General features: G+C 40.0%; 3 protein-coding genes across 8 annotated transcripts; all 3 read left to right on the top strand.

Moving 5' to 3' along the window:
* The first annotated feature begins 18,315 nt into the window (after positions 1-18,315).
* On the top strand, positions 18,316-200,129 carry LOC311301297 (uncharacterized protein). Its single transcript, XM_084426266.1, has 4 exons — positions 18,316-18,418; positions 171,609-171,873; positions 197,960-198,159; positions 198,278-200,129. Exons 1-4 carry the CDS (start codon positions 18,409-18,411, stop codon positions 198,610-198,612), a joined length of 810 nt encoding a protein of 269 aa, XP_084282392.1. The 5' UTR covers positions 18,316-18,408; the 3' UTR covers positions 198,613-200,129.
* Positions 200,130-228,379: 28,250 nt separating this feature from the next.
* Positions 228,380-232,306, top strand: LOC311301645 (HMG domain-containing protein 3-like; the record flags this gene model as incomplete). The annotated part of the gene is made up of 7 exons (XM_084426922.1): positions 228,380-229,655; positions 229,742-229,881; positions 230,157-230,358; positions 230,773-230,877; positions 231,191-231,381; positions 231,478-231,619; positions 231,738-232,306. The coding sequence occupies exons 1-7, from the start codon at positions 229,460-229,462 to the stop codon at positions 232,304-232,306; spliced, it is 1,545 nt and encodes a 514-aa protein (XP_084283048.1). The 5' UTR covers positions 228,380-229,459.
* An 8,374-nt stretch (positions 232,307-240,680) lies between these two features.
* LOC311301342 (uncharacterized protein) lies at positions 240,681-244,452 on the top strand. 6 transcript variants are annotated; one of them, XR_014629439.1, is made up of 12 exons: positions 240,681-241,046; positions 241,158-241,260; positions 241,364-241,488; positions 242,468-242,587; positions 242,672-242,719; positions 242,796-242,879; positions 243,098-243,163; positions 243,711-243,757; positions 243,877-243,927; positions 244,011-244,055; positions 244,148-244,203; positions 244,335-244,452. XR_014629439.1 is itself a non-coding variant. In XM_084426360.1 (8 exons), exons 1-8 carry the CDS (start codon positions 240,951-240,953, stop codon positions 243,747-243,749), a joined length of 681 nt encoding a protein of 226 aa, XP_084282486.1. In that variant the 5' UTR covers positions 240,681-240,950; the 3' UTR covers positions 243,750-243,864. The 6 variants fall into 6 exon arrangements, 2 of the variants coding, with proteins under 2 accessions (XP_084282486.1, XP_084282485.1); XR_014629440.1 differs by having other exon boundaries at positions 243,711-243,771; XR_014629441.1 differs by having other exon boundaries at positions 243,098-243,757.
* The last annotated feature ends 15,930 nt before the right edge of the window (positions 244,453-260,382 follow it).

Genomic DNA, 260,382 nt, shown 5'->3' with positions numbered 1-260,382 from the left:
TCTGAGGATATTTTCCCACCGGTTAATCGACGTGTGACACGAGTGGGTGCTTTTAAATCGCTAATATAATAGTGAAAGAAAAATAATGATAATGTTGCACACACAAATCACACACATGTGGGAAAGAATGATGCTTTTAAACAACACTAAACCGCCATTAGGTGTCGCCAGGCATCCATCTTAATAAGCGAGTCATTGATTCATTCGTTCAAACGATTCGTTCGAATGAGTCGATCATGATTAAGACAGATGTTTATGGATTGATCATTCAATCTTTGAGTCAACCGATTCGTTAAAAATGCTGAATCGTTCAGTTATGAGAAAACACGTGATGCGTGATGGTTCTGCCGTGATCTTTGTTTAACTATTTTCGCTGCTGAAACAGAACAAAAACAGTCAACATTGCATCTAAAATGTAAGTGACTTAATTGTAACTGTTTATTAACCTGTTGTATGAAATCTAGGGGTGGGAGAAAAAATTGATTCTTAGATGCATCGCGATGCGGACGTGGACGATTCTGAATCGATTCACAAATGTCAAAAAATCGATTCTCTAAAAAAATATTTTTCTAATAACGTAATATTGACGGAAGGCAAAAGGCGGAACTCTAAGCGGACGTGCATGCAGTCTGTGGCGCGCACATAACAGAGAAGTTTCTTCTGCTCACCAAGGCTGCATTTATTTGATTAAAAATACAAACAAAAACAGTAATATTGTAAAATAGTATTCCAATTTAAAACAGCTGCTTTCTATTTTAATATATTTTAAACTGTTATTTATTCCTGTGATCAAAGCTGAGTTTTCAGCATCATTACTCCAGTCGTCACTGTCACATGATCCTTCAGAAATTATTCTAATATGATGATTGATACTCAAGAAACATTCATTATTATTTTAAATGTCGAAAACAGTTGTGTACAGTCTTTGATGAATAGAAAGTTCAAAAGAACAGCATTTATCTGAAATCTAAAGCTTTTGTAACGTTAAACACTACCGCTCAAAAGTTTGTGGTTAGTAATAATTAAAATTTTATTTTTTGGGGGAAAGAAATAAAATAAATCAGTACTTTTATTTATGAAGGATGAGTTAAACTGATCAACAGTTACAGTAAAGACATTTATAATGTTAAATATATATATATATATATTTGAAATATATGCTGTTCTTTTGAACTTTACATTCATCAAAGCATTTTGAAAAAAAAAAATCTGTACACAACTGTTTTCAACATTGAAAATAATAATGAATATTTATTGAGCATCAATCATCATATTAGTATGATTTCTGAAGGATCATGTGACACTGAAGACTGGAGTAATGATGCTGAAAACTCAACTTTGATCACAGAAATGAATTACTATGTAAAATATTTTAAAATTGAAAACAGCTGTTTTAAATTGGAATAATATTTCACAATATTACTGTTTTTGTTTGTATTTTTAATCAATAAATGCAGCCTTGGTGAGCAGAAGAGACTTCTCCTAAAAACATTAAAAATCTTACTGACCCCAAACTTTTGAACAATAATATATATATATATATATATATATATATATATATATATATATATATATATACATATATATGTATGTGTGTGTATGTATGTATATATATATATATATATATATATAAATATAGCTGCGAGCAGCGATGGAGGGCCAAAGCCGGCGGTACCGCCACCCCGGTGCCTTTAGGTAACTAAAGGCACGGGGTTGCGGTGCCACCGGCTTGGGCCCGTAATCGCTGCTCGCAGCTATATTTATTATTATTATTATTATTATTTTGTCAACCTTTCGGGCACTTTTGGGGCCCTTAACATGCTCGAAAACTCTTGAAACTTTGCACACAGGTCAGAACCCGCGGCCATCAGGGCCGGGCTGAAGCTGGTACCCGGGCGTGGCAGGGGGGCTCGACAGCGCCCCCTGGAACGGGATCCGAACACGTGTCCATAAATCAAACACGCTTGCATGTAATAATATGAAACTCGATACACATGTAGATCTCATCGGGCCGAACAACTTTCGTGCTCTAAGTTTTACGCCAGCCCAACAGGAAGTCGGCTATTATGGGTTGTTTGGAAACGCATGGTCTGGTATTTGAAACACTTCTCCTAGGGAATTCACCCGATCGCCACCAAATTCGGTGGGAATGAAGTCAAGACATTGAGGATGCTAAATTGCGGACGGATTTTTGATATCTCGAACGGTTTGGCTGTGGCGAGGACACGAATTTATGGCGAATAATGGAAACAGGAAGTGTGTTATAACTTCTGCATACATTAACTGATCTTGATTAAACTTCAGCAGTGTGTTCGTTGTAAGAGGCCGATCACATGGATGTGACTATTGTGAGTCAAAGTTATAGCGCCACCAACTGGCAGCAGGAAGTGTGTCCCTTTCAAAATGCTTTGAAATCACCCTCTTATTTTTACCCGATTTGCTTCAAACTTTATGTGTATAATGTAAACACACGGCAGATGTAGACCTGTGAAAGGATTTTTGATATCTTTAATACTGTTGCCATGGCAACGCTTCAAACTTTAATATTCTTTTTTTATGCTTTTGAGACTCTTAACATACTTGAAATTGGATGAAACTCGACAGACACATCACATTTATTAGCCCGTAGACATGTGCAAAGTTTCAGAAACGGGCGTGGTGGAATGGCTCAGTAGCGCCACCTTTAGTCAAAAATGGGGGTTTAGTTTTTCCTAGAATCACAAAACTTGGTATGTGTATTGTTCTCATCAAGACGGACAACTTTCTAATTTACATGAACCATCTCCGACCAACAGGAAGAGAGATATTTTGGTTTGAATGTGGATTTTCTGAAGAATTTTCTCTCCCTCTCTCTGTGTCTGTGTGTGTGTGAGGGGAGGGGGGGGATTTGACTATTGCATTTATATTGTTAATCAAGGTTTCAGGGGCTTTTGGGGTCCTTAACGTGCTCAAAAACTCTTGAAACTTTGCACACAAGTCAGAACCCGCGGCCATCAGGGACGGGCTGAAGCTGGTACCCGGGCGTGGCAGGGGGGCTCAACAGCGCCCCCTTGAACGGGGTCCCAAAACTTGGTCCATAGATCAAACACGCTTGCATTAATTAATATGAAACTCGTTACACATATAGATCTCATCGGGCCGAACAACTTTACCCCGGTCAAGTTTTACGCCAGCCCAACAGGAAGTCGGCTATTACGGGTTGTTTTGAAAACGCTTGCTGTGGAATGTGAAATACTCCTCCTAGAAAATTCACCGTGTCCCCTTCAAACTCGGTGGGCATGTAGTCAAGACTTTGAGCATGCTAAATTGCGGACGGATTTTTGATATCTCGAACGGTTTGGCCGTGGCGAGGAATCGAATTTATGGCGAGAAAAGAGAAACACGGAAGTGGAATAACTTCTGCATACATTAACTGATCTTGATGAAACTTCAGCAGTGTGTTCGTGGTAAGAGGCCGATCAGATGGATGTAGCTATTGTGAGTCAAAGTTATAGCGCCACCAACTGGCAGCAGGAAGTGTGTCACTTTCAACATGCTTTTGACAAAAGTGGGGGGGTTAGTTTTAACTACAGTAAAGAAAAAATAGTTTGTATATTGTTCTCATCAAGCCGGACAACTTTCTAATTTACATTCAATAGCTCTGGCCATCAGGAAGTCAGATATTTTGGTCTGAATGTGAATTTTTTTGCAAAATCAGCCTCTGAATTTTTTGCCACTCCTCTTAAACTATTTATTTTATTCGTACCAAACTTTTTCAACATGATGAAACTACATTAAATATGCTAAATTGTGAATGGATAATAAATATCTCAAACGGTTTTGCTATGGCGAGGGATTAAAGTAATGTCCAAAAAGGAAACACAAAAAATCTTCTAAAAATGTAATTATATACCATTTATTTCTATATAAAAGTATACAAATATCACAACTAAACCCATTTTATTCTGTTTTTGCAATTCAAGAAGAATGAAAAAGTTAAAAACAGGCTATTTAGTGCTATTTGGTTCAACAAAAAAGCAAACATAGGGCTATACTGCCCTCTTGTGTCCAAAAGGACATCAAAATAGTATATAAAACTTTTTACCAGGTAGGCCAATATTGTATTTAAATATACATTTATTAGGTATGTGTCTGAGGATATTTTCCCACCGGTTAATCGACGTGTGACACGAGTGGGTGCTTTTAAATCGCTAATATAATAGTGAAAGAAAAATAATGATAATGTTGCACACACAAATCACACACATGTGGGAAAGATTGATGCTTTTAAACAACACTAAACCGCCATTAGGTGTCGCCAGGCATCCATCTTAATAAGCGAGTCATTGATCCGTTCGTTCAAACGATTCGTTCGAATGAGTCGATCATGATTAATGCTGGGTACACACCAAAAGATTTTTTACATCTTATAAGATTTTCAAAATGTGATAGACCACAAACATGAGGACAAAAAATCCTAGATTCAAGCATTTTGCTCCTATAGTGTGTGGTGTGCCATGATGTGACAAAGACAGCACACCACACACAAACAGATTTTCAACCAGATTCTCGACTGTGAACACAGGAAATCTCGCAAAACTTCGCGAGACTTCAGAATAAGCATGTCGGATGATATGCATGAAGAAATGATGATGATAGTGTTTGGAATGATTTTCACAGAAAATTCACATTAAAAAAAACAACAAAAGAAACATTGTACCCACCATTATATATAACCTTTTATACAGAAATATATTCATTCTTTATTGTCTTTATTTATTCTTTATTGTATTTATTGTCTCTTTAGAAAAAGTTAGCCTATTTAATCCCTCACTGAATCCTTATAACACTCAGCTTCCTGCATGTGTGCGTGTGCGTGTGTGTGTGTGTGTGTGTGTGTGTGAGAATGACCGTCTTCCATCATCTCACTTTCTGATTGGATATTGTTTCGTTTCACGTGATAATCTCCAGAACGTGCGCGCGTTTGTCCTCGGGGTTCCCCCCACACATCAGGATTTCTGATCGTAAATATTAAACATGTTGAATATTTACGATTCGCGATCGGGGCGGCTCCGACGTTCTTCCGAGCAGGTTCGGACACTCTTAACACACCTCACACCAAGGGAAAATCTGATAAGATAATCTGTTGAACCATCAAGATAATCGGGACATAGCTAGGATTGTCGGAAGGGGGGAAATCGGCCCAAAATCAGCCCGATTATCTTTTGGTGTGTACCCAGCATAAGACAGATGTTTATGGATTGATCATTCAATCTTTGAGTCAACCGATTCGTTAAAAATGCTGAATCGTTCAGTTATGAGAAAACACGTGATGCGTGATGGTTCTGCCGTGATCTTTGTTTAACTATTTTCGCTGCTGAAACAGAACAAAAACAGTCAACATTGCATCTAAAATGTAAGTGACTTAATTGTAACTGTTTATTAACCTGTTGTATGAAATCTAGGGGTGGGAGAAAAAATTGATTCTTAGATGCATCGCGATGCGGACGTGGACGATTCTGAATCGATTCACAAATGTCAAAAAATCGATTCTCTAAAAAAAATTTTTTTCTAATAACGTAATATTGACGGAAGGCAAAAGGCGGAACTCTAAGCGGACGTGCGTGCAGTCTGTGGCGCGCACATAACAGAGAAGTTTCTTCTGCTCACCAAGGCTGCATTTATTTGATTAAAAATACAAACAAAAACAGTAATATTGTAAAATATTATTCCAATTTAAAACAGCTGCTTTCTATTTTAATATATTTTAAACTGTTATTTATTCCTGTGATCAAAGCTGAGTTTTCAGCATCATTACTCCAGTCGTCACTGTCACATGATCCTTCAGAAATTATTCTTATATGATGATTGATACTCAAGAAACATTCATTATTATTTTAAATGTCGAAAACAGTTGTGTACAGTCTTTGATGAATAGAAAGTTCAAAAGAACAGCATTTATCTGAAATCTAAAGCTTTTGTAACGTTAAACACTATACCGCTCAAAAGTTTTGGGTTAGTAATAATTACAATTTTATTTTTGGGGGAAAGAAATAAAATAAATCAGTACTTTTATTTATGAAGGATGAGTTAAACTGATCAACAGTTACAGTAAAGACATTTATGATGTTAAAAATATATATATTTGAAATATATGCTGTTCTTTTGAACTTTACATTCATCAAAGCATTTTGAAAAAAAAAATCTGTACACAACTGTTTTCAACATTGAAAATAATAATGAATATTTATTGAGCATCAATCATCATATTAGTATGATTTCTGAAGGATCATGTGACACTGAAGACTGGAGTAATGATGCTGAAAACTCAACTTTGATCACAGAAATGAATTACTATGTAAAATATTTTAAAATTGAAAACAGCTGTTTTAAATTGGAATAATATTTCACAATATTACTGTTTTTGTTTGTATTTTTAATCAATAAATGCAGCCTTGGTGAGCAGAAGAGACTTCTCCTAAAAACATTAAAAATCTTACTGACCCCGAACTTTTGAACAATAATATATATATATATATATATATATATATATATATATATATATATATACATATACATATACATATATATGTATGTGTGTGTATGTATGTATGTATGTATATATATATATATATAAATATAGCTGCGAGCAGCGATGGAGGGCCAAAGCCGGCGGTACCGCCACCCCGGTGCCTTTAGGTAACTAAAGGCACCGGGGTTGCGGTGCCACCGGCTTGGGCCCGTAATCGCTGCTCGCAGCTATATTTATTCATTATTTTTCTGTCAACCTTTCGGGCACTTTTGTGGCTCTTATCATGCTCGAAAACTCTTGAAACTTTGCACACAGGTCAGAAACCGCGGCCATCAGGGCCAGGCTGAAGCTGGTACCCGGGCGTGGCAGGGGGGCTCAACAGCACCCCCTTGAACAGGGTCCGAAAACTTGGTCCATAAATCAAACACGCTTGCATGTAATAATATGAAACTCGGTACACATATAAATCTCATCGGGCCGAACAACTTTCGTACTCTTACTTTTTACGCCAGCCCAACAGGAAGTCGGCTATTTAGGGTCGTTTGAAAAACGCATGCTGTGGAATTTAATGTACTCCTCCTAGAGAATTCATCCATTCGCCTCCAAACTCGGTCGCCATGAAGTCAAGACATTGAGGATGCTAAATTGCGGACGGATTTTTGATATCTCGAATGGTTTGGCCGTGGCAAGGAAACAAATTTATGGCGAATAAGGGACACAGGAAGTGTATTATAACTTCAGCATACATTATCTGATCTTGATGAAACTTCAGCAGAGTATTCGTTGTAAGAGGCCGAACACAAGGATGTGACTATTGTGAGTCAAAGTTATAGCGCCACCAACTGGCAACAGGAAGTGTGTCACTTTCAAAATGCTTTGAAATCACCCTCTTATTTTTACCCGATTTGCTTCAAAATTTATGTGTATAATGTAGACACACGGCAAATGTAGACCTGTGAAAGGATTATTGATATCTTAGATACTGTTGCCGTGGCAACGCATCAAACTTTAATATTCTTTTCGGATGCTTTTGAGACTCTTCACATGCTTGAAAATGCATGAAACTCGACAGACACATCACATTTATTATCCAGTAGACATGTGCAAAGTTTCAGAAACGGGCGTGGTGGAATGGCTCAGTAGCGCCACCTTTAGTCAAAAATGGGGGCTTAGTTTTTCCTAGAATCACAAAACTTGGTAGGTGTATTGTTCTCATCAAGCCGGACAACTTTCTAATTTACAGTCATAACCTCAGACCAACAGGAAGTCAGATATTTCTGTTTGAATGTGGATTTTCTGGAGAATTTTCTCTCTCTCTCTCTGTGTCTGTGTGTGTGTGTGGGGGGGGGGGGGGATTTGTCTATTCCATTTAATCTTTGTTTTTCAAGGTTTCAGGGGCTTTTGGGGCCCTTAACATGCTCAAAAACTCTTGAAACTTTTCACACAGGTCAGAGCCCACGGTCATCAGGGCCGGGCTGAAGCTCGTACCCGGGCGTGGCAGGGGGGCTCAACAGCGCCCCCTTGAACAAGGTCTGAAAACTTGGTCCATATATCAAACACGCTTGCAAGTAACAATATGAAACTCGGTACACATATAGATCTCATCGGGCCGAACAACTTCTGCACTCTAAGTTATTAGCTCCGCCCAACAGGAAGTCGGCTATTATGGGTTGTTTGGAAAACGCATTCTGTTGAATTTGATGTACTCATCCTAGAGAATTCATCCAATCGCCTCCAAACTCGGTCAGCATGAAGTCAAGACATTGAGGATGCTAACTTGCGGACGGATGTTTGATATCTCGAACGGTTTGGCCGTGGCGAGGAAACGAATTTATGGCGAATAAGGGACACAGGAAGTGTATTATAACTTCAGCATACATTAACTGATCTTGCTGAAACTTCCGCAGTGTGTTCGTTGTCAGAGGCCGATCACATTGATGTGAATATTGTGAGTCAAATTTATAGCGCCACCAACTGGCAGCAGGAAGTTTGTCACTTTCAAAATGCTTTGAAATCACTCTCTTATTTTTACCCGATTTGCTTCAAACTTTATGTGTATAATGTAGACACACGGCAGATGTAGACCTGTGAAAGGATTATTGATATCTTAGATACTGTTGCCGTGGCAATGCATCAAACTTTAATATTCTTTTTTGATGCTTTTGAGACTCTTAATATACTTGAAATTGGATGAAACTCGACAGACACATCACATTTATTATCCAGTAGACATGTGCAAAGTTTCAGAAACGGGCGTGGTGAGGGGCTCAGTAGCGCCACCTTTAGTCAAAAATGGGGGCTTAGTTTTAAGTAGAGTCACAAAAATCGTTATGTATATTGTTCTCATCAAGCCGGACAACTTTCTAATTTATAGTCATAAGCTGTGACCAACAGGAAGTGAGATATTTTGGTTTGAATGTGATTTTTTGTAGAATTCTCTCCCTCTCTCTCTCTGCCTCTGCGTCTCTGTGTGTGAGGGGTGGGGGGATTTGTCTTTTGAGTGAGATTTGTTTAAAATTCCTGTTTTTCAAGGTTTCAGGGGCTTTTGGGGCCTTTAACGTGCTCGAAAACTCTTGAAACTTTGCACACAGGTCAGAAACCGCGGCCATCAGGGCCGGGCTGAAGCTGGTACCCGGGCGTGGCAGGGGGGCTCAACAGTGCCCCCTTGAATGGGGTCCGAAAACTTGGTCCATAGATCAAACTAGCTTGCATGAATTAATATGAAACTCAGCACACATATAGATCTCATCGGGCCGAACAACTTTCGCACTCTTAAATTATACGCCAGCCCAACAGGAAGTCAGCTATTATGGGTTGTTTGGAGAACGCTTGCTGTGGAATTTGAAACACTTCTCCTAGAGAATTAATTAAACCGCCACCAAACTCGGTGTGCATGAAGTCAAGACTTTGAGGATGCTAAATTGCGGACGGATTTTTGATATCTCGAACGGTTTGGCCGTGGCGAGGAAACTAATTTATGGCGAGAAAAGAGAAACACGAAGTGTTATTACTTCTGCATACATTAACTGATCTTGATGAAACTTCAGCAGTGTGATCGTGCTAAGAGGCCGATCAGATGGATGCAACTATTGTGAGTCAAAGTTATAGCGCCACCAACTGGCAGCAGGAAGTGTGTCACTTTCAAAATGCTTTTGACAAACAGTTTCTGGTCTCATTGACTTCCACAGTATAAATTTTTTCCTACTATGGAAGTCAATGGGATCAGAATCAGTCTGGTTACTGACATTCTTCTAAATATCTTCCTTTCTTTTCAGCAGAAGAAAGAAATCCATAAAGGATTAAAATAACATGAGGGTGAGTATATGATGACAGAATTTTCATTTTAAAGTGGAGTATCCCTTTAAAAGCGAAAGTGAAATACGGACGTCCAGTAGGAATGAACTAAAAAACATTCACTCTGTTCTGCTCGTTCCTCGCTGTAGATACGTTATTGCCCGTGCAGCCGTGAGCATTTTAGTTTCATTTAAAAAATAGCGCCATTTCGGGGGTGGGATTGCTTGAATGTATTTTTACAAAAGCACAATGTTGTGTTTTATTGCGAGTGTACATAAATATAAGTAAACACAGTGCAGTTTAAATGATGTCCTGTATGAACAAAACGACGGAGTAGCCTATGTTTTTATGTTCCCACTGTTTGATCGCGCCCACGCCTCACACACACACACACACACACACTGTGCATTCCAGCATTGCAATCTTGACATCGCAGCCGGTTCATTACAGCCGTAATAAAATATAATAATAAATATAAATAGTCAACCTATTTGCAGCAAATGATAGTAGATTTTAGATCAATATATTTGTTTTCCTTACAATTTTATTTAACACTAACTTTATTCTCATCTGAATTATAAATAATTTATTTCTGTATAAAATAATACTACCATTAAAAAATACATTTGATTGTCTTTTTTAATCAATGGAGAATGTCCATCCATCCATCCATCCATCCATCCATCCATCCATCCATCTTCTTCCGCTTATCCGGGGCCGGGTCGCGGTGGCAGCAGTCTAAGCAGGGATGCCCAGACTTCCCTCTCCCTAGACACTTCCTCCAGCTCTTCCGGGGGGACACCGAGGCGTTCCCAGGCCAGCCGGGAGACATAGTCCCTCCAGTGTGTCCTAGGTCTTCCCCGGGGTCTCCTCCCGGTGGGACATGCCCGGAACACCTTCCCGGGAAGGCGTCCAGGAGGCATCCTGAAAAGATGCCCGAGCCACCTCAGCTGGCCCCTCTCGATGTGGAGGAGCAGCGGCTCTACTCTGAGCTCCTCCCGAGTGACTGAGCTTCTCACCCTATCTCTAAGGGATCGCCCAGCCACCCTGCGGAGAAAGCTCATTTCGGCCGCCTGTATCCGGGATCTTGTCCTTTCGGTCATGACCCACAGCTCATGACAATAGGTGAGAGTAGGAACGTAGATTGACCGGTAAATCGAGAGCTTCGCCTTGCGGCTCAGCTCCTTCTTCACCACGACAGACCAGTACAGCGACCGCATTACTGCAGAAGCTGCACCGATCCGTCTGTCAATCTACCGTTCCATCCTTCCCTCACTCGTGAACAAGACACCAAGATACTTGAACTCCTCCACTTGAGGCAGGAACTCTCCACCAACCTGAAGCGGGCAAACCACCCTTTTCCGACTGAGAACCATGGCCTCGGATTTGGAGGTGCTGATTCTCATCCCAGCCGTTTCACACTCGGCTGCAAACCGTCCCAGTGCATGCTGAAGGTCCTGGTCTGATGGGGCCAGCACGACAACATCATCCGCAAAGAGCAGAGATGAAATCGTGTGGTCCCCAAACCTGACCCCCTCCGGCCCCTGGCTGCGCCTAGAAATTCTGTCCATAAAAATTATGAACAGAACCGGCGACAAAGGGCAGCCCTGCCGGAGTCCAACATGCACCGGGAACAAGTCTGACTTACTGCCGGCAATGCGAACCAAGCTCCTGCTCCGGTCGTACAGGGACCGGGTAGCCCCTAGCAAAGGGCCCCGAACCCCATACTCCCAGAGCACCCTCCACAAGATGGACACAGAGGGACACAGTCGAATGCCTTCTCCAAATCCACAAAACACATGTGGATTGGTTGGGCAAACTCCCATGCACCCTCCAGCACCCTGTAGAGGGTATAGAGCTGGTCCAGTGTTCCACGACCGGGACGAAAACCACACTGTTCCTCCTGAATCCGAGGTTCTACTATCGGCCGGATTCTCCTCTCCAGTACCCTGGAATAGACTTTCCCGGGGAGGCTGAGAAGTGTGATCCCCCTATAGTTGGAGCACACCCTCCGGTCCCCCTTCTTAAAAAGAGGGACCACCACCCCGGTCTGCCAGTCCAAAGGCACTGTCCCCGACCGCCACGCGGTACTGCAGAGGCGTGTCAGCCAAGACAGCCCCACAACATCCAGAGACTTGAGGTACTCGGGGCGGATCTCATCCACCCCCGGTGCCTTGCCACCGAGGAGCTTCTTGACTACCTCGGTGACTTCAGCTTGGGTGATGGACGAGTCCGCCTCCGAGCCCTCAGCCTCTGCTTCCTCAATGGAAGACGTGACGGCGGGATTGAGGAGATCCTCGAAGTATTCCTTCCACCGTCCGGTGATATCCCCAGTCGAGGTCAACAGCTGCCCACCTCCACTGTAAACAGCGTTGGTAGGGCACTGCTTCCCCCTCCTGAGGCGCCGGACGGTTTGCCAGAATCTCTTCGAGGCCGACCGATAGTCCTTCTCCATGGCCTCACCGAACTCCTCCCAGGCCCGAGTTTTTGCCTCCCCAACCACCCGGGCTGCAGTCCGCTTGGCCCGTCGGTTCCCTGCCAGCTGCCTCAGGAGTCCCACAAGCCAGCCAGGCCCGATAGGACTCCTTCTTCAGCTTGATGGCATCCCTTACTTCCGGTGTCCACCACCGGGTTCGGGGATTGCCGCCTCGACAGGCACCGGAGACTTTACGGCCACAGCTCCGAGTGGCCGCGTTGACAATGGAGGTGGAGAACATGGTCCACTCGGACTCAATATCTCCAGACTCCCTCGAGATCTGGTCGAAGCTCTGTCGGAGGTGGGAGTTGAAGATCTCTCTGACAGGGGATTCGGCCAAACGTTCCCAACAGACCCTCACAGTACGTTTGGGTCTGCCGAGTCTGTCCAGCATCCTCCCCCGCCATCGGATCCAACTCACCACCAGGTGGTGATCAGTTGACAGCTCCGCCCCTCTCTTCACCCGAGTGTCCAAGACATACGGCCGGAGGTCAGATGAAACAACCACAAAGTCGATCATCGACCTCCGGCCTAGGGTGTCCTGGTGCCATGTGCACTGATGGACACCCTTATGCTTGAACATGGTGTTCGTTATGGACAAGCTGTAACTAGCACAGAAGTCCAATAACAAAACACCACTCGGATTCAGATCAGGGGGGCCGTTCCTCCCAATCACGCCCCTCCAGGTGTCACTGTCACTGCCCACGTGGGCGTTGAAGTCCCCCAGTAGAACGACTGAGTCCCCAGTCGGAGCACTTTCCAGCACCCCTCCCAGAGACTCCAAGAAGGCCGGGTACTCTGCACTGCCGTTTGGCCCGTAGGCACAAATGACAGTGAGAGACCTATCCCCGACCCGAAGGCGCAGGGAAACGACCCTCTCGTTCACCGGGGTGAACTCCAACACATGGCGGCTGAGCTGGGGGGCTATAAACAAACCCACACCAGCCCGCTGCCTCCCACCATGGGCAACTCCAGAGTGGTGAAGAGTCCATCCTCTCTCGAGGAGTGTGGTTCCAGAGCCCAAGCCGTGCGTAGAGGTGATGCCAACTATCTCTAGTCGGAATCTCTGAACCTCACGCACAATCTCAGGCTCCTTCCCCGCCAGAGAGGTGACGTTCCATGTCCCTAGAGCTAGATTCCGTGTCCAGGGATCGGGTTGTCTAGGCCCCCGCCTTCGACTGCTGCCCGATCCACTTAGCACCGGCCCCTTACGGTCCCTCCTGCAGGTGGTGGGTCCACGGGAGGGTGGCATATAGCCCTAGACAACATAGCTCCTAGGGTCGTTCGGGTACTCAAACCCCTCCACCACGGTAAGATGGCAGTTCAAGGAGGGGTCAACCTATTTGCAGCAAATGATAGTAGATTTTAGATCAATATATTTGTTTTCCTTACAATTTTAATTAACACTAACTTTATTCTCATCTGAATTATAAATAATTTATTTCTGTATAAAATAATACTACCATTAAAAAATACATTTGATTGTCTTTTTTAATCAATGGAGAATGTGTGACTTAAAAATAAACAGATTAGTGCTCGGTTTGAGGACAAGAAATCAAAACCAATGCAATATAATGAATGTCCAAAACATGGCACCGACAGACTGTTTTTAAATGGGGTTGGATAAATATTTTTTTTCTTTTAAACTGTGTGTGTGTGTGTGTGTGTGTGTGAGAGAGAGAGAGAGAGAGAGAGAGATTTTGGTTGGGTGGCAGTTGTAGGTTACAGTTTGACAAGAGTTTATAGTTTGACAAAGCACAATGTTGTTTTATTGCGAGTGTACACAAGTATAAGGAAACACTTTGCAGTTTGAATGATATCCTGTATGAACAAAATGACGGAGTATGTTTTTATGTCTCCAATGTTCGACTGAGCTACAGACACACACACACACACACACACACACACACACACACACACACACACACACACAACAACAACAACAACATATTGTGCATTCCAGCATTGCAATCTTGACATCGCAGCCTGTTCATTATAGCCTTAATAAAATATAATAATAAAATAGTCAACCTAACATATAAAAATTACACTTGCAATTTTTTTTAAGTGACAAGACAGAGAATATTACTTGTCCGATGTATATATATATATATATATATATATATATATATATATAAATATAGCTGCGAGCAGCGATGGAGGGCCCAAGCCGGTGACACCGCCACCCCGGTGCCTTTAGTGTAACTGCCCGATGTGTAACTGCCCGATGAAACTCACGTATGTCCAAAACGGTTACTTTTCAGGAAGTGAAAAAAACACAGTAATTTCAAAAGCAGTTGAACATACCATCAAGTTGTCATACTTGGTACTGCATCTTTAAATGTAACCATATTCTTGACAGTGTAATGATATAATCCACATTTGACCAAAATCGAGTTTAAATGGACATACGTGCATATTTTACAGTAACGGTGGTCGATACGCGTTCTTCCGATCATTAATTAGAATGGCCAAGTCACGTTTCATATTGACAGATGAATAGGCTACGCTCAGTTTATTAAATAGCCTACGTCTCAGGTTATTAAATACGCTCAGTTTATTAAATGTTTCTTGCAAACTATGAAGGGACAATGAATCAATACACTGACACACTAGCGGCGCCAGGATTTTGATTGTAGGTGGGCCTCCAGAAAACTGGATGGGCCAGTTAAAATAAGCAAAAAAAAAAAAACCGGGTTCCCCTTCATCTCCGTTTCAGTGCTTTTCTGCGGCACTGAGGACAGCGACTCAGTAGCCTGCCTGAATTTAATGCGTAATTAGCATAGGGTAAAAAAAATTTAACTGGAATTTTTTGTTGCTTTTTTAATACAGTTACAATTTCATTTAATTTATTGTTTAATAAAATTATAGGCCTATTATTTTTAGTTTATTAACAGCAACAACAGCTGTAAAGATGAAGTTGACGATCGCCATCTCCGTAGTAGTGAACGCCCCTATAAAGAGAAATGCACATCACGGATTACATAACCTGAGAGTAGCCTATTTCTTTTCGTTTTAAATTGTTAAAAAGACATTTCAAGCTTTCTTAAGATATATTTCATGTCTGTGAGGCATATGCTGAGTTTCGTTAAGTTAGGATGAGATGCGCTCCGTTCACGAGCAATGCAAGTGACAGCGCGGACGCCTCCATGATTATGTTGTCTGCTATATTTGCTTCTTATTTATTAAATCCAAAAATAATAAAAAAATTATTAAAATTAAGATACAATTTATACAAAACGAAATTCACTTAAAAAAAGGCTTTCTACAAAACAAAACTTAATTAAGTGGTTAAAATCATGTCTGACCCGCTCCATGTCTCTCGATATTGCCTATCCTATCTTACTCGTGCGGTTCACTTTTCATAATCAACATAGATGAAAAAATAACATTATAATATTTTAACAAATATGAAACTAAATGAGTTTATTTAATGGCTACAACACATATAGTAGGCCTACAGACTCTCTATTTGTACAAATTGCTGCACATTCATTTTATTCTGAATTTTGCACACATAAGTTGAAAGGCATTTGTTTGTGCATGCATGTAAAACATATCTGCAACATTTATCAAGTTCACTGATAATTATGCGTGCATTTATTAATTATTATCTTAATGAATAATGTAACAAGGACGAAGCATGTAAACTACGTTGTTTTCTTAGAATGGAATGGATCGCAAATAGATCCGAATGAAGAAACGTACAAAACCATAGTAGAAAATGGGTGGGCCCGGACCTAAAAGCGCCGCGGCTGCACTGACATGGCAATGCTAGACAGATACTTTGTTTGCACTGTACAGTCCTACCGTAATTTTGTCACTCCTCTCCACTCCTAGACGTACGTCTGGCGTCAGGGGGTACGCGTTTACCTCGATAAAGTTAGGCCTAGGCCTACTGTAAAGAAAAGTCATTGTCTCACCAGGCTATGTTTATTTGAAAAATAGTGTTATTCGGCTATCCAATGCTGCGCTTCCAGAGATGCTTAAGATGAAACTTCACGGGACCCGCGAGATGCCTCCACAGGGTGTGAGATACGCGGCGTGATTGACAGCTTTGACACCAAATGGATATACGTGAAAATCAGATGACATGATTTCACAACTTTTCATTGGTCATTTAGATATGTGAAGCATACTGTATACGGAAATGAACCTGGACATTCTATCCGTCGAAAAATCTCAAAATCGGCAAAATGGACATACACGGTTTTCATCGGACAGCGACGATATATATATATATATATAAATAAATAAATGTGTATATATATATATATATCAGATAAATAATATTCTCTGTCTTGTCACTTAAAAAAAAAGTATATATATATATATATATATATATATATATATATATATATATATATATATATATATATATATATATATAACCCTAACCCTAACATCATTCAAACTGCAAAGTGTTAACTTATATTTGTGTACAGTCGAAATAAAACACAACATTGTGCTTTTGTAAAATAAATTCAAGCAATCTGCCCCCCAATTGGCGCTAATTTTAAAATTAAACTAAAATGCTCACGGCTGCTCTCACGGCCAATGCCTCCAGCTGTCATGGTCGCCATGCCAGAGCCCCCAACCGTCATGGTCGCCACACCAGAGCCCCCAGCCGACATGGACGCCATGCTAGAGTCCCCAGCCATCATGGGTGTTATGCCAGAGCGTCAGTGTTCCTGGGCATCATGAACTTTTCACATGAAGCCATTAAGGTAACCCCTAGGCGTTTGAGACTGCCATCTAGCCTAGAAGACACACCGCTGATGCAGCTGGTATCTCTGCAGTGGCATCAAGTCTGGAGGTCTCAGAGGTGGTCCCACTGACAACTGTACTCCCTGTTACGGCGATGGCCATTTGGTGTGTTTGGGCCGTGAACTGCACTTCAGTTTAAGAGTCTACTTCAGTCCATGAATCCACTCCAGCTACTGTCCCAGAGCCCAGCCTTGTGGTCCATGAACTCCTTGTCTGCCTTGATGCGACCACGGAGGTCGGCCAAGAACTTACTGTTTGCCCTGATGTGACCATGGAGACCATACACATTCATTTGTACTTGTAAAGAATATATTAAATTTGAATGTTATAGATAGATTCCAACATCACCAATATCACTACCACTGTGAATAAATTTTGTAATGGACATTTTAAATAAAAAAAATAAGTGTGGTGTAAAAATCAGCCACATGGACCATCAGCATGTTACAGAACTTGACCATACAAGAATTGCATAGGCCTAAGGTTCACAGATGGGCCACAACTGTTTTTTTCTGAATTTGCTCACTAGTGGCACAATTATGGCACTGTTTTGGTTCAGTTCTGACTAAAAAGAAGAATTTGCTGACTGCACAGCTTTAAAATTAAGATATTTTGGTACCACATTACAATAAGGTTCATTAGTTAACATTAGTTAATGTATTTACTAACCTGAACTAACAATGAGCCATACATTTGTCACAGTATTTATTAATCTTTGTTAATGTTAGTTAATAAAAATCCAGCTGTTCGTTGTTTGTTCATGTTAGTTTACAGTGCATTAACAAATGTTAACAAATACAACCTTTGATTTTAATGACATTAGTAAATGTTGAAATTAATATTATCTAAGATTAATAAATCGTCCCCTTGGAATTATAAGGTTCTATCTGACATTTTTGTCAAAATTTAGTTATTCACATATTCTTATTCTGTGACCACTTCTTTACATTATGTGATGTTGTTTTTTAAGTTGTGTACATTTTGGAACTTTTTATTTAGAAAATAAAAAGGTTCTTTCTACACAGTCGAATGTAATGCAAAAACTTTAAAGCTCAATATCTCAAAACTGCTCAGAACGCAGATAGAACCTTATAATTCCAAGGGGACGAAATGCTTAAGAAGTATTGTTCATTCTCAGTTCATGTTAATGAACCCGTTTTAAGTCAAAATCACTTAATTTGATCATCTTCTGCCCTCTTGAGGATGAACAGTACACCTGCATTCCTTTATCTTCCAGTTATGCCAGATTTCCCGAGAAGTTGAGGTACACGTCAGAATGGAACCTGTACTGGTGAGCGGACGTGTACAGTGACCTCAGCAGTTTGTGCGTATCAGCTGACACAAATACAGACGGGAAGACATGGAACGCGGTAAGACCTGCCATGCCGATAAACCACAACCTTTGAACAGAATGGAATCTGTGATTGTAGTCTTAAATCTAGAATCTATAGAATCTATTCTATTCAACGTTTGAATAGAATAGAATGCATTGATTCTATTCTTGAATCTAGAATCATTAGAACCTGTTTTATTCAGATTCTCTGTAGAGCAGACTCCGCGGAGATCTTTACTTCTGCATTGCACTACGATGTCATACAATTATAAGCGACATCATACAATTAACGAGCTGTAAAAGCCTAGGCTGCACTGCTGTGTCAGTAGGCTGTCAATAAAGGCACCATGACGATATTTATTATAGAAAACAGTGTATTTGTCTTATTAAAAGTAACATGTTAGTAAAAATAATGGTCAAAACTCAAAATAGTTATGCACAAAGACAAAATTGACAGATAACTTACTGAACTGAGCTGGACGATGACGTCTGTTTTCTCCAGATAACTATGATTTTTACAACGGAAATGAATCAACTTACTGGACAATGACTTTCTTCAAGAGCTGCTGTACAGCCAAAGCAATCTTTGTTGCATTAATTTCCCGTTATCACTGTATAGCTGCTTTGAAACAATAGTCTGTATTGTATAAAGCGCTAAATAAAGGTGACTTGACACAATAAAGAATAACGCATAGGCAATAATTACAGTTGTGTTTCTTTACTAGTTAAAGTCTGTACCATACTATTGGACCAATGATGCATTCAAGTCCTCCTGGGAATTTCGTATTTTATGAGTTAGGAAGTCCTGATTAGGACGTCAGGTGCGTTTAAATTACTTACTTATTTACGGAGCAAGATGGCGGTGCACATTCTCTTAATGAACTACACAATTTTAATGTTTTTAATTATAATTTATGAAGCCACTGTAAACTATATATATATATATATATATATATATATATATATATATATATATATATATATATATATATATATATATATATATTTGTTATTATATTTGGCTGTCTATTATATTTTGTGCAGGGAATTAGCATATTTTGTTATAAATTTAATTTAATGTTTTTATTTAAAAAGCCAGTAAACTAAATATATAGACAAATAAGATTATGGGGTTTAAAGAAATGCTGTCTGCATGTGCTATTGGATATTTTCTATTTCCCACTTCTGAAGCCTATTTTGTAGAATGCTTATTAAAGCCAAAATGATATTTAGCCTCCCATTCATTGACAACAATAAACATTCACCTATCTAGATAGCTTGCTGATTATTCTGGAATTTCAGTCAAATACAGGCTATTTTTGCTGTACAATGTGCTTCAAATAATTATTCATACAGTTGTTACTCAACCAGAATAATACTTAAACTTTGTCAAATTGGAATGTGTAGTGGCTGCCTTTTACCAAGTCGCGCTACAATCACAGACTTTGAAAAGTGTCAGTTTATTCATTGTGTAATCTGCCGTGGCTCGTTGAGAACTGGTAGCAAATAAATTCAAGTGAAACATAGTTAAACGAATTCATAATCCCCAATACTGAAATCACAGTACAAATTTAGAACTGAAACAAATGTAGGCTTCTATTATTGCAGCAAATGTAAGCAAAGTAGGCTAAATGTTAACATTGTGTGCCCAGTTTTTCTATTGGCTAATTTAGCTTTATGCGTCTTATACTTCGTGCTATTTTAATTTGTTAGTAGGCCTAGATTTATGAACTGAAACATAACAGTGAAATAAATCTAAATGATTGTAAAATGAAAACATTGTCAGGACTTGCTAACCGATGTTAGTCGGCACCATTTGTGTTTTAGCATTAGGTACAGTACAGTAGGTTGTTATGATTAGCATAATTTTCTTTAATAAATAATGAAAACATTTCAACATAAAACATTGCAATAGAAAAATGTCACGTCAATGAGGCTTTGCGTAAGAATAAGAAGTTAAGCTCATGCTCACAAATCAAAGTTCAGGCGATAGCTTTGTGGTCTATGCTACAACATGTGCTTCAAACGGTCTGAGTTCGAATCTCAGCTCTACTATCCTCATAATCCGTGTATCATTCGTTCAGTCGTTTTTTTATTTAATATTGAAAGTAGAAAAATGAGAAAACAGTTCCTTTTTCGATTTTCATTTTTTCCAAAACAACGAAAAACAAGAATTCAGCTTGAGTTTTCGTTTTTCGTTCTGAGGTAGAAAAATGTATAAACAGCTGGAATATTCGAATTTTACACGTGGGCGGGAATGAAACGCCCCTTTCATTTGATTTGTCAGCCGAAGATCAAACTGTCCCGTCATCAGTTCTTCCTCAGTTCTGCACTGCAGAATAAGAGTCCTCGCGTTGTGATTCTTAACGCGTTTATTGCAACTACATTTCATCTTTTTTTTTCATCAAATAACCAGACTAACATGGCTCGACACAACCCGTACTGGGAAAAACACTAGACAGGGCTTTCTTCTGTGTAGACCAGGAGTTCTCAAGTGCCAGGGGTTTGCTATTTTCCTATTTCCGAACTGTAAAGTCACGTTTTTATTATTATTTTTTTTTTATCATGAACCACGCTGTGTTTTATTCTTAAGTGACTATATAATGCATTTTACTTAAAATAATCTAAATGTTGACTTTGAAAAGTAGGTGCGTCAGAAGGCTATTCACTCTATTTTGGTTCATTTTTGGTGTGCGCCAGAAAGATGTTCAAGGAGACTGAGACGCGCTAAAGCAGCGCATCATATTGTTTTCTTTATTTTCCAAAGGCATGACATTTTGTAGTCATTTTGAATGTACACAAATAAAAATATAAATGTTACTGTTTCGAATGACAGAGTATTAAACGACAGAATATTATTATTTCCCCTGCTGAGCAACAAATCCAAGTGATGTCGCCGGCGCATCGCTCGCTCACACAGCATCTCTAGGCTATTATCAGTTCACTTCTGGCATTGCTAACATCGCAGCCTGTTCATTATTAAAATAAAACACAGTCAACCAAACATATAAAAAGTTATTCTGCTTAATTTAATTAGTCTGTTGTACAATATAAAGGCTGTGCCGCACAGTAGGCTACTTGCTGTTATTCCAAACTCATTTCCCTTGCTGTGAAGATGCTGATTTAGCCTATACGTGTATTGGGATTAGACTTAAGTATAAAGCCTTCTTTACATTACTAGTTAGCATCCAAATGTTACATTGCAAATATGGAAACTTTGGACCGAATGAGAGATGCGCGAAACCAACGTCGGTATACAGGTTCAGTTTCGATTCAAATAAATTCGTTTAGGCTTGGCGTTTAAAATTGGCTATACGTTGTTTATAATAAAGGACAAAATAGGCTATTTTTATAAGCTATTAGGCTATATTTTTATTATACGTGGCTACTTATTTTTCATTCTTGTTGTTTTCTGAATAGGCCTACCATTCATTTAAGGATTTGACATAGCCTAGGCTACAGTAAGGGGAAGTAAAATACGCATAGACATAGCCTATATGTTATTAATAGTGTTTATAATGTTAATGTTGCATTTTATTTACCGATCTTTTACACTATTTCTGATTCTGAATAGGCTAATAATAAAATGCGTTTGTTTCCCTCTCAACATGACCCGGTGCGCTGCGTACAAGCGCACATCTTTGAGATATAAATTAATAAATTTTAATAAAACACAAGGCCTACATCATAAAACTCAGAAGAGTATGTATTTTAATATCTCTGTTGTTCTCTGTTCTCCGGTTGTTAGATAGTCAGTCTGAATGTCATGCGTTTACGTTAATATAGAAATATTATATTGTCAATGCATTATTCTTTTCTTTTTGTATTAGTGTTAAAAAAGTTAAATTTACAACTAATTATATTGATTTATATCTTCATTTATTATTTAAAAAAAATTTACTGGGCGAGGGCGACCATGTAGGCTAACAGCCGTCATTTAGGCATACCCAGCTGATGCAAAGCGTAGGTGAATTTATATCTACACAGAAGAAAGCCCTGTCTAGTGTTTTTCCCAGTACGGGTTGTGTCGAGCCATGTTAGTCTGGTTATTTGATGGGAAAAAAAGATGAAATGTAGTTGCAAAAAACGTGTTAGGAATCACACCGCGAGGACTCTTATTCTGCAGTGCAGAACTGAGGAAGAACTGATGACGGGACAGTTTGATCTTCGGCTGACAAATCAAATGAAAGGGGCGTTTCATTCCCGCCCACGTGTAAAATTCGAATATTCCAGCTGTTTATACATTTTTCTACCTCAGAACGAAAAACGAAAAATCAAGCTGAATTCTTGTTTTTCGTTTTTTTGGAAAAAATGAAAATCGAAAAAGGAACTGTTTTCTCATTTTTCTACTTTCAATATTAAATAAAAAAACGACTGAACGAATGATACACGGATTCCTCATCATTTTGTTTGTAGTTTAATAGGCTATTTGTCAAAAAATAAAAACTTCTGAAATGTTCATTTATTGATTCGAAACACTTTTTGGAGCTTTGTTATTCATTTTCTGTTATTTTTATTAATAGGCGTTTTGACGATAACATTGAACCTAGACTATACCTACATGCTGTTAACCGATGTTGGCCGACAGCGTTTATGTTTTACCGTTCTTGATGCTTAAATAGGTAACAGATTATTAAAGTCAAGCGTTTTGTTTAATTAATAACGGCACCTTACTATACATAAATTTGCTACATTCCAGTTGAGCCTCTGTTGCGCTGTACAGACAACAAAACCCGAAGGTGCTGTTGAAGGCAGATTGTCGATTATCAGCCGATCGCACCAGAAAATGAAGATGTCGATCCTCGTCTTTAATCTGCTAAATTATTGTTTCGTGAATCATTCACGAAATTGAGATGACTGACAATGATACCCGGCTTTAGCAACGAAAGAACATTATCAAAACAGATCAATGCATTGACCAAATCAGGAAAAAATACTGATTTTGTTTACTTCTACAAAAAATAGCAGACTACACAGTGGGCAATTGATGTTGAAAAGACAATGCAAATCAAATTGACGTCAAAACCAATGACATTGATTTGATGTAAACTGAATGTCAAACATATTGACCTGCATATACATAAACCAATTTCAGTGAGGGTATTAACTTTCTCTTTTCACCTAATTACCACTGGAAGACATTGCCTTTCAAACTGACCTTAAAATGATATGCAGTATCTTGATCAAGTCTTGACTAACTTTTGACGTCAAATTGATATCAAGGTGCCCGCTGGATATTTAAATAGTATTGCTTTCAATAAAAAAAAAACAATGAAAATGTAAAAGAACACTCAAATTAATTCAGTTTAAAACCGCATCGCACATTTCAAGGTTTAAATAAAGAGTCGGGACAGTTTATTAATTTAAAACAAGTCAAGTTTAGCGTTTCCATATGCGAAGCAAAATGAAAAATACAGAACCCTATTCTTGCGACATTTTTTTATATTGCCAAAAAAATTGCAGCTTTGCTGTGTACAATTAAAACAGTAGGCTACAAAATGAAAATAGTACAAAGCAACATAAAGTAATATTATGGGGCGTTTTTCTTTGCCTCTCTCTCGCAGACGCGCTGGTTCTCTTTATAAGAAGTTTATTTTGTCTCCCTCACTGCCTGCGCCGGGTCTCTATTGAAATTAAATGTTTCAGGGTAGAAACACATCATAGGCCTACAGCTAATAATACTGTATATGGCACTGCATGTCATCCACACCAATTACAAAAAAACAACAGTAACAAATTATTTAGACTTTGTTGCTTCAAAGAAAAAGAATGCCTTGTTGAATTCACCTTAGGCTACAATAAAATGAGGTTGATCGCGAATTAAAGTGCACTGTATCATTTAGTTGGCATGAACGCGTTTCGTCAACAGTTCATGTTTAAATAAGGCCAGATTGTTGACAATCATACACACTGCTCTAACATTCTAAAACTCTTCAAAACCAGTTGAAACAACTGGATTGAATACTTCAATTGATTTTTTCAAAGGTGCTCTAAGCGTTGTCACACGTTTTTTAGGCCAAACATTTTTTTGTCACATACAGCAAACATCTCCTCACCATCCGCTAGCTGCCTGCCCCCTGAACACACTGTAAAAAACCGCGGTACGTTTCTGTAGACACCCCAGGCTCCACAAACGGCAAGAAAAACAAACTGGGCAAACCTGCACCACGAAACATTACAAACTGTTCCAGCAAATAACCGACAAGAAGGATTTGGGGTGGGGTCTGGGGGGTTAGTGTGCGGATGAGGAGGAGGGAGGGTCTAGCTAGACTCCGTTTTGTTTGACTATACTTTAAACATCAACAAGAAGTGATGTCACCCAACATCACTTAGAGCACCTTTAAATGAAAAACCTTTAAATAGCTACATTAGCTACAATATTTATAATTTAATTAAGATAGGGCATATTTGGACACATCGAGAGATTTATTCTGAAAGGAATTAATAATAATAATAATAATAATAATAAATATAGCTGCGAGCAGCGATTGCGGGCCCAAGCCGGTGGCACCGCCACCCTGGTGCCTTTAGTTACACTAAAGCCACCGGGGTGGCGGTGTCACCGCCTTGGGCCCTCCATCGCTGCTCGCAGCTATATTTATATATATATATATATATATATATATATAAATAAATATATATATATATATATATATATATATATATATATATATATATATATATATATATATATATATATATATATATGGCGAGGCGAGGAACGGGCAGAGAAGAGCGAACGTTTTTGGACATTCATCATATTGCATTGGTTTTCATTTCTTGTCCTCAAACCGAGCACTAATCTGTTTATTTTTAAGTCACACATTCTCCATTGATTAAAAAAGACAATCAAATGTATTTTTTAATGGTAGTATTATTTTATACAGAAATAAATTATTTATAATTCAGATGAGAATAAAGTTAGTGTTAATTAAAATTGTAAGGAAAACAAATATATTGATCTAAAATCTACTATCATTTGCTGCAAATAGGTTGACTATTTATATTTATTATTATATTTTATTACGGCTGTAATGAACCGGCTGCGATGTCAAGATTGCAATGCTGGAATGCACAGTGTGTGTGTGTGTGTGTATGTGTGTGTGTGTGTGTGTGTGTGTGTGTGTGTGTGTGAGGCGTGGGCACGATCGAACAGTGGAAACATAAAAACATAGGCTACTCCGTCGGTTTGTTCATACAGGACATCATTTAAACTGCACTGTGTTTACTTATATTTATGTACACTCGCAATAAAACACAACATTGTGCTTTTGTAAAAAAACATTCAAGCAATCCCACCCCCGAAATGGCGCTATTTTTTATATGAAACTAAAATGCTCACGGCTGCATGGGCAATAACGTGTCTACAGCGAGGAACGAGCAGAACAGAGTGAATGTTTTTTAGTTCATTCCTACTGGACGTCCGTATTTCACTTTCGCTTTTAAAGGGATACTCCACTTTAAAATGAAAATTCTGTCATCATATACTCACCCTCATGTTGTTTTAATCCTTTATGAATTTCTTTCTTCTGCTGAACAGAAAGGAAGATATTTAGGAGAATGTCAGTAACCAGACAGTTTCTGATCCCATTGACTTCCATAGTAGGAAAAAAATGTATACTATGGAAGTCAATGAGACCAGAAACTGTCTGGTTACTGACATTCTTCTAAATATCTTCCTTTCTGTTCAGCAGAAGAAAGAAATGAACCCTCTGGGGACCAAGGTGTTTTTGGAGCCCTTGAGATGTTCTGACATGCCTTGAAATTTGTGCTTTTTTCAGTTATTTATAAACATGTTAATGGCAAAGGTGTAAAATCACTCTATAAAGCACAAACAGGGCTACCAAAATATGCGGGCAACGTGTATGTAGATGTTTGTATTTTTAAGAGAATAATGTTTATGCGTGGTTATTGGAAAAAATAAAAATGAAAGTGGCTGAATTAAGACCACAAAACACATATTAAATATGTGTCCACAAGACTTTTGTCTAATTGATGTTGTACCTTTGAGTACTGGCTTCAAAATGATGTGAAAATAGTCTTGCTTTATCGTTCACAAAAAAAAATACATTGATTTAAATGGTGTAAAACAGGTTTTGCTTGGAAAGCCAATATGCGAGGGGGAGGAGTAGTTTACACCTTAGATTACAGTGTCCCACCCACTCTGCATAATGACTCTGCATAGCCTAATTAGCCATTCATTCAGGTGTGACACTGACTGAGCCACAATGCAAGGACAATGTATTTAGAAGAATACTTATATTGACCATTTAAGATTTCGCTTACATCTATCTTGTAAATATGTTTAGCTATTTTATTAAAAATGTTACAATTACAACAATAATTACAATTTCAACAATATTTCAAGTGTACTCTTTCTTTGTAAAAAAAAAAAGAAAGAAAAAAAAAGATTATAGGCCTACATTTTATCATATGTATTCATTAGTTTGAATATAGCCAACATTGGAACATCTAACATCTTAGTCTATGACTTTATTTTTGACAAAAATAGTGTGACTAACTGACTAACGTTGTTTTATTGAAATATCAGGGCATATAAATGTTAATTTACGTTGCTTATACAAATACATTTTATTTCAACATATTCCAGTCGATTTTTACTCATCTCAGGCTATGGCAAAGCAGTTTATTCTTTCACACACAGACACGCGATTCATATTTAGGCTAAACACTCTTTACAAATATGTACCCTTCATTCATCTCACAGAAACGCGAGTCATATTATAGAAATGCGATTCATCTTTTTGCGGTTTATGGGCCTACACTAACGTTATTCCATAACGTTATTCCATAACGTTATTCCACACTTGAGAAAAGAAAACAGCCTACCTCACTCCTCAGCGCGATCTGCTGCTCATATCAGGAGATATTTGTCCTCATCAGCACTGTGGAAACTTTTCTCCATAAAGGATAATGTCTCACTCGCGACGCGCTTTGTTTACAGCTGATGTGGGCGTTTCACAGACTGAAATGGTTCTCGGAATTTGCATTTGAATAGCGCGCGCTCTCCGGGGAGTGGTCAAATTACTGTGAATCATCTCGTAATGAGCTCGACTGGAGTCGCTCTCTTTGTATACAGATTACAGAAACTAAGAATATTTGTTTTTTATATAAATGACTTCAATTAAAAGCTGCGATCTCAAGCTTTATGCCCGTGGGTCTGTTTGCCTGTTTGACTGAATTTTCGCGGAGTTATAGATCATTTTCGAACGCGTTTCAAACGGGAGTTTACTGACAGAGAGAAGGCAGAAATCGCATCATCTTAATTTTTCTTTATTTGTCAAAAAGCAAAACACTTTATTTTTATTGTGAGTATACAGAAAAAAAATAGAAACTGAACAGGATCGATTGATGTATTACAAGAAAATGAAAGATCAAAATTAACAGATCATTTAGTGTTTATTTTCATTGCTAAAAAAAAAAACGAGCAAAACGCGCGGGCGCGTTTTTGGTCCCCAGAGGGTTAATAAAGGATTGAAACAACATGAGGGTGAGTATATGATGACAGAATTTTCAATTTAAAGTGGAGTATCCCTTTAAGTTAGCGATTTAAAAGCCCCCGCCGCGGTGTCACACATCGATTAACCAGTGGGAAAAAATTCTCAGTCACATCGCTATTATATTTATATATAAATACAATATACAATGGGCCTACCTGATTTTGAACACAAGAGGGCAGTATAGCCCTATGTATGACCTTTTTTTTTTTACTAAATAGCGCATTCTGGCTGATTTTAAACTTGTACATAATTCTTGAATTGAAAAAACTGAATAAACCCAAAACTAGTTCTGTTTCGGTTTAGTTCTGATATTTGTATAATTTTATATAAAAATAAATGGTGTATAATTAAATTTTTTAAAGATATGAGATGTTTTCTGATTCCTTTTTTGACATTATTTTAATCCCTCGCCATATCAAAACCGTTTGAGATATTCAATATCAGTTCACAATTTAGTATCTTTAATGTATTTTCATCATGTTGAAAAAGTTTGGTGTGAATAAAATAAACCACTTAGCAGGAGTGGGTAAAAATGCAGAGGCTGAATTTGCAAATAAATCCACATTCAAACCAAAATATCTGACTTCCTGTTGGTCAGAGCTAATAACTGTAAATTAGAAAATTGTCCGGCTCGATGAGACCAATATACGTACTGATTTTTGTAATTGTGGGTAAAACTAACCCCCCCACTTTTGTCAAAAACATTTTGAAAATGACACACTTCCTGCTGCCAGTTGGTGGCGCTATAACTTTGACTCACAATAGTCACATCCATCTGATCGGCCTCTTACCACGAACACACTGCTGAAGTTTCATCAAGATCAGTTAATGTGTGCAGAAGTTATAACACTTCGTGTTTCTCTTTTCTCGCCATAAATTCGTGTCCTCGCCATGGCCAAACCATTTGAGATATCAAAAATCCGTCCGCAATTTAGCATCCTCAATGTCTTGACTTCATGCACACCGAGTTTGGTGGCGATTTAATTAATTCTCTAGGAGAAGTGTTTCAAATTCCACAGCAAGCGTTCTCCAAACAACCCATAATTGCCGACTTCCTGTTGGGCTGGCGTAAAACTTAGAGCACGAAAGTTGTTCGGCCCGATGAGATCTATATGTGTACCGAGTTTCATATCATTACATGCAAGTGTGTTTGATTTATGGACAAGTGTTCGGATCCCGTTCCAGGGGGCGCTGTTGAGCCCCCCTGCCACGCCCGGGTACCAGCTTCAGCCCGGCCCTGATGGCCGCGGTTTCTGACCTGTGTGCAAAGTTTCAAGAGTTTTCGAGCACGTTAAAGGCCCCAAAAGCCCCTGAAACCTTGAAAAACAGGAATTTTAAACAAATCTCACTCAAAAGACAAATCCCCCCACCCCTCACACACACAGAGACGCAGAGGCAGAGAGAGAGAGGGAGAGAATTCTTCAAAAAATCACATTCAAACCAAAATATCTCACTTCCTGTTGTTCACAGCTTATGACTATAAATTAGAAAGTTGTCCGGCTTGATGAGAACAATATACATAACGATTTTTGTGACTCTACTTAAAACTAAGCCCCCATTTTTGACTAAAGGTGGCGCTACTGAGCCCCTCACCACGCCCATTTCTGAAACTTTGCACATGTCTACTGGCTAATAAATGTGATGTGTCTGTCGAGTTTCATCCAATTTCAAGTATGTTAAGAGTCTCAAAAGCATCTGAAAAGAATATCAAAGTTTGATGCGTTGCCACGGCAACAGTATTTAAGATATCAATAAACCTTTCACAGGTCTGCCGTGTGTCTACATTATACACATAAAGTTTGAAGCAAATCGGGTAAAAATAAGAGGGTGATTTCAAAGCATTTTGAAAGTGACACACTTCCTGCTGCCAGTTGGTGGCGCTATAACTTTGACTCACAATAGTCACATCCATGTGATCGGCCTCTTACAACGAACACACTGCGGAAGTTTCATCAAGATCAGTTAATGTATGCAGAAGTTATAACACACTTCCTGTTTATCTTTTCTCGCTATAAATTCGTTTCATCGCCACGGCCAAACCGTTCGAGATATCAAAAATCCGTCCGCAATTTAGCATCCTTAATGTCTTGACTTCATGCTGACCGAGTTTGGTGGGGATCGGATCAATTCCCTAGGAGGAGTACATTAAATTCCACAGCATGCGTTTTTCAAACAACCCATAATAGCTGACTTCCTGTTGGGCAGAGCTAATAACTTAGAGTGCGAAAGTTGTTCAGCCCGATGAGATCTATATGTGTACCGAGTTTCATACTAATACGTTCTTGTATGTGTCCAAGATTTAAGATTGTGTTCTAGGGGGCGCTGTCGAGCCCCCCTGCCACGCCCGGGTACCAGCTTCAGCCCGGCCCTAATGGCCGCGGGTTCTGACCTGTGTGCAAAGTTTCATGAGTTTTTGAGTCTGTTAAGGGTCCCAAAAGCCCCCGAACCCTTGAACAACAATAATAATAAATATAGCTGCAAGCAGCCATTACTGGGGCCAAGCACAATCAGATGACAATACATGCCAACATTGCTGAAAGTGTCAGACCAACTGCAACAATGAGCAATTAAAGACATTAAAGAGGATTTTAGGCCAAATGCCTGAAAAATCATAGAAACAGTAAATAAAAATATGATTTAATGGATTATCACTTTCGACCAATAGGTGGCGCAGTTACAAACCTGATGTGATGCGGTCAGAGTGAAGTGACAAAGACACATACAAAGTTTGGTGTCAATATGTCAAGGCATTGCAGAGATAAAGCCTGAATAGTGCCTTTGGCATCATGCCTCAACTTTGCTGATGCGGTATACGAAAACGGTTTCGTCAATCGACACGAAATCAATAACTTTTAGTCGGTACGGTCTGGAGATGATACGATTCGATTTTGGTGAAAATCGGACAAACGGTCTAGGAGGAGTTCGAAAAAGTCGTTTTTGAATAAAAATCAAGATAGCGGACAGGAAAATAAGCCAAATAAGAAAAACTTGGTATCTATGTTCTCGGCTTGACCCAAGGAATGTAAGAAGACCAATGGCATTTCAAAAGGCAGATGTTATCAAAAGTTATTAGCCTTTTTGTAAATTTTGTTATAACTTTTGACCACAAGGTGGCGCTGTCGCGAAATATTTTGGGTACCTTCAGGGTATGGTGCTGATGGCACATACTGAGTTTCATAATATTAAGCCAATGCATTTGTTTAGTATAGCATTTTATTTCACAAAACTGTATTGAAGTCTATGGGAATTTCATGTTTTGTTCTATTATAGCGCCACCAAAAGGCTCAGTCCCACCATTTTTTTTACATGTCCTCAGAGTGAGCCCATAGATATGTGTGTCAATTTTGGTGAAAATATCTCAATTCGCATCGGAGTTAGAGACATTTATATGAAAAAACATGAAAAAAATGACTGACGCATGACTTTGATTGGAAATTACTACCCCTAAACATCAATATTTTTGCATTTGGGCATTGGCGTATAGCTATCGACCTATGTTTCCAAACTTCTGAAGGTGGTTTCGTCTCGATCGGACTAGCGGTTTCAAAGATATAGCCAAATGTTTTTTAAGCGCTAAATCACAACGCTACACAAACCATAAGGCGAAACCTAGCATGTTTGGTATCGTAGGACTCGGCAACGATTCAGGAGTCTAATGACATGAGTTTCGTGAAAATAAGTCGACCACAACCAAAATTATAAGCATTTGGAAAAAAAAATTCACCACTAGGTGGCGCTGTTTCGAAACTTCTCAGGCTCCTTCAGGGCATCGTGCTGATGACCCATGCCAAGTTTCGTAACAATCCGTTCATGTGTTGTTAAAATACAGCATTTTAGCACAAAATTCAAAATGGCCGACAGCCACAATGGCCGATATGGTAAAATTTGATATCAGTCGACTCGACATGTTGCCCTGAATCTAACGAGATAAATTTTTTGATTTTTGGATAAACTGTTCAAAAGTTATTAGCAAAAATAGCCATTTTTCATATCTCCGGACCAGTAGGTGGCGCTGCGCCGAAACACAGCATGTAGCCTCAGGTCATGCTTGTGATGATATGTACCAAGTTTGGTCTGAATACGATAAAGCGTTGCGGAGATACAGCCTTACGACTGTTTTTGCAAGCGCTTCATAAAATTTGTTCGAGCGTTTATCAAAAACGGTTTGACGAATCAACTTTCTTTTAATAACTTTTGGTCAGCACTGCCTGAAGATGATCTGGTTCAATTTTCGTGCAAATCGGACAAACCGTCTAGGACGAGTTCGAAAAAGTAGCTTTTTAGGAAAATTCAAAATGGCGGCCATGGTTTTATGAGGGAAAATTACATCATAGGGTGCAATCGAATTGTCATCAGCTCAGGAATCAGAGGAAACAGGAATTTTGTTGATTGGCCTTACGGTTCAAAAGTTATTAGCAAAATAAAAGTGAAACTTTGGACAGGTGGTGGCGCTAGAGGGAATAACTTAGACACACCAAAATTGGTGTACTTCATGTTGGGACTGTCCTCTATCAGAATGTCAAACCAAAACAACTTTCCCGCAATCGGTTCTATGGGCTGCCATAGACTCCCAGTCGGAAGCGGAAGAATAATAATAATAAATATAGCTGCAAGCAGCAATTATCGGGGCCAAGCGCAAGCAGACGACAGGATATGCCAACATGGCTGAAGGTGTCAGACCAACTGCAACAATGAGCAATTAAATACATTTAAAGAGGATTTTATGTGAAATGGCTGAAAAATCATATAAAAAGTCATTCAAAATATGATTTAATGGATTATCACTTTCGACCAATAGGTGGCGCAGTTACAAAACTGATGTGATGTGGTCAGAGTGAAGTGACAATGACACATATAAAGTTTGGTGTCAATATGTCAAGGCATTGCAGAGATAAAGCCTGAATAGTGCTTTTAGCATCATGCCTCAACTTTGCTGCTACGCTATACGAAAATGGTTTCGTCTATAGACACGAAATCCATAACTTTTAGTCAGCACAGTCTGGAGATGATACGATTCGATTTTGGTGAAAATCGGACAAACGGTCTAGGAGGAGTTCGAAAAAGTAGGTTTTGACTGAAAATCAAGATGGCGGACAGGAAGCTAGGCCAAATAAGGAAACCTTGGTATCTATGTTCTCGTCTTGACCCAAGGAATCTATTAAGACCAGTTGCATTACAATAGGCCAACTTATTCAAAAGTTATTAGCAGTTTTGGAAATTTTGTCATAACATTTGATCACTAGGTGGCGCTCTCTCGAAATATTTTGGGTACCTTCAGGGGATGGTGCTGATGGCACATTCTGAGTTTCGTAATATTACACCAATGCATTTGTTTACTATAGCATTTTAATTCACAAAACTGTATTGAAGTCAATGGGAATTTCATGTTTTGTTCTATTATAGCGCCACCAAGAGGCTGAGTCCCACCATTTTTTTTACATGTCCTTAGAGTGAGCTCATACATATTTGTGTCGATTTTGGTGAAAATATCTCAATTCGCTTCGGAGTTATAGACATTTATATGAAAAAACACGTAAAAAATGACTGACACATGACTTTGATTGGAATTTACTACCCCTAAACATCAATATTTTCGCATTTGGGCATTGGCGTATAGCTATCGACCTATGTTTCCAAACTTCTGAAGGTGGTTTCGTCTCGATCGGAAAAGCGGTTTCAAAGATATAGCCAAACGTTTTTTAAGCGCTAAATCACAACGCTACACAAACCATAAGGCGAAACCTAACATGTTTGGTATCGTTGGACTCGGCAACGATTCAGGAGTCTAAAGAGATGAGTCCTGTGAAAATAAGTTGACCACACCCAAAGTTAGAAGCATTTGGATGTATTTGGGGAAAAAAATTCACCACTAGATGGCACTGTTTCGAAACTTCTCAGGCTCCTTCAGGACATCATGCTGATGACCCATACCGAGTTTCGTAACGATACGTTCATGCATTCCTAAAATACAGCATTTTAGCACATAATTCAAAATGGCCGACAGCCAAAATGGTTGATCGGGGAAAATTGGATATCAGTCGACTCAGCATGACGCCCTGAATCTATCGAGACCACTTTTATGATTTTTGGACAAACTGTTCAGAAGTTATAAGCAAAAATAGCAATTTTTCATATCTCCGGACCAGTAGGTGGCGCTGCGCCGAAACGCAGCATGTAGCCTCAGGTCATGCTTGTGATGACATGTACCAAGTTTGGTCTGAATATGATAAAGTGTTGAGGAGATACTGGCTTGTGTCTATTTTTGCAAGCGCTACATAAAATTTGTTTGCGCGGTATTCGAGAACGGTTCGACGAATCAACACGAATTCCATAACTTTTTGTCGGCATGGTCTGAAGATGATCTGATTCAATTTTCGTGGAAATTGGAGCAACGGCCTAGGAGGAGTTCGAAAAAGTAGCTTTTTCGGAAAATTCAAAATGGCGGAAAAATTATAATTACGGAAAATGACGTCATAGGGTGCAATCGAATCGCCATGAGCTCACGAATCAGAGGAAAAAAGAATTTTGTTTCTAGCCCTTGTGGTTCAAAAGTTATTAGCAGAAACATGAGTGAAACTTTGGACAGTTGGTGGCGCTAGAGGGAATGACTTAGACACACCAAAATTGGTGTATTTAATGTTGGGACTGTCCTCTATCAGAATGTCAAACCATTACAACTTTCCCGCAATCGGTTCTATGGGCTGCCATAGACTCCCAGTCGGAACAATGAAGAATAATAATAATAATAATAATAATAATAAGAACGCGAACGAAAACAATAGGTGCCTCCGCACCTTCGGTGCTTGGCCCCTAATAATAATAAGAACGCGAACGGATACAATAGGTGCCTCCGCACCTTCGGTGCTTGGCCCCTAAATATAGCTGCAAGCAGCCATTACCGGGGCCAAGCAGAATAAGACGACAAGACATGCCAACATGTCTGAAAGTGTCAGACCAACTGCAACAATGAGCAATTAAAGACATTTAAAGAGGATTTTAGGCAAAATGCCTGAAAAATCATAGAAACAATAATTAAAAATATGATTTGATGGATTATCACTTTCGACCAATAGGTGGCGCAGTTACAAAACTGATGTGATGTGGTCAGAGTGAAGTGACAATGACACATACAAAGATTGGTGTCAATATATCAAGGCATTGCAGAGATAAAGCCTTAATTATTGCTATTAGCATCATGCCTCAACTTTGCTGCTGCGCTATACGAAAACGGTTTCGTCTATCGACACGAAATCCATAACTTTTAGTCGGCACGGTCTGGAGATGATACGATTCGATTTTGGTGAAAATCGGACAAACGGTCTAGGAGGAGTTCGAAAAAGTAGGTTTTGACTGAAAATCAAGATGGTGGACAGGAAGTTTGGCCAAATAAGGAAAACTTGGTATCTATGTTCTCGGCTTGGCCCAAGGAATCTATTAAGACCCGTGGCATTTCAATAGCCAGATTTATTCAAAAGTTATTAGCCTTTTTGGAAATTTTGTTATAACTTTTGACCACTAGGTGGCGCTGTCTTGAAATATTTTGGTTGCCTTCAGGGGATGGTGCTGATGACACAATCTGAGTTTCGTAATATTACACCAATGCATTTGTTTAGTATAGCATTTTATTTCACAAAACTGTATTGAAGTCAATGGGAATTTCATATTTTGTTCAATTATAGCGCCACCAAGAGGCTCAGTCCCACAATTTTTTTTACGTGTCCTCAGAGTGAGCCCATACATATGTGTGTCAATTTTGGTGAAAATATCTCAATTCACTTCGGAGTTATAGACATTTATATGAAAAAACACGAAAAAAATGACTGACACATGACTTTGATTGGAAATTAGTACCCCTAAACATCAATATTTTCGCATTTGGGCATTGGCGTATAGCTATCGACCTATGTTTCCAAACTTCTGACGGTGGTTTCGTCTCGATCGGACTAGCGGTTTCAAAGATATAGCCAAATGTTTTTTAAGCGCTAAATCACAACGCTACACAAACCGTAAGGCGAAACCTAGCATGTTTGGTATCGTAGGACTCGGCAACGATTCAGGAGTCCAATGAGATGAGTTTCGTGAAAATAAGTCGATCACACCCAAAGTTATAAGCATTTGGAAAAAAAAATTCACCACTAGGTGGCGCTGTTTCGAAACTTCTCACACTCCTTCAGGACATCGTGCTGATGACCCATACCAAGTTTCGTAACAATCCGTTCATGCGTTGTTAAAATACAGCATTTTAGCACAAAATTCAAAATGGCCGACAGTCAAATTAGCCGATATGGCAAAATTGGATATCAGTCGACTCAGCATGACGCCCTGAATCTATCAAGACCAATTTTATGATTTTTGGACAAACTGTTCAGAAGTTATAAGCAAAAATAGCCATTTTTCATATCTCCGGACCTGTAGGTGGCGCTGTGCCGAAACGCAGCATGTAGCCTCAGGTCATGCTTGTGAGTACATGTACCAAGTTTGGTCTGAATACGATAAACCGTTGCGGAGATACAGCCTTACGACTGTTTTTGCAAGCGCTACGTAAAATTTGTTCGAGCGTTTATCGAAAACGGTTTGACGAATCAACAAGATTTTAATAACTTTTTGTCACCACTGCCTGAAGATGATCCGATTCAATTTTCGTGCAAATCGGACAAACCGTCTAGGACGAGTTCGAAAAAGTAGCTTTTTCAGAAAATTCAAAATGGCGGCCATATTTATAGGACGGAAAATGACGTCATAGGGTGCAATTGAATCGGCATGAGCTCAGGAATCAGAGGAAAAAATAATTTTGTTGATTGGCCTTACGCTTCAAAAGTTATTAGCAAAATAAAAGTGAAACTTTGGACAGGTGGTGGCGCTAGAGGGAATGACTTAGATACACAAAAATTGGTGTATTTAATGTTGGGACTGTCCTCTATCAGAATGTCAAACCAAAACAACTTTCCCGCAATCGGTTCTATGGGCTGCCATAGACTCCCATGGCGGAAGAAGAAGAATAATAAGAACGGGAACAGATACAATAGGTGCCTCCGCACCTTCGGTGCTTGGCCCCTAATAAGAACCGGAACAAACACAATAGGTGCCTCCGCACCTTCGGTGCTTGGCCCCTAAATATAGCTGCGAGCAGCGATTGCGGGCCCAAGCCGGTGGCACCGCCACCCTGGTGCCTTTAGTTACACTAAAGCCACCGGGGTGGCGGTGTCACCGGCTTGGGCCCTCCATCGCTGCTCGCAGCTATATATATATATATATATATATATATATATATATATATATATATATATATATATATATATATATATATATATATCTATATATATATATATATATATATATATATATATAGAGATATATATAAAAATGTAACAAAAAAATAAATATATATATATATATATATATATACATTATATATATGTAACAAAAAATAAATAAATATATATATATATATATGGCGAGGCGAGGAACGGGCAGAGAAGAGCGAACGTTTTTGGACATTCATCATATTGCATTGGTTTTCATTTCTTGTCCTCAAACCGAGCACTAATCTGTTTATTTTTAAGTCACACATTCTCCATTGATTAAAAAAGACAATCAAATGTATTTTTTAATGGTAGTATTATTTTATACAGAAATAAATTATTTATAATTCAGATGAGAATAAAGTTAGTGTTAATTAAAATTGTAAGGAAAACAAATATATTGATCTAAAATCTACTATCATTTGCTGCAAATAGGTTGACTATTTATATTTATTATTATATTTTATTACGGCTGTAATGAACCGGCTGCGATGTCAAGATTGCAATGCTGGAATGCACAGTGTGTGTGTGTGTGTGTGTGTGTGTGTGTGTGTGTGTGTGAGGCGTGGGCACGATCGAACAGTGGAAACATAAAAACATAGGCTACTCCGTCGGTTTGTTCATACAGGACATCATTTAAACTGCACTGTGTTTACTTATATTTATGTACACTCGCAATAAAACACAACATTGTGCTTTTGTAAAAAAACATTCAAGCAATCCCACCCCCGAAATGGCTCTATTTTTTAAAGGAGTTATAACCTAGTATTACATTGGATACCTACTGCTGTATTATAGTCTTTCAGGCCCTTCTAAAAAAGAAAAGTGGAAAAAAAATAAACACAGACCTACTTTTACCCTTATTTCTGAAGGCATTATTGTCTCGCGAGATCAATGCAATGTTTTGGCTGTCGTGGACGCTCTATATGGCTCTGCACGCCAGTTGAAAGGGTTGTTGGGACAGCGTCATTAAAAATGAATTTCATCCACTGGTCCTTGATAGTTTCGTCCGATTTTGGGAGATAAAACACATTTACATGTTTTTTTATGGCAATCAACCACAGAGCAAGTCCGGTGTGCACTCGGTTTCTCCATCTTTCCCGACTGAACTGAATATGAGGGGGAGAGGGGAAGGGGGGGCTTCCTGCTGCGGTGTCCATATATGGTATATCCTACTACCTCATGACGTCAAGAGGGAGCTGAAATCAAAATCTCGTATTTGAGTGGGCGTGCACGCGCGCTGGTTTATTTACCCTGAGGTAAAGAAACGCTTCACTTTTAAATATCGGCTTCCCGGCCAGTGTATAATCGTTAGTCGATCATAACATACATTGATTCTCGTGGAAAAGTTAAAATTGCAGGTTATGACTCCTTTAAATGAAACTAAAATGCTCACGGCTGCATGGGCAATAACGCGTCTACAGCGAGGAACGAGCAGAACAGAGTGAATGTTTTTTAGTTCATTCCTACTGGACGACCGTATTTCACTTTCGCTTTTAAAGGGATACTCCACTTTAAAATGAAAATTCTGTCACCATAATCTCACCCTCATGTTGTTTTAATCCTTTATGAATTTCTTTCTTCTGCTGAACAGAAAGGAAGATATTTAGGAGAATGTCAGTAACCAGACAGTTTCTGATCCCATTGACTTCCATAGTAGGAAAAAAATGTATACTATGGAAGTCAATGAGACCAGAAACTGTCTGGTTACTGACATTCTTCTAAATATCTTCCTTTCTGTTCAGCAGAAGAAAGAAATTAATAAAGGATTGAAACAACATGAGGGTGAGTATATGATGACAGAATTTTCCATTTAAAGTGGAGTATCCCTTTAAGTTAGCGATTTAAAAGCCCCCGCCGCGGTGTCACACATCAATTAACCAGTGGGAAAAAATTCTCAGTCACATCGCTATTATATTTATATATAAATACAATATACAATGGGCCTACCTGATTTTGAACACAAGAGGGCAGTATAGCCATATGTATGACTTTTTTTTTTACTAAATAGCGCATTCTGGCTGATTTTAAACTTGTACATAATTCTTGAATTGAAAAAAACTGAATAAACCCAAAACTAGTTCTGTTTCGGTTTAGTTCTGATATTTGTATAATTTTATATAAAAATAAATGGTGTATAATTAAATTTTAATACAATACAATACAATACAATCTTTATTTATAGAGCACAATTTAAAAACAACCGAGGTTGACCAAAGTGCTTTACAACACTATGAATACTACAAATAAATACACAGTAAGAAAGACACAAGTTTATAAAACATAATAACATACAAGCTGTAAACACAGGCTAGGTTCCTAAGGCCAAAAACACAGAACAATAGTTCAAGGGATGTTAAACGCCAAGGAAAACAGATAAGTTTTAAGAGTGGACTTAAAAACAGACAAGGTTGGGGCAGTTCTGATGTAAAGCGGGAGATCGTTCCATAACTTCGGACCAACAACAGAAAAGGCACGGTCACCCCTAGTTTTTAGTCTTGTCCTAGGCACTTGCAACAAATTAAGATTAGTAGATCTTAGTGATCTTGATGGAATATAAGGCTGTAACAAATCAGTTAAGTACTGTGGGGCCAGACTGTGTAGAGTTTTAAAAACAAACATTAAGATTTTGTAATCGATTCTATACTTAACTGGCAACCAATGAAGTGAAATTAAAACCGGCGTAATATTCTCGTATCTGCGCTTTCCTGTGAGAAGCCGGGCTGCTGCATTTTGGACTAACTGCAAGCGAGAAACACAAAACTGAGAAACACCGACATACAAAGAGTTGCAGTAGTCAAGCCGAGATGTTACAAATGCATGCATAGCTATTTCAAGCTTCTTTAGAGATAAAAATGGCTTTACTTTTGAAAGAAGACGAATATGGTAGAAACAAGACTTAACCACTGTGCTTATCTGCTTATCAAATTTGAGGTTATTGTCAAACAAAACACCCAGATTTCTGACACATGAGGTACTGTACGGTGACAGAGATGTACTATCGAAATCGTATACACATTGTTCAGTCGGACCAAACACAATAAATTCAGTTTTACTCTCATTGAGGCTCAAGAAGTTTGTTGCCAGCCAAAGTTTTAGCTCCTCCAGACAATCCAGAATAGGCTTAAATGCATTCTTATTACCACGCTTTAAAGGAATATAAATCTGAGTATCATCTGCATACAGATGGAATGAGACCCCATATTTACTAAAGATAGACCCCAATGGAAGCAGATAAAGAGAAAACAACGCTGGACCAAGAATCGATCCCTGAGGTACACCAGATCTTAACTGTACCTCAGAAGAGAAATGGTGCCCAATATTGACCACAAACCTCCTATCAGTAAGATACGACCTAAACCATTCTAATACTTTGCCCCGTAAACCAACGCAAGTTTCAAGACGAGAAATCAGAACGTTATGGTTGACCAGATCAAAGGCAGAGCTGAGGTCTAACAAAACCAAAGCCATAAACTGGCCAGAATCCGTAGTCAACATGACATCGTTTAAAACTCGTAATAGAGCTGACTCCGTGCTATGGCAAGATTTAAAACCAGACTGAAACTTTTCGTAAATAGAATTATAAGACAGATATGACTGAAGTTGGTTTAAAACAGCTTTCTCAAGGATTTTAGATAAAAAAGGCAAATTTGAAATGGGACGGAAGTTAGACAGCAGTGTGGAGTCAAGATTTGTTTTTTTAAGATGAGGTCTCACTGTAGCTAGTTTGAAATCATGGGGAACAGTCCCAGTTTGGAGACACTTATTAATAACAGACAGCAGATCAGGGCCAACAGTATCAATAATCTGCCTGAGAAAGCGTGATGGAATAACATCCTGGGGACACATTGTGGATTTCAGACTGGACATAATTCTGATCAAGGTGTCCAGGTTCACAGACTCAAATTCAGACCAGATAGAAACAGAGTATGGAACATCAACCAATTTGTATGATGACAGTGACAAAGCAGCTGTTATTTCAGAAATCTTATCAATAAAATGAGCAGCAAAATTCTCGCATAGAGTGACAGACACCTCAGGAAAAAGATTAACATTTGGATGAAGTGCAGTCTCAATGGCAGAAAATAAAATGTTTGGCTTATAGCTGTTTTGTGTTATTAACTCTGAGAAATATTTACACTTTGCTGCCTTAGCGGCTCGCTGAAAGGCAGAAAGGGAGTCCCGTAGGATTTCATACGAAACTTGTAATTTGTCTTTCTTCCACTTACGCTCTGCCTTTCTGCAAGCCTTTCTAAGGGAACGAGTAGTATCATTGTGCCAAAATACTGAATTATGCTTACGTTTTTTCGCCTTTAGTGGTGCAATAGAATTTAAGATATTTAGACAGTTATTGTTAAAAATACTAAGATGTTCATTGGCATCCAAGCAACAGGTGAAAGAGTTAATAACCTGAGTAGCACTTAATAGTTCATACTTTGTAGAGAATTCTTCACTTGAGCGATCCGTAAAAATACGAGTCCAGCGTAGCTTTGATGATTGATTTAGGTTATTTCCATCAAACATCATAGAAAACCGTATAGGCAAATGGTCAGATATACCAGCGTCCATGATCTTTATATCCAGCAGTGATAGACCACGAGATAAAATCAAATCCAAAGTATGTCCCTGAACATGAGTAGGTCCAGACACCCATTGCACAAAATCAAAGGAATCCAGTAAACTAAGGAAATCTTTTGAAAGTGGTTTAGAGCCACAACACACATGGATGTTAAAATCTCCCAGTATTAAAATCCTGTCATAACTAACGACAATTTCACTCAAAAATTGAGCAAATTCATTAAGAAAATCCTTATTAACATTAGGTGGTCGATAGATGACAGCAAAAACAACAGGGTTCACTAGAGAAAGTTGAAACAGCAGAACTTCAAAGCAGTTAAGATGCCCAGTTGATAGTCGGCAGCAGGAATACGAGTTTTTAAACACTGTAGCCAAGCCCCCACCACGGCCAGATAACCGCGGTGAATTTAAAAAACTACAGCCCAAGGGCAGCAGTTCGGTGAATGGACTTAGATCACCAGGTTTGATCCAAGTTTCGGTGATACATAAGGCATCCAAAGCATGTAGAGTAAAAAAGTCATTTAATATAAAAGTCTTATTTACCAGAGAGCGTGCGTTGATTAAGGTTTAAGAATCTTTAAGAAGATATGAGATGTTTTCTGATTCCTTTTTTGACATTATTTTAATCCCTCGCCATGTCAAAACCGTTTGAAATATTTAATATCCGTTCACAATTTAGCATCTTTAATGTATTTTCATCGTGTTAAAAAAGTTTGGTGTGAATAAAAAAAAAACACTTAGCAGGAGTGGGTAAAAAGCAGAGGCTGAATTTGCAAATAAATCCACATTCAAACCAAAATATCTGACTTCCTATTGGTCGAAGCTAATAACTGTATATTAGAAAGTTGTCCGGCTCGATGAGACCAATGTACGTACTGATTTTTGTAACTGTGGGTAAAACTAACCCCCCCACTTTTGTCAAAAGCATTTTGAAAGTGACACACTTCCTGCTGCCAGTTGGTGGCGCTATAACTTTGACTCACAATAGTTACATCCATCTGATCGGCCTCTTACCACGAACACACTGGTGAAGTTTCATCAAGATCAGTTAATGTATGCAGAAGTTATACCACTTCGTGTTTCTCTTTTCTCGCCATAAATTCGTTTCCTCGCCACGGCCAAACCGTTCGAGATATCAAAAATCCGTCCGCAATTTAGAATCCTCAATGTCTTGACTTCATGCACACCGAGTTTGGTGGGGATTGGATGAATTCTCTAGGAGGAGTACTTCGCATTCCACAGCAAGCGTTTTCCAAACAACCCATAATAGCCGACTTCCTGTTGGGCTGGCGTAAAACTTGACCGGGGGAAAGTTGTTCGGCCCGATGAGATCTATATGTGTACCGAGTTTCATATTAATTAATGCAAGCGTGTTTGATATATGGACCAAGTTTTAGAACCCTGTTCAAGGGGGCGCTGTTGAGCCCCCCAGCCACGCCCGGGTACCAGCTTCAGCCCGGCCCTGATGGCCGCGGGTTCTGACTTGTGTGCAAAGTTTCAAGAGTTTTTGAGCACGTTAAGGACCCCAAAAGCCCCTGAAACCTTGATTAACAATATAAAAGCAATAGTCAACCCCCCCCCCCCCCCCTCCCCTCACACACACAGAGACACAGAGAGAGGGAGAGAAAATTCTTCAGAAAATCCACATTCAAACCAAAATATCTCTCTTCCTGTTGGTCAGAGATAGTTCATGTAAATTAGAAAGTTGTCCGTCTTGATGAGAACAATACACATACCAAGTTTTGTTGCTGTTGATAAAACGAACCCCCCCACTTATGACTAAAGGTGGCGCTACTGAGCCCCTCACCACGCCCGTTTCTGAAACTTTGCACATGTCTACGGGCTAATAAATGTGATGTGTCTGTCGAGTTTCATCCAATTTCAAGTATGTTAAGAGTCTCAAAAGCATCAAAAAAGAATATTAAAGTTTGAAGCGTTGCCATGGCAACAGTATTAAAGATATCAAAAATCCTTTCACAGGTCTACATCTGCCGTGTGTTTACATTATACACATAAAGTTTGAAGCAAATCGGGTAAAAATAAGAGGGTGATTTCAAAGCATTTTGAAAGGGACACACTTCCTGCTGCCAGTTGGTGGCGCTATAACTTTGACTCACAATAGTCACATCCATGTGATCGGCCTCTTACAACGAACACACTGCTGAAGTTTAATCAAGATCAGTTAATGTATGCAGAAGTTATAACACACTTCCTGTTTCCATTATTCGCCATAAATTCGTGTCCTCGCCACAGCCAAACCGTTCGAGATATCAAAAATCCGTCCGCAATTTAGCATCCTCAATGTCTTGACTTCATGCTGACTGAGTTTGGAGGCGAATGGATGAATTCCCTAGGAGGAGTACATTAAATTCCACAGCATGCGTTTCCAAACAACCCATAATAGCCGACTTCCTGTTGGGCTGGCGTAAAAAGTAAAAGTACGAAAGTTGTTTGGCCCGATGAGATCTATATGTGTACCGAGTTTCATATTATTACATGCAAGCGTGTTTGATTTATGGACCAAGTTTTCGGACCCCGTTCCAGGGGGCGCTGTCGAGCCTACCTGCCACGCCCGTGTCCCAGCTTCAGCCCGGCCCTAATGGCCGCGGGTTCTGAGCCGTGTGCAAAGTTTCAAGAGTTTTCGAGCACGTTAAGGGCCCCAAAAGTGCCCGAAAGGTTGAATTTTTTTTTATAAATATAGCTGCGAGCAGCGATTGCGGGCCCAAGCCGGTGGCACCGCAACCCCGGTGCCTTTAGTTACCTAAAGGCACCGGGGATGGCGGTGCCGCCGGCTTTGGCCCTCCATCGCTGCTCGCAGCTATATTTATATATATATATATATATATATATATATATTTTTTTTTTTTTATATATATATTAGGGGTGTAACGATTCATCAACTACATCGATGTATCGATTTATATTCCTACGATCCAACTGGATCGATCTGTGCTCGGCAAGTTGGCCTTCCGGACGACATATATCGATCTAATATCGTTTTAAAGGGTAATGAATCGATTGTATCGATACTAGGAAATAGCGCATTGGATTTAAGCACGTTAGACTTTATATGGATGTTTTTTCTTTGCACTTTTAATGATAAAGGCGTTAAACGTTACTCGATTCAGTCTGCCTATCTGTGTCGTCGTCGCCATGCGTGACGCGCCACTCCAGCAGCAGCGCAAAGACAACAAGTAGCGCAAAGTCTCTCGCCTCAGAAAAACGGACTGTCCTGTCCTCTCACCCGCTATACTGCAGTAGGCGCACTCTTCAATTGCACGCGCAAATGCGCCGGAGCGCGCTGTATCACTTCACTAAAGCGCAAAAGAAATACGAGCATGCAACGTCGTAAATTAGTAAGTTAAGAAATAAAAGTAAAATACCAATAAATTACGTTATTGGTACGTCATGTGTGTTGCTATTTATCAGGAGCAGTTTCCATGTTTCTTTACCAGTTCTTCTAAGTATTGTGTATCACCATGGTAGCCTAATTGTTGTTTGTTTCCATAACAAAATGCCACTTACTGGTTTTGTATATTTTTATATGACTGTGGTGGCTCATACCAAGATTGTATTAACAAAAACTAGTTTGGGACTGCTATTTAATAGCTTAACCCACTAAACATTGGACGTCGGATAGACGTGCAGATCATGTCTATATTGGGTCCGTCGGTCCATGACCAATTCTGGACATCTATTCGACGTCCAAACTAGGTCCACTATTTGGACGTCCAACCATGACCCAACTTGGACGTCATATAGACGTTCAACATTGGACCTTTGAACTGGGTAATTTTTTTCGACGTCCAAACTAGGTCCACTATTTGGACGTCCAACCATGACCCAACTTGGACGTCATATAGACGTTCAACATTGGACCTTTGAACTGGGTAATTTTTTTTGACGTCCAAACTAGGTCCACTATTTGGACGTCCAACCATGACCCAACTTGGACGTCATATTGACGTTCAACATTGGACCTTTGAACTGGGTAATTTTTTTCGACGTCCAAACTAGGTCCACTATTTGGACGTCCAACCATGACCCAACTTGGACGTCATATTGACGTTCAACATTGGACCTTTGAACTGGGTGATTTTTTTCGACGTCCAAACTAGGTCCACTATTTGGACGTCCAACCATGACCCAACTTGGACGTCATATTTACGTTCAACATTGGACCTGAACTGGGTAATTTTTTGGACGTCTATGACAGGTGCAGGAAATTTACATGATTATTATAATTTTTTTAATTTACAAATGAAGAGCTCTTTTCCAAAACGCGAGTTTGTCGTGTCATTTTGCTGTGTAATGAACCTATTCACTGCTCCATCCACGTTTCCAAATCGCTATATTTAAAATGTAATATATTTTTAAAATATTTTAAATGTACTGCAAGATGCTCGTGATCCAAGCGCCGAACCTATTTTTAGCCTAAACGCGATAATCATAAAACATATCACTCTCTCTCTAGCTCAAACAGTAGAGCGTTGGCACGTGGAGCAGATGATCACGAGTTCGAGTCCCAGGTAAAGCAAGGTGTGTGTGTGTGTGTGTGTGTGTGTGTGTGTGTGTGTGTGTGTGTGTGTGTGTGTGTGTGTGTGTGTGTGTGTGTGTGTGTGTGTGTGTGTGTGTGTGTGTGTGTAAGAAGCCGCTGTTTTGTTTGAGAGCACTGAGCGCGATTTATTGTAAACAAACTTTTGTGGATGGACGTCGAAAAATGACGTGCGGAAGACGTCGAAAAAAGACGTCGCCTGGCGTTACAAAACAACCCCTTCAATGGACCAAATTTGGACGTCCAAAAATTACATGAAAATGACGTCACTACGACGTCACATTGCGCAGTGGGAACCTCGCAGTGCCTACTGTCTATCAGTATTTGTCATATTCTTAAAAAAAATTTGTTAAGTAAAGGGGGACAGAACTTGTGTGTCAACAATTTTTGTGTAAACAAATGTATTATAATAGGCTTATATAATTCCTAAAAAGGTGGGTCGCGGCTTGATGACCATGGGGAAATGTGGGTCCCATGGCCAAACTATTCAAAACATCATTCTATGTTGTGATAATCGTAATTAATAATCACAATTACAATTTCAAGGGAATAATCAACAATTATCATTTTTGTCATAATCGTTCAGTCCTACTTATTAAAATAAAATGTGAATGCATTTTACATTAATTGTTGTTTACTTGTTTGTTTATATCTATAATTAATTGATACCTGATTCCCTTACAAGAATTTTTGGCTAAAAAGTTACTGAATCGATTTCAAGTCACTGAATCGTTTTGGATCGGATCGTTCTAAATGAACCAATATCGTCCTTGAATCGTATCGACAACCATGAATCGCGAATCGAATCGAATCGTTGTTAAAACGAATCGTTACACCCCTAATATATATATATATATATATATATATATATATATATATATGTGTATTTATATATGTGTATATATATATATACCATTCAAAAGTTTGGGGTCAGGAAGATTTTTAATGTTTTTAGGAGAAGTCTCTTCTGCTCACCAAGGCTGCATTTATTTGAATAAAAATACAAACAAAAACAGTAATATTGTGAAATATTATTCCAATTTAAAACAGCTGTTTTCTATTTTAAAATATTTTACACTGTAATTAATTTATGTGATCAAAGCTGAGTTTTCAGCATCATTACTCCTGTCTTCAGTGTCACATGATCCTTCAGAAATCATTCTAATATGATGATTAATGGTCAATAAATATTAATTATTATTTTCAATGTTGAAAACAGTTGTGTACCGATTTTTTTTCAAAATGCGTTGATGAATGTAAAGTTCAAAAGAACAGCATTTATTTCAAATATAATTTTTTTAACATTATAAATGTATGTACTGTAACTTTTGATCAGTTTAACTCATTCTCGATGAATAAAAGTATTGATTTATTTTATTTCTTTCCCCCAAAATTTAAATTTAAATGATTACTGACCCCAAACTTCTGAACGGTAGTGTTTAATGTTACAAAAGCTTTAGATTTCAGATAAATGCTGTTCTTTTGAACTTTCTATTCATCAAAGACTGTACACAACTGTTTTCAACATTTAAAATAATAATGAATGTTTCTTGAGCATCAATCATCATATTAGAATAATTTCTGAAGGATCATGTGACAGTGACGACTGGAGTAATGATGCTGAAAACTCAGCTTTGATCACAGGAATAAATAACAGTTTAAAATATATTAAAATAGAAAGCAGCTGTTTTAAATTGGAATACTATTTTACAATATTACTGTTTTTGTTTGTATTTTTAATCAAATAAATGCAGCCTTGGTGAGCAGAAGAAACTTCGCTTAAAAATCTTACTGACGACAAATTTTTGAACAGTAGTGTATATATATATTATATAAAAATGTAAGGGATAAGACACAGATAATTTTACTTGCCTGACCTGATTAGAACAATGAAAAAACTTAAATGAAAAAATAACTTGGGAATCACTAAAACGAGCGCGCGATTGAACAGTGGACACATAAAAACATACTCTGTCATTTTGTTCAGAACATCATTCAAACTGCAAAGTGTTAACTTATATTTTTGTACAGTAGCAATAAAACACAACATTGTGCTTTTTTAAAATACATTCAAGCAATCCGCCCCGAAAATGAAACTAAAATGCTCACGGCTGCACAGGCATTCATAATGGTGCGCGTCCTCAGCGAGGAACGAGCAGAACACAGTCAACGTTTTTTAGGTCATTCCTCCTTCCATAGGAATTTATTGAAAACGCTCGCTCTGCTCCGCACCATTATCAATGTCCGTGCGGACGAACATATTTTACTTTCGTTTTTAAGTTAGTGATTAAAAAGCCCCCAGCAGTGTCACACGTCAGTTAACCGGTGGTAAAATATTCTCACCGTCACATACCTAGTACATTTTTATATAGATATAATAGGCCTACCTGATTTTGAACACAAGAGGGCAGTATAGCACTATGTTTGACTTTATTTATTTATTGTTTAGACTAAACAACCATTCTGGCAGTTTTTAAACTTAAACTTCATTCTAAAATTGAAAAAAAGAATAAAATGAGTTAAGTTCTGATATTTGTATACTTTTATATAGTAAAAAATGGTGTATAATTACATTTTTAGAATATATGAGCTTTTTAGCGTTTCCTTTTTAGACAATACTTTAATCCCTTGCCATGTCAAAACCGTTTGAAATATTTAATATCCGTTCACAATTTAGCATCTTTAATGTATTTTCATCGTGTTAAAAAAGTTTGGTGTGAATAAAAAAAAAACACTTAGCAGGAGTGGGTAAAAAGCAGAGGCTGAATTTGCTAATAAATCCACATTCAAACCAAAATATCTGACTTCCTATTGGTCAAAGCTAATAACTGTATATTAGAAAGTTGTCCGGCTCGATGAGACCAATGTACGTACTGATTTTTGTAACTGTGGGTAAAACTAACCCCCCCACTTTTGTCAAAAGCATTTTGAAAGTGACACACTTCCTGCTGCCAGTTGGTGGCGCTATAACTTTGACTCACAATAGTTACATCCATCTGATCGGCCTCTTACCACGAACACACTGCTGAAGTTTCATCAAGATTAGTTAATGTATGCAGAAGTTATAACACACTTCCTGTTTCCATTATTCGCCATAAATTCGTGTCCTCGCCACAGCCAAACCGTTCGAGATATCAAAAATCCGTCCGCAATTTAGCATCCTCAATGTCTTGACTTCATGCTGACTGAGTTTGGAGGCGAATGGATGAAATCCCCAGGAGGAGTACATTAAATTCCACAGCATGCGTTTCCAAACAACCCATAATAGCCGACTTCCTGTTGGGCTGGCGTAAAAAGTAAAAGTACGAAAGTTGTTTGGCCCGATGAGATCTATATGTGTACCAAGTTTCATATTAATTCATGCAAGCGTGTTTGATATATGGACCAAGTTTTAGAACCCCGTTCAAGGGGGCGCTGTTGAGCCCCCCAGCCACGCCCGGGTACCAGCTTCAGCCCGGCCCTGATGGCCGTGGGTTCTGACCTGTGTGCAAAGTTTCAAGAGTTTTTGAGCACGTTAAGGACCCCAAAAGCCCCTGAAACCTTGATTAACAATATAAAAGCAATAGTCAAATCCCCCCCTCCCCTCACACACACACAGACACAGAGAGAGGGAGAGAAAATTCTTCAGAAAATCCACATTCAAACCAAAATATCTCTCTTCCTGTTGGTCGGAGATGGTTCATGTAAATTAGAAAGTTGTCCGTCTTGATGAGAACAATACACATACCAAGTTTTGTGATTCTAGGAAAAACTAAGCCCCCATTTTTGACTAAAGGTGGCGCTACTGAGCCATTCCACCACGCCCGTTTCTGAAACTTTGCACATGTCTACTGGCTAATAAATGTGATGTGTCTGTTGAGTTTCATGCAATTTCAAGTATGTTAAGAGTCTCAAAAGCATCAAAAAAGAATATTAAAGTTTGATGCGTTGCCACGGCAACAGTATCTAAGATATCAATAATCCTTTCACAGGTTTACATCTGTCGTGTGTCTACATTGTACACATAAAGTTTGAAGCAAATCGGGTAAAAATAAGACACTGATTTCAAAGCATTTTGAAAGTGATGTACTTCCTGCTGCCTGTTGGTGGCGCTATAACTTTGACTCACAATAGTCACATCTGTGCGATCGGCCTCTTACAACGAACACACTGCTGAAGTTTCATCAAGATCAGTTAATGTATGCAGAAGTTATAACACACTTCCTGTTTCATTTTTTCGCCATAAATTTGTTTCCTCGCCACGGCCAAACCGTTCGAGATATCAAAAATCCGTCCGCAATTTAGCATCCTCAATGTCTTGACTTCATGCACACCGAGTTTGGAGGCGAATCGATGAATTCCCTAGGAGGAGTACATTAAATTCCACAGCATGCGTTTCCAAACAACGCTAAATAGCCAACTTCCTGTTTGGCTGGCGTAAAACTTAGAGCACGAAAGTTGTTCAGCCCGATGAGATCTATATGTGTACCGAGTTTCATATTATTACATGCAAGCGTGTTTGATTTATGGACATGTGTTCGGATCCCGTTCCAGGGGGCGCTGTCGAGCCCCCCTGCCACGCCCGGGTACCAGCTTCAGTCCGGCCCTGATGGCCGCGGGTTCTGACGTGTGTGCAAAATTTCAAGAGTTTTCGAGCATGTTAAGAGCCCCAAAAGTGCCCGAAAGGTTGACAAAATAATAATAATAATAAATATAGCTGCGAGCAGCGATTACGGGCCCAAGCCGGTGGCACCGCAACCCCGGTGCCTTTAGTTACCTAAAGGCACCGGGGTGGCGGTACCGCCGGCTTTGGCCCTCCATCGCTGCTCGCAGCTATATTTATATATATATATATATTATACAAACATATACATATATATATATATATATATATATATATATATATATATATATATATATTATACAAACATATACATATATATATATATATATATATATATATATATACCGTTCAAAAGTTTGGGGTCAGGAAGATTTTTAATGTTTTTAGGAGAAGTCTCTTCTGCTCACCAAGGCTGCATTTATTTGATTAAAAATACAAACAAAAACAGTAATATTGTGAAATATTATTCCAATTTAAAACAGCTGTTTTCTATTTTAAAATATTTTACACTGTAATTAATTTATGTGATCAAAGCTGAGTTTTCAGCATCATTACTCCCGTCTTCAGTGTCACATGATCCTTCAGAAACCATTCTAATATGATGATTGATGGTCAATAAATATTAATTATTATTTTCAATGTTGAAAACAGTTGTGTACAGATTTTTTTTCAAAATGCGTTGATGAATGTAAAGTTCAAAATAACAGCATTTATTTCAAATATAATTTTTTTAACATTATAAATGTCTGTACTGTAACTTTTGATCAGTTTAACTCATTCTCGATGAATAAAAGTATTGATTTATTTTATTTCTTTCCCCCAAAAATAAAATTAAAATTATTACTGACCCCAAACTTCTGAACGGTAGTGTTTAATGTTACAAAAGCTTTAGATTTCAGATAAATGCTGTTCTTTTGAACTTTCTATTCATCAAAGACTGTACACAACTGTTTTCAACATTTAAAATAATAATGAATGTTTCTTGAGCATCAATCATCATATTAGAATAATTTCTGAAGGATCATGTGACAGTGACGACTGGAGTAATGATGCTGAAAACTCAGCTTTGATCACAGGAATAAATAACAGTTTAAAATATATTAAAATAGAAAGCAGCTGTTTTAAATTGGAATACTATTTTACAATATTACTGTTTTTGTTTGTATTTTTAATCAAATAAATGCAGCCTTGGTGAGCAGAAGAAACTTCGCTTAAAAATCTTACTGACGACAAATTTTTGAACAGTAGTGTATATATATTATATAAAAATGTAAGGGATAAGACACAGATCATTTTACTTGCCTGACCTGATTAGAACAATGAAAAAAACTTAAATGAAAAAATAACTTGGGAATCACTAAAACGAGGGCGTGATTGAACAGTGGACACATAAAAACATACTCTGTCATTTTGTTCAGAACATCATTCAAACTGCAAAGTGTTAACTTATATTTTTGTACAGTAGCAATAAAACACAACATTGTGCTTTTTTTAAATACATTCAAGCAATCCGCCCCGAAAACGAAACTAAAATGCTCACGGCTGCACAGGCATTCATAATGGTGCGCGTCCTCAGCGAGGAACGAGCAGAACAGAGTCAACGTTTTTTAGGTCATTCCTCCTTCCATAGAAATTTATTGAAAACGCTCGCTCTGCTCCGCACCATTATCAATGTCCGTGCGGACGAACATATTTTACTTTCGTTTTTAAGTTAGCGATTAAAAAGCCCCCAGCAGTGTCACACGTCAGTTAACCGGTGGTAAAATATTCTCACCGTCACATACCTAGTATATTTTTATATAGATATAATAGGCCTACCTGATTTTGAACACAAGAGGGCAGTATAGCACTATGTTTGACTTTATTTATTTATTGTTTAGACTAAACAACCATTCTGGCAGTTTTTAAACTTAAACTTCATTCTTAAATTGAAAAAAAAGAATAAAATGAGTTAAGTTCTGATATTTGTATACTTTTATATAGTAATAAATGGTGTATAATTACATTTTTAGAATATATGAGCCTTTGAGTGTTTCCCTTTTAGACAATACTTTAATCCCTCGCCATAGCAAAACCGTTTGAGATATTTATTATCCGTTCACAATTTAGCATCATTAATATAGGGCTTTGGCCCTCCATCGCTGCTCGCAGCTATATTTATATATATATATACATATACACACACACACATATATATATATATATATATATATATATATATATATATATATATATATATATATATGTGTGTGTATATAAATATCTATCTATTAGGGGTGGCACGGTTCACAAAACCCACGGTTCGGTTCGTATCACGGTTTTAGGGTCACGGTTTTCGGTTCTGTACGGTTCTTGTTGTTCTTTTTTCTTTTAATCTTTAACACTCCAAAAATTTACTTCAGCATATGATATATAGCTGAATTATCTAATTATTAATTAATTTATTTCATAAATGGGGTGTGTTTGCAAAACGCAGCTTCTCTGGGCTGTGTCGGACAGTTATTTGTCACCACTTTTTGCCAGGGTTGATATTATGTCCCAGCACGGATGTACCAATACAAATAAATAAAACATTTCCAGTTAACTAGCAAAGTATTCGTTTCGTTCGTTTGTTAAATAAGAAGCAATCTAGCGCTGAAATGTGTTTTTTTTTAATCAAGTGATCAAAGTGCTCGTTGCCGTTGCGATCAGTGGCGCTGATACAGTGTTCTCGTGGCTCGCGCACACACCGCAGCGGCCGCACATTCTTCACTCAGACGCGCGCTTCAGTCCGTTGAGGAGACTCTAGGCTACTCTATTCGTTCCGATGAAATCACAAAACAAAATTCATACAAATCTGTCCCTGCTTGATATACAACCGCTGATAAACATAATCGGTTTTGATGAAAAAGAAAAATATATACGAGTGCAGATTAGAACTCAGAACCTTTGACACGCTTGGCAAGTTCTGCCACTGGACCATTAAAGTACATACCGGTACGTGGAACAGTCGATCTATGTAGCCTATTTATTCACGTGAAAAAAACAACATATAGCCTAGTGGAGTTGATCTCATTAAATGTCTAAGTAAACCCAGTGTACTATTTAAATCGATTGCTGGACATTGTAATGTTATTCTACATTTGTCTGATTTATGATTTAGCATTGTATTAGCAGTAGCACGGGCACAAGGCTACATTGCGCATGCGTCGAACCGTGCGAACCGCGCGACGCACACACGCACCGAACCGAGACAAGCGAACCGAACGGTTCGGATGTTTTTTCATGTACCGTGCCACCCCTACTATCTATCTATATCTATATATATATATATATATATATATACACACACACATATATATATATATATATATATATATATTTATAAGACAGAAAATATTACTTGTCTTACCTTATTCTGATTTTATGATACACTCAAAATATTCCACAACAAATCCTTTAAATTTAATGTAAAAATAAAAACGAAAGTAAGCAGTGTTGGTCTCACGTAACCCTCTCATTAGAATCAAAATGTTTCAATTTTTGCGATGTATTTGGATGCTAAACTATTCTTTATTATAGGCTTTGTACTTCACTCGTGTTCCAATATCGATGGAAAAAATCATCCTCTTCACACGCGCAAAAATGTGCTTGGAAACATCACAGTGGAGCTCTGCTTACTGTGAATGGTACAGATTGTACTACTGACTATTTAAACAGAGCAGTGTAATTCGTTTATGTTAGGTTGACTATTTTTATTATTATATTGTATTAGGGCTATAATGAATGTCAAGATTGCAATTCTGGAATGTGTGTGTGACGCGGTTGCGGTTGAACAGTGGACACAAAAACATAAATAAAATGTTTTAGTTAATTCCTACATCCATAGGAATACATTGAAAATGCTCGCTCTACTCCGCACCATTATCAATGTCTGTGCGGACGTCTGTATTTTACTAGTATATAGTATACTATAGTTAGCGATTTAAAAGCCCTCAGCGGTGTCACATGTCGATTAACCGGTGGGAAAATTTTATCACAGTCACATCCCTAATATATTTATATATAAATACAATAGGCCTACCTGAAAGAGAATTTTACTTGCCCGACCAAAGTATAGCCTGATTAGAACGTCAATAACAAAAAAATAACTTGGGAATCACTAAAACGAGAGATTATTCTAATTTCATTACATTCATTTTAAGTTGCAATCAGCAGTTAATAATAAATGTATTACTGATCAATGGTAACAAGGTTGCACTGCTGAGGCTCATGCTGCTTCTCCAGGAGAATTGTAAACAAATGAGCGCAGCACACAAAAAAGCAACCCAGTTAACAACATACTGACTATAAAAATTACAAATATGGAGTTTTTATATATTTTATAACATATGATAGAGTTAAGCAACCTCACTTGACGAGTAGGCAACTATTTCCTGAATACAATCACGATTGAAACTGTGACATTGATTTCATACAACAGGTTAATAAACAGTTAAAATTAAGTCACTTACATTTTAGATGCAATATTGACTGTTTTTGTTCTGTTTCAGCAGCAAAAATAGTTAAACAAAGATCACAGCAACTTGTTTTCTCATTACTGAATGATTCAGCATTTTGAAACGAATCGCTTGACTCAAAGATTCAATGGTCAATCCATAAACATCTGTCTCAATCATGAATGACTCAGTCATTGGAATGAATCGTTTGAATGAATGAATCAATGACTCGCTCATTAAGATGGTCGCCTGGCGACACCTAATGGCGGTTTAGTGTTATGTTTAAAAGTATCATTCTTTCCAACGTGCACCATTATCAATGTCCGTGCGGACGTCCGTTTTTTTACTTTCACTTTTATATTAGCGATTTAAAAGCACCCGCTCGTGTCACACGTCGCTTAACCGATGGGAAAATATCCTCACAGTCATATACCTAATAAATTTATATTTAAATACAATAGGCCTACCTAGTAAAACGTTTTATATACTATTTTGATATCCTTTTGGACACAAGAGGGCAGTATAGCCCTATGTTTGCTTTTTTGTTGAAACAAATAGCACTAAATAGCCTGTTTTTAACTTTTTCATACTTTTTGAATTGCAAAAACAGAATAAAATAGGTTTAGTTCTAATATTTGTATAATTTTATATAAAAATAAATGGTGTATAATTAAATTTTAAGAATATATGAGATGTTTTCTGATTCCTTTTTTGACATTATTTTAATCCCTCGCCATGTCAAAACCGTTTGAAACATTTAATATCCGTTCACAATTTAGCATCTTTAATGTATTTTCATCGTGTTAAAAAAGTTTGGTGTGAATAAAAAAAAAAACACTTAGCAGGAGTGGGTAAAAAGCAGAGGCTGAATTTGCAAATAAATCCACATTCAAACCAAAATATCTGACTTCCTATTGGTCGAAGCTAATAACTGTATATTAGAAAGTTGTCCGGCTCGATGAGACCAATGTACGTACTGATTTTTAAAACTGTGGGTAAAACTAACCCCCCCACTTTTGTCAAAAGCATTTTGAAAGTGACACACTTCCTGCTGCCAGTTGGTGGCGCTATAACTTTGACTCACAATAGTTACATCCATCTGATCGGCCTCTTACCACGAACACACTGGTGAAGTTTCATCAAGATCCGTTAATGTATGCAGAAGTTATACCACTTCGTGTTTCTCTTTTCTCGCCATAAATTCGTTTCCTCGCCACGGCCAAACCGTTCGAGATATCAAAAATCCGTCCGCAATTTAGAATCCTCAATGTCTTGACTTCATGCACACCGAGTTTGGTGGGGATTGGATGAATTCTCTAGGAGGAGTACTTCGCATTCCACAGCAAGCGTTCTCCAAACAACCCATAATTGCCAACTTCCTGTTGGGCTGGCGTAAAACTTAGAGCACAAAAGTTGTTCAGCCCGATGTGATCTATATGTGTACCGAGTTTCATATCATTACATGCAAGTGTGTTTGATTTATGGACAAGTGTTCGGATCCCATTCCAGGGGGCGCTGTTGAGCCCCCCTGCCACACCCGGGTACCAGCTTCAGCCCAGCCCTGATGGCCGAGGGTTCTGACCTGTGTGCAAAGTTTCAAGAGTTTTCGAGCACGTTAAAGGCCCCAAAAGCCCCTGAAACCTTGAAAAACAGGAATTTTAAACAAATCTCACTCAAAAGACAAATCCCCCCACCCCTCACACACACAGAGACGCAGAGGCAGAGAGAGAGAGGGAGAGAATTCTACAAAAAATCACATTCAAACCAAAATATCTCACTTTCTGTTGGTCACAGCTTATGACTATAAATTAGAAAGTTGTCCGGCTTGATGAGAACAATATACATAACGATTTTTGTGACTCTACTTAAAACTAAGCCCCCATTTTTGACTAAAGGTGGCGCTACTGAGCCCCTCACCACGCCCGTTTCTGAAACTTTGCACATGTCTACCGGCTAATAAATGTGATGTGTCTGTCGAGTTTCATCCAATTTCAAGTATGTTAAGAGTCTCAAAAGCATCTGAAAAGAATATTAAAGTTTGATGCGTTGCCACGGCAACAGTATTTAAGATATCAATAAACCTTTCACAGGTCTACATCTGCCGTGTGTCTACATTATACACATAAAGTTTGAAGCAAATCGGGTAAAAATAAGAGGGTGATTTCAAAGCATTTTGAAAGTGACACACTTCCTGCTGCCTGTTGGTGGCGCTATAACTTTGACTCACAATAGTCACATCCATGTGATCGGCCTCTTACAACGAACACACTGCGGAAGTTTCATCAAGATCAGTTAATTTATGCAGAAGTTATAACACACTTCCTGTTTATTTTTTCTCGCTATAAATTCGTTTCATCGCCACGGCCAAACCGTTCGAGATATCAAAAATCCGTCCGCAATTTAGCATCCTCAATGTCTTGACTTCATGCTGACCGAGTTTGGTGTGGATCGGATCAATTCCCTAGGAGGAGTACATTAAATTCCACAGCATGCGTTTTTCAAACAACCCATAATAGCTGACTTCCTGTTGGGCAGAGCTAATAACTTAGAGTGCGAAAGTTGTTCGGCCCGATGAGATCTATATGTGTACCGAGTTTCATACTAATACGTTCTTGTATGTGTCCAAGATTTAAGATTGTGTTCTAGGGGGCGCTGTCGAGCCCCCCTGCCACGCCCGGGTACCAGCTTCAGCCCGGCCCTAATGGCCGCGGGTTCTGACCTGTGTGCAAAGTTTCATGAGTTTTTGAGTCTGTTAAGGGTCCCAAAAGCCCCCGAACCCTTGAAGAACAATAATAATAATAATAAATATAGCTGCGAGCAGCGATTACGGGCCCAAGCCGGTGGCACCGCAACCCCGGTGCCTTTAGTTACCTAAAGGCACCGGGGTGGCGGTACCGCCGGCTTTGGCCCTCCATCGCTGCTCGCAGCTATATTTATATATATATATATATATTAAACAAACATATATATATATATATATGTATTTATATATATGTGTATATATATATATATATATATATATATATATATATATATATATATATATACCGTTCAAAAGTTTGGGGTCAGGAAGATTTTTAATGTTTTTAGGAGAAGTCTCTTCTGCTCACCAAGGCTGCATTTATTTGATTAAAAAACAAACAAAAACAGTAATATTGTGAAATATTATTCCAATTTAAAACAGCTGTTTTCTATTTTAAAATATTTTACACTGTAATTAATTTATGTGATCAAAGCTGAGTTTTCAGCATCATTACTCCCGTCTTCAGTGTCACATGATCCTTCAGAAACCATTCTAATATGATGATTGATGGTCAATAAATATTAATTATTATTTTCAATGTTGAAAACAGTTGTGTACAGATTTTTTTTCAAAATGCGTTGATGAATGTAAAGTTCAAAAGAACAGCATTTATTTCAAATATAATTTTTTTTAACATTATAAATGTCTGTACTGTAACTTTTGATCAGTGTAACTCATTCTCGATGAATAAAAGTATTGATTTATTTTATTTCTTTCCCCAAAAAATTTAATTAAAATTATTACTGACCCCAAACTTCTGAACGGTAGTGTTTAATGTTACAAAAGCTTTAGATTTCAGATAAATGCTGTTCTTTTGAACTTTCTATTCATCAAAGACTGTACACAACTGTTTTCGACATTTAAAATAATAATGAATGTTTCTTGAGCATCAATCATCATATTAGAATAATTTCTGAAGGATCATGTGACAGTGACGACTGGAGTAATGATGCTGAAAACTCAGCTTTGATCACAGGAATAAATAACAGTTTAAAATATATTAAAATAGAAAGCAGCTGTTTTAAATTGGAATACTATTTTACAATATTACTGTTTTTGTTTGTATTTTTAATCAAATAAATGCAGCCTTGGTGAGCAGAAGAAACTTCTCTGTTATGTGCGCGCCACAGACTGCACGCACGTCTGCTTAGAGTTCCGCCTTTTGCCTTCCGTCAATATTACGTTATTAGAAAAATATTTTTTTAGAGAATCGATTTTTTGACATTTGTGAATCGATTCAGAATCGTCCACGTCCGCATCGCGATGCATCTAAGAATCAATTTTTTCTCCCACCCCTAGATTTCATACAACAGGTTAATAAACAGTTACAATTAAGTCACTTACATTTTAGATGCAATGTTGACTGTTTTTGTTCTGTTTCAGCAGCGAAATAGTTAAACAAAGATCACGGCAGAACCATCACGCATCACGTGTTTTCTCATAACTGAACGATTCAGCATTTTTAACGAATCGGTTGACTCAAAGATTGAATGATCAATCCATAAACATCTGTCTTAATCATGATCGACTCATTCGAACGAATCGTTTGAACGAATGAATCAATGACTCTCTTATTAAGATGGATGCCTGGCGACACCTAATGGCGGTTTAGTGTTGTTTAAAAGCATCATTCTTTCCCACATGTGTGTGATTTGTGTGTGCAACATTATCATTATTTTTCTTTCACTATTATATTAGCGATTTAAAAGCACCCACTCGTGTCACACGTCGATTAACCGGTGGGAAAATATCCTCAGACACATACCTAATAAATGTATATTTAAATACAATATTGGCCTACCTGGTAAAAAGTTTTATATACTATTTTGATGTCCTTTTGGACACAAGAGGGCAGTATAGCCCTATGTTTGCTTTTTTGTTGAACCAAATAGCACTAAATAGCCTGTTTTTAACTTTTTCATTCTTCTTGAATTGCAAAAACAGAATAAAATGGGTTTAGTTGTGATATTTGTATACTTTTATATAGAAATAAATGGTATATAATTACATTTTTAGAAGATTTTTACTTTAATCCCTCGCCATAGCAAAACCGTTTGAGATATTTATTATCCATTCACAATTTAGCATATTTAATGTAGTTTCATCATGTTGAAAAAGTTTGGTACGAATAAAATAAATAGTTTAAGAGGAGTGGCTAAAAATTCAGAGGCTGATTTTGCAAAAAAATTCACATTCAGACCAAAATATCTGACTTCCTGATGGCCAGAGCTATTGAATGTAAATTAGAAAGTTGTCCGGCTTGATGAGAACAATATAGAAACTATTTTTTCTTTACTGTAGTTAAAAGTAACCCCCCCACTTTTGTCAAAAGCATGTTGAAAGTGACACACTTCCTGCTGCCAGTTGGTGGCGCTATAACTTTGACTCACAATAGCTACATCCATCTGATCGGCCTCTTACCACGAACACACTGCTGAAGTTTCATCAAGATCAGTTAATGTATGCAGAAGTTATTCCACTTCCGTGTTTCTCTTTTCTCGCCATAAATTCGATTCCTCGCCACAGCCAAACCGTTCGAGATATCAAAAATCCGTCCGCAATTTAGCATCCTCAAAGTCTTGACTACATGCACACCGAGTTTGAAGGGAACACGGTGAATTTTCTAGGAGGAGTATTTCACATTCCACAGCAAGCGTTTTCCAAACAACCCATAATAGCCGACTTCCTGTTGGGCTGGCGTAAAACTTGACGGGGGTAAAGATGTTCGGCCCGATGAGATCTATATGTGTACCGAGTTTCATATTAATTCATGCGAGCGTGTTTGATATATGGATCAAGTTTTAGAACCCCGTTCAAGGGGGCGCTGTTGAGCCCCCCAGCCACGCCCGGGTACCAGCTTCAGCCCGGCCCTGATGGCCGTGGGTTCTGACCTGTGTGCAAAGTTTCAAGAGATTTTGAGCACGTTAAGGACCCCAAAAGCCCCTGAAACCTTGATTAACAATATAAAAGCAATAGTCAAATCCCCCCCTTCCCTCACACACACACAGACACAGAGAGAGGGAGAGAAAATTCTTCAGAAAATCCACATTCAAACCAAAATATCTCTCTTCCTGTTGGTCGGAGATGGTTCATGTAAATTAGAAAGTTGTCCGTCTTGATGAGAACAATACACATACCAAGTTTTGTGATTCTAGGAAAAACTAAGCCCCCATTTTTGACTAAAGGTGGCGCTACTGAGCCATTCCACCACCCCCGTTTCTGAAACTTTGCACATGTCTACTGGCTAATAAATGTGATGTGTCTGTTGAGTTTCATGCAATTTCAAGTATGTTAAGAGTCTCAAAAGCATCAAAAAAGAATATTAAAGTTTGATGCGTTGCCACGGCAACAGTATCTAAGATATCAATAATCCTTTCACAGGTTTACATCTGCCGTGTGTCTACATTGTACACATAAAGTTTGAAGCAAATCGGGTAAAAATAAGACACTGATTTCAAAGCATTTTGAAAGTGATGTACTTCCTGCTGCCTGTTGGTGGCGCTATAACTTTGACTCACAATAGTCACATCTGTGCGATCGGCCTCTTACAACAAACACACTGCTGAAGTTTCATCAAGATCAGTTAATGTATGCAGAAGTTATAACACACTTCCTGTTTCATTTTTTCGCTATGAATTTGTTTCCTCGCCACGGCCAAACCGTTCGAGATATCAAAAATCCGTCCGCAATTTAGCATCCTCAATGTCGTGACTTCATGCACACCGAGTTTGGAGGCGAATCGATGAATTCCCTAGGAGGAGTACATTAAATTCCACAGCATGCGTTTCCAAACAACGCTAAATAGCCAACTTCCTGTTTGGCTGGCGTAAAACTTAGAGCACGAAAGTTGTTCGGCCCGATGAGATCTATATGTGTACCGAGTTTCATATTATTACATGCAAGCGTGTTTGATTTATGGACACGTGTTCGGATCCCGTTCCAGGGGGCGCTGTCGAGCCCCCCTGCCACGCCCGGGTACCAGCTTCAGTCCGGCCCTGATGGCCGCGGGTTCTGACGTGTGTGCAAAATTTCAAGAGTTTTCGAGCATGTTAAGAGCCCCAAAAGTGCCCGAAAGGTTGACAAAATAATAATAATAATAATAATAAAATATAGCTGCGAGCAGCGATTGCGGGCCCAAGCCGGTGGCACCGCCACCCTGGTGCCTTTAGTTACACTAAAGCCACCGGGGTGGCGGTGTCACCGGCTTGGACCCTCCATCGCTGCTCGCAGCTATATTTATATATATATATATATATATATATATAACAAAAAAATATATATATACACATTATATATATGTAACAAAAAATAAATAAATAAATATATATATATATATATATATATATATATATATATATATGGCGAGGCGAGGAACGGGCAGAGAAGAGCGAACGTTTTTGGACATTCATCATATTGCATTGGTTTTCATTTCTTGTCCTCAAACCGAGCACTAATCTGTTTATTTTTAAGTCACACATTCTCCATTGATTAAAAAAGACAATCAAATGTATTTTTTAATGGTAGTATTATTTTATACAGAAATAAATTATTTATAATTCAGATGAGAATAAAGTTAGTGTTAATTAAAATTGTAAGGAAAACAAATATATTGATCTAAAATCTACTATCATTTGCTGCAAATAGGTTGACTATTTATATTTATTATTATATTTTATTACGGCTGTAATGAACCGGCTGCGATGTCAAGATTGCAATGCTGCAATGCACAGTGTGTGTGTGAGGGGTGGGCGCGATCGAACAGTGGAAACATAAAAACATAGGCTACTCCGTCGGTTTGTTCATACAGGACATCATTTAAACTGCACTGTGTTTACTTATATTTATGTACACTCGCAATAAAACACAACATTGTGCTTTTGTAAAAAAGCATTCAAGCAATCCCACCCCCGAAATGGCGCTATTTTTTAAATGAAACTAAAATGCTCATGGCTGCATGGGCAATAACACGTCTACAGCGAGGAATGAGCAGAACAGAGTGAATGTTTTTTAGTTCATTCCTACTGGATGTCCGTATTTCACTTTCGCTCATCATATACTCACCCTCATGTTGTTTTAATCCTTTATGAATTTCTTTCTTCTGCTGAACAGAAAGGAAGATATTTAGGAGAATGTCAGTAACCAGACAGTTTCTGATCCCATTGACTTCCATAGTAGGAAAAAAATGTATACTATGGAAGTCCATGAGACCAGAAACTGTCTGGTTACTGACATTCTTCTAAATATCTTCCTTTCTGTTCAGCAGAAGAAAGAAATTAATAAAGGATTGAAACAACATGAGGGTGAGTATATGATGACAGAATTTTCAATTTAAAGTGGAGTATCCCTTTAAGTTAGCGATTTAAAAGCCCCCGCCGCGGTGTCACACATCGATTAACCAGTGGGTAAAAATTCTCAGTCACATCGCTATTATATTTATATATAAATACAATATACAATGGGCCTACCTGATTTTGAACACAAGAGGGCAGTATAGCCCTATGTATGACTTTTTTTTTTACTAAATAGCGCATTCTGGCTGATTTTAAACTTGTACATAATTCTTGAATTGAAAAAAACTGAATAAACCCAAAACTAGTTCTGTTTCGGTTTAGTTCTGATATTTGTATAATTTTCTATAAAAATAAATGGTGTATAATTAAATTTTAAGAAGATATGAGATGTTTTCTGATTCCTTTTTTGACATTATTTTAATCCCTCGCCATGTCAAAACCGTTTGAAATATTTAATATCCGTTCACAATTTAGCATCTTTAATGTATTTTCATCGTGTTAAAAAAGTTTGGTGTGAATAAAAAAAAAAACACTTAGCAGGAGTGGGTAAAAAGCAGAGGCTGAATTTGCAAATAAATCCACATTCAAACCAAAATATCTGACTTCCTATTGGTCGAAGCTAATAACTGTATATTAGAAAGTTGTCCGGCTCGATGAGACCAATGTACGTACTGATTTTTGTAACTGTGGGTAAAACTAACCCCCCCACTTTTGTCAAAAGCATTTTGAAAGTGACACACTTCCTGCTGCCAGTTGGTGGCGCTATAACTTTGACTCACAATAGTTACATCCATCTGATCGGCCTCTTACCACGAACACACTGGTGAAGTTTCATCAAGATCAGTTAATGTATACAGAAGTTATTCCACTTCGTGTTTCTCTTTTCTCGCCATAAATTCGTTTCCTCGCCACGGCCAAACCGTTCGAGATATCAAAAATCCGTCCGCAATTTAGAATCCTCAATGTCTTGACTTCATGCACACCGAGTTTGTTGGGGATTGGATGAATTCTCTAGGAGGAGTACTTCGCATTCCACAGCAAGCGTTTTCCAAACAACCCATAATAGCCGACTTCCTGTTGGGCTGGCGTAAAACTTGACGGGGGAAAAGTTGTTCGGCCCGATGAGATCTATATGTGTACCGAGTTTCATATTAATTAATGCAAGCGTGTTTGATCTATGGACCAAGTTTTGGGACCCCGTTCAAGGGGGCGCTGTTGAGCCCCCCTGCCATGCCCGGGTACCAGCTTCAGCCCGTCCCTGATGGCAGGGGGTTCTGACTTGTGTGCAAAGTTTCAAGAGTTTTTGAGCACGTTAAGGACCCCAAAAGCCCCTGAAACCTTGATTAACAATATAAAAGCAATAGTCAAATCCCCCCCTCCCCTCACACACACAGAGACACAGAGAGAGGGAGAGAAAATTCTTCAGAAAATCCACATTCAAACCAAAATATCTCTCTTCCTGTTGGTCAGAGATAGTTCATGTAAATTAGAAAGTTGTCCGTCTTGATGAGAACAATACACATACCAAGTTTTGTTGCTGTTGATAAAACTAACCCCCCCACTTATGACTAAAGGTGGCGCTACTGAGCCCCTCACCACGCCCGTTTCTGAAACTTTGCACATGTCTACGGGCTAATAAATGTGATGTGTCTGTCGAGTTTCATCCAATTTCAAGTATGTTAAGAGTCTCAAAAGCATCAAAAAAGAATATTAAAGTTTGAAGCGTTGCCATGGCAACAGTATTAAAGATATCAAAAATCCTTTCACAGGTCTACATCTGCCGTGTGTTTACATTATACACATAAAGTTTGAAGCAAATCGGGTAAAAATAAGAGGGTGATTTCAAAGCATTTTGAAAGTGACACACTTCCTGCTGCCAGTTGGTGGCGCTATAACTTTGACTCACAATAGTCACATCCATGTGATCGGCCTCTTACAACGAACACACTGCTGAAGTTTAATCAAGATCAGTTAATGTATGCAGAAGTTATAACACACTTCCTGTTTCCATTATTCGCCATAAATTCGTGTCCTCGCCACAGCCAAACCGTTCGAGATATCAAAAATCCGTCCGCAATTTAGCATCCTCAATGTCTTGACTTCATGCTGACTGAGTTTGGAGGCGAATGGATGAATTCCCTAGGAGGAGTACATTAAATTCCACAGCATGCGTTTCCAAACAACCCATAATAGCCGACTTCCTGTTGGGCTGGCGTAAAAAGTAAAAGTACGAAAGTTGTTCGGCCCGATGAGATCTATATGTGTACCGAGTTTCATATTATTACATGCTAGCGTGTTTGATTTATGGACCAAGTTTTCGGACCCCGTTCCAGGGGGCGCTGTCGAGCCTCCCTGCCACGGCCGTGTCCCAGCTTCAGCCCGGCCCTAATGGCCACGGGTTCTGACCCGTGTGCAAAGTTTCAAGAGTTTTCGAGCACGTTAAGGGCCCCAAAAGTGCCCGAAAGGTTGATAAAAAATAATAATAAAATATAGCTGCGAGCAGCGATTACGGGCCCAAGCCGGTGGCACCGCAACCCCGGTGCCTTTAGGTAACTAAAGGCACCGGGGTTGCGGTGCCACCGGCTTTGGCCCTCCATCGCTGCTCGCAGCTATATTTATATATATATATATATATATATATATATATATACATACATACACACACACACACACACACACACACACATATATATATATATATATATATATATATATGTGTGTGTGTATATAAATATCTATCTATCTATATCTATATATATATATATACACACACACACACACACACACACACATATATATATATATATATATATATATATATATATATAAGACAGAAAATATTACTTGTCTTACCTTATTCTGATTTTATGATACACTCAAAATATTCCACAACAAATCCTTTAAATTTAATGTAAAAATAAAAACGAAAGTAAGCAGTGTTGGTCTCACGTAACCCTCTCATTAGAATCAAAATGTTTCAATTTTTGCGATGTATTTGGATGCTAAACTATTCTTTATTATAGGCTTTGTACTTCACTCGTGTTCCAATATCGATGGAAAAAATCATCCTCTTCACACGCGCAAAAATGTTCTTGGAAACATCACAGTGGAGCTCTGCTTACTGTGAATGGTACAGATTGTACTACTGACTATTTAAACAGAGCAGTGTAATTCGTTTATGTTAGGTTGACTATTTTTATTATTATATTGTATTAGGGCTATAATGAACAGGCTGCGATGTCAAGATTGCAATTCTGGAATGTGTGTGTGTGTGTGACGCGGTTGCGGTTGCGGTTGAACAGTGGACACAAAAACATAAATAAAATGTTTTAGTTAATTCCTACATCCATAGGAATAAATTGAAAATGCTCGCTCTACTCCGCACCATTATCAATGTCTGTGCGGACGTCTGTATTTTACTAGTATATAGTATACTATAGTTAGCGATTTAAAAGCGCTCAGTGGTGTCACACGTCGATTAACCGGTGGGAAAATGTTATCACAGTCACATCCCTAATATATTTATATATAAATACAATAGGCCTACCTGAAAGAGAATTTTACTTGCCCGACCAAAGTATAGCCTGATTAGAACGTCAATAACAAAAAAATAACTTGGGAATCACTAAAACGAGAGATTATTCTAATTTCATTACATTCATTTTAAGTTGCAATCATCAGTTAATAATAAATGTATTACTGATCAATGGTAACAAGGTTGCACTGCTGAGGCTCATGCTGCTTCTCCAGGAGAATTGTAAACAAATGAGCGCAGCACACAAAAAAGCAACCCAGTTAACAACATACTGACTATAAAAATTACAAATATGGAGTTTTTATATATTTTATAACATATGATAGAGTTAAGCAACCTCACTTGACGAGTAGGCAACTATTTCCTGAATACAATCACGATTGAAACTGTGACATTGATTTCATACAACAGGTTAATAAACAGTTACAATTAAGTCACTTACATTTTAGATGCAATATTGACTGTTTTTGTTCTGTTTCAGCAGCAAAAATAGTTAAACAAAGATCACAGCAGAACCATTGCGCATCTCACAGCAACTTGTTTTCTCATTACTGAATGATTCAGCATTTTGAAACGAATCGCTTGACTCAAAGATTCAATGGTAAATCCATAAACATCTGTCTCAATCATGAATGACTCAGTCATTGGAACGAATCATTTGAACGAATGAATCAATGACTCGCTCATTAAGATGGTCGCCTAGCGACACCTAATGGCGGTTTAGTGTTATGTTTAAAAGTATCATTCTTTCCAACGTGCACCATTATCAATGTCCGTGCAGACGTCCGTTTTTTTTACTTTCACTTTTATATTAGCGATTTAAAAGCACCCGCTTGTGTCACACGTCGCTTAACCGATGGGAAAATATCCTCAGACACATACCTAATAAATGTATATTTAAATACAATATTGGCCTACCTGGTAAAAAGTTTTATATACTATTTGGATGTCCTTTTGGACACAAGAGGGCAGTATAGCCCTATGTTTGCTTTTTTGTTGAACCAAATAGCACTAAATAGCCTGTTTTTAACTTTTTCATTCTTCTTGAATTGCAAAAACAGAATAAAATGGGTTTAGTTGTGATATTTGTATACTTTTATATAGAAATAAATGGTATATAATTACATTTTTAGAAGATTTTTAGTGTTTTCTTTTTGGACATTACTTTAATCCCTCGCCATAGCAAAACCGTTTGAGATATTTATTATCCATTCACAACTTAGCATATTTAATGTAGTTTCATCATGTTGAAAAAGTTTGGTACGAATAAAATAAATAGTTTAAGAGGAGTGGCTAAAAATTCAGAGGCTGATTTTGGAAAAAAAATTCACATTCAGACCAAAATATCTGACTTCCTGATGGCCAGAGCTATTGAATGTAAATTAGAAAGTTGTCCGGCTTGATGAGAACAATATACAAACTATTTTTTCTTTACTGTAGTTAAAACTAACCCCCCCACTTTTGTCTAAAGCATGTTGAAAGTGACACACTTCCTGCTGCCAGTTGGTGGCGCTATAACTTTGACTCACAATAGCTACATCCATCTGATCGGCCTCTTACCACGAACACACTGCTGAAGTTTCATCAAGATCAGTTAATGTATGCAGAAGTTATTCCACTTCCGTGTTTCTCTTTTCTCGCCATAAATTCGATTCCTCGCCACAGCCAAACCGTTCGAGATATCAAAAATCCGTCCGCAATTTAGCATCCTCAAAGTCTTGACTACATGCACACCGAGTTTGAAGGGGACACGGTGAATTTTCTAGGAGGAGTATTTCACATTCCACAGCAAGCGTTTTCCAAACAACCCATAATAGCCGACTTCCTGTTGGGCTGGCGTAAAACTTGACCGGGGTAAAGTTGTTCGGCCCGATGAGATCTATATGTGTACCGAGTTTCATATTAATTCATGCGAGCGTGTTTGATATATGGATCAAGTTTTAGAACCCTGTTCAAGGGGGCGCTGTTGAGCCCCCCAGCCACGCCCGGGTACCAGCTTCAGCCCGGCCCTGATGGCCGTGGGTTCTGACCTGTGTGCAAAGTTTCAAGAGTTTTTGAGCACGTTAAGGACCCCAAAAGCCCCTGAAACCTTGATTAACAATATAAAAGCAATAGTCAAATCCCCCCCTCCCCTCACACACACACAGACACAGAGAGAGGGAGAGAAAATTCTTCAGAAAATCCACATTCAAACCAAAATATCTCTCTTCCTGTTGGTCGGAGATGGTTCATGTAAATTAGAAAGTTGTCCGTCTTGATGAGAACAATACACATACCAAGTTTTGTGATTCTAGGAAAAACTAAACCCCCATTTTTGACTAAAGGTGGCGCTACTGAGCCATTCCACCACCCCCGTTTCTGAAACTTTGCACATGTCTACTGGCTAATAAATGTGATGTGTCTGTTGAGTTTCATGCAATTTCAAGTATGTTAAGAGTCTCAAAAGCATCAAAAAAGAATATTAAAGTTTGATGCGTTGCCACGGCAACAGTATCTAAGATATCAATAATCCTTTCACAGGTTTACATCTGCCGTGTGTCTACATTGTACACATAAAGTTTGAAGCAAATCGGGTAAAAATAAGAGGGTGATTTCAAAGCATTTTGAAAGTGATGTACTTCCTGCTGCCTGTTGGTGGCGCTATAACTTTGACTCACAATAGTCACATCTGTGCGATCGGCCTCTTACAACGAACACACTGCTGAAGTTTCATCAAGATCAGTTAATGTATGCAGAAGTTATAACACACTTCCTGTTTCATTTTTTCGCCATAAATTTGTTTCCTCGCCACGGCCAAACCGTTCGAGATATCAAAAATCCGTCCGCAATTTAGCATCCTCAATGTCTTGACTTCATGCACACCGAGTTTGGAGGCGAATCGATGAATTCCCTAGGAGGAGTACATTAAATTCCACAGCATGCGTTTCCAAACAACGCTAAATAGCCAACTTCCTGTTTGGCTGGCGTAAAACTTAGAGCACGAAAGTTGTTCGGCCGGATGAGATCTATATGTGTACCGAGTTTCATATTATTACATGCAAGCGTGTTTGATTTATGGACACGTGTTCGGATCCCGTTCCAGGGGGCGCTGTCGAGCCCCCCTGCCACGCCCGGGTACCAGCTTCAGTCCGGCCCTGATGGCCGCGGGTTCTGACCTGTGTGCAAAATTTCAAGAGTTTTCGAGCATGTTAAGAGCCCCAAAAGTGCCCGAAAGGTTGACAAAATAATAATAATAATAATAATAATAATAATAAATATAGCTGCGAGCAGCGATTACGGGCCCAAGCCGGTGGCACCGCAACCCCGGTGCCTTTAGTTACCTAAAGGCACCGGGGTTGCGGTGCCACCGGCTTTGGCCCTCCATCGCTGCTCGCAGCTATATTTATATATATATATATATATATATATATATATATATTATACAAACATATATATATATATATATATATTTATGTATATATATATATATATATATATATACCGTTCAAAAGTTTGGGGTCAGGAAGATTTTTAATGTTTTTAGGAGAAGTCTCTTCTGCTCACCAAGGCTGCATTTATTTGATTAAAAATACAAACAAAAACAGTAATATTGTGAAATATTATACCAATTTAAAACAGCTGTTTTCTATTTTAAAATATTTTACACTGTAATTAATTTATGTGATCAAAGCTGAGTTTTCAGCATCATTACTCCCGTCTTCAGTGTCACATGATCCTTCAGAAACCATTCTAATATGATGATTGATGGTCAATAAATATTAATTATTATTTTCAATGTTGAAAACAGTTGTGTACAGATTTTTTTTCAAAATGCGTTGATGAATGTAAAGTTCAAAAGAACAGCATTTATTTCAAATATAATTTTTTTTAACATTATACATGTCTGTACTGTAACTTTTGATCAGTTTAACTCATTCTCGATGAATAAAAGTATTGATTTATTTTATTTCTTTCCCCCAAAATTTAAATTTAAATTATTACTGACCCCAAACTTCTGAACGGTAGTGTTTAATGTTACAAAAGCTTTAGATTTCAGATAAATGCTGTTCTTTTGAACTTTCTATTCATCAAAGACTGTACACAACTGTTTTCAACATTTAAAATAATAATGAATGTTTCTTGAGCATCAATCAGCATATTAGAATAATTTCTGAAGGATCATGTGACAGTGACGACTGGAGTAATGATGCTGAAAACTCAGCTTTGATCACAGGAATAAATAACAGTTTAAAATATATTAAAATAGAAAGCAGCTGTTTTAAATTGGAATACTATTTTACAATATTACTGTTTTTGTTTGTAATCAAATAAATGCAGCCTTGGTGAGCAGAAGAAACTTCGCTTAAAAATCTTACTGACCCCAAATTTTTGAACAGTAGTGTATATATATTATATAAAAATGTAAGGGATAAGACACAGATAATTTTACTTGCCTGACCTGATTAGAACAATGAAAAAACTTAAATGAAAAAATAACTTGGGAATCACTAAAACGAGGGCGCGATTGTACAGTGGACACATAAAAACATTCTCTGTCATTTTGTTCAGAACATCATTCAAACTGCAAAGTGTTAACTTATATTTTTGTACAGTAGCAATAAAACACAACATTGTGCATTTTTAAAATACATTCAAGCAATCCGCCCCGAAAATGAAACTAAAATGCTCACGGCTGCACAGGCATTCATAATGGTGTGCGTCCTCAGCGAGGAACGAGCAGAACAGAGTCAACGTTTTTTAGGTCATTGCTCCTTCCATAGGAATTTATTGAAAAAGCTCGCTCTGCTCCGCACCATTATCAATGTCCGTGCGGACGAACATATTTTACTTTCGTTTTTAAGTTAGCGATTAAAAAGCCCCCAGCGGTGTCACACGTCAGTTAACCGGTGGTAAAATATTCTCACTGTCACATACCTAGTATATTTTTATATAGATATAATAGGCCTACCTGATTTTGAACACAAGAGGGCAGTATAGCACTATGTTTGACTTTATTTATTTATTGTTTAGACTAAACAACCATTCTGGCAGTTTTTAAACTTAAAGTTCATTCTTAAATTGAAAAAAAATAATAAAATGAGTTAAGTTCTGATATTTGTATACTTTTATATAGTAATAAATGGTGTATAATTACATTTTTAGAATATATGAGCCTTTTACTATTTACTTTTTAGACAATACTTTAATCCCTCGCCATAGCAAAACCGTTTGAGATATTTATTATCCGTTCACAATTTAGCATCATTAATATATTTTTATCATGTTGAAAAAGTTTGGTGGGAATAAAATAAACCACTTCGATAAAGGTGGCTAAAAATTCAGAGGCTGATTTTGCAAAAAAATCCACATTCAGACCAAAATATCTGACTTCCTGATGGTCAGAGCTAATGACTTTAAATTAGAAAGTTGTCCGGGTCGATGAGATCAATATATGAACTGAGTTTTTTTTTACTGTAGTTAAAACTAACCCCCCCACTTTTGTCAAAAGCATGTTGAAAGTGACACACTTCCTGCTGCCAGTTGGTGGCGCTATAACTTTGAATCACAATAGCCACATCCATCTGATCGGCCTCTTACCACGAACACACTGGTGAAGTTTCATCAAGATCAGTTAATGTATGCAGCAGTTATTCCACTTCGTGTTTCTCTTTTCTCGCCATAAATTCGATTCCTCGCCACGGCCAAACCGTTCGAGATATCAAAAATCCGTCCGCAATTTAGCATCCTTAAAGTCTTGACTACATGCACACCGAGTTTGGAGGGGACACGGTGAATTTTCTAGGAGGAGTATTTCACATTCCACAGCAAGCGTTTTCCAAACAACCCATAATAGCCGACTTCCTGTTGGGCTGGCGTAAAACTTGACCAGGGGAAAGTTGTTCGGCACGATGAGATCTATATGTGTACCGAGTTTCATATTAATTCATGCAAGCGTGTTTGATATATGGACCAAGTTTTAGAACCCCGTTCAAGGGGGCGCTGTTGAGCCCCCCTGCCACGCCCGGGTACCAGCTTCAGCCCGGCCCTGATGGCCGTGGGTTCTGACCTGTGTGCAAAGTTTCAAGAGTTTTTGAGCACGTTAAGGACCCCAAAAGCCCCTGAAACCTTGATTAACAATATAAAAGCAATAGTCAAATCCCCCCCCTCCCCTCACACACACACAGACACAGAGAGAGGGAGAGAAAATTCTTCAGAAAATCCACATTCAAACCAAAATATCTCTCTTCCTGTTGGTCGGAGATGGTTAATGTCAATTAGAAAGTTGTCCGTCTTGATGAGAACAATACACATACCAAGTTTTGTTGCTGTTGATAAAACTAACCGCCCCATTTATGACTAAAGGTGGCGCTACTGAGCCCCTCACCACGCCCGTTTCTGAAACTTTGCACATGTCTACGGGCTAATAAATGTGATGTGTCTGTCGAGTTTCATCCAATTTCAAGTATGTTAAGAGTCTCAAAAGCATCAAAACAGAATATTAAAGTTTGAAGCGTTGCCATGGCAACAGTATTAAAGATATCAAAAATCCTTTCACAGGTCTACATCTGCCGTGTGTTTACATTATACACATAAAGTTTGAAGCAAATCGGGTAAAAATAAGAGGGTGATTTCAAAGCATTTTGAAAGTGACACACTTCCTGCTGCCAGTTGGTGGCGCTATAACTTTGACTCACAATAGTCACATCAATGTGATCGGCCTCTGACCACGAACACACTGCTGAAGTTTTATCAAGATCAGTCAATGTATGCAGAAGTTATAATACACTTCCTGTGTCCCATTATTCGCCATAAATTCGTTTCCCCGCCTTGGCCAAACCGTTCGAGATATCAAAAATCCGTCCGCAATTTATCATCCTCAATGTCTTGACTTCATGCACACCGAGTTTTGAGGCGAATGGATGAATTTCCTAGGAGGAGTACATCAAATTCCACAGCATGCGTTTTCCAAACAACCCATAATAGCCGACTTCCTGTTGGGCTGGCGTAAAACTTAGAGCACGAAAGTTGTTCAGCCCAATAAGATCTATATGTGTACCGAGTTTCATATTAATTCATGCAAGAGTGTTTGGTATATGGACCAAGTTTTCGGACCGCACTCGGACCCCATTCAAGGGGGCGCTGTCGAGCCCCCCTGCCACGCCCAGGTACCATCTTCAGCCCGGCCCTAATGGCCGCAGCTTCTGACCTGTGTGCAAAGTTTCATGAGTTTTTGAGCACGTTAAAGGCCCCAAAAGCCCCCGAACCCTTGAACAATAATAATAATAATTAAAGCTGCAAGCAGCGATGAAAGGGCCCTCGCACCCGTGCCGCCGCCACCCGGTGGCTTTAGGAAGACAGAGCATGGTTGGACAATGTGCATTTAAGGAGGTATATATAGTAGTTGCTAGCAGGTTTAGTATGTTTTTAGCATGCTTAGTACACAATAGTTATGTGGTTAGTACTGCATTACTGTGTTAACCATGTCAGTTTCTGTTACCAGTAGGTGGGGCTATGTCTATATCTGAATATCGCTATGTAGATGTGTTCAGTGCAGGACTTTTATCAAACATGTGGAGTTTGGGGCAGATTGGACATTGTATGCTTGAGTTACAACAACTTCCTTTAGCATTTCTAGCATGTTTTATGATGTTTCTAGCATATTACATATTAAAGGGTTAGTTCACCCAAAAATTTAAATTCTGTCAGTAATTACTCACCCTCATGTTGTTCCAACCGCGTAAGACCTTCGTTCATCTTCGGAACACAAATTAAGATATTTTTGATGAAATCTGAGCCATGTTTCACTCCTCCATAGGCTTCCAGTGTGACCGAAACTTGCTGGCCCAGAAAAGTTATTAAAGAGATCGTTAATATAGTCCAAGTGACTCCAGTGGCTCAATCTTAAGTATATCAAGCGACGAGAATACTTTTTGTGCGCAAAAACAAACAAAAATAACGACTTTATTCCACTATTCATTTCCTTCTCTCTGGATGTCTAGTTGGTTTGCGTAGTGTTTTTGCGCAGCGCGTCTGTGTCACACGTCACCACGTAGGCTCACTATTGGCCGACGCCGGTCATGTGTGTGTTGCGTGATGACGTGCAACACAGACGCGCAGCGCAAACACACTACGAGGCCCAGAGAGAAGGAAATGAAAAGTGGAATAAAGTCGTTATTTTTGTTTGTTTTTGCGCACAAAAAGTATTCTCGTCGCATGATAAACTTAATGTAGTGCCACTGTAGTTACTTGGACTATTTTAACGATGTTTTAATAACTATTCTGGGCCGGTGAGTTTCGGTCACACTGGAAGCCTATGGAGGAGTCAAAATTCTGTCAGATTTCATCAAAAATATCTTAATTTGTGTTCCGAAGATGAACGAAAGACTTACATGGTTGGAACAACATGAGGGTGAGTAATTACTGACAGAATTTTCATTTTTGGGTGAACTAACCCTTTAATTTTGGGGTAGATTGGACATTGAATGCCTGAGTTACAGCAAATTCATATTTAATTGCAGTAATAGGATGCTTTAACACTTAGCTAAGTATTTGATTGCATGTTTCTAGTATGTTGCTAACATGTTTAGCAGTTGGTGACACTTTTTTATATGTTATTAGGAGTCCAGAATAGTGTTAAACGTCACTTCCTGTTGCCAGCAGGCGGCGCTATGACTATATCTGAATATGAGCATGGACTTGTGTTCAGGAGATAACTATTATCAAACGTGTGAAGTTTGGGGTAGATTGGACATTGTATGCCTAAGTTACAACAACTTCCTTTAGCATTTCTAGCATGCTTTAGAACTTAGCTATGTGTTGCTAGCATGTTTATTGCATGTTACATATTAAGTTTGGGGCAGATTGGACATTCCATGCCTGTGTTACAGCAAATTCATATTTAATTGCAGCAATAGCATGCTTTGGCACTTAGCTAAGTGTTTGCTAATATGTTTCTAGTATGTTGTTAGCATGTTTAGCACTTGCTGGCACTTTTTTATATGTTATCAGGAGTCCACAACAGTGTTTAACATGTCACTTCCTGTTGCCAGCAGGCGGTGCTATGACTGTAACTGAATGAGCATGGTCATGTGTTCAGGACAGAACGCTTATCAAAAGTGTGAAGTTTGGCGCAGATTGGACATTGCCTTCTTGAGTAACAACAACATCCTGTTTCATTGAATTAGCTAAGTATTGCTAGCATGTTTTAACATGTTTCTAGCATTTTTAGAAGTCAGTGGCATTTTTAACATGTTGCTAGAACGGCATCAACGTGTTAAACATGACACTTCCTGTTACCAGTAGGTGGCGCTATTACTATAACTGAATATTCTCATGTAGATGTGTTCAGGCCATGACTCTTATCAAACGTGTGAAGTCTGGGGCAGATTGGACATTCTGTGCCTGAGTTACAACAAATTTCTATTTAATTGCAGTAATAGCATGCTTTAGCACTTAGCTAAGTGTTTGCTAGCATGTTTTAGCATGTTTCTAGTATGTTGTTAGCATGTTTAGCACTTGCTGGCACTTTTTTATATGTTATCAGGAGTCCACAAGAGTGTTAAACATGTCACTTCCTGTTGCCAGCAGGTGGCGCTATGACTATAACTGAATATGAGCATGGTCATGTGTTCAGGACAGAACGCTTATCAAAAGTGTGAAGTTTGGGGCAGATTGGACATTCCATGCCTTAGTTACAGCAACTTCCTATTTATTTGCAGCAATAGCATGCTTTAGCACTTAGCTAAGTGTTTGCTAACATGTTTCTAGTATGTTGTTAGCATGTTTGGCACTTTTTTATATGTTATCAGGAGTCCACAACAGTGTTTAACATGTCACTTCCTGTTGCCAGCAGGCGGTGCTATGACTGTAACTGAATGAGCATGGTCATGTGTTCAGGACAGAACGCTTATCAAAAGTGTGAAGTTTGGCGCAGATTGGACATTGCCTTCTTGAGTAACAACAACATCCTGTTTCATTGAATTAGCATGCTTTAGCACTTAGCTAAGTATTGCTAGCATGTTTTAACATGTTTCTAGCATTTTTAGAAGTCAATGGCATTTTTAACATGTTGCTAGAACGGCATCAACGTGTTAAACATGACACTTCCTGTTACCAGTAGGTGGCGCTATTACTATAACTGAATATTCTCATGTAGATGTGTTCAGGCCATGACTCTTATCAAACGTGTGAAGTTTGGGGCAGATTGGACATTCCGTGCCTGAGTTACACCAAATTCCTATTTAATTGCAGTAATAGCATGCTTTAGCACTTAGCTAAGTGTTTGCTAGCATGTTTTAGCATGTTTCTAGTAAGTTGTTAGCATGTTTAGCACTTGCTGGCACTTTTTTATATGTTATCAGGAGTCCACAAGAGTGTTAAACATGTCACTTCCTGTTGCCAGCAGGTGGCGCTATGACTGTAACTGAATATGAGCATGGTCATGTGTTCAGGACAGAACGCTTATCAAAAGTGTGAAGTTTGGGGCAGATTGGACATTCCATGCCTGAGTTACAGCAACTTCCTGTTTCATGGCGAAACATCAAAATTTGTCAGGCCGCCGAGGGCCCGCCCTTCGACGAAAACTCAAGATCTTCGCAATTTAACGTCGCAAAGGCCTTAAGATTACACTCACCAAATTTGAAGATGATCAGATTAAAACTGTAGGAGGAGTTCGTTAAAGTACGAGGCCTGAAAATGGCAAAAAGTGCACAAAAATCAGAGAGGAAGTTGAAAATGGCTGACTTCCTGTTGTGTTTAGAGCTATGCTCCAAGAGACTTTTTTGTAGGTATTAGGTGATTACACATATGTACCGAATTTCGTACACGTACGTGGAACACAGCAGGAGGCGCACTCTGTTGAACTTTTATAGGTGGCGCTATCGAGCCATTTTGCCCCGCCCAATTCTGAAACCTATATCAGATGTAAATTTTCGCCAGTTCTGACGCGTGTGCAAAGTTTCGTGAGTTTTCGAGCATGTTTAGGCCCTCAAAAATGCAATTAAATGCGTAGAAGAATAATAATAATAATAATAATAAACAGAGCAATTCCAAGAGGGTCCTCACACCATCGGTGCTCGGGCCCTAATAATAATAAATATAGCTGCGAGCAGCGATTACGGGCCCAAGCCGGTGGCACCGCAACCCCGGTGCCTTTAGTTACCTAAAGGCACCGGGGTGGCGGTACCGCCGGCTTTGGCCCTCCATCGCTGCTCGCAGCTATATTTATATATATATATATATATATATATATATATATATATATATATATATATATATATATATATATATATATATTATACAAAAAAATGTTTAGGAGAAGTCTCTTCTGCTCACCAAGGCTGCATTTATTTGATTAAAAATACAAACAAAAACAGTAATATTGTGAAATATTATTCCAATTTAAAACAGCTGTTTTCTATTTTAAAATATTTTACACTGTAATTAATTTATGTGATCAAAGCTGAGTTTTCAGCATCATTACTCCCGTCTTCAGTGTCACATGATCCTTCAGAAACCATTCTAATATGATGATTGATGGTCAATAAATATTAATTATTATTTTCAATGTTGAAAACAGTTGTGTACAGATTTTTTTTCAAAATGCGTTGATGAATGTAAAGTTCAAAAGAACAGCATTTATTTCAAATATAATTTTTTTTAACATTATAAATGTCTGTACTGTAACTTTTTATCAGTTTAACTCATTCTCGATGAATAAAAGTATTGATTTATTTATTTCTTTCCCCCAAAAATAAAATTAAAATTATTACTGACCCCAAACTTCTGAACGGTAGTGTTTAATGTTACAAAAGCTTTAGATTTCAGATAAATGCTGTTCTTTTGAACTTTCTATTCATCAAAGACTGTACATAACTGTTTTCGACATTTAAAATAATAATGAATGTTTCTTGAGCATCAATCATCATATTAGAATAATTTCTGAAGGATCATGTGACAGTGACGACTGGAATAATGATGCTGAAAACTCAGCTTTGATCACAGGAATAAATAACAGTTTAAATTAAAGCTGCAAGCAGCGATGAAAGGGCCCTCGCACCCGTGCCATCAACACTCGGTGGCTTTAGGAAGACAGAGCATGGTTGGGCAATGTACATTTAAGGAGGTATATATAGTAAGAGTATGTCAAAGTCAGTTACAAAATGTTTTGTATAATGGTGTTAATAGCATGCTTCATGACGCAGCTAAGTGTTGCTAGCATGTTTAGTATGTTTCTAGCATGCTTAGTACACAATAATTATGTGGTTAGTACTGCATTACTGTGTTAATCATGTCAGTTTCTGTTGCCAGTAGTTGGAGCTATGTCTATATCTGAATATCGCTATGTAGATGTGTTCAGTGCAGGACTTTTATCAAACATGTGAAGTTTGGGGCAGATTGGACATTGTATGCTTGAGTTACAACAACTTCCTTTAGCATTTCTAGCATGTTTTATGATGTTTCTTGCATGTTACATATTAATTTTGGGGTAGATTGGACATTGCATGCCTGAGTTACAGCAAATTCATATTTAATTGCTTTAATATCATGCTTTAGCACTTAGCTAAGTGTTTGCTAGTATGTTTTAGCATGTCTCTAGTATGTTGGTAGGATATTTAGCACCTACTGGCATTTTTTTATATGTTATTAGGAGTCCAGAACAGTGTTAAACGTCACTTCCTTTTGCCAGCAGGCGGTGCTATGACTATAACTGAATATGAGCATGGACATGTGTTCAAAAGATAACTCTTATCAAACGTGTGAAGTTTGGGGTAGATTGGACATTTTATACTTAAGTTACAACAACTTCCTTGAGCTTTTATAGCATGCTTTTTGGATTGTTTACTCTCTTGGAATTTCCTAATTAAAACATACTGCACTTGGATCTGTCTCCTCTTGTGTGTGTCGTGACAGCTTTAGAACTTAGCTAAGTGTTGCTAGCATGTTTCTTGCATGTTACATATTAAGTTTGGGGCAGATTGAACATCCCATGCCTGTGTTACAACAAATTCCCATTTAATTGCAGTAATATCATGATTTAGCACTTAGCTAAGTGATTGATAGCATGTTTTAGCATGTTTCTAGTATGTTGCTAGCCTGTTTAGCACCTTTTGGCACTTTTTTATATGTTATTAGGAGACCACAACAGTGTTAAACATGTCACTTCCTGTTGCCAGCAGGTGGCGTTATGATTATAACTGAATATGAGCATGGATGTGTGTTCATGACAGAACTCTTATCAAAAGTGTGAAGTTTGGCGCAAATTGGACATTGCCTTCTTGAGTAACAACAACGTCATGTTTCATTGAATTAGCATGCTTTAGCACTTAGCTTAGTATTGCTAGCATGTTTTAACATGTTTCTAGCATGTTTAGAAGTCAATGGCATTTTTTACATGTTGCTAGAACGGCATCAACGTGTTAAACATGACACTTCCTGTTACCGGTAGGTGGCGCTATTACTATAACTGAATATTCTCATGTAGATGTGTTCAGGCCATGACTCTTATCAAACGTGTGAAGTTTGGGGCAGACTGGACATTCCGTGCCTGTGTTACAGCAAATTCCTATTTAATTGCAGTAATAGCATGCTTTAGCACTAAGCTAAGTGTTTGCTAGCATGTTTTAGCATGTTTAGCACATGCTGGCACTTTTTTATATGTTATTAGGAGTCCACAACAGTGTTTAACATGTCACTTCCTGTTGCCAGCAGGTGGCGCTATGACTGTTTCTGAATATGAGCATGGTCATGTGTTCAGGACAGAACGCTTATCAAAAGTGTGAAGTTTGGGGCAGATTGGACATTGCCTTCTTGAGTAACAACAACATCCTGTTTCATTGAATTAGCATGCTTTAGCACTCAGCTAAGTTTTGCTAGCATGTTTTAACATGTTTCTAGCATGTTTAGAAGTCAATGGCATTTTTAACATGTTGCTAGAACGGCATCAACGTGTTAAACATGACACTTCCTGTTACCAGTAGGTGGCGCTATTACTATAACTGAATATTCTCATGTAGATGTGTTCAGGCCATGACTCTTATCAAACGTGTGAAGTTTGGGGCAGATTGGACATTCCGTGCCTGAGTTACAGCAAATTCCTATTTAATTGCAGTAATAGCATGCTTTAGCACTTAGCTAAGTGTTTGCTAGCATGTTTTAGCATGTGTCTAGTATGTTGTTAGCATGTTTAGCACTTGCTGGCACTTTTTTATATGTTATCAGGAGTTCACAACAGTGTTAAACATGTCACTTCCTGTTGCCAGCAGGTGGCGCTATGACTGTAACTGAATATGAGCATGGTCATGTGTTCAGGACAGAACGCTTATCAAAAGTGTGAAGTTTGGGGCAGATTGGACATTCCATGCCTGAGTTACAGCAACTTCCTGTTTCATGGGGAAACATCAAAATTTGTCAGGCCGCCGAGGACCCGCCCTTCGACGAAAACTCAAGATCTTCGCAATTTAACGTCGCAAAGGCCTTAAGATTACACTCACCAAATTTGAAGATGATCAGATTAAAACTGTAGGAGGAGTTCGTTAAAGTACGAGGCATGAAAATGGCAAAAACTGCACAAAAATCTGAGAGGAAGTTGAAAATGGCTGACTTCCTGTTGTGTTTAGGGCTATGCTCCAAGAGACTTTTTTGTAGGTAGTAGGTCCTTACATGTATGTACCGAATTTCGTACACGTACGTGGAACATAGCGGGAGGCGCACTCCGTTGAACTTTTATAGGTGGCGCTATCGAGCCATTTTGCCCCGCCCAATTCTGAAACCTATATCAGATGTAAATTTTCGCCAGTTCTGACGCGTGTGCAAAGTTTCGTGACTTTTCGAGCATGTTTAGGCCCTCAAAAATGCGATTCAATGCGGAGAAGAATAATAATAATAATAATAATAAACAGAGCAATTCCAAGAGGGTCCTCACACCATCGGTGCTCGGGCCCTAAATATATTAAAATAGAAAGCAGCTGTTTTAAATTGGAATACTATTTTACAATATTACTGTTTTTGTTTGTATTTTTAATCAAACAAATGCAGCCTTGGTGAGCAGAAGAAACTTAGCTTAAAAATCTTACTGACGCCAAATTTTTGAACAGTAGTGTATTATATATTTATATAATTATATAAAAATGTAAGGGATAAGACAGATAATTTTACTTGCCTGACCTGATTAGAACAATGAAAAAAACTTAAATGAAAAAATAACTTGGGAATCACTAAAACGAGGGCGCGATTGAACAGTGGACACATAAAAACATACTCTGTCATTTTGTTCAGAACATCATTCAAACTGCAAAGTGTTAACTTATATTTTTGTACAGTAGCAATAAAACACAACATTGTGCTTTTTTTAAATACATTCAAGCAATCCGCCCCGAAAATGAAACTAAAATGCTCACGGCTGCACAGGCATTCATAATGGTGCGCGTCCTCAGCGAGGAACGAGCAGAACAGAGTCAACGTTTCTTAGGTCATTCCTCCTTCCATAGGAATTTATTGAAAACGCTCGCTCTGCTCCGCACCATTATCAATGTCCGTGCGGACGAACATATTTTACTTTCGTTTTTAAGTTAGCGATTAAAAAGCCCCCAGCAGTGTCACACGTCAGTTAACCGGTGGTAAAATATTATCACCGTCACATACCTAGTATATTTTTATATAGATATAATAGGCCTACCTGATTTTGAACACAAGAGGGCAGTATAGCACTATGTTTGACTTTATTTATTTATTGTTTAGACTAAACAACCATTCTGGCAGTTTTTAAACTTAAACTTCATTCTTAAATTGAAAAAAAAAAGAATAAAATGAGTTAAGTTCTGATATTTGTATACTTCTATGTAGTAATAAATGGTGTATAATTACATTTTTAGAATATATGAGCCTTTTAGTGTTTACTTTTTTGACATTACTTTAATCCCTCGCCATAGCAAAACCGTTTGAGATATTTATTATCCGTTCACAATTTAGCATCATTAATATATTTTTATCATGTTGAAAAAGTTTGGTGGGAATAAAATAACCACTTAGATAAAGGTGGCTAAAAATTCAGAGGCTGATTTAGCAAAAAAATCCACATTCAGACCAAAATATCTGACTTCCTGATGGTCAGAGCTAATGACTTTAAATTAGAAAGTTGTCCGGGTCGATGAGATCAATATATGAACTGAGTTTTTTTTTACTGGAGTTAAAACTAACCCCCCCACTTTTGTCAAAAACATGTTGAAAGTGACACACTTCCTGCTGCCAGTTGGTGGCGCTATAACTTTGAATCACAATAGTTACATCCATCTGATCGGCCTCTTACCACGAACACACTGCTGAAGTTTCATCAAGATCAGTTAATGTATGCAGAAGTTATTCCACTTCGTGTTTCTCTTTTCTCGCCATAAATTCGATTCCTCGCCACGGCCAAACCGTTCGAGATATCAAAAATCCGTCCGCAATTTAGCATCCTCAAAGTCTTGACTACATGCACACCGAGTTTGGAGGGGACACGGTGAATTTTCTAGGAGGAGTACTTCGCATTCCACAGGAAGCGTTTTCCAAACAACCAATAATAGCCGACTTCCTGTTGGGCTGGCGTAAAACTTGACCGGGGGAAAGTTGTTCGGCCCGATGAGATCTATATGTGTACCGAGTTTCATATTAATTCATGCAAGCGTGTTTGATCTATGGACCAAGTTTTGGGACCCCGTTCAAGGGGGCGCTGTTGAGCCCCCCTGCCACGCCCGGGTACCAGCTTCAGCCCGTCCCTGATGGCAGGGGGTTCTGACTTGTGTGCAAAGTTTCAAGAGTTTTTGAGCACGTTAAGGACCCCAAAAGCCCCTGAAACCTTGATTAACAATATAAAAGCAATAGTCAAATCCCCCCCTCCCCTCACACACACAGAGACACAGAGAGAGGGAGAGAAAATTCTTCAGAAAATCCACATTCAAACCAAAATATCTCTCTTCCTGTTGGTCAGAGATAGTTCATGTAAATTAGAAAGTTGTCCGTCTTGATGAGAACAATACACATACCAAGTTTTGTTGCTGTTGATAAAACTAACCCCCCCACTTATGACTAAAGGTGGCGCTACTGAGCCCCTCACCACGCCCGTTTCTGAAACTTTGCACATGTCTACGGGCTAATAAATGTGATGTGTCTGTCGAGTTTCATCCAATTTCAAGTATGTTAAGAGTCTCAAAAGCATCAAAAAAGAATATTAAAGTTTGAAGCGTTGCCATGGCAACAGTATTAAAGATATCAAAAATCCTTTCACAGGTCTACATCTGCCGTGTGTTTACATTATACACATAAAGTTTGAAGCAAATCGGGTAAAAATAAGAGGGTGATTTCAAAGCATTTTGAAAGGGACACACTTCCTGCTGCCAGTTGGTGGCGCTATAACTTTGACTCACAATAGTCACATCCATGTGATCAGCCTCTTACAACGAACACACTGCTGAAGTTTAATCAAGATCAGTTAATGTATGCAGAAGTTATAACACACTTCCTGTTTCCATTATTCGCCATAAATTCGTGTCCTCGCCACAGCCAAACCGTTCGAGATATCAAAAATCCGTCCGCAATTTAGCATCCTCAATGTCTTGACTTCATGCTGACTGAGTTTGGAGGCGAATGGATGAATTCCCTAGGAGGAGTACATTAAATTCCACAGCATGCGTTTCCAAACAACCCATAATAGCCGACTTCCTGTTGGGCTGGCGTAAAAAGTAAAAGTACGAAAGTTGTTTGGCCCGATGAGATCTATATGTGTACCAAGTTTCATATTATTACATGCAAGCGTGTTTGATTTATGGACCAAGTTTTCGGACCCCGTTCCAGGGGGCGCTGTCGAGCCTCCCTGCCACGCCCGTGTCCCAGCTTCATCCCGGCCCTAATGGCCGCGGGTTCTGACCCGTGTGCAAAGTTTCAAGAGTTTTCGAGCACGTTAAGGGCCCCAAAAGTGCCCGAAAGGTTGATAAAAAAATAATAATAAAATATAGCTGCGAGCAGCGATTACGGGCCCAAGCCGGTGGCACCACAACCCCGGTGCCTTTAGTTACCTAAAGGCACCGGGGTGGCGGTAACGCCGGCTTTGCCCCTCCATCGCTGCTCGCAGCTATATTTATATATATATATATATATATATATATATATATATATATATATATATATATATATATATATTATACAAACATATATATATATATATGAAGAGTTCAGATGCAAAAGCCTCTAAGTGCCATCTGAAATTTTCTTCTAAAATGGGCATTTTTTTCAAGCTCGTATATTTAAGTTCAGTAATTTCACTTTAATGACAATTAATAGGTAATTTTCATTGCCATTAAAGTGAAATAAGTGAACATAAACATACAAGCTTGATAAAAATGATAATTCTAGAAGGAAATTTCAGATGGCACTTAGAGGCTTTTGCATCTGAACTCTTCATATATATATATATATATATATATATATATATATATATATATACCGTTCAAAAGTTTGGGGTAAGGAAGATTTTCAATGTTTTTAGGAGAAGTCTCTTCTGCTCACCAAGGCTGCATTTATTTGATTAAAAATACAAACAAAAACAGTAATATTGTGAAATATTATTCCAATTTAAAACAGCTGTTTTCTATTATAAAATATTTTACACTGTAATTAATTTATGTGATCAAAGCTGAGTTTTCAGCATCATTACTCCCGTCTTCAGTGTCACATGATCCTTCAGAAACCATTCTAATATGATGATTGATGGTCAATAAATATTAATTATTATTTTCAATGTTGAAAACAGTTGTGTACAGATTTTTTTTCAAAATGCGTTGATGAATGTAAAGTTCAAAAGAACAGCATTTATTTCAAATATAATTTTTTTTAACATTATAAATGTCTGTACTGTAACTTTTTATCAGTTTAACTCATTCTCGATGAATAAAAGTATTGATTTATTTATTTCTTTCCCCCAAAAATAAAATAAAAATTATTACTGACCCCAAACTTCTGAACGGTAGTGTTTAATGTTACAAAAGCTTTAGATTTCAGATAAATGCTGTTCTTTTGAACTTTCTATTCATCAAAGACTGTACATAACTGTTTTCGACATTTAAAATAATAATGAATGTTTCTTGAGCATCAATCATCATATTAGAATAATTTCTGAAGGATCATGTGACAGTGACGACTGGAATAATGATGCTGAAAACTCAGCTTTGATCACAGGAATAAATAACAGTTTAAAATATATTAAAATAGAAAGCAGCTGTTTTAAATTGGAATACTATTTTACAATATTACTGTTTTTGTTTGTATTTTTAATCAAACAAATGCAGCCTTGGTGAGCAGAAGAAACTTAGCTTAAAAATCTTACTGACGCCAAATTTTTGAACAGTAGTGTATTATATATTTATATAATTATATAAAAATGTAAGGGATAAGACAGATCATTTTACTTGCCTGACCTGATTAGAACAATGAAAAAAACTTAAATGAAAAAATAACTTGGGAATCACTAAAACGAGGGCGCGATTGAACAGTGGACACATAAAAACATACTCTGTCATTTTGTTCAGAACATCATTCAAACTGCAAAGTGGTAACTTATATTTTTGTACAGTCGCAATAAAACACAACATTGTGCTTTTTTTAAATACATTCAAGCAATCCGCCCCGAAAATGAAACTAAAATGCTCACGGCTGCACAGGCATTCATAATGGTGCGCGTCCTCAGCGAGGAACGAGCAGAACAGAGTCAACGTTTCTTAGGTCATTCCTCCTTCCATAGGAATTTATTGAAAACGCTCGCTCTGCTCCGCACCATTATCAATGTCCGTGCGGACGAACATATTTTACTTTCGTTTTTAAGTTAGCGATTAAAAAGCCCCCAGCAGTGTCACACGTCAGTTAACCGGTGGTAAAATATTCTCACCGTCACATACCTAGTATATTTTTATATAGATATAATAGGCCTACCTGATTTTGATCACAAGAGGGCAGTATAGCACTATGTTTGACTTTATTTATTTATTGTTTAGACTAAACAACCATTCTGGCAGTTTTTAAACTTAAACTTCATTCTTAAATTGAAAAAAAAAAGAATAAAATGAGTTAAGTTCTGATATTTGTATACTTTTATGTAGTAATAAATGGTGTATAATTACATTTTTAGAATATATGAGCCTTTTAGTGTTTACTTTTTTGACATTACTTTAATCCCTCGCCATAGCAAAACCGTTTGAGATATTTATTATCCGTTCACAATTTAGCATCATTAATATATTTTTATCATGTTGAAAAAGTTTGGTGGGAATAAAATAACCACTTAGATAAAGGTGGCTAAAAATTCAGAGGCTGATTTTGCAAAAAAATCCACATTCAGACCAAAATATCTGACTTCCTGATGGTCAGAGCTAATGACTTTAAATTAGAAAGTTGTCCGGGTCGATGAGATCAATATATGAACTGAGTTTTTTTTACTGGAGTTAAAACTAACCCCCCCACTTTTGTCAAAAGCATGTTGAAAGTGACAAACTTCCTGCTGCCAGTTGGTGGCGCTATAACTTTGAATCACAATAGTTACATCCATCTGATCGGCCTCTTACCACGAACACACTGCTGAAGTTTCATCAAGATCAGTTAATGTATGCAGAAGTTATTCCACTTCGTGTTTCTCTTTTCTCGCCATAAATTCGATTCCTCGCCACGGCCAAACCGTTCGAGATATCAAAAATCCGTCCGCAATTTAGCATCCTCAAAGTCTTGACTACATGCACACCGAGTTTGGAGGGGACACAGTGAATTTTCTAGGAGGAGTACTTCGCATTCCACAGGAAGCGTTTTCCAAACAACCAATAATAGCCGACTTCCTGTTGGGCTGGCGTAAAACTTGACCGGGGGAAAGTTGTTCGGCCCGATGAGATCTATATGTGTACCGAGTTTCATATTAATTCATGCAAGCGTGTTTGATCTATGGACCAAGTTTTGGGACCCCGTTCAAGGGGGCGCTGTTGAACCCCCCTGCCGCGCCCGGGTACCAGCTTCAGCCTGTCCCTGATGGCAGGGGGTTCTGACTTGTGTGCAAAGTTTCAAGAGTTTTTGAGCACGTTAAGGACCCCAAAAGCCCCTGAAACCTTGATTAACAATATAAAAGCAATAGTCAAATTCCCCCCTCCCCTCTCACACAAAGAGACACAAAGAGAGGGAGAGAAAATTCTTCAGAAAATCCACATTCAAACCAAAATATCTCTCTTCCTGTTGGTTGGAGGTAGTTAATGTCAATTAGAAAGTTGTCCGTCTTGATGAGAACAATACACATACCAAGTTTTGTTGCTGTTGATAAAACTAACCCCCCCCACTTATGACTAAAGGTGGCGCTACTGAGCCCCTCACCACGCCCGTTTCTGAAACTTTGCACATGTCTACTGGCTAATAAATGTGATGTGTCTGTCGAGTTTCATGCAATTTCAAGTATGTTAAGAGTCTCAAAAGCATCAAAAAAGAATATTAAAGTTTGAAGCGTTGCCATGGCAACATTATTAAAGATATCAAAAATCCTTTCACAGGTCTACATCTGCCGTGTGTTTACATTATACACATAAAGTTTGAAGCAAATTGGGTAAAAATAAGAGGGTGATTTTAAAGCATTTTGAAAGGGACACACTTCCTGCTGCCAGTTGGTGGCGCTTTAACTTAGACTCACAGTAGTCACATCCATGTGATCGGCCTCTTACAACGAACACACTGCTGAAGTTTCATCAAGATCAGTTAATGTATGCAGAAGTTATAACACACTTCCTGTTTCCATTATTCGCCATAAATTCGTGTCCTCGCCACGGCCAAACCGTTCGAGATATCAAAAATCTGTCCGCAATTTAGCATCCTCAATGTCTTGACTTCATGCTGACTGAGTTTGGAGGCGATTGGATGAATTCCCTAGGAGGAGTACATTAAATTCCACAGCATGCGTTTCCAAACATCCCATAATAGCCAACTTCCTGTTGGGCTGGCGTAAAACTTAGAGCACGAAAGTTGTTCGGCCCGATGAGATCTATATGTGTTCCGAGTTTCATATTATTACATGCAAGTGTGTTTGATTTATGGACAAGTGTTCGGATTCCGTACCAGGGGGCGCTGTTGAGCCCCCCTGCCACGCCCGGGTACCAGCTTCAGCCCGGCCCTAATGGCCGCGGGTTCTGACATGCGTGCAAAGTTTCATGAGTTTTTGAGCACGTTAAAGGCCCCAAAAGCCCCCGAACCCTTGAAGAACAATAATAATAATAATAATAATAATAATAATCCTAACGAAAACAATAGGGCCTTCGCCCTTTCAGGGCTTGGGCCCTAATAATCCTTAGAAGAACAATAGGGCTCTGCGCCCTTTCAGGGCTTGGGCCCTAATAATCCTAACGAAAACAATAGGGCCTTCGCCCTTTCAGGGCTTGGGCCCTAATAATAAATAATCCTACCGGAAACAATAGGGCCTTCGCCCTTTCAGGGCTTGGGCCCTAAATATAGCTGCGAGCAGCGATTGCGGGCCCAAGCCGGTGGCACCGCCACCCTGGTGCCTTTAGTTACACTAAAGCCACCGGGGTGGCGGTGTCACCGGCTTGGGCCCTCCATCGCTGCTCGCAGCTATATTTATATATATATATATATATATATATGTGTAAAAAAAAAATATATGGGCCATTCTACAGAATTGGTGCAAAGTCAGAGTTGGAAACATCTTGAAATTGTTTTGTTTTTTCCCACAAATTTTGCATGTATGCAAATTGTATAATATCCAAGGTATGCTTTTCTATTAATTGTGCAGTTAATTCTCATATTGTATTTTCAGAAAATGCTGGAATATTTTCCTTCTCCCCAAATTTGTCACTACCGAAACACAATATTAAATAATTTATTAAGAAGGCTTATAATGACCTATTAAGATTTTGTTGACATCTACCTTATAAATATATATATTTTCAATTTTTTAAAAATATTTTTACAGGTTAAATCAATAAAGATTATAATTTTAATAATATTTTAAGTGTAATTTATGAGATTTGTTGTATTTTGAACCCAATCTTTCTTTGTAGAAGGCATAAAGTTTATCGTACTGATTTCAAAGTTAAGGATTCATTAGTTTGAATATGCATTGAACTAAACACCATCATAACATCTTAGTTGATAATTCAATATACTTTATTTTTGACAAAACATCCCATGTTACAGTAGTGACTGCACATTTTTTGGTAGTGACAGTAATGTTTTGGTAGTGACCACAATACTTAGTGTGCCATGGCTGAATCAGACTGTCCACATTTTATGTTACTATAAATAAATAACTATGATGCACATATGCAGTCAGTACATATAGCAGACACACATCTGACAGTAAATATCTTATAAGAACACCTAGAGCTATTCTATACTTTGGGTCTTGAGGTGCAAGTGAGAAGAGGTATTCTCATAGATTTTTCTTCCTAAAAAACCCAACAACTTACAATGTAGACTGTTTCAGAACCACTTTGTTTTATTTTCACATTTTCAACATTTTGTTTATGAGTCATTCAGATAAATCTCCAGAACCACTGAACTGTGTGTGTGTGTGTGTGTGTGTGTGTGTGTGTGTGTGCTTACATTAAACATTAATTTCAGAATAATTTTCAACCTTTGTTTGTATTCTCTCTGTCTCTCTATTTTTTTAGGCATGTTGGTGTTTTATGTCATTCTCCCTGTCAAGTTAATCATAGAAATTAACATTACTAACAACAACCTTACACCTAAGCTAGTATCTTGGACTGCAACCTTAAAGGGATACTCCACTTTTTTGGGAAATAGGCTCATTTTACAACTCACCCAGAGTTAAACAGTTGAGTTTTATCGTTTTCGAATCCATTCAGCCGATCTCCGGGTCTGGCAGTACCACTTTTAGCATAGCTTAGCATACATCATTGAATCGGACAAGACCATTAGCATCTCTCTAAAAAAAATGACGAAAGAGTTTCGATAGAGTTGCGATTTTCTAGGCTGATATGGCAAGGAACTTTACTCTCATTCCTGCGTAATAATCAAGAAACTTTGCTGCCGTACCATGAGTCCAGCAGGCGTAATGATATGACGCAGCGCCTGCCACCTGATAATAGGCTACCGAGCTGGGGACTATTTTCAGGCGCTGCGTCATATCATTACGCCTGCTGGACTCATGGTACGGCAGCAAAGTTTCTTGATTATTACGCAGGAATGAGAGTATAGTTCCTTGCCCTATCAGCCTAGAAAATCGCAACTTTACATTTTCCGTCGGTCTTAGTATACGATGTAACTACAGAAGAGTCAAGTTTTAAATAGGAAAAATATCGAAACTCTTTGGTCATTTTTTTCAGAGAGATGCTAATGGTCTTGTCCGATTCAATGATGTATGCTAAGCTATGCTAAAAGTGGTACCGCCAGACCCGGAGATCGGCTGAATGGATTCGAAAACGGTAAAACTCAACTGTTTAACTCTGGGGGAGTTGTAAAATGAGCCTATTTCCAAAAAAAGTGGAGTATCCCTTTAAGTAATTGTAACCTCATCACATTACAGAATTTTAACAGAATCTTGCATACTAAAACACTAAAACACTACTAAAACATACTGCAGTAGTAATTATTTGCATAACTGTACTAAAATGTAGTTTATTCCTCCAAATAAAGGATTATGTGTTCCCTTTTGTCACTACCAAAACAATAATGTCACAACCGAAACTTCAAGACATGTTTCGGTAGTGACTGTTTTGGTAGTGACAATTTTAGATACTTTTGAGCCTAGCTCGAAGATGCTAATCAGCACATGGTTAGCAATCACTGGTCAGAACAGTTGAACACATATAACAACTAAATTTTTTGGAATAACATCCAAAAAAAAAATTCTCAATAGCAGAAAAAATTAGTTTGGTAGTGACATTCCTTAAAGTTACACACAGATTTTTAGACTTTAGAACACATTTACTTCAAAATGATGGGATCAATCTACTCACCATATAGCACATGAGAGAGAAGGACACAGGAATATTTCCTGATCAAAAATGTAGGTGTGTGGTTAAAATCAGTCTCAGCCAATGGACTACAACATTCACTGTTTTGGTAGTGACATGAAAATGCAGGACACGTTTTTTTTTAGATAAAGTTTCATGATTTAAAAATAAAATATAAAATAAATATTTTTTTTAACTTCATTTTTTTAAAAAAAAAAAAAATATTTTTTTAAAAACAAGAATGGAAAAATTTGCAAAATGTTTTTCAATATCATTTTCACAAGTTGAAATTTAGGGGTTAGGGTTTGGGACAGCCACCTCCTAATTGAAAGTATCCCATAAATGATTATTTTATATATATAAAGCTTACTGATATCTTAAATATTATTGTGGGTTTCAATAGATAATTGAAGGATCTTAGTAAACATCTAAGATTTTAATAATTAAATCCTTTTCAAATGTGTTTTTTGGATGAGGGACAGCAGTTTGCACCAATTCTGTAGAATGGCCCATATATATATATATATATATATATATATATATATATATATATATATATATATATATATATACATTATATATGTAACAAAAAAAAAAAAAAATATAAATATATATATATATATATATATATATATAAGTATATACATATATATATATATATATATATATATATATATATATATATATATATATATATATATGGCGAGGCGAGGAACGGGCAGAGAAGAGCGAACGTTTTTGGACATTCATCATATTGCATTGGTTTTCATTTCTTGTCCACAAACCGAGCACTAATCTGTTTATTTTTAAGTCACACATTCTCCATTGATTAAAAAAGACAATCAAATGTATTTTTTAATGGTAATATTATTTTATACAGAAATAAATTATTTATAATTCAGATGAGAATAAAGTTAGTGTTAATTAAAATTGTAAGGAAAACAAATATATTGATCTAAAATCTACTATCATTTGCTGCAAATAGGTTGACTATTTATATTTATTATTATATTTTATTACGGCTGTAATGAACCAGCTGCGATGTCAAGATTGCAATGCTGGAATGCACAATATGTTGTTGTTGTTGTTGTGTGTGTGTGTGTGTGTGTGTGTGTGTGAGGCGTGGGCACGATCAAACAGTGGAAACATAAAAACATAGGCTACTCCGTCGGTTTGTTCATACAGGACATCATTTAAACTGCACTGTGTTTACTTATATTTATGTACACTCATGTGCTTTTGTAAAAAAACATTCAAGCAATCCCACCCCCGAAATGGCGCTATTTTTTAAATTAAACTAAAATGCTCACGGCTGCATGGGCAATAACGCGTCTACAGCGAGGAACGAGCAGAACAGAGTGAATGTTTTTAGTTCATTCCTACTGGACGTCCGTATTTCACTTTCGCTTTTAAAGGGATACTCCACTTTAAAATGAAAATTCTGTCATCATATACTCACCCTCATGTTGTTTTAATCCTTTATGAATTTCTTTCTTCTGCTTAACAGAAAGGAAGATATTTAGGAGAATGTCAGTAACCAGACAGTTTCTGAGCCCATTGACTTCCATAGTAGGAAAAAATGTATACTATGGAAGTCAGTGAGACTAGAAACTGTCTGGTTTATGACATTCTTCTAAATATCTTCCTTTCTGTTCAGCAGAAGAAAGAAATTCATAAAGGATTGAAACAACATGAGGGTGAGTATATGATGACAGGATTTTCTATTTAAAGTGGAGTATCCCTTTAAGTTAGCGATTTAAAAGCCCCCGCCGCGGTGTCACACATCAATTAACCAGTGGGAAAAAATTCTCAGTCACATCGCTAATATATTTATATATAAATACAATGGGCCTACCTGATTTTGAACACAAGAGGGCAGTATAGCCCTATGTATGACTTTTTTTTTTCTGTTCAGTTCTGTTTCGGCTTAGTTCTGATATTTGTATAATTTTATATAAAAATAAATGGTGTATAATAAAAAATTTAAAAGATTTGAGATGTTTTCTGATTCCTTTTTTGACATTATTTTAATCCCTCGCCATGTCAAAACCGTTTGAGATATTCAATAACCGTTCACAATTTAGCATCTTTAATGTATTTTCATCATGTTGAAAAAGTTTGGTGTGAAACCACTTAGCAGGAGTGGGTAAAAATGCAGAGGCTGAATTTGCAAATAAATCCATATTCAGACCAAAATATCTGACTTCCTGTTGGTTGCAGCTAATGCCTGTAAATTAGAAAGTTGTCCGGCTCGATGAGACCAATATACGTACTGATTTTTGTAATTGTGGGTAAAACTAACCCCCCCACTTTTGTCAAAAACATTTTGAAAGTGACACACTTCCTGCTGCCAGTTGGTGGCGCTATAACTTTGACTCACAATAGTCACATCCATCTGATCGGCCTCTTACCACGAACACACTGCTGAAGTTTCATCAAGATCAGTTAATGTGTGCAGAAGTTATAACACTTCGTGTTTCTCTTTTCTCGCCATAAATTCGTGTCCTCGCCACGGCCAAACCGTTTGAGATATCAAAAATCCGTCCGCAATTTAGCATCCTCAATGTCTTGACTTCATGCACACCGAGTTTGGTGGCGATTTAATTAATTCTCTAGGAGAAGTGTTTCAAATTCCACAGCAAGCGTTCTCCAAACAACCCATAATTGCCGACTTCCTGTTGGGCTGGTGTAAAACTTAGAGCACGAAAGTTGTTCGGCCCGATGAGATCTATATGTGTACCGAGTTTCATATCATTACATGCAAGTGTGTTTGATTTATGGACAAGTGTTCGGATCCCGTTCCAGGGGGCGCTGTTGAGCCCCCCTGCCACGCCCGGGTACCAGCTTCAGCCCGGCCCTGATGGCCGCAGGTTCTGACCTGTGTGCAAAGTTTCAAGAGTTTTCGAGCACGTTAAGGGCCCCAAAAGCCCCTGAAACCTTGAAACACACTGAAATCAATTGGAAATTCCCTCCCACCCCTCACACACACAGAGACGGAGAGAGAGAGAGAGAAAATTCTCCAAAAAATCACATTCAACCAAAATATCTGACTTCCTGTTGCTCTCAGCTAATAAGTGTGAATTAGAAAGTTGTCCGGTTTAATGAGAACAATATACATAGCGAGTTTAGTGACTCTATGTAAAACTAAGCCCCCATTTTTGACTAAAGGTGGCGCTACTGAGCCCCTCACCACGCCCGTTTCTGAAACTTTGCACATGTCTACTGGCTAATAAATGTGATGTGTCTGTCGAGTTTCATGCAATTTCAAGTATGTTAAGAGTCTCAAAAGCATCAAAAAAGAATATTAAAGTTTGATGCGTTGCCACGGCAACAGTATCTAAGATATCAATAAACCTTTCACAGGTCTACATCTGCCGTGTGTCTACATTATTCACATAAAGTTTGAAGCAAATCGGGTAAAAATAAGAGGGTGATTTCAAAGCATTTTGAAAGTGACACACTTCCTGCTGCCAGTTGGTGGCGCTATAACTTTGACTCACAATAGTCACATCAATGTGATCAGACTCTGAGCAAGAACACACTGCTGAAGTTTTATCAAGATCAGTCAATGTATGCAGAAGTTATAATACACTTCCTGTGTCCCATTATTCGCCATAAATTCGTTTCCTCGCCACAGCCAAACCGTTCGAGATATCAAAAATCCCCTGGCAATTTTTCATCCTCAATGTCTTGACTTCATGCACACCGAGTTTGGTGCTGACCGGGTGAATTCCCTAAGAGAAGTGTTTCAAATTCCTAAGCATGTGTTTCCAAACAACCCTAAATAGTCGACTTCCTGTTGGGCTGGCGTAAAACTTAGAGCATGAAAGTTGTGCGGCCCGATGAGATCTATATGTGTTCCGAGTTTCATATTATTACATGCAAGCGTGTTTGATTTATGGACCAAGTTTTCGGACCCCGTTCCAGGGGGCGCTGTCGAGACCCCCTGCCACGCCCGGGTACCAGCTTCAGCCCGGCCCTGATGGCCGCGGGTTCTGACTCGTGTGCAAAGTTTCAAGAGTTTTTGAGCATGTTAAGAGCCCAAAAAATGCCTGAATAGTCGTAAGAAAAATAATAATAATAATAAATATAGCTGCGAGCAGCGATTGCGGGCCCAAGCCGGTGGCACCGCCATCCCCGGTGCCTTTAGGTAACTAAAGGCACCGGGGATGGCGGTGCCACCGGCTTTGGCCCTCCATCGCTGCTCGCAGCTATATTTATATATATATATATATATATATATACACACACACACACACACACACACACATATATATATATATATATATATATATATATATATTTATAAGACAGAACATATTACTTGTATTACCTTATTCTGATTTTATGATACACTCAAAATATTCCACAACAAATCCTTTAAATTTAATGTAAAAATAAAAACGAAAGTAAGAAGTGTTGGTCTCACGTAACCCTCTCATTAGAATCAAAATGTTTCAATTTTTGCGATGTATTTGGATGCTAAACTATTCTTTATTATAGGCTTTGTACTTCACTCGTGTTCCAATATTGATGGAAAAAATCATCCTCTTCACACGCGCAAAAATGTGCTTGGAAACATCACAGTGGAGCTCTGCTTACTGTGAATGGTACAGATTGTACTACTGACTATTTAAACAGAGCAGTGTAATTCGTTTATGTTAGGTTGACTATTTTTATTATTATATTGTATTAGGGCTATAATGAATGTCAAGATTGCAATTCTGGAATGTGTGTGTGACGCGGTTGCGGTTGAACAGTGGACACAAAAACATAAATAAAATGTTTTAGTTAATTCCTACATCCATAGGAATACATTGAAAATGCTCGCTCTACTCCGCACCATTATCAATGTCTGTGCGGACGTCTGTATTTTACTAGTATATAGTATACTATAGTTAGCGATTTAAAAGCCCTCAGCGGTGTCACATGTCGATTAACCGGTGGGAAAATTTTATCACAGTCACATCCCTAATATATTTATATATAAATACAATAGGCCTACCTGAAAGAGAATTTTACTTGCCCGACCAAAGTATAGCCTGATTAGAACGTCAATAACAAAAAAATAACTTGGGAATCACTAAAACGAGAGATTATTCTAATTTCATTACATTCATTTTAAGTTGCAATCAGCAGTTAATAATAAATGTATTACTGATCAATGGTAACAAGGTTGCACTGCTGAGGCTCATGCTGCTTCTCCAGGAGAATTGTAAACAAATGAGCGCAGCACACAAAAAAGCAACCCAGTTAACAACATACTGACTATAAAAATTACAAATATGGAGTTTTTATATATTTTATAACATATGATAGAGTTAAGCAACCTCACTTGACGAGTAGGCAACTATTTCCTGAATACAATCACGATTGAAACTGTGACATTGATTTCATACAACAGGTTAATAAACAGTTACAATTAAGTCACTTACATTTTAGATGCAATATTGACTGTTTTTGTTCTGTTTCAGCAGCAAAAATAGTTAAACAAAGATCACAGCAACTTGTTTTCTCATTACTGAATGATTCAGCATTTTGAAACGAATCGCTTGACTCAAAGATTCAATGGTCAATCCATAAACATCTGTCTCAATCATGAATGACTCAGTCATTGGAATGAATCATTTGAACGAATGAATCAATGACTCGCTCATTAAGATGTTCGCCTGGCGACACCTAATGGCGGTTTAGTGTTATGTTTAAAAGTATCATTCTTTCCAACGTGCACCATTATCAATGTCCGTGCGGACGTCCGTTTTTTTACTTTCACTTTTATATTAGCGATTTAAAAGCACCCACTCGTGTCACACGTCGATTAACCGGTGGGAAAATATCCTCAGACACATACCTAATAAATGTATATTTAAATACAATATTGGCCTACCTGGTAAAAAGTTTTATATACTATTTTGATATCCTTTTGGACACAAGAGGGCAGTATAGCCCTATGTTTGCTTTTTTGTTGAACCAAATAGCACTAAATAGCCTGTTTTTAACTTTTTCATTCTTCTTGAATTGCAAAAACAGAATAAAATGGGTTTAGTTGTGATATTTGTATACTTTTATATAGAAATAAATGGTATATAATTACATTTTTAGAAGATTTTTAGTGTTTCCTTTTTGGACATTAATCCCTCGCCATAGCAAAACCGTTTGAGATATTTATTATCCATTCACAACTTAGCATATTTAATGTAGTTTCATCATGTTGAAAAAGTTTGGTACGAATAAAATAAATAGTTTAAGAGGAGTGGCTAAAAATTCAGAGGCTGATTTTGCAAAAAAATTCACATTCAGACCAAAATATCTGACTTCCTGATGGCCAGAGCTATTGAATGTAAATTAGAAAGTTGTCCGGCTTGATGAGAACAATATAAAAACTATTTTTTCTTTACTGTAGTTAAAACTAACCCCCCCACTTTTGTCTAAAGCATGTTGAAAGTGACACACTTCCTGCTGCCAGTTGGTGGCGCTATAACTTTGACTCACAATAGCTACATACATCTGATCGGCCTCTTACCACGAACACACTGCTGAAGTTTCATCAAGATCAGTTAATGTATGCAGAAGTTATTCCACTTCCGTGTTTCTCTTTTCTCGCCATAAATTCGATTCCTCGCCACAGCCAAACCGTTCGAGATATCAAAAATCCGTCCGCAATTTAGCATCCTCAAAGTCTTGACTACATGCACACCGAGTTTGAAGGGGACACGGTGAATTTTCTAGGAGGAGTATTTCACATTCCACAGCAAGCGTTTTCCAAACAACCCATAATAGCCGACTTCCTGTTGGGCTGGCGTAAAACTTGACCGGGGTAAAGTTGTTCGGCCCGATGAGATCTATATGTGTACCGAGTTTCATATTAATTCATGCAAGCGTGTTTGATATATGGATCAAGTTTTAGAACCCCGTTCAAGGGGGCGCTGTTGAGCCCCCCAGCCACGCCCGGGTACCAGCTTCAGCCCGGCCCTGATGGCCGTGGGTTTTGACCTGTGTGCAAAGTTTCAAGAGTTTTTGAGCACGTTAAGGACCCCAAAAGCCCCTGAAACCTTGATTAACAATATAAAAGCAAGAGTCAAATCCCCCCCTCCCCTCACACACACACAGACACAGAGAGAGGGAGAGAAAATTCTTCAGAAAATCCACATTCAAACCAAAATATCTCTCTTCCTGTTGGTCGGAGATGGTTCATGTAAATTAGAAAGTTGTCCGTCTTGATGAGAACAATACACATACCAAGTTTTGTGATTCTAGGAAAAACTAAGCCCCCATTTTTGACTAAAGGTGGCGCTACTGAGCCATTCCACCACGCCCGTTTCTGAAACTTTGCACATGTCTACTGGCTAATAAATGTGATGTGTCTGTTGAGTTTCATGCAATTTCAAGTATGTTAAGAGTCTCAAAAGCATCAAAAAAGAATATTAAAGTTTGATGCGTTGCCACGGTAACAGTATCTAAGATATCAATAATCCTTTCACAGGTTTACATCTGCCGTGTGTCTACATTGTACACATAAAGTTTGAAGCAAATCGGGTAAAAATAAGACACTGATTTCAAAGCATTTTGAAAGTGACATATTCCTGCTGCCAGTTGGTGGCGCTATAACTTTGACTCACAATAGTCACATCCATGTGATCGGCCTCTTACCACGAGCACACTGCTGAAGTTTCATCAAGATCAGTTAATGTATGCAGAAGTTATAACACACTTCCTGTTTCATTTTTTCGCCATAAATTTGTTTCCTCGCCACGGCCAAACCGTTCGAGATATCAAAAATCCGTCCGCAATTTAGCATCCTCAATGTCTTAACTTCATGCACACCGAGTTTGGAGGCGAATCGATGAATTCCCTAGGAGGAGTACATTAAATTCCACAGCATGCGTTTCCAAACAACGCTAAATAGCCAACTTCCTGTTTGGCTGGCGTAAAACTTAGAGCACGAAAGTTGTTCGGCCCGATGAGATCTATATGTGTACCGAGTTTCATATTATTACATGCAAGCGTGTTTGATTTATGGACACGTGTTCGGATCCCGTTCCAGGGGGCGCTGTCGAGCCCCCCTGCCACGCCCGGGTACCAGCTTCAGTCCGGACCTGATGGCCGCGGGTTCTGACGTGTGTGCAAAATTTCAAGAGTTTTCGAGCATGTTAAGAGCCCCAAAAGTGCCCGAAAGGTTGACAAAATAATAATAATAATAATAATAAAATATAGCTGCGAGCAGCGATTACGGGCCCAAGCCGGTGGCACCGCAACCCCGGTGCCTTTAGTTACCTAAAGGCACCGGGGATGGCGGTGCCACCGGCTTTGGCCCTCCATCGCTGCTCGCAGCTATATATATATATATATATATATATATATATATATATATATATACATACACACACACACACACATATATATATATATATATATATATATATATATATATGTGTGTGTGTATATAAATATCTATCTATCTATATATATATATATATATATATATATATATATACACACACACACACACACACACACACACACACACACATATATATATATATATAAGACAGAAAATATTACTTGTCTTACCTTATTCTGATTTTATGATACACTCCAAATATTCCACAACAAATCCTTTAAATTTAATGTAAAAATAAAAACGAAAGTAAGCAGTGTTGGTCTCACGTAACCCTCTCATTAGAATCAAAATGTTTCAATTTTTGCGATGTATTTGGATGCTAAACTATTCTTTATTATAGGCTTTGTACTTCACTCGTGTTCCAATATCGATGGAAAAAATCATCCTCTTCACACGCGCAAAAATGTTCTTGGAAACATCACAGTGGAGCTCTGCTTACTGTGAATGGTACAGATTGTACTACTGACTATTTAAACAGAGCAGTGTAATTCGTTTATGTTAGGTTGACTATTTTTATTATTATATTGTATTAGGGCTATAATGAATGTCAAGATTGCAATTCTGGAATGTGTGTGTGACGCGGTTGCGGTTGAACAGTGGACACAAAAACATAAATAAAATGTTTTAGTTAATTCCTACATCCATAGGAATACATTGAAAATGCTCGCTCTACTCCGCACCATTATCAATGTCTGTGCGGACGTCTGTATTTTACTAGTATATAGTATACTATAGTTAGCGATTTAAAAGCCCTCAGCGGTGTCACATGTCGATTAACCGGTGGGAAAATTTTATCACAGTCACATCCCTAATATATTTATATATAAATACAATAGGCCTACCTGAAAGAGAATTTTACTTGCCCGACCAAAGTATAGCCTGATTAGAACGTCAATAACAAAAAAATAACTTGGGAATCACTAAAACGAGAGATTATTCTAATTTCATTACATTCATTTTAAGTTGCAATCAGCAGTTAATAATAAATGTATTACTGATCAATGGTAACAAGGTTGCACTGCTGAGGCTCATGCTGCTTCTCCAGGAGAATTGTAAACAAATGAGCGCAGCACACAAAAAAGCAACCCAGTTAACAACATACTGACTATAAAAATTACAAATATGGAGTTTTTATATATTTTATAACATATGATAGAGTTAAGCAACCTCACTTGACGAGTAGGCAACTATTTCCTGAATACAATCACGATTGAAACTGTGACATTGATTTCATACAACAGGTTAATAAACAGTTACAATTAAGTCACTTACATTTTAGATGCAATATTGACTGTTTTTGTTCTGTTTCAGCAGCAAAAATAGTTAAACAAAGATCACAGCAACTTGTTTTCTCATTACTGAATGATTCAGCATTTTGAAACGAATCGCTTGACTCAAAGATTCAATGGTCAATCCATAAACATCTGTCTCAATCATGAATGACTCAGTCATTGGAATGAATCGTTTGAACGAATGAATCAATGACTCGCTCATTAAGATGGTCGCCTGGCGACACCTAATGGCGGTTTAGTGTTATGTTTAAAAGTATCATTCTTTCCAACGTGCACCATTATCAATGTCCGTGCGGACGTCCGTTTTTTTACTTTCACTTTTATATTAGCGATTTAAAAGCACCCGCTCGTGTCACACGTCGCTTAACCGATGGGAAAATATCCTCACAGTCATATACCTAATAAATTTATATTTAAATACAATAGGCCTACCTAGTAAAACGTTTTATATACTATTTTGATATCCTTTTGGACACAAGAGGGCAGTATAGCCCTATGTTTGCTTTTTTGTTGAAACAAATAGCACTAAATAGCCTGTTTTTAACTTTTTCATACTTTTTGAATTGCAAAAACAGAATAAAATAGGTTTAGTTCTAATATTTGTATAATTTTATATAAAAATAAATGGTGTATAATTAAATTTTAAGAATATATGAGATGTTTTCTGATTCCTTTTTTGACATTATTTTAATCCCTCGCCATGTCAAAACCGTTTGAAATATTTAATATCCGTTCACAATTTAGCATCTTTAATGTATTTTCATCGTGTTAAAAAAGTTTGGTGTGAATAAAAAAAAAACACTTAGCAGGAGTGGGTAAAAAGCAGAGGCTGAATTTGCAAATAAATCCACATTCAAACCAAAATATCTGACTTCCTATTGGTCGAAGCTAATAACTATATATTAGAAAGTTGTCCGGCTCGATGAGACCAATGTACGTACTGATTTTTAAAACTGTGGGTAAAACTAACCCCCCCACTTTTGTCAAAAGCATTTTGAAAGTGACACACTTCCTGCTGCCAGTTGGTGGCGCTATAACTTTGACTCACAATAGTTACATCCATCTGATCGGCCTCTTACCACGAACACACTGGTGAAGTTTCATCAAGATCCGTTAATGTATGCAGAAGTTATACCACTTCGTGTTTCTCTTTTCTCGCCATAAATTCGTTTCCTCGCCACGGCCAAACCGTTCGAGATATCAAAAATCCGTCCGCAATTTAGAATCCTCAATGTCTTGACTTCATGCACACCGAGTTTGGTGGGGATTGGATGAATTCTCTAGGAGGAGTACTTCGCATTCCACAGCAAGCGTTCTCCAAACAACCCATAATTTCCGACTTCCTGTTGGGCTGGCGTAAAACTTAGAGCACGAAAGTTGTTCAGCCCGATGTGATCTATATGTGTACCGAGTTTCATATCATTACATGCAAGTGTGTTTGATATATGGATCTAGTTTTAGAATCCCGTTCAAGGGGGCGCTGTTGAGCCCCCCTGCCACACCCGGGTACCAGCTTCAGCCCGGCCCTGATGGCCGCGAGTTCTGACCTGTGTGCAAAGTTTCAAGAGTTTTCGAGCACGTTAAGGGCCCCAAAAGCCCCTGAAACCTTGAAACACACTGAAATCAATTGGAAATTCCCTCCCACCCCTCACACACACAGAGACAGAGAGAGAGAGAGAGAAAATTCTCCAAAAAATCACATTCAAACCAAAATATCTGACTTCCTGTTGCTCTGAGCTAATAAGTGTGAATTAGAAAGTTGTCCGGCTTGATGAGAACAATATACATAACGATTTTTGTGACTCTACTTAAAACTAAGCCCCCATTTTTGACTAAAGGTGGCGCTACTGAGCCCCTCACCACGCCCGTTTCTGAAACTTTGCACATGTCTACTGGCTAATAAATGTGATGTGTCTGTCGAGTTTCATCCAATTTCAAGTATGTTAAGAGTCTCAAAAGCATCTGAAAAGAATATTAAAGTTTGATGCGTTGCCACGGCAACAGTATTTAAGATATCAATAAACCTTTCACAGGTCTACATCTGCCGTGTGTCTACATTATACACATAAAGTTTGAAGCAAATCGGGTAAAAATAAGAGAGTGATTTCAAAGCATTTTGAAAGTGACACACTTCCTGCTGCCAGTTGGTGGCGCTATAACTTTGACTCACAATAGTCACATCCATGTGATCGGACTCTTACAACGAACACACTGCGGAAGTTTCATCAAGATCAGTTAATGTATGCAGAAGTTATAACACACTTCCTGTGTCCCTTATTCGCCATAAATTTGTTTCCTCGCCACGGCCAAACCGTTTGAGATATCAAAAATCCGTCCGCAATTTAGCATCCTCAATGTCTTGACTTCATGCTGACCGAGTTTGGTTGTGATTGGACGAATTTTCTAGGAGGAGTATTTCAAATTCCACAGCATGCGTTTCCAAACAACCCATAATAGCCGACTTCCTGTTGGGCTAGCGTAAAGCTAGCGTAAAACTTAGAGGACGAAAGTTGTTCGGCCCGATGAGATCTATATGTGTACTGAGTTTCATATTATTATATGCAAGCATGTTTGATTTATGGACCAAGTTTTCGGACACCATTCCAGGGGGCGCTGTCGAGCCCCCCTGCCACGCCCGGGTACCAGCTTCAGTCAGGCCCTGATGGCCGTGGGTTCTGACGTGTGTGCAAAATTTCAAGAGTTTTCGAGCATGTTAAGAGCCCCAAAAGTGCCCGAAAGGTTGACAAAATAATAATAATAATAAAATATAGCTGCGAGCAGCGATTACGGGCCCAAGCCGGTGGCACCGCAACCCCGGTGCCTTTAGTTACCTAAAGGCACCGGGGTGGCGGTACCGCCGGCTTTGGCCCTCCATCGCTGCTCGCAGCTATATTTATATATATATATATATATATATATATATATATATATATATATATATATATATATATATATACATACATACATACATATATATATATATATATATATATATATATATATATATATATATATATATATATATATTATTGTTCAAAAGTTTGGGGTCAGTAAGATTTTTAATGTTTTTAGGAGAAGTCTCTTCTGCTCACCAAGGCTGCATTTATTGATTAAAAATACAAACAAAAACAGTAATATTGTGAAATATTATTCCAATTTAAAACAGCTGTTTTCAATTTTAAAATATTTTACATAGTAATTCATTTCTGTGATCAAAGTTGAGTTTTCAGCATCATTACTCCAGTCTTCAGTGTCACATGATCCTTCAGAAATCATACTAATATGATGATTGATGCTCAATAAATATTCATTATTATTTTCAATGTTGAAAACAGTTGTGTACAGATTTTATTTTTTTTCAAAATGCTTTGATGAATGTAAAGTTCAAAAGAACAGCATATATTTCAAATATATATATTTTTAACATTATAAATGTCTTTACTGTAACTGTTGATCAGTTTAACTCATCCTTCATAAATAAAAGTACTGATTTATTTTATTTCTTTCCCCCAAAAATAAAATTTTAATTATTACTAACCACAAACTTTTGAGCGGTAGTGTTTAACGTTACAAAAGCTTTAGATTTCAGATAAATGCTGTTCTTTTGAACTTTCTATTCATCAAAGACTGTACACAACTGTTTTCGACATTTAAAATAATAATGAATGTTTCTTGAGTATCAATCATCATATTAGAATAATTTCTGAAGGATCATGTGACAGTGACGACTGGAGTAATGATGCTGAAAACTCAGCTTTGATCACAGGAATAAATAACAGTTTAAAATATATTAAAATAGAAAGCAGCTGTTTTAAATTGGAATACTATTTTACAATATTACTGTTTTTGTTTGTATTTTTAATCAAATAAATGCAGCCTTGGTGAGCAGAAGAAACTTCTCTGTTATGTGCGCGCCACAGACTGCACGCACGTCCGCTTAGAGTTCCGCCTTTTGCCTTCCGTCAATATTACGTTATTAGAAAAATATTTTTTTAGAGAATCGATTTTTTGACATTTGTGAATCGATTCAGAATCGTCCACGTCCGCATCGCGATGCATCTAAGAATCAATTTTTTCTCCCACCCCTAGATTTCATACAACAGGTTAATAAACAGTTACAATTAAGTCACTTACATTTTAGATGCAATGTTGACTGTTTTTGTTCTGTTTCAGCAGCGAAAATAGTTAAACAAAGATCACGGCAGAACCATCACGCATCACGTGTTTTCTCATAACTGAACGATTCAGCATTTTTAACGAATCGGTTGACTCAAAGATTGAATGATCAATCCATAAACATCTGTCTTAATCATGATCGACTCATTCGAACGAATCGTTTGAACGAATGAATCAATGACTCGCTTATTAAGATGGATGCCTGGCGACACCTAATGGCGGTTTAGTGTTGTTTAAAAGCATCATTCTTTCCCACATGTGTGTGATTTGTGTGTGCAACATTATTATTATTTTTCTTTCACTATTATATTAGCGATTTAAAAGCACCCACTCGTGTCACACGTCGATTAACCGGTGGGAAAATATCCTCAGACACATACCTAATAAATGTATATTTAAATACAATATTGGCCTACCTGGTAAAAAGTTTTATATACTATTTTGATGTCCTTTTGGACACAAGAGGGCAGTATAGCCCTATGTTTGCTTTTTTGTTGAACCAAATAGCACTAAATAGCCTGTTTTTAACTTTTTCATTCTTCTTGAATTGCAAAAACAGAATAAAATGGGTTTAGTTGTGATATTTGTATACTTTTATATAGAAATAAATGGTATATAATTACATTTTTAGAAGATTTTTACTTTAATCCCTCGCCATAGCAAAACCGTTTGAGATATTTATTATCCATTCACAATTTAGCATATTTAATGTAGTTTCATCATGTTGAAAAAGTTTGGTACGAATAAAATAAATAGTTTAAGAGGAGTGGCTAAAAATTCAGAGGCTGATTTTGCAAAAAAATTCACATTCAGACCAAAATATCTGACTTCCTGATGGCCAGAGCTATTGAATGTAAATTAGAAAGTTGTCCGGCTTGATGAGAACAATATAGAAACTATTTTTTCTTTACTGTAGTTAAAAGTACCCCCCCCCACTTTTGTCAAAAGCATGTTGAAAGTGACACACTTCCTGCTGCCAGTTGGTGGCGCTATAACTTTGACTCACAATAGCTACATCCATCTGATCGGCCTCTTACCATGAACACACTGCTGAAGTTTCATCAAGATCAGTTAATGTATGCAGAAGTTATTCCACTTCCGTGTTTCTCTTTTCTCGCCATAAATTCGATTCCTCGCCACAGCCAAACCGTTCGAGATATCAAAAATCTGTCCGCAATTTAGCATCCTCAAAGTCTTGACTACATGCACACCGAGTTTGAAGGGGACACGGTGAATTTTCTAGGAGGAGTATTTCACATTCCACAGCAAGCGTTTTCCAAACAACCCATAATAGCCGACTTCCTGTTGGGCTGGCGTAAAACTTGACCGGGGTAAAGTTGTTCGGCCCGATGAGATCTATATGTGTACCGAGTTTCATATTAATTCATGCGAGCGTGTTTGATATATGGATCAAGTTTTAGAACCCCGTTCAAGGGGGCGCTGTTGAGCCCCCCAGCCACGCCCGGGTACCAGCTTCAGCCCGGCCCTGATGGCCGTGGGTTCTGACCTGTGTGCAAAGTTTCAAGAGTTTTTGAGCACGTTAAGGACCCCAAAAGCCCCTGAAACCTTGATTAACAATATAAAAGCAATAGTCAAATCCCCCCCTCCCCTCACACACACACAGACACAGAGAGAGGGAGAGAAAATTCTTCAGAAAATCCACATTCAAACCAAAATATCTCTCTTCCTGTTGGTCGGAGATGGTTCATGTAAATTAGAAAGTTGTCCGTCTTGATGAGAACAATACACATACCAAGTTTTGTGATTCTAGGAAAAACTAAACCCCCATTTTTGACTAAAGGTGGCGCTACTGAGCCATTCCACCACCCCCGTTTCTGAAACTTTGCACATGTCTACTGGCTAATAAATGTGATGTGTCTGTTGAGTTTCATGCAATTTCAAGTATGTTAAGAGTCTTAAAAGCATCAAAAAAGAATATTAAAGTTTGATGCATTGCCACGGCAACAGTATCTAAGATATCAATAATCCTTTCACAGGTTTACATCTGCCATGTGTCTACATTGTACACATAAAGTTTGAAGCAAATCGGGTAAAAATAAGACACTGATTTCAAAGCATTTTGAAAGTGATGTACTTCCTGCTGCCTGTTGGTGGCGCTATAACTTTGACTCACAATAGTCACATCTGTGCGATCGGCCTCTTACAACGAACACACTGCTGAAGTTTCATCAAGATCAGTTAATGTATGCAGAAGTTATAACACACTTCCTGTTTCATTTTTTCGCCATAAATTTGTTTTCTCGCCACGGCCAAACCGTTCGAGATATCAAAAATCCGTCCGCAATTTAGCATCCTCAATGTCTTGACTTCATGCACACCGAGTTTGGAGGCGAATCGATGAATTCCCTAGGAGGAGTACATTAAATTCCACAGCATGCGTTTCCAAACAACGCTAAATAGCCAACTTCCTGTTTGGCTGGCGTAAAACTTAGAGCACGAAAGTTGTTCGGCCGGATGAGATCTATATGTGTACCGAGTTTCATATTATTACATGCAAGCGTGTTTGATTTATGGACACGTGTTCGGATCCCGTTCCAGGGGGCGCTGTCGAGCCCCCCTGCCACGCCCGGGTACCAGCTTCAGTCCGGCCCTGATGGCCGCGGGTTCTGACGTGTGTGCAAAATTTCAAGAGTTTTCGAGCATGTTAAGAGCCCCAAAAGTGCCCGAAAGGTTGACAAAATAATAATAATAATAATAATAATAATAATAATAATAATAATAATAATAATAAATAATCCTACCGGAAACAATAGGGCCTTCGCCCTTTCAGGGCTTGGGCCCTAATAATCCTACCGAAAACAATAGGGCCTTCGCCCTTTCAGGGCTTGGGCCCTAATAATAAATATAGCTGCGAGCAGCGATTACGGGCCCAAGCCGGTGGCACCGCAACCCCGGTGCCTTTAGTTACCTAAAGGCACCGGGGTGGCGGTACCGCCGGCTTTGGCCCTCCATCGCTGCTCGCAGCTATATTTATATATATATATATATATATATATATGTATATATACATATATATACATACATACATACATACACACACATACATATATATATATATATATATTATTGTTCAAAAGTTTGGGGTCAGTAAGATTTTTAATGTTTTTAGGAGAAGTCTCTTCTGCTCACCAAGGCTGCATTTATTGATTAAAAATACAAACAAAAACAGTAATATTGTGAAATATTATTCCAATTTAAAACAGCTGTTTTCAATTTTAAAATATTTTACATAGTAATTCATTTCTGTGATCAAAGTTGAGTTTTCAGCATCATTACTCCAGTCTTCAGTGTCACATGATCCTTCAGAAATCATACTAATATGATGATTGATGCTCAATAAATATTCATTATTATTTTCAATGTTGAAAACAGTTGTGTACAGATTTTTTTTTTTTTCAAAATGCTTTGATGAATGTAAAGTTCAAAAGAACAGCATATATTTCAAATATATATATTTTTAACATTATAAATGTCTTTACTGTAACTGTTGATCAGTTTAACTCATCCTTCATAAATAAAAGTACTGATTTATTTTATTTCTTTCCCCCAAAAATAAAATTTTAATTATTACTAACCACAAACTTTTGAGCGGTACGTGTTTAACGTTACAAAAGCTTTATATTTCAGATAAATGCTGTTCTTTTGAACTTTCTATTCATCAAAGACTGTACACAACTGTTTTCGACATTTAAAATAATAATGAATGTTTCTTGAGTATCAATCATCATATTAGAATAATTTCTGAAGGATCATGTGACAGTGACGACTGGAGTAATGATGCTGAAAACTCAGCTTTGATCACAGGAATAAATAACAGTTTAAAATATATTAAAATAGAAAGCAGCTGTTTTAAATTGGAATACTATTTTACAATATTACTGTTTTTGTTTGTATTTTTTATCAAATAAATGCAGCCTTGGTGAGCAGAAGAAACTTCTCTGTTATGTGCGCGCCACAGACTGCACGCACGTCCGCTTAGAGTTCCGCCTTTTGCCTTCCGTCAATATTACGTTATTAGAAAAATATTTTTTTAGAGAATCGATTTTTTGACATTTGTGAATCGATTCAGAATCGTCCACATCCGCATCGCGATGCATCTAAGAATCAATTTTTTCTCCCACCCCTAGATTTCATACAACAGGTTAATAAACAGTTACAATTAAGTCACTTACATTATAGATGCAATGTTGACTGTTTTTGTTCTGTTTCAGCAGCGAAAATAGTTAAACAAAGATCCCGGCAGAACCATCACGTATCACGTGTTTTCTCATAACTGAACGATTCAGCATTTTTAACGAATCGGTTGACTCAAAGATTGAATGATCAATCCATAAACATCTGTCTTAATCATGATCGACTCATTCGAACGAATCGTTTGAACGAATGAATCAATGACTCGCTTATTAAGATGGATGCCTGGCGACACCTAATGGCGGTTTAGTGTTGTTTAAAAGCATCATTCTTTCCCACATGTGTGTGATTTGTGTGTGCAACATTATCATTATTTTTCTTTCACTATTATATTAGCGATTTAAAAGCACCCACTCGTGTCACACGTCGATTAACCGGTGGGAAAATATCCTCAGACACATACCTAATAAATGTATATTTAAATACAATATTGGCCTACCTGGTAAAAAGTTTTATATACTATTTTGATGTCCTTTTGGACACAAGAGGGCAGTATAGCCCTATGTTTGCTTTTTTGTTGAACCAAATAGCACTAAATAGCCTGTTTTTAACTTTTTCATTCTTCTTGAATTGCAAAAACAGAATAAAATGGGTTTAGTTGTGATATTTGTATACTTTTATATAGAAATAAATGGTATATAATTACATTTTTAGAAGATTTTTACTTTAATCCCTCGCCATAGCAAAACCGTTTGAGATATTTATTATCCATTCACAATTTAGCATATTTAATGTAGTTTCATCATGTTGAAAAAGTTTGGTACGAATAAAATAAATAGTTTAAGAGGAGTGGCTAAAAATTCAGAGGCTGATTTTGCAAAAAAATCCACATTCAGACCAAAATATCTGACTTCCTGATGGCCAGAGCTATTGAATGTAAATTAGAAAGTTGTCCGGCTTGATGAGAACAATATAGAAACTATTTTTTCTTTACTGTAGTTAAAAGTAACCCCCCCACTTTTGTCAAAAGCATGTTGAAAGTGACACACTTCCTGCTGCCAGTTGGTGGCGCTATAACTTTGACTCACAATAGCTACATCCATCTGATCGGCCTCTTACCACGAACACACTGCTGAAGTTTCATCAAGATCAGTTAATGTATGCAGAAGTTATTCCACTTCCGTGTTTCTCTTTTCTCGCCATAAATTCGATTCCTCGCCATAGCCAAACCGTTCGAGATATCAAAAATCCGTCCGCAATTTAGCATCCTCAAAGTCTTGACTACATGCACACCGAGTTTGGAGGGGACACGGTGAATTTTGTAGGAGGAGTATTTCACATTCCACAGCAAGCGTTTTCCAAACAACCCATAATAGCCGACTTCCTGTTGGGCTGGCGTAAAACTTGACCAGGGGAAAGTTGTTCGGCACGATGAGATCTATATGTGTACCGAGTTTCATATTAATTCATGCAAGCGTGTTTGATATATGGACCAAGTTTTAGAACCCCGTTCAAGGGGGCGCTGTTGAGCCCCCCAGCCACGCCCGGGTACCAGCTTCAGCCCGTCCCTGATGGCAGGGGGTTCTGACCTGTGTGCAAAGTTTCAAGAGTTTTTGAGCACGTTAAGGACCCCAAAAGCCCCTGAAACCTTGATTAACAATATAAAAGCAATAGTCAAATCCCCCCTCCCCTCTCACACACACAGACACAGAGAGAGGGACAGAAAATTCTTCAGAAAATCCACATTCAAACCAAAATATCTCTCTTCCTGTTGGTCGGAGATGGTTAATGTCAATTAGAAAGTTGTCCGTCTTGATGAGAACAATACACATACCAAGTTTTGTTGCTGTTGATAAAACTAACCGCCCCATTTATGACTAAAGGTGGCGCTACTGAGCCCCTCACCACGCCTGTTTCTGAAACTTTGCACATGTCTACGGGCTAATAAATGTGATGTGTCTGTCGAGTTTCATCCAATTTCAAGTATGTTAAGAGTCTCAAAAGCATCAAAAAAGAATATTAAAGTTTGAAGCGTTGCCATGGCAACAGTATTAAAGATATCAAAAATCCTTTCACAGGTCTACATCTGCCGTGTGTTTACATTATACACATAAAGTTTGAAGCAAATCGGGTAAAAATAAGAGGGTGATTTCAAAGCATTTTGAAAGTGACACACTTCCTGCTGCCAGTTGGTGGCGCTATAACTTTGACTCACAATAGTCACATCAATGTGATCGGCCTCTGACCACGAACACACTGCTGAAGTTTTATCAAGATCAGTCAATGTATGCAGAAGTTATAATACACTTCCTGTTTATCTTTTCTCGCTATAAATTCGTTTCATCGCCACGGCCAAACCGTTCAAGATATCAAAAATCCGTCCGCAATTTAGCATCCTCAATGTCTTGACTTCATGCTGACCGAGTTTGGTGTGGATCGGATCAATTCCCTAGGAGGAGTACATTAAATTCCACAGCATGCGTTTTTCAAACAACCCATAATAGCTGACTTCCTGTTGGGCAGAGCTAATAACTTAGAGTGCGAAAGTTGTTCGGCCCGATGAGATCTATATGTGTACCGAGTTTCATATTATTAGATGCAAGCGTGTTTGATTTATGGACCAAGTTTTCGGACCCCGTTCCAGGGGGCGCTGTCGAGCCTCCCTGCCACGCCCGTGTCCCAGCTTCAGCCCGGCCCTAATGGCCACGGGTTCTGACCCGTGTGCAAAGTTTCAAGAGTTTTCGAGCACGTTAAGGGCCCCAAAAGTGCCCGAAAGGTTGAAAAAAAAATAATAATAAAAATATAGCTGCGAGCAGCGATTACGGGCCCAAGCCGGTGGCACCGCAACCCCGGTGCCTTTAGTTACCTAAAGGCACCGGGGTGGCGGTACCGCCGGCTTTGGCCCTCCATCGCTGCTCGCAGCTATATTTATATATATATATATATATATATATATATATATATATATATATATATATATATACATACATACACACACATACATATATATATATATATATATATATATATATATATATATATATATATATATATATATATATATATATATTATTGTTCAAAAGTTTGGGGTCAGTAAGATTTTTAATGTTTTTAGGAGAAGTCTCTTCTGCTCACCAAGGCTGCATTTATTGATTAAAAATACAAACAAAAACAGTAATATTGTGAAATATTATTCCAATTTAAAACAGCTGTTTTCAATTTTAAAATATTTTACATAGTAATTCATTTCTGTGATCAAAGTTGAGTTTTCAGCATCATTACTCCAGTCTTCAGTGTCACATGATCCTTCAGAAATCATACTAATATGATGATTGATGCTCAATAAATATTCATTATTATTTTCAATGTTGAAAACAGTTGTGTACAGATTTTTTTTTTTTCAAAATGCTTTGATGAATGTAAAGTTCAAAAGAACAGCATATATTTCAAATATATATATATTTAACATTATAAATGTCTTTACTGTAACTGTTGATCAGTTTAACTCATCCTTCATAAATAAAAGAACTGATTTATTTTATTTCTTTCCCCAAAAAATAAAATTTTAATTATTACTAACCACAAACTTTTGAGCGGTACGTGTTTAACGTTACAAAAGCTTTAGATTTCAGATAAATGCTGTTCTTTTGAACTTTCTATTCATCAAAGACTGTACACAACTGTTTTCGACATTTAAAATAATAATGAATGTTTCTTGAGTATCAATCATCATATTAGAATAATTTCTGAAGGATCATGTGACAGTGACGACTGGAGTAATGATGCTGAAAACTCAGCTTTGATCACAGGAATAAATAACAGTTTAAAATATATTAAAATAGAAAGCAGCTGTTTTAAATTGGAATACTATTTTACAATATTACTGTTTTTGTTTGTATTTTTAATCAAATAAATGCAGCCTTGGTGAGCAGAAGAAACTTCTCTGTTATGTGCGCGCCACAGACTGCACGCACGTCCGCTTAGAGTTCCGCCTTTTGCCTTCCGTCAATATTACGTTATTAGAAAAATATTTTTTTAGAGAATCGATTTTTTGACATTTGTGAATCGATTCAGAATCGTCCACGTCCGCATCGCGATGCATCTAAGAATCAATTTTTTCTCCCACCCCTAGATTTCATACAACAGGTTAATAAACAGTTACAATTAAGTCACTTACATTATAGATGCAATGTTGACTGTTTTTGTTCTGTTTCAGCAGCGAAAATAGTTAAACAAAGATCCCGGCAGAACCATCACGCATCACGTGTTTTCTCATAACTGAAAGATTCAGCATTTTTAACGAATCGGTTGACTCAAAGATTGAATGATCAATCCATAAACATCTGTCTTAATCATGATCGACTCATTCGAACGAATCGCTTGAACGAATGAATCAATGACTCGCTCATTAAGATGGATGCCTGGCGACACCTAATGGCGGTTTAGTGTTGTTTAAAAGCATCATTCTTTCCCACATGTGTGTGATTTGTGTGTGCAACATTATCATAATTTTTCTTTCACTATTATATTAGCGATTTAAAAGCACCCACTCGTGTCACACGTCGATTAACCGGTGGGAAAATATCCTCAGACACATACCTAATAAATGTATATTTAAATACAATATTGGCCTACCTGGTAAAAAGTTTTATATACTATTTTGATGTCCTTTTGGACACAAGAGGGCAGTATAGCCCTATGTTTGCTTTTTTGTTGAACCAAATAGCACTAAATAGCTAACTTTTTAACTAAATAGCTAACTAAATAACTTTTTCATTCTTCTTGAATTGCAAAAACAGAATAAAATGGGTTTAGTTGTGATATTTGTATACTTTTATATAGAAATAAATGGTATATAATTACATTTTTAGAAGATTTTTACTTTAATCCCTCGCCATAGCAAAACCGTTTGAGATATTTATTATCCATTCACAATTTAGCATATTTAATGTATTTTCATCATGTTGAAAAAGTTTGGTACGAATAAAATAAATAGTTTAAGAGGAGTGGCTAAAAATTCAGAGGCTGATTTTGCAAAAAAATTCACATTCAGACCAAAATATCTGACTTCCTGATGGCCAGAGCTATTGAATGTAAATTAGAAAGTTGTCCGGCTTGATGAGAACAATATACAAACTATTTTTTCTTTACTGTAGTTAAAAGTAACCCCCCCACTTTTGTCAAAAGCATGTTGAAAGTGACACACTTCCTGCTGCCAGTTGGTGGCGCTATAACTTTGACTCACAATAACTACATCCATCTGATCGGCCTCTTACCACGAACACACTACTGAAGTTTCATCAAGATCAGTTAATGTATGCAGAAGTTATTCCACTTCCGTGTTTCTCTTTTCTCGCCATAAATTCGATTCCTCGCCACAGCCAAACCGTTCGAGATATCAAAAATCCGTCCGCAATTTAGCATCCTCAAAGTCTTGACTACATGCACACCGAGTTTGAAGGGGACACGGTGAATTTTCTAGGAGGAGTATTTCACATTCCACAGCAAGCGTTTTCCAAACAACCCATAATAGCCGACTTCCTGTTGGGCTGGCGTAAAACTTGACCGGGGTAAAGTTGTTCGGCCCGATGAGATCTATATGTGTACCGAGTTTCATATTAATTCATGCGAGCGTGTTTGATATATGGATCAAGTTTTAGAACCCCGTTCAAGGGGGCGCTGTTGAGACCCCCAGCCACGCCCGGGTACCAGCTTCAGCCCGGCCCTGATGGCCGTGGGTTCTGACTTGTGTGCAAAGTTTCAAGAGTTTTTGAGCACGTTAAGGACCCCAAAAGCCCCTGAAACCTTGATTAACAATATAAAAGCAATGGTCAAATCCCCCCTCCCCTCACACACACACAGACACAGAGAGAGGGAGAGAAACTTCTTCAGAAAATCCACATTCAAACCAAAATATCTCTCTTCCTGTTGGTCGGAGATGGTTAATGTCAATTAGAAAGTTGTCCGTCTTGATGAGAACAATACACATACCAAGTTTTGTTGCTGTTGATAAAACTAACCGCCCCATTTATGACTAAAGGTGGCGCTACTGAGCCCCTCACCACGCCCGTTTCTGAAACTTTGCACATGTCTACGGGCTAATAAATGTGATGTGTCTGTCGAGTTTCATCCAATTTCAAGTATGTTAAGAGTCTCAAAAGCATCAAAAAAGAATATTAAAGTTTGAAGCGTTGCCATGGCAACAGTATTAAAGATATCAAAAATTCTTTCACAGGTCTACATCTGCCGTGTGTTTACATTATACACATAAAGTTTGAAGCAAATCGGGTAAAAATAAGAGGGTGATTTCAAAGCATTTTGAAAGGGACACACTTCCTGCTGCCAGTTGGTGGCGCTATAACTTTGACTCACAATAGTCACATCAATGTGATCGGCCTCTAACCACGAACACACTGCTGAAGTTTTATCAAGATCAGTTAATGTATGCAGAATTTATAATACACTTCCTGTGTCCCATTATTCGCCATAAATTTGTTTCCTCGCCTTGGCCAAACCGTTCGAGATATCAAAAATCCGTCCGCAATTTATAATCCTCAATGTCTTGACTTCATGCACACCGAGTTTTGAGGCGAATGGATGAATTTCCTAGGAGGAGTACATCAAATTCCACAGCATGCGTTTTCCAAACAACCCATAATAGCCGACTTCCTGTTGGGCTGGCGTAAAACTTAGAGCACGAAAGTTGTTCAGCCCAATAAGATCTATATGTGTACCGAGTTTCATATTAATTCATGCAAGAGTGTTTGGTATATGGACCAAGTTTTCGGACCGCACTCGGACCCCATTCAAGGGGGCGCTGTCGAGCCCCCCTGCCACGCCCAGGTACCATCTTCAGCCCGGCCCTAATGGCCGCAGCTTCTGACCTGTGTGCAAAGTTTCATGAGTTTTTGAGCACGTTAAAGGCCCCAAAAGCCCCCGAACCCTTGAACAATAATAATAATAATAATAATAAATATAGCTGCGAGCAGCGATTGCGGGCCCAAGCCGGTGGCACCGCCACCCCGGTGCCTTTAGTTACCTAAAGGCACCGGGGATGGCGGTGCCACCGGCTTTGGCCCTCCATCGCTGCTCGCAGCTATATTTATATATATATATATATATATATATACACACACACACACACACACACACATATATATATATATATATATATATATATATAAATATCTATATATATACATATATATATATGTATATAAATATCTATATATATACACACACACACACATATATATATATATATATATACTTATATATATATATATATATATATAAATATAAGACAGAAAATTTTACTTGTCTTACCTTATTCTGATTTTATGATACACCCAAAATATTCCACAACAAATCCTTTAAATTTAATGTAAAAATAAAAACGAAAGTAAGCAGTGTTGGTCTCACGTAACCCTCTCATTAGAATCAAAATGTTTCAATATTTGCGATGTATTTGGATGCTAAACTATTCTTTATTATAGGCTTTGTACTTCACTCGTGTTCCAATATCGATGGAAAAAATCATCCTCTTCACACGCGCAAAAATGTTCTTGGAAACATCACAGTGGAGCTCTGCTTACTGTGAATGGTACAGATTGTACTACTGACTATTTAAACAGAGCAGTGTAATTCGTTTATGTTAGGTTGACTATTTTTATTATTATATTGTATTAGGGCTATAATGAACAGGCTGCGATGTCAAGATTGCAATTCTGGAATGTGTGTGTGTGTGTGACGCGGTTGCGGTTGAACAGTGGACACAAAAACATAAATAAAATGTTTTAGTTAATTCCTACATCCATAGGAATAAATTGAAAATGCTCGCTCTACTCCGCACCATTATCAATGTCTGTGCGGACGTCTGTATTTTACTAGTATATAGTATACTATAGTTAGCGATTTAAAAGCGCTCAGTGGTGTCACACGTCGATTAACCGGTGGGAAAATGTTATCACAGTCACATCCCTAATATATTTATATATAAATACAATAGGCCTACCTGAAAGAGAATTTTACTTGCCCGACCAGAGTATAGCCTGATTAGAACGTCAATAACAAAAAAATAACTTGGGAATCACTAAAACGAGAGATTATTCTAATTTCATTACATTCATTTTAAGTTGCAATCATCAGTTAATAATAAATGTATTACTGATCAATGGTAACAAGGTTGCACTGCTGAGGCTCATGCTGCTTCTCCAGGAGAATTGTAAACAAATGAGCGCAGCACACAAAAAAGCAACCCAGTTAACAACATACTGACTATAAAAATTACAAATATGGAGTTTTTATATATTTTATAACATATGATAGAGTTAAGCAACCTCACTTGACGAGTAGGCAACTATTTCCTGAATACAATCACGATTGAAACTGTGACATTGATTTCATACAACAGGTTAATAAACAGTTACAATTAAGTCACTTACATTTTAGATGCAATATTGACTGTTTTTGTTCTGTTTCAGCAGCAAAAATAGTTAAACAAAGATCACAGCAACTTGTTTTCTCATTACTGAATGATTCAGCATTTTGAAACGAATCACTTGACTCAAAGATTCAATGGTCAATCCATAAACATCTGTCTCAATCATGAATGACTCAGTCATTGGAACGAATCATTTGAACGAATGAATCAATGACTCGCTCATTAAGATGGTCGCCTGGCGACACCTAATGGCGGTTTAGTGTTATGTTTAAAAGTATCATTCTTTCCAACGTGCACCATTATCAATGTCCGTGCGGACGTCCGTTTTTTTACTTTCACTTTTATATTAGCGATTTAAAAGCACCCACTCGTGTCACACGTCGATTAACCGGTGGGAAAATATCCTCAGACACATACCTAATAAATGTATATTTAAATACAATATTGGCCTACCTGGTAAAAAGTTTTATATACTATTTTGATGTCCTTTTGGACACAAGAGGGCAGTATAGCCCTATGTTTGCTTTTTTGTTGAACCAAATAGCACTAAATAGCCTGTTTTTAACTTTTTCATTCTTCTTGAATTGCAAAAACAGAATAAAATGGGTTTAGTTGTGATATTTGTATACTTTTATATAGAAATAAATGGTATATAATTACATTTTTAGAAGATTTTTAGTGTTTCCTTTTTGGACATTAATCCCTCGCCATAGCAAAACCGTTTGAGATATTTATTATCCATTCACAACTTAGCATATATAATGTAGTTTCATCATGTTGAAAAAGTTTGGTACGAATAAAATAAATAGTTTAAGAGGAGTGGCTAAAAATTCAGAGGCTGATTTTGCAAAAAAATTCACATTCAGACCAAAATATCTGACTTCCTGATGGCCAGAGCTATTGAATGTAAATTAGAAAGTTGTCCGGCTTGATGAGAACAATATAAAAACTATTTTTTCTTTACTGTAGTTAAAACTAACCCCCCCACTTTTGTCTAAAGCATGTTGAAAGTGACACACTTCCTGCTGCCAGTTGGTGGCGCTATAACTTTGACTCACAATAGCTACATCCATCTGATCGGCCTCTTACCACGAACACACTGCTGAAGTTTCATCAAGATCAGTTAATGTATGCAGAAGTTATTCCACTTCCGTGTTTCTCTTTTCTCGCCATAAATTCGATTCCTCGCCACAGCCAAACCGTTCGAGATATCAAAAATCCGTCCGCAATTTAGCATCCTCAAAGTCTTGACTACATGCACACCGAGTTTGAAGGGGACACGGTGAATTTTCTAGGAGGAGTATTTCACATTCCACAGCAAGCGTTTTCCAAACAACCCATAATAGCCGACTTCCTGTTGGGCTGGCGTAAAACTTGACCGGGGTAAAGTTGTTCGGCCCGATGAGATCTATATGTGTACCGAGTTTCATATTAATTCATGCGAGCGTGTTTGATATATGGATCAAGTTTTAGAACCCCGTTCAAGGGGGCGCTGTTGAGCCCCCCAGCCACGCCCGGGTACCAGCTTCAGCCCGGCCCTGATGGCCGTGGGTTTTGACCTGTGTGCAAAGTTTCAAGAGTTTTTGAGCACGTTAAGGACCCCAAAAGCCCCTGAAACCTTGATTAACAATATAAAAGCAAGAGTCAAATCCCCCCCTCCCCTCACACACACACAGACACAGAGAGAGGGAGAGAAAATTCTTCAGAAAATCCACATTCAAACCAAAATATCTCTCTTCCTGTTGGTCGGAGATGGTTCATGTAAATTAGAAAGTTGTCCGTCTTGATGAGAACAATACACATACCAAGTTTTGTGATTCTAGGAAAAACTAAGCCCCCATTTTTGACTAAAGGTGGCGCTACTGAGCCATTCCACCACGCCCGTTTCTGAAACTTTGCACATGTCTACTGGCTAATAAATGTGATGTGTCTGTCGAGTTTCATCCAATTTCAAGTATGTTAAGAGTCTCAAAAGCATCAAAAAAGAATATTAAAGTTTGAAGCGTTGCCACGGCAACAGTATTAAAGATATCAAAAATCCTTTCACATGTCTACATCTGCCGTGTGTTTACATTATACACATAAAGTTTGAAGCAAATCGGGTAAAAATAAGAGGGTGATTTCAAAGCATTTTGAAAGTGACACACTTCCTGCTGCCAGTTGGTGGCGCTATAACTTTGACTCACAATAGTCACATCCATGTGATCGGCCTCTTACAACGAACACACTGCGGAAGTTTCATCAAGATCAGTTAATGTATGCAGAAGTTATAACACACTTCCTGTTTATCTTTTCTCGCTATAAATTCGTTTCATCGCCACGGCCAAACCGTTCGAGATATCAAAAATCCGTCCGCAATTTAGCATCCTCAATGGCTTGACTTCATGCTGACCGAGTTTGGTGTGGATCGGATCAATTCCCTCGGAGGAGTACATTAAATTCCACAGCATGCGTTTTTCAAACAACCCATAATAGCTGACTTCCTGTTGGGCAGAGCTAATAACTTAGAGTGCGAAAGTTGTTCGGCCCGATGAGATCTATATGTGTACCGAGTTTCATACTAATACGTTCTTGTATGTGTCCAAGATTTAAGATTGTGTTCTAGGGGGCGCTGTTGAGCCCCCCTGCCACGCCCGGGTACCAGCTTCAGCCCGGCCCTAATGGCCGCGGGTTCTGACCTGCGTACAAAGTTTCATGAGTTTTTGAGCACGTTAAAGGCCCCAAAAGCCCCCGAACCCTTGAAGAACAATAATAATAATAAATATAGCTGCGAGCAGCGATTGCGGGCCCAAGCCGGTGGCACCGCCACCCCGGTGCCTTTAGTTACCTAAAGGCACCGGGGATGGCGGTGCCACCGGCTTTGGCCCTCCATCGCTGCTCGCAGCTATATTTATATATATATATATATATATATACACACACACACACACACACACACATATATATATATATTAGTGCTGTCAACGTTAACGCGTTAACGCATGCGATTAATTTTTGTCTGGTTTAACGTGTTAAAATATTTAACGCAATTAACGCAGCATCCGTCTTTTCTGCCATCCGTTGGCTAGCTTTACATTATATGATCACGCTCTTATTCATTTAAATGCTTTTAAACATTTCAAGCGCGGCAAGACAAAAGAGAATGCGCTGTCTGTGAATGTCCTTATGTGACACACACACATAGACAGGGCGCCAGAATCCAGTTCTCTTTCGCGCTTGAACTAACAATAACAATAATTTTGTCGATTATCCTCATAAGAGCAGTCTTAAATGATTTATATAAAGTCTAAAATGAACAAACAGTTGCGAGAGAATGAGGCGCGTGTGAGATCCATAGACAGTATATAAACGGTGAGCTCCGCGTGTGTGTGTGTGTGTGTGTGTCTGCTCTTAAAGGGACAGCAGCCAATAAAGCTTCCTGTCAGTAAAGTTAAAGAACAAAGGGAACAGAGAAAATGATTCACTGCTGTTGACTAAATAACTTTTGTAGCTTTAATAAGGATTAACTATTTAATTTATAGTTTATGCAGTGCAGACTGCATATAACTTTGATAACTTTATTAAATTTCTGTATATTTCCTAACTGTTAAGACAGGAAGGGCACGAATAAATATGACATTTATTATGGGTTTATGTTAGCATTGTTTTAAGTTCACTTAAATGAAAAACTGTTATATTTTTGAAGCCTAATAAATGTGAAAAAAAAAAAATCAGTAGCTGTATTAATATCAGTAATACTGGCCTTCATTCATAAAAAGATGCCATTAAACAATTATTTAAAATATACTGTCTTTATGTTGTTTCTACATTAATTTGATTAACTGTGAAATTATTACATTATAAAATATATTAAAAACGTACAAAAACATTTCTTTTTTTATTGCGATTAATTGCGATTAATCACAGAAAAAATGTGTGATTAATCTAGTTAAAATTTTTAATCGATTGACAGCACTAATATATATATATATATATATATATATATATATATATTTATAAGACAGAAAATATTACTTGTATTACCTTATTCCGATTTTATGATACACTCAAAATATTCCACAACAAATCCTTTAAATTTAATGTAAAAATAAAAACGAAAGTAAGCAGTGTTGGTCTCACGTAACCCTCTCATTAGAATCAAAATGTTTCAATATTTGCGATGTATTTGGATGCTAAACTATTCTTTATTATAGGCTTTGTACTTCACTCGTGTTCCAATATCGATGGAAAAAATCATCCTCTTCACGTGCGCAAAAATGTGCTTGGAAACATCACAGTGGAGCTCTGCTTACTGTGAATGGTACAGATTGTACTACTGACTATTTAAACAGAACAGTGTAATTCGTTTATGTTAGGTTGACTATTTTTATTATTATATTGTATTAGGGCTATAATGAATGTCAAGATTGCAATTCTGGAATGTGTGTGTGACGCGGTTGCGGTTGAACAGTGGACACAAAAACATAAATAAAATGTTTTAGTTAATTCCTACATCCATAGGAATACATTGAAAATGCTCGCTCTACTCCGCACCATTATCAATGTCTGTGCGGACGTCTGTATTTTACTAGTATATAGTATACTATAGTTAGCGATTTAAAAGCCCTCAGCGGTGTCACATGTCGATTAACCGGTGGGAAAAATTTATCACAGTCACATCCCTAATATATATATATATATATACAATAGGCCTACCTGAAAGAGAATTTTACTTGCCCGACCAAAGTATAGCCTGATTAGAACGTCAATAACAAAAAAAATAACTTGGGAATCACTAAAACGAGAGATTATTCTAATTTCATTACATTCATTTTAAGTTGCAATCAGCAGTTAATAATAAATGTATTACTGATCAATGGTAACAAGGTTGCACTGCTGAGGCTCATGCTGCTTCTCCAGGAGAATTGTAAACAAATGAGCGCAGCACACAAAAAAGCAACCCAGTTAACAACATACTGACTATAAAAATTACAAATATGGAGTTTTTATATATTTTATAACATATGATAGAGTTAAGCAACCTCACTTGACGAGTAGGCAACTATTTCCTGAATACAATCACAATTGAAACTGTGACATTGATTTCATACAACAGGTTAATAAACAGTTACAATTAAGTCACTTACATTTTAGATGCAATATTGACTGTTTTTGTTTTGTTTCAGCAGCAAAAATAGTTAAACAAAGATCACAGCAACTTGTTTTCTCATTACTGAATGATTCAGCATTTTGAAACGAATCGCTTGACTCAAAGATTCAATGGTCAATCCATAAACATCTGTCTCAATCATGAATGACTCAGTCATTGGAATGAATCGTTTGAACGAATGAATCAATGACTCGCTCATTAAGATGGTCGCCTGGCGACACCTAATGGCGGTTTAGTGTTATGTTTAAAAGTATCATTCTTTCCAACGTGCACCATTATCAATGTCCGTGCGGACGTCCGTTTTTTTACTTTCACTTTTATATTAGCGATTTAAAAGCACCCGCTCGTGTCACACGTCGCTTAACCGATGGGAAAATATCCTCACACTCATATACCTAATAAATTTATATTTAAATACAATAGGCCTACCTAGTAAAACGTTTTATATACTATTTTGATATCCTTTTGGACACAAGAGGGCAGTATAGCCCTATGTTTGCTTTTTTGTTGAAACAAATAGCACTAAATAGCCTGTTTTTAACTTTTTCATACTTCTTGAATTGCAAAAACAGAATAAAATAGGTTTAGTTCTAATATTTGTATAATTTTATATAAAAATAAATGGTGTATAATTAAATTTTAAGAATATATGAGATGTTTTCAGATTTTTTTTTTGACATTATTTTAATCCCTCGCCATGTCAAAACCGTTTGAGATATTCAATATCCGTTCTCAATTTAGCATCTTTAATGTATTTTCATCATGTTGAAAAAGTTTGGTGTGAATAAAAAAAAAAACACTTAGCAGGAGTGGGTAAAAAGCAGAGGCTGAATTTACAAATAAATCCACATTCAAACCAAAATATCTGACTTCCTGTTGGTCCAAGCTAATGACTGCAAACTAGAAAGTTGTCCAGCTCGATGAGACCAATATACTTACTGATTTTTGTAATTGTGGGTAAACCTAACCCCCCCACTTTTGTCAAAAGCATGTTGAAAGTGACACACTTCCTGCTGCCAGTTGGTGGCGCTATAACTTTGACTCACAATAGCTACATCCATCTGATCGGCCTCTTACCACGAACACACTGCTGAAGTTTCATCAAGATCAGTTAATGTATGCAGAAGTTATTCCACTTCCGTGTTTCTCTTTTCTCGCCATAAATTCGATTCCTCGCCACAGCCAAACCGTTCGAGATATAAAAAATCCGTCTGCAATTTAGCATCCTCAATGTCTTGACTACATGCACACCGAGTTTGAAGGGGACACGGTGAATTTTCTAGGAGGAGTATTTCACATTCCACAGCAAGCGTTTTCCAAACAACCCATAATAGCCGACTTCCTGTTGGGCTGGCGTAAAACTTGACCGGGGTAAAGTTGTTTGGCCCGATGAGATCTATATGTGTACCGAGTTTCATATTAATTCATGCGAGCGTGTTTGATATATGGATCAAGTTTTAGAACCCCGTTCAAGGGGGCGCTGTTGAGCCCCCCAGCCACGCCCGGGTACCAGCTTCAGCCCGGCCCTGATGGCCGTGGGTTCTGACCTGTGTGCAAAGTTTCAAGAGTTTTTGAGCACGTTAAGGACCCCAAAAGCCCCTGAAACCTTGATTAACAATATAAAAGCAATAGTCAAATCCCCCCTCCCCTCACACACACACAGACACAGAGAGAGGGAGAGAAAATTCTTCAGAAAATCCACATTCAAACCAAAATATCTCTCTTCCTGTTGGTCGGAGATGGTTAATGTCAATTAGAAAGTTGTCCGTCTTGATGAGAACAATACACATACAAAGTTTTGTTGCTGTTGATAAAACTAACCGCCCCATTTATGACTAAAGGTGGCGCTACTGAGCCCCTCACCACGCCCGTTTCTGAAACTTTGCACATGTCTACGGGCTAATAAATGTGATGTGTCTGTCGAGTTTCATCCAATTTCAAGTATGTTAAGAGTCTCAAAAGCATCAAAAAAGAATATTAAAGTTTGAAGCGTTGCCATGGCAACAGTATTAAAGATATCAAAAATTCTTTCACAGGTCTACATCTGCCGTGTGTTTACATTATACACATAAAGTTTGAAGCAAATCGGGTAAAAATAAGAGGGTGATTTCAAAGCATTTTGAAAGTGACACACTTCCTGCTGCCAGTTGGTGGCGCTATAACTTTGACTCACAATAGTCACATCAATGTGATCGGCCTCTGACCACGAACACACTGCTGAAGTTTTATCAAGATCAGTCAATGTATGCAGAATTTATAATACACTTCCTGTGTCCCATTATTCGCCATAAATTCGTTTCCTCGCCTTGGCCAAACCGTTCGAGATATCAAAAATCCGTCCGCAATTTATAATCCTCAATGTCTTGACTTCATGCACACCGAGTTTTGAGGCGAATGGATGAATTTCCTAGGAGGAGTACATCAAATTCCACAGCATGCGTTTTCCAAACAACCCATAATAGCCGACTTCCTGTTGGGCTGGCGTAAAACTTAGAGCACGAAAGTTGTTCAGCCCAATAAGATCTATATGTGTACCGAGTTTCATATTAATTCATGCAAGAGTGTTTGGTATATGGACCAAGTTTTCGGACCGCACTCGGACCCCATTCAAGGGGGCGCTGTCGAGCCCCCCTGCCACGCCCAGGTACCATCTTCAGCCCGGCCCTAATGGCCGCAGCTTCTGACCTGTGTGCAAAGTTTCATGAGTTTTTGAGCACGTTAAAGGCCCCAAAAGCCCCCGAACCCTTGAACAATAATAATAATAATAATAAATATATATATATATATATATAAATATAGCTGCGAGCAGCGATTACGGGCCCAAGCCGGTGGCACCGCAACCCCGGTGCCTTTAGTTACCTAAAGGCACCGGGGATGGCGGTGCCACCGGCTTTGGCCCTCCATCGCTGCTCGCAGCTATATTTATATATATATACATACACACACACACACACACACACACATATATATATATATATATATATATATATGTGTGTGTGTGTGTGTGTGTGTGTGTATATAAATATATATATATATATAAGACAGAAAATATTACTTGTCTTACCTTATTCTGATTTTATGATACACTCAAAATATTCCACAACAAATCCTTTAAATTTAATGTAAAAATAAAAACGAAAGTAAGCAGTGTTGGTCTCACGTAACCCTCTCATTAGAATCAAAATGTTTCAATTTTTGCGATGTATTTGGATGCTAAACTATTCTTTATTATAGGCTTTGTACTTCACTCGTGTTCCAATATCGATGGAAAAAATCATCCTCTTCACACGCGCAAAAATGTTCTTGGAAACATCACAGTGGAGCTCTGCTTACTGTGAATGGTACAGATTGTACTACTGACTATTTAAACAGAGCAGTGTAATTCGTTTATGTTAGGTTGACTATTTTTATTATTATATTGTATTAGGGCTATAATGAATGTAAAGATTGCAATTCTGGAATGTGTGTGTGACGCGGTTGCGGTTGAACAGTGGACACAAAAACATAAATAAAATGTTTTAGTTAATTCCTACATCCATAGGAATACATTGAAAATGCTCGCTCTACTCCGCACCATTATCAATGTCTGTGCGGACGTCTGTATTTTACTAGTATATAGTATACTATAGTTAGCGATTTAAAAGCCCTCAGCGGTGTCACATGTCGATTAACCGGTGGGAAAATTTTATCACAGTCACATCCCTAATATATTTATATATAAATTCAATAGGCCTACCTGAAAGAGAATTTTACTTGCCCGACCAAAGTATAGCCTGATTAGAACGTCAATAACAAAAAAATAACTTGGGAATCACTAAAACGAGAGATTATTCTAATTTCATTACATTCATTTTAAGTTGCAATCAGCAGTTAATAATAAATGTATTACTGATCAATGGTAACAAGGTTGCACTGCTGAGGCTCATGCTGCTTCTCCAGGAGAATTGTAAACCAATGAGCGCAGCACACAAAAAAGCAACCCAGTTAACAACATACTGACTATAAAAATTACAAATATGGAGTTTTTATATATTTTATAACATATGATAGAGTTAAGCAACCTCACTTGACGAGTAGGCAACTATTTCCTGAATACAATCACGATTGAAACTGTGACATTGATTTCATACAACAGGTTAATAAACAGTTACAATTAAGTCACTTACATTTTAGATGCAATATTGACTGTTTTTGTTCTGTTTCAGCAGCAAAAATAGTTAAACAAAGATCACAGCAACTTGTTTTCTCATTACTGAATGATTCAGCATTTTGAAACGAATCGCTTGACTCAAAGATTCAATGGTCAATCCATAAACATCTGTCTCAATCATGAATGACTCAGTCATTGGAATGAATCGTTTGAACGAATGAATCAATGACTCGCTCATTAAGATGGTCGCCTGGCGACACCTAACGGCGGTTTAGTGTTATGTTTAAAAGTATCATTCTTTCCAACGTGCACCATTATCAATGTCCGTGCGGACGTCCGTTTTTTTACTTTCACTTTTATATTAGCGATTTAAAAGCACCCGCTCGTGTCACACGTCGCTTAACCGATGGGAAAATATCCTCACAGTCATATACCTAATAAATTTATATTTAAATACAATAGGCCTACCTAGTAAAACGTTTTATATACTATTTTGATATCCTTTTGGACACAAGAGGGCAGTATAGCCCTATGTTTGCTTTTTTGTTGAAACAAATAGCACTAAATAGCCTGTTTTTAACTTTTTCATACTTTTTGAATTGCAAAAACAGAATAAAATAGGTTTAGTTCTAATATTTGTATAATTTTATATAAAAATAAATGGTGTATAATTAAATTTTAAGAATATATGAGATGTTTTCTGATTCCTTTTTTGACATTATTTTAATCCCTCGCCATGTCAAAACCGTTTGAAATATTTAATATCCGTTCACAATTTAGCATCTTTAATGTATTTTCATCATGTTGAAAAAGTTTGATGTGAATAAATAAACCACTTAGCAGGAGTGGGTAAAAATTCAGAGGCTGAATTTGCAAATAAATCCACATTCAAACCAAAATATCTGACTTTCTTTTGTTCAGAGCTAATAACTGTATATTAGAAAGTTGTCCGGCTCGATGAGACCAATGTACGTACTGATTTTTAAAACTGTGGGTAAAACTAACCCCCCCACTTTTGTCAAAAGCATTTTGAAAGTGACACACTTCCTGCTGCCAGTTGGTGGCGCTATAACTTTGACTCACAATAGTTACATCCATCTGATCGGCCTCTTACCACGAACACACTGGTGAAGTTTCATCAAGATCCGTTAATGTATGCAGAAGTTATACCACTTCGTGTTTCTCTTTTCTCGCCATAAATTCGTTTCCTCGCCACGGCCAAACCGTTCGAGATATCAAAAATCCGTCCGCAATTTAGAATCCTCAATGTCCTGACTTCATGCACACCGAGTTTGGTGGGGATTGGATGAATTCTCTAGGAGGAGTACTTCGCATTCCACAGCAAGCGTTCTCCAAACAACCCATAATTGCCGACTTCCTGTTGGGCTGGCGTAAAACTTAGAGCACGAAAGTTGTTCAGCCCGATGTGATCTATATGTGTACCGAGTTTCATATCATTACATGCAAGTGTGTTTGATTTATGGACAAGTGTTCGGATCCCGTTCCAGGGGGCGCTGTTGAGCCCCCCTGCCACGCCCGGGTACCAGCTTCAGCCCGGCCCTGATGGCCGCAGGTTCTGACCTGTGTGCAAAGTTTCAAGAGTTTTCGAGCACGTTAAGGGCCCCAAAAGCCCCTGAAACCTTGAAACACACTGAAATCAATTGGAAATTCCCTCCCACCCCTCACACACACAGAGACAGAGAGAGAGAGAGAGAGAAAATTCTCCAAAAAATCACATTCAAACCAAAATATCTGACTTCCTGTTGCTCTCAGCTAATAAGTGTGAATTAGAAAGTTGTCCGGTTTAATGAGAACAATATACATAGCGAGTTTAGTGACTCTATGTAAAACTAAGCCCCCATTTTTGACTAAAGGTGGCGCTACTGAGCCCCTCACCACGCCCGTTTCTGAAACTTTGCACATGTCTACTGGCTAATAAATGTGATGTGTCTGTCGAGTTTCATGCAATTTCAAGTATGTTAAGAGTCTCAAAAGCATCAAAAAAGAATATTAAAGTTTGATGCGTTGCCACGGCAACAGTATCTAAGATATCAATAAACCTTTCACAGGTCTACATCTGCCGTGTGTCCACATTATTCACATAAAGTTTGAAGCAAATCGGGTTAAAATAAGAGGGTGATTTCAAAGCATTTTGAAAGTGACACACTTCCTGCTGCCAGTTGGTGGCGCTATAACTTTGACTCACAATAGTCACATCAATGTGATCAGCCTCTGAGCAAGAACACTCTGCTGAAGTTTTATCAAGATCAGTCAATGTATGCAGAAGTTATAATACACTTCCTGTGTCCCATTATTCGCCATAAATTCGTTTCCTCGCCACAGCCAAACCGTTCGAGATATCAAAAATCCCCTGGCAATTTTTCATCCTCAATGTCTTGACTTCATGCACACCGAGTTTGGTGCTGACCGGGTGAATTCCCTAAGAGAAGTGTTTCAAATTCCTAAGCATGCATTTCCAAACAACCCTAAATAGTCGACTTCCTGTTGGGCTGGCGTAAAACTTAGAGCATGAAAGTTGTGCGGCCCGATGAGATCTATATGTGTTCCGAGTTTCATATTATTACATGCAAGCGTGTTTGATTTATGGACCAAGTTTTCGGACCCCGTTCCAGGGGGCGCTGTTGAGCCTCCCTGCCACGCCCGGGTACCAGCTTCAGCCCGGCCCTGATGGCCGCGGGTTCTGACTCGTGTGCAAAGTTTCAAGAGTTTTTGAGCATGTTAAGAGCCCCAAAAATGCCTGAATAGTCGTAAGAAAAATAATAATAATAATAATAATCCTACCGAAAACAATAGGGCCTTCGCCCTTTCAGGGCTTGGGCCCTAATAATAATCCTAACGAAAACAATAGGGCCTTCGCCCCTTCAGGGCTTGGGCCCTAATAATAATAATCCTAACGAAAACAATAGGGCCTTCGCCCTTTCAGGGCTTGGGCCCTAATAATAATCCTAACGAAAACAATAGGGCCTTCGCCCCTTCAGGGCTTGGGCCCTAATAATCCTACCGGAAACAATAGGGCCTTCGCCCTTTCAGGGCTTGGGCCCTAATAATAATAATCCTAACGAAAACAATAGGGCCTTCGCCCCTTCAGGGCTTGGGCCCTAATAATAATAATAATAAATAATCCTACCGGAAACAATAGGGCCTTCCGGGGTGGCGGTACCGCCGGCTTTGGCCCTCCATCGCTGCTTGCAGCTATATTTATATATATATATATATATATATATATATATATATATATATATATATATATATATATATATATATATATATATATATATATATATATATATATATATATATATATATGTATTGTTCAAAAGTTTGGGGTCAGTAAGATTTTTAATGTTTTTAGGAGAAGTCTCTTCTGCTCACCAAGGCTGCATTTATTGATTAAAAATACAAACAAAAACAGTAATATTGTGAAATATTATTCCAATTTAAAACAGCTGTTTTCAATTTTAAAATATTTTACATAGTAATTCATTTCTGTGATCAAAGTTGAGTTTTCAGCATCATTACTCCAGTCTTCAGTGTCACATGATCCTTCAGAAATCATACTAATATGATGATTGATGCTCAATAAATATTCATTATTATTTTCAATGTTGAAAACAGTTGTGTACAGATTTTTTTTTTTCAATGCTTTGATGAATGTAAAGTTCAAAAGAACAGCATATATTTCAAATATATATATTTTTAACATTATAAATGTCTTTACTGTAACTGTTGATCAGTTTAACTCATCCTTCATAATTAAAAGTACTGATTTATTTTATTTCTTTCCCCCAAAAATAAAATTTTAATTATTACTAACCACAAACTTTTGAGCGGTAGTGTTTAACGTTACAAAAGCTTTAGATTTCAGATAAATGCTGTTCTTTTGAACTTTCTATTCATCAAAGACTGTACACAACTGTTTTCGACATTTAAAATAATAATGAATGTTTCTTGAGTATCAATCATCATATTAGAATAATTTCTGAAGGATCATGTGACAGTGACGACTGGAGTAATGATGCTGAAAACTCAGCTTTGATCACAGGAATAAATAACAGTTTAAAATATATTAAAATAGAAAGCAGCTGTTTTAAATTGGAATACTATTTTACAATATTACTGTTTTTGTTTGTATTTTTAATCAAATAAATGCAGCCTTGGTGAGCAGAAGAAACTTCTCTGTTATGTGCGCGCCACAGACTGCACGCACGTCCGCTTAGAGTTCCGCCTTTTGCCTTCCGTCAATATTACGTTATTAGAAAAATATTTTTTTAGAGAATCGATTTTTTGACATTTGTGAATCGATTCAGAATCGTCCACGTCCGCATCGCGATGCATCTAAGAATCAATTTTTTCTCCCACCCCTAGATTTCATACAACAGGTTAATAAACAGTTACAATTAAGTCACTTACATTTTAGATGCAATGTTGACTGTTTTTGTTCTGTTTCAGCAGCGAAAATAGTTAAACAAAGATCACGGCAGAACCATCACGCATCACGTGTTTTCTCATAACTGAACGATTCAGCATTTTTAACGAATCGGTTAACTCAAAGATTGAATGATCAATCCATAAACATCTGTCTTAATCATGATCGACTCATTCGAACGAATCGTTTGAACGAATGAATCAATGACTCGCTTATTAAGATGGATGCCTGGCGACACCTAATGGCGGTTTAGTGTTGTTTAAAAGCATCATTCTTTCCCACATGTGTGTGGTTTGTGTGTGCAACATTATCATTATTTTTCTTTCACTATTATATTAGCGATTTAAAAGCACCCACTCGTGTCACACGTCGATTAACCGGTGGGAAAATATCCTCAGACACATACCTAATAAATGTATATTTAAATACAATATTGGCCTACCTGGTAAAAAGTTTTATATACTATTTTGATGTCCTTTTGGACACAAGAGGGCAGTATAGCCCTATGTTTGCTTTTTTGTTGAACCAAATAGCACTAAATAGCCTGTTTTTAACTTTTTCATTCTTCTTGAATTGCAAAAACAGAATAAAATGGGTTTAGTTGTGATATTTGTATACTTTTATATAGAAATAAATGGTATATAATTACATTTTTAGAAGATTTTTACTTTAATCCCTCGCCATAGCAAAACCGTTTGAGATATTTATTATCCATTCACAATTTAGCATATTTAATGTAGTTTCATCATGTTGAAAAAGTTTGGTACGAATAAAATAAATAGTTTAAGAGGAGTGGCTAAAAATTCAGAGGCTGATTTTGCAAAAAAATTCACATTCAGACCAAAATATCTGACTTCCTGATGGCCAGAGCTATTGAATGTAAATTAGAAAGTTGTCCGGCTTGATGAGAACAATATACAAACTATTTTTTCTTTACTGTAGTTAAAACTAACCCCCCACTTTTGTCAAAAGCATGTTGAAAGTGACACACTTCCTGCTGCCAGTTGGTGGAGCTATAACTTTGACTCACAATAGCTACATCCATCTGATCGGCCTCTTACCACGAACACACTGCTGAAGTTTCATCAAGATCAGTTAATGTATGCAGCAGTTATTCCACTTCCGTGTTTCTCTTTTCTCGCCATAAATTCGATTCCTCGCCACAGCCAAACCGTTCGAGATATCAAAAATCCGTCCACAATTTAGCATCCTCAAAGTCTTGACTACATGCCCACCGAGTTTGAAGGGGACACGGTGAATTTTCTAGGAGGAGTATTTCACATTCCACAGCAAGCGTTTTCCAAACAACCCATAATAGCCGACTTCCTGTTGGGCTGGCGTAAAACTTGACCGGGGTAAAGTTGTTCGGCCCGATGAGATCTATATGTGTACCGAGTTTCATATCATTACATGCAAGTGTGTTTGATTTATGGACAAGTGTTCGGATCCCGTTCCAGGGGGCGCTGTTGAGCCCCGCTGCCACGCCCGGGTACCAGCTTCAGCCCGGCCCTGATGGCCGCAGGTTCTGACCTGTGTGCAAAGTTTCAAGAGTTTTCGAGCACGTTAAGGGCCCCAAAAGCCCCTGAAACCTTGAAACACACTGAAATCAATTGGAAATTCCCTCCCACCCCTCACACACACAGAGACAGAGAGAGAGAGAGAGAAAATTCTCCAAAAAATCACATTCAAACCAAAATATCTGACTTCCTGTTGCTCTCAGCTAATAAGTGTGAATTAGAAAGTTGTCCGGTTTAATGAGAACAATATACATAGCGAGTTTAGTGACTCTATGTAAAACTAAGCCCCCATTTTTGACTAAAGGTGGCGCTACTGAGCCCCTCACCACGCCCGTTTCTGAAACTTTGCACATGTCTACTGGCTAATAAATGTGATGTGTCTGTCGAGTTTCATGCAATTTCAAGTATGTTAAGAGTCTCAAAAGCATCAAAAAAGAATATTAAAGTTTGATACGTTGCCACGGCAACAGTATCTAAGATATCAATAATCCTTTCACAGGTTTACATCTGCCGTGTGTCTACATTGTACACATAAAGTTTGAAGCAAATCGGGTAAAAATAAGACACTGATTTCAAAGCATTTTGAAAGTGACATATTCCTGCTGCCAGTTGGTGGCGCTATAACTTTGACTCACAATAGTCACATCCATGTGATCGGCCTCTTACCACGAACACACTGCTGAAGTTTCATCAAGATCAGTTAATGTATGCAGAAGTTATAACACACTTCCTGTTTCATTTTTTCGCCATAAATTTGTTTCCTCGCCACGGCCAAACCGTTCGAGATATCAAAAATCCGTCCGCAATTTAGCATCCTCAATGTCTTGACTTCATGCACACCGAGTTTGGAGGCGAATCGATGAATTCCCTAGGAGGAGTACATTAAATTCCACAGCATGCGTTTCCAAACAACGCTAAATAGCCAACTTCCTGTTTGGCTGGCGTAAAACTTAGAGCACGAAAGTTGTTCGGCCCGATGAGATCTATATGTGTACCGAGTTTCATATTATTACATGCAAGCGTGTTTGATTTATGGACACGTGTTCGGATCCCGTTCCAGGGGGCGCTGTCGAGCCCCCCTGCCACGCCCGGGTACCAGCTTCAGTCCGGACCTGATGGCCGCGGGTTCTGACGTGTGTGCAAAATTTCAAGAGTTTTCGAGCATGTTAAGAGCCCCAAAAGTGCCCGAAAGGTTGACAAAATAATAATAATAATAATAATAATAATAATAATAATAAATAATCCTACCGGAAACAATAGGGCCTTCGCCCTTTCAGGGCTTGGGCCCTAATAATAATAATAATAATAATAATCCTACCGAAAACAATAGGGCCTTCGCCCTTTCAGGGCTTGGGCCCTAATAATCCTACCGGAAACAATAGGGCCTTCGCCCTTTCAGGGCTTGGGCCCTATATATAGCTGCGAGCAGCGATTGCGGGCCCAAGCCGGTGGCACCGCCACCCCGGTGCCTTTAGTTACCTAAAGGCACCGGGGATGGCGGTGCCACCGGCTTTGGCCCTCCATCGCTGCTCGCAGCTATATTTATATATATATATATATATATACACACACACACACACACACACACACACATATATATATATATATATACTTATATATATATATATATATATATATATATATATATATAAATATAAGACAGAAAATTTTACTTGTCTTACCTTATTCTGATTTTATGATACACCCAAAATATTCCACAACAAATCCTTTAAATTTAATGTAAAAATAAAAACGAAAGTAAGCAGTGTTGGTCTCACGTAACCCTCTCATTAGAATCAAAATGTTTCAATATTTGCGATGTATTTGGATGCTAAACGTCTCGGTTACGGATGTAACCCTCGTTCCCTGAGTGGGAACGGAGACGTTACGTCGGATGACGACGATTGGGGTTTCGCTTAGAAGCCTATCACCTTCGAGTATATAAAACGAGCCAATGGCAATGAAATGCCATGGGTCTGCGGAATTTGCATAGCGTAACTCCGCCCGCCGCAGGGGGTATATAAGGAAGTACGCTGCACAATGCAGACATGCCTTCGCTGAGGAGCCGAGACTGGCCCCAGGCGTTTTTCAGCGGTACAGCGGAAGTGGCAGGAAGACGTAACGTCTCCGTTCCCACTCAGGGAACGAGGGTTACATCCGTAACCGAGACGTTCCCTTTCGTGGTCACTCCGAGTTACGTCGGATGACGACGATTGGGGTTCCAGTCTAATCACGCCACCTCGGCTGTCTTCCAGTGCCCTGCGTAAGTCTGAGCTCCCTGTTGTGAGACTAGCACGAACGAAGGAGTCCTACTTAACACAGGGATACCAAGGTACACTGGGAAGCATATCTCCAGAGAGAAATATGCAATCATGCCCAGCCATTGATGGGGGGGACTTAGAATACACATATGACCCAGAGGGATGCATATGGAGAATCACTGGGGTGTCCAGCCGCAGGTGGAATTTTAAACCCCAGGGGTGGCAAGGTGGCTTGCCAAGGGAAAGACACACGCTCACAAGGAGACTTACAGTGGAATACACATGTGGGGGTCGCCCAGAGGGGGGACCATGCACATGGAGGCACCTAGTCAAGCGCAAAAGCTGCGTTATGGCAGATTGGCATAACTCAGGCGTTGACGTCACCAGTGTTGGAGGAAACTCAGAGCTTATCAGACTCACCTGAGAAGAAAATCGCACGTATCCCGTCCGTGGAGAGGAATGGCGAGCAAGCGAAGACACCTGAGCAGAATCTAGCACCGGCTGGTTGAAGCGAGTACATGAGAAGAAACTGGCTCTACGCGGAGATTATAGAATCTCGCGAATGTGTTGGGTGTCGCCCAGCCTGCAGCTCTACAAATGTCTGTTAGCGAGGCGCCATGCGCTAGAGCCCAAGAGGAAGCGACACTACGTGTGGAGTGGGCTTTCACACCAAGGGGGCACGGACGACCTTGCTGCTGGTATGCCAAAGCAATGGTATCCACTATCCAGTGAGATAACCTTTGCTTTGAGAGAGCCTTTCCCTTCAGCTTCCCACCATGACAGACAAAGAGCTGGTCTGAGGTCCTGAAACACCGCGTTCTGTCTACGTAAGCACGGAGGGCGCGTACTGGACAGAGCAGTGCCAAGGCTGGGTCTGCCTCCTCCAAAGGCAGCGCTTGCAGGTTCACTACCTGGTCTCGAAAGGGTGTGGTAGGAACCTTGGGCACATATCCAAGCCGGGGTCTCAGGATCACGTGAGAGTCAGCCGGCCCGAATTCCAGGCACGCTTCGTCAACCGAAAATGCCTGCAGGTCCCCTACCCTCTTGATGGAGGCCAATGCAACCAGGAGCGCTGTCTTCATTGACAGGAACTTAAGCTCCACTGATTGCAAAGGCTCAAAGGGAGCACTCTGCAGGGCAGTTAGAACCACTGAGAGGTCCCAAGAGGGAACGAGGGGAGGACGAGGAGGATTTAGTCTCCTCGCTCCCCTCAGGAACCTGACGATCAGGTCGTGCTTTCCCAGAGACTTACCTTCAACTGCTTCGTGATGTGCGGCAATGGCGGCAACATACACTTTCAGGGTGGAGGGAGACAGCCTTCGCTCCAACCCTTCTTGCAGGAAGGAAAGCACGACACTGATCGGGCATTTCGTGGGTTCTTGATGTTTAGAAGAACACCAGTTGACGAAGAGGTTCCACTTCAACGCATAGGCATGTCTCGTAGACGATGCTCTAGCGGAAGTGATGGTAGCCACCACCGCAGGTGGTAGGGTACTCAAACCTGCCTCGTCCCGTCCAAGAGCCACACGTGGAGGTTCCAAAGATCGGGACGAGGGTGCCATAAGGTGCCCCGTCCCTGAGAAAGGAGGTCCTTCCTCAGAGGAATTGGCCAGGGAGGTGCTGTCGCGAGGAGTACCAGTTCGGAGAACCAGGTCCGGTTGGGCCAATACGGGGCAACCAAAATGACCTGCTCCTCGTCCTCCCTGATCTTGCGCAAGGTCTGCGCAAGAAGGCTCACTGGGGGAAACGCATACTTGCGTAGGCCCCGCGGCCAGCTGTGCGCCAGTGCATCCGTGCCGAGCGTGCCCTCGGTCAGGGAATAAAACAGGTCGCAATGGGACGAGTCGTGGGAGGCAAACAGGTCTACCTGTGCGTCGCCGAACTGATCCCAAATCAGCTGAACCGTCCGGGGATGGAGTCGCCATTCTCCAGCGAGAGGCCGAACTCGAGACAGCTCGTCGGCCGCCTGGTTCAGGTGTCCCGGGATATAAAGGGCTCGAAGCGACCTCAGATGCTTCTGACTCCATATGAGGAGGTGGCGAGCGAGTTGCGACATACGGCGGGAGCGTAGACCACCTTGATGGTTGATGTACGCTACTGTTGCGGTATTGTCTGATCGGACTAGTACGTGCTGACCCCTGAGCAGCGCATGGAAGCGGTGCAGGGCGAGACGTACAGCCAGCAACTCGAGGCAATTGACATGCCAAAGGCGCTGGGGTCCTGTCCAGGAGCCATTGCACATGGCGCCCCAGCCCGTGTTGGAGGCATCTGTTGATACAACAACATGCCGGGAAACTCGTTCTAAGGGCACTCCGGCCCGTAGAAAACTGAGGTTCGCCCACGGGGTGAAGGTCTGACGGCAGGCTGGAGTCACTGGGACTTGGAGCGTGCCGTGTTGCCATGCCCACCTCGGGACTCGATCGCGAAGCCAAAGCTGAAGCGGTCTCATATGAAGCAATCCCAGCGGCGTTACTGCGGCTGCGGATGCCATATGCCCCAGGAGCCTCTGAAAAAGTTTCAGTGGAACCGCACTCTTGCCCTCGAACTGACGAAGACAAGTCAGCAGTGACTGCGCGCGCTCGCTCGTAAGCTGCGCGCACATGGCGACCGAGTCGATCTCCATACCGAGAAAAGAGATCCTCTGCACGGGGCAGAGTTTGCTCTTCTCCCAGTTGACCCGAAGGCCCAGACGGACTAGGTGCCGGAGCACTAGGTCCCTGTGTTCGCAAACCTGGTCTCGAGAGTGAGCTAGGATCAGCCAGTCGTCGAGATAGTTCAGGATGCGAACCCCGTGTTCCCGAAGGGGAACAAGGGCTGCCTCGACGACCTTCGTAAAGACGCGAGGGGACAGGGCTAGCCCGAAAGGGAGAACCGCGTACTGGTATGCCTGCCCCTCGAAAGCAAACCGTAGAAACGGTCTGTGTCGAGGTAAAATGGAGACATGGAAGTAGGCGTCCTTCAGGTCGATCGCTGCAAACCAATCCTGCGGCCGCACACACTGGAGGATGTGTTTGGCCGTGAGCATCTTGAATGGCAGCCTGTGAAGGGAGCGGTTCAAGACGCGCAGGTCGAGGATTGGCCGTAACCCACCGGACTTCTTGGGTACAATGAAGTAAGGGCTGTAGAAGCCGGACTTCATTTCGGCTGAAGGGACAATCTCGATCGCACCCTTCGCCAGCAGGGTGGCGACCTCCGCTCTCATGACAGGGGCATTGCCACCGACCATAGTGAAGCGGACTCCCCTGAAGCGGGGAGGAGATCTCGCGAACTGAATCGCGTAGCCGAGCCTGATGGTTCTCGCGACCCAGCGGGACAGTCTGGGAAGCTCTAGCCAGGCCTCCAGAAAGTGCACCAGCGGGGTCATACGAACCACAGACGTACCGTCGGTGGGGCAGCGAGGCGGAATGACCGGCACCGGCGAGGGTGGCATAGCGGCCCTGTGCGGGGGCACGGTCATTAACCGCGTCCTGCCAGAGGAGGCCAGGGGAGGGCGCGCGTCCCACGGGGGCGTGCTCTGGCAGGGGTCTGGCGACAGAGGGGGATGAGAGGAGCGTGGCCCGTGGGCGGCGCGTGCTGTCATCCCACACCTCTGGGACAGAGGAGGGCGGCAGTGGCGGGACCCGAGGGTGGCGCGCACTGCGGCCCTCGGACTCTGTCGGCTCAGGATTGGGGAATTCAATTCTGTCTTCAACCACATCAAAGTACTGCTCGTCGTTGGACGAGCAGCGGGGAGTGGAGAACAAAAGATTCTCCCCCGGCCCTCCACCGGGGGAAGGAGTGGCCCTGCTACCAGCTCCTGGGACAGAATTGAAGCCAACCCTGAGCAGCCCGTCTCAGAAGCGCCGCTCGGCCTGGCGTTTAGCGGGCGGCGGGGCTGGAGAGGGCTGTGGCGCCTGCCTGCGGCTCCCTCCACAACACGGCCCGGGTGAAGGTTGCTGCTGGGGCCGTGCGGGAGGGGCGGCCGCGGGAGGGCGCCCTCGGCGGCGAGCAGGCTGAGGATTCTGTGCCGACGGCTGAGCAGCAGGGCGTCGGGGCAGAATGTGCTTGATAGCCTCAGTCTGCTTCTGGGCGGTCGAGAACTGTTGGGCAAAATCCTCGACCGCACCGCCGAAAAGGCCGGCCTGGGATATGGGAGCATCCAGCAGACGAGTCCGCTCGGGCTCACACATATCAGCCAGGTTCAGCCAGAGATGTCTCTCCTGGACCACAGCTGTGGACATCACCAAACCCAGGGAGCGCGCGGTCACCTTCGTCGCTCGGAGAGCGAGGTCGGTGGCGGCGCGCAGCTCATCAACGAGCCCTGGGTCTGTCCTGCCCTCGTGCATGTCACGAAGCATCTGGGCCTGGTAGACCTGCAGAATGGCCATGGCATGCAAAGAGGCAGCTGCCTGTCCCGCCGCACTGTAAGACTTCGCCACGAGAGTGGACGAGAATCCACAGGCTTTGGACGGGTGCTTAGGATCACCACGTGATGAAGCGCCTGCCGGACACAGCTGCATCGCGACAGAACGTTCAACCGTGGGAATCCCAGTGTACCCACAAGCATCAGCTCTATCGAGGGGAGGAAAGGCGGAGAAAGCCGACGAACGATCGCGGGAAGACATGGGAGCCTTCCAGGACCGCGTGACTTCCTCATGCACTTCCGGGAAGAATGGTATTGGGGTTGGGCGGCAACGAATGTCAGCGGCCGCTCCCAAAAACCAATCATCCAGCCGCGAGCGCACTGGATCGGGCGGCGGGGACCACTCGAGCCCAATGGCCGCGGCTGCCCGGGAAAGCATGGCAGTCAGCTCGGGATCAGACTCGGGCAATGCTGGCACGCCCGAGGGCGGCAACACAGCCGAATCCTCACTTCCCGAGGACTCATGCCCACCTTGTGATGCAGTGATCGACATTGCATCCTCCTGTGGAACGCCAAACGAAACGCGCGGGGCCTCCGTAGAGGGACCGGCGGTTTCGATTTGCACGCTCGCGGGTACCAATGCTGAAGAGGGGTGTGTGGACCGTGGACGTATCGGCGGTTTGTCCCACACAGATACCCTCAGGTCACCCTGGCCACCAGCCGAAGTACAGCCTCTCGGGGAGACCGTAGATCGGGGTGTGGATGAGGGGACTCTCGCTCTGATGAGCTCATTGAGTCTCGACCGCAGCATGGAGATGGTCATGTTCCCGCAATGAGAACATGAATCATCCACAAACGCTGCTTCAGCGTGATCAACGCCCAAACACGCTAAGCAGAGATTGTGCCCATCAGGAGAAAATACATCGCGACCACAACCAGAAGTGCACGGGCGAGACATCTTTAAAAAGACGTGCCACATGCAATGCTCTTTTTGTGAGAGGAAAACTCCGCGGATGTTGAAGCGAACAGGGAGAAATCACACTAACTGTCAGATCACTGACAAGATCAGCAGGGAAGTGTGCACTCGCTGAAATCGCCGTCACACCAACACCGGAGAGCTCGCTCGTCTCGAAGGTAAGAGAAGACTAACTCAGAATCTTTGGCTTGCAGGAGTGGAGAAGTTCTCGGCTCCGAAGCGAAAGCATGTCTGCATTGTGCAGCGTACTTCCTTATATACCCCCTGCGGCGGGCGGAGTTACGCTATGCAAATTCCGCAGACCCATGGCATTTCATTGCCATTGGCTCGTTTTATATACTCGAAGGTGATAGGCTTCTAAGCGAAACCCCAATCGTCGTCATCCGACGTAACTCGGAGTGACCACGAAAGGGAACTATTCTTTATTATAGGCTTTGTACTTCACTCGTGTTCCAATATCGATGGAAAAAATCATCCTCTTCACACGCGCAAAAATGTTCTTGGAAACATCACAGTGGAGCTCTGCTTACTGTGAATGGTACAGATTGTACTACTGACTATTTAAACAGAGCAGTGTAATTCGTTTATGTTAGGTTGACTATTTTTATTATTATATTGTATTAGGGCTATAATGAACAGGCTGTGATGTCAAGATTGCAATTCTGGAATGTGTGTGTGTGTGTGACGCGGTTGCGGTTGAACAGTGGACACAAAAACATAAATAAAATGTTTTAGTTAATTCCTACATCCATAGGAATAAATTGAAAATGCTCGCTCTACTCCGCACCATTATCAATGTCTGTGCGGACGTCTGTATTTTACTAGTATATAGTATACTATAGTTAGCGATTTAAAAGCGCTCAGTGGTGTCACACGTCGATTAACCGGTGGGAAAATGTTATCACAGTCACATCCCTAATATATTTATATATAAATACAATAGGCCTGCCTGAAAGAGAATTTTACTTGCCCGACCAGAGTATAGCCTGATTAGAACGTCAATAACAAAAAAATAACTTGGGAATCACTAAAACGAGAGATTATTCTAATTTCATTACATTCATTTTAAGTTGCAATCATCAGTTAATAATAAATGTATTACTGATCAATGGTAACAGGGTTGCACTGCTGAGGCTCATGCTGCTTTTCCAGGAGAATTGTAAACAAATGAGCGCAGCACACAAAAAAGCAACCCAGTTAACAACATACTGACTATAAAAATGACAAATATGGAGTTTTTATATATTTTATAACATATGATAGAGTTAAGCAACCTCACTTGACGAGTAGGCAACTATTTCCTGAATACAATCACGATTGAAACTGTGACATTGATTTCATACAACAGGTTAATAAACAGTTACAATTAAGTCACTTACATTTTAGATGCAATATTGACTGTTTTTGTTCTGTTTCAGCAGCAAAAATAGTTAAACAAAGATCACAGCAACTTGTTTTCTCATTACTGAATGATTCAGCATTTTGAAACGAATCACTTGACTCAAAGATTCAATGGTCAATCCATAAACATCTGTCTCAATCATGAATGACTCAGTCATTGGAACGAATCATTTGAACGAATGAATCAATGACTCGCTCATTAAGATGGTCGCCTGGCGACACCTAATGGCGGTTTAGTGTTATGTTTAAAAGTATCATTCTTTCCAACGTGCACCATTATCAATGTCCGTGCGGACGTCCGTTTTTTTACTTTCACTTTTATATTAGCGATTTAAAAGCACCCACTCGTGTCACACGTCGATTAACCGGTGGGAAAATATCCTCAGACACATACCTAATAAATGTATATTTAAATACAATATTGGCCTACCTGGTAAAAAGTTTTATATACTATTTTGATGTCCTTTTGGACACAAGAGGGCAGTATAGCCCTATGTTTGCTTTTTTGTTGAACCAAATAGCACTAAATAGCCTGTTTTTAACTTTTTCATTCTTCTTGAATTGCAAAAACAGAATAAAATGGGTTTAGTTGTGATATTTGTATACTTTTATATAGAAATAAATGGTATATAATTACATTTTTAGAAGATTTTTAGTGTTTCCTTTTTGGACATTAATCCCTCGCCATAGCAAAACCGTTTGAGATATTTATTATCCATTCACAACTTAGCATATTTAATGTAGTTTCATCATGTTGAAAAAGTTTGGTACGAATAAAATAAATAGTTTAAGAGGAGTGGCTAAAAATTCAGAGGCTGATTTTGCAAAAAAAATCACATTCAGACCAAAATATCTGACTTCCTGATGGCCAGAGCTATTGAATGTAAACTAGAAAGTTGTCCGGCTTGATGAGAACAATATAAAAACTATTTTTTCTTTACTGTAGTTAAAACTAACCCCCCCACTTTTGTCTAAAGCATGTTGAAAGTGACACACTTCCTGCTGCCAGTTGGTGGCGCTATAACTTTGACTCACAATAGCTACATCCATCTGATCGGCCTCTTACCACGAACACACTGCTGAAGTTTCATCAAGATCAGTTAATGTATGCAGAAGTTATTCCACTTCCGTGTTTCTCTTTTCTCGCCATAAATTCGATTCCTCGCCACAGCCAAACCGTTCGAGATATCAAAAATCCGTCCGCAATTTAGCATCCTCAAAGTCTTGACTACATGCACACCGAGTTTGAAGGGGACACGGTGAATTTTCTAGGAGGAGTATTTCACATTCCACAGCAAGCGTTTTCCAAACAACCCATAATAGCCGACTTCCTGTTGGGCTGGCGTAAAACTTGACCGGGGTAAAGTTGTTCGGCCCGATGAGATCTATATGTGTACCGAGTTTCATATTAATTCATGCGAGCGTGTTTGATATATGGATCAAGTTTTAGAACCCCGTTCAAGGGGGCGCTGTTGAGCCCCCCAGCCACGCCCGGGTACCAGCTTCAGCCCGGCCCTGATGGCCGTGGGTTTTGACCTGTGTGCAAAGTTTCAAGAGTTTTTGAGCACGTTAAGGACCCCAAAAGCCCCTGAAACCTTGATTAACAATATAAAAGCAAGAGTCAAATCCCCCCCTCCCCTCACACACACAGAGACACAGAGAGAGGGAGAGAAAATTCTTCAGAAAATCCACATTCAAACCAAAATATCTCTCTTCCTGTTGGTCGGAGATGGTTAATGTCAATTAGAAAGTTGTCCGTCTTGATGAGAACAATACACATACCAAGTTTTGTTGCTGTTGATAAAACTAACCGCCCCATTTATGACTAAAGGTGGCGCTACTGAGCCCCTCACCACGCCCGTTTCTGAAACTTTGCACATGTCTACCGGCTAATAAATGTGATGTGTCTGTCGAGTTTCATCCAATTTCAAGTATGTTAAGAGTTTCAAAAGCATCTGAAAAGAATATTAAAGTTTGATGCGTTGCCACGGCAACAGTATTTAAGATATCAATAAACCTTTCACAGGTCTACATCTGCCGTGTGTCTACATTATACACATAAAGTTTGAAGCAAATCGGGTAAAAATAAGAGGGTGATTTCAAAGCATTTTGAAAGTGACACACTTCCTGCTGCCAGTTGGTGGCGCTATAACTTTGACTCACAATAGTCACATCAATGTGATCGGCCTCTGACCACGAACACACTGCTGAAGTTTTATCAAGATCAGTTAATGTATGCAGAAGTTATAACACACTTCCTGTTTATCTTTTCTCGCTATAAATTCGTTTCATCGCCACGGCCAAACCGTTCGAGATATCAAAAATCCGTCCGCAATTTAGCATCCTCAATGTCTTGACTTCATGCTGACCGAGTTTGGTGTGGATCGGATCAATTCCCTAGGAGGAGTACATTAAATTCCACAGCATGCGTTTTTCAAACAACCCATAATAGCTGACTTCCTGTTGGGCAGAGCTAATAACTTAGAGTGCGAAAGTTGTTCGGCCCGATGAGATCTATATGTGTAGGGGAAAGTGGGGTGAGTTGTGCCAGTTTTTACTCAAAGTGAATTTAAAGTGAGGCCATGGCAGTAATGCCTTCAACTTAAGGATGTACATATATTTCAGGATGTGGTGCATCCCTGAGAACAATAACTTTGGATCTGAAATGAATTGTTTCAGAAATATAGCTTTTGGGAAAAAAGTGGTCTCATGGCACAACTTGCCCCTGGTGCGGGGGAAGTTGTGCCTTTGGGGGAATACATTGGGGTAAATTGTGCCAGTGATTTCTGAAGTAAAACAGAACATTTTAATGTTATGAACTGTAATGCTATATGAAAGCAAGATAAATTCAATACAAAATTACTCATTTAAGGTTTATTTAGATATTGTCACCCTGGAATATCATAGCATGCGTTTTTCCTACTATGGTCAATTAAATAGGGATTTTGTATTGAACATAACTCTGGATCACAGTGTCATAGAGACAAGGGGGCGGGCTCATTTTACTCAGACGACCAATCAGTCTCTCAGGATCATTGTGAAGCTATCAAGCTACGCCCTAGCAACCATTTAGAGCACCATAGCAACACAATGGGCCCTATCTTGCACCCAGCGCAATTGACTTTGTACACTGACGCATGTATCATTCCTATTTTGCACCCGCGCAAAGCGGACTTTTCCCTCCACAGACGCGCGTCGGTTAACTAGCAAATACACTTGCGCTCCCCGGGGCGGTTCAGCGCAAAGAGGAGGCGTGTTCCGGCGCAAACGTTCCCTCATGCTATTTTGCAGGTTTAGAAAACAATTCCGCCAGTGACCAGGAAAAACCTAGTCTAAAGTCAGTGGCGCGTTGCGCATGTTATTCATGCTATTTTAACCCTCTGATGGTTTTGTTTTTCTTGATTTTGTTTTATTTTTATTGATGGATATTTAATGTGTTGCTGTCTTTGGTTTAATTTATTTTTTAATTGTTCGAAATAAAGATTTCATTCATTTATTCATATTAATACACGAGGGAAATCATCGTTGTGTCCATGAAGATGTGAAAATAAAATAGGCATAAATCTAGCTTACACATTTAATTAACGCCCAAATTATCATACGCCTGTTTAACCGAAGCTAATTTGGGTGTGTTTGTTTCTCCATCCCCAATGTCACTTCTCTGTGTTTTACGGCCGTGACGAGGACGTCGGTCTCCTCGGCTGTGAACCGCTCCTGGCGCGCGCCTGGCAAATCCGCCGTTATAATAGGAATCCGCTTAGAAAAAGTGCATCTGCTCTTAAAGGGAATGTGAGATGTCGCTCTGATTGGTTTATTTCACGTTACGCCCAAACCACACCTATGAATAATGAAGCTACTTCAGACCAACCCCTTTTAGATTTGCGTCGGGCGCAAGAGTCATTTATCCCGCCGGGAAAATAGCAACAGCGCCGAGACCCGCCCACAAAGTTACTTGCGCTTTGCGCTTTGACACTTGCGTTTCAGATCGTTAAAATAGGGCCCAACATGTGATACTTGTGACTCATTTCAGGCAAAAAGGCTTTGGCAATAGATGCCTGTTGACATAGCACTGTCTGTCAACTATGTAACATATAAGAATAAAGTGACTAATTTCTAAACATCCTATTGTGACATAGGCCACTTAAAAACGGAATAAAACTTCTCTTTAATAACATAGTGCAAACTCAAAACTGAAATCAGTGTTAGCTAAATTAAACAAATAGCAGGCAGGCCTAAGTCAAACAATGATGAGGCATGCCCATCTCCTCACTTCTCAAGATTATCCCCTGTGAGTATGTAGGTCTAGGTGGTCTGGATCTGGCACAACTTAACCCAGGCCCTTTGGCACAAATCACCCCAGACCCACAAGTTTGAAAAACTAGCATGATCCAGCAGTTAAGAGCTAACATCATGCTAACTGTATAGACTCACTGTGTAGCCTACTAAAGCACTAAAACATGTGTGAAATGTTTTCAAGCTTGTCTATAATATTTCAGACACTACAATCAAAAAACCTTAATCATAGAAATTTTACTTTGAAAGGGAAAAAACAGTTTTTTGCACTAAAATGTGCTTAACTCTCATGCCATGTGTCTCTCTTCTTTGGAGGATGAGTAAAAGTGATTGCTTTTCAAAATTATGTGGTCACATGACCAATTTCTTCTATGGTTTTCCAGAAACAAGGGGTGGAACTACTTCCCCCCTGGCACAAATCACCCCACTCTCCCCTACCGAGTTTCATACTAATACGTTCTTGTATGTGTCCAAGATTTAAGATTGTGTTCTAGGGGGCGCTGTTGAGCCCCCCTGCCACGCCCGGGTACCAGCTTCAGCCCGGCCCTAATGGCCGCGGGTTCTGACCTGCGTGCAAAGTTTCATGAGTTTTTGAGCACGTTAAAGGCCCCAAAAGCCCCCGAACCCTTGAAGAACAATAATAAATATAGCTGCGAGCAGCGATTGCGGGCCCAAGCCGGTGGCACCGCCACCCTGGTGCCTTTAGTTACACTAAAGCCACCGGGGTGGCGGTGTCACCGGCTTGGGCCCTCCATCGCTGCTCGCAGCTATATTTATATATATATATATATCTATCTATCTATATATATATATATATATATATATATATATATATATATATATATATATATATATATGGCGAGGCGAGGAACGGGCAGAGAAGAGCGTACGTTTTTGGACATTCATCATATTGCATTGGTTTTCATTTCTTGTCCTCAAACCGAGCACTAATCTGTTTATTTTTAAGTCACACATTCTCCATTGATTAAAAAAGACAATCAAATGTATTTTTTAATGGTAGTATTATTTTATACAGAAATAAATTATTTATAATTCAGATGAGAATAAAGTTAGTGTTAATTAAAATTGTAAGGAAAACAAATATATTGATCTAAAATCTACTATCATTTGCTGCAAATAGGTTGACTATTTATATTTATTATTATTTTTTATTACGGCTGTAATGAACCGGCTGCGATGTCAAGATTGCAATGCTGGAATGCACAGTGTGTGTGTGTGTATGTGTGTGTGTGTGTGTGAGGCATGGGCACGATCGAACAGTGGAAACATAAAAACATAGGCTACTCCGTCGGTTTGTTCATACAGGACATCATTTAAACTGCACTGTGTTTACTTATATTTATGTACACCCGCAATAAAACACAACATTGTGCTTTTGTAAAAAAACATTCAAGCAATCCCACCCCCGAAATGGCGCTATTTTTTAAATGAAACTAAAATGCTCACGGCTGCATGGGCAATAACGCGTCTACAGCGAGGAACGAGCAGAACAGAGTGAATGTTTTTTAGTTCATTCCTACTGGACGACCGTATTTCACTTTCGCTTTTAAAGGGATACTCCACTTTAACATGAAAATTCTGTCACCATATACTCACCCTCATGTTGTTTTAATCCTTTATGAATTTCTTTCTTCTGCTGAACAGAAAGGAAGATATTTAGGAGAATGTCAGTAACCAGACAGTTTCTGATCCCATTGACTTCCATAGTAGGAAAAAAAATGTATACTATGGAAGTCAATGAGACCAGAAACTGTCTGGTTACTGACATTCTTCTAAATATCTTCCTTTCTGTTCAGCAGAAGAAAGAAATTAATAAAGGATTGAAACAACATGAGGGTGAGTATATGATGACAGAATTTTCAATTTAAAGTGGAGTATCCCTTTAAGTTAGCGATTTAAAAGCCCCCGCCGCGGTGTCACACATCGATTAACCAGTGGGAAAAAATTCTCAGTCACATCGCTATTATATTTATATATAAATACAATATACAATGGGCCTACCTGATTTTGAACACAAGAGGGCAGAATAGCCCTATGTATGACTTTTTTTTTTACTAAATAGCGCATTCTGGCTGATTTTAAACTTGTACATAATTCTTGAATTGAAAAAAACTGAACAAACCCAAAACTAGTTCTGTTTCGGTTTAGTTCTGATATTTGTATAATTTTATATAAAAATAAATGGTGTATAATTAAATTTTAAGAAGATATGAGATGTTTTCTGATTCCTTTTTTGACATTATTTTAATCCCTCGCCATGTCAAAACCGTTTGAAATATTTAATATCCGTTCACAATTTAGCATCTTTAATGTATTTTCATCGTGTTAAAAAAGTTTGGTGTGAATAAAAAAAAAACACTTAGCAGGAGTGGGTAAAAAGCAGAGGCTGAATTTGCAAATAAATCCACATTCAAACCAAAATATCTGACTTCCTATTGGTCGAAGCTAATAACTGTATATTAGAAAGTTGTCCGGCTCGATGAGACCAATGTACGTACTGATTTTTGTAACTGTGGGTAAAACTAACCCCCCCACTTTTGTCAAAAGCATTTTGAAAGTGACACACTTCCTGCTGCCAGTTGGTGGCGCTATAACTTTGACTCACAATAGTTACATCCATCTGATCGGCCTCTTACCACGAACACACTGGTGAAGTTTCATCAAGATCAGTTAATGTATGCAGAAGTTATACCACTTCGTGTTTCTCTTTTCTCGCCATAAATTCGTTTCCTCGCCACGGCCAAACCGTTCGAGATATCAAAAATCCGTCCGCAATTTAGAATCCTCAATGTCTTGACTTCATGCACACCGAGTTTGGTGGGGATTGGATGCATTCTCTAGGAGGAGTACTTCGCATTCCACAGCAAGCGTTTTCCAAACAACCCATAATAGCCGACTTCCTGTTGGGCTGGCGTAAAACTTGACCGGGGGAAAGTTGTTCGGCCTGATGAGATCTATATGTGTACCGAGTTTCATATTAATTAATGCAAGCGTGTTTGATCTATGGACCAAGTTTTGGGACCCCGTTCAAGGGGGCGCTGTTGAGCCCCCCTGCCACGCCCGGGTACCAGCTTCAGCCCGTCCCTGATGGCAGGGGGTTCTGACTTGTGTGCAAAGTTTCAAGAGTTTTTGAGCACGTTAAGGACCCCAAAAGCCCCTGAAACCTTGATTAACAATATAAAAGCAATAGTCAAATCCCCCCCTCCCCTCACACACACAGAGACACAGAGAGAGGGAGAGAAAATTCTTCAGAAAATCCACATTCAAACCAAAATATCTCTCTTCCTGTTGGTCAGAGATAGTTCATGTAAATTAGAAAGTTGTCCGTCTTGATGAGAACAATACACATACCAAGTTTTGTTGCTGTTGATAAAACTAACCCCCCCACTTATGACTAAAGGTGGCGCTACTGAGCCCCTCACCACGCCCGTTTCTGAAACTTTGCACATGTCTACGGGCTAATAAATGTGATGTGTCTGTCGAGTTTCATCCAATTTCAAGTATGTTAAGAGTCTCAAAAGCATCAAAAAAGAATATTAAAGTTTGAAGCGTTTCCATGGCAACAGTATTAAAGATATCAAAAATCCTTTCACAGGTCTACATCTGCCGTGTGTTTACATTATACACATAAAGTTTGAAGCAAATCGGGTAAAAATAAGAGGGTGATTTCAAAGCATTTTGAAAGTGACACACTTCCTGCTGCCAGTTGGTGGCGCTATAACTTTGACTCACAATAGTCACATCCATGTGATCGGCCTCTTACAACGAACACACTGCTGAAGTTTAATCAAGATCAGTTACTGTATGCAGAAGTTATAACACACTTCCTGTTTCCATTATTCGCCATAAATTCGTTTCCTCGCCACGGCCAAACCGTTCGAGATATCAAAAATCCCCTGGCAATTTTTCATCCTCAATGTCTTGACTTCATGCTGACCGAGTTTGGAGCCGATTGGATGAATTCCCTAGGAGGAGTACATCAAATTCCACAGCATGCGTTTCCAAACAACCCATAATAGCCGACTTCCTGTTGGGCTGGCGTAAAACTTAGAGCACGAAAGTTGTTCGGCCCGATGAGATCCATATGTGTACCGAGTTTCATATTATTACATGCAAGCGTGTTTGATTTATGGACAAGTGTTCGGATCCCGTTCCAGGGGGCGCTGTCGAGCCCCCCTGCCACGCCCGGGTACCAGCTTCAGCCCGGCCCTGATGGCCGCGGGTTCTGACCCGTGTGCAAAGTTTCAAGAGTTTTCGAGCATGTTAAGGACCCCAAAAGTGCCCGAGAAGTAGAAAAAAATAATAATAATAATAACAAAATATAGCTGCGAGCAGCGATTACGGGCCCAAGCCGGTGGCACCGCAACCCCGGTGCCTTTAGTTACCTAAAGGCACCGGGGTGGCGGTACCGCCGGCTTGGGCCCTCCATCGCTGCTCGCAGCTATATTTATATATATATATATATATATATATATACATACATACATACACACACATACATATGAAGAGTTCAGATGCAAAAGCCTCTAAGTGCCATCTGAAATTTTCTTCTAGAATGATCATTTTTATCAAGCTCGTACATTTAAGGTCAGTAATTTCACTGAAATGACAATGAAAATTACCTATTAATTGCCATTTCACTGAAATTACTGAACTTAAATATACAAGCTTGATAAAAATGATCATTCTAGAAGAAAATTTCAGATGGCACTTAGAGGCTTTTGCATCTGAACTCTTCATATATATGTATATATATATATATATATATATATATATATATATATATATATATATATATATATATATATATATATATATATATTATTGTTCAAAAGTTTGGGGTCAGTAAGATTTTTAATGTTTTTAGGAGAAGTCTCTTCTGCTCACCAAGGCTGCATTTATTGATTAAAAATACAAACAAAAACAGTAATATTGTGAAATATTATTCCAATTTAAAACAGCTGTTTTCAATTTTTAAATATTTTACATAGTAATTCATTTCTGTGATCAAAGTTGAGTTTTCAGCATCATTACTCCAGTCTTCAGTGTCACATGATCCTTCAGAAATCATACTAATATGATGATTGATGCTCAATAAATATTCATTATTATTTTCAATGTTGAAAACAGTTGTGTACAGATTTTTTTTTTCAAAATGCTTTGATGAATGTTAGTTCAAAAGAACAGCATATATTTCAAATATATATTTTTTTAACATTATAAATGTCTTTACTGTAACTGTTGATCACATCCTTCATAAATAAAAGTACTGATTTATTTTATTTATTTACCCCAAAAATAACATTTTAATTATTACTAACCCAAAACTTTTGAGCGGTAGTGTTTAACGTTACAAAAGCTTTAGATTTCAGATAAATGCTGTTCTTTTGAACTTTCTATTCATCAAAGACTGTACACAACTGTTTTCGACATTTAAAATAATAATGAATGTTTCTTGAGTATCAATCATCATATTAGAATAATTTCTGAAGGATCATGTGACAGTGACGACTGGAGTAATGATGCTGAAAACTCAGCTTTGATCACAGGAATAAATAACAGTTTAAAATATATTAAAATAGAAAGCAGCTGTTTTAAATTGGAATAATATTTTACAATATTACTGTTTTTGTTTGTATTTTTAATCAAATATATGCAGCCTTGGTGAGCAGAAGAAACTTCTCTGTTATGTGCGCGCCACAGACTGCACGCACGTCCGCTTAGAGTTCCGCCTTTTGCCTTCCGTCAATATTACGTTATTAGAAAAATATTTTTTTAGAGAATCGATTTTTTGACATTTGTGAATCGATTCAGAATCGTCCACGTCCGCATCGCGATGCATCTAAGAATAATTTTTTTCTCCCACCCCTAGATTTCATACAAATAAACAGTTACAATTAAGTCACTTACATTTTAGATGCAATGTTGACTGTTTTTGTTCTGTTTCAGCAGCGAAAATAGTTCAACAAAGATCACGGCAGAACCATCACTTATCACGTGTTTTCTCATAACTGAACGATTCAGCATTTTTAACGAATCGGTTGACTCAAAGATTGAATGATCAATCCATAAACATCTGTCTTAATCATGATCGACTCATTCGAACGAATCGTTTGAACGAATGAATCAATGACTCGCTTATTAAGATGGATGCCTGGCGACACCTAATGGCGGTTTAGTGTTGTTTATTCTTTCCCACATGTGTGTGATTTGTGTGTGCAACATTATCATTATTTTTCTTTCACTATTATATTAGCGATTTAAAAGCACCCACTCGTGTCACACGTCGATTAACCGGTGGGAAAATATCCTCAGACACATACCTAATAAATGTATATTTAAATACAATATTGGCCTACCTGGTAAAAAGTTTTATATACTATTTTGATGTCCTTTTGGACACAAGAGGGCAGTATAGCCCTATGTTTGCTTTTTTGTTGAACCAAATAGCACTAAATAGCCTGTTTTAACTTTTTCATTCTTCTTGAATTGCAAAAACAGAATAAAATGGGTTTAGTTGTGATATTTGCATTCTTTTATATAGAAATAAATGGTATATAATTACATTTTTAGAAGATTTTTAGTGTTTCCTTTTTGGACATTACTTTAATCCCTCGCCATAGCAAAACCGTTTAAGATATTTATTATCCATTCACAATTTAGCATATTTAATGTAGTTTCATCATGTTGAAAAAGTTTGGTACGAATAAAATAAATAGTTTAAGAGGAGTGGCTAAAAATTCAGAGGCTGATTTAGCAAAAAAAATCACATTCAGACCAAAATATCTGACTTCCTGATGGCCAGAGCTATTGAATGTAAATTAGAAAGTTGTCCGGCTTGATGAGAACAATATACAAACTATTTTTTCTTTACTGTAGTTAAAACTAACCCCCCCACTTTTGTCAAAAGCATGTTGAAAGTGACACACTTCCTGCTGCCAGTTGGTGGCGCTATAACTTTGACTCACAATAGCTACATCGATCTGATCGGCCTCTTACCACGAACACACTGCTGAAGTTTCATCAAGATCAGTTAATGTATGCAGAAGTTATTCCACTTCGTGTTTCTCTTTTCTCGCCATAAATTCGATTCCTCGCCACAGCCAAACCGTTCGAGATATCAAAAATCTGTTCGCAATTTAGCATCCTCAATGTCTTGACTTCATGCTGACTGAGTTTGGAGGTGATTGAATGAATTCTCTAGGAGGAGTACATCACATTCCACAGCAAGCGTTTTCCAAACAACCCATAATAGCCGACTTCCTGTTGGGCTGGCGTGAAACTTGACAGAGGGAAAGTTGTTCGGCCCCATGAAATCTATATGTGTACCAAGTTTCATATTAATTCATGCAAGCGTATTTGATATATGGACCAAGTTTTCAGACCCTGTTCAAGAGGGCGCTGTTGAGCCCCCCTGCCACGCCCGTTTCTGAAACTTTTCACATGTCTGCTGGCTAATAAGTGTTATGTGTCTGTCGAGTTTCATCCAATTTCAAGCATGTTAAGAGTCTCAAACGCATCCGAAAAGAATATTAAAATTTGATGCGTTGCCACGGCAACAGTATCTAAGATATCAATAATCCTTTCACAGGTCTACATCTGCCGTGTGTTTACATTATACACATAAAGTTTGAAGCAAATCGGGTAAAATTAAGAGGGTGACTTCAAAGCATTTTGAAAGGGACACACTTCCTGCTGCCAGTTGGTGGCGCTATAACTTTGACTCACAATAGTCACATCCTTGTGATCGGCCTCTTACAACAAACACACTGCGAAAGTTTCATCAAGATCAGTTAATGTATGCAGAAGTTATAACACACTTCCTGTGTACCATTATTCGCCATAAATTCGTTTCCTCGCCACAGCCAAACCGTTCGAGATATCAAAAATCCGTCCGCAATTTAGCATCCTCAATGTCTTGACTTCATGCACACCGAGTTTGGTTGTGATTGGACGAATATTCTAGGAGGAGTATTTCAAATTCCAGAGGATGCGTTTTTCAAACAACCCATAATAGTTGACTTCCTGTTGGGCTGGTGTAAAACTTAGAGCACGAAAGTTGTTCGGCCCGATGAGATCTATATGTGTACTGAGTTTCATATTATTATATGCAAGCGTGTTTGATTTATAGACCAAGTTTTCGGACACCATTCCAGGGGGCGCTGTCGAGCCCCCGTGCCACGCCCGGGTACCAGCTTCAGTCCGGCCCTGATGGCCGCAGGTTCTGATGTGTGTGCAAAATTTCAAGAGTTTTTGAGCATGTTAAGGGCCCCAAAAGTGCCCAAAAGGTTGACAAAATAATAATAATAATAATAAAATATAGCTGCGAGCAGCGATGGCGGGCCCAAGCCGGTGGCACCGCCACCCTGGTGCCTTTAGTTACACTAAAGCCACCGGGGTGGCGGTGTCACCGGCTTGGGCCCTCCATCGCTGCTCGCAGCTATATTTATATATATATATATATATATATATATATATATATATATATATATATATATATATATATATATATATGTAACAAAAAATATATAATATATACATTATATATGTAACAAAAAATAAATAAATAAATATAAATATATATATATATGTATATATATATATATGGCGAGGCGAGGAACGGGCAGAGAAGAGCGAACGTTTTTGGACATTCATCATATTGCATTGGTTTTCATTTCTTGTCCTCAAACCAAGCACTAATCTGTTTATTTTTAAGTCACACATTCTCCATTGATTAAAAAAGACAATCAAATGTATTTTTTAATGGTAGTATTATTTTATACAGAAATAAATTATTTTTAATTCAGATGAGAATAAAGTTAGTGTTAATTAAAATTGTAAGGAAAACAAATATATTGATCTAAAATCTACCATCATTTGCTGCAAATAGGTTGACTATTTATATTTATTATTATATTTTATTACGGCTGTAATGAACCGGCTGCGATGTCAAGATTGCAATGCTGGAATGCACAGTGTGTGTGTGTGTGTGTGTGTGTGTGTGTGTGTGTGTGTGTGTGTGTGTGTGTGTGTGTGTGTGTGAGGCGTGGGCGCGATCGAACAGTGGAAACATAAAAACATAGGCTACTCCGTCAGTTTGTTCATACAGGACATCATTTAAACTGCACTGTGTTTACTTAGGGTGTATTCACACCTGCCTTGTTTGGTTCGATTGAATCGAACTCTAGTTCGTTTCCCCCCTTGGTGCGGACCTTTTGGGCAGGTGTGAATACAGCAATCGAACTCGGGTGCGGACCAAACAATCGAACCGAGACCCAGCTGAAGAGGTGGTCTCGGTACGGTTCCAAACGAACTCTGGTACGGTTCATTTACGGTGTGAACATGAACCGACCCAACTGCAGAAAACTGCGTCTTTTTATTTGACTGCTCTTATGAGGATACTTAACAAAACTGACATTTTGGCATAATGGTGTCTTATTATACAGACATCCAAAGTCTCCCGGAAGTTCCGGCAGTCTCCCGCATGTCGATAGAAACGCATGAATGCCCGCAAATCATTTAAAATCTCCGGAAATCTAGAGCGAGCGAGCAAGAGTGCGCGCACGGCAGAGAGAGGGAGCGAGAGACCTTGCGTGTGTGTGCCAGCTAGTGTGCCTCACGAAGCGCATGTAAGGACCCAAGCAATCAATTGTCAGTGCGGGCGGGCTTTTATCTATACTACCATAGTTTCTTCATATTGCGTTTGTAAAGAATAACACCAAATCAGTAAAATAACAAATAGGCGATAACATTACGAAATATCTCCTGCTTTTTTTTTTTTTTTTGCTTTTTTTTGCACTTCCTGCTTTTCCCTGCTTGAGAATTCCTGTCCAATGAATGGACGACCTTAGCACACGTGTGGTTTTGTTTACACATTTTGGTTCACTTGTAAAAAGAGCAGTGTGAAAACGAACCGTACCAAACAAAAAAAATCAACATTCTATTTGGTCCGGACCAAAGCAAGTGAACTATCGGACTTTCCTGGTGTGAATACACCCTTATATTTATGTACACTCGCAATAAAACACAACATTGTGCTTTTGTAAAAAAACATTCAAGCAATCCCACCCCCGAAATAGCGCTATTTTTTAAATGAAACTAAAATGCTCATGGCTGCATGGGCAATAACACGTCTACAGCGAGGAACGAGCAGAACAGAGTGAATGTTTTTTAGGATGTCCGTATTTCACTTTCGCTCATCATATACTCACCCTCATGTTGTTTTAATCCTTTATGAATTTCTTTCTTCTGCTGAACAGAAAGGAAGATATTTAGGAGAATGTCAGTAACCAGACAGTTTCTGATCCCATTGACTTCCATAGTAGGAAAAAAATGTATACTATGGAAGTCAATGAGACCAGAAACTGTCTGGTTACTGACATTCTTCTAAATATCTTCCTTTCTGTTCAGCAGAAGAAAGAAATTAATAAAGGATTGAAACAACATGAGGGTGAGTATATGATGACAGAATTTTCCATTTAAAGTGGAGTATCCCTTTAAGTTAGCGATTTAAAAGCCCCCGCCGCGGTGTCACACATCAATTAACCAGTGGGAAAAAATTCTCAGTCACATCGCTATTATATTTATATATAAATACAATATACAATGGGCCTACCTGATTTTGAACACAAGAGGGCAGTATAGCCCTATGTATGACTTTTTTTTTTTTACTAAATAGCGCATTCTGGCTGATTTTAAACTTGTACATAATTCTTGAATTGAAAAAAACTGAATAAACCCAAAACTAGTTCTGTTTCGGTTTAGTTCTGATATTTGTATAATTTTATATAAAAATAAATGGTGTATAATTAAATTTTAAGAAGATATGAGATGTTTTCTGATTCCTTTTTTGACATTATTTTAATCCCTCGCCATGTCAAAACCGTTTGAAATATTTAATATCCGTTCACAATTTAGCATCTTTAATGTATTTTCATCGTGTTAAAAAAGTTTGGTGTGAATAAAAAAAAAAACACTTAGCAGGAGTGGGTAAAAAGCAGAGGCTGAATTTGCAAATAAATTCACATTCAAACCAAAATATCTGACTTCCTATTGGTCGAAGCTAATAACTGTATATTAGAAAGTTGTCCGGCTCGATGAGACCAATGTACGTACTGATTTTTAAAACTGTGGGTAAAACTAACCCCCCCACTTTTGTCAAAAGCATTTTGAAAGTGACACACTTCCTGCTGCCAGTTGGTGGCGCTATAACTTTGACTCACAATAGTTACATCCATCTGATCGGCCTCTTACCACGAACACACTGGTGAAGTTTCATCAAGATCAGTTAATGTATGCAGAAGTTATACCACTTCGTGTTTCTCTTTTCTCGCCATAAATTCGTTTCCTCGCCACGGCCAAACCGTTCGAGATATCAAAAATCCGTCCGCAATTTAGAATCCTCAATGTCTTGACTTCATGCACACCGAGTTTGGTGGGGATTGGATGAATTCTCTAGGAGGAGTACTTCGCATTCCACAGCAAGCGTTTTCCAAACAACCCATAATAGCCGACTTCCTGTTGGGCTGGCGTAAAACTTGACCAGGGGAAAGTTGTTCGGCCCGATGAGATCTATATGTGTATCGAGTTTCATATTAATTAATGCAAGCGTGTTTGATCTATGGACCAAGTTTTGGGACCCCCGTTCAAGGGGGCGCTGTTGAGCCCCCCTGCCACGCCCGGATACCAGCTTCAGCCCGTCCCTGATGGCAGGGGGTTCTGACTTGTGTGCAAAGTTACAAGAGTTTTTGAGCACGTTAAGGACCCCAAAAGCCCCTGAAACCTTGATTAACAATGTAAAAGCAATAGTCAAATCCCCCCCTCCCCTCACACACACAGAGACACAGAGAGAGGGAGAGAAAATTCTTCAGAATATCCACATTCAAACCAAAATATCTCTCTTCCTGTTGGTCAGAGATAGTTCATGTAAATTAGAAAGTTGTCCGTCTTGATGAGAACAATACACATACCAAGTTTTGTTGCTGTTGATAAAACTAACCCCCCCACTTATGACTAAAGGTGGCGCTACTGAGCCCCTCACCACGCCCGTTTCTGAAACTTTGCACATGTCTACTGGCTAATAAATGTGATGTGTCTGTCGAGTTTCATCCAATTTCAAGTATGTTAAGAGTCTCAAAAGCATCAAAAAAGAATATTAAAGTTTGAAGCGTTGCCATGGCAACAGTATTAAAGATATCAAAAATCCTTTCACAGGTCTACATCTGCCGTGTGTTTACATTATACACATAAAGTTTGAAGCAAATCGGGTAAAAATAAGAGGGTGATTTCAAAGCATTTTGAAAGGGACACACTTCCTGTTGCCAGTTGGTGGCGCTATAACTTTGACTCACAATAGTCACATCCATGTGATCGACCTCTTACAACGAACACACTGCTGAAGTTTAATCAAGATCAGTTAATGTATGCAGAAGTTATAACACACTTCCTGTTTCCATTATTCGCCATAAATTCGTGTCCTCGCCACAGCCAAACCGTTCGAGATATCAAAAATCCGTCCGCAATTTAGCATCCTCAATGTCTTGACTTCATGCTGACTGAGTTTGGAGGCGAATGGATGAATTCCCTAGGAGGAGTACATTAAATTCCACAGCATGCGTTTCCAAACAACCCATAATAGCCGACTTCCTGTTGGGCTGGCGTAAAAAGTAAAAGTACGAAAGTTGTTTGGCCCGATGAGATCTATATGTGTACCAAGTTTCATATTATTACATGCAAGCGTGTTTGATTTATGGACCAAGTTTTCGGACCCCGTTCCAGGGGGCGCTGTCGAGCCTCCCTGCCACGCCAGTGTCCCAGCTTCAGCCCGGCCCTAATGGCCGCGGGTTCTGACCTGTGTGCAAAGTTTCAAGAGTTTTCGAGCACGTTAAGGGCCCCAAAAGTGCCCGAAAGGTTGAAAAAAAAATAATAATAAATAATCCTTAGAAGAACAATAGGGCTCTGCGCCCTTTCAGGGCTTGGGCCCTAATAATCCTACCGGAAACAATAGGGCCTTCGCCCTTTCAGGGCTTGGGCCCTAAATATAGCTGCGAGCAGCGATTACGGGCCCAAGCCGGTGGCGGTACCGCCGGCTTTGGCCCTCCATCGCTGCTCGCAGCTATATTTATATATATATATGAAGAGTTCAGATGCAAAAGCCTCTAAGTGCCATCTGAAATTTTCTTCTAGAATGATCATTTTTATCAAGCTTGTATATTTAAGTTCAGTAATTTCACTTAAATGACAATTAATAGGTAATCTTTATTGCCATTTAAGTTAAATTATTGAATTTAAATATACGAGCTTGATAAAAATGATCATTCTAGAAGAAAATTTCAGATGGCACTTAGAGGCTTTTGCATCTGAACTCATCATATATATATATATATATATATATATATATATATATATATATACATACATACATACACACACATACATATATATGTATATATGTATATATATATATATATATATATATATACATATATATATATATATATATATATATATATATACACATATATATATATATATATATATATATATATATATATATATATATATATATATATATATATATATATATATATATATATTATTGTTCAAAAGTTTGGGGTCAGTAAGATTTTTAATGTTTTTAGGAGAAGTCTCTTCTGCTCACCAAGGCTGCATTTATTGATTAAAAATACAAACAAAAACAGTAATATTCTGAAATATTATTCCAATTTAAAACAGCTGTTTTCAATTTTAAAATATTTTACATAGTAATTCATTTCTGTGATCAAAGTTGAGTTTTCAGCATCATTACTCCAGTCTTCAGTGTCACATGATCCTTCAGAAATCATACTAATATGATGATTGATGCTCAATAAATATTCATTATTATTTTCAATGTTGAAAACAGTTGTGTACAGATTTTTTTTTTTCAAAATGCTTTGATGAATGTAAAGTTCAAAAGAACAGCATATATTTCAAATATATATATTTTTAACATTATAAATGTCTTTACTGTAACTGTTGATCAGTTTAACTCATCCTTCATAAATAAAAGTACTGATTTATTTTATTTCTTTCCCCCAAAAATACAATTTTAATTATTACTAACCACAAACTTTTGAGCGGTAGTGTTTAACATTACAAAAGCTTTAGATTTCAGATAAATGCTGTTCTTTTGAACTTTCTATTCATCAAAGACTGTACACAACTGTTTTCGACATTTAAAATAATAATGAATGTTTCTTGAGTATCAATCATCATATTAGAATAATTTCTGAAGGATCATGTGACAGTGACGACTGGAGTAATGATGCTGAAAACTCAGCTTTGATCACAGGAATAAATAACAGTTTAAAATATATTAAAATAGAAAGCAGCTGTTTTAAATTGGAATACTATTTTACAATATGACTGTTTTTGTTTGTATTTTTAATCAAATAAATGCAGCCTTGGTGAGCAGAAGAAACTTCTCTGTTATGTGCGCGCCACAGACTGCACGCACATCCGCTTAGAGTTCCGCCTTTTGCCTTCCGTCAATATTACGTTATTAGAAAAATATTTTTTTAGAGAATCGATTTTTTGACATTTGTGAATCGATTCAGAATCGTCCACGTCCGCATCGCGATGCATCTAAGAATCAATTTTTTCTCCCACCCCTAGATTTCATACAACAGGTTAATAAACAGTTACAATTAAGTCACTTACATTTTAGATGCAATGTTGACTGTTTTTGTTCTGTTTCAGCAGCGAAAATAGTTAAACAAAGATCACGGCAGAACCATCATGCATCACGTGTTTTCTCATAACTGAACGATTCAGCATTTTTAACGAATCGGTTAACTCAAAGATTGAATGATCAATCCATAAACATCTGTCTTAATCATGATCGACTCATTCGAACGAATCGTTTGAACGAATGAATCAATGACTCGCTTATTAAGATGGATGCCTGGCGACACCTAATGGCGGTTTAGTGTTGTTTAAAAGCATCATTCTTTCCCACATGTGTGTGATTTGTGTGTGCAACATTATCATTATTTTTCTTTCACTATTATATTAGCGATTTAAAAGCACCCACTCGTGTCACACGTCGATTAACCGGTGGGAAAATATCCTCAGACACATACCTAATAAATGTATATTTAAATACAATATTGGCCTACCTGGTAAAAAGTTTTATATACTATTTTGATGTCCTTTTGGACACAAGAGGGCAGTATAGCCCTATGTTTGCTTTTTTGTTGAACCAAATAGCACTAAATAGCCTGTTTTTAACTTTTTCATTCTTCTTGAATTGCAAAAACAGAATAAAATGGGTTTAGTTGTGATATTTGTATACTTTTATATAGAAATAAATGGTATATAATTACATTTTTAGAAGATTTTTAGTGTTTCCTTTTTGGACATTAATCCCTCGCCATAGCAAAACCGTTTGAGATATTTATTATCGATTCACAACTTAGCATATTTAATGTAGTTTCATCATGTTGAAAAAGTTTGGTACGAATAAAATAAATAGTTTAAGAGGAGTGGCTAAAAATTCAGAGGCTGATTTTGCAAAAAAATTCACATTCAGACCAAAATATCTGACTTCCTGATGGCCAGAGCTATTGAATATAAATTAGAAAGTTGTCCGGCTTGATGAGAACAATATAAAAACTATTTTTTCTTTACTGTAGTTAAAACTAACCCCCCCACTTTTGTCTAAAGCATGTTGAAAGTGACACACTTCCTGCTGCCAGTTGGTGGCGCTATAACTTTGACTCACAATAGCTACATCCATCTGATCGGCCTCTTACCACGAACACACTGCTGAAGTTTCATCAAGATCAGTTAATGTATGCAGAAGTTATTCCACTTCCGTGTTTCTCTTTTCTCGCCATAAATTCGATTCCTCGCCACAGCCAAACCGTTCGAGATATCAAAAATCCGTCCGCAATTTAGCATCCTCAAAGTCTTGACTACATGCACACCGAGTTTGGAGGGGACACGGTGAATTTTCTAGGAGGAGTACTTCGCATTCCACAGGAAGCGTTTTCCAAACAACCAATAATAGCCGACTTCCTGTTGGGCTGGCGTAAAACTTGACCGGGGGAAAGTTGTTCGGCTCGATGAGATCTATATGTGTACCGAGTTTCATATTAATTCATGCAAGCGTGTTTGATCTATGGACCAAGTTTTGGGACCCCGTTCAAGGGGGCGCTGTTGAGCCCCCCTGCCACGCCCGGGTACCAGCTTCAGCCTGTCCCTGATGGCAGGGGGTTCTGACTTGTGTGCAAAGTTTCAAGAGTTTTTGAGCACGTTAAGGACCCCAAAAGCCCCTGAAACCTTGATTAACAATATAAAAGCAATAGTCAAATTCCCCCCTCCCCTCTCACACACAGAGACACAGAGAGAGGGAGAGAAAATTCTTCAGAAAATCCACATTCAAACCAAAATATCTCTCTTCCTGTTGGTTGGAGGTAGTTAATGTCAATTAGAAAGTTGTCCGTCTTGATGAGAACAATACACATACCAAGTTTTGTTGCTGTTGATAAAACTAACCCCCCCCACTTATGACTAAAGGTGGCGCTACTGAGCCCCTCACCACGCCCGTTTCTGAAACTTTGCACATGTCTACTGGCTAATAAATGTGATGTGTCTGTCGAGTTTCATGCAATTTCAAGTATGTTAAGAGTCTCAAAAGCATCAAAAAAGAATATTAAAGTTTGAAGCGTTGCCATGGCAACATTATTAAAGATATCAAAAATCCTTTCACAGGTCTACATCTGCCGTGTGTTTACATTATACACATAAAGTTTGAAGCAAATTGGGTAAAAATAAGAGGGTGATTTTAAAGCATTTTGAAAGGGACACACTTACTGCTGCCAGTTGGTGGCGCTTTAACTTAGACTCACAGTAGTCACATCCATGTGATCGGCCTCTTACAACGAACACACTGCTGAAGTTTCATCAAGATCAGTTAATGTATGCAGAAGTTATAACACACTTCCTGTTTCCATTATTCGCCATAAATTCGTGTCCTCGCCACGGCCAAACCGTTCGAGATATCAAAAATCCGTCCGCAATTTAGCATCCTCAATGTCTTGACTTCATGCTGACTGAGTTTGGAGGCGATTGGATGAATTCCCTAGGAGGAGTACATTAAATTCCACAGCATGCGTTTCCAAACATCCCATAATAGCCAACTTCCTGTTGGGCTGGCGTAAAACTTAGAGCACGAAAGTTGTTCGGCCCGATGAGATCTATATGTGTTCCGAGTTTCATATTATTACATGCAAGTGTGTTTGATTTATGGACAAGTGTTCGGATTCCGTACCAGGGGGCGCTGTTGAGCCCCCCTGCCACGCCCGGGTACCAGCTTCAGCGCGGCCCTAATGGCCGCGGGTTCTGACATGCGTGCAAAGTTTCATGAGTTTTTGAGCACGTTAAAGGCCCCAAAAGCCCCCGAACCCTTGAAGAACAATAATAATAATAATAATAAATATAGCTGCGAGCAGCGATTGCGGGCCCAAGCCGGTGGCACCGCCACCCCGGTGCCTTTAGTTACCTAAAGGCACCGGGGATGGCGGTGCCACCGGCTTTGGCCCTCCATCGCTGCTCGCAGCTATATTTATATATATATATATATATATACACACACACACACACACACACATATATATATATATATATACTTATATATATATATATATATATATATATATATATATATATATATATATATAAATATAAGACAGAAAATTTTACTTGTCTTACCTTATTCTGATTTTATGATACACCCAAAATATTCCACAACAAATCCTTTAAATTTAATGTAAAAATAAAAACGAAAGTAAGCAGTGTTGGTCTCACGTAACCCTCTCATTAGAATCAAAATGTTTCAATATTTGCGATGTATTTGGATGCTAAACTATTCTTTATTATAGGCTTTGTACTTCACTCGTGTTCCAATATCGATGGAAAAAATCATCCTCTTCACACGCGCAAAAATGTTCTTGGAAACATCACAGTGGAGCTCTGCTTACTGTGAATGGTACAGATTGTACTACTGACTATTTAAACAGAGCAGTGTAATTCGTTTATGTTAGGTTGACTATTTTTATTATTATATTGTATTAGGGCTATAATGAACAGGCTGTGATGTCAAGATTGCAATTCTGGAATGTGTGTGTGTGTGTGACGCGGTTGCGGTTGAACAGTGGACACAAAAACATAAATAAAATGTTTTAGTTAATTCCTACATCCATAGGAATAAATTGAAAATGCTCGCTCTACTCCGCACCATTATCAATGTCTGTGCGGACGTCTGTATTTTACTAGTATATAGTATACTATAGTTAGCGATTTAAAAGCGCTCAGTGGTGTCACACGTCGATTAACCGGTGGGAAAATGTTATCACAGTCACATCCCTAATATATTTATATATAAATACAATAGGCCTGCCTGAAAGAGAATTTTACTTGCCCGACCAGAGTATAGCCTGATTAGAACGTCAATAACAAAAAAATAACTTGGGAATCACTAAAACGAGAGATTATTCTAATTTCATTACATTCATTTTAAGTTGCAATCATCAGTTAATAATAAATGTATTACTGATCAATGGTAACAGGGTTGCACTGCTGAGGCTCATGCTGCTTTTCCAGGAGAATTGTAAACAAATGAGCGCAGCACACAAAAAAGCAACCCAGTTAACAACATACTGACTATAAAAATGACAAATATGGAGTTTTTATATATTTTATAACATATGATAGAGTTAAGCAACCTCACTTGACGAGTAGGCAACTATTTCCTGAATACAATCACGATTGAAACTGTGACATTGATTTCATACAACAGGTTAATAAACAGTTACAATTAAGTCACTTACATTTTAGATGCAATATTGACTGTTTTTGTTCTGTTTCAGCAGCAAAAATAGTTAAACAAAGATCACAGCAACTTGTTTTCTCATTACTGAATGATTCAGCATTTTGAAACGAATCACTTGACTCAAAGATTCAATGGTCAATCCATAAACATCTGTCTCAATCATGAATGACTCAGTCATTGGAACGAATCATTTGAACGAATGAATCAATGACTCGCTCATTAAGATGGTCGCCTGGCGACACCTAATGGCGGTTTAGTGTTATGTTTAAAAGTATCATTCTTTCCAACGTGCACCATTATCAATGTCCGTGCGGACGTCCGTTTTTTTACTTTCACTTTTATATTAGCGATTTAAAAGCACCCACTCGTGTCACACGTCGATTAACCGGTGGGAAAATATCCTCAGACACATACCTAATAAATGTATATTTAAATACAATATTGGCCTACCTGGTAAAAAGTTTTATATACTATTTTGATGTCCTTTTGGACACAAGAGGGCAGTATAGCCCTATGTTTGCTTTTTTGTTGAACCAAATAGCACTAAATAGCCTGTTTTTAACTTTTTCATTCTTCTTGAATTGCAAAAACAGAATAAAATGGGTTTAGTTGTGATATTTGTATACTTTTATATAGAAATAAATGGTATATAATTACATTTTTAGAAGATTTTTAGTGTTTCCTTTTTGGACATTAATCCCTCGCCATAGCAAAACCGTTTGAGATATTTATTATCCATTCACAACTTAGCATATTTAATGTAGTTTCATCATGTTGAAAAAGTTTGGTACGAATAAAATAAATAGTTTAAGAGGAGTGGCTAAAAATTCAGAGGCTGATTTTGCAAAAAAAATCACATTCAGACCAAAATATCTGACTTCCTGATGGCCAGAGCTATTGAATGTAAACTAGAAAGTTGTCCGGCTTGATGAGAACAATATAAAAACTATTTTTTCTTTACTGTAGTTAAAACTAACCCCCCCACTTTTGTCTAAAGCATGTTGAAAGTGACACACTTCCTGCTGCCAGTTGGTGGCGCTATAACTTTGACTCACAATAGCTACATCCATCTGATCGGCCTCTTACCACGAACACACTGCTGAAGTTTCATCAAGATCAGTTAATGTATGCAGAAGTTATTCCACTTCCGTGTTTCTCTTTTCTCGCCATCAATTCGATTCCTCGCCACAGCCAAACCGTTCGAGATATCAAAAATCCGTCCGCAATTTAGCATCCTCAAAGTCTTGACTACATGCACACCGAGTTTGAAGGGGACACGGTGAATTTTCTAGGAGGAGTATTTCACATTCCACAGCAAGCGTTTTCCAAACAACCCATAATAGCCGACTTCCTGTTGGGCTGGCGTAAAACTTGACCGGGGTAAAGTTGTTCGGCCCGATGAGATCTATATGTGTACCGAGTTTCATATTAATTCATGCGAGCGTGTTTGATATATGGATCAAGTTTTAGAACCCCGTTCAAGGGGGCGCTGTTGAGCCCCCCAGCCACGCCCGGGTACCAGCTTCAGCCCGGCCCTGATGGCCGTGGGTTTTGACCTGTGTGCAAAGTTTCAAGAGTTTTTGAGCACGTTAAGGACCCCAAAAGCCCCTGAAACCTTGATTAACAATATAAAAGCAAGAGTCAAATCCCCCCCTCCCCTCACACACACAGAGACACAGAGAGAGGGAGAGAAAATTCTTCAGAAAATCCACATTCAAACCAAAATATCTCTCTTCCTGTTGGTCGGAGATGGTTAATGTCAATTAGAAAGTTGTCCGTCTTGATGAGAACAATACACATACCAAGTTTTGTTGCTGTTGATAAAACTAACCGCCCCATTTATGACTAAAGGTGGCGCTACTGAGCCCCTCACCACGCCCGTTTCTGAAACTTTGCACATGTCTACCGGCTAATAAATGTGATGTGTCTGTCGAGTTTCATCCAATTTCAAGTATGTTAAGAGTTTCAAAAGCATCTGAAAAGAATATTAAAGTTTGATGCGTTGCCACGGCAACAGTATTTAAGATATCAATAAACCTTTCACAGGTCTACATCTGCCGTGTGTCTACATTATACACATAAAGTTTGAAGCAAATCGGGTAAAAATAAGAGGGTGATTTCAAAGCATTTTGAAAGTGACACACTTCCTGCTGCCAGTTGGTGGCGCTATAACTTTGACTCACAATAGTCACATCAATGTGATCGGCCTCTGACCACGAACACACTGCTGAAGTTTTATCAAGATCAGTTAATGTATGCAGAAGTTATAACACACTTCCTGTTTATCTTTTCTCGCTATAAATTCGTTTCATCGCCACGGCCAAACCGTTCGAGATATCAAAAATCCGTCCGCAATTTAGCATCCTCAATGTCTTGACTTCATGCTGACCGAGTTTGGTGTGGATCGGATCAATTCCCTAGGAGGAGTACATTAAATTCCACAGCATGCGTTTTTCAAACAACCCATAATAGCTGACTTCCTGTTGGGCAGAGCTAATAACTTAGAGTGCGAAAGTTGTTCGGCCCGATGAGATCTATATGTGTACCGAGTTTCATACTAATACGTTCTTGTATGTGTCCAAGATTTAAGATTGTGTTCTAGGGGGCGCTGTTGAGCCCCCCTGCCACGCCCGGGTACCAGCTTCAGCCCGGCCCTAATGGCCGCGGGTTCTGACCTGCGTGCAAAGTTTCATGAGTTTTTGAGCACGTTAAAGGCCCCAAAAGCCCCCGAACCCTTGAAGAACAATAATAATAATAATAATAATCCTAACGAAAACAATAGGGCCTTCGCCCCTTCAGGGCTTGGGCCCTAATAATAATAATCCTAACGAAAACAATAGGGCCTTCGCCCTTTCAGGGCTTGGGCCCTAATAATCCTACCGAAAACAATAGGGCCTTCGCCCTTTCAGGGCTTGGGCCCTAATAATAATAATAATCCTAACGAAAACAATAGGGCCTTCGCCCCTTCAGGGCTTGGGCCCTAATAATAATCCTAACGAAAACAATAGGGCCTTCGCCCCTTCAGGGCTTGGGCCCTAATAATAATAATAATCCTAACGAAAACAATAGGGCCTTCGCCCTTTCAGGGCTTGGGCCCTAATAATCCTACCGGAAACAATAGGGCCTTCGCCCTTTCAGGGCTTGGGCCCTAATAATCCTACCGGAAACAATAGGGCCTTCGCCCTTTCAGGGCTTGGGCCCTAATAATCCTACCGAAAACAATAGGGCCTTCGCCCTTTCAGGGCTTGGGCCCTAATAATCCTACCGGAAACAATAGGGCCTTCGCCCTTTCAGGGCTTGGGCCCTAATAATCCTACCGAAAACAATAGGGCATTCGCCCTTTCAGGGCTTGGGCCCTAATAATCCTAACGAAAACAATAGGGCCTTCGCCCTTTGGGCTTGGGCCCTAATAATCCTACCGAAAACAATAGGGCTCTTCGCCCTTTCAGGGCTTGGGCCCTAATAATAATCCTAACGAAAACAATAGGGCCTTCGCCCTTTCAGGGCTTGGGCCCTAATAAACAATAATCCTAACGAAAACAATAGGGCCTTCGCCCTTTCAGGGCTTGGGCCCTAATAATCCTAACGAAAACAATAGGGCCTTCGCCCTTTGGGCTTGGGCCCTAATAATAATAATCCTACCGAAAACAATAGGGCCTTCGCCCTTTCAGGGCTTGGGCCCTAATAATCCTAACGAAAACAATAGGGCCTTCGCCCTTTGGGCTTGGGCCCTAATAATAATCCTACCGAAAACAATAGGGCCTTCGCCCTTTCAGGGCTTGGGCCCTAATAATAATAATAATAATAATAAATAATCCTACCGGAAACAATAGGGCCTTCGCCCTTTCAGGGCTTGGGCCCTAATAATAAACAATAATCCTACCGAAAACAATAGGGCCTTCGCCCTTTCAGGGCTTGGGCCCTAATAATAATAATCCTAACGAAAACAATAGGGCCTTCGCCCTTTCAGGGCTTGGGCCCTAATAATAAATAATCCTACCGGAAACAATAGGGCCTTCGCCCTTTCAGGGCTTGGGCCCTAATAAATAATCCTTAGAAGAACAATAGGGCTCTGCGCCCTTTCAGGGCTTGGGCCCTAATAATAATAATCCTAACGAAAACAATAGGGCCTTCGCCCTTTCAGGGCTTGGGCCCTAATAATAATAATAATAATAATGCATTTTATTTAATGGCGCCTTATCATAACACCCAAGGTCACCTCACAAGCAATATACAGGTCACTGCATAAGACAATACAGACAACAAACAAAAAAATGAAAAGAATTTTCATTTAATTGCATTTCATTGAAATCTAAGTTCTACCACTCAACCCCGAATTTACTAGAGAGCCCAGAAGTGGAGAGATAATCGCTCTTCATTCGTCTCATTCCTCAATAGAATAGTTTAATTGCACTTAATTTATTTTCACTGACTGCGAGATATGATGGTATTTTGGTGTATTTTTTGTTTGTTTGTTTGTTATTGCGCTGCTCCCCCGAGGAATAGGCTTAATATAGGCCTAAAATTGAATATTTAATATAAAATATAGGCCTCAGCTATATTGTTGTCGTCTCTATTTTTAACTTTTGATTCTATTTTCTGTGCTAAAAGTTTGTTCTATTCGGTTTAAAATTTACTATTACATATACATTTTTGCTTTCGTTAAATTTAACCAATTCTGTTGTAGCCTATAGGCATAGGCTATTTAATTTATTTTTTGTTCTAAAAGTTGTTTTATTCTGTTTTGTTTGTTTATATATATATATATATATTTTTATTTTTTTTTTACAATACATTGTGCTGTGTGTTTTTTTTTATTTTATTTTTTTTTATAAACAGATAGCCTACAAACAGAGATATAATAGTTCACTGTTCGTTCAAATAATAGTCTATGTTTGTATCGTTTGTTTAAACAACATTAACCAAATTTTCTTTCTTTATTTAATAATAAAATTGGCCTATTACTATAACATGCAGTTTCAACTACACCAAATATTAGGTTGTTTCATTATTGTAGGCTACAGCAAATGTCAATAGCTCTTTTTTTATTTTCCATGTTTGTTGTAGGCTTATTTGGAAATTACCATATAGTTGTAGTAGTTCATCCTTACTGTTAATTGACATTAGCCCCACTTACGTTTCAAAATGCGGCAATTGCAACCGCCAAGCTAGCTGCCGTAATAGGTCACCAAAGTCACCACGGCAAAAATAGGCATTCTGGTTGACTACCTACTGTATATGTAAATATGCATTACTTTAATTACAAGATAAGGCGATGTAGCTGTTGTGAAATAACTAATAAAGAATACCAGTCACAGCAGCAATCGTTCTCCCCTCCGTCATGTTTAATGTTTATGGCATGCCCAACTCGGGAACTTGGGTATCAAAATTATCACCGAGCTTCCCAGTGGTAAATATGACAAGAGAGGGCGTTGAAATCTGGAAACTCGTATTTACAAGTATTCCGACGTGAAGGCAGCAAAAATCCCTAGCTTACCACTCGTACTTGACTGACGGCATTTATGTGCATTCAACTGGTAAATGCGATGTTTTCTACATGACTTGAGCACACCATAAGAGAAAAAAAACGTGTACGGACTATAATTGTATCCTCACTTTAATAACAGTGTTACTAAGGTATATTAATGCTGATACAGTATATGGAAGAATATTCACAGATATGCATCTTTCTGTCCATATGCAGGTTTCTCTCTTGCAGGACCTTCTTCTAATCCCCGTAAACGTCAGGTGCGATTTTCAGCACGTCATGACATCCTGCTCCTACGTGAGGTGATAGCACAGAACCCCTTCACTTCTAAAGAGTCAGGCCGGATCTGGGCAAGGGTGGGTGAAATTATTACTGCTACCCTTCAGGACGAGAACTTTGAGGTGGATGGACGCAGATGCAGAGAGAGGACTATGCTACTACTCGATTATTATAAAAAACAGGACTTTGCCAGTTTGCGCAGGTTAGGAGAGGTCAACTTCACTTGTTTACCTGCCTTGAAGGTGCACTAAGTACTTTTTTATATTTGAAATAAGTGAATTGAAGAAAAACCCGACCCGAAACAGACCCGATAAAATTAGGCAGAGTCCGACGGCATTTTATTTCTGACATGGCATTGACGTGTCCACAGCCTGCAGCCCCGCATTCAGTCAGGAAAAATCATTGTGTCCTGCTGACTGATTTGGCTGCTGCTCCATTACTTTTATTTATTTATTTATTTATTTACTTATTTATTATTACTTAATATTATTGCCGGACCGATGAATACAAGTTATTTCTGAGTTTGGCTTTTAATTGGGACCAGTGGAAAAATAAATAAAAATGATAGCGTGATAAAAACTAAATTAGATGACTATAATACTACAGTAGTATAATACATAATAACATTAGTGAAACTATTAAAACAGAAGATATAATAAGGTTAAACAGAAAACTAGAGTATGAACTGTCACAAACGAAGCTAGGTAGCTTGTTAGCTTGAGAATTTGTTGACATAGCTTGAAACATCCGATGTAAAGCCTTTCTCCTTCTTACTAGAGGGTGTGAGAGATGCCACTTCTATTGACATCGCTCACCGTAATCAGTGGAAGATCTTGCCAGCAGTTATTCTAAAATCCATGCTGAAAGCGCCTGTTGAAACAATAGGAAAAAATGTGGAGCAACTCAGTCAAAATGCAGAAGCAATCGTGAGTAGAGTCCATTGCATGTAGAAGCGCAGATTCAGAAAGAACTTAGAAAAAGTGAGATAATAATGTTGTCATATAATAATGTTTTAAATAATAAAATTTTGTTAAATGCCCAATATAGTTATAAAGAATTCGGGTCTTCACAGGTCCAGTCGGTGCACATTTATTTTAAATTACCCGGAACCCGAGGCCACTAATATAGAATCTGACCCGTGTCCAAGGCACTTGTCGAAGTTTTGGACCCGAACCGGGTCGGGTCGGACTTCAGGATTTCGGATCCAAGTGGACCCTTGAAGACCTCAACTGCAAAGTACTGCCTAAGTAAAACAAATTTACAGCATAACCTTTGGTAATTATAGTGTACCTATAAAGTACGTACGTGTAAGTATAAGGGAACAAAGCTTAAAGTTTGGGGAACTAAAGGGGTAAAAACCAGGAAAATGAAATTATTGATACTGTAAAGTTACAGTATAAATAATTACATTTTCTCTGGTTTTTACCCCTTTAGTTTAGAGCTAAAGAGTACTTATTCTACTATTATGACAGGCAACAAAATTACGTTTGGGAGCAATTTAGCGTGAACTCTGCATACATTTTTGTAATAATAGTGTACCAATATATATAAGCTGTGTCCCAATTTGAAGGCTGCATCCTTCGAAGGATGCAGCCTATGTGTCCTTCGAAGGACGCACCATGTAGCCTTCGTAGGATTTCCTAATTGCACAGCCAGGTGTTCCCAATTACCGCTCCTGGTGCCAAGCAACGGTGCGAGAGGACAGCTGCCGTCCTGATAATTAATTTGATATAATTGAGTAAACAGCTATGGAGCCAGAATTGGCTATTGTCATTTTTATGTTTTACATTTTACTGGAGGACATGGTGAGGATGTTTCAGCCCTGGCGCTGCCGGGTCATGTATTTTTGGCTTAGCCAAGACCATGGCCAGCTAAATTAAGCTGATTTGCTGTCCCAATTCAGAGGCTGCATCCTGAATTGACCCTTCGCAGGGAGCTTGATTGACAGGCGATCTAACCAATCATAATCCGCCATTCGCCATTTTGTCCGACAAAGCAGTCAGGAGAGATAGCAGATTAACATGGGAGGATTTGAACTTGAAAAACGGAATGTACTGACGCCTTTCCGCGGTTTAAAACAACATTCCTTCTTATGTTCATTCATGTTTATTTGATGCTATAAATGAACTAGAAGGAAGAGATGATCGGTTCACGAGCAGCTTTAACTGATGCTCTACAGCGATCTGTCAGACACATTTAAGAGCCACAAAACGGTATGTATCGTTTAAATTTCTTTTAAAAAATGACCAAATTTGAAAGGTGAGACTTTGTTTAATATGTTTAATATCAAAAGTAACCGAAAAGTAACCTGGTCTGTCCTGTCTGTCAGCGTGTTGTCAGTCTCCTCTCTGCTCCACGATGTATTTTTCACTGCGTGAGAACATGGTGTGGCGTGAGAGCAGTGTAGCTTGTCGGACATAGCGACAGTAACTAAAGGGGGCGTGTCTTTGCGAAGGGTCAATTGGCGGATTACACTTTAAACTGTTCAAGTATTGGGTGTTAACTTACGTAAATAATGTAATGATATATGAAAAGATATATATATATATACAGGTGCTGGTCATAAAATTAGAATATCATCAAAAAGTTGATTTATTTCAAGAATTCAACTTAACAGGTGAAACTAATATATTATATAGACTCATTACATGCAAAGTGAGATATTTCAAGCCTTTATTTGTTATAATTTTGATGATTATGGCTTACAGCTTATGAAACCCACGAAATCAAAATCCCAGAAAAGTTGAATATTACATGAAATCACACAGTAATTACACAGTAATACCATGGTCATTGAACCAGGTTTTGGTTCTTTTGGCAGTGTGGGCAGGTGCAAATCCTGCTGGAAAAAAAGTCAGCATCTCCATAAAGCTTGTCTGCTGAAGGAAGCATGAAGTGCTCTGAAAATGTCCTGGTAGACGGCGGCGTTGAGTGGACAGCACAGTGGACCAACACCAGCCGATGACATGGCTCCCCAAACCAACACATACTGTGGAAACTTCACACTGGACTTCAAGCATCTTGGATTGTGTGCCTCTCCATTCTTCCTCCAGACTCTGGGACCTTGGTTTCCAAATGAGATGCAAAATTTGCTCTCATCAGAAAAGAGGACTTTGGTCCACTGTGCTTTATTAAATCCAGAGTCAACGCAGCCGTCTACCAGGACATTTTCAGAGTACTTCATGCTTCCTTCATTTTCCAGCAGGATTTGCACCTGCCCACACTGCCAAAAGAACCAAAACCTGGTTCAATGACCATGGTATTACTGTGTAATTACTGTGTGATGTAATATTCTAATTTTCTGGGATTTTGATTTTGTGGGTTTCATAAGCTGTAAGCCATAATCATCAAAATAATAACCAATAAAGGCTTGAAATATCTCACTTTGCATGTAATGAGTCTATATAATATATTAGTTTCACCTGTTAAGTTGAATTCTTGAAATAAATAAACTTTTTGATGATATTCTAATTTTATGACCAGCGCCTGTATATATATATATATATATATATATATATATATATATATTATTATTATATATATATATATATATATATTTTTTTTTTTTTTTTTCTTCAAAGGTTCAAATGTTCACTTACATCTTACCTTGATGCGATTTTGTAGGCTAGTGTATTCTTTTTATTATGTACACAAATGGACCATGGTGAACATACAGGTTTTCAACCCTGTTTGAATATAAAAAAGTCCAGTGCAAACGTTACTCCCGCTCATCATCAGCAGCTGTCACAGTTGCCAGGCGACAAGAATAATTCCTCCGTAGGCTAGACCGGTCCAAGCGCTTCAGATGCGCCCAATACTTTTTTTCACAGGACAGCAACACTACAAAATTATGTTCTTTTACAATATGATGCATTGTTCTCTTACGAGATGTTCTCTCGTATTGCGTAAGTTGCTTACGCTACGGGTAAAGTCATCTTTTCTCGAGATATGAAGCCAAAAAATTATCCTTAATTTTTATAATCTTGTCAACGCAGTGCAGCAGCAGGCAGACCTAGAGCAGGCTATCTAGCGTGCTCATTGGCTGCCCTGCGGCAACTGCAGCAGCCTACCACTGAGCCTGGCGTGACGTCACGCCCAATGGGGGGCGCTTGGCGCCCTCACGCGTCACAGCCCGCCAGAAGGGGCGTGGTTAAGCGTATAAAAGGAAGGCTCGGAGGCTGGTTCACTGATTTTCGTCTCTTCAGCGAAGCTCTTCGCATCGCTGGACTCTGAGAGAAGCCGCCGCCGTTGAAGCAAGCGACCAGCAGGCCGAGGAAAGCGTCTGAGGAAGCCGGTCGTCTTCGCCGCCTTCAGCCATCCGTGCCTGCTACGCTATCCGGCGTCATATCCTTTGTCTGCTGTGTGTGTTCGCCGCTGCGAACTTCTTCTAAAAGAGAAATTTCCAACAAGGCGTTGTTTCAAATGCCTCGCACCACTCCCGCTCTCTCTCCCTCTGTTCGAGCCGCGCAACTGCGCCGTTCACAAGGGACGTCAGAGCGGATGGTCACAGGGCTAGCTTCCTCGCGCTCTCTCCCTCTGTTCGAGCCGCGCAAACCCCGCCGCTCACAAGGGATGTTAGAAGTGGACGGTCACGGGCTAGCTTCCTCGCACTCCCTCTGTTCGAGCCGCGCAAACTGCGCCGCCCACAAGGGATGTCAGAAGCGGACGGTCACGAGGCTAGTTTTTCTTTACGTTATAAGAAAGCTACCCCGCCCCGTTCGCGCGCGTCACTCACCGGCGAAAGTAAACGAGTGTTTTAGTCCCACTGAGGCTGGACTCAACCTCCTTTTTCTCACACATTTCTCAGTCCCCTCTGAAGTTCAGGCGACTGGAAATATCTATATTGCAGTAAACGAGCCTGTTACACGCACGCCTGCAAACAAACGCCGACGCAAACATGACGCTCTCTGGTAAACATGATGACGCTCTCTGGCTACTCACCCCTCTTCCCGCTCTCTCTCCCTTTGCTTGTGCCGCGCAACTGCGCCGTTCACAAGGGATGTTAGAAGCGGACGGTCACGGGCTAGCTTCCTCGCACTCCCTCTGTTCGAGCCGCGCAAACTGCACCGCTCACAAGGGATGTCAGAAGCGGACGGACACCAGGCTAGTTTTTCTTTACGTTATAAGAAAGCTACCCCGCCCCGTTCGCGTGCGTCACTCACCGGCGAAAGGAAGGAAGAGAGTGTTTAGGAAGAGAGTCCCGCTGAGGCCGGACCATCCCCCATTTCTCAGTCCCCTCCTAAGTTCAGGCGACTGGAAATATCAATATTGCAGTAAACGAGCCTGTTGCAATACATGCACGCCTGCAAACAAACGCCGTCACAAGACATAACGACGCTCTCTGGCTATTCGCCTATTACGACCCCTCTCCCGCTCTCTCTCTCCTTTGTTTGAGCCACGCAAACTGCGCCGCTCACAAGGGATTTCAGAGCGGACGGTCACGAGCGATGTTCAGCACCCTGCGTGCCTCACTCACCGGCGAAAGGAAGAGAAAGAGTGTTTTTAGTCCCGCAAGAGGCCGGACCAACCTCAAATTCTCACACATTTCTCAGTCCCCTCTTAAGTTCAGGCGGCTGGAGAAATTAATATTGCAGTAAACGAGCCTGTTTTATTACACACACGCCTGCAAACAAACGCCGACACAAAACATTATGACGCTCTCTTATATGCTCGCGCTACCAAAAGCTTATGTGTTCTCCCCCTGTGGCTCAGTGGCGGAATGTTAGGCTTTCGCACCAGAGACCCGTGTTCGAATCCCGGCTCGGGCGGCAGATAAAATTATGCTGTTTCCTTCTCCGAGCTCGCGGCCAGCTTTCTTACATAGAGAAAGCGAACCCGCCTCTCGCACCCTCCCGCTCGCATGACGGTGCTCGAGTTTTATGAGCGTCTAAACATATGACTGCAGATGTGTATTTTGCAGCCAACGAGCGCGTTGTACAACTCGCTCGCCTGCACCCAAACACCGTTTTTTACGGCACCCAGGGTGGGAATTATACCGCGGCCACGCGGCCATGGCCGCCGTTGCCCTACACTTTGGCCTTCATGCCCCGTGAAAAAAAAATCATCGTACGGCCACAGTGGCCTGTGTGCCCTGGCCTTGTCCAAGTTCCATGTATAAAGCAGAGCATGTGAGCGGAGTGGAGCGGGAGCGAGCGGGCGGATCTTGGACAGAGCGCAGATTTCAAAAGGACGGAGCGTCGCCCTATTTCCCGCTCCAGTTTCGCTCCGCTCACACCACGAGTCTGAAGCATGCTCAGTCAAGCCTGACCCTGAATCCATCTGTCTTGCACAGTCATCAACAGTAGACTATTTTCAGTCAAAACTCAGCTCAATAATGGAGTTCAAAAAGTACTTCAAAAAGGAAAATGAGAAGTCATACAGGTGTAGCCTACTATTAATAAGTCGCTCCGGAGTATAAATCGCAACAGTCAAAAAATGCGCCATGAAGAAGAAAAAACACATATAGGCCTAAGTCGCACTGGACTATAAGTCGCATTTATTTAGAAATTTATTTCACAAAAAAAACCAAAAAAAAAACAATGTTACAGACTGGACAGTTCTCCGTTAGGACGTGAGCGCTCTGAAAGCGGCACTAAAAGACTGCTTTATAAAACTTTCACAGAGACCTCAAGCAGAAAGCACAAAGCCTGTCTTTAAATTTAATTTCGTTTTGTATTAATTGTATCTTAATTTTAATCAATGTTTCATCAACCAATTGTCTGGATTTAATAAATTAGAAGTGAATATATTAGAAAATAGATAATCACGACACGAAGGCGCCAGCGAAACTGGAGCTTGTCTCATAAATGAACCGAAACTCAGCGTATAGCCTACTTGCCTCACAGACCTGAGACATATACAGATGGTGGACAACCAGAATGAGACTTTTACCGCCGCCGTTCCTGCGGCGGCAAAATTGGGATGTGTATTTGCTGCCTTTTACCGCTGAGTGGCGCTGTAATCACAGACTTTGAAAAGTGTCAGTTTATTCTCTTTATGACGTAATCTGCCGCGGCAGTAATCTGAGCTGAGAGGCCACAGATAAATTCAAGATAAATATTGTGGTTAAACGAATTCAAATTCATTAAATTTAAACAAAGTAGACACGTTAAAATTGTGTGCCCAGTTTTTCTATAATTTAGAAAGGCTATGTCAAAAGGTTACTTGTCATTTACTTACGTAAAATTAAAACATTTTCAGGACTTGCAGTTACTAACCGATGTTAGTCGGTTTAAGCATTCTTTGTTATATTCAGAATTAAATAGGCTTACATGTTGTTATGATTATCAATTGAATTATTTAATAAATAATCAACCACAATGCCTATTACTGCCGCAGCAAAAATAAACCAGTCGAATTTCAAAGTCGTTCACGAAATGACTAGGCTATACCGGGTGGCGCAAGTGACAGGGCAAAACAGCAGCAACTGCGGCATTTTAAAAGGTAAGTTTCCTATCTGTTTATTTAAAAAAAAAAAAAATTTGAAAAAAAAAAAAACATGGCGCAAGATCTTGTAAAAAAAAATAAAAATAACTTTTTTCATTATTTGAACAAAAATGAGACTGATTGAATATGTAAAAATACAAACAAACAAAGCAGAGAATAAAACAAACTTTTAGGAAAAAAATATAGGCCTATTATGCTACAACAGAATTGGTTAACATTACCGAAAGCAAAATATGTAAAAATACATTTAAAACAAAATAAAACAAAACAAATTCGTGGCTGAATTCAAATCGGTTCAAATCCCGAACAAACAGTAGTTAACCTAGGCTATTCAGACGATAGCTCTGTGGTCAATGCATTAACAATAGCCTCTCGGAGCTTTTAACGATCTGAGATCGAATCTCAGTGTAGCCGACAGTGTTTATGTTTTTCCGTTCTTGATGCTTAATGCATCTGTTTATTAAAGTCAATCGTCTTGTTTAATTATCAATTGTACATTACAACATAAATTTGCAACATGTTGTGCCGCTGCAAAGACGACACATCTGATGAAGGAAGACTGTAAGCCGATTGCACCAGAAAATGAAGATGATGAAGCTCGTCTTTAATCTGCTAAATTATTTTTTTTGTGTGTGTGAATCATTCACGAGATTGAGATGACTGACAGTGATACCCGGCCATAGCAACGGAAGACATTTTTCAAAACAGATCGAACAAATCATAAAAATACTTTCAATACAGTATTACTTTCAATTAAAAAATAAACAATGAAAATGTAAAAGAAAAAGAAAATTAATTAAGTTTGAAAACCCATCGCACATTTCAAGGTATGGATAAAGTGTCGGGACAGTTTATTTATTTAAACAGGGTTGCATCGATAGAGTTTATTCCCTTTGTGATGCAAAATAAGAAACACAGAATCTTATTCTTGCAACATTTAAAATTTCTATTGTCAAAGAAATTGCAGCTAAATTAAAAAATTGTGTGTGGAAAACCTTTAAATACAATCAATAAAACTACAATATATAATTTAATAAGATATAGGGCCTACTGTACATAGGCTATGGACTTTTGGAGATTTTGAGATTAATCCTTAAAAGAATTTTGCCTTTGCCTGCTCATCAGGCTGGCTCCGACACTCTCCATATGAAAGACGGAACATTAACACCTCTGTCCTGCACCCCCACGATAAAGCAACTATTGCCTTCTCCAAACCCCCCACAGGCTAGCTGAGTTTGCAAAACAAAACAAAGAGTTTGCCACTCGTCATGGTGTGCCAAAACACTTAATTATAAACTTCAATATTTCATTCAAAACAATCTCAAAACGCTTTGTGACATTTTGAAAAGCCGTGGATGCATTACTGCCACTGAAACCATGAATGCAACAGAATACTGGTTCTGATTTTATTGTTTGTCGTTTAAACGTCATATATATATATATATATATATATATATATATATATATATATATATATATATATATATATATTATTATTATTATTATTTTTTTTTTAACAGAACTGCTTTTGAAATTACGATTGGAATTATTATAGGGTACAGAAGTAAAGTCATTGTATAATATTTGTTCCTCATTAGTGTAAAATGGAAATGCATGGTGATTTTATTTTGTAAATAGGCTATAAGCAAAAAACTATGTTTTAGAACTAGACAAATCTCTCTGCATCAACAATAGACTATAAAATGCATTAATATGCTAATATAAAAATATCAGTAGCCTAGTCCAAGTTAGTTCGGGATTCGAACCCGTGTCATCTAAATGATCGTGACGTAAGTTCAACCACTCGGCCACGATTCACTCGTTGCGACATGGCCTAACGTTCCAGTGTGTGTTCGCTCAAACGAGCGAGAAGCGCTCTTCATTCAAATGAACGCGCCGCCGCGTTTGTCGAACACTAATTCAACATGCCAGAATAAAACCTGGCTTTAGAACAATGCATAGCGCCACTCGTCGTGGTGTGCCAAAATATTTACAATCATTTAGTTTCATTTATTTCTGTGTTAATGTTATTTCTCAACACTGGTGTACCACAGGGCTGTGTGCTAAGCCCGTTCCTCTACTCCCTCTTCACCTCCGACTGCAAGCCTGTGTACGGATCTAATTCCATCGTCAAGTTTGCGGACGACACTACGGTGATTGGTCTCATCAGCAACAACGATGAGACTGCCTACAGGGAGGAGATCAAGCACCTGGCCACATGGTGCACCGAAAATAACCAGCTCCTCAACACCACCAAAACGAAGGAGCTCATCGTGGACTTCAGGAAAGTGTCAAGAGGCACACACGACACCATCCACATCAATGGAATGGCTGTTGAGCGTGTCTCCAGTTTCAAGTTCCTGGGGACCCACATCTCGGCGGACATGACCTGGACAACCAACACCTCCAGCCTGGTCAAGAAGGCTCACCAGCGCCTCTTCTTCCTGAGGACACTGAGGAAGAATCAGCTTTCCTCCACTATCCTGGTGAACTTCTATCGCTGTGCAATAGAAAGCATCCTGACCAACTGTGCTACAGTGTGGTATGGGAGCTGTTCTGTTGCAGAGCGCAAGGCACTGCAGCGGGTGGTGAAAACCGCCCAGCGCATCACTGGGACTCCACTACCTGCCATCGAGCACATCCAGAGGAAACGCTGTCTGCATCGAGCTCGCAGCATCCTTAAGGACTCCTCTCACCCAGCCCACAGACTGTTTTCTCTCCTGCCTTCCGGCAGGCGTTTCAGGTGCCTCCGGACCAGGACCAGCAGACTAAAGAACAGTTTTTTCCCCAGAGCTGTCTCTTTATTAAACTCTAACCCTCATTGATCCCACTCCCCTTATATACTGATTGACTCTCCTCTCCCTCCTCACACCTGCCTCCATTTTGTTATTTGCAATACTATAATGTTCATTTGCACTGCTGACTGTTATTACAGTAACAACTGTTTACATATGCATCTTGCACTACTACCTTGACTGGAATATGCTCATTTGCACTGCCGACTGTTTATTTACAGTACCGACTGTTATATATACATTGCAATATCGTACCTTAACTGTAATATGCAATTACTTTCCACTGCACTCACTCGGATAGCTTCTGTCCAAACTTTATTTGCACTACTTTAAATCCATTGTTATACTGCTCATTAGCCTAACTTATACATATATCTATTTGTAAAATTCTGTTTATAGTAATAGCCATCTGTATATTATGCTCACATTCTGTTTATAGTAACAGCCATCTGTATATATATTCATAGTACATATCTATCTGTAAAATTATGTTTATAGTAACAGCCATCTGTATATTATATTCAGTACATATCTATCTGTAAACATTCTGTTTATAGTAATAGCCATCTGTATATTATTATATTCAGTACATATCTAGCTGTAAATTCTGTTCACAGTAATAGTTATCTGTATATTATATTCATAGGACAATCTATCTGTAAATTTTTGTTTATAATAGTATTCAACTCTATATTTATTCAGTACATATCCATGTTCTGCACTTATGAACCACTGTATATCCTGCACTTGCTGCTATTGCACTTCTGGTTAGACCTAAACTGCATTTCGTTGCCTTGTACCTGTACTTGTGTAATGACAATAAAGTTGAATCTAATCTAATCTAATCTAATCTAATGTTTGAGTTAAAAAAATCCTCTACAAATTAAATTAACACAAAGTCGGCTATAAGAGTCCTTTATAGGCTACGTAAAAAAGCAAAGGGCTTACAGTCTTAACATTTAGGCTACTTTGCTTAAATTCGATACATTTATTTTCAGTAGGGCCTAATAAATTTGTAGGGATGTAATTTCAGTATGCTTTACCAACGCTATGTATTCAATTAAAGTTCCAAGAGGTCTGGTCTCTATATTTCCTTCCCAGCTGACACTAATATGCAAGTGCACAGCAAAAATCTATTCTAAAAAAAAAAGTCTATAGGCCTACTATACTGTTGTAGCCATTAAATAATCTCATTTAGTATCATATTTGTTAAAATATTATAATGTTATTTTTTTTTCATCTATGTTGAATATGAAAAGTGAACAGCACGAGTAAGATAGGATGCATTATATCGAGAGATGGATATGGAGTGGGTCAGACATGATTTTGACCACTTCATTAAGTTTTGTTTAGTAGAAAACCTTTCTTTAAAGTGAATTTCGTTTTCTATAAATTGTATCTTAATTTTAATAAATTTTTCATCAACCAATTGCCTGGATTTAAATAAGTAAGAGAAGCAAATATAACAGACACTAATCATGGAGGCGCCCGCGCGGTCACTTGCATTGCACGTCAGCTGGAGCGCATCTCATCCTCCTAACTTAACGAAACTCAGCGTATGCCTCACACAGACATGATAAATACATCAAATACACAAAGCTTGAAATGTCTTCAAACGAAATAATTCAAAACGAAAAGAAAAAGGCTACTCTCTGATTATGTCTTTATGTGCATTTCTCTCTAGGTGCGTTCACTACAAAAATGGCGATCGTCAACTTCATCTTTGCAGTCGACACTGTCAGAAAACACTAGTTTATTGATAAAAATCAATACACACATCACCGGATTTACAAATACACATCTTGCTTGTTGCACGCACACATTATGTCGAAAAAACGAAATATTATGTTGAAATAACATTATTATTAATAATACATCTTTTAGAATATTTGATTAAATGCTGATTGTTGCGCTTGTTCAATTTAATAAAATTAAAACTTTAATTGTGATAATTAAAATAATTGAAAATTAAATATTTAGTGGCCAAGTTTTGCTAATTTATTATATAGGCTATTATATGCCTATATATTGCCTATATTAAGTAGGTCATATTAAGACAAGGCATATATTAGTTATTTTAGCTGTTATGAGAAAAAAAAATCTAACGAAATCTAAAATCTAAATCTAATAAATCTAAAAAAAAAAAAATCTAACAATTCAACATGCCAGAATAAAACCTGATTTTTGAACAATGCGTAACGCCACTCGGCCTGGTGTGCCAAAACACTACATTTTAAACTTCAATGTTTAATTCAAAACAATCTCAAAACGCGTTGTGACATTTTTTTTAAAGCAGTAGCCTAGCCTATATACATTAAGGGCATTGAAACCAGGATCTTAACTAAAACGCGTTCCGAGTAATCTCTCAAAAATTATGCCACACTACTCCATGTATTTTTTTTTTAAGGACTGCTTTTGAAATCACTATAAATTACTATGCAATTGTATCGCTCACGAGAGCTCTTCATTTATCTAATTCCTCAATAGAATAGTACAAATATTCCGCGTCATTGCTCCTAATATCGTCTCTATTTTTAACTTTTGATTCTATTTTTTCAGTTCTAAAATTGATTCTATCTTTGGTTCTATTCTGTTGTAGCCTAATAGGCCTATTTATATATATGAAAAATATGCCTATTAGGCTTAAGGCCTCATTATACTTCTGCGTCGGACCTACGCCGGAGCCTATACGCCGTAGGCAACGTGTTGGTTTTAATTTATACTTCTGTGTCGTTGTCCGCGTTGACGCGCACCTAGGGAGCATGTGAAACCCCGAGGGAGGGGTTCTGGCAGACCAATCACAGCGCTGGCGTCCGCGTAGAATTGACGCGTTGTTACATTTTTGGAGAGGTGCACGTCAGGTTACTCCGTAGGGTACGCGCGCTAAACACAGCCTACGACGTAGCTACGGCGGCAGTTCGACGCAGAAGTATAAATAGGCCTTTAGGGTTTTATATTTAACCCACTTACATTTTAAAATACGGCAATTGCCGCTGTTTTGCACAATGTCCCTTTGCGCCACCTGGCGGTCATTTCGGGAACGACTTTGAAATGCGGCTGGTTTATTTTAGGCATTCTGGTTGTCCACCATCTGTATATAAAGCTTGAAATGTCTACTTTTAAACAGAACAATTCAAAACGAAAGAAAACAGACTTCTCTCTTATGTAATCCGTATGAAATGTGCATTTCTCTCTGGCGCGTTCATTACTGCGAAGATCGCGAATCAGCATCTTTCCAGCCGACAGAGACATAAAAAAAACTGGTTTATTAGTAAACAATTAAAATGTCTCCTGCTATATTTTACATATTCATAATCATTAATTTTGCCGGTTCGTTGTGACAGCTTTTAGGTGCTTTATTGGCAGCAGCGCCACCCTTACATCGCATCAGCACCGAAAACATAGAGATTCTTTTCTTTTGGGGGCATTTTGTTTGTGTTCAGACTTTCTCAGTTGTAGGCGCGATGTTAAAGGACGCTGCTAATAAAGTTGCTAGTAGGCCCACACATTGGATTCACGTTTATTATTATAGGCTAAAAAAAATCGTATCATTTTATTTTGTTGTATTTATCCGCCACACCTTGAAGGCCAGTCCGTGAAAATATTGTCTGATATTAAACCGATCTGTGGCGCAAAAAAGCTTGGGGACCGCTACAAGTGATATACATGTAGATTTTTTTCCTTTTTTGGAGCGAGCGGGGGGCGATTTGAGTGGAGCGCGAAGCAAACTGTGTTGAGCGCTGAGCGATAATGATTGTGAGGGTGTATACCTTCTGGATGAAATGGTTATTGTGTAGTGTAGTGTTCACCCCTACACACAAGCACGATCTCCCCGGTGTCTCTCACAGAGCTCACTCTCATAAAGCAGGCACGCGCCGCTCGAGTGTTAAGCGTAGGAAATGTGCCCACCTACCCACTGCCCGCTCTGTCACACAGTTGTCCCGGGGTTCAGATCCTCTAAAGCTCTTAAACACTGGCCGTGTTGCGAACGTAAGCCCTGTGCCCGCTCACGAGCGCGCGCACTTACCAATAAACACGTTAACCCCATCGCCGCTCTCGCTGTCGGGTTTCTCGCCACAAAATGTTCTCCGTCCATAGCGACCGAGCCGTTGTGTGCTGTCCAGCCAGCCACCGCTGTCAGCGAGCCTCCGTATTCGAGCACCGGCGGCGCGCGCGCCGCCCCATCCTCTCTGATACAGGTTCCCCATCCCGTGCAGTGCGGCGATCTGAACCCAGAGACCATTCGACCGCTAGCTATGCGTGCAAAAGCATGGGAAGCGATTCCGGGCGTGTCCGAATGGGTGCTGAATACTATAAAGCAGGGCTATTCGCCACAATTCGCTCGCCGTCCCCCGCGCTTCGAGCACGGACCGAGACGAGAGTGAATACAGAAGTAGCGCACCTACTTCAGGCAGAAATAGCAAAGCTGCTGTGCAAGGGGGCTATAGAAAAGGTGCATCCTTCTCTGAGCGAGACGGGCTTTTACAGCCGTTATTTCCTCGTACCCAAGAAGGACGGAGCTCTAAGACCTATTTTAGATCTGAGATATTTGAACAAAGCTCTCATGAGACAGCCGTTCAAAATGATCACAACCAGACAAATCCTCGCGCAAATTCGCCGAGGGACTGGTTTATCTCTCTCGATCTGAAAGATACATATTTTCAGATCCAGATTAAACCCCGTCACAGGCCATTCTTGAGATTCGCCTTCGACGGTCAGGTATATCAATACACCGTCCTGCCGTTCGGCCCGTCTTTAGCACCCCGTACATTCACGAAGTGCATGGACGCGGCCCTCGCTCCCCTGAGAAGACAGGGGATGCAGATATTGAACTATCTGGACGACTGGCTGATACTGGCGCAGTCAGAGACAGAGCTCATGTCTCACAGAACAGCGCTCCTCAGCCATCTGGAAAGCCTGGGTCTCTCGGTCTACTGGACCAAGAGATCATTACTGCCCAGTCAGTCAATTTCCTTCTGGGAATAGAACTGGACTCGGTGGCTATGACGGCCAGATTGTCAACGCAGCGCGCGCGCCGCATTCGACATCTCGCCGCATCTTTCCACACAGGCAGCCGGGTCCCGCTGAGAACATTCAGAGAATGTTGGGCCATATGGCCTCAGCTGCAGCTGTACTCCAGCTGGGCTTACTGCGCATGCGCCCGCTACAACGCTGGCTGAAAGCGCGAGTGCCTCACCGAGCCTGGACTGCTGGCGGCTCGCGAATCAGTGTGAATCAGGGCTGTGTTTCAGCCCTGCAGCCCTGGCTGGCGGCCGAATGGTACCACACGGGGGTGACAATGGGAGTTGTCTCACACCGAAAAGTTGTCTCGACAGATGCCTCCAACCTAGGTTGGGGAGCTCTTTTCGAGGGCAGACCGGTCTATGGCCTCTGGTCAGACCAGGAGAATCGCCTTCACATAAACTGTCTAGAGATGCTGGCGGTCGAGAATGCGCTGAAGCACTTCCTCCCATACCTGCGGGATCACCATGCACAATACGTCAGTGGTGTCCTACGTGAACCGTCAGGGCGGTGTCAGATCCAAAATTCTCTGCGCCCTGGCGGAACGCCTCCTCGTTTGGGCTCAGCACTCACTGCGCTCGCTGAGAGCTGCGCATGTGCCCGGTCACCTGAACGATGGTCCAGACAGACTGTCCAGAGACAACGTTCCCCCGGGGGAATGGTCTTTGCATCCCTAGACAGTCCAGTTATTGTGGCGCCTTTTCGGCAAAGCGAAAGTCGACCTTTTTGCGTCAAAAGACAACGCTCACTGCCCAAGGTTATTTTCGAAGAACAAGGATGCGCTGGCCCAAACCTGGCCCAGCGGCCCGCTGTACGCTTTCCCTCCGGTCTCACTGTTGCCACAGGTCATCGGGAGAATCAGGGAAGCGTGCCACTCGGTGCTCCTCATAGCCCCGCACTGGGAGAATCAAACGTGGTTCCCGGAGTTAATGCGGCTGGCAGACACAGCCCCATGGCCGATCCCGGTGAGGAGAGACCTTCTCTCTCAAGCCCGCGGCTCGATCTGGCATCCTCATCCAGAGCGCTGTCTCTGCATGCATGGATAATCAACGAATACCCGTTGACCTGCCAAAAGGGGTTGTGAACACGATCACACAGTCTAGAGCTCCCTCTACGAGACGGCTCTACGCGTCGAAATGGTCTGTGTTCGATAAGTGGTGCACCGCCAAAGATTTGGACCCACATGCGTGTGGGGTCTCGCGGGTGCTTTGCTTCCTTCAAGAGCTGTTGGACATGGGCAGGTCCCCCTCCACGCTCAAAGTGTATGTTGCGGCCATTTCAGCGTTCGCCGACTCGGCGCATGGCCGCGCATTAGGAAGGAACGAGTTCATCATCCGCTTCCTTAGAGGAGCCAGGAGGATGAATCCCCCGCGGCCCCCGTCGGTTCCTATTTGGGATCTTTCCCTGGTCCTAGAGGCCTTGAAAGCGCATCCCTTTGAACCGATAGAAACTGTGGATTTCAAATATCTCACGCTCAAAACCGTTTTTCTGATAGCTCTGTCATCAGTCAAATGTGTGGGTGACCTACACGCGTTATCAGTTAACGCCGCGTGCCTCGAGTTCGGACCTAATGACTCGAAAGTCATTCTCAAACCGAGGCACGGTTATGTCCCCAAAGTGATGGGCACTCCCTTCAGAGCGCAAGTCATTTCTCTCTCAGCTTTGCCGGCATCCGGCAGCGAGGTCGATAATAACCTCCTCTGCCCTGTCAGAGCACTGAGAAATTACATCACGCGCTCCGCCGCTGTCAGGCACTCGGAGCAGCTTTTCGTTTCGTTTGGTGGGCGCACCAAGGGTCTCGCCGCCTCGAAACACAGTCTGTCCAGATGGATAGTGGCCTCAAACACTGGCCGTGTTGCGAACGTAAGCCCTGTGCCCGCTCACGAGCGCGCGCACTTACCAATAAACACGTTAACCCCATCGCCGCTCTCGCTCTCGGGTTTCTCGCCACAAAATGTTCTCCGTCCATAGCGACCGAGCCGTTGTGTGCTGTCCAGCCAGCCACCGCTGTCAGCGAGCCTCCGTATTCGAGCACCGGATCCGCGTATTCCTGCTTACGCATCTAAAAACCTGCAGTGCCCCTTGGGCATCAGAGCTCACTCCACTAGAGGCATGGCCTCGTCGTGGACTTGGTCCAGCGGGATTTCCATTCATGACATTTGTACGGCGGCGGGCTGGGCCTCCCCTTCTACATTTGTTAGGTTTTACAACCTGGAAGTTTCCGCCCTGCAGGCTAAACTTTTATCAGTCTAAGTCGCGCGTATGCCCGGCCCACATTCTCGTGCGCAGGCTACTGCTGTTCGATTTAGCTCTCCTGGTTGAGCTGCACTATAAAGGGTTGTGTCAGTTTCAGTACAGACCGGCTGGGCCGCTCTGCACTCCCTACTGTGTGCTTATGTACATGCGCTAGCCATTCTTTTGGCCGCCCGGCTCCCACTTATCGTGTTCCCCGGGCTTTCCCTGGGACTCATTCAGTGGATGCTGGGCGCGCACGGCGTTGACAAGGGTGTTCCCGTAGCGTAAGCAACTTACGCAATACGAGAGAACCTCTCGTAAGAGAACGTAATCGGTTACCTAACGTAACCTCTGTTCTCTCTAGAAGAGGGAACGAGTATTGCGTAACCCGCCGTGCTCGTGCCACGAGCTCATTCGCTTCATTGACGAAAACCAGTGAACCAGCCTCCGAGCCTTCCTTTTATACGCTTAACCACGCCCCTTCTGGCGGACTGTGACGCGTGAGGGCGCCAAGCGCCCCCATTGGGCGTGACGTCACGTCAGGCTCAGTGGTAGGCTGCTGCAGTTGCCGCAGGGCAGCCAATGAGCACGCTAGATAGCCTGCTCTAGGTCTGCCTGCTGCTGCACTGCGTTGACAAGATTATAAAAATTAAGGATAATTTTTTGGCTTCATATCTCGAGAAAAGATGACTTTACCTGTAGCGTAAGCAACTTACGCAATACTCGTTCCCTCTTCTAGAGAGAACAGAGGTTACGTTAGGTAACCGATTACATTTTACATTAAACTACACAAAAGTATAGTTTAAATGTAACAACCTTGAAAATATTCAGAAGTAAAATGCAACATACGCAGTAATGCAGTAGTAGCCTAATATAAATGCAAAACCATCATAAAAACCCTGACAAAGAGGGTTTCCTGCAGAATACATACCTTTAGGTTTACTCTTGATACCTTAAGTACATTAGAGTATGCAAGATAATTTTGCTTAACTAAGGTTTGAAATATATGACTAGTAGTTTTTCCCCAATGCGGTATTAGTAGTTATTAAAAGTACTTTTTTCAGAAATATACTCTTTCTGAAAAAAATCTCAGTGACATGGCAGCCGTCGATTGAGTCAACCCTGCAAACCTGTTGGTAGACAACTTAGTGGATAGTGGAAATATGCACTCAAACACATGTCCCACCAGCAGAGAGGCCTTACCTGGGTCTCTATTGTGGCCATCCCGGTCCAACAGCACCACCTGCTCAGCTGAATAAAAGTTTACATAATTTTTTTCTTATTTTATGTACTTTAAATGTTTATGTTGATTTTGATATGTGTTAATGATAATGTATGTTGTAAATAGTTGGAAAAAGTACATTTACATAGCCTATAGAACAAATGATTTTCATTTACCAATTTTATAAAAAAAAAAAAAGTATAGAAGAATTTGTTTCATGTAAATTATGTATAAAAATAAACAATGTCCAGAACAATTCATTCTCTTTTATTTACACATTTAAAGTATGTAATAAATAATGTACAGAATTTTTCATTCCTTTTAAAAAATAAGTGAAAAAAAGTTAAACAAGAATATATAGAAAAAATATATATTTTTCAATCATTCTCTCAAGAAGAGAAAACAGCCTGTCCATCCTCTCCCTACTCTCCTGTGCTCTCCTCGCCTCTGCCTCCCTCTGTAGTTGCATGTCTTCTCTGATCAAGTCCAAATTCTCGTCCTCTCTGTCTCCCCGCCTTCGTGCTGCTGCTGGTGCTGGTGCTGGGGCTGCTACCCCTGGCTCCTCCTCACCGTGGGCACCCACTGCTGAACTCGGCTCTGGTGTGTCCTCAGGGATTGAGGCAATGAGGAGAGGGGAGTAGGTGCAATGCCTCTGTCCCAACACCTCATCCATGAGGACAAACCAGGGCCAAGTTTCAGCAGTGGGTTTCCCACTCACACCCTCACATGTCCCAGGACACTTGCAATCCTAAGGCAGAGCAAACTAACCATGGCTTGTTAACAACACCAGCACAATACATTTCAGCAAAGACTTTTTTTTTTTGCCTGTATGGCCCAGCAGACCCATTTTCTCCAGAATAGCTCTGAAAAAGCAGAAAAGGGTACTTATGAAAAATATTAACACAGGGGTGCAATCTTAACATTAGTGCACTGTTAACACTGCAAAATATGACACATCAGGATATGCATACAAAATACTTAAGAAATCATATTTCTGGATACTCAAATTTGGTTAAAACCTTTGTAGACATAGCTTGCATGACAGCACTACAAAAAGACATAAAAGTGAAACCCCATTGCCTTATCTACAGCTTTTCTTATTGTTGTAGGCTTTATAGGGTGAGTGATATTTCTTATAATACACAAGTGAGACAGACTAGTGCAAATATTACAAATAGGTCGTTGTCTTACCTCCAAGCCACGCAGGCAGAGTTTTTCACCCCCGTAAAGAAATGCTAATTTTCAGACCGCAATTTAATAAATTGAGCTGTCTACTCCTAGCTCCCTGAAACAATTATTAAACTAATATTAGCACAAGTTTTGCCTCAAACCACCTGACAAATGAAGCCACGCAATGGTGACGATGACGAAGGAGTTAAGATAAAGTTTATAAGAAAGAAAAACTTGTGGCTTTTAACTGTGGTTTCGCTAGCTATTTGAGTAAATGAAAACATAATACTTACATTTAAATGTGAATTTGCCGTCCACCACCGAACTCTCGGCCGCAATTTTTTTAAATAAAAATGCTGTCGTCACCGACGCGCAATGACTTGTGGGGTAGGATAGGCCGCTAAGGATCCATAGGCCCTGTCCCAAATGGCACCCTAAGCACTCGTGGTCTTCCTACGAGTCTGCACTTTCGTGACGTAATGCCGCTTTGACTGTCGGGAAGAAGTCTGCTGCGTAGCCCACATCAGTGCGGGCTTGGCAAAAGTGCGCATCAAGGGCGCATATCAACCGCAGAGGGGGCGCTCGCGAGCACCCTTCTGAGGCCTAAAATGACAACTGGGACACTCTACGGTCTCACGGACTTAATGGACACGCGCACGCGGCAGCCATTGTAAGTCCACAAGACCGAAAGTGCATATGAAGTGTGCCATTTGGGACATGGCCAAAGTATCCTTTCTTTCACGAGGAAACAAAGGGTGCATTTGGCGTTGCTTTTGAATCAGGGTAGCTTTTGTTGCGCCGTGATGACGCAACCGGCCTTCGAAGGATGCAGAATTGAATTGGGACATCCTTCATCACGCCGCGGTGACGCAATCGGCCTTCAAATGCGACCTTCCAAGGGTGCAGCCTTTGAATTGAGACATCCTTCGTCGTGCCGCTGTGACGCAATCGGCCTTCAAATACGGCCTTCGGATGATGCAGCATTGGCATTGGGACACAGCTATAGCCTAGGCTTTTATATTTATTTATTTTATTTCGGGGTACATAACTACGGAGCCCCTGAAGGGACCTTTGCAAAAATAAAAATATACAGATTCTCACGTGCTCACGAGAAACTTTCGAAGACATGAAAATACACATTCCGATCTTAAATGGTTGTAATTCAAGAATGCTTTGGAATATAGACGTAAGATTGGTCTTGTTTTAAAGAAGACATTTGGCAGATTTTTGTAGAAGTGAAATAAATTAAGAAAGTGTAATAGAAAAAAAAGTTATAGAAGTTTGAGTTTATGAAAATTTAATTATTCATATTTTATATAAAATATATATTTTCAAAACATGTTGGACTCTAAAACTGCAAGAAAATTAAAGGCAAAAATCTGAACAAGTTGTGTATCAAATTTTAGCTTGATATCTCAAAAAATGAACTTTCAGTAAGATTTTGTTTGGGTGCAGTACCACACTTTTTAACTAGGTGACTAATACTCCATTACTGCCCATATAAGGGCACCTCCATTTCCATATGTGGTTTGAGTCATCTGAACCATATATTTCCACAATTTTTATACAATTTATGAAGTAGACATCCTATTCAGAAGTAGTATGGGAAGTTTGGCAGATTTTGATATGAATTCAACCTCTAATAAACACATAAAAAGAACACGTATGTGCGTTATAGTTCGCTCCCACATCACAAATGGTGAATCAATTATTTTGTTCTTTATATTTAAAACATTTTCAGACCTTTTTTTCTAAAAAAAAATAAGATTGGATGTTATCTTTTGAACTCTTGGCATGAAAACAAACTGAGGTTTCTACCATTCTTTCATGATTTTTCACGTTCATCGCTATTTCAAAATAAAGGTCTGAACACGCCTTAGGAGTATGAAAATATTCTTGTTGAAAATTGATAAATTACGGCTCCTCTATAAATAATTTTGAGAATCAGTCACCAAATATGGAAACTAGAGATTGTAAGCTTTCAAATGATATATAGTTTGTCAATATTAATTTTAGGTTTAGTATAGGATATTACTGTTTTAAATATGTAATGGCTATGGGCCCACCGGTGGGCCTGTGAAACTTAAGGAATCCCATGCTATTCTGTATTAAAAGAAAATATGGTACACCCAGAAATGTTCTCATAATTTATTTTATCTTTTTGCTTCTGACCAACTGTTACCAGCAAGAGTCTAGTTCACGTTTGATGTAAACATAAGCATGTTGTGCAGCGCAATGTGAAGCTTGACGTAAGCACGTTGTGAAACTCAAGCGAAAACTGGTGTCTCTGTCCTTCAGTCTTGTTTGTTTCTCATTGTTATTGTTTGTATTTTGTTGTGAGCATTATTAAAAAAAAATAAAAAAAACAGACAGCATCCGACTTCCACATGACTTTTTGCGATTGTTTTTGCGATAGTTTACAGTTTAAAATAGTATGTATGTTTTTTAGCGCAATTTTCCACCGGACAAAATTGCGATTGTTAACTCATGATTTCTGTTCTGTCTGTGCGCATCTTGCACTTCTATCTACTCCTCAACCAGACCACCTAGAGACTTCGGGTTTTCGGCATTATGTTAAGGAAGGTCTAATCTCGGGAACGCACAAAAAAAATCCAGGAAAAGATTTTGGATTTCCTGGAAATTCCAGAAAAAAATCCGTTTTTTGCAAATGTCTCGGCAACCATAATAGCTATCGAGTTGAAACAAATTGCAATCGATAGCTTCTAAAATTTACAATAATATTAGAAAAAAAGATTTGATCAAAAATCTTTCCTTTATGCTTCAAAAATTGAATTTTGAGTGTTGTGATCCCATGACGTGAGAAAATTGCGCTAAAACACTCACTGAGTTTTTATTACTTGTTTATGTTATAGTACAGAATAGCAAGAGACATGGGATTCCTTCTTAATATTCACCAGTGGAAAGAAAGAAAATGAAGAGGAACAAGAGGAATAAGCCAAGCAAGAGAAGAAAAAAAAGGGGGAGGGGAGGCGAGGCGAGGGGAACAAAACGTGCTACTTTCGGTCAGGACTGTCAGTATTTGAAATGAAATGATGATAAAAAAAAATTAAAAATTAACTAATAAGAAGTGTTGTAAGTCTGTTTTGAAATAAGTTGTTTTTTAAATAAAAGTTTCAGAGTCAGTGATATCAGATTGTGTGTATGTATTTTTATTGTACTTACCCTGTAACTTCATGGAACGAGAGGGTAACAAGCAGCATATTAATTTACAGCTCACCGGTCTTGTTTACCTTGCATCTACATCGAACAAGAGGGTAACAAGCACCACTTACTCTGTAACTACATGGAACAAGAGTATATTTCCCCAGTATTTATAAAAAAATTGTTTATAAAAAGTTTTAGTTTTACTTGCCTTGAAACATAGAAGACCAAACTTAATCAGTGCACTTTTGTTATCAAAAAGCATACTGTATAAATGCACTGTGTCACATGTATGTTCAGTTTAGTTCAGTTTCTGCCTTGTCTGTATTAGTTCTAGTTAGTCTCTATGGTTTCTAATTATTTAAGACTTGTCAGCTGTTCCTGTTTAGTTACCTCATTTGCCTTGTGTACTTATACTCCCCGTTCTGTTCAGTCCCGTTGGTTATTGTTTGTGTGAACATAGTGTGAAGTTTGTCATTGTATTAAAAGACTTTGCATCCATCACCATCTCCTTCGTCGTGCGCCTTTCTACAGCCACCAGACGCATTACATATGTTCCCCGTAATAAAAAAAAAAGGGTTACACTTTATTTTAAGGTGTCATACAGTGTAATTATATATTTAAGTACTGAGTAATATTAATCAACTACATGTACTTACTATAGGGATAGGGTAGGATTAGGATTTGGTTGAGGGTTAGTTGCATGTAATTATGCATAATTTACTGTTATTACTATGGTAAGTACATGTAACATATGTAACAAGGACACTGTAAAATAAAGTGTTACCAAAAAAAGCCTTTATGTATTTGTATACTATTATTACAAAAAGGTATGCAGTGTATGTTCTCACTAAATTGCTCCTAAACGTAAGATTGTTGCCTATCATAATAGTAGAATAAGTACCTCTTAGTTCTAAAATACTTACAGTATAAATAATTTGTTAATTTTCCTGCTTATTACCCCTTTATTCCCCAAACTTTACATATTTTTCCCATCTATCTATAAATTACAGGAACGTCTTTCTGTCTGTCTGTGTCTGTTATGCGCATATCTCTCTAACCATTAGTCCGATGGATTTCAAATTTGACAGGTGTCTTGCTACGGGCACGAGTAAGTGCAGTGCCAAGTTTGACGTTGTTTGGATTGGAAAAAGAAGCACATAATGGCTTTTGTCGCTCTAGCCGCTGGCCACTCCCCCTCTCACACTGCACACTGAGTGAGCACAGCGCAGGACCAGAGACAGAGAGGGTCGAAGAAAGCAGCGGAGCTTAAGTAGCGTTTTCACTGAGTTCACTGTGTAGCCTGCTCCCTGAGTCATTGCGCTTATTAATCGTCGTGCTTATTCATTTGTGGATGTTAACTGAATCTGTAAGTCACCTACAATGTTTACTTCTGAATATTATATTTTATTCTGGTGCACTTAACGTTATCGCTACAGTGTAATAGTAGCCTATGCTATTCACCAACTAAACATATCCTATTCAATGCGTTCACAGTCTCTTTCACGGCCATCATTTGAAGTAGCCTATTTACAAACTGTTTGCTCAAGCATAGCCTGGTCTCAATGCTAAGTTATTACTCTGTCATGCACGCTGAAGTTAACCTGTAACTATGTGATGTTGAATATGCTATGTTAAATAGTTGCCCTGCCTATTCAACAGGATAGCTCATGTAAGCTATGCAGGCTTAAACGAGGTTAACTCTCCTCTTACCAATCGTGACGGCAAATCCCCATCTTTCCAGTGTAAGCAATCCTTACTTTTCATCATTGAAACAACCAAGTTAGCTGTTTATGTGTTCTCCTTTGTTGTGCTTAACGTTGTTTTATCGATCGTTAACTGGATAGTAGTCAACAAGTCAAACATAGCCTGATCTCAATGCTAAAACTGGCTATTATTATTAACTGATTTTGCACGGGCACTGCACTAGTATACCTAAACGGACAAACTTTATAGGTACACTATAATTACTGAAAGTTACGTTGTAAATTAATTTTACTCACACAGTACTTTGCGGGCTGTAATCTAAAGCTTTGCCGATTCCAGTAATATCAGTTGCCTAAAAAAGCTATTTTATTCTACATAAAGGTGGGCTCCCTTCATGGTGGCTACCATGTCGAGATCAGGTTTTGGACATTTGGTTGTGAAACAACATGGGTGTTAAACAGGATTTTCTAAAATGACATTGGTCAGCTGAACACATTTGCTTTTGCTTGATGTTGCAAGTGTCAGAATGAAGTCCAAAAACACACCTGTTTCAGACAGTGAAACAAACAGTATTACTTAGTGCACCTTTAACTGTGAGATAGTTATACATGATGTCATTAACTGTATTTCAAGATTCCTTATTAACTGAGGCATTAGAGTATGAAGCCTTGTTTATACTTTTATCTGGCTCCGCAACACATGGCAAGCCTCTTCTGACTGCGATCCTGCCCAAACGGACGAGGCGTTTATAATTGACGGCGCTCGCTGTACTATTCTTTGAAACGACAGTGGGCAACTCAGAGTAATTGTCCTCCAAACCACCATGAAGCAGTGGTGAGAAGACGTAAGGTACACACGTGAAGATGTTTGTTTTTTATTACACTTGAATTGTGTGAAACCCAGTAAACCTTGAGATTATTACTTGTGGCATTAGAACAAAATATATGGACATGAGAATATATGTATAAAACTAAATCAAACAACATTCTCTGAAATATTTTCAAATTTCATTAAACATTTTCATTTAATTTCATGAACATTCTTATTAAACATGGACCTTTATTGTTTTAAAAAGGTTTATTTCTGCTTTTGAAGGGCAATTTTGTAAATGTAGAGAAGCGCAAACTGGGTGTCGGTATAGATGACGGTGCAGACGTACCTGCTCGGACAGAATTAGCTCGAAATTGGGCATCTTCGGAAGCTGAGCCACATAAAAGTTAGAAAAATGGCATGCACATCACCACGCAAAATTAGTTCACTCAACGCGCACGACTGCCCACACCGCGATGACATCTTTTTTTGTTGTGTACACCTTCGTGCTTGTGCGGACGCGGCCAGTATAAACCAGGCTTTACATTGGTCAGTTAACTTTTTTTGTGCACAGAAAAGTGCTTTTAAAAGCTGGGGTCAGGAATTACCAGAAAGCTTAATTGAAATGCTTATAACATTTTAAGAAAAAAATATTCAAGTTTAATCTGAGTGGCTTTTGTGCAAACCAAAGTTATTAGATATGAGTTTTTGATGTCCAGGTTTGGTACAGAGCGCCTATATGCACAGAAAGAAGACCTATTGCATGAAGTGCTGGAGCTGGAAGCCGAGAAGAATCTTCTAGCGAGTGGGGAAAATAAATACCAAGATGAAGAGCTCAGGAAGAGAGCACTGGAAGAATTCTCATCACTTGAGCCTGACAAATCGACTGTGCTGTCAGTAACAACAGTTCCACCTGCTGGTAAGGAGCTTTTAGTTTGGAAATGATTATAACCACATGTATCATTAAACAACATACAGCCTGAAGATAATTGCTTTTATTGCATATAATTTAAACACATTTGTGTAATTTTTAACAGTGGTAGCAAGCCCAGAACCTGAAGAGCAGGAGGAGGCTGAGCTCACAGCTCCTACAGCCAAAAGGCCATGTCAGTGCTGCTGCCAAACCTATTCAGAGATCCTGAGCTTTCTAGAAAAGCGCTTTGAAGCAGAGCAGAGTCTGCGAGAGGAGGAGATGGCACTGAGAAGAGAGGAGCTAGAAATCCAGAGGAGTAAGATTGCCCTGGATCGAGAGCGTCTTGGAGCAGAGAGAAAAGAGCGGGAACGACGGTTTGAGCTGGAGAGTCAGGAAAGGCAGGTCATACTGGACTTGTTGAAAGAGAAGGTCCTAAAGAATGAACGGAACTCTGACTGAAATTAGAAGTTGTTCTTTTCAGTCTTTGATGTTGAACTCTCCTTCCAACCAATGCTAGCATTTCACTTTCCCTGTTTAATTTGATCTCCTTAAAATATGAAAAGAATATAAACCTATAATAATATAGTATATATAGCATTTAATGCAATGGGTAAATGTCTTGAGATATGGTTGCATTCTATATATCACCTGAGAGAACACTGACCCCAAGTTTCAAAGACAAGGCTTTTAAACCTAGTCCCAGACAAAAATGCATATTTGAGCTGGTTAACTGAAAGCAATTTGCACTTACATATTTTAAAATAGGTCAGTGCCATTGTTTTGTCTCAAGATGCACACCGGTTATGTTTTTCTAAGGTACATTTCTAAAAGGTACTTAAATCTCCTAATTGAACTAAGGCCTAATCCTGTCTTAATCTAAGCTGTAACGAATGCACTTAATCCAAAATGCTCTAGACATCATAAAACCTTCCCCCTCTCCCCTGTTGTCATCGGCCCTCAAACCAGTTCTCTTCAAAGACCGTTATCACCTCTGCTCTCCTGAACGATCTCAGCAAGAGACTGTATCTGCAACCCTCAAAAGATAGCACAGCAGAACAGACGGCACGAGCCAGTTGGTCAAAGACTAGAGACAAACTTCCAATACACAAAGGACATTTACTCCATTCTTACCCACAAACTTTCCCAAATGTTTATAGTATTTATCATGTGTTTTATGCATGTCCCTATGGTTTATTAGTTATGACTAGTTATGATTCTTTAATTATGTTAGAGTAACTTCAAATGTTGATATCCAAAGATGATGTATCACTGCTTTAATGTCTTCAAATCCCCTTTCTTGGTATCAAAATAATCCTCTTTTGATTTTATAATCAATGGTGTACAACAGGTTATGATAAATTGCATCATAAATGTTTGTACCATACTTTTGTGTAGAGACTGCACAAATTCTCCATGCCACCATGAAAATGCAAATGGAAATAAGATAGAACAAAGACTTTCTCCCGGTCATCTTTGATTAGTCACCTTACCAAATGGTTGTGAACTGCTATGACCTTTAAGAGTGTCTGATTAGTTCAGATCTTTGCTCAATCTCTTTGAGACAACATTTTCCTGTCTCCTTCCGGCAACTAATCTTCAAGTTAACTTCTTTGGATTCAACGTGGACCAAGTTAATTTCTTTGGATTCAACGTGGACCACCCCAAGAACCCAAATGAACGCTTTTCAGCACACTCCTGGCAAAATCATCAAGAATCTCAAGAATCTCCTGCATCTGGACTTGTTCAGCAACCAAAGTCAATGCAAGTACCCGTTCGCAGCCTTTAGATGCGTTTCTAAGTTATTGTACCCCTTTAAGGTGACCCTGATTCTTTGATGTTTCTTGTAGGTTGTGGTTAACTGATTGTAATCTTGCCATTCTATTTTCTTCTCTCTCTCTTTCTTCACTTTTCTTCACTTTCTTGATTCTGTATACAATCTTTGCTTAGTTTAGTTGTGTGTGTAGCAGTTTCGTTTATTAAACCATTATATCCACGCTTTATTGTCTCTGTGTTTGCCACTCTTAATTCTTAAGTCACTTAAACATCTTGATCTAGCTGTACCTATGCTATTACCCTGCTAGTATTTTATTTACTTTAGTTGGAAAAGGTTATTCTTTCTTGGCCAGGAAGATCATTTATTTCCTAGAATTGATAATTGATTATACTTTCCGTTCATTGGATGAACTGATTAAATAATTGTACTATTAATTCTACTACAGTCAATTCTATAACTAATTAAAATATTTATAATTAATTAATAATAAAATTCGTTATGATTAATTATATATATATCTTTTGAGCTAATTTGCTACAAAGCCCTGTCAGTGAAACCAGGCCTGAATTTAGTAACTGCTGTTGCAACAACTGTAATTAATTAGCTTAACCGTTGTTTAGCGACGTACACAAAATAACTGTGTATCTATGACTGTGCTGCGAAATGCACCTCTTTAAGAGTAATAGTTAGACGAGTTTGAAGTGTAATACTCATCTTTGATGTCGATGTTTCGTAGACATAGCATAAAGATGTTCTAAAAGAAATATGATTTGTTTAGTCTTAAACACTCATGTAGAAGGACCGTCATTTAGTTCTCTTTATGCAATATTTGTTCATGTTTTTCATAAATTCCTATATGAACATGTTTGACCATGTTCTTTTGAATCTTACATGGATTGTAAGGACACGTGTGATTCCTGTATAAAGATTATGTTTTAAAGTTAGTCCATAGGGTGTGGAACTTTGCATAACTATGGTGTGTAAAAATACACCCAAAGATTTAAGCACAACTACTTACACACATACTAAGTAGGAGAATATCAAACTGATTGCGAACATTCCATCATCTGTTTATTTGGGGTCAGAGAACATCCTTTGCTCATACATCTCTTTAATTTTGTGCTGGATGTTAGTTAAAAGATAAAGGTATTAGTTAATAACAAACAAACAAAAACTTTAAATCAACATGAAGCCATAATATAAAAAAATATAAAATATGGTATAATTACAGTTTACAATTACAGTACAATGACTTCCATAATATTTTATTTTAGTAAAGCTATGCCTGGATCAGCCAACACAAAGTTGTGCGTTGTGACTGAGTGAGACCTCGCAAAGATTACACCGATATTAGATTTCTCGAACATTGCATGGTTGCACTATGCCTGAAACTTGGTAATCAACATGCATTTATGTAGGACTGTCAAAAATCATCCGTTATCATGGTTTAGTTGTATTTTAAAACACTGTTTTTTCTTAAAAACGTTGTGTCAGACGTATTTGGTAGCATGATTATCTTGTTTAATCGTGTATTAAGTCCATATTTATCAGGTTGATATTTGTAGAAATAAGCAAAATACATTTATAAAACAAAAAGAACAAGTTAATGGCCTTGTGTCAGAACACAGCAGGTATGAAGATATGTTTGGTTACTTTTTATTCTAACTTTAAAGCTAGATTATCCTGTAGCGGATGAGCAGATCATTCATTCATCCTTTGGTTTTGAATTAAGGAATCATGGCTCATTGAATCCAAAACCATGGACATTCCTTATGAAACCCAAAGCTTTTAGCCTCTGAACTCATGTAGGTAAATCAAACTCTCTGCAGGCTAACTGACCAGCCTGGTGCCAGCATGGCTGGGTTTAGATGGCTTTGTGGCAACTTTTACCACTCCCCCGAGACTTGATAGCACCCTAGACACACTCCAGAACCTAAAATCAACATTCTCCTGCAAGCCTCAAAGAGATAACGAAACTTTCTGTGTGACATTACACACACACACTCACACACACACACACATTTACACACAAACGTCCTTTTTATGTAACGCAGAATTGTATCTGACCTTCCTGTGTGCATACATGTTTGATTCGTTTTGTTTTGATCATATGGTTATGATCTTCTGGTGTGTAACTTCGAATCTTAAGTTTATTTCTAAAGAATGAATCCCTAACAGGATCACATTCCTGTAACATTACCTCTGCTAGGTCATAAAGTTTATGGACCCCCCCCCCCCCCCCCCCCCCCCCCCAGGAATTTCAAGGGGAACACAACTCTCACTTGAATTCTGACAAAGGAAGAGGAATAAACCCTGCAATCATATATTTTCTGTATGTATAACCACTTAAGAAATGTATAAACATGGATTTGATTTCCCTGTGTCATAGTAGCCGATATCATGGCTTGATAGTGTGTGAAACGAACTTCTAAATACTTCTATACGTGCATTTGAGTGTAACGTTGTATCCTTAACTGTTTATATTTCATTCTTGGTCTCTCTTTAACTGTCTTGCTTTGACGGAACCACTCATACGTAGGAAATTACAGTAAAATGTATTATTCTGTAATTACCATCTTGCTGGAATATAATTGCTGAATTTTGACAACACCACAACTCACTCGAGTGGGTGTTTCCCCAGAGACAAAGGAAGCTTTCCCGCTTCAGATCTTTGGACGTTCATTGGTTGTTCGCGTGAACAGAGGCGTCAACCCATCTTTTCCATAAAAGACAGACTCAGGAAATCTTCTGAGAGCACTTTTCCTGTGAGAGGTTTTCAAGATCCATGGCTCCTTCGGGAGCTTTTCTCCGTTTCTCTTTTATTTTTCTTTAATTCTTTTCTTTATTCTCCCTACGTCAGTGAAGCAACTTCAACTCAAAGAAAAAGACTCAAACTCAAAGAAAAAGAAGAATTTTGAAATTCCCGCGACCGCGCTCACCGGAAGAGACGAGAGCGCAAGCCCTGCTTTCTTAAGGAAACACACGCACGCTGCTCTTAACGACACACGCACGATCTGCGTTCTTCAGCAACAAAGAGAACCATTTTGCAAGATAAGTTTATTGAACTTTTAATGTAATCTGATTCCTTGTTGTCTCTTTCAAAGGTTACCTGGTCTGAGATTTTTGCTTTCACTTTCGCTCGCTCACCCTTTCTCCCTCTCTCATCTTCCGATCTCTCTCATCATCTGTTATCCGTTTTGTCTTGTATTGTTTTTACTGTTTGTATTGTTATATGCATACTCGTGTAAATTGTAGAATTTGTATTCCTTAGTTCGATGTAGTAATTAGTTCAATTATTAAAACCCTTATATGCTTGATTGTTTCTGTCTAAAATGCTCATATAACCAAGTCAATGAGATGTTTCGATCTTAAGCTACAAAGCTTTACGATTTGTTAAGTTTATAAGGACAGGAGAATGGTTTCATGGCCAGAAACTATTTCCCCTGAAATTATAAGAAGTGATAACTTTATTGAGAAGATGATAAGTTAATCTTATGGCGTTTGCTGGACAAACAGATTGTTTGATAACTAAATTAATTCCATTAAAGCTATCTCACAAACTCGATCTGAAATAAGACTATTGATATATTAATGACGAACCATAAGCCGTTGTGGTAGCCATTCATATATCTATCTATTTTCAGCTTCGATAATTTAATGTAACTGTAATATGCAATAATCATATTCATGATTAATTATTAAAATTCCCTATAGATCATTTGAGCTAATGCTAATGTCCTACCCAGTGTGGCTACAATCCTTTGAAAAGTGTAATGCAGTATTTTATTTTTACACATGTAGTGTTTTCGCCAACTGACCTAAACTGTTGACCCCTGAAGTTCTGAAGGCCTCTCATGTGTAGATTCGCTCGTTTAAAAAAAATAAAAATGGTATGTTGTCATTTAAACTTATGAAATTAATATGAAATTAACGTATTTTATTAGCTGAAATAATTGTCTTTATTCATAAATATGTCCTCATTGGTGTAAAATGACCTCTGCCAATGATCTGACATCCTTGTAAGCGAAACATTTCTTATCTTTATTTACATGGGGGCGGGTAAGTCCATGGAAGCTTCCATGTCGTTCCGCCATTTTGAAAAACTATAATAGCAGAGAGGGACAAAAAGCACTAGCCTACCTCAACACGTTTCATCAACGCGTGTTCGTTCAGAGCCGGCTGACTGAGACCAGCTGAAGCGGACACGGAGATCAGTGAGAGGCGCTTGTCACTGCCCCGGCAAATTAAATAGCCGTTTTTCTCAATAACGATCTGTGTCAGCGGGACCGTAAATAAGTCCAACTCGGACGTGATGCATTCTCCCGACATGCGATGCAGTAACGCCATGTTAGAATATGTTTTTTACGGTTCTCTTGACCGAAGCGTTTCGACTAACAGACTTCTTACGCTTTCTACATGCGAGTGAGCGCTTGTTTGATCCGCTCGTTGTTTTCTTCTTCTTTGTTCCCCATTGACCCCGCCTCCTCACACCCGGTGGTTTAGACATTCTCTTACGAGCCATGACCATCAGACCGGATCCGTCTTGAGCTTTATCGTTATGCGAACGCGTCAATACGTTTGAGACGACGTCGGATACTATATTTTTAGCGGCCGACTTTAGGTGGGGTTTCGCGATGCTAAATCCTCTTTTTAACAGAGGTATGGCCATCCTGAACAGACCTCTGAAAAGACATACATAACCCCTCCCCCGGCATAGCCTGGTAAAGCTCCGCCTGCCTGATTTTGGTAGTAGCTTACATAGTCCGCGGTCTCTCCAAGTCTATAATAAACCATTTTTTGGTTTAAAGTTAAGTTTTACGATGACTTTCCCGTAAGAAAAGTACTTCGTGGTTTTGATCGTCCTTCAACTCTATGGTGATGTCGGTGATGTGATCCTTGCTGATCGATGCGTAGTGGGTGGTGTCGTATCTAACAATGACCGCGTCGTTGCTTTTACCCGATATATGTACGCATCTCAAAAGGGGGACGTAAGAATCACCAACCGCTTGATATTGGATAATGTCTGTGTAAACGTACAATGTGTAGAACCCGGCGTTGATATCGGTTTGATGAGGAGCGTACGTGATGACGCTCGTAGTAAAATCGGCTTCTTTATGGTAGGCCGAGCGTCCAAGAGCATCATCCGGTATCATTCCTAAAATAGTGGCGAGTCTCCCTTGGAAGCTGACTGAACCGTTGGGTTTTGCGACCAGAAACACTTTGTTTTTTAATTCATCGTGATTCAATACAGCCGTGGGTGCGAGAAGTTGATTTATCGCGCGGAGGATCGCACGAATGTTTGCGTAGTACCCACTGCTTATGTATATTTTCGTCTAAGTCTTTTTTAAACGGTTCCGCGTCTTCAGGGGCCGTATGTAGGGTGAAATACCCGTCTTCATCCTTAAAGTTATACCAACTTCTAGGATATTCGATTTCGGCGAGTCCCACCTCCCATTGTCCTTTCAAGTTTATAGCTTTTGCTAACCTGGTTGTATAGCTGGATATGCGATTTTCAGGATAAACCGACGACGATGCATTGCACGGCAACGTGACGTAGAACCCGTGATCGTCCATGGCGGTCCTTCGCTCGTATGATCTCACCCGTTAAACGTCGGTGTATTTTAAGGAGATTGTAAGTCCACCAGAGTTTTTTTAGCTATATAACTATTAAATTTTGAAGGCCACCCTAGCCATTTTACTAAAACAAGCGTAGATTTCCCTTGTTATTTCTGACCTAAAATCTTTTCCACCTTAAAAGATTTGTTTTTACTCACAATTATTTTTTGCAACTCTTTTTCATAAAAAAAACCCTGGATGACATCACCATCAAAATCCGTGAGTCTGTAGACTGGGGGTTGACGCGGAATACATGAGGATATGGTGAAAAATTATTCCGTGTAGTTCTGCTCATAACCTTTGGCGAACGGACCTCTCACTTTAGAAATCCTGACGACATCGCCGACTTTGAATTTAAATACAGGTCTCTCGGTCTTCTTTATATTGCCGTACAAGTTTTGAAACACTTGACCCTCGTTTACTTTGTTGACGTCCACAGGTCTCATTCTGATACTTCGGTGATAACGTCTCGGTTACGTATGTAACCCTCGTTCCCTGAGTAGGGAACGGAGACGTTACGTCGGATGACGACAAATGGGGTTTCGCTTAGAAAGCCTATCACCTTCGAGTATATAAAACGAGCCAATGGCAATGAAATGCCATGGGTCTGCGGAATTTGCATAGCGTAAGTCCGCCCCACGTCGTGGGTATATAAGGAAGTACGCTGGCAACATGCAGATATGTCTTCGCTGAGGAGCCGAGACTGAACTCAGGCGTTCCCAGCGGTACAGCGGAAGTGGCAGGGAGACGTAACGTCTCCGTTCCCTACTCAGGGAACGAGGGTTACATACGTAACCGAGACGTTCCCCTTCGTGGTCACTCCGAGTTACGTCGGATGACGACGAATGGGGTCCCCAGTCTAATCACGCCACCTCGGCTGTCTTCCAGTGCCCTGCGTAAGTCTGAGCCCCCTGTCGTGAGACTAGCACGGACAAAGGAGTCCTACTTAGCACAGGAATACCAAGGTACACTGGGAAGCATATCTCAGCGGAAATATGCAATTATGCCCAACCCGAAGGGGGGGGGGACTTAGAACACACATATGACCCGGAGGGGCTACATATGGAGTATCACTGGGGTGTCCAGCCGCAGGTGGAATATTTCAACCCCAGGGGTGGCAAGGTGGCTTGCCGAGGGAAAGACACATGCTCAGAGAGGCTTACAGTGGAAATACACATGTGGGGGTCACCCAGAGGGGGAACCATGCACATGGAGGTACCTAGCCAAGCGCGAAAGCTGCCGGTGGCATAACTCCCTTTAGGGAAGTGATTTTGAACAGGGTCCACGGCGCCACTCAAATGACGCGAAGTGGGACACACTTCGTGGACGCTGCGCAGCGCCCCCTAGATGATTTTTGGGGGGCCCCGTGACGCCCCTTCCCGAAAGGGGCCGTCCCCAAGGTCCCCTGAGAGGCGGTCCCAGGGGCCAGAAGTTACCTCCCCAAAACCGCAGTTCGGGCATCCGCCACCAGGTGGCACACCGACGTCCCACCCGCAACCTATTCGACGGGCGTCGAATAGGTTGGGGGTGGGCGTCCACGGAGTGCCTTAACGTCCCCCTTACAGCCTATTCACCCTTACAGGCTCCGCGCCATTGGCCGAAGTCACGGGGTGGGCGGGGCCGTCCACGGAGAGCCTATTTGTCCCCTTGCAGCCTAAACGAAGCCAGGGGGCGGGGATCGATCCCGGAAACGCCCTCTGTCCACGGACAGCCTAAACGTCCCCCTTGCAGCCTATTTCCCGCCCCCCCGCACCACGCCATTGGCCGAAGTCGCGGGGTGGGCGGGGCCGTCCACGGAGAGCCTATTTGTCCCCTTGCAGCCTAAACGAAGCCAGGGGGCGGGGATCGATCCCGGAACCGCCCTCTGTCCACGGACAGCCTAAACGTCCCCCTTGCAGCCTATTTCCCGCCCCCCCGCCCCACGCCATTGGCCGAAGTCGCGGGGTGGGCGGGGCCGTCCACGGAGAGCCTATTTGTCCCCTTGCAGCCTAAATGAAGTCAGGGGGCGGGGATCGATCACGGGCACGCCCCCTGTCCACGGACAGCCTAAACGTCCCCCTTACAGCCTATTTTCCGCCTCACGCCATTGGCCGAAGTCGCGGGGTGGCCGGGGCCGTCCACGGAGAGCCTATTTGTCCCCTTCCAGCCTATAATTCATTCCTTTTTTCCACGAAGTGCCTATGGTGTCCCCTGACAGCCTATTCTTCACCGGTTTGTCCACGAAGCGCCTATGGTGTCCCCTGACAGCCTATTCTTCATCCCTTTGTCCACGAAGTGCCTATGGTGTCCCCTGACAGCCCATTCTTCATCGGTTTGTCCACGAAGTGCCTAGGGTGTCCCCTGACAGCCTATTCTTCATCTCTAGGTCCACGAAGCGCCTATGGTGTCCCCTGACAGCCTATTCTTCATCGGTTTGTCCACGAAGCGCCTAGGGTGTCCCCTGACAGCCTAGTCTTCATCCCTTTGTCCACGAAGCGCCTATGGTGTCCCCTGACAGCCATCCCTTTGAATTTTTTTGTGGTCAAACCTACTGTACACCACTCAGGGGACACAATACAACACACTGATGTACATTTCACCCATTAATTGTGCAAAATTAGCATCAAATTCATACTGTCCACGGACAGCCTACAGGGGCCCTGTCAATTAAGTTGCAGGTGGGATGCTGTTTTTGACTTAGTCATTTTCAGCGGGTGAGTTTTAGGGAAGATGCGGGTGAGTTTTGGGGTAAGTGTCCAACTGTACCTAACTACAGTGCTTTTATGTGGTGAAACCTACTGTACACCGCTCAGGGGACACAATACAACACACTGATGTACATTTCACCCATTAATTGTGCAAAATTTGCATAAATTCACACTGTCCACGGACAGCTCACAGGGGCCGTCAAATAGGTTACAGGTGGGATGCTGTTTTTGACCGGGTGTATCTCCAGAAACGAGCCGACTTGGGGCTCCATACTCTGGGGTCATGGGGGGCCAATGGGTACCTCCCCACACCCGGAGATTGGAGCTCCAAGTCCACTTGGTTTCTGAGATACACCCGGTCAAAGTTCCACAGGAAGTTGCCATATCTTGGGAACGGAGCCGACTTGGGGCTCCATACTCTGGGGTCATGGGGGTCCCACTGGTACCTCCCCATGCCCAGAGTATGGAGCTCTAATTCGGATTGGTTCCCAAGATACACCCGGTCAAAGTCCCATTTTTGACCGGGCATAACTCCAAAACCAAGCCGACTTGGGGCTCCATACTCCCGGCGTGTGGGGGGCCCATGGGTACCTCCCCACACCCGGAGTTTGGAGCTCCAAGTCGGCGTGCTTTCTGAGATACACCCGGTCAAAGCTGGACCGGAAGTGGCCGTATCTCGGAAACTGAAGGTCCCAGGAGCTGGGGCCGGTGGGGTCAGAAGGGGCCCTATGGGCCCCCCTCACGCCCGGAGTTTGGAGCTCCATCTCGGCTTAGCTCCCAAGATACACCCGGTTATACGTAAGGCACTTTTGGACAAAACGGTCGATATCTCGGAAAGGACGAGTCCCAGCGGGTCGTCCTTTGGGGTGGTGAGGGACACCTAGGGGCCCTCTCAGACCCCAGAGTCCTGAGCCCCTGGGACCCTTCCTTCTGAAGTGAGCCCTTTCCTGTTGGCCCCCGTATCTCGGCCTGTGGGGGCGCTAGAAGCACGGGCTAGGGCCCGCTGGAGAGGGCCCCGGGGGACCCTACTTTGACCCGAGTTTGGTGTCGCTAGGCGGCCGGGTCCCCGAGTTATAGCCGTTCAAAGTTCGGAGCCCACCTGTAACTTATTCGACGGAGCCCCTGTACGCTGTCCGTGGACATTGCATTAAAAGGTCATATTTCATAAATGAAGTGGTAATTTGTGGTCAAACCTACTGTACACCGCTCAGGGGACACTGTACAACACACTGATGTACATTTCACCCATTAATTGTGCAAAATTTGCATAAATTCACACTGTCCACGGACAGCCTACAGGCGCCCTGTCAATTAAGTTGCAGGTGGGATGCTGTTTCTGACTTAGTCATTTTCAGCGGGTGAGTTTTAGGGACGAAGCGGGTGAGTTTTGGGGTAAGTGTCCACCTGTACCTAACTACAGTGCTTTTATGTGGTCAAACCTACTGTACACCGCTCAGGGGACACTGTACAACACACTGATGTACATTTCACCCATTAATTGTGCAAAATTTGCATACATTCACACTGTCCACTGACAGCCTACAGGCGCCCTGTCAATTAAGTTGCAGGTGGGATGCTGTTTCTGACTTAGTCATTTTCAGCGGGTGAGTTTTAGGGACGATGCGGGTGAGTTTTGGGGTAAGTGTCCACCTGTACCTAACTACAGTGCTTTTATGTGGTCAGACCTACTGTACACCGCTCAGGGGACACTGTACAACACACTGATGTACATTTCACCCATTAATTGTGCAAAATTTGCATACATTCACACTGTCCACGGACAGCCTGCAGGCGCCCTGTCAATTAAGTTGCAGGTGGGATGCTGTTTCTGACTTAGTCATTTTCAGCGGGTGAGTTTTAGGGACGATGCGGGTGAGTTTTGGGGTAAGTGTCCACCTGTACCTAACTACAGTGCTTTTATGTGGTCAGACCTACTGTACACCGCTCAGGGGACACTGTACAACACACTGATGTACATTTCACCCATTAATTGTGCAAAATTTGCATAAATTCACACTGTCCACGGACAGCCTACAGGCGCCCTGTCAATTAAGTTGCAGGTGGGATGCTGTTTCTGACTTAGTCATTTTCAGCGGGTGAGTTTTAGGGACGATGCGGGTGAGTTTTGGGGTAAGTGTCCACCTGTACCTAACTACAGTGCTTTTATGTGGTCAAACCTACTGTACACCACTCAGGGGACACAATACAACACACTGACGTACATTTCACCCATTAATTGTGCAAAATTTGCATAAATTCATACTGTCCACGGACAGCCTACAGGGGCCCTGTCAATTAAGTTGCAGGTGGGATGCTGTTTTTGACTTAGACATTTTCAGCCGATGAGTTTTAGGGAAGATGCGGGTGAGTTTTTGGGTAAGTGTCCAACTGTACCTAACTACAGTGCTTTTATGTGGTGAAACCTACTGTACACCACTCAGGGGACACAATACAACACACTGATGTACATTTCACCCATTAATTGTGCAAAATGTGCATAAATTCATACTGTCCATAATTCATACTGTCCATAGGCACTTCGTGGACGACTTCCGCACATAAAGGCTGTCAGGGGACACCATAGGCCCTTCGTGGACGAATTCCACTCATATAGGCTGTTAGGGGACACCCTAGGCACTTCGTGGACGACTTCCGCACATATAGGCTGTCAGGGGACACTATAGGCACTTCGTGGACAAAGGGATGAATTATAGGCTGGAAGGGGACAAATAGGCTTTTCGTGGACAGCCCCGCCTACCCCGCGACTTCGGCCAATGGCGTGGTGCGGGTAGGCGGGAAATAGGCTGTAAGGGGGACGTTTAGGCTGTCCGTGGACAGGGGGCGTGTCCGGGATCGATCCCCGCCCCCTGGCTTCATTTAGGCTGGAAGGGGACAAATAGGCTCTCCGTGGACAGCCCCGCCCACCCCGCGACTTCGGCCAATGACGTGGTGCGGGTAGGCGGGAGATAGGCTGTAAGGGGGACGGATAAGCTGTCCATGGACAGGGGGCGTGTCCGGGATCTATCCCCGCCCCCTGGCTTCATATAGGCTGTCAGGGGACACCCTAGGCACTTCGTGGACAAGAGGAAGACTACAGTAGGGATAGGCTGTCAGGGGACACCATAGGCGCTTCGTGGACAAAGGGATGAAGAATAGGCTGTCAGGGGACACCCTAGGCACTTCGTGGACAAGAGGAAGACTACGGTAGGGATAGGCTGTCAGGGGACACCTAACGCACTTCGTGGACGAAATGATGAAGAATAGGCTGTTAGGGGGATGGTATAGGCAGTTCGTGGACATAGGGGCCCCGGGGACTTCGTAGGCCATCTGTGGACACCACCGTGGAGCGAGGTCGCCCCCTAAAGGTCTCCATCAAGGGCCCTATGGGCAATGTCACGCCTTACTACGCATTACCCCTCAAAAACGCAAAGTGTCCATTTCATCATTAACTTAAGCGGCAAATGGGCGTCCATTTGGAGCAGAGATCCCTCCGAGTGCTTACGCGTCCAATGGCAACTTAAATGAATGGGAAAATTTCCACGAACAGCCTAGTTTCCCTTACTCTGGCGTTGACGTCAACAGTGCTGGAGGAACTCAGGGCCTGCGGGGAGGCTCACCTGAGGAAATATTGCACGTATCCCGTCCGTGGAGAGGAGTGGCGAGCAAGTGAAGACACCTGAGCAGAATCTAGTACCGGCTAGTTGAAGCGAGTACATGAGAAGAAACTGGCTGCACTCGGAGATTATAGAATCTCGCGAATGTGTTAGGTGTCGCCCAGCCTGCAGCTCTACAGATGTCTGTTAGCGAGGCGCCATGCGCTAGAGCCCAAGAGGATGCCACACTCCGAGTGGAGTGGGCCGTCACACCAAGGGGGCATGGTCGACCTTGCTGCTGGTATGCCAAAGCAATGGCGTCCACTATCCAGTGGGACAACCTTTGCTTGGAGAGAGCCTTTCCCTTCAGCTTCCCACCATAACAGACAAAGAGCTGGTCTGAGGTCCTGAAACACCGCGTTCTGTCTACGTAAGCACGGAGGGCGCGGGTCTGCCTCCTCCAAGGGCAGCGCTTGCAGGTTCACTACCTGGTCCCGAAAGGGAGTGGTAGGAACCTTGGGCACATATCCAGGCCGGGGTCTCAGGATCACGTGAGAGTTAGCCGGCCCGAATTCCAGGCACGCTTCGTCAACCGAAAATGCCTGCAGGTCCCCTACCCTCTTGATGGAGGCCAATGCAACCAGGAGCGCTGTCTTCATTGACAGGAACTTAAGCTCCACTGATTGCAGAGGCTCAAAGGGAGCACTCTGCAGGGCAGTTAAAACCACTGAGAGGTCCCAAGAGGGTACGAGGGGAGGGCGAGGAGGATTCAGTCTCCTCGCTCCCCTCAAGAACCTGATGATCAGGTCGTGCTTTCCCAGAGACTTACCATCAACTGCGTTGTGATGTGCGGCAATGGCGGCAACATACACTTTCAGGGTGGAGGGAGACAGCCTTCGCTCCAACCCTTCTTGCAGGAAGGAAAGCACGACACTGATCGGGCATTTCGTGGGTTCTTGCTGTTTTGAAGAACACCAGTTGACGAAGAGGTTCCACTTCAACGCATAGGCATGTCTCGTGGACGATGCTACCACCGCTGCTAGGGTACTCAAACCTGCCTCGTCCCGTCTAGGAGCCACACGTGGAGGTTCCAAAGATCGGGACGAGGGTGCCATAGGGTGCCCCGTCCCTGAGAAAGCAGGTCCTTCCTCAGGGGAATTGGCCAGGGAGGTGCTGTCGCGAGGAGTACCAGTTCTGAGAACCAGGTCCGGTTGTGCCAATACGGGGCAACCAAAATGACCTGCTCCTTGTCCTCCCTGATCTTGCGCAAGGTCTGCGCAAGGAGGCTCACTGGGGGAAACGCATACTTGCGTAGGCCCCGCGGCCAGCTGTGCGCCAGTGCATCCGTGCCGAGCGTGCCCTCGGTCAGGGAATAATACAGGTCGCAGTGGGACGAGTCGTGGGAGGCAAACAGGTCTACCTGTGCGTCCCCGAACTGATCCCAAATCAGCTGGACCGACTGGGGATGGAGTCTCCATTCTCCAGCGAGAGGCCGAAGCCGAGACAGCTCGTCGGCCGCCTGGTTCAGGTCTCCCGGGATATAAATGGCTCGAAGCGACCTCAGATGCTTCTGACTCCATATGAGGAGGTGGCGAGCGAGTTGCGACATACGGCGGGAGCGCAGACCACCTTGATGGTTGATGTACGCTACTGTCGCGGTATTGTCTGATCGGACTAGTACGTGCTAACCCTTGAGCAACGCACGGAAGCGGTGCAGGGCGAGACGTACAGCCAGCAACTCGAGCCAATTGAAATGCCAAAGGCGCTGGGGTCCTGTCCAGGAGCCCTGGACAGCATGTCCATTGCACATGGCGCCCCAGCCCGTGGTGGAGGCATCTGTTGATACAACAACATGCCTGGAAACTCGTTCTAAGGGCACTCCAGCCCGTAGAAAACTGAGGTTCGACCACGGGGTGAAGGTCTGACGGCAGGCTGACGGCAAGTCACTGGGACTTGGAGCGTGCCGTGTTGCCATGCCCACCTCAGGACTCGATCGCGAAGCCAAAGCTGAAGCGGTCTCATATGAAGCAATCCGAGCGGCGTTACTGCGGCTGCGGATGCCATATGCCCCAGGAGCCTCTGAAATAGTTTCAGTGGAACCGCACTCTTGTCCTCGAATTGGTAAAGACAAGTCAGCAGTGACTGCGTGCGCTCGCTCGTAAGCTGCGCGCACATGGCGACCGAGTCGATCTCCATACCGAGAAAAGAGATGCTCTGCACGGGGCAGAGTTTACTCTTCTCCCAGTTGACCCGAAGGCCCAGACGAGCTAGGTGCGGGAGCACTAGGTCCCTGTGTTCGCCAACCTGATCTCGAGAGTGAGCTAGGATCAGCCAGTCGTCGAGATAGTTCAGGATGCGAACCCCGTTTTCCCGGAGGGGAACAAGGGCTGCCTCGACGACTTTCGTGAAGACGCCAGGAGACAGGGCTAACCCGAATGGGAGAACCGCGTACTGGTATGCCCGCCCCTCGAAAGCAAACCGTAGGAACGGTCTGTGTCGAGGTAAGATGGAGACATGGAAGTAGGCGTCCTTCAGGTCGATCGCTGCAAACCAATCCTGCGGCCGCACGCACTGGAGGATGCGTTTGGCCGTGAGCATCTTGAACGGCAGCCTGTGAAGGGAGCGGATCAAGACGCGCAGGTCGAGGATTGGCCGTAACCCACCGGATTTCTTCGGTACAATGAAGTAAGGGCTGTAGAAGCCGGACTTTATTTCAGCTGGAGGGACAGCCTCGAACGCACCCTTCGCCAGTAGGGTGGCGACCTCCGCTCTCATGACAGGGGCATTGCCACCGGCCATAGTGAAGCGGACTCCCCTGAAGCGGGGAGGAGACCGCGCGAACTGAATCGCGTAGCCGAGCCTGATGGTTCTCACGACCCAGCGGAACAGTCTGGAAAGCTCTAGCCAGACCTCCAGAAACTGCACGAGCAGGGTCATTCGAACCACAGACGTACCGTCGGTGGTGCAGCGAGGCGGAATGACCGGCCCAGGCGAGGGTGGCATAGCGGCCCTGTGCGGGGGCACGGCCATTAACCGCATCCTGCCAGAGGAGGCCAGGGGAGGACCAGCGTCCCACGGGGGCGTGCTCTGGCAGGGGTCTGGCGACAGAGGGGGATGAGAGGAGCGTGGCTCGTGGGCGGCGCGTGCTGTCATCCACAGCCTCTTGGGGCTCAGAGGAAGAGCATCAGTTCTTTTTGAATGAGATTCTCCCCCAGCCCTCCACCGGGGGAAGGAGTGGTCCTGCTACCAGCTCCTGAAAGAACTGAGCCCTAACTCCAAGCTGCCCGTCTCAGGAGTGCTGCTTAGCCAGGTGTTAGCCGGCTAAGGGGCAGAGACAGGCGGTGCCAGCCTCCAGCGACCTCCTCATGCTCGGGCCGGTGAAGGCGCGAGGGAGGAGCCGCATGGAGGCGGCGTCGGCAGGAAGCAGACTAAGGAGACCACACGGACGGATGACCGTCAGTGCAGAAGCCTCAGTCCGCTTCTGGAGTGATCGAAGACTGTTGGGCGCAGACCACACCGCCGACCAAGCTGCCCGTCTCAAGGGTGCTGCTTAGGCTGGCGTGGCAGTCTAAGGGGCGGAAACGGGCAGCGCCGCCCTCCTGCGACCTCCTCCTGCTCAGGGCCGGTGAAGGCCCGAGGGGAGGAGCCGCATGGAGGTGGCCTTGGCGGGAAGCAGACTAAGGAGACCACACGGATGGATGACCATCAGTGCAGACGGACCTGAGTCTGCTTCTGGTGGCCGAAGCCACCCCGCCGAAGAGCCCAGCCTGGGACATGGGGGAGCTGAGAAAATGAATTCTCAGACTCCCTCACATCAACCTGGCTAAGCCCATGTCTGGACCACTCTAATGGACACCACCTGACCCAGGATCACGCAGGTACCGATGTCGCCCGAGAGCGAGGTCAGTAGTGTGCGCGGCGGAACGACCAGGCCGGGCATGGGAGGCATAGAATGATGATCTTGATGAAACTTCAGCAGTGTGTTCGTGGTAAGAGGCCGATCAGATGGTTGTAACTATTGTGAGTCAAAGTTATAGCGCCACTAACTGGTAGCAGGAAGTGTGTCACTTTCAAAATGTTTTCGACAAAAGTGGGGGGGTTAGTTTTACCCACAATTACAAAAATCAGTATGTATATTGGTCTCATCGAGCCAGACAACTTTCTAATTTACAGTTATTAGCTCTGACCAACAGGAAGTCAGATATTTTGGTTTGAATGTGGATTTATTTGCAAATTCAGCCTCTGCATTTTTACCCACTCCTGCTAAGTGGTTTATTTTATTCACACCAAACTTTTTCAACATGATGAAAATACATTAAAGATGCTAAATTGTGAACGGATATTGAATATCTCAAACAGTTTTGATATGGCGAGGGATTAAAAATAATGTCAAAAAAGGAATCAGAAAACATCTCATATCTTCTAAAAATTTAATTATACACCATTTATTTTTATATAAAATTATACAAATATCAGAACTAAACCGAAACAGAACTAGTTTTGGGTTTATTCAGTTTTTTCAGTTTTTTCAATTCAAGAATTATGTACAAGTTTAAAATCAGCCAGAATGCGCTATTTAGTAAAAAAAAAGTCATACATAGGGCTATAATGCCCTCTTGTGTTCAAAATCAGGTAGGCCCATTGTATATTGTATTTATATATAAATATATTAGCGATGTGACTGAGAATTTTTTCCCACTGGTTAATCGATGTGTGACACCGCGGCGGGGGCATTTAAATCGCTAACTTAAAGGGATACTCCACTTTAAATTGAAAATTCTGTCATCATATACTCACCCTCAAGTTGTTTCAATCCTTTTTGAATTTCTTTCTTCTGCTGAACAGAAAGGAAGATATTTAGAAGAATGTCAGTAACCAGACAGTTTCTGGTCTCATTGACTTCCATAGTATACATTTTTTCCTACTATAGAAGTCAATGGGATCAGAAACTGTCTGGTTACTGACATTCTTCTAAATATCTTCCTTTCTGTTCCCCTTCCTTTCTTGTATCCCTTTAAAAGTGAAAGTGAAATACGGACGTCCAGTAGGAATGAACTAAAAAACATTCACTCTGTTCTGCTCGTTCCTTGCTGTAGACGCTTTATTGCCCGTGCAGCCGTGAGCATTTTAGTTTCATTTAAATAATAGCGCCATTTCGGGGGTGGGATTGCTTGAATGTTTTTTTACAAAAGCACAATGTTGTGTTTTATTGCGAGTGTACATAAATATAAGTAAACACATTGCAGTTTAAATGATGTCCTGTATGAACAAAACGACGGAGTAGCCTATGTTTTTATGTTTCCACTGTTCGATCGCGCCCACGCCTCACACACACACACACACACACACACACACACACACACACACACACACACACACACACACACACACTGTGCATTCCAGCATTGCAATCTTAACATCGCAGCCGGTTCATTACAGCCGTAATAAAATATAATAATAAATATAAATAGTCAACCTATTTGCAGCAAATGATAGTAGATTTTAGATCAATATACAGTATTTGTTTTCCTTACAATTTTAATTAACACTAACTTTATTCTCATCTGAATTATAAATAATTTATTTCTGTATAAAATAATACTACCATTAAAAAATACATTTGATTGTCTTTTTTAATCAATGGAGAATGTGTGACTTAAAAATAAACAGATTAGTGCTCGGTTTGAGGACAAGAAATGAAAACCAATGCAATATGATGAATGTCCAAAAGATGGCACCGACAGACTGTTTTTAAATGGGGTTGGATTTTTTTTTTTTTTTTTTTTTTAAACTGTGTGTGTGTGTGTGTGTGTGAGAGAGAGAGAGAGAGAGAGAGAGAGAGAGAGAGAGATTTTGGTTGGGTGGCAGTTGTAGGTTACAGTTTGACAAGAGTTTATAGTTTGACAAAGCACAATGTTGTTTTATTGCGAGTGTACACAAATATAAGGAAACACTTTGCAGTTTGAATGATATCCTGTATGAACAAAATGACAGAGTATGTTTTTATGTCTCCATTGTTCGACTGAGCCACAGACACACACACACACACACACACACACACACACACACACACACACAACAACAACAACAACATATTGTGCATTCCAGCATTGCAATCTTGACATCGCAGCCTGTTCATTATAGCCTTAATAAAATATAATCATAAAATAGTCAACCTAACATATAAAAATGACACTTGCAATTTTTTGCATTAATATAGCAAAACCGTTTGAGATTTTATTTTAAAAGGATAGGACACACTAAAGGACACACTAAAAGCCAAATTTTTTGCACACAGCAGTGTGTTCGTGGTAATAGGCCGATCAGATGGATGCAACTATTCTGAGTCAAAGTTACAGCGCCACCAACTGGCAGCAGGAAGTGTGTCACTTTCAACATGCTTTTGACAAAAGTGGGGGGGTAAGTTTTAACTACAGTGGGAAAAAAAATAGTTTGTATATTGTTCTCATCGAGCCGGACAACTTTCTAATTTACATTCATTAGCTCCGACGATCAGGAAGTCAGATATTTTGGTCTGAATGTGGATTTTTTTGCAAAATCAGCCTCTGAATTTTTAGCCACTCCTCTAAAGTGATTTATTTTATTCCCACAAAACTTTTTCAACATGATGAAAATACATTAAATATGCTAAATCGTGAACGGATAATAAATATCTCAAACGGTTTTGCTATGGCGAGGGATTAGAGTAATGTCCAAAAAGGAAACACTAAAAGCCTCAAATCTTCTAAAAATGTAATTATATACCATTTATTTCTATATAAAAGTATACAAATATCACAACTAAACCCATTTTATTCTGTTTTTAAAAAGAATTTTATTCTAATTTTATTCTAAATTTAAAAACAGTAAAGTAAAAAAAAAAAGTCAAGTCATACATAGGACTATACTGCCCTCTTGTGTCCAAAAGGACATCAAAATAGTATATAAAACTTTTTACCAGGTAGGCCAATATTGTATTTAAATATACATTTATTAGGTATGTGTCTGAGGATATTTTCCCACCGGTTAATCGACGTGTGACACGAGCGGGTGCTTTTAAATCGCTAATATAAAAGTGAAAGAAAAATACGGACATTGATAATGTTGCACACACAAATCACACACACGTTGGAAAGAATGATGCTTTTAAACAACACTAAACCACCTTTAGGTGTCGCCAGGCATCCATCTTAATAAGCGAGTCATTGATTCATTCGTTCAAACGATTCGTTCGAATGAGTCGATCGTGATTAAGACAGATGTTTATGGATTGATCATTCAATCTTTGAGTCAACCGATTCGTTAAAAATGCTGAATTGTTCAGTTATGAGAAAACACGTGATGCGTGATGGTTCTGCTGTGATCTTTGTTTAACTATTTTCGCTGCTGAAACAGAACAAAAACAGTCAATATTGCATCTAAAATATAAGTGACTTAATTGTAACTGTTTATTAACCTGTTGTATGAAATCAATGTCACAGTTTCAACAGTTGTGAGGTTGCCTGTATCATATGTTATAAAATATATAAAACCTCCATATTTGTAATTTTTATAGTCAGTAGGCCTATGTTGTTAACTGAGTTTATTTTATGTGTGCTGCGCTTGTTTACATTTCTCCTGGAGAAGCTGCACGAGCCTCAGCAGCGCAACGTTGTTACCATTGATCAGTAATACATTTATTATCAACTACTGCAACTTAAAATTAATGAAATAAAATCAGAATAATCTCTCGTAGTGATTCCCAAGTTAAATTTTTTTTTTTTTTTTTTTTTGACGTTCTAATCAGGCTACTCTGGTTGGGCAAGTAAAATTCTCTTTCAGGTCAGCTTATATTTATATAAATATATAAGGAATGTGACTGTGGAATTATTTTCCCATCGACGTCTGACACCGCTGGGAGCTTTTAAATCGCTAACCTAAAGTAAAATACGGACGTCCGCACAGACATTGATAATGGTGCGGAGAGCGAGCGATTTCAATGAATTCCTATGGAAGTAGGAATGAAATAAAAAATGTTCGCTCTTCTGCTCGTTCCTCGCTGTGGGCACGCACCGTTTAGCCATGAGCTTTTAGTTTCATTTTAAAATTAGCGCCATTTCGTGGGGCGGATTGCTTGAATTTATTTTACACAAGCACAATGTTTGTGTTTTATAGCGAGTATACATAATATAAGTAAACACTTTGCAGTTTGAATGATGTCTGAACAAAATAAGGGAGTATGTTTTCATGTGTCTACTGGTCAATCGCGCCCGCGCGACACACACACACACACACACACCGCAGCCTGTTCACTATAGCCTTAATAAAATATAAAAATAAAATCTCAAACGGTTTTGCTATAGTGAGGGATTAATGTAAAAAAAGGACACACTAAAAGCCTCATATCTTCTAAAAATGTAATTATACACCATTTATTTCTATATAAAATGATACAAATATCAGAACTATACCCATTTTATTCTTTTTTTGTTTGTTTTGAATTTAAGAATTATGTTTGAGTTTAAAAACAACCAGAATGTTTTAGTCCAAAAAATAGATAAATCATGTTATGTCATGGATTGCTTAAATGTATTTTTATTTTTTTATTTAGTTTTGGCTTGTTTATAGATATTTTTTTATTCTTGTTCCGTTCTGAATATCGTTACATTTAAAGGATTTGTTGTGGAATATTTTGAGTGTATCATAAAATCAGAATAATTCTCTCGATTTAGTGATTACCTATAGCCTCCTCAGTCCCCGTGTCCACATACGTGGACACCACATTTTTGGCTGTGTGCAGCTTAATACTTAATTCTGTGTAACTGAAACATGTTTTTCACAAACATGGACACTTATACTGCCATCTGGTGGTGTCAGGAGAAAAAAAAATGTAACATAAATAATTTCAAGATGGCGGAGAACAGAGGCGAAATGTCACGCAGCCACATCAGACCAAAACGCCCACAAGGTAAAAAATGTAATAACATTTCATCGTTGATTCTTGTTAAGTTATGCATAATAGTGTTGTATGATTAAAATGGCATGCACATTTGACAAACTTTTGTAACAGGAAAGATTTACTAGGCTGCTAAACTTGATGTCCACATGTGTGGACATTGGGACTTAACTTCGATGAAACTGTATAAGAATTTTAGCAAAAAAAATGACAATTTGTAGTTGCACAACTTGCACTGAGCTTCGTGGCGCGCGTGCACACACACACACACACACACACACACACACACACACACACTCTCTTGATCACTCGCGATCGCACACACAGACACTCTCTCTTGCCCATTCACGATCGCGTGCGCGAACACACACCCAGCAAACACAGAACGTTGGCACAACGTAGCCAACCTTCTAACAACGTTTTAACAACATGGCCAAAAGGTTGCTATAACTACGTTGTGTGGTGAAGTTGTTACAGCGTTGTCACAATGTTGACATTAAACCATCGTTCAGGGCCATTGCTTAAGGTTGTGCCTAGGGTGTCTTGACAACCACTGGACTACATAATGTACTCGTCACTGCCCTGAAGCGGGAAAATCAGCCTTTTAAATTCCAACCACCTGTTGTTGGGCTCATGTGTTCTCATTCATCATCGAGCAAGGATACGTGAGTATTGCGTTTAGCCTAACAGTTACCTCAGCTATCAAACACAACCTACAGCTTTAATTTCTAATGTGATTAATGAAGCATCGCTCGCACTGTTTAGTTTTTCGTTAGATTTTTCCGCTATTTAGTCTCATTCGTTTCTTTGCTCCTCTGGATTTGTGGATATGTTTCCCCGGTGACACCTGCTCGGCTACTGTCTGCCATACAGACCCGGTTTTGTTCATTAAATGTTCTGATCTGCCTTTGCTTTTCATGTTTTATTTATTATACTTAAAATAAATGTGTATTCGTTGATTTTTTTTTTATTTATTTTTTTTTTATCACAAATGTATGACTTTTGGAAGTGCAATTTGATTATATGCAATTTTAATAAAGTTGAATTAACGAAACCTTCTGTCATTTTTACTCTTTAAAGTGTAGGCTACACTTGCAGGTGTTGATAGCCCCATTAAATAATATAGATAAACAATAAATGATAAAAAGTATATAATTATCTAACAAAATACACCATATAAAAATATTGTCAGAACGTCGTCTCTCAGTTGCTGAATGTCGCGCAACAACGTTGCTACAGCCCTGTCACGTCTTACAATTCTACGTTGTTACAATGTTGCGAGCACGTATACAGCGACGTTGCCATAGCAGAAATGCAACGTGCCAGAGACGTTGCCACAACGTAAATGTGTTTGCTGGGCACACACTCTCTTGATCACTCGCGATCGCACACACAAACACTCTCTCTTGCCCATTCACGATCGCGTGCGCGCGCACACACACACACACACACACTCTCTTGATCACTCGCGATCGCACACACAGACACTCTCTCTTGCCCATTCACGATCGCGTGCGCGCACACACACACACACACACACACACACTTATTGATCACTCGCGATCGCACACACAGACACGATCTTGCCCATTCACGATCGCGTGCGCGCGCACACACACACACACACACACACACACACACACACACACACACACACACACACACACATTCTTGCTCACTGCGATCGAGCGTGCACACACACACAAATAAAAATAACATTCCTAGTTTGGAGAAGTTGAAGTTTTGGAGTGTTACAAAAAAGAAAGCAAATTTTCAATTTTTTTTTGGATATGTTTTTTATTTGGATATAAATTTTGTTTTTCCATATCAATGTTCAGAAGTGGTGATCAGTTGACAGCTCCGCCCCTCTCTTCACCGAGTGTCCAAGATATACAGCCAGAGGCCAGATGAAACGTCCACAAAGACACAAAGTCGATCATCGACCTCCGGCCTAGGGTGTCCTGGTGCCACGTGCACTGATGGACACCCTTATGCTTGAACATGGTGTTCGTTATGGACAAACTGTGACTAGCCTGCTCGGGTTCAGATCAGGGGGGCCGTTCCTCCCAATCACGCCCCTCCAGGTGTCACTGTCGCTGCCCACGTGGGCGTTGAAGTCCCCAAGTAGAACGATGGAGTCCCCAGTCAGAGCGCTTTCCAGCACCCCTCCAGGGTCCAGGGATCAGGTCGTCGAAGCCCCCGCCTTCGACTGCCGCCCGATCCTCTAAGCACCGGCCCCTTACAGTCCCACCTACGGGTGGTGAGCCCACGGGAGGGCAGCCCCACGTCGCTTCTTCGGGCTGAGCCCGGCCGGACACCATGGGGGAGGCCTGGCCACCAGGCGCTCTCATACGAGCCCCACCCCGGGCCTGGCTCCAGGGTGGGGCCCCGGATAAATTTTCCAACTCACCTGGGCTGAGCTGTGGGTCATGACCGAAAAGACAAGATCCCGGATACAAGTGGCCGAAATGAGCTTTCTCTGCAGGGTGGCTGGGCGATCCCATAGAGATAGGGTGAGAAGCTCGGTCACTCCGGAGGAGCTCAGAGTAGAGCCGCTGCTCCTCCACATCGAGAGGGGCCAGCTGAGGTGGCTCGGGCATCTGTTCCGGATGCCTCCTGGACGCCTTCCTGGGGAGGTGTTCCGGGCACGTCCCACCGGGAGGAGACCCCGGGGAAGACCTAGGACACGCTGGAGAGACTATGTCTCCCGGCTGGCCTGGGAACGCTTCGGTGTCCCCCTGGAAGAGCCGGACGAAGTGTCTAGAGAGAGGGAAGTCTGGGCATCTCTGCTTAGACTGCTGCCCCCGCGACCCGGCCCCAGATAAGCGGAAGATGTATGTATGTATGTTCAGAAGTTATACAAGAGTAACAACGAAAAATGTTCAGGCACAGGCTGTAAATAAAAGAGATTTGCACTTTGTTACACAATGGTGTATTGATTTTTTTCTGTGAATTCAGACCCAGTGTCCACATATGTGGACATCATTTTTTTCAAAAAGTGCTTCATGTTCAAAGATAATATCTGGTTATTATATATATTGGTCCCCTCCTAACCCCAAAAAGCTAGAAGAAATCTAAAATGCACGCCAAACCAAAGCTCGGGTCTGAGGAGGATAGTTATCTTTTTATTTATTTTCTCGTTGTTCTAATCAGGTCAGGCATGTAAAATTCTCTGTCTTGTCCCTAAAATTTATATATATATATATACACACACACAGTATATATATATATATATATAAATATATATATATATATATATATATATATATATAGTATATAATGTATATATAAATATATATATATAATGTACATATACATATATACAATGTATATACACACACACACACACACATATATATATATATATATATACACTGCTCAAAAAAATTAAAGGAACACTTTGAAAACACATCAGATCTCAATGGGGAAAAATATCATGCTGGATATCTATACTAATATGGACTGGGTAATGTGTTATGAATGAAAAGATGCCACATCGTTTGATGGAAATGAAAATAATCAACCTAGAGAGGATGGAATTCAAAGACACCCCGGAAATCTAAGTGAAAAAATGATGTAGCAGGCTTGTCAATTTTGCTGAAATTTCATTGCAGCAACTCAAAATGGTACTCAGTAGTTTGTATGGCCCCCACGTGCTTGTATGCATGCCTGACAACGTCGGGGCATACTCCTAATGAGACGACGGATGGTGTCCTGGGGTATTTCCTCCCAGATCTGGACCAGCGCATCACTGAGCTCCTGGACAGTCTGAGGTGCAACGAGGTGATGTCAGATGGACCGAAACACAATGTTCGAGAGGTGTTCTATTGGATGTAGGTCAGGTGAGCGTGGTGGCCCTTCAATGGTATCATTCCTTCATCCTCCAGGAACTGCCTGCATGCTCTCGCCACATGAGGCCGGGCATTGTTGTGCACCAGGAGGAACCCAGGACCCACTGCACCAGCATAGGGTCTGACAATGGATCCAAGGATTTCATCCCAATACCTAATGGCAGTCAGGGTGCCATTGTCTAGCCTGCAGAGGTCTGTGCGTCCCTCCATGGATATGCCTCCCCAGACCATCACTGACCCACCACCAAACCGGTCATGCTGAACGATGTTACAGGCAGCATAACATTCTCCACGGCTTCTCCAGACTCTTTCTTGTCTGTCACATGCTCAGGGTGAACCTGCTCTCATTTGTGAAAACCACAGGGCACCAGTGGCGGACCTGCCAATTCTGATGTTCAATGGGAAATGCCAATCGAGCTCTCTGGTGCTGGGCAGTGAGCACGGGGCCCACTAGAAGACGTCGGGCCCTCAGGCCACCCTCATGAAGTATGTTTCTGATTGTTTGGTCAGAGACATTCACACCAGTGGCCTGCTGGAGGTCATTTTGTAGGGCTCTGGCAGTGCTCATCATGTTCCTCCTCGCACAAAGGAGCAGATACCGGTCCTGCTGATGGGTTAAGGACCTTCTACGGCCCTGTCCAGCTCTCCTAGAGTAGCTGTCTGTCTTCCTGGAATCTCCTCCATGCTCTTGAGACTGTGCTGGGAGACACAGCAAACCTTCTGGCAATGGCACGTATTGATGAGCCATCCTGAAGGAGCTGGACTGCCTGCGCAACCTCTGTAGGGTCCAGGTATCGTCTCATGCTACCAGTAGTGACACTGACCCTAGCCAAATGCAAAACTGGTGAAAAACAGTCCGAAAAGATGAAGAGGGAAAAAATGTCAGTGGCCTCCACCTGTAAAACCATTCCTGTTTTGGGGGTTGTCTCACTGTTGCCCATCTAGTGGACCTGCTGTTAATTTCATTAACACTAAAGCAGCTGAATCTGATTACCAACCCCCTCTGTTACTTAACTGACCAGATCAATATCCCAGAAGTTTAACTGACTTGATGATATTCTCTGATTAAAAAGTGTTCCCTTTATTTTTTTGAGCAGTGTATATATATATAAATATAGCTGTGAGCAGCGATGAAGGGCCAAAGCCGGCGGGACCGCCACCCCGGTGCCTTTAGGTAACTAAAGGCACCGGGGTGGCGGTGCCACCGGCTTGGGCCCGTAATCTCTGCTCGCAGCTATATTTAGGGCCCAAGCCCAAAGGGCGAAGGCCCTATTGTTTCCGGTAGGATTATTAGGGCCCAAGCCCTGAAGGGGCGAAGGCCCTATTGTTTTCGTTAGGATTATTAGGGCCCAAGCCCTGAAAGGGCGAAGGCCCTATTGTTTTCGTTAGGATTATTATTAGGGCCCAAGCCCTGAAAGGGCGAAGGCCCTATTGTTTTCGTTAGGATTATTATTAGGGCCCAAGCCCTGAAAGGGCGAAGGCCCTATTGTTTTCGTTAGGATTATTATTATTATTAGGGCCCAAGCCCTGAAAGGGCGAAGGCCCTATTGTTTTCGTTAGGATTATTAGGGCCCAAGCCCTGAAAGGGCGAAGGCCCTATTGTTTTCGTAAGGATTATTAGGGCCCAAGCCCTGAAAGGGCGAAGGCCCTATTGTTTTCGTTAGGATTATTTATTAGGGCCCAAGCCCTGAAAGGAGACAGGGGTAGCTGCAGCTTGGAGTAATGGGCGTGGAGAGAGGTAGGGGCATGGCAAGAGGTTTCTCATTGGTCAAAGGAGTTTCCTCCTGGCAACTGCGTTGGCCAATCAGCAGTAACCATAGTTATACGTCATTCCCTTTAGCTAAAAAAAATCTTCATTTCCTTTAGACGGAAAGAAGATGGCGGGGGTAATACATGTGCGATATATTTTGTGGTTCTCTTTGCTTTACATCTTTCAAGTTGGGTAATTATTTAATTGTTGTTGACAGACACATGTTACAGTGAGAAGAATTAATGAGTCCATATGCATCGAAGACATCAGAGTTGGCGATTTATATCGATGTCCGTTCTGTGCTCTCAGTGTTTTTAGACCATGTGAATATCACAACATACACAGTCATTTGCAAAGCCACAGACTTCGCGCGGTTCGCCATGAACGTAAGTATGAGTTCAGTTGTGATATGCATGCCTGTTATAACTTGTTAAGGTTATAGATAATAACGTGAATGTTGATGTGAACGTATCATAATTGGTAACTTATGACAAACATGTTTTGCTTTATATATGAATTTTCCTATTTTAAATTGTGTTTGATGTTTATGATTCTTTTAGATTTGATCATCTTTGACTGCCACTTGGAATGCAGACAAACCAAGCACTTTCACTGCTTCCACTGCTCAAAAACCCTAATTAAAAAGTCAGATTTTATAAAGCACATAAAAATGTGCAAAGTAGTCAAACAGATGGTGCCTTTGTCTCATCAGAGTAGTGACACATCTCCAAAACCGGTCCAGTGTGCGTCTTTGTCTCCTCCCAGTAGTGACACATCTCCAAAACCGGTCCAGTGTGCGTCTTTGTCTCCTCCCAGTAGTGACACATCTCCAAAACCGGTCCAGTGTGCGTCTTTGTCTCCTCAGAGTAGTGACACAGCTCCAAACATGGTCCAGTGTGCGTCTTTGTCTCCTCCCAGTAGTGACAAAGCTCCAAAACCGGTCCAGTGTGCGTCTTTGTCTCCTCCCAGTAGTGACACAGCTCCAAACATGGTCCAGTGTGCGTCTTTGTCTCCTCCCAGTAGTGACACATCTCCAAAACCGGTCCAGTGTGCGTCTTTGTCTCCTCAGAGTAGTGACACCGCTCCAAAACCGGTCCAGTGTGCGTCTTTGTCTCCTCACAGTAGTGAGACAGCTGCAAAGATGGTCCAGTGTGCGTCTTTGTCTCCTCCCAGTAGTGACACAGCTCCAAAACCGGTCCAGTGTGCGTCTTTGTCTCCTCCCAGTAGTGAGACAGCTGCAAAGATGGTCCAGTGTGTGTCTTTGTCTCCTCCCAGTAGTGACACAGCTCCAGAGATGGTCTAGTGTGCGTCTTTGTCTCCTCTCAGTAGTGACACAGCTCCGAAACTGGTCCAGTGTGCGTCTTTGTCTCCTCAGAGTAGTGACACAGCTCCAAACATGGTCCAGTGTGCGTCTTTGTCTCCTCCCAGTAGTGACACAGCTCCAAAACCGGTCCAGTGTGCGTCTTTGTCTCCTCCCAGTAGTGACACAGCTCCAAAACCGGTCCAGTGTGCGTCTTTGTCTCCTCCCAGTAGTGACACAGCTGCAAAGATGGTCCAGTGTGCGTCTTTGTCTCCTCCCAGTAGTGACACAGCTCCAAAGATGGTCCAGTGTGCATCTTTGTCTCCTCCCAGTAGTGACACAGCTCCAAAGATGGTCCAGTGTGCGTCTTTGTCTCCTCCCAGTAGTGACACAGCTCCGAAACTGGTCCAGTGTGCATCTTTGTCTCCTCCCAGTAGTGACACAGCTCCAAAGATGGTCCAGTGTGCATCTTTGTCTCCTCCCAGTAGTGACACAGCTCCAAAGATGGTCCAGTGTGCGTCTTTGTCTCCTCCCAGTAGTGACACAGCTCCAAAGATGGTCCAGTGTGCGTCTTTGTCTCCTCCCAGTAGTGACACAGCTCCAAAGATGGTCCAGTGTGCGTCTTTGTCTCCTCCCAGTAGTGACACAGCTCCGAAACTGGTCCAGTGTGCATCTTTGTCTCCTCCCAGTAGTGACACAGCTCTAAAGATGGTCCAGTGTGCATCTTTGTCTCCTCCCAGTAGTGACACAGCTCCAAAGATGGTCCAGTGTGCGTCTTTGTCTCCTCCCAGTAGTGACACAGCTCCGAAACTGGTCCAGTGTGCATCTTTGTCTCCTCCCAGTAGTGACACAGCTCCAAAGATGGTCCAGTCAGTTAGTTTTCCTGCTCAAAGTGACGACACCGCTCCGCAAGTGACCAAAACTGTGTCTTTTGCATCTCTTTGTGATGCCACCGATAAAACCCGCTTGAAATATGTTCGTAGAAAACAGGGGCAAAGATTATGTTGTCCCCACTGTAATCTGTGCGTTTTAAAAAAAAAACTCAAGAAACATATACAAAGGGCACACTTGAATATTGAACCTGATATCACTGCACAGTCTCACCTTCAAAGTCAGTGTATTGACCCAAAAAATGCAGTTTTTGCTGTTGCAAAATCGTCTAAAGGCCCTTGTATACCCATTCATGTTATCAAAAAAACATGGGGCATTTCACACAAGGTGACTTGTGAATTTGATGCCTGCAATTCTGTAATGGATTTTAAAAAAAGAAGTGGAATGCGATCTTGTCAGTGTACACACTTAAAATCAGTGGATTACTGCAGATCTGATGCTGGAAATGTTGTCCTGCATGAAGAGGCTTTAAGAGAAATGGTACAGGACAAATGGTTTTCAGAGGAACGCAAAAGACAGTGCTTAAATGCTCAGAAAAAAGCTGAAGAACAAAATGTGTGTTTTGCATCCTATGTGACTCTTGGTGGTCCATCCTATATGCACTATGTGTCAGTTTTTGAGCCAAAAGTTTCATTCTATAACCGATTGGGAAGAATCATGGTTGTTTATAATGCAAAAAACAACACATGGCATTGCCCTTGTACTCGGCCAAGACGCTCCTATATACACAAGACTGTGTGCAAATGGTATCTTTTCCAAACCAACAGAAAAATGTTCCAAAGAGTGAAGAGCACAGAGGTGGAATTGACCTGTAAGACTCCTGTGTCCACTGGCAATGGACTTTCTGATTCAGAAAAAGACTATACTGAGAACATTTTGTACCCTCCAAAAAATTAGGACCTCAAGAAAATGGTGCAGTATATCTTTACAAAGAAAACAATACCTTCTTCCTTACCCATCTCAGCAACCAATTTAGATGAAAAGGAATTCCCAAAAATTTTGGTTCCAGATGAAATGCACTGTTCATCGTGTTCGGAACCCCTTAGTGATCCTTTGCTCATCTCTAATAAAGCTAAAATTGTCACAACAGTTGGAATAATTGAAGGTTGGTATTTATTTGTTAGTAGTAAATTCTTACTTCAATAATGTGTGTTAAGATTAGCTGCTTATTTTGTTTGTTTTTGTTTTTAGGTGTTGAAACCTATTGCAAGACATGCCCAGTGTGTGGACTTGCATATCGCTATCAAGAATGGAGTACTGGTGTGCATAACTATGATGACCACATCATACTCAGTTTGAAATTTTGTCTTATGCTTTGGAGTTTTTTGCAGGTATTGTGGATTGCTTTATTTATTGCAGGTTGTCCAAACTCAGTCCTGAAGGGCTGCTGTCCTGCAGTTTAGCTCCAACTTTTCTTAACACACTTGCCAGGAAGTGCTTTGTATTCCTAGTAAGAACCTGATCAGCTGGACCAGACTTTATTAATTAGGTTTGGAGCTAAACTCTGCAGGACAGTGGCCGTTCAGGAGCAGGATTGGACACCCCTGCTTTACAGTATTTAATGTTATTGTCACAACAATGTCAATACCTAATTTTTTCTCTTTAGTCTCACACCGCTGTTGAAAGAGTCTGTAAAGCACTTTCCATATCCAATGGAGTGGCTTACCCAAGTAAAACGGTGCTTTGTGCTTATTTGCACTTTGAAGCATTAACTGATCACAACTACCAGTTTTCCTGCTTAAAGTGTGGATTCCATCCCTCTGTTGTTATCATGGATGCTCATCGAAAAGCAGCTTTTAGCATGCCAGGTATGATACAGATCTAATTAGAATTTGAAATATCCTGACTTGCATGTAACTTATTAGAATCAATCATCAATTGAAGTTTTGAGTTGAGCTGTCTTTTATTCATCTTTTATTCAAATAATCCTGAAAAAGTATTACAGGTTATAAAAAATATTTCCCATTCTGTCATAATAAATTACATTTAGATCATGTGACACTGATGACTAACACTGAAATAATAATGAAATAAAAATAAATGACTGACACCGAAATCATTTTTGATGGTATATTAAAATAGAATGCCATAATTTTAAATTGGAATTTCTGCTCCAATAAATGCAGACTTGATGATCATAAGGGACTTCCTTCAAATCATTAAAAATAGTGATGTTTTATAAGTTTTGACTTGGCACTGTATTTGTAATTTTATTTTGTTAGTCAGTGAAATAGAAGAACCACCAGCAAACTTTGATGGACAGGTGGATGTGGAGGCTTTTTGGAATTCACTGCGATTGGAGATTATTGCAAGAGGTCTTGTGGAGAGTAAGTTATTTTATTCATTTGGATCAAAGTACAACACAGACACAGGTATTTGTTTTATCTGGTATTATGCCTAAACTTTTACACTGGGAGACATTACACATGGATGCAACATGCACACACACAAATTAGAAAAAACATCCCAGAAACACCTGCTATGAGTGTACCCCATGACATGATCTATTATTACATATTAATTAATTTATATTTATGTATAACTTTATTTTGTTGTTAAACTTTAGAAATAAAAGTGGAGTTATCACTGGCAACAACATTATGACTTGTTTTTTTGTTTTGTTTTGTTTTGTTTTTGCAGCTGGAAACCCCAATCCTTTTGCAGTCAAACCAAGTTATCACCTTTGGGCGCCCTGGATTGGACCGAATACTAGGAAGTCTGGCTCTGTCTTGAATACAGAATGGGAGAAAGTACATTCATCAAATCCTAATCCTGCATCTGAAGTTCCAGTAACTGAGGAAAGGCTTATTGATGAGCTGATGTCACTGAAGGTGTAGTGTTGTTTTGTTTACCTTTTTGTAACAGTATTCTATTGTCATTGTTTATTTCTAATAAATTCTGAGTTTTTTTGTTGTTTTAATTCATAGGTGGCTGCTGTCCGACAGTTATGTGCATCATGTGGGTTAGATAACAAGGGATCAAAGATGGACCTCATAATGAGACTGAGGAGTGAAATGCAAAACAGATCATCATATGACAAATTTTTTCAAAAGGTTTGGGGTGCATCAGGTTTGTATGCACAGATATATCTTAATTTATAATAGAAAACACACATTTCTTAATTTGTTTTACTTATTTTATTACTTTAAGTGCTGCAATCATTAATTTGAAACAATCTATCACTTAGGTGGCTGGGCAGTTGTTATGTGCCCCTGCGGTGTCGTTAACAGCATTAAAGTCCTGGTAAGAGCTGAAAGTCCAAGGGACTTCGCTGACATGTTGCTGTCCTGGAAACACCTTCCCAACATATCCATTTATGACTTTGCAAGAGGACTTTCCACTCATGCAAATCTCCGCAATCCAAACATGATTCCCTTCAGCCCACACGAGGGTCGGCTTTTGGAGCCAAATGATGCCAATATTGCAGCAGCAGAAGAGGGAAGACTTAAGATTTCATTGGAATGGCTCAAAGAGAAGAAAATGCCTGCTGATGTGAATGGGCATCCATTAACTGGCTCATCTGATCACTATGTACTTTCTGACAGATTCCATGAAAACAACACAAAGGATCCCCGTGATAAACTTCGTAAAATACAGCTTGTGCCTGAGTTGGCTGGAAGAGTTAATTCTCAGTGTGCGGAGCAGTTGTTTTCTCAAATGAGAAAAAACAATTACTTCCTAAATGTTATTGTAACCCTCTTCGTCTGTGTGCTCCCCCAAATGTCTCTGCGTTGTGTTTGGATGATGGTTGAATGAGGAGGACACAAATATCGTTGTCGTCACAGCAGTGAAGCTTATTTATTGGGCTCTTCTGCATCAGCCACTTTTCACAAGGAAAATAGAACTGTTAGTTACTAATATCAAAAATAAAAATGCATACAATATCACAAAACAATACAATACAGTTCTAGCAGCAGTTATATTAAGCCTTCAATAACAGGGGTTCTCAAAGACTGGAAAAATAACTTTCCACATATGACAATTAATGTTAAATGTCACATGCATCCAAAATACAAAGACTATAACCCAAAATACTCAGATAAATGTTAAACACAATACAATATACAGAAAAATATACCCCATCACATGGAAGGTAAAACCCATTAAATAATATCAGAAATACAAAACCATCCGTCGCAAATAACTGTGCAAATATGTTAGTTAACATCTTTAACAGCAATATATTTATTCATATATATTTATATGTACAAATAACATGGATGGCCAATATAATTAAAGAAATGTAATAGATGTAACAGAGAACATCTTACCTTTTCACAAGGAAAATAGAACTGAATTAACAACAGCTCCACCCATGTGAAGAAGGGCTCACTCACACAGTGAAACACTCATAGAACACAGTGCTCCCCCTAAGGCTGGGAGAAACATATTACATCTTCCCTACATCCACCCCCTCTTTAAATGATGCCGTCCCAGTCATCACTAAACAAAATTAAATCAGTTTAAATCTTAAGATTCTCTTTGAAGTGTCTGTGTGGGGTGTGTGTGTGTATAGGCATTGCTAAAGTAGAGCTGCTTCTTCGCTTTAGCCTTTTCCCACACTTTCCTTCCTCTCTCTACCTTCTCCTTGTCAATCTCGCTTTGGAGGACATGTATCTCCAAGGAGAGTCTATTTGGTGGGCGCCTTTTCCGCTCAGGATATCTCCTCTCTGGCCTCTCAGGATTGGAGACTTCCAATGGCGTCTACTCCCCATTCTCCTCCTTTTCACTCACAGTCTCTTTCAATTGAATTCCATCCTGTCCATGCTCTTCGTCTACAACATCTGGCCATTCCACACTTGTACACTGTGTAACACTGTCTCCACTTTCAATTGTCTCCACTACTTCCTCTTCTTCCTCGAAAACACTTGAGTCCATTCCAGACACTTCCTCCATGTCAGACTCTTCTTGGGCAAGGTACTTGGAACTCACTGGGAAAAACATGCACTGGGACAGAAGATTTCGGTGGATGACTCTTTCCCTGTCACCATCTTCTGGACGAACCACATACACTGGAATTCCTGGCTGTTTCTTCACCACAACATATGGATGTGGTTCCCACCTATCAGCCAGCTTCTGTTTTCCCTCGACATAACACACTTTCACCATCACTCTGTCACCAGGTTGGAACATGTGGCTTTTGGCTTTCTTGTCATAGTGCTTTTTCTGAAGATCCTTAGCATGCCTCGACATTCGGTCTGCCTCATCATAAGCATAGTTCAAGCACTCACGCAGAGTCTGGACATATTCACTGTACTCACATGGCTCTTTTGCTGTTGACAGGCCAAACATGAGATCAAAAGGCAGTCGTGGATGTCTGCCATACATCAAGAAGTATGGGGAGAAACCAGTCGAATCATGTTGAGTGCAGTTGTAAGCATGTGTCAGTGCGTCAATGTATTCATGCCACCTGGGTTTTTTATCAGGATCAAGAGTGCCCAACATATTCATAAGAGTTCTGTTAAATCTCTCTGTGGTCCCATTTCCCTGCGGATGGTAGGGGCTAGTATGAGTCCTTGTAATTCCAGTCAGCTTACACAACTCCTTCACAACTGTACTCTCAAAATTTCTGCCTTGATCTGCATGGAGTCTTGCTGGGAAACCAAATCGACAGAAGAAATTCTTCCACAGCACCCTTGCCACAGTGACAGCCTTCTGGTCTTTTGTGGGGTAAGCCTGGGCGAATCTTGAGAAATGATCGGTGACAACCAGGACATTCTCTATTCCTCCCTTAGACTTCTCCAGGACAAGGAAATCCATGCAGATGAGTTCTATAGGGGCATTAGTGTGAATGCTCACCAGCGGAGCCCTATTTCCAGTGGGAGTTTTCCTCAGACAACATCTTTCACATTGCTCACACCATGACTTTATTTCACACTGCATTCTCGGCCAAAAGAATCGTTCTCGGAACAGATTAAAAGTACGCTCAAATCCCAAATGACCAGAGTCGTCATGAAGACTTGTTTTAGCCAAGAGTCGCATTTTCTCTGGCAAGACCAGCTGAGCAGTGGACCGTCCCTGAACATCCTTAACTTGCCTGTAAAGAATTCCATCTTTGACCACCAGCCTCCTCCACTCTTTTAAGAGAAGTCGTGCATCTTTCCCCTTTTCCAATCTTTCTCCACGTCTTGGCTTTTTGTTTAGTGTCTTGTAATGTAGGACTGGCCCAATGACAGGGTCCTCCTTTTGACATCCTCTGATCTCCAGCTTTGTCATTGCAGGCAGCACATCAGTACCCGCTCCATCAAATGGATTGGCTAGCTCGTCAACCCGGCCCAGAAACTCTCCCTCTTTGCGTACAACAGTTCTTTTCGCTTGCTCCCTAACGTCTTCCTTCCTCCCTGACTCATCTCCACAGGACTGGTCTTGCTGCGTAGAGGAAATGCACTGTGGGCAGGACTGAAGAGTTTCTATGACCTCTTGATTAGACATCCTCGATAATGCGTCGGCATTAGAGTTGGACTTCCCTTGCCTGTACTCAATGCCAAAGTCAAACATGGCAAGCTGTGACACCCAACGCTGACCTGTGGCGTCCAACTTCGCTGTACTCATCACATATTTAAGTGGGTTGTTGTCAGTCAGCACAGAAAACTTATGCCCATAAAGGTGATCATAAAACTTGTCTGTAACAGCCCACTTTAGAGCCAAAAACTCTAACTTATGTGCAGGGTAGCGGGTTTCAGGTGGTCTCAAACCTCGGCTTGCATAAGCAATTACTTTTTCCACACCATCTTGAACTTGAGCAAGGACCGCCCCAAGACCCTCACCAGAAGCATCCGTTTGCAGAACAAATGGTAAGCTGAAGTCGGGGTAGCCCAGAACAGGTGCTGTAGTCAGTCTCTCTTTCAGTGCTTCAAATGCTCTCTCACATTCATCTGTCCACTCAAACGGTTTAACAGTTCCTGAAGTTCCTTTTACCCCTTTTTTCTTCTTCTTTGGGTCTCCAGAGGTAAGTCTATACAGAGGTGCCGCCAATGTTGCATATCCCTTGATGAACCGTCTGTAGTACCCAGCAAAACCAACGAACCCCAGCACTTCCTTCACACTTGACGGCCGCTTCCAGTCTCTGACTCTGCTTATCTTCTCAGGATCTGTATGAATACCCTCCGCAGACACCACATGGCCCAGGTACTGAACTTCTTTCCTCAGTAGACTACACTTTTGAGGCTTCAGCTTCAAACCATGTTTGCGGAGCCGGCTGAACACTACTTCCAACCGCTCAAGATGCTCTTCAAAAGTCCTAGAGAAGATAATTAAGTCGTCAAGGTAGATAAGGAGGCTCTCAAAGTTCAGATCACCAAAGCAGCAGGTCATCAATCTTTGGAAGGTTGAGGGGGCATTCTGCAGACCAAACGGCATTCTGTTAGCCTCATATAACCCCATGGGGGTGCTGAAAGCAGTTTTGAGCTTGTCGTGTTCAGCCACCGCAACTTGCCAGTAACCAGATGTAAGATCAAGAGTCGAGAAGAACCTTGCCTGTCCCAGTGCTTCCAATGCCTCCTCTATTCTTGGTAGCGGAAAAGCGTCTCTGGTACTGCAGGAATTCAGTTTCCTGTAGTCCACGCAGATCCTCAGGGAGCCATCTTTTTTAGAAACAACAACGATGGGGGATGCATATGGGCTTTTGCTTGGCCGAATGACTCCAGCTTCTTCCATCTCTGATATGGCCTTCCGCACTTCCTGGTACTGAGACGGGGGTATTTTGCGATAAGGTAGGCGGAAAGGTTTTGAGTCTACAAGAGGTATCTCATGTTGCACAGTGGTGGTATGTCCATAGTCCATAGAGTGTTTGGAGAAGACATCAGCATTTCTCCTCAGCAAATCCTGAAGCAACGCCAACTGCTCCTCACCTTCTACTGCTGCAGCACTAAGATCAACACCACATGTTATACCATCAACAGACTCAACACTGGTTGTCTGCTGTTGACTTTGACAAGACGTTGTCACTGAATTCTCACACTGACTCTGACACATGAACTGGTTTTGGCACAGCATTTGGCACTTTTCTTCCTCTTCAACGACATTTTGAACCAGGAAAGCATCTGCAAGCAGGGTCCTTGGGTTGACAATAACATCCTTTCCAGACAGATTTAAGAGCCGGATGGGAACACAACCTTTTTCAACATTAGCAAGCAGCCTGGCAACCATAAGGCCTTCTGGAACACTTTTGGAGGACTGGCTCTCCACTAGAACTGTATAGTGTGCTCTCTTCGGTCCACCCATAACTCTGCCAATAACATCCTGCTCCTTACCAGCTGGTATCCTTATTCTGTGACCAGCATACTGTACTTGACCAACTTTACCCGTAGCTCCACCAGGTTCACTTTTACTCACAGCAACCATTGCAGAGTGCCACTCAGGATTGGTCAACTTCAATTTGGCGAGATATTTTCTGCCATATGACGCTTGAAGGTCATTTCTGGAAACCCTTATTACATTAGTCCCAATGAGCAATGGAACACTGGATCGGTACTCAGTCACAGGGACAACAAAAGCAGGAACATTTGAGTAGACCCTTCCCAAAAACTTAAGGTTGATACAAAGCACACCAACATAAGATACGGGTTGACCAGCGGCACCTTCAATGGGGATGTCTGATGGCTGCAATTCCTGAAAACTTAACACAGGATGTCGGCGCCAGAACTCATCAGTAATTGTGGTTACCTGAGAGCCAGAGTCAATGAGAGCTTTACACATTTCTCCATTTACTCCAACCACCCCTTCATTACAGGGACCTACCAATGGGGTATCAGCTGGTTTTGACCTGCCCGTTTCATGTTGCTGGGGACTCTGTTGCATGCCTGTGGTTGCCCCGGTAACCACAGGCCCTAAGCATTTAAATCCTGCCTGGACTCTGCTCCAATTTCAGCTTGGGCTGCCTCATCAGTCATCACTGTCCGACACAGACGTGCAATGTGTCCCGGTTTTCCACAACGATAGCACACTATGCCCCTTACTGCAGTGTCACTACTCTCTTGAGGTCTCTGGGTGTGAGGAAACACAGTCTGTGGTGATGCTCCAACTTTAGCCTCCAGCTGCGTCAATCTGTTAAGCTGATCCTCTTGACTGCTCACCAGTTTCTTCACCATGGCTGTGAGTTCAGTAAGATCTGTGTTCTGCCTATTTCCTTTTTCTGTTCTCGGCTTTTCGCCACTCTGGTTACCACTCACTGTCGTAAACTGAGCTTGTGCGTACGTCTTTTTGGCCTTTGGCTGCGTCTGAAACTTCCTTGTCTCCCAAGCAAGGTTACGAAGTTCCGTTTGAAGTTCACGAAAACTTAGAAGTCTAGGCTTCATCGGTGCTATCCTGTGAAAAACCTCTTCGTCACTCAATCCTCTCATGAACTGACGAGTCAGTTTGCCGTCCCGGTCTGGAAAAGGCTGGCCTCCATACTGAGCATCTTCTACTGAACGTAAAGTGGCCTCCAGAGCAATGGCGTATGAACACACTGATTCGCCCGGGCGCTGGTATCGCTCATAGAAATCAGCTAATGGGTCCAGGGATGTCTGCATATCACTATACTCGGCTCGTAGTTCTTCAAAAGCTCTGCCGGCAGTCTGCTCATTAGGAGGGAGATTCAGAACTAGCCTCCTGGCTTCACCACTCAAATGTCGCACTACAGTAGCAAAGGACAGATTTTCTGGCATTCCTCCAGCATCAAGGAGGTACTGCATATCTCTTATCCAGTCTTCAATAAGTATCCTGCAATCAGGACCACCGCTGAACACTTGCACATTTCGAACTTGATGTGTCTGTGTAAAGCTGGGCTGTGGCGTGGTCATTCCAGAGGCAGGGATGTATGCAACTTGCTGATGAGCCACATGCGGAGGTGCAGTCTGAGGTCTTTGCACTGAAATGGGTTGTTGTGCATACATATGTGAACCATGAGACACCGGCACTGTCATAGGAGCATACACAGAAGGTGAGGAGGATGACACAACAGCACAATGCGAATGTAAGGTGCGCTGTCGATCATTGGAATTTCTGTGTGTTTGAACAGAGTCCGTTTTCTGCAAAAAGTTGGTTCTTGACAAGACAGGAGGTGCAGGTGTGTCAGGTGGTTTTGAGTACATGGCATTTGGCACACCACAACAGAAAAGAGGAGGAACCTGAGCGGCCGTTGGATGACCTGGCAAGTTGGTTTGGGGTGAAACAGCCATTGCAGCAGGAGAGTGCAGGTCATATGGAGAAGTGTACATATTGGGTGCCTGGTTCATACCTGGATAAGTAGAAATGTAAGTTTTAGGCGGCACAGTCAACGTTGGGGGCAGGTATGGGTCGTTTGGAGAAGGGGACATGTCAGTTGGCATTTTGTTGGCCACGTTTGGTGAAGCCTGAATGGTAGTGACATTGTCATGCATGTTAGTTTGCGACAAAACAGTCGGCACATTAGATGGATGTGGGTTAACTAAAGACATGTGCATGGTGGTTGGAAGTCCATATAATGGGTTATCTGGGCCTTGGTTATGAGCCGAGGATTGATGTTGCACAAAAGTGCTGGGGCAGGTGCCCAACTGGTGCCAGCTCACTGCCGCGGTGGGCAGATTCTCCGTATGTGCAGCTAGCTGCCTTGTCTTTGGGCGGACAGACTGTTGGGGGTTATCATTTGGCTGGGATACAGTTTCAATACTCACATCGACGGGCATGCTTATTTCATACTGTTGGATTTTGTCCTGCTTTACTGGTAACCATGGGGTGGCCTGAAAGGGCTGCCTTAGTGGTACTTGGGGACGAGGAGGTGGTCGATGAGGGGTGGTTTCATGGAGCCCCTGCATTTTTCTTCCACTTCTTTCAACTTTCTCGTCTGTGCAATACACAATGTGTATGTAGTGTGCAATACACTGTGTGTAGTGTTTGAAAATGTAAAAATATGAAAAATGTAGTAAAGTGCAAATTAATGCTGTTAGTGAATGTGTTGTGTATATCTTATGTTTCCTGTAATCACAAAGCAAATCATAAATTAAGGTAAATGAAAAAAATAAATTAAAAAAAATACCCACTTCAAAAGATTTAAATACACCCGAATGCACAAAAAAAAAAACCCACAGCAACTCACTAATTTGTCACTCAAAACAACAAATTAACACTCTTATAGCACAATATCAAAAGTTCAGACACAGAAAAAAAAAAAAAACTTTCTTAAATAAAACTCAGTTCAGTCCAACAATATATTTAACACTGTCACTTTAAGACAAAAGAAAGTAGGTGAAATAATGTTGTTGTTTTTTTTTTTTCTGCTTTTTTTTTTTTGCTTCTTTTTTTCTCTTTTGATTATTTTTTGGGTTTTTTTTTCTTTTCTTTTGCTTCTTTTTTTTTTCTCTCTAGATTTTTTTCTTTTTTTTTTCTTCACTCTACTCACACTTCTTATTTGTCAGATTGCTTCTGTTGACGTAGAAACCAACGATCCGGGTCACGGCACCAAAGATGTAACCCTCTTCGTCTGTGTGCTCCCCCAAATGTCTCTGCGTTGTGTTTGGATGATGGTTGAATGAGGAGGACACAAATATCGTTGTCGTCACAGCAGTGAAGCTTATTTATTGGGCTCTTCTGCATCAGCCACTTTTCACAAGGAAAATAGAACTGTTAGTTACTAATATCAAAAATAAAAATGCATACAATATCACAAAACAATACAATACAGTTCTAGCAGCAGTTATATTAAGCCTTCAATAACAGGGGTTCTCAAAGACTGGAAAAATAACTTTCCACATATGACAATTAATGTTAAATGTCACATGCATCCAAAATACAAAGACTATAACCCAAAATACTCAGATAAATGTTAAACACAATACAATATACAGAAAAATATACCCCATCACATGGAAGGTAAAACCCATTAAATAATATCAGAAATACAAAACCATCCGTCGCAAATAACTGTGCAAATATGTTAGTTAACATCTTTAACAGCAATATATTTATTCAAATAACATGGATGGCCAATATAATTAAAGAAATGTAATAGATGTAACAGAGAACATCTTACCTTTTCACAAGGAAAATAGAACTGAATTAACAACAGCTCCACCCATGTGAAGAAGGGCTCACTCACACAGTGAAACACTCATAGAACACAGCGCCCCCCCTAAGGCTGGGAGAAACATATTACATCTTCCCTACATTATGAAGCCAACAAATCACTTGTTTCTTATGCGAAACCTGCTGCACCACTACAACGTTGCGATTAACACTAGGTTTACAGAACAGCTTACCAAGGCTGTTGGTTGCAGTCAGGTTGTCCTGGATAAGCATGGCCAAGCACTTGCAGGTAAACTTAATTTTTCATAATGCAATTTAATGTCATTATTTGTCTTCTCCAGAAATGTTATTTGACACTGGGGTTAATTGACACTCGCATGCTTTATTGCTAGGGACTTTAAGTAAAAGCACAGTCGAAATGGATGGTAAGCCAAGTACAGACAAGGCGTCTGTGACAGGGCTGAAGGATGTAATGTTTAAGACCAGCTGGGAGCAACCATTCAGCGAAGAAAAGGTGATTGCTCTATGAAGGTTGAAATCTTAAAAGCTGAAGAATGAGTAGCCTGAAACATTTTGTAATGTTTGTTGATAATGTTTTTAGCTCACACGTGTTTTGGACACAAAGCAAAATGGGAGTGAACATGTGTCACGTGTTTGTTCTACAACCCTGATGCGAGAAGTTGGTTGCACTCAGGTTGTCCTGGAAGAGCATGGCCAAGCACTTGCAGGTAAACTTAATTTTTCATAATGCAATTTAATGTCATTATTTGTCTTCTCCAGAAATGTTATTTGACACTGGGGTTAGATGACACTCGCATGCTTTATTGCTAGGGACTTTAAGTAAAAGCACAGTCGAAATGGATGATGAGCCAAGTACAGACAAGGCGTCTGTGACAGGGCTGAAGGATGTAATGCCCAACAAGACTGGCTGGAAGCAACCATTCAGCGAAGAAAAGGTGATTTGCTCTGAAATCTTTTAAAGGGATACTTCACCTTTTTTCATATTAAACTTATTCCCTTAACTAAGACGAGTTGATGCATACCTCTCTCGTCTCAGTGCGTGCACTTAAAGGGATAGTTCACCCAAAAATGAAAATGCTGTCATTTACTCTCCCTCAAGTTGTTCCAAACCTGTATGACTTTCTTTCTTCTGCTGAACACAAAAGAAGACATTTTGAAGAAAGTCAGTAACCAAACGACTGATGGACCCCATTGACTTCCATAGCAGGAAAAAAAAAAAAATACTATGGAAGTCAATGGGGACCAGCAACTGTTTAATTACCAAACTTCTTTAAAATATCATCTTTTGTGTTCAGGAGAAGAAAGTCATACAGGTTTGGAACAACTTGAGGGTGAGTAAATGATGACAATTTTCATTTTTGGGTGAACTATCCCTTTAATCGCTCTGGCGCACGGCGACACTTTGATAGCACTTCGACTCGGCGCAGTAAAAAGTCACGCTTGTAAAATCCTCTCCCTCTCACTTCTGTCATTAGAACCAACGTGACTTTTTACTGCGCAGAGTCAAAGTGCTTCCAACTTCAAGTGCTATTCCGCCATACATTATAGTTATCCTTTTTACCCGCTTAGAAAAGCGCCACGTTTTATTTTGTCACCATACTTGGTCGTGTAACTACTCGTGTAACTGTATTTAAATAGGGAAAATGCTTATGTGTTTGGTCACTTCTAACTTCATCTCTGTTTGGTCCCTAATGAATGAACTGGGCTAAGTTAAGTGCTATCGAAATGTCACCGCGCGCCTGAGTGATTGAGTGCACGCACAGAGACGAGAGGTATGCATCAACTCGTCTTAGTTAAGGGAATAACATAGTTTAATATGAAAAAACGGTGAAGTATCCCTTTAAGCTGATGAAGGCTCAAGTAGCCTCAAACATTTTGTAATGTATGTTGATAATGTCCCCCCCCCCCAAATAGCTCACACATATTTTAGACACAAAGCAAAATGGGAGAGAACATGTGGCACGTGTATATTCTACAACCCTGATGCGAGAAGATTTTCAGACCTTGGGATTGGAACGCAATGTGGAGGCAACAGTTAGGATCATCTTAAATTTCTTTGATCCAATTTACTTTTCAAAAATGTTCCTGTTTTTAAGTGAAGCTGTGATATCTTAACAGATTCTGAATTGCTGTTTCAAGAAAATTGAAGACCTCAGCAAATTGCAGGTAAAATGTCATTGCTTGTAGCATGAATAAAATGCAAAAAGCTATTATGAAGAAATGTGTATGTTTCTGTAATTAGGGCATCCAAGTCTGGACGTCTAACAGCTATGTGAATTCAACACTGATTCCCCCACTTTGTGCAGATCCCATGTTACATATCCCTGTAAGCAATTATATATTTTTTTCCAACAGTAATATTGTAGTTAGGATTTGTTATTTTAGCATACATACTTTGGATTTCATTGACTGTTTCTATGTGTTATTGCTATTGACATTTTATGTGGCATATATGTTGTAAGCATTCTTTCAAAGTGTCCAAAAAGATTTCACAGAGCAAAATAAACAATGTGCATCATTTTGTATTATATTTATTTTTGATAGGTTGATGCTTCTACAAAAGACTGCATTCTATTTCCATCTTGGATCAAGTCACACTGGATGCTTTGTGTAAGTCATGAAGACATTTTTATCCATGTCAAATTGATTTCTGTATTTTGTGTTTTTTTAACAACCATTTTCAGATTTTGCGCCCAAAGCTGAAACAGGTGTTTTTTCTTGATTCACTCTGCGCGAGTGGTCTGAGTGATGGAAGATACAGTCAAGTGTACAGGTCTTTTACATAGCTCAGTAGTTCATGTTCAGAAGTTCCAGTTGAACAGTTCTTGTTCAAATGTTCTCAGCTGCTGTATGGTGGTTCAGTTCTAAATCATACAGCATTTTTCTTTTTTTCTTCATTTGTGACGTTCTTGTGTTAATGTCTGATGTGAATTATATGAGGTCATTTAAGTTTATTAACGTTGAAAGTACCAAAACACTAATAACCAATCAACAGTAAGGGGCGTACACAATCAAAATGGGGGACTGTTGTATAGTGTGTTCATAAGTTTAGCAGCAGTGTTATAAAGATAGGGGTGAGATACCTTTTGAATAGGGGCGTGTTTTGTTGATTTTGAATTTCAACATAATTTCTCGATTTCTAAAAATCACTTAATAGGAGGGTTGCTCAGACTGTCATTCCTGGCCATTGGACTGAGATCTCCTGTAAGGATCTTCCAGTAAGTTTTTGAATCATCACTTATTCTTCTAGCACAATTAAATTAATTGCTTTCTTGCTTACTTGCTTTTTTCCATTTCTTGATTTGCTTGCAAACCTTATCCAGGAGATTCCAATGCAGCATTTCTCCAATAATTGTGGAGTCTTTGTGCTCATGGTGAGTTTTTATATGACAGTAACATCAGTTTAATTTAGAAACCAAATAAAAAAAGGTCTAAACAAGTAGCCTTTGAATTTCAGTATGGCCTGTACATTTCTCTGGGGGTGGCTTTTGACTTTTCTGAGGTGAGTCTTCAGATCTTTGTTCTACACTTTTTTTTTGCAAGCCAGTATAAAAACAGAATTTTAAACATTGTAGTAATGTTTGTTTTTTTAAGGCTAATATGTCAAGAATAAGGAAATGGTGGTGTGTACTGCTACTTGAAGACTCGGGGTAAATTCTAATTCTAATAAATTTAAAGTAATGACATTTTAGCATTTTGTAATCTCTCTCTCTCTCTCTCTCTCTCTCTCTCTCTCTCTCTCTCTCTCTCTCTCTCTCTCTCTCTCTCTCTCTCTCTCTAGGTCTCCTACAGATCGAAAAAGGCACAGAAAAGATGCTGAGGTTGAAGGCTCATGTGAAGTCAAAACTGGTATGGTAAACAGTTTGAAATATAACACATGTAAAAAAAAAAAAAAAAAAGGCCAGTGAAAATTCCTTTTTTTTTTTCTTTTCTTTTTTTTTTCAGCCATGGACCCAACAGGAGGCCTTGCTGATGTACTGTTGAATATTATTTCTCTAAAAAAAAAATTCTAAAAAAAGTCATGTAATATTTTAAAATAGTTTTTCCATATTTTTTTTTCCAGCTACCACCAGAGGTGCTCAGTCACATTCTTCTTGATGTTGTTTATGAAGAAGGAGACAAAGCCTTTCACACTCTGTCACTAGTGTGCAAAAAGTTAAATGAAACTGTCCACCATCCAGGTTTTCTTAAAAAAGCTCACTTTGCCTGGCTGGACAGTATGTATAAGTATTACTTTATGAAATGAACAAGTTAAGCTAATATATTAAATTCATTTTTTTGCATTACAAATTCATTTTTTCTTTTGTCTTGTAGGTATCGTTGACTGGAAGTCAGTCAATCCAGATGTGAGGAAAGAATACAGGGTGGAGTTTAAGCTCACCAGATGTGATGCCTGTGGATTCCTCTACAAAAACACCACTGGATATTGCGGCAGTGGAAAGAAGGGGGTCTTCACTGCGTTCTATTCAGATAGAGAGTTTGATGGCTTCTGTTCTATGGACTGCTACTACAGTATGAATCAGTAAAGGAATGAGTTTTTCAGTTATATAGACTGCTATTACAGTATGAATCAGTAAAGGAATGAGTTTTGCAGTTCTATAGACTGCTATTACAGTATGAATCAGTAAAGGAATGAGTTTTTCAGTTCTATAGACTGCTACTACAGTATGAATCAGTAAAGGAATGAGTTCAGTTCTATAGACTGCTACTACAGTATGAGTCAGTAAAGGAATGAGTTCAGTTCTATAGACTGCTATTACAGTATGAATCAGTAAAGGAATGAGTTCAGTTCTATAGACTGCTATTACAGTATGAATCAGTAAAGGAATGAGTTTTTCAGTTCTATAGACTGCTACTACAGTATGAATCAGTAAAGGAATGAGTTTTTCAGTTCTATAGACTGCTATTACAGTATGAATCAGTAAAGGAATGAGTTTTCCAGTTCTATAGACTGCTATTACAGTATGAATCAGTAAAGGAATGAGTTTTTCAGTTCTATAGACTGCTATTACAGTATGAATCAGTAAAGGAATGAGTTTTTCAGTTCTATAGACTGCTACTACAGTATGAGTCAGTAAAGGAATGAGTTTTTCAGTTCTATAGACTGCTATTACAGTATGAATTAGTAAAGGAATGAGTTTTTCAGTTCTATAGACTGCTATTACAGTATGAATCAGTAAAGGAATGAGTTTTTCAGTTCTATAGACTGCTATTACAGTATGAATCAGTAAAGGAATGAGTTTTTCAGTTCTATAGACTGCTATTACAGTATGAGTCAGTAAAGGAATGAGTTCAGTTCTAAAGACTGCTATTACAGTATGAGTCAGTAAAGGAATGAGTTCAGTTCTATAGACTGCTATTACAGTATGAATCAGTAAAGGAATGAGTTCAGTTCTATAGACTGCTATTACAGTATGAATCAGTAAAGGAATGAGTTTTTCAGTTCTATAGACTGCTATTACAGTATGAATCAGTAAAGGAATGAGTTCTATAGACTGCTATTACAGTATGAATCAGTAAAGGAATGAGTTTTTCAGTTCTATAGACTGCTACTACAGTATGAATCAGTAAAGGAATGAGTTTTTCAGTTCTATAGACTGCTACTACAGTATGAATCAGTAAAGGAATGAGTTTTTCAGTTCTATAGACTGCTATTACAGTATGAATCAGTAAAGGAATGAGTTTTTCAGTTCTATAGACTGCTATTACAGTATGAATCAGTAAAGGAATGAGTTTTTCAGTTCTATAGACTGCTATTACAGTATGAATCAGTAAAGGAATGAGTTTTTCAGTTCTATAGACTGCTACTACAGTATGAGTCAGTAAAGGAATGAGTTTTTCAGTTCTATAGACTGCTATTACAGTATGAATTAGTAAAGGAATGAGTTTTTCAGTTCTATAGACTGCTATTACAGTATGAATCAGTAAAGGAATGAGTTTTTCAGTTCTATAGACTGCTATTACAGTATGAATCAGTAAAGGAATGAGTTTTTCAGTTCTATAGACTGCTATTACAGTATGAGTCAGTAAAGGAATGAGTTCAGTTCTAAAGACTGCTATTACAGTATGAGTCAGTAAAGGAATGAGTTCAGTTCTATAGACTGCTATTACAGTATGAATCAGTAAAGGAATGAGTTCAGTTCTATAGACTGCTATTACAGTATGAATCAGTAAAGGAATGAGTTTTTCAGTTCTATAGACTGCTATTACAGTATGAATCAGTAAAGGAATGAGTTTTTCAGTTCTATAGACTGCTATTACAGTATGAGTCAGTAAAGGAATGAGTTTTTCAGTTCTATAGACTGCTATTACAGTATGAATCAGTAAAGGAATGAGTTTTTCAGTTCTATAGACTGCTATTACAGTATGAATCAGTAAAGGAATGAGTTTTTCAGTTCTATAGACTGCTATTACAGTATGAGTCAGTAAAGGAATGAGTTCAGTTCTATAGACTGCTATTACAGTATGAATCAGTAAAGGAATGAGTTCAGTTCTATAGACTGCTATTACAGTATGAATCAGTAAAGGAATGAGTTTTTCAGTTCTATAGACTGCTACTACAGTATGAATCAGTAAAGGAATGAGTTTTTCAGTTCTATAGACTGCTATTACAGTATGAATCAGTAAAGGAATGAGTTTTTCAGTTCTATAGACTGCTATTACAGTATGAATCAGTAAAGGAATGAGTTTTTCAGTTCTATAGACTGCTATTACAGTATGAGTCAGTAAAGGAATGAGTTTTTCAGTTCTATAGACTGCTATTACAGTATGAATCAGTAAAGGAATGAGTTTTTCAGTTCTATAGACTGCTATTACAGTATGAATCAGTAAAGGAATGAGTTTTTCAGTTCTATAGCCTGCTATTACAGTATGAGTCAGTAAAGGAATGAGTTCAGTTCTATAGACTGCTATTACAGTATGAATCAGTAAAGGAATGAGTTTTTCAGTTCTATAGACTGCTATTACAGTATGAATCAGTAAAGGAATGAGTTTTTCAGTTCTATAGACTGCTACTACAGTATGAATCAGTAAAGGAATGAGTTTTTCAGTTCTATAGACTGCTATTACAGTATGAATCAGTAAAGGAATGAGTTTTTCAGTTCTATAGACTGCTATTACAGTATGAATCAGTAAAGGAATGAGTTTTTCAGTTCTATAGACTGCTATTACAGTATGAATCAGTAAAGGAATGAGTTTTTCAGTTCTATAGACTGCTACTACAGTATGAGTCAGTAAAGGAATGAGTTCAGTTCTGTAGACTGCTACTACTGTACCTTTAATGACATTCTATTGACGTTTCAAAAAATGAATTGTAAAAATGACAATTGAATAAATGTATTTTGTATAAAATGGTGTTTGTTTTGCTTAATTGATTAATGTCACTTACAAGTTTATTAAACTGTTTTTACTTCATTTTATAATTATATGGTGAGTGTTTGATCAAACATGTATATATGCCTTTATACAGCAAAAACACTTGCTGTACCATTATTATAAAAATAACATTACTTTTAGTTTGTATGTACTTTAAATGAAAGTTCAAACTAGTATGACTTTAATAGTGTCAGGAGACAATTTTATCTTTAAAATAATAATTTAATTTGTTTTTTAATTATATTTTTATTTTATTAGTTCAAGTACAGACATTTCAAGTATAATGCAATAAAAAAAAAAAAAAGATTAACACAAGGCATTGTAAATACAGCTCAAAATGTGTAAACCAGAGAATAACAGTAAGTATAAAATGCACATAATACAAATAAATGCAAAAATAAACGTTTATAATATCAAGGTAGTTATAGATATTTTCAAAAACTTTGTTTTGTGATCTCATGTTTGAAAGGCTTTCAAAGTACTGTATACTGTGAGATCAGTGTTATAAAAGGTAATATATTAGGGTTTCTTTTATTTTTGTCTTATGAATATAAAACTTCGCCAAAATAATTGAATTATATAATTTTGTTTTCAGAAAAATATGGGTTTTGGAAACAAAGTAAAATGTCATGAGGTTCTAAATTAAGACAAATGTTCCTCATATCTATTTTAAAGTCAGTCCAAAAAGAAATAGAAAAAGGGCATTACAAAAATAAATGTTCAATATCTTCAAGTGATGTGTTACAAAAAGTGCATTTATCACAAACAATGTTTTTTAATAATTGATCCTATAAAAAGTCGCGGTGGTGATGACGTCATGTAACCCACGCCATACAGAAGCAAGGTAACGTTTATTCTTAATATCATCATTGCTATTTTTACAGTGAAAGAAATGTATTTGGTCTTGTATAATTATTTGTGTAATTATAGTGATTAAGGTTATGGCTCGCTTTCATAGACCGTAAGCATGCTTCGACCTCGTGGCACGCCCATTGCTCCAGTCTGCAGTTACCTCTACTTGCCTGAAAGGGCGAAGGCCCTATTGTTTTCGGTAGGATTATTGTTTATTAGGGCCCAAGCCCTGAAGGGGCGAAGGCCCTATTGTTTTCGTTAGGATTATTAGGGCCCAAGCCCTGAAAGGGCGAAGGCCCTATTGTTTTCGTTAGGATTATTAGGGCCCAAGCCCTGAAAGGGCGAAGGCCCTATTGTTTCCGGTAGGATTATTAGGGCCCAAGCCCTGAAGGGGCGAAGGCCCTATTGTTTTCGTTAGGATTATTATTATTATTAGGGCCCAAGCCCTGAAAGGGCGCAGAGCCCTATTGTTCTTCTAAGGATTATTAGGGCCCAAGCCCTGAAAGGGCGAAGGCCCTATTGTTTCCGGTAGGATTATTTATTATTAGGGCCCAAGCCCTGAAAGGGCGAAGGCCCTATTGTTTCCGGTAGGATTATTTATTAGGGCCCAAGCCCTGAAAGGGCGAAGGCCCTATTGTTTTCGGTAGGATTATTATTAGGGCCCAAGCCCTGAAAGGGCGAAGGCCCTATTGTTTTCGTTAGGATTATTATTAGGGCCCAAGCCCTGAAAGGGCGCAGAGCCCTATTGTTTTCGTTAGGATTATTATTATTATTATTATTATTATTATTATTATTATTATTATTATTGTTGTTCAAGGGTTCGGGGGCTTTTGGGGCCTTTAACGTGCTCAAAAACTCATGAAACTTTGCACACAGGTCAGAACCTGCGGCCATTAGGGCCGGGCTGAAGCTGGTACCCGGGCGTGGCAGGGGGGCTCAACAGCGCCCCCTGGAACGGAATCCGAACACTTGTCCATAAATCAAACACACTTGCATATAATAATATGAAACTCGGAACAGATATAGATCTCATCGGGCCGAACAACTTTCGTGCTCTAAGTTTTACGCCAGCCCAACAGGAAGTCGGCTATTATGGGTTGTTTGGAAACGCATGCTGTGGAATTTAATGTACTCCTCCTAGGGAATTCATCCAATCGGCTCCAAACTCGGTCAGCATGAAGTCAAGACATTGAGGATGCTAAATTGCGGACGGATTTTTGATATCTCGAACGGTTTGGCCGTGGCGAGGAAACGAATTTATGGCGAATAATGGAAACAGGAAGTGTGTTATAACTTCTGCATACATTAACTGATCTTGATTAAACTTCAGCAGTGTGTTCGTTGTAAGAGGCCGATCACATGGATGTGACTATTGTGAGTCAAAGTTATAGCGCCACCAACTGGCAGCAGGAAGTGTGTCCCTTTCGAAATGCTTTGAAATCACCCTCTTATTTTTACCCGATTTGCTTCAAACTTTATGTGTATAATGTAAACACACGGCAGATGTAGACCTGTGAAAGGATTTTTGATATCTTTAATACTGTTGCCATGGCAACGCTTCAAACTTTAATATTCTTTTTTGATGCTTTTGAGACTCTTAACATACTTGAAATTGGATGAAACTCGACAGACACATCACATTTATTAGCCCGTAGACATGTGCAAAGTTTCAGAAACGGGCGTGGTGAGGGGCTCAGTAGCGCCACCTTTAGTCATAAGTGGGGGGGTTAGTTTTATCAACAGCAACAAAACTTGGTATGTGTATTGTTCTCATCAAGACGGACAACTTTCTAATTTACATGAACTTTCTCCAACCAACAGGAAGAGAGATATTTTGGTTTGAATGTGGATTTTCTGAAGAATTTTCTCTCCCTCTCTCTGTGTCTCTGTGTGTGTGAGGGGAGGGGGGGATTTGTTTATTGCTTTTATTGAGTTTTTCAAGGTTTCAGGGGCTTTTGGGGTCCTTAACGTGCTCAAAAACTCTTGAAACTTTGCACACAGGTCAGAACCTGCGGCCATCAGGGCCGGGCTGAAGCTGGTACCCGGGCGTGGCAGGGGGGGTCAACAGCGCCCCCTTGAATTGGGTCCGAAAACTTGGTCCATAGATCAAACACGCTTGCATGAATTAATATGAAACTCGGTACACATATAGATCTCATCGGGCCGAACAACCCTCCCCTGGTCAAGTTTTACGCCAGCCCAACAGGAAGTCGGCTATTATGGGTTGTTTGGAAAACGCTTGCTGTGGAATGCGAAGTACTCCTCCTAGAGAATTCATCCAATCCCCACCAAACTCGGTGTGCATGAAGTCAAGACATTGAGGATTCTAAATTGCGGACGGATTTTTGATATCTCGAACGGTTTGGCCGTGGCGAGGAAACGAATTTATGGCGAGAAAAGAGAAACACGAAGTGGAATAACTTCTGCATACATTAACTGATCTTGATGAAACTTCAGCAGTGTGTTCGTGGTAAGAGGCCGATCAGATGGATGTAACTATTGTGAGTCAAAGTTATAGCGCCACCAACTGGCAGCAGGAAGTGTGTCACTTTCAAAATGCTTTTGACAAAAGTGGGGGGGTTAGTTTTACCCACAGTTACAAAAATCAGTACGTACATTGGTCTCATCGAGCCGGACAACTTTCTAATATACAGTTATTAGCTTCGACCAATAGGAAGTCAGATATTTTGGTTTGAATGTGGATTTATTCGCAAATTCAGCCTCTGCTTTTTACCCACTCCTGCTAAGTGTTTTTTTTTTTTATTCACACCAAACTTTTTTAACACGATGAAAATACATTAAAGATGCTAAATTGTGAACGGATATTAAATATTTCAAACGGTTTTGACATGGCGAGGGATTAAAATAATGTCAAAAAAGGAATCAGAAAACATCTCATATCTTCTTAAAATTTAATTATACACCATTTATTAGGGCCCAAGCCCTGAAAGGGCGAAGGCCCTATTGTTTCCGGTAGGATTATTTATTAGGGCCCAAGCCCTGAAAGGGCGAAGGCCCTATTGTTTTCGGTAGGATTATTATTATTATTATTAGGGCCCAAGCCCTGAAAGGGCGAAGGCCCTATTGTTTTCGTTAGGATTATTATTATTAGGGCCCAAGCCCTGAAAGGGCGCAGAGCCCTATTGTTCTTCTAAGGATTATTAGGGCCCAAGCCCTGAAAGGGCGAAGGCCCTATTGTTTTCGGTAGGATTATTATTATTATTTTTCTTACGACTATTCAGGCATTTTTGGGGCTCTTAACATGCTCAAAAACTCTTGAAACTTTGCACACGAGTCAGAACCCGCGGCCATCAGGGCCGGGCTGAAGCTGGTACCCGGGCGTGGCAGGGGGTCTCGACAGCGCCCCCTGGAACGGGGTCCGAAAACTTGGTCCATAAATCAAACACGCTTGCATGTAATAATATGAAACTCGGAACACATATAGATCTCATCGGGCCGCACAACTTTCATGCTCTAAGTTTTACGCCAGCCCAACAGGAAGTCGACTATTTAGGGTTGTTTGGAAACGCATGCTTAGGAATTTGAAACACTTCTCTTAGGGAATTCACCCGGTCAGCACCAAACGCGGTGTGCATGAAGTCAAGACATTGAGGATGAAAAATTGCCAGGGGATTTTTGATATCTCGAACAGTTTGGCTGTGGCGAGGAAACGAATTTATGGCGAATAATGGGACACAGGAAGTGTATTATAACTTCTGCATACATTGACTGATCTTGATAAAACTTCAGCAGTGTGTTCTTGCTCAGAGGCTGATCACATTGATGTGACTATTGTGAGTCAAAGTTATAGCGCCACCAACTGGCAGCAGGAAGTGTGTCACTTTCAAAATGCTTTGAAATCACCCTCTTATTTTTACCCGATTTGCTTCAAACTTTATGTGAATAATGTAGACACACGGCAGATGTAGACCTGTGAAAGGTTTATTGATATCTTAGATACTGTTGCCGTGGCAACGCATCAAACTTTAATATTCTTTTTTGATGCTTTTGAGACTCTTAACATACTTGAAATTGCATGAAACTCGACAGACGCATCACATTTATTAGCCAGTAGACATGTGCAAAGTTTCAGAAACGGGCGTGGTGAGGGGCTCAGTAGCGCCACCTTTAGTCAAAAATGGGGGCTTAGTTTTACATAGAGTCACTAAACTCGCTATGTATATTGTTCTCATTAAATCGGACAACTTTCTAATTCACACTTATTAGCTGAGAGCAACAGGAAGTCAGATATTTTGGTTTGAATGTGATTTTTTGGAGAATTTTCTCTCTCTCTCTCTCTGTCTCTGTGTGTGTGAGGGGTGGGAGGGAATTTCCAATTGATTTCAGTGTGTTTCAAGGTTTCAGGGGCTTTTGGGGCCCTTAACGTGCTCGAAAACTCTTGAAACTTTGCACACAGGTCAGAACCTGCGGCCATCAGGGCCGGGCTGAAGCTGGTACCCGGGCGTGGCAGGGGGGCTCAACAGCGCCCCCTGGAACGGGATCCGAACACTTGTCCATAAATCAAACACACTTGCATGTAATGATATGAAACTCGGTACACATATAGATCTCATCGGGCCGAACAACTTTCGTGCTCTAAGTTTTACACCAGCCCAACAGGAAGTCGGCAATTATGGGTTGTTTGGAGAACGCTTGCTGTGGAATTTGAAACACTTCTCCTAGAGAATTAATTAAATCGCCACCAAACTCGGTGTGCATGAAGTCAAGACATTGAGGATGCTAAATTGCGGACGGATTTTTGATATCTCAAACGGTTTGGCCGTGGCGAGGACACGAATTTATGGCGAGAAAAGAGAAACACGAAGTGTTATAACTTCTGCACACATTAACTGATCTTGATAAAACTTCAGCAGTGTGTTCGTGGTAAGAGGCCGATCAGATGGATGTGACTATTGTGATTCAAAGTTATAGCGCCACCAACTGGCAGCAGGAAGTGTGTCACTTTCAAAATGTTTTTGACAAAAGTGGGGGGGTTAGTTTTACCCACAATTACAAAAATCAGTACGTATATTGGTCTCATCGAGCCGGACAACTTTCTAATTTACAGGCATTAGCTGCAACCAACAGGAAGTCAGATATTTTGGTCTGAATATGGATTTATTTGCAAATTCAGCCTCTGCATTTTTACCCACTCCTGCTAAGTGGTTTATTTTATTCACACCAAACTTTTTCAACATGATGAAAATACATTAAAGATGCTAAATTGTGAACGGTTATTGAATATCTCAAACGGTTTTGACATGGCGAGGGATTAAAATAATGTCAAAAAAGGAATCAGAAAACATCTCAAATCTTTTACAAATTTTATTATACACCATTTATTTTTATATAAAATTATACAAATATCAGAACTAAGCCGAAACAGAACTGAACAGAAAAAAAAAAAGTCATACATAGGGCTATACTGCCCTCTTGTGTTCAAAATCAGGTAGGCCCATTGTATTTATATATAAATATATTAGCGATGTGACTGAGAATTTTTTCCCACTGGTTAATTGATGTGTGACACCGCGGCGGGGGCTTTTAAATCGCTAACTTAAAGGGATACTCCACTTTAAATAGAAAATTCTGTCATCATATACTCACCCTCATGTTGTTTCAATCCTTTATTCATTTCTTTCTTCTGCTGAACAGAAAGGAAGATATTTAGAAGAATGTCAGTAACCAGACAGTTTCTAGTCTCACTGACTTCCATAGTATACATTTTTTCCTACTATGGAAGTCAATGGGCTCAGAAACTGTCTGGTTACTGACATTCTCCTAAATATCTTCCTTTCTGTTAAGCAGAAGAAAGAAATTCATAAAGGATTAAAACAACATGAGGGTGAGTATATGATGACAGAATTTTAATTTTAAAGTGGAGTATCCCTTTAAAAGCGAAAGTGAAATACGGAGGTCCAGTAGGAATGAACTAAAAACATTCACTCTGTTCTGCTCGTTCCTCGCTGTAGACGCGTTATTGCCCGTGCAGCCGTGAGCATTTTAGTTTAATTTAAAAAATAGCGCCATTTCGGGGGTGGGATTGCTTGAATGTTTTTTTACAAAAGCACAATGTTGTGTTTTATTGCGAGTGTACATAAATATAAGTAAACACAGTGCAGTTTAAATGATGTCCTGTATGAACAAACCGACGGAGTAGCCTATGTTTTTATGTTTCCACTGTTCGATCGTGCCCACGCCTCACACACACACACACACACACACACACACACACACACACACACACACACACACACACACACACACACACACACACACACACACACACACACACACACACACACAACAACAACAACATATTGTGCATTCCAGCATTGCAATCTTGACATCGCAGCTGGTTCATTACAGCCGTAATAAAATATAATAATAAATATAAATAGTCAACCTATTTGCAGCAAATGATAGTAGATTTTAGATCAATATATTTGTTTTCCTTACAATTTTAATTAACACTAACTTTATTCTCATCTGAATTATAAATAATTTATTTCTGTATAAAATAATATTACCATTAAAAAATACATTTGATTGTCTTTTTTAATCAATGGAGAATGTGTGACTTAAAAATAAACAGATTAGTGCTCGGTTTGTGGACAAGAAATGAAAACCAATGCAATATGATGAATGTCCAAAAAAGTTCGCTCTTCTCTGCCCGTTCCTCGCCTCGCCATATATATATATATATATATATATATTTTTTTTTTTTACATATATATATATATACATATATATATATATATATATATATATATATATATATATAAATATAGCTGCGAGCAGCGATGGAGGGCCCAAGCCGGTGACACCGCCACCCCGGTGGCTTTAGTGTAACTAAAGGCACCAGGATGGCGGTGCCACCGGCTTGGGCCCGCAATCGCTGCTCGCAGCTATATTTATTATTATTATTATTATTTTGTCAACCTTTCGGGCACTTTTGGGGCTCTTAACATGCTCGAAAACTCTTGAAATTTTGCACACACGTCAGAACCCGCGGCCATCAGGGCCGGACTGAAGCTGGTACCCGGGCGTGGCAGGGGGGCTCGACAGCGCCCCCTGGAACGGGATCCTAACACGTGTCCATAAATCAAACACGCTTGCATGTAATAATATGAAACTCGGTACACATATAGATCTCATCCGGCCGAACAACTTTCGTGCTCTAAGTTTTACGCCAGCCAAACAGGAAGTTGGCTATTTAGCGTTGTTTGGAAACGCATGCTGTGGAATTTAATGTACTCCTCCTAGGGAATTCATCGATTCGCCTCCAAACTCGGTGTGCATGAAGTCAAGACATTGAGGATGCTAAATTGCGGACGGATTTTTGATATCTCAAACGGTTTGGCCGTGGCGAGGAAACAAATTTATGGCGAAAAAATGAAACAGGAAGTGTGTTATAACTTCTGCATACATTAACTGATCTTGATGAAACTTCAGCAGTGTGTTTGTTGTAAGAGGCCGATCGCACAGATGTGACTATTGTGAGTCAAAGTTATAGCGCCACCAACAGGCAGCAGGAAGTACATCATTTTCAAAATGCTTTGAAATCAGTGTCTTATTTTTACCCGATTTGCTTCAAACTTTATGTGTACAATGTAGACACACTGCAGATGTAAACCTGTGAAAGGATTATTGATATCTTAGATACTGTTGCCGTGGCAACGCATCAAACTTTAATATTCTTTTTTGATGCTTTTGAGACTCTTAACATACTTGAAATTGCATGAAACTCAACAGACACATCACATTTATTAGCCAGTAGACATGTGCAAAGTTTCAGAAACGGGCATGGTGGAATGGCTCAGTAGCGCCACCTTTAGTCAAAAATGGGGGCTTAGTTTTTCCTAGAATCACAAAACTTGGTATGTGTATTGTTCTCATCAAGACGGACAACTTTCTAATTTACATGAACCATCTCCGACCAACAGGAAGAGAGATATTTTGGTTTGAATGTGGATTTTCTGAAGAATTTTCTCTCCCTCTCTCTGTGTCTGTGTGTGTGTGAGGGGAGGGGGGGATTTGACTATTGCTTTTATATTGTTAATCAAGGTTTCAGGGGCTTTTGGGGTCCTTAACATGCTCAAAAACTCTTGAAACTTTGCACACAGGTCAGAAACAACGGCCATCAGGGCCGGGCTGAAGCTGGTACCCGGGCGTGGCTGGGGGGCTCAACAGCGCCCCCTTGAACGGGGTTCTAAAACTTGATCCATATATCAAACACGCTCGCATGAATTAATATGAAACTCGGTACACATATAGATCTCATCGGGCCGAACAACTTTACCCCGGTCAAGTTTTACGCCAGCCCAACAGGAAGTCGGCTATTATGGGTTGTTTGGAAAATGCTTGCTGTGGAATGTGAAATACTCCTCCTAGAAAATTCACCGTGTCCCCTTCAAACTCGGTGTGCATGTAGTCAAGACTTTGAGGATGCTAAATTGCGGACGGATTTTTGATATCTCGAACGGTTTGGCCGTGGCGAGGAATCGAATTTATGGCGAGAAAAGAGAAACACGGAAGTGGAATAACTTCTGCATACATTAACTGATCTTGATGAAACTTCAGCAGTGTGTTCGTGGTAAGAGGCCGATCAGATGGATGTAGCTATTGTGAGTCAAAGTTATAGCGCCACCAACTGGCAGCAGGAAGTGTGTCACTTTCAACATGCTTTTGACAAAAGTGGGGGGGTTAGTTTTAACTACAGTAAAGAAAAAATAGTTTGTATATTGTTCTCATCAAGCCGGACAACTTTCTAATTTACATTCAATAGCTCTGGCCATCAGGAAGTCAGATATTTTGGTCTGAATGTGAATTTTTTTGCAAAATCAGCCTCTGAATTTTTTGCCACTCCTCTTAAACTATTTTTTAACATTACTTTTTCAACATGATGAAACTACATTAAATATGCTAAATTGTGAATGGATAATAAATATCTCAAACGGTTTTGCTATGGCGAGGGATTAAAGTAATGTCCAAAAAGGAAACACAAAAAATCTTCTAAAAATGTAATTATATACCATTTATTTCTATATAAAAGTATACAAATATCACAACTAAACCCATTTTATTCTGTTTTTGCAATTCAAGAAGAATGAAAAAGTTAAAAACAGGCTATTTAGTGCTATTTGGTTCAACAAAAAAGCAAACATAGGGCTATACTGCCCTCTTGTGTCCAAAAGGACATCAAAATAGTATATAAAACTTTTTACTAGGTAAGCCTATTGTATTTAAATATACATTTATTAGGTATATGACTGTGAGGATATTTTCCCATCGGTTAATCGACGTGTGACACGAGCGGGTGCTTTTAAATCGCTAATATAAAAGTGAAAGTAAAAAAACGGACGTCCGCACGGACATTGATAATGGTGCACGTTGGAAAGAATGATACTTTTAAACATAACACTAAACCGCCATTAGGTGTCGCCAGGCGACCATCTTAATGAGCGAGTCATTGATTCATTCGTTCAAACGATTCGTTCCAATGACTGAGTCATTCATGATTGAGACAGATGTTTATGGATTGACCATTGAATCTTTGAGTCAAGCGATTCGTTTCAAAATGCTGAATCATTCAGTAATGAGAAAACAAGTTGCTGTGATCTTTGTTTAACTATTTTTGCTGCTGAAACAGAACAAAAACAGTCAATATTGCATCTAAAATGTAAGTGACTTAATTGTAACTGTTTATTAACCTGTTGTATGAAATCAATGTCACAGTTTCAATCGTGATTGTATTCAGGAAATAGTTGCCTACTCGTCAAGTGAGGTTGCTTAACTCTATCATATGTTATAAAATATATAAAAACTCCATATTTGTAATTTTTATAGTCAGTATGTTGTTAACTGGGTTGCTTTTTTGTGTGCTGATCTCATTTGTTTACAATTCTCCTGGAGAAGCAGCATGAGCCTCAGCAGTGCAACCTTGTTACCATTGATCAGTAATACATTTATTATTAACTGATGATTGCAACTTAAAATGAATGTAATGAAATTAGAATAATCTCTCGTTTTAGTGATTCCCAAGTTATTTTTTTGTTATTGACGTTCTAATCAGGCTATACTCTGGTCGGGCAAGTAAAATTCTCTTTCAGGTAGCCCTATTGTATTTATATATAAATATATTAGGGATGTGACTGTGATAAAATTTTCCCACCGGTTAATCGATGTGTGACACCGCTGAGCGCTTTTAAATCGCTAACTATAGTATACTATATACTAGTAAAATACAGACGTCCGCACAGACATTGATAATGGTGCGGAGTAGAGCGAGCATTTTCAATTTATTCCTATGGATGTAGGAATTAACTAAAACATTTTATTTATGTTTTTGTGTCCACTGTTCAACCGCAACCGCGTCACACACACACACACACATTCCAGAATTGCAATCTTGACATCGCAGCCTGTTCATTATAGCCCTAATACAATATAATAATAAAAATAGTCAACCTAACATAAACGAATTACACTGCTCTGTTTAAATAGTCAGTAGTACAATCTGTACCATTCACAGTAAGCAGAGCTCCACTGTGATGTTTCCAAGAACATTTTTGCGCGTGTGAAGAGGATGATTTTTTCCATCGATATTGGAACACGAGTGAAGTACAAAGCCTATAATAAAGAATAGTTTAGCATCCAAATACATCGCAAATATTGAAACATTTTGATTCTAATGAGAGGGTTACGTGAGACCAACACTGCTTACTTTCGTTTTTATTTTTACATTAAATTTAAAGGATTTGTTGTGGAATATTTTGGGTGTATCATAAAATCAGAATAAGGTAAGACAAGTAAAATTTTCTGTCTTATATTTATATATATACGTATATATATATATATATATATGTGTGTGTGTGTATATATATATATATATATATATATATATATATATAAATATAGCTGCGAGCAGCGATGGAGGGCCAAAGCCGGTGGCACCGCCATCCCCGGTGCCTTTAGGTAACTAAAGGCACCGGGGTGGCGGTGCCACCGGCTTGGGCCCGCAATCGCTGCTCGCAGCTATATTTTATTATTATTTTTTTTCCAACCTTTCGGGCACTTTTGGGGCCCTTAACGTGCTCGAAAACTCTTGAAACTTTGCACACGGGTCAGAACCCGCGGCCATTAGGGCCGGGCTGAAGCTGGGACACAGGCTTGGCAGGGAGGCTCGACAGCGCCCCCTGGAACGGGGTCCGAAAACTTGGTCCATAAATCAAACACGCTTGCATGTAATAATATGAAACTCGGTACACATATAGATCTCATCGGGCCAAACAACTTTCGTACTTCTACTTTTTACGCCAGCCCAACAGGAAGTCGGCTATTATGGGTTGTTTGGAAACGCATGCTGTGGAATTTAATGTACTCCTCCTAGGGAATTCATCCATTCGCCTCCAAACTCAGTCAGCATGAAGTCAAGACATTGAGGATGCTAAATTGCGGACGGATTTTTGATATCTCGAACGGTTTGGCTGTGGCGAGGACACGAATTTATGGCGAATAATGGAAACAGGAAGTGTGTTATAACTTCTGCATACATTAACTGATCTTGATTAAACTTCAGCAGTGTGTTCGTTGTAAGAGGC

The sequence above is a fragment of the Rutilus rutilus genome (genome assembly GCF_951802725.1).
Source record: "Rutilus rutilus genome assembly, chromosome: 12".
NCBI classification, from domain to species: Eukaryota; Metazoa; Chordata; class Actinopteri; order Cypriniformes; family Leuciscidae; genus Rutilus; species Rutilus rutilus.
This window is presented reverse-complemented; position numbering and strand designations above follow the sequence as displayed.

Excerpts from the sequence above, each read along its gene's own strand:
- LOC311301297 (XM_084426266.1), top strand. Across the intron at positions 171,874-197,959 it reads GACTTTGCCAGTTTGCGCAG|GTTTGGTACAGAGCGCCTAT; the intron begins GTTAGGAGAGGT and ends TTTGATGTCCAG. Across the intron at positions 198,160-198,277 it reads AACAACAGTTCCACCTGCTG|TGGTAGCAAGCCCAGAACCT; the intron begins GTAAGGAGCTTT and ends AATTTTTAACAG.
- LOC311301342 (XM_084426359.1), top strand. The coding sequence starts at position 240,951 with ATGGATGGTAAGCCAAGTACAGACAAGGCGTCTGTGACAGGGCTGAAG. Across the intron at positions 241,489-242,467 it reads AACCATTCAGCGAAGAAAAG|CTCACACATATTTTAGACAC; the intron begins GTGATTTGCTCT and ends CCCCCCAAATAG. Across the intron at positions 242,588-242,671 it reads AACGCAATGTGGAGGCAACA|ATTCTGAATTGCTGTTTCAA; the intron begins GTTAGGATCATC and ends ATATCTTAACAG.